We start from the raw sequence: 243793 nt of genomic DNA on the forward strand, positions 1-243793 counted from the left end.
ATTAGGAGCCATTTGAAAAATGACACCTCACAGTAAAATGGAGCTTTGTGGCCGCTTCTTCAATCCCAGCTTCTGATCCTTTAACACCTCCTTTAGAAACATTTTTTCCCTTTTCTTTTGCATGTTTATAAAAAGGCACGAATAAGAACTGTCATCTGAAACTACCTTTACCTGCCGAATTATCCAGTATTTATTTAGGCAATATTCAAGTCTCTGTATTTAAAATAAACCTAAAATCTTTCTATATAGAACCAGCCAATGAATTCTATGCTAGATTATGTAGTCAGCCATTATTCTTTCTTTGCCAAATACGTATAAACAGAAAATTAGGTCATGAGTTTTGTCCTCATTTTTGGCCTTGCCCCTATCTTGCTGAGCCTTTACAGAAAGCATTTGTTTCAGTGTTTTCACAGTGCCATTACTGGCTAAGAGAATCTCAGGTTTGGGCAGGAACCTGATGTTGGATCCTTTCTATATAGTTCTCTGCCAAATGGGTATGGAATTTCTGTATGAAAACACGCTTGACAGAGAACTAACTAACTAGCTAACTCACACACTGACCCACTCACTCCTGGGAGCAGAGCTCACCCATCTTTGAACCACACTGGCTATATCACCCTGTGAAATCATTTTGTCTTGATGTTCTATACCATTAGTCTTAATTTGTCCCTTAGGGCTACAGAGCACAAATATCATCTGTCCTCCACACCAGCTCTTCAGATATGTGAAGATGATAAAGATAATTCCACTGAGTCTTCTGCAAGTGACTTCCTCACCAAAGGTGGTGTGAGTCATGCTTCTCTGAGGATTCCTCTGATTGTCAATGTCAGTCAAAAGTCTGGTCCCTAGATCTAAGAGCTGCCATCCACATCTTTTCTGACAAAACAAAAGAGCAGGACCATTTTCTACTTCCCTCATCGATTAACATGAGCCCCACATCTCTTTCCTTGATCTTGTATTTCCCATTCTGCCTTCAATTTGACCTTCCAGTTCATTCTTCAAGGTCATACACTCATCCTATTGCCTTTTCTTCACCCGTGCTATAAAATGTGTGGCACATAAAATATTTCCAATACAGAAAATTGCAATGCATTCATACATAATCTTCACTAAAGCTCCTGTTTTGCCTGGTGGCAAAAAACAACTTGATATTTGGCATTCTGGGTAATATTAGTCACTTTAAATTCTAACTCTATCCATTCATGATTTGCCTTCTATCTTCTTTCCCTGAGTGTGTTGAAGCTCTGAGAAGATTTACATTCATCATGCAGAAAAACTCGGGGCCTATGCTGTATCAGTGCGAGCTGGTACTAGCCAAGACATTTCCATTTCTCTCTACCAACATCAATGCCCTTGGCCTCCGCTGCCTTTCCTCCTTACCAACCCCTCCACCTGTACACAGGATCTCACCTCCTCCTGAAAGTAGAGTCCAACCACTGATATTGGTCTATACTGAAGCACCCTGATCCAAGCCACCATCCTGTCTCTCACCCTCTTCAGGTCATTGCCTAATGGCACATTCCCTGATTAGCATATTTAAAATGAACTACCTTGCTTCAGGACCCTTCATCAGACTTTATTTTTTTTTTCCATTGCACTTTTCGATTTCTTAAGTATTCCTTTATTGTGTAGACTTTCTCTTCTTCTCCCTCTGGTCCCATCACCAAAATGCTCAATGAAGACAGGGATTTTAATCTATTTTCTTTTCTTTTCTTTTTCTTTCTTTCTTTCTTTCTTTCTTTCTTTCTTTCTTTCTTTCTTTCTTTCTCTTTCTTTCTTTCTTTCTTTCTTTCTTTCTTTCTTTCTCTTTCTTTCTTTCTTTCTTTCTTTCTTTCTTTCTTTCTTTCTTTTCTTCCTTTCTTGTTGTTTTTTTTTAATTACTGTAAGTGGCTCGAACAGTACCTGACATTTGGTCCACACTCAATAAATATTCACTAACTGAAATCCCACAGGTCTCTTAACCTGGTTTCACATCACATACTGCTTTGACATCATCTTTTACTGACCAGGAAACTTCCTTCCAAAAGTATGCATCAATGATTTCTTGATACTTTCCATGCCACTCCAGAGTTGCAGACATTTTTCTGAGGCACATCTTCAGTCTTCTTTGTCCAGACATGAAGCAGCCCCTTCCTTATCAGTTCTGTTCCCCTGTGCTGGACTCTGAAACCTGCCAGAATCCTCTCAGAAGTTAGGCTCCTCGTCACCTGCCTCTGAGATCTGTATCACGTCATCTGAGGGAAGTGTAATATTTACCTACTCACCTCTCAACTTTTTCAAGTTAACCGCTGAGTAGGGAAGTCATTTCCTCAGAAACCTTCCTGAGCTTCTCACTAGTCTGGCCACCTCTCTTCCTCATGCCCAGATTTTTACCTCCTCATGGTCAATATGGAGACACTTCTATGCCAAAACTAATCCATGCCAGGCCCTTCATTATTAATTTCTAAAAGACCCAGGCTCATACACATCTCACAGGATTTTTCTCTGACTTTTTTTTTAAATCTCTATCATAGGCTTCAGAAAGCCTGCTTTAAAACTAAAAAGATGAGGCTTTTCTCCTCTCTTGTGTCTGAGCTTCTTCAGCAACCATTCATCCTGAGGTCACAAGACTCAAGAGAATAGCCCCAGGATCCAAGTATTGGAAAGAGATGAATTCATCAGTTAATATTTAAAATCTTATTCAGGGGGAACTTGGGTGGCTCAGTCAGTTAAGCGTCCAACTTTGGCTCACGTCATGATCTCATGTTCATGTGTTCGAGCCCCGCATCAGGCTCTGTGCTGACAGCACAGAGCCTGGAGCCTGCTTTGGATTCTGGGTCTCCCTCTCTCTGCCCCTCCCCTTCTCATGCTCTGTCTTTCTCTGTTTCTCAAAAAATAAAATACAAATGTTAAAAAAATTAACAAAAATAAATAAAATCTTATTCAGCTTTCCAGAAAACAGGAAGGTTGAATTCCTTGCCAGAAAGGAGGGGCTAGCAAGCATTTATAATCTAGAATTCTCATATCCCCCAACCTTTAAATCATCCAGGTGCTCTTGCTACAGAATTACAAAAGACATTCTCAGAAGACCCTACATGATACCTATTCCTGTATTATTAATCTCCCATCCAGGTGAAATCACAGGACTCATTACTCCTGTCTGACTTACCTCCTATCCGGGTGAGTTGAGATACTCATGTGTAATTTATAAGAACTCCTCTTGGCCCCTAAGATCTCAGATAGTAATTACTGGCCCTGCACAGAACTGGATCACCATATGGATGGGATCTTCTAGGGATGCACACTCAGTGGGTATCCTGGCAGGCCCATGATGGTGAGGAAAAGGGAGTCTAGGTCACTGCAAAATGCACTCACATGTTGTAGCAGTCTAACTTGAATGTGTGGACATTCTCCTGGATAAAAAATGAGGATGCTCTGAAAAAATGCATGCCAGAGTAGAAGGCTATTCCACCTCTACTTGTGTATAAGCCAAAGCAGATTTCCACTACAAATGAATCTTAAAAATATGAAAGTACTGAAATGAAACATCAGTGTTAGTAATATCCTTATTGATTGATATTGAAATGATGTAGTAGTGTTTTCTAGGTCCTGGCCTCAAAATCAGGTGAGTGAGAGGGTGTGTAGCCACTGGGGAAACATCAGGAAAGTCCCAGGACTGGGGACAAGCCAAGGTGCATAGTCAGAACAGGAAAGACCATTACTATGACTCCAATGAGAGGGTACAATGAAACAGCCGGTGGGGGGGGTGGGGGGGAACTCTCAGCAACTAGGAGAGACAAAAGACAGCAAGGAGGAAGACTTATCCAGCGGTGTTGCTTTTACTGCATTTCTAGCCCATCTCTCCTCTGCACCCCAGTTCTCCATATCCCACTATGAGCTCAAGTAATGCAAACTCATTTTCACATCAGCAAAAGGGATTAGGAAAGTAAATCTTCAGAGGAAAAAAATATCCATGATGTCTTTTAGAGTTGCAAGCAATATAAATGATTTTTTTTTGTCTACTCTCCTGTATTATTCATGCCTCAGCTCCCTGCCATGGCCATGAATAAATGAAACTTAACCAATGTTGTTTGGTCCACAGTGGCCCAGAATCACTCTAGAAACTGAAGATCAGCTGCAACCCATTCCAAGGGCTCACAGAGTGTGAATGTGAAGGCCTTGAAGATAATCAGAATCAAAATCAAAAGACTTCCACAGCCTTTACAAACTCCCATTGATAAACAAAAATTCCTACACCCATACTTAATTGCATTTGAAATTCAAAGTAAATTAAATATTGTGACAAAAAGGCAATTCAGATCAACGGAACAAAGTGTTATCCTGTGTATATATACCACACATTTCCCTCGAACTTTTATAGACCCTCCTTTAAGAACTAAGGTATAGATCAGGAATTGGCAAACTATGGCCTGCCACCTGCTTTTAAATGGCCCATGGGCTGAGAATAGTTTTTAAATGTCTAAATGGTTGGAAAAAATACAAAGAAGAATAATACTTCATGGTGTGTAAAACTTATATGAAATTCAAGTTTGTGTCCATAAGCGAAGTTTCATTTGGAGCCCAGCCATGCTCTCCTGAACCTTCTGTGGCTTGCTACCTCACATGGCAATGGTATAGAATATGTATAGCACAGATCACCTGGCCTGCAAGGCCTGAGGTATGCACCAGTGAGCCTTTATGGAAAAAACTTTCTGTCACCGAATCTCATCATGTAGGGTCTTTTCTCACTGTATTCCTTGGCCCAGAGTCCCAGGGATAATAGGGTGCAAGCCAGCAACTGAGCAGGCCATGGTACCAAGAGCCCCTGTTGCAGGGTTTCAGGAGCATAAATGAATGTTTCCTAAGGAGAAGAAAGGAAAAAAAAAAAAAACAAACAAAAGACAAAAAACTAGACAAAACAAAAATACTGCAACTAATTATGAAGGTGCTCTAGCAAATTCATTTCGCCCTTGCACATGCCCTGTTGTTTGACATGGCCATGCATGTAATCCTCTGGTGTGAATTGATGCTTCACACCCTTTGGTGGGAGTACCCTTCTGCCCTCTGTACCCATCCCACCTTGCTGCAATCTAAGAGCCACCAAGTGGGGAGGTGGAACACTTCACGTGAAGAAGGGCGCTAGGAAAACACAAAAGAGGGACTCTGGGAGCTGGGGGGAGTCGAACTTGGTTTTCTGCTGGAGGCTACATTTTTATTTTTACTATTTTTTTTCTGACTGGCACGCGTCTTCTTTGTTTTCAATAATGGAGATAATTATACACTCAAGGGATCACACTCTAAACCCCTTGAACGATTAAGAAATCTTATTGCGGGCAATCATGAGAAAATGCAAGGGAGGATTACCTGGAGAGACAATGGAAATCATACTTCTTCAAGTCGCTTGCTTAGCAGAGAGACCTAATCACTATTCTCCCCTCTTTCCCATGGCCTTATTGTTGATATTCCAGATCTCTCTCAGGGCAAGGCAATGCTGTCTCCTAAACCCTGTTCATGTGAAGTCAGAGATTTGGATGGCCCCTCTTGGGAAAGTGCTACCTCAGTGACTTTGATCCTGACCTATGTAAGTTCCCACTTACCAGCAACTGGGAGTAGAAGGAAACCTTTCATTATGTTCAGGCTGCAAGATTCTTTGTGTAGGGAAAGGGATTCTGTGGCTCATTTGCTCAATTTAACAAATATGTATTGAGCAGCTTCCCCATGGCAGACATTCTTCTAGAAGCTGGGGGATAAAACTGGAAAAAGTATAGTCCCTGACCTTAAGGGCCTATGTCTAGTCAAGCCAGATAGACAAAGAAGTAGAAAATTCAAACATGTCATGAAGTATACAAGAAAAGTAAGTACAGATTATTCAGGGGCTGCCTTGGTGGAGTTAAGCAATTTGAAGAGTCCGCTGAATTAACTAGGAGAAGAAATTAGAGAAGGCATATGTCAGTCCCATGTGAAGGCATGCAGAGGAGGGAGAGCATGGGTTGTTCAGAAAACTAGGGTGAGGATGATCAAACCTTGGGAAGGGGAAGAAGAGGCAGGTAAATTAGGAGGGAGAAGGATGGGGCTAGGAACATCAGCCAATGTGAATCAGGAGGATAAGGAATGCATCTTTCAAATCTGAGGGCAGTGCAGAGAGCCTCAAGAGTTTCTTAATGACAGCAGGTGATCAGATGACATTTGCCTCTTTTTGTTACCGTCAAACACCTCTCCCTAGTTAAGGGCTACATATTTTGACCCGTTATGCCCTCAGTTGCATGGTGTAAACATAGTAATGATAGCCAGTACATATTGTGTTAACATGTTCCTTGCACTGTGTTAAGCACTTAACTTGAATTTAAATCATTTAATCCTTAAAGTAATCCTATGAAATAAAGAGTATTATCATCTCTGACAGATGAGGAAACTGAGGCACGGGGGTTAAACAGCATGCCTCAAAATGTACAATTCTTTCTTTTTATTTTTTTTTAATGTTTATTTTTGAGAGAGACAGAATGTGAGCAGAAGAAGGGCAGAGAAAGAGGGAGACACAGAACTTGAAGTAGGCTCCAGGCTCTGAGCTGTCAACACAGAGCCTGACGCAGAGTTCTAACCCGTGAACAGTGAGATCATGACCTGAGCTGAAGTCGGATGCTCAACTGACTAAGCTACCCAGGTGCCCCAAAATGCACAATTCTTAAGATAAGGAGATGTAATTTAAATCAATGCAGTCTGCCTCCAGAGCTCAAGCTGAGCATGGGCCTGGAAAGTAAAAAAAAAAAAAAAAAAAAAATCAAAAGTAACTTCCAACTTTGATTCTCAGCAACTGTAATCATGGGCAAAATTTTGCTGGCTAGAGCTTTCCTTACATTTAAATGAGAAGGATCAGTTAATAACCCTCTTCCTTAAGTCTAATATCAAGATATTTTATTTCTCATAAATGTCTGCAGAAAAACAGGAGTTCAGCATAGTAATTGGACTCTTGCTGTCCCTAAGGCAAGAAACAGAGTTACAAGAAATCAACCTTATAGAAGACATGCAATCTCTCTCAGGGATAATTCCAAATCTCTCTCCTCCTCTCCCTCACCATCTAAGCCTTCTTTCCAAGGATTGGGTTGGAAATCCAGTGACAGAGTGATTTCCATAAACACATGTTGACTGTAAGTGGATCAGAAAATACAATACCTCTGTGACTTCTCCCCCCATGTCACTGTCATCAGGTTTTGGCTTCTTTATGGTCCATAAGCAGTGACAATAATCCAGGCTATGTTTTCTCTCTGTCAATTACACTTTAAGTTGATCAGGGTGAGACTTTTCATTAAAGAAAAATCAACAGCTCTGAAAAGGCAGGTGTTAAAGCTAACAAAAGGATTCAATGTTAAAAATGGCTAATATGTTTGCTAAATTTGGAGGGGCCAATAGGTGCCCTTTCCTGAGTTTATACCATTATAAATCCATAGTATAGAACTGAAGTCATGGTTGAAAGAAGGAAGGAAGGAAGGAAGGAAGGAAGGAAGGAAGGAAGGAAGGAAGGAAGAAAGAAAGAAAGAAAGAAAGAAAGAAAGAAAGAAAGAAAGGAGGGAGGGAGGGAGGGAGGGAGGGAGGGAGGGAGGGAAGAAAGAAAGAAAGAAAAAAAGAAAGAAAGAAAGAAAGAAAGAAAGAAAGAAAGAAAGAAAGAAGAAAGAGAGAGGGGAAGGAAGGAAGGAAGGAAGGAAGGAAGGGAGGGAGGAAGGAAGGGAGGGCAGGGAGAGAGGGAGGGAGGAAGGAAGGAAGGGAAGAAGGAAGATCTAGAGAGGGGTAGAGAACCATCCCATTTTAGTGTACTAAGGTTACTGGGGCACCATCCCTGTTTGGTTGGCTTTTGATACTGGAAACATAACTCAGTGGTCTCAGCTTCAAAATTCTTAGACTTCCTGGAACCACAGGTTTAAAGTCTTGGCAAGCTTGAGTCATGGCTTCAGTCTCTGTTTCCTTAGAAAAAAATCTGAAGAGCAAGTGATTTATGGTATGTTCTTCTTCTAGAAGAGCTCTCCAACCCCTGGCCATTGAATGGACTTTGAAATATGCCCACAGGGAGCCTTTATCCAAGGACAATCTCTGAGTGCTTATTATTCACTTTACTAGTGTAGAAGCTCTTTAATCATTGTCTCTGCATTTGCTTTAATCTAGAAACTGTCAATTTATTAGCTCGTAATGTGCCTGAAGCTTCTCACCATCCTACTGGAGAAAGACTAGTATAAATTCAAAAGATGATTCTAAAAAAGTCAGATTGATGTGAAAGTAAGATTTAAAAAAGACAAAATAATATAACAATTATGGTAGAAAACTAAATTTTATTTTGGGGAAGAAGCATTCTATATTTTAAATGGAGGTAGACCTTTATTTTCTTTTTAACTCCAGCCACTACCTAAAAGATTTTCAGCACCATACATATATGTATGTATACAAATAATCAGAGCATCAAGAAAAATAATATTTATGATATAGGAGCCAACATAGTATAAGACCAAAAGAATCAGTCATGGGGAAATGCTAAAAAGAAGGTGACATAAAGGAGTCTGGAGACAAAGGACTGAAAGAATGGCAGTGTCCTTGGCTTCCAGATGGGACCTAAAGATTGGTCTCAGCTGGCCTAATCATGAGACTCACTGTACTCTACCTACCGGATTCCTGATCTGTTAGTTGCTATTTGTCTCGTATCTCTTCCCAGAGTTGTTTTATTCTCAAGTACAATGTTTACTTTTTTTCCCCTTACAGAAGAGACCTTAAAGATTACCTGGTTCAAGTAATTCACTTTACAGATGAGGAAACCAGGGCCCCAAGAGGTTAAAGTGAATTGTTCAAAGTCGCCCAAGTAGAGAGTACCACAAACAAGACCAAAACCCTGGATCTTCTAACGCCCAAACCACACTTCCTTCCAAGAGTCCATTTCTCCTCTCAAATAATCACCCCTTTCCTCTTCATCAAAGTGGTGATTTCTGCAAAGGCAGAGAAATACTGCAGGTAATTGCCAAATGTTACATGCTAAAATTAGCAATGGGGAACTATGTATCTATATAGAATTACTGGAAAGTGGGAGGATGACAAAATCATCATGTTTCTTTCCAAGAGGCTCTCAATACAGTCATCCAGCACACTGGCTAAAAATAATAGGTTCTGCCTGCCCTGTCAATTGGCCATCCTGTTATTATTTCTTACCAGAAGTAGAATTTAGGGATTCAGGGATTCAAAGGATCTTAGAGATAGTCTGGACCTACTTTCTTATATGGTGAATCAGAGTTGAGGTTCAAGGAGAGAGTCTTACAAATCAGAAAAATATTAGAATTTGAAGGGATAACATTTAGTCAACTTTATGTTTAATTTGGAAAAAGAGATGTACAAAAAGTATTTAACTATTGTCACACCTATGCTTCCTACTAGCCATCTTTGACAACTGTTCATATTTTGTCATATTTATTTCAAACATTTTTATTTTAAGAGATAAAACTATGCAGATATAATTGAAATACTTTCCCCCCAACCCCAATTCTCACTGCCTTCCTTGTCAACCCAGGGATAGCCAGTATTAGAAAAAATTTTGTAAATCCCTGTAATCTACTGTGTATAAAATTACATATGCACATAGAGATACAAATGGATAATACACATTCTCCACTAGTTCCGGGAGTTTAAAGATCCTTCAGTCAAAACTATTCTGATTTTGTCCACTTGTACATTATTTTTCCTAGAAATATTCAGTAGAAAACTACCATAACATAACAAAATTGTAGACTATTTCAATCTAACACATCCATTTAACAGACAAGGTCAGATATAGTAAGTGACTTTCCCCAAGTGTCACCATTTGGTCAGAACCCAGATGTCCTCTCCCTATGCCCATCTCTACATTACCTTTTCCCTAGGAAACCCCACCTGGTTGTCTTCCCCCCCACCCCCCCATTTCAAGTGCTGTGGATGTTTTGCTTCATCATTTCTGGAAAGCCACATTTCTCTCTCACACCTCCATTCAAAAAAGAAACAATTCTGGGGTTGAGAAATCTCATACCAGAAACAATATACTCTTTAACTTCACACTTTGTTCTCAACAGCAAGGCAGCCAGGCAGACACCAGGCTCAGAAACCATTATGAATCTGTCAGCAATTAGAATTCTAAACCCTATTCGGTTTTTACTTGCTTCAATCAACTTGTCACTGCAGTGAGGATTATCTACTTTCTCAACATAAACATCAACAGAAGTGAGTGCAATGGCTTGCGTCCTTGGCTAAGGCACTGCCAGGGAGAATGTTAAATAGCACATTCTGCAGACAGGAGGGATCTAGGGCCTTAATGGGCCATAATTAGAGGGGGCAGAGACTGCTAGCCTTTGTGTAAGGCTTCAGCATTCTGTTCTTGAGGATTGGGAGACATTTTGGGAAATGCAAGGAGACTATTGTCTGCTTCTCCCTTCTCCATTTCCTGAACTACAGAAAGGAACAGAAAAGAATGCATCCATGCAGTGTTTGCACTCAAATTCAAAGGACCCTGGGGATCATGCCGCCCAACCCCCTCATTTAAAGAGTTAGGAAACTGAGATCCTGACAGGGCAAGACCAGGCCAAGGTTGAACATGTGACAGAACATAGTGTCCTGACTCCCAGCCCTGTGCTCTTTCCACCTCACCACACTCCTCTGCAGGGTGGGGTGAGGGGCAGAAGGAACCTGGGAAATGAGATGCATTCTCCTCCCACGCCAAATATTCTTACGGATTTCCATTTGCACCTAATGGTGCAAAAGACCAAGCAACAAGTATAATAAGTGTGAAGACAGGGCAAGCCCTGGATGCCAGGGACACCTAGAGGAGAGCCTCAGTGCACCTCAAATCTCTTGGAAAGACAGTATATAGGGACACAGGTAGAAATTAATTTAATTCCTTTCAACAAACTATTTTGTAAGTTTAAGGAAGTTAGACTTGGGTGTGTAGAGACAGAGAGTTTGGCATCTTGTACTACAAATAATAGCTAACATTATGTATATTAACTTCATCTTCTTAACAACTTTATGAGGTCAGCATTATTATTTTAGTCTTTATTTTACACATAAAGAAACTGAGGCACAGAGTGTTGGCTAACTTGCTCAAGGTTATACATACGGCAATAGCAGAACTAAAGCTTCTAGATGGTCTGGTAGATGGTCTGGCCCTGGAACCTCCACACTTAACTACAGGAGTGGGGTGACCAACCATCCTGATTTGCTTGGGACTATCCCCGGAAACCCCTTGGCCCTTGAGAAACCAGGACAGTTGATCATGTTACACATAACTACACTAACTCTTTTGTGTGTCAAAAACTAAACCCAAGCCTTAAGAAATGACCCAATTAGTCAGGTTGCCATACCTGTCTTCATTCCCTTTGGTAGGCTGTGGTCAGAGAGAAGAACTTAAATATTAATATGTGCCAAGTACTATATTGAAAAATTTTCATGATTTATGTCACCTGAAATCTCACATGCACCTTGGATAAGGATTCCCTCCAGCTCTACATGCCTATAATCCATTAATTCTAATAATTGGAGCAATTCTTCCCTCCATAGGGACTTTCTATTCCCTACTAATAGATTTAAAAAAAAAAAAAGAAGAAAATCAGAGAGGATTGGGTCAGTTGCATAAAGTGTCAGAGTTAGCAAGTGGGAGTTCCAGGATTTGAACCCAGGCAAGCCCGACAAATATGAAAATCGTACCTTTTTAGGTTTTTTCCCAGATATGAACATTTACACCTGGAAATTCCTCTTTCTGAGTAGAGATTTGTGCTCCCTCCTCCTTTCCACTTAGCCAAGAGATAAAGAATCAACTGGCCACAAACTGAGCCTACACCCCACCTCCGTGCTCTGTCCACACTATTTCCCCATCTTAGATTTTTGCGCCTCTACTGTTGTGCACGTATAAAATTCTTACCCATCCTTTAAGAACAGTTCGAATACTACCTTCCATAAAAACCTTCTGTGAATATCCTGGCTTAAGTATTCTATCTTCTTTCCCTAAAAACCCTTTACCTTTTTAAGATAGGTATCCTGACTCACCTTATTCTAGAGTCCCAGAGAGCAGAAACAGGAGGAAGTCGCGCTTGGCTCTCTTTCTGTGTTGGAAGCCCCACCAAGGTCTTACCACATTCTGTTTCCCACTACCCTCCAGTACAAAAAATAGCACCTTCACACAGTCAGTAGTCAGTAGTTCAGTCAGATGGCTTATTGAATGACTATGTGAATGTATCAGTGTGTTTAGTTATGAACTATGGTGGATGTACATGGAAATTTGGATAATGAAAACAAATGTCCAGGATTTTTGTATACATTGGGGGGGAATTTATTTGGCACTTCTAGACCAGGCTCTACTCTAAAACTAAAGCAAAAGATTAATTAAGGCTAGTTGATTGCATTAGGTACCTACTTCTATACAAGTTTTCTTAAATATTTCACAAAATTACTCGGTGTTAAGAATAATGGTTTTGAAATGGTTTAATAGAATAAATACAGGGCAAGGAATCGGTTTCGACTTTCTTGGTAATAACCCAAACTCACTGTGTGACCTTTGGTTCTCCTTTTGCCCAAACAGTAGGACGGTGGTAGAATTACATTATTTGTAGGATCCCCTCCAGCTCTACATGCCTATAATTCATTAATTCTAATAATTAGGGCAATCCTTCCCTCCATAGAGACATTCTGTTCCCTACTGCTACAGCCTTGACATTCATCAAATTCAGGATTAATAGTAATATCAATAACAAATTGGGAAAGGACTGGTTGAAGCTACCTGATGAAAAAAGGGTGTCCTGTTTAAAGGAACGAAGCCAGAGATTCTGAAGGGACGTGATGTGTGAAAATGCAGGATGGGGGCTTAATGAGTTTGAGGCGTGAAAAACCCAAGCTTCAGGACCACATTCTCTGGCAGTGTTGAGCACGGCATGTTTCCATGCCCTCTGTGGCCGAGTTCTATTTTAGAATGTACTCACGCCTGAATCGTCTAGCACAGCTGTGACCGTCTGTTAACTTTTCAGCACGATTCTCCATTCAAGCAGATGGCTCTTGGGTTTATTTTGACAGACCTGGGGAAAAGGCAGCTAGAGGGGTTCAAACCCAAAAACGATCAGAGAGTCAACTGATGGCAAAGACGTGGAATTAACTGAGATCGAGATGCAGCAAATTTAGCCCAATGAACCATGAAAGATAGAAGACTCCTCTATGAAGGTCAGAAGAAAATGGTATAGGGAGCCTCGCTGGATAGCCCCTCCTACCAAGAAATGTTTCATTCAGCAATCGAGAGGCTCTCGAGACTTCTCTGCCATTAACGTTCCTTTCTAGCTAGGACATAACCCTTAAGACCTTAACCCATGGAAAAAATGAAAGCACAGATGAGTGGTTTCACCATACTCCCACCCTTCTCCCTTCTGGAATCCCTTCCAAGGCCCAAAGTGCAGGGCTGTCAAGTCCTGCCCTGAATGCTTTGGTTAAGTGGATGCCCAGCCCAACTGAGGAAGCTGTGTCAGGGTTGGGTTAAGCTCTCCAGCTGCTGGGAAGGGCTGAAGCGGTCACCATGGAAACAAGACCCTCATCAATCATTTAGTGACTCACAAGGGGACCACTGAGATGCAAAGGGGACTAGAGTCCCTGAAAGACAACACCTTTTTCCTTAAAAAGAGCTATCACGCTGCATTCTTGAAAAACCAAGCAGCCATTTCCAGAACAAAGTGGAAATGGCTAGGGTTGCTTCTGTCTCCTGAATTTAGGCCTAGATGCTATGTTCCCTGAGTCTGTGAAGGCAGGAAAGCCCCCATCTGTGTGGATGTTGCTGTTGCATCTAGTTCTATTTGACGCAACTCAATGGCAGAGGGAGAAGAAAACTTTGGGTATTATCTAATCAAAATTCTCATTTCTTAACGAAATAACTGAGGGATCAGGGGGTGAATAACTTGTCCAAGGACCACACAGTCAATCAGTAGGAGACCCAGGACTACAGTCAAGGCCTTGCACTGCAAATCTGTTACTCCTTCCACCATCCTGGGATCAGAATGGATTTTACTGTGAAGCTAATAAAGATTATATTCAAAATACTTCCTTCCTTTAATGGGTCCCTTTCAAGGTTGTGAGAGGGATCTTAGCAATGAATTCCATGGACTTTTTCTTTTCTTTTCTTCTTTTCCTTTCTCCCCTTTCTTTCTTTTCAATTTTCAGAAGTAAAATATTTTAACTGAAATTGGTTAAAAACACTTCTCCTTTCTAGGGGTGGCTGGGTGGCTCAATTGTTTAAGTGACTGACTCTTGATTTTGGCTCAGGCCATGATCTCACAGTTTGTGGGTTCGAGCCCCGTATCGGGCTCCATGTTAACAATACAGAGCCTGCTTGGGGTTCTCTCTCCCTTTCTCTCTGTCACTCATCTGCTCTATATCTGTCTCTCTCAAAATAAATGAACATTAAAAAAAAAACAAAAACAAAAAAAACAAATGCAGAATTCTGTCTCTCCATTGTCACCTTCCCCTCCAGTTGGGAGCTAGAATGGCCATGGGCATGTGGCTAAAGATAAGATGAAGTAGGTTAACATTTATTTGGGGGGTTAGTAAGATATAATTATGTGGTTCCCAGTCACTTTCATGAAGAGTGAAGTTATTGTTTACCTTGATAAGGACTGGTCTCAAAGAACATTTCTACAACTAATTAGCACCAAGATTCAAAAGAAGGGCATGGCCAAAGTTCAGTTTCCTGGTGACACAAATGGGTCCTAAGGCATCTAGCACAAGAAACATGAGGATAATACAGAGCAAGGTTTAAAACTGATAGATTCAGGAGGCAGTCTGTGAAAATTCTTCCAAATCTCATGTCTTACACATGGAAGAAACTTGATAGATATTTTTCAATATCGATAATAAACCGTGAAGCTATATGAAACTTTTCTAAACTAGAAATAATTTTATACAAAACATTTCAATCAAGTGAAGAAAAATAGAATTATCTGTTCTCTTTACAAAAAATAATTTTAAAACATATTGTCATAGGAAGAAGTAATCAACCAATATATAGTCAACAACGGGTTTGAAGAAAGTGTTAAAGGTGTGTTTTTAAATTGAAGTATAATTGACATAAAATGTTATATTAGTTTCAAGTGTACAATATATGGATAGATGTGTTAATTAATAAAAGTATTATGTTATTTTCTGAATTTTTTATTTTGTAGTATTTGTCAGATTTGTAATCGCTACATTTTTTTGTAATTGACTGAGATGTATTTTGTCAGGCAAAAATATTCATTTTTGTGCCCAATTTTGTATTATAATATGATATTATTTTTTCTCAAAGAGAGTCCATATGTCATATAAACTGAATGAAATCTGGATCTGTCCCCTGTCTGCAATGCCTCTTTAATAAGGTTGCATTAACCATAGGATTACTCCAAATGACAGGACCTGTCCTTGGTGGGGTTTGTGGGTCAGAAACCCATATTTACTGTACAATCACTCTAGCACTACTCTCACGGGAATTAAGCAGTTTAGAAGAGTGTTCAGAGCATTTTACTCTATGCATAGGAACAGTCTCCCAATGCCAATCTATTGTCAATTCCATTGCTGGTAACAGTGCCTTTTAACACTTCACTATTACTCATCAGTGTTATGTTTGTATATTGCTGATCTCCCAAGCAACCAAACCACTTAATCTCACTTGATTTTACCAAATTCAATTCATCTTCCAAATGGGCACATTTGTGAAATATCTCTGGGAGATAAGTTATTCTAGCCCTTTTTACAGAAAGAGAAGACTCAATCACAGTAATGAATTATTCAAATTTCAACTACTCAATTCTATCTCTGAAATATTCTCTACTAAGAGACTTGCTGTGAAGGTTAAACAAGATAACATATATGAAATATCCAAGTCCTGACACTAGAGCATGAGTGCTTGGTAAATGTTAGTTTAATGTTAGATGATTCTTTACCCATTCTTTGCCAGCTTGAGTTCATGAAGCACCCAGATGCCTGGAGGCATTTCTACAGTTCCTTGAAAGAAAATGTGGTCACCGTATGCAAGCTTTAAATTTCTCTGCTCCAACATGAACCATGGATTGTAAACCTGAAGCAAGAAACCCAACCCATAAACTTTTTGAAAACTTGAATGGTTAGAAAACCTTAAAGAGAACAGATTTGTGAGGTGATATCTTGTCAGACAACCTAATTGATTCTCAACGTACCTACTTCCCAGTTACACAGTATTCATCAAGTCATTCTATTTATTACCACTTTGATTTCTTTCTCTGCAAAACAAGGATATTAATAATTTATGGGCCTGTGAGAGAATCACAAAAATAAAATATATGATACATTTGAAGATGTATAGATAATGAGTTGTTATTTTTGTACAGCAAAGATGGAGAACTAATGTTGAGAAGCAGGTAATTTGTCTCACCTCCCTCCTTCCACTTTCCTCAGAATTACTAAGTATACTGATGAGAGTGACACACTTAATATGATTCCAGAACAGAATGTTAATGGATAACGTAAAAGCAAACATGTACTTGACAAAAGGCAAAAAATAAGAGTTGTCCAAGAAAATTTCACCAACATCTTTGTTGTCACAGAGCGCAGATGAGATAGAAACTAAAGTTGATAGATCAAAGTGAACACATATCATTTACGTAAGAAATGTAATCAAAGGAAAGGTGAAAATAATACACATTTAAGGAGGAAAGGGAACTGTGAGTAGTGTATGTGATTTAAGTCATGTTCTTCCATAGAGGAAGTCAATAGATAATACCTGATGTTGATATATCAATACATAGAAATATAAGCATATTGTCAGAGTTTTCAGGGTAACTACCAGCAGAACCAGAAAAGCTCTAAAAATAAGTTGCCATTAAACTGGAAGTTGGAGATGAGTTGTGAAGCTGCTGGTTTCCAACAGAAGCTCTTCTGTATCATTTTATTTTCTTTAACATTGGATGAAATATGGAAGAAAAACATAAACAATTCAAAAAGGCATGCGTTCTGGTTTGTCTTTGGTGACATCAAGATAACCTCAGATATTCAACATTTATGTTATTAAGGATTTAATTTTCAGCCATTTTTGTTCATCATTCTATATGTGTTATTCAAAAGAATAGCCATTGGGCACAGGTGGCTAAATGGAATTTAATTAATGAAAATAAAGTAAAAATTTCGACTTCTAAGTCTCATCTGCCACATTATATGGCTCGTGGCTACTGTGTTAGCACAGAATTGTGGAAGTTCCATTATTACAGAAAACTCTACATCCCCACTCTAAGCAACCTCATCCACATGTAGTTTTAATGACCACTCATTCTTGGATGACTCCTTGATCTTTATTGCTAGCCAAAGATCCTCTCTCTTGAGCAACATGCCTTCAACATGTACCTGATGGGTAGACAGGAGTATTTTCATTTGATGTCCCATAGCCCTTCATGCTCAACTTACCCAAATCTGGACACGTTGTATTTTTATGAAAGTCACTTTTACTTTCTACATTCATTACCTGTAGCATTGGAACCATCACCTAATGAGAAGTCATTAGAATCAGATGTCTGATATTCACTGCTTGCAGGTCATTTTCCCTGAAACCAATGGCAGTCTGGGAGAGCCTCTGTTCATCACTTCTTCTGGATACCCCTCTTGTGGCTATAGTATCTACCAGGTCATCATGTCCTGCTTATTCTAGGTGTGGCCTATACTTCTACAAATTGAGCTGTGTTCTAAAACCATCAAGCTCCTGACGGGCCCTCCACTCAGCTGGTCTTAGGGTTTTGTTTTTTTTTTTTTTTTAACCCCAGCAAAATGCCATTTCTCACTTTCCATACTTACGATACATTCGGAGTATTGCTATGTTTTCTTGATGTAACCACAACAAAATCTGGAGCATTAACAGGGTTTTGCTAAAATCAAAACATCATTTCTTTCTAAAGTCAGGGAGAAAGCCTAAGTTGAGCAACTGCTCTGTAAAACCAGATCACAAAAAGGCAGTGGTTTCACAGAAGCTTAAACACATGCTACTGAGATGGGTTGAACCCAAGATGCCTATGGCATCAGTATCATAAAAACATATCTACTGATTACATGATATTTAAAGGTCTATGTTAAAGGAGAAATCAGGGTGCTTCAAGGACTTCACAATCAGGCAAGAAAGCAGTCTAGTGGTTATGTTTAATATAAGCGAGGATCCAGTAGGATGGTCAATTCAACAACTAACTTTGTTCTAGTGGGCCTTTTGTACTGCAGAAGTTAGAAAGCTATATATTACAGTCTCAAGTTCCTTCAAAGCTAGATTTCTAATTTAATCCAGGCCTTCTATCTACAAATACACAATCCTGGATACGTTTCTTTGCCTCTTCATGCTTTGCTTTCTTCATTTCAAGATGGAGGTTGTAAATTAATATATTCTTGACATATTCATTGATACAGTGTATGAAAAGGCCTTAGCACACTGCCTGGTACTCATAAACACTCAGTAAATTATTGCAATTATTAATAAGCAGAAGAAATGGAACATCCTTCCCGTGTCCTGCTTCAGGACAAATTAGGAAGAAGGGGGCAGAAAGTGTCACATTTACTTTTCTCGTGCAGACCTAGCAGATGCAATGTAGCTCTGGAGCCAGCAGGTCTAATGGAAGCTCCTGATCATTAGATTGTAGTTAAGGGGTGTGATTCTGGTGCCTCTTGTTGGGATAGCAACTTTCTAGTTGCTTAGCTTCCTACATATGGCAGAGATAACTAATCCTTTGGTGGACAAATTTTGCAGTGTTGTTCTGAAAATCACTTCTAGAGTTCCAATCTATAGCTTGTGCCTCCAGGCTTTCTAACAATGCTGTAAGTACTTAATTCCCTTTATTAAAACCCTTTTGTTTAAAATATGAAGTGGTTTATATCATGTAAAATGAATCCAACCTGAGATGGGCAGAATGGAAGTAGTGTCATCATGTCTCTGCCATTAACAAGCTGTGGTGGCTGTGTGAGGTCTGTGTGGCAGTAACCGGATCATATCATTATTCCAGGTCTCCGTTTCCTTATTTATAAAATGGAAAGCAGTACTGAAGTAGGACATGAAAATGGCATTTGATTTATTCTGCTCACTATGAGGAATTTTCAAAGACCATAGTCTTTCAAGATCCCCAATGAAGTAGATGCTACAACTGTACCTTTTCAGCATTATCAGCGTATCATATGTGCAGCTATCATACAAAATCATTTATAAATCCAGTTCAAAAAATTTCCCTGACCCATTGGTTATAGGGAAATCTCCATGAAGCCAGGTGTGGGGTGAGAAAGAGAAGAAAATGTAGTAGGATTAGGTATCATGGTTTTCTGGGATGCTTATTCATGCAACTTACACATGACTTCAGAACCTGCTTGAGACTTACCATGTATATGACACCTCCAATTAATACAGAGTGCTGCTGCACATGTTCACATTTTTGACTTGGGTCAGACAAAATCAAGTTCATTATGGGCAGCTAAATCTGTGCTGCAACTTGGTAGCTTATGGTCAAGTGTTCAAGTCTCTACTAGGACCCAGTAGCAATTCAAAAGGAAAATTGCTATCTAAGAGAATGGAATATCTTTGCTCAAAATCCTAAGGTCTCCTCAGTGATTCATCTACAGGGGCTGGCCAAAGGTTCCATGCAGTATCTCAATCTGACACAGATACTTCAAGCAACACTGGATCAGCTGAGTGTATAAGCCAAATGATAAAACAGCTTGCACTCACCCTAGGCCTGTTCCAGGTCCTTCTCCTATTCTGTGCCCCATTCAAAACTAGCAACCTTTTGCACTCAATGTACAATGGGTTCAAGTAGCAGACGCAAATGAGATATATGTTGCCTCCAAAATCTAAAGAACCCCTTTAGGCACTGTAGCTCTTCCTTTGTACAAGGAGGGCAAAATTTTGCAATGTTCCTTTGGACGTGTATCTTAACATGTCCCAGACCATTGATCCTCTAGAAAAGTCACCAGTGTGACTTTTGGTGACAAAATATGGGGGGGGGTTATATTTCCACACATGTGGTACACAATTGTTAGAACAGTTTCTATTCCCTGTTCACCTGGTTAAATCAATATGGTATCATCAGTGAAATAGACCATTGTGATGTCTTACAGAACTGAGACGTGATCAGTTTCCCTTTGACTAAAATACGACATAGGTTTGGAAGGGTGATATAATCCTGAGAGTACTGGTAGTCTCAACAGCTGAAAGCAAACTGACTCTGATGATCTTTAATAATAGGTGAAAAGAAAAAAAAAAAAAAACGAAAACAGTATGCCAGGTGTCAGGGAATGTATTGTTCTGCTCAAGCACTATATATATATATATATATATATATATATATATATATATATACACACACACACACACACACATACGAAGGAGGAGGAGGAGAAGAAGAAACCTCCACACATCTGGATTCAAATTGTAGCTGGAGTCAGCACTTGATTAAAGTGTACAATAATCCATTCTCACTGTTTGAAGACTTATAACCACATTCAGTTTCTAACAAGTAAAAAATGTGTGATTCATGCGTAGGTAAAATATGCCCTCAAATAATTATAGGTTTTTCTAATTTATACCAACAAAAAAACTGGAGAACATGAATGGAAACCAATGCTAAGGATATCAGAGCAGAGTAGAAGAAATATAATACTGGAGCAAAGTTTATTGATTACAGTGCACCAAGGCCACAATTCTAGATTCAAGGTATAAGAGCCACTAAAAATGGTTCAATTTGTTTGCGTGGTGAATTGTATTAAACATGGGCCAAAGGAGGTATATACTGAATGAAGCTGAAATTCTCAAGGAAAGCATGTAAAGGCTAAAATGGATAATTATATAGGATCCCACCTCCCCTCTATGTTCCCTCTGAATATCCCTAGACACTTTCTTCACCAAAGCCATGAGAAATACATTTGTGAGGGGAATCTCAACATGCTGAGGACATGGCTCCATTGTGACCATGCTTTCTAGGCCAGAAATGACCATGGGAATTGTTGCCATTGAACTGGGCAATTTGAATTCAGTGAGGATAATGGTATCCTGGGGTAACACGTGCTGATTCCAGTCATGCTTCCATTCACTCCTGTGTATACAGAGCAAATAAGACTTGAGTGAGCTGCTCATCTATTTTTGCTCTAGGAACAAAACAATCAACTAACCAATGCCAAAGACATCTGTGGATCAAGCCATTCTGACTATTGCTTTGGCTTAGCTGCCCAGCACGGTAGCCATGCTCACCATGTCCTCTAGATTGAAGACATAAAAAAAAAAAAAAAAAAGACAATCCCACTTAAAAATAATGTTGGTTGCCAGGAAATTTGTCACTGACTGAGGATAAAACACATAGTGTAGCGACAGAAATTAACAAATAAATTTAAAAGCCAAAAAGGAAAAGCAGTGATTCCTAGGAAGTAGCATAGGTTTACTATGAGTAATCCATACTAAAGTGGTCTCATTTGTTTCTTAAATAAGATTACTAAATCAAAAAAAGTATGTTATATACAGTATGAAATTGACAGGTTTCATGTAAACACAGTATGATAGAGAAAATGTAAATTTCATTAACAGTAGTGTGATGGCAAATGAAGAAAAACCACACTCTAATCTGCACTGGTCAGGCTATATTTGAATTGCTGGGCCAGTGTTGAATACAATATTTTCAAAGAGTTGTTAACCAAACAGAATACCACAAATGAGACAAGGGCAATAAGGGCTCTATATAACTCATCCTATAAAGAACGGTTATAGGAACTGGGGGTTTTGCATCAAAACACACACACACACACACACACACACACACACACACACACAAGCATTTCTTTGGGGAGAGTACCAATTAGCTGCCTTTATTTGAAGTGTGACCACATGGAATACAAAATTGGTTTATTTTGAGTAACTTAAGAGGAAGATCTAGGATTAAATACATAAATTTCTAGAGAGCAAGATTTGGGTGCAATATTCAGAAAAACTTTCTACTTGCTGCAGCTGCTTTGCAGAATTAGCTGCCATAGAAAGTCAGAGATTCTCTGCCCTGGAAATATTTTTGCAGAAGCTCAGCCTGCAGCTGCTATGCATGTTTGGGTTGAGGGCATTCTTGACATGATCTTGACATATTCTCTATCTATAATGTAGCATCCTGACCCTTCCTACCTAAAACTACAAGAGTTCATTACATTGGGACCTATTGTTTTGTGACTTCAATTTAAGCACCCCCCCCCAACTATGATACACTGATTTAGAAGTCATCCTTTCCCTGGGAATGGAGGTACCTGGGGAAAAAAAACAAAACAAAACAAAACAAAACAGCGGACCAGGAATAAGAAATTGGAAACTCTAGGATCTAATCCCAGTATTGCCAAAAATTCACCATCTGCTTTTTGAGCAATTCTTTGCGAATTCCATTTGGTTTCACCAAGGAGGAGACTTGTAAGATGTTTGCTAAGAACTTTTTTTTTTAAATTTTTTTAACGTTTATTTATTTTTGAGACAGAGAGAGACAGAGCATGAATGGGGGAGGGTCAGAGAGAGAGGGAGACACAGAATCCGAAACAGGCTCCAGGCTCTGAGTAGTCAGCACAGAGCCCGACATGGGGCTCGAACTCACAGACAGTGAGATCGTGACCTGAGCCGAAGTCGGACGCTCAACCGACTGAGCCACCCAGGCGCCCCTGCTAAGAACTTTTTAAGACTGAGTGCAAAATACCCCATCAGATACAAGATCTAGTCTCAGGAGCAACCTTACGACTTTGCCTCTCATATTTCCCATTGGTTGCAGCCCTGAAATGAAATCTAGGTCATGCGTTTTTTTGTCTTGGGATTTGAAGCTAAAGTGAGAGTTTAGCAGAAGATATCATAAATTCTTCCCTGTGGCCACAGTATTATTCTAAGGGGTTGCTACGATTCTAAGGGGTTGCTGGAATAAGCTATGTATTGATCAGGTCTCAGTCACTTCCAAGGCCTCAAAAGGAGTTCTTCCCTAGCCTCTGGGAAGCAGGTATCTGCAAGGAAATCTGTAGGCCTAGCCCCCTAACTGCCTTAGGAGCACGTTGTGGGAGGCGCAGACCAAAGGTGAGTTTACACATCAGTGACTAAAGTTTCCTGCCACTAAGCATAAGAAGTCACCCATGAGCAGCGTCCCTAAACCACAGCTACAGGATGTGGGCACAAGCCCTTGTATAATTGTTGGCCAAGAGCCAATGAGCATTCATCCCTGTGCAAATACTTGGGCTTTTTTTTTTTGTTGTTAACCTTTGAAAACCACAGGCATTAGTCTCTCTTTCTTCCCCTTGGCATGAGTCATCTTCTTTTCTCCAACTTGGTCTCTTGTGTGTAAAGAATTTTTGAGGAGCTTTTAAGCCTAAATTTAATACTTTTGCCCTCCCCTGTCCTGCCCTACAAAATGCCAGGCAGAGGTAAAGCTGCCTTACAAAATATCTGCTGGCTCTGCCTGCTTCCGCAGCTTTGTTTGGGCTTTTTGATCAGATAGGAAATCAGAGAGTTCTATGAGTGACCTTAGCCTTTAAGACAGGTAATTTCTGGAAATTCCCCCCTAAACAACGGTGACCTATTGTTTTCTCACCTCAGCATTAACCCAGCAACTATGATGCCCTGATTTAGATAATATGCCTTTCCCTGGGAATAGAGATATATGCAAAGAACAGTGGGCCAGAAATAGGAAATTATAAGCTTTAGAATTTAATCCCAGTACCAAAAATCCACCATCTGCTTTTTAAACAATTTCTTTCCAGTTTCCAGACCTTTGCTTCATATTCTGTGAAATGAAAGCATTGGATTGGATGGTTTCTATGCTTCCTTAGCCCCCAGGCTCTGTAAATCGGCTTTCTTAGTAATGTTTCAGCACGGGGACTGGGAGAACAGGTCTCAATGCAAAAAAATCCAAATCATGCAAACTGGCTTCTCTTTTCTGCCTTAGAGAATGGCCAAAGGTCAGGCTTCCAAAGAGGCCCAGTTGCCCACTTGAAGGTCAGGCTTAGCAGTTAGTTACAGCTCCCCTTCTTGGAAACATTAGAGATTTCATTAACCTTGCCTCTGTACCCAAATGTCCAACATCCTGGTGTGAAAATTCAGACTAAACCCACTCCAGCATTTTTTTTCTTTTACTGAGAGGAGGTTACAGAGTCTAAATCAACATAAAGAGAATGTTCTAACCATCAGAACTGCCCAAGACGTATCAGGAGACCTTGAGCAATCTGTCAATAAAGATGCTCATGCAGTTTTTGTAAGGTGACATATTGGGTATTTTCTAGTGGGATTTCCTGAATGAGATAAAGATCAGATAAACAGGATGACCAACCATAAAATTTTTATGATGATATGCCTGGTACTTCATGCTTCTTGTAAATTATCTTATTCCCAACCAAATGTATGATGTCCCTTTTGGAAACTTTATTGGTGTAGCTCAGATGCCAGTCTGAATGAAAAGCCCAAGCATATATTAGGTCCCCTTGTTTGCAGTTTGTATGTCCTGTTGAGCTTAAAACCCAAGTGAGAACACCAAGCGTCAAATGCAAGAATGGTGGGCAGTAGGTCCATAGTGACCAAAAAAATTCCAGGAGATAACTAAATATAGTTGCCTTAAGATGTCCTACGTTCTGCTTCCAAGTCATATCACTCTACAGGCATGTGCTCAATGCTTTTTATTTAATACAATAACTTAACCTTATTTCATTGAGTTCTTCTCACAAGATCTTTATGAAGTGGGGAGAAAAGGTATCATTGTCTCCATTCTACAGAGGAGCAAATTAAATCCTGGGAAAGTTGAGGTAATTATCTAAGGTCTCATATGGCTGATTCAGTTATTTCCAAAGGAAAAAAAAATCAAATTGATTTAATTGTCTAACTATTAGCAACAGTTATTTGGAAAATCATAAGGTCTCTAGCCTTAAAGTATTATATCAATCACCCATCTATCAATCCCATACACAATTCTATCTACTTTATCTAGTCCTGACTTGAACACATCAAAGGATGGAGGACTCACTATTCCAAGGAGCAACCCATTCCATTTTTTACATTCCTACCTATAAGAAGTTCTCTCTTATCTTGAACTGCCTTCCAAATTCCTAAATCTTCTCACCCTCTGGTCATAACCTGCTATCGAGGCCCTATGTATCAGTTTATGGGCTATCCACTAGACAGTCTTTGTGAAATGTTAAAAGCATTCCCTTGTTATCTCTGAGCTCGTTCTTCTCCATATTAAACAGCTTTGGTATTATTAAATGCTTATCCTATTATTAGAGGCTGGACCTCAGGGCTGAGAGATACCTCCTTCCTCTCATCTTCTGCACTGGTGAGGCTTCACTGTGTCCTTTAGAGAGTCACTTGGAAACACAGTCTGTCCTCAGTTACAAGGGGGGCAAATGTGCAGAAAGAAGTCTATTGTCAGGTTGATCCTTAAATGGTAATGGAAAAGAATGTGCTGGACATTTCAGATGCTTCTGCCAACAAATGCCACTATCTTGAGGCAAATAGAGATTTTTGGGCAGCAGTGTTATAGTAATTTGCCAATTATGCCTGCTTTAGAACCATTGCCAAAACAATCCAACGACTTTTCATTCCACTACTGTTGACAGGACAGCTAAGAATTTCAACATTTCCTTTTACAGTCTGAATAGAAGTTCCCTGCCTTGGGGACTGTAACAATATTTGCCATCAATGGGGAGGGGGGAATGGGTGCTGGGAAGGGGAAAGAGGGAAAGGGAGAGAAACACTAATGGAAGTAAACAAAGACAAAGACGAAATAAAATGATGGTTATTCAAGGCGTGGGTTTTGAATGCCTGCATCAAATTGATATTTGTGAATGAAACAGAGGACAAATCTTTGAAATTGAGGAAGTTTTTAGAAGAGAAGACTTTAAAAACACTCTGCACAACCCCTCCCTCCACCAAAAAAAAAAAAAAAAAGGTACAATTTTTAACATGAATACCAACCAAGGTATCTCAACTTTGGGTCCTGGGACATGCTTAAAAAGCTGATTATCATAATATTTATGGTGTTGATCATTCAAAGCTTCTTTTCAAAATAAATAGAAAATAAAACTGAAAAATTAAAAAAGAAAAGAAACTTGAAGAGATGAAAACAGTTAATATCTCCTGAGTTGTGTTCAAAATGAGACATGTCGGGGAGAAAAAAAAAGAGAAAATATGAGATAAAAGAGCAAAGGAAAGAGAATAAGGTAGGACAGTTTTTTTGAAAATGTGCTCCTCTATACCTTCTGGGACCCAGAGACATTCCACAGAAGGTACCTCTGAGACCCAAAAAAGAAGAAGCCAGGAGCATTCCAATATCCCCCTCAATCTCGGTGGCCTCACTTCTATCTGTTTCACATACTGGGCATCCAAAACAGATTTCAATAGAAGGAAAGGGTCTGCTATTGGAAAAGAAAATGAAATAAATGTTTGAACAAAAAAAATGCAAAACAAAATGAGCCATTAAAAGTTCTTGAGCCGGGACTGATAGGGCCAAACTGTGCTTTAGAAATCTGGCAACCAAATGCAGGATGGATTAGAACAGTGTCAGCCTCGGATCAAAGATTCCAAGTAAAAGGCGATGACAATCATCCAGGTGAACAGAATTAAAGACTTGATCGAATAATATATACCTGCGGATATGGAATGGAAAAGGAGTTCATGAAAAACTTTCAAAGAAGAATGAACTTTAAGGTTGACATCTGGGCATTGGGGTACAATGCTAAGCCACACATACATTTGGTCCTCCCATGGTCTAACAGTTTGTGTGCTCCAACATTCATGTGCTGAAATCTTGAGGCCAAATATGATGGTATTAAGAGGTAGGGCCTCTGGGAGGTGATTAGGTCATGAAAGCAGGGCCTTCATGAATAAGACTAATGCCCTTATAAAAGAAGATCAAGAGAACCCTCTTGCCCCTTTACTGTCTGAGGATATAACGAGAAGTCTGCACCTGGGAACAGGGCCCTCACCTGACCAGGCCAGCACCCTGAACTCTGCATTCAAGCCTCCAGAACTGTGGGATATGAATTTCTCTTGTTGATAAGCCACCCAGTCTGTGGTATTTTGTAATAGCAGCCCAAACAGACTAAGAAAGATACTAGATGAAATTATCTGGCAAGGAATTTAGATAAATCAAAACTGATGGATTTCACGAATGATGACTGGGACCCTAAAAATGCCACAGAGAAACCCAGGATTTGGAAGATGCTGAATATGAGTGGCCATTGAATCATATAGATGATCAGCAGACAGAAATACAAAACTAAATCTTGAAGAAGTATCAGGGATGGAAATGGGGATTTGGAAGGCATTCTCATAAAAGAGTAGCTAAAATAGTATAGTCAGACCCCAGTGAAAGACATCAGAATCAAACGGCTCAAGCTCAAGATCCAAAAAATGCCTACATTTGGAGGACAGAGGAGCAAGAAGCCAGAGACTCTGCCCTCAGTTTATGATCAGATATTCAATGATAATATTATTTGATAAGCTTAAGAGCATTTATTTTCTGGTTAGGAAATTTGATTGTTCTTATATGAGGTCTGAAGTGTGCATCTATCAGTCTAATCAAGATTATAGATTTCCTAAGATACTAAGTGTTCAATACCATGTAATAGTATTTAAAAGGAACTAAGTCAGTCCAAATATATGGTGGTCTGAAACAATCTTCAATGAAGGTAGATCAGTGGATGGCATACTTATAATGCCAGAAGGAGTCTCAAAAACCAATACTCCCACGGGCAAGGGAATAGCCGAGTTTGTTGCGGTTTCCAATGAATGACATCAGCCCCATGTAGGTTTCAATCAAAATGGGTTCAGTTAACACCATCAGTCCCTTTCTTCTTCCAGATCCAGTGGAATTCTTGTGGGCATTCTGGATAGCTGCAACAAGTTTAGACGTGAACCCAGACAACTGAAGAGGAAAAGAAGGCACAGAGTTAGTAAATGCAGAGTCGGTCCAGACACACTTCCTCCCTAGCCAGTCCTCACAAAAGTTGACCACTGTCCTGGGGCTGTAGCTATCCTTACTTCCTTACATAGATGTCATTTCTCAGAATTGTCAACATTGCTTCTGTTAGTCTTTTAATAAATCAGTCAATAAATTATGTACATAATGAAATTATCTGCCTCATCTTGTTTGTTTTTCATCCTTCGTAATTTGTACAGCATTTAGTAGTCAGCTTAATAAATATTTGCTGATAGTCTATTATGAATCAGATGTCTTCTGGCTGCTGAAGATTTAAATACAAGTAAGATATAGTCTCTGTGTCCAAAGGAGTAACACTCTAATAATCTAAGAAATGAACTTGGTAAATCATTATACAAAGTTCATGAAAATGAACAGCAGGCATAATAAGATGGTAAAGGAATGCAAAAGAGGGAGAAATCATACATAGGAAGAGGATCAGAAATGACTTCAAAAGAAAACTCTTGAGACAATCATCAAAGGGTTCCTAGAGTTTCAATAGGTGAAATGGAATTAGGGAGGGCTTGGTTGGCAGCTGTTTTTTCTATTCAAACCAGCATCCTTTCAATCATTTCAGATTCTTCTTCCAATACGAGTACCTCTTTATTTCTTTGGAGGACCACCCTCTCCCAGTTTAGCTCAAATAGTATAAGAGGAGTCTACTTTAGCATATGGCTCAGGTCTAAGCAATCAGAGGAGTCCATTTCTCTGGTCACAGAGATTGGTGCAGGTAAGGGCACATGACCAATGTTGTTGCAAAACTGATAGAAATCCTGGAGGTTTTCGAGGTCATTTTACCACACATAGTGAGAACCTGAGAATGAAGCCAACGAAGGTGGAAGAAGTAAGGTACAGAAAGAGATGAATTATTGACAAAATCATTCAAATTATTAGGTCAGCCTATCCTGAACTTTTAAGTTAAATGAGGGAAAAAAAAAATCCTTATTTTGGTCAAGCCAAGTTGAATTGGGTTAAGGGGAGGGTAATTCAGGGAGCATTCTGAACAGAGATATAGGGGCGCCTGGGTGGCTCAGTCGGTTAAGCATCCGACTTCGGCTCAGGTCATGAATTCACAGTTCATGGGTTCGAGCCCCGCATCAGGTTCTGTGCTGACAGCTCAGAGCCTGGAGCCTGCTTCTGATTCTGTGTCTCCCTCTCTCTCTGCCCCTCCCCTGCTCACACTGTCTTTCTCTGTCTCTCAAAAATAAATAAATGTAAAGAAATTTTAATTAAAAAAAAATAAACATATATAAGCAAGGAAATGAAACAAAAGTTCATATGTTTCTATTTCCAGCAAGCTCTTTTATATCCATGATCTCTTTCTAACATAAATGTATTAGGTATGTCAAAGAAGGTATCACCATTTCCATATTAGAAAACCAAGGCTCATAGAAGGTAAATGACTTACCCACAGTCACTCCACTTTGTGCAGTATGGTAAAAAAGAACATTAGGAATAAAATCTTATTCACAGTGAGATCCAAATCTGTTTCCTAGGCAACTGGCTCACTAATCTAAATTAAGACTCCTATTAGAGTATATTCCAATATCAATTCAAATTATTAAGCATCCTCTATAAAATGTCCATTATTCTTCCCATGATTCCAAGAAGAGACCAATCTTTGCTTTAAGGGACTAACATAAGAGTGATCTTTCAGTGAAGAAAGAGAAGCCTGTAGTCTTTCCCCATAACAATTTTCCAGAGATTTTATCCTGGATACTTAATTTTATACCAAATTGCCCCTGGGCAAACTACTTTTTCATTCCAGTTTCAGTTTCCTTATTAGTAAGGAAAAAACATTTAAAAATTAGAATGTATCGACTATTGGCAGTTGGCAACCTTACGAAAAAAGAAAGAAAGAAAGAAAGAAAGAAAGAAAGAAAGAAAGAAAGAAAGAAAGAAAGAAAGAAAGAAGAAAAAGAAAAAAAGCCATGCAAATAAAACTTCTATAATTTTATACCTGTGTGGCATTGTAAATTCATTTCCCCTTTTTGAGTCTTAGTTTCTTCTTTTGAAAAGCATTGAAATCTATGAGTTTTTTTTTAGATAATGTCATAAGTAACAAAAATTAGTGGCTATGATGAGAAAACAATATAGTTTGCTGGAGTACCTCAATATCTCTAGGTTTTCAAAATAAACAGATGTATTTCTCTACTTTTCTTTAAAGTAATATTTACCTAATTGAATATTATCAAAACATCAAATAAATAAATAAATAAATAAATAAACTCAGAGGGCACCTGGATGGCTCAGTCAGTTAAGCATCTGACTCTTGATTTCAGGTCAGGTCATGATCTCGCAGTTTAAGAGATAAACGCCCACAACAGGTTCCACAATGATAACATAGAGCCTGCTTGGGATTCTCTCTCTCTCCCTCTCTCTCTGCCCCTCCCCCGTCCCCCCCCACACAGTCTCTCTCTCTCTCTCTCTCTCTCTCTCTCTCTCTCTCTCTCTCAAAAAAAAAAAAAAACCTTAAAAAATAAATAAACTCACTTCACTGAGGCTAAATAATGTAAACTAACACAGAAGTAGGGTTTTGCTTGAGCTTCAGTCTGTAGAAGCGAAGACAGACAGAAGACACTTCTTATAACTCGTTTGCAGTCCCAGCATCCTCTTGGAGATCTAAACATTGCTGTCACTGAGTGACACAAACTATAGTCATAACAGCTTGGGGATTCTGGAAGGAAGGACATCTTTCCTTTCAGCTAATTCCACCAGTGCTTTAGCTGATTGAATAAGAAAAGCAGAAAGAAGTGGTTTTTCTTAAACTTCCAAAAGAGAAAATCAAAAAGGACAGAATAAGTTAATAACATAGGCATTGAATCATTACGGTTGAAAATCATGGAATCTCAAGGTTAGAAGTGACCTTAAGCTTATCAATTCTAGCCATTCATCTGTTGTTTTTGCCTTGACACATCCTCACCAAAAAACTACATCCCTGGACATGGACATATCCAATGATGGGGAACTCACTGCTATCTAACCACATATATTCCATCACTGTGTATAGTGGGAAAATGCTTGGCATAGATGCATAGGGCCAAGTATGCTTCCTTGCCCTATCAGTTACTAACGGTTAGAGTTTGGAAAAACCATACAATCTCACTGAGCCTTAGTTTCTAGATCTGAAAAGGGAAACTAATAATGGTGATGATAGGGACAGTAAAAGCCAACCTCATGAGATTTGTACAATTTTTATCATTTGTATCATTTATATAATTTTTTAACTCTGAGCTTTTTAAAAGTAACAGAGTTCCCTGAATGTCAGCCTCAGGAGATTGTTGCATGAATTTAAGTGAATTATTCAAAAGCATTTTATAAAGCATATTATTTATAGGTACAAATATTTTCATTATTTACAGGCAAAAACACTTTAACTTTTTTCTTTCAAGTTTATTTTTATTTATTCTGAGACAGAGCAAGTGGGGGAGGAGCAGAGAGAGAGGGAGACAGAATCCCAAGCAGGCTCTGTGGTGACAGCCCAATGGGGGGCATGAACTCATGAACCACAAGATCATGATGTGAGCCAAAATCAGGAGTCAAACACTTAACCTACTGAGCCACCCACGTGCCCCAAGACTTTAACTTTCTTAGTTCTATTCCCTTCAATTCCATATTTGGAATGCCAATTTCCTTAATACGAATCACAGACTCCAGAAAACATTTTTTTGACTCTGATATGAGCTTTTTAAAAGTAACAGAGTTCCCTGGATGCCAACAGATACATTAAGTTCCCCTCAGACACTATAATTTCAAAAAACATGGGTTGAGTATCAAAGTATCTCCCCCAAGATATTTATCAATTATAAAGGGAAAAATACTAACTTTGCAGAGGGGAAATCCAGCATACAACTTAAATCTATCTTAAACAAGTGATCAATGTTACTACTGCTAGTAATAAGACACACAGGCATCATAAGCCTACAATATGATGCAGTGAAGACATAAATCATTTCTGTAGTATCTGCTCAAAAAAAAAAAAAAAAACACCTCAATTTAATCATGAGAAAACATCAGGCAAACCCAAATTGAGAGGCATTCTACAAAAAAACCGACCAGTATTCGTGAGAAGTGCCACAATCATGAACACAGAAGAAAGACTGAGAAACTGTCATAGTTTGGAGGAGAATAAAGAGACAGAACAACTCAATGTAATACATAATCCTGAACTGGATCCTGGGACAGACAGAGGCATTAGGAAAAACAAAACAAAACAAAAAAACAGTGAAACTTGAATAAGGCCTATTGTTTACTTAATATTATTGTACTGATGTTTAATTTTCAGGTTTTGATAACTCTACTATAGTTATGTAAGTTGTTAGAATAATTTGAATGCCAGGTATACGGAAACTTTACTATCTTTGCAATTTTCCTGTAAGCCTAAAATTATTTCAAAATAAAAAGCCTTTAAACTCTAGATTGAAAGAAAATCCTAAATATTAGTTCCCCAAGATTCTTGAAGTTTTCAATTGATCAAGGAGACAAATGCAAAAGAAAAACAGGTACAAGATGACACCTTTACTTTGTTTCTCTTATCTCTATATTTTTAATACGAACCTATATCAAAGTTATACAAGTATTACTGTCTATTTTTTTTCTGAAAAAATTGTCATTGAATGAATTCTCATCCATATAATTAAATTAAATCAAAAAGTTGATTTTTGGGGGCACCCGGGTGGCTTAGTCAGTTAAGCATCAGACTTCGGCTCAGGTCATGATCTCACATTTCATAAGTTTGAGCCCCATGTTGGGCTCTGTGCTGACAGCGCAGAGCCTAGAGCCTGCCTCAGAGTCTGTGTCTCCCTCTCTCTCTACCCCTTTCCCGCTCATGCTCTGTCTCTCAAAAATAAATAAAGATTAAAAAAAAAATCTGTAAAAAGTTGATTTTTGTCCATTGCAAATTTAGCCATTGTTCAGTTTTCTTCTGAGGAAAACAGAGGAAGAGCCTGTGTAGTTAGAATAGAGTGATCAAAAGAAAGAGATCGAAATGAAATCTTAGGCCCAAAGCATCCTGTCGGCCATATTAAGGACTTTGGATTGAAGTGATTTTAAAAATAAGTTCAATGATGTATGTTTTATTGTTGTTGTTGTTGTTGTTGTTTTTAATAATCCTGACAGTTGTATGGAAAATTTACTGTTAGGGTCAAGATTAGAAGCCAGAAGATAAGAGGAGTTTGAAGATCACTTCAGTAGTCTAGGCAAGAGATGATGGTGGCTTGGACCAGGAGAGAAGTGGAGAACATGATAACTGGTTAAATTAGGGATATTATTTGGAGGTAGAGCCATACAACTTGCTGGAATGAGTAAATATAAGGGATGAAAAGAACAGAGGACTCAAAGATGACACCTAGATTTTTGGTCTGAGCAACTGGATAGAAAGTGATATCATTACTGGGTTGGGAAAGCCTGGGGCAGAAGGACTTGGAAGTGGTGAGGTGCAGGGGGCAAGGATTCTGTTCCGGACATGTGGTTGATGTGCCTAGCCAGTAAGCCTCTTAGTAATTTCTAATGGCCAATTGGATACATGAGCATGGACATGAGGAAATAAACAGATGATAAGACCATATGTATAGTTAACAATTCCAAAATAATAATTATAGATCCTATAGTCAAGAACAATATTCATAAAGTATAAACAAGATAGATTATGGGACAGGGGTTAGAAATCCACAAATTCAGAAAGCTTTGTTGGACAAGATGCTAGGCATCGGGGGCAATGCATAGGGGATCTAATAGGTAAACTGAGGGTTCAAGTGTTTCAGAGATTTGTCCAATGGCTAATCACTAATAAGCAACTGAGCAAAGTCTTGGAATCCCAGTCTCCTGACTTAAGTGTGTTAAAGTCCTCTTTCTATAATATACTGCTATTATGAGCAGTAAAATTATACTATTTAGAAAAGGATTTGTGTTCCTTATTTTTAAGAAGGGATAGGAAAAAATTATACTCAGTAATTTTCAAAACATGTTCCTTTGAACACCAGATTTCTTCATAGGTTGGATGACCATATAATTTATCATCCAGACAAAGATTCTTTTCAAAAGAAAGGAAGTGCCGTTATTAACAATGTTGGGATTACAGATATTCCTGAGGGTTTGGGGAGAAGATATGGAAGCCAAGCAGGTAACATCCTCCAGTCCCTGCAATCATACCAATTAGATCTGCTCTATTTTTAACCATTTTACATATTTCAATTTCAAGATTTTATTTTTAAAAGTCTTATGCTTCTAAAAAATTTTTTGAAAAACACTGTACTAAGCTTGCCTAGCAACCTCTAGCTCTGACTTGGCGTAAGATGCATAGGGCCTACTCAATCCGCAAAGATCTATATTGTCTATACTCCTATTCATCCTTCCAAACCAACCTCAAATACCCTCTCTCTCACAATGCCTTCCTGTATACTCAAGGCAAAAATTAATATTTTATTCTATTGCATTTCACTTTTATCTCCATTTAAATATTTCATCCAGTTTTCTAAGAATTAGAGTCACAAGTGTGGCTGTTTGTCTATGTAAGTGAACCAAAGTTTCCTTACCTTAGGACTATTGTTATCTTGTGCCATATAATTCTTTGCGACAGGGGACGATGTCCTCTGTGTTTTAGGATGTTAAGCAGCCTCACTAGCCTCTACCCACCATATACCAATAGTATCCTCACCCTAAGTGTGAGAATCAAAAATGTCTTGAGACACTGCCAAATGCCACCCCGGCAGGGGGATGGAAGGGTGGTAAAATCATCCCCTGTTGAAAAGCACTGAACTAAAGGAAGTATGTATGATATAACATACATTGAGATCAAACAGATCTGGTCTTAAGTTGCAGATATGGCACTCATTAGCTGTGTGACTCTGGGCAAGTTATCCAACCTCTCTAAATTTTATAGTTCCTTTTCCACACAAAAAAGAATATTAACAGCATCAAGTACAGAGAGTGGCTGTAAAGATTAAACCAACTTTAATAAATGGAGAGTTTGTCCATAAGCTCACATGTGCAGGTACACATATTCATGTATTTTAGGAAGAGTTGGGGAAGTGGAATGAAATGAGGCTGGAATTTGGAGTAAGACTGCAAAGGCCATTAAGGAAGCCTATTACCAATAATCAAAAATACTATCAACAAATCTTCGACAATATCGCCATCAAACTAGGACTTCTTAAAGACCAGGTTGTAATTCACCACAGCATTCCCATTGCCAACACCCTCTGGACTGCCGGGATACCTTTTCATAGATAAATAAATGCTTTTAGATTAGATTACTGACTGCTTCTCCAGTCCTCATCATAAGCTTCATTTCATGAGAATCCTCCGTGGCCTCAGAATCTGAGTGCTGGAAAGAAAAAGTCAATGCTATTTCATACCCAATGAACTTGGCATCTCATTAGAGTCAGATGCCACTTTATTTCTAGTCATTTCAGTGCTCCCTCTAAAAGGAGGAGGGACCATGAAGACAAAGTGACAAGCAGTGCATTGAAGGAAAGGCAGACAAAAGGCCAAGTCCCCAAACTGGCTCTTGAGCATTTCAAGCACCTGAACTCAGTCTGTGTGACAGGAACGCGGTGTCATCTGATATGAACGCCACCAGCCACATACTTTTCTCTAAAAGCTTTTATACACCCACCCCTGGCACCTTCTTTTATTCCAGTCTCAAAAACAGAGGGTCAAGTTTTAACAACTCTGATTACATAGGAGCTGTGTGCTGGTTAGGGTAAAGTAAAGCGGTGTGTGTGGGTGGGTGGGTGGGTTCGTTGGAGGTAGGGGGGAGTGCTGAACGTTCTTCTGGACTTTACAGCAAGTATTTACCACCTGAGTGACTGCACTCCTGGTTTACTTCAGGTGCTGTCTGCCAGCAGTTCACTGCCCAGAGTCTCAGTTTTCCTTATTACAACCATAACTTGCTTCCTGTTTACACTGGGTAAAGAGACCAGGTTTCATGCCTGCAGGCGTGCATTCCTCAGCTGAGCAGGTTTTCCAAACCTTCAGGCTATAGGTTTCAGTGTTCCTCTATAGGAAATGAAGCATGCGGAGATAAAGAATAAATCCATCCAATACCCAGTACTGGAAACCACTTGAAAAGTCACACAGCTGGATAGAATGTTTATATCATCCTGACATATTTTACCTGGAATTATCTTTATGGAGACACCTTGATTGTGGTATGTTCAGGTATGTAGAGAGAAAAAGGAGGATGAGGCAGAAACTTCTTTCCTCCCAGAGAGGTTCCTATATATCCTAATCCGCACCCTCTTCCTATTCCATTCCCCAACTCTCCCCTGCCAACACATATGCGTACATACACATGCTTTGAATTCTAGCTAAAATGAATTATTCTTTATTCAAGAACATTTCATGCACTTTTGTAATTTTCAGATTCCAACCATCTTTCTTTTATTTAAGATGTATTTCCCCCACCTCCTTTGATGCTTAAATCACTCATACTTTGAGTTTCACTTCAGATATCATTATACCTGTTAGCTTTTGGACTTTCTTGTTCCCTCTTCTGGGCTCCCATAGAACCTTGTGAATCCCACTCTATTAACAGTCTTAGCATATTAAATTATAATTTGTTAATTACTTTTTTTTTTTACCTTCTCCCTGTACTCTGTAAGTGTCTGGAGGGCAAAATCTGTTTTATTCTTCTCAGTATCCCAGTTTACTAGCACGTTGCTCAGCATGTAGCTAGGTGGGTATTCAATGAGTATTTGTCAAAATGATGTGAAGGGAAACGAAAGTTACATTTAATTGCTAACACATTGGTTCACTTTCATAATTCCCTTGAAAATAAGGGTAAATACGCCAGAAAAGAGTAAAAAGGATTGGTCTGTAGATCCTTTTGATTTGGTTATAAAGCATTCATGACCATTCACTGTTATTTACCAGCTCTGGGCTCAGTCATTAGTCCCTTCCAACAAGATTCTCCACACATCCTAAGAACCCAGCAAGAAAATGGTTAAAACAGGGGAGATGAGACTACAAATTATAAATAAAAAGTGTGTGAAACAATTGAGGATAATCAAGTTTTGTCAGAAATATATCACATTACATATCACATCAATGAATACACACACACACACACACACACACACACAGAATTTCTTCAAGCTCATGTCCATTTTCCTGCTTATTTACAAATTATTTGGGTGTGGAAAGGGAGCTACTTTATTTTAATACCTTAGTCAATTCACTTAATCACTCTAAGTACCCTCATTTTAAAAACAGAGATAGCTATCTTGACCTCACAGGGTTTTTGTTAGTTGAATTACATGAAAACATGTAAACTGTAATCAATAAATATAGTCTGATTACATAATATTACATGAGATTATTTTTATGTCTTGTAACAAGAAAGTCAATGCCAAAAAATGATTATTTCCTATTCTCACAACTGTTTTATATGAGTAATGCAAAGTATATGCATACACAGATTGGAATAGGTTGGTGAGGCTGAGAGATAAGCAAGAATGTCTGGAAAGAGGCCATTTGACCATCATATTTGCCAGACGTGAAGTGCTATAGAGTTAGTGAGAAGAATAAAAGGAAAAAATAATGTATTTTGACACTGTATTGCATAAATTTGATAGTAATTTTTAGATTAGGAGACTTGAAGATAATACGAATTTGAATTTGAATGCAATTAATGTGTTTATTAATACTTTTTCCTATGGTACGTGCCTGACCAACCAATCCCATGACTCAGCTTTGATCCAAAGGTGTATGGTCTGAAACCTCTATCAGCAGCTCAGCTTTCTCTCCTGAGCTTCAGACCTAAATTTCTAACTGCCTGACAACTAACCCAATCTCACGTTCCATGGACATGTCAAACCAACATGTCCAAACCTATTCTTCTTTCAGTTTTCCCCATTCAAATTAATGGAGTCACCATCTTCCCAAGCCAGAAACCACCATCTTCAACATCTTTTTCTCCTCCACCTACTATATCCTGTAAATTACCTGCTCCCATTAATCCTGTATCTTGAGTATCTCAACATATCTTTATCTTCTCTCCATTCCTACTGCCCTTAAGCCCTTATACCTATTATTTGAGTCATTATGATCATGAAGGGGAATATGTAAGATTAAACTCCAGCTACAATAAATTACTCTGTGTCTAAGAACACTCCTTGTACCTTCATGTGCCTCCACATCTCTTCATTGGATTTAACTTCTGATTTAGTCAATTTAGTGCTCATTTTAAAATCTTTGCATTTTTATCTATTCCTCTATTCAACAGTGCCTTCCACAAAGACATAAATTTTATCTCATTTATGTTTGTATCCTGAACAATAAACCTCTACTTTGTAGGTGTCAGAAGATATTTGTTGAATAAAGAGATTCCAGGTGCTTTATAAGAAAAGACTCTGAGTAAGAATAAATTTGGATTTTTAAGTGTATTTTTTAAAATAAGTTATGGCATCAGATTGTAAATAATTTGGAAATTTTGACTATGTATAACACAGCTCTACAGGATTTATTTTTCTATACCATAATAGATTTGTTAAATTGAATTAAATTGCTTCAGGTATTTGATTTAGTTATGCATTTTCCCCATATTTTCTACTTTTTTCCCGTTTCATTTATAAGGGAAATGGAAAAACTAGTTTTATATCATCCTTTTAAAATCTTATGTTATGCCAAAATACCCATATAAAAGGAATTCTATATCCACAGAATTGTCTTTCTTCTTATTTATTCTTTTACATTAATATAACTGAGTATTAATCAAAGCCAATTTTGGAAAATAACATAAAGACAAATAATATTGTGACATAAAACCGAACAACAAAAGAGAAATTAAGACTCAAAGAACTGGATCAGAGTACTCATCATCTCACATCACAGATGGAGATCACTTGTTTTCAGAAAGAGTTGGGATTTGGGGTGGCCTTTAATAAGAAATAGTTTGGCAAACTATTTGGCCAGACTGTTGCGGGCAGTGGGGGGGGGGGGGGGGGGCGGGGGGGAAGCTTTGGAAAAATAGTTTAAGGAGAAAAGCCATGAAGGAAATATACTTAACAGAGCCACAAAAACAGTTTTATTGACTTAAAATCACTAACCAACTGAACAAGCATTCATTATGCTCACATCCACGCTTGTTGTGACACACACACACACACACACGCACGATATTCTTACTCCCATCCAACAAGAGCAGTATAAACACTGAGTTTTCCTTTTACCTTTCTACATTAATTAATTCTATGTTCTATTAACCACAGTCATGGTTTTGGGGGAATAATGATTCTATCCTCCTTTCAACATTTTATTTCTTATCTTCCTTTTAAAATTATTTGATTGTATTGGGGCACCTGGGTAGCTCAGTCGGTTAAGCATCCAATTTCTGCCCAGGTCATGATCTCACAGTTTGTGGTTTCGAGCCCCGTGCTGGGCTCTGTGCTGACAGCTCAGAGCCTGGACCCTGCTTCGGATTCTGTGTCTCCTTTTCTCTCTACCCCTCCCCTGCTCACACTGTCTCTCTCTGTCTCTCAAAAATAAATAAATGTAAAAAGAATAATAATAATAAAAATAAATAAATAAATAAATAAATAAATAAATGAATAAATGAATTTGGTTGTATTTATATGTATCAGAATAAAACAAAGTACCATCAAGAATTAAGAGTAATGCAGTGCCATTTCTCTGTAGCTAATAGAATTTGTTCTTTAATCCCTTACCCTGAATATCTTCTAGCCAAGGACACTCAGGGAATAAGTACTTAATGCATCAAGTATAAGGAAGAGGGGACTTGGCTCAGGAAGTGATGGGTGTAATAACCAAGTCACTTGGTATTTATTTTACCTTACAATATGATACAATTACTATTAATGCAAAAATATATGTTATTTTAATGGCAAAAACAAGACTTCCTTTAGAGGAGGGAAATGGCTTTAGAAAAAATACATTGTCAAGCATTTTGAGTTCTATTACCAGGTGTCTGAAAGAAAAAAAAAAAAAACACAAACAGATAAAATACTCTGAACTGTGAAGAAGGAGGAGGAGGGAGAAGAGGAGGAGGAGGAGGAGGGGAGGGAGACAAAATATTTGGGGAGGAGCACGACAGGATCCAGAGGAGCAGAGAGAGGATTATAAAGCAATGCATTAATAATGCATTATTATTAATAAGGTCTTTTACACACAGAGAGAGCTGATATTCCATGTGAAATTTGGGCCCATTATCATGATTTAAAAAATTCTCATTCCATCTCCCCAAAGGCCTCATGGAGTCTACTCTCACATCAATGCCTTTGTGTAAGTGTTGTATTATTGTCAGTGATTTTCATTTTGTTCTCTTTTGTTGCTTTTGGGTGGTAGAGTCAGGCTAGGGGCTGAAGTTGGACCCTGGGCTGCAGCATTATAAAATTGGGCTATCACAAGATGGATCCATACAATGAACTAATTTAGTGCCTACAATAGCCTGGAGCCAGAGGTAAGTAAACCTTGAGACCATAAGCCCCTGAGGATGTTTACATAAATCTTGAGAAGACCACTGTCCTATCTGATAGCAGAAGGGATTTAAGCCAACTTCAAGTATACATTAGGTGAAATTAAGACTCCATTTATCTTCTATCTAATCACATTTTGCCTCAAATCATTTTTAAAATAGGAGACTTACCAATTAAAAATATTTTTATACATATACATATTTGCATGAATAGTGTGTTTAAAATCATGCAGCCACTGCAATGCACGCCATCCAACCACAGAAAGATTTTAGGTATAAATTGTTATCTTTTGAATTTATAAGAAACAGAGAATTATGATATTTGGAAGTAAATGACAGCATATAAAGGTAAACATAGCAAGGACAGAGAAGGCAAGGATTTCTAGGCCTATACACACACTCCTGTGTGTATATGTGTTGAAAATATAAAGTTTAATCTTTCTCTGCATTTACAGCTCCAACCATTTTACTTCCTGCCTACCTAGTATCCTAGCACTGCCTGCCTACCTAGTATCCTAGCACTGCCTATGTTTCCCTAGGGGAGATGAAAAAAAAAAAAATAGTAGAAGGACTTTCCCTGCCACTGATAAAATCTATTTGGGGAGATGAGATTGAAAGACATAAAAATACTCTTAATTGCTGTACTGTTTATGGACCATTTACATTCACAATATTTGATTTAACCTTACAAGGTCCAATGAATTTAGGAGGAAGGGCAGTGTTCATTATGTCCATTTTAGAGATAAGACTACCAAGGCCCCAGAAAGAAAAGTAATAAACATAACCAAGAGCCATATCTGACTTCATATTTCACGCTATCCCACCCACACTCCTTCTTTTGAATGAAATAATTAGAATTTAATTACATACAGAAAATTATAAGTACCCATACAGAAATTTATACGTATGGCAAAAAACAGACACAAGTATTGCCATTTTTAAATAATATTACACTATAATTTTTTATAAATTAGCAAGGTGGAAACATCACAATATGATTAACATAAATATTATATGTATTTTTATATATAAAACAGCTCCACTGTTTATTTAAAAATTCCTATAAACCTTTTAAAATTTGTATCTGTATAAACCCAGGCTGTATCTTAACTTTTTTTTTGAGTAGTACATATTTTAGAAGCAGATAGCTTCACCATCAAAGCTAGTCTAATGAGGCTCAAACTGCCTACCTTACAAATTTCGAGGAACTTCTCACTGGTGTACTTCATAGGGTGCTCAGTGAAGGTTGCATAAGGCACCTCAGTGGACCATGGGTTCCAGCGAGATAAGAGGGACTGCTGTTCCAGACTCCCCCAGTAGATCCTAAGGCCTTCTCCTTGTCTCCTACAAGAAACAAGTTTCCTTAGATTAGCCATGTGCACTAGATTAAAACAAAAAGAAAAGGATGGGAAAGTCACGTGATGTCTCAGTCAGCTTTATAATGATGCTGAGTGACTTGCCTACTAACTGATTATTCCAGAAACTCAGGAGGTAAGAATAAAAGGATACATTTGGTTTCAAACATGATGAGTTCAAGGTGTCATTGAGAATCCTATGTGGAAATGTCTACTTGGAAATGTGACTCTGGTGCTGAGGACTGGGGCCAGGGATGGAAACATGGATATTGCTCTCATGCCAATATTCTGATGGTAAGGGTTGGAAGAAAAAGGGAAAGGGAAGAGTCAAGGTGGTGGGTCAGGAAGTGGATGTGTCAAGGTGGCAGGCAGTTTCAAGGAGAAGAGAAATGACAGCACCTTCATTTTCCACAAAGCAGTTAACACAAGAAAAGATCTGGGACTTCAAGAATAGTAGTGTATAGATGATCCTTAAGAGCGATAATGACCAATTCAGAAAAATGCCTGTGACCACAGCTTTCATATCTCATGGTTCTCTATTATCTGTACACATTCTATCCAGCTAAATTGCAGCAACATGCATACCACAGCTCGTAAATAAATTGTGTCTGCCTTTCCCACACTATCGGGTATAGCCCAGGCCTGGATATCTGGTAAATCCAAGTGCAAAGCAAGAGGAAGCTTGGGAATGATGGGAGGGAAGTCGTGGCAGTAGAGTGTGGCCACATTGAATAACAAATTGTAATTCCTGTGGTCTCTTCTTTTACATGTGCCCATCAGAATTTATGGTTTGTGGTTTTAGACATCTCTGAATGCAAAGAGATCCCTGGAGGTTAAGCCAAGCTCAGGTGCTTTGCATTCAATGAGCTTTAAAACTAAGTTGCCTGTAATTCTAAACAGCCCCATGGAACATCACAGAGCTCTCATTTCTTCTAGAAATTAAATCCTGGGATCTAGAATGAAAACCCAGAGCTTAATTGTGGTGCCTGCATAAAGCTGTTACTTCCTGTATTAAGGAATTCCTTTGGGAATGCTATTGTGGCTTCTGTGTGTTTATCCAAGTAGAGATGTGTATAAACACAATCTCACACATATGCATATGCCACCCCTCTTCCCGGTTGGCTGATCTCTGAGATTCTTCTTCTAAAATGAAAGTACGAAAAGAACCTGGCACATTCTACTGCTCTGTTCTCAGATTTTTTATCATTATGTTTGAAAGCTGACACCCAACCTTTTTTGTACTTAATCCTTTACCCACAAAGAAAAAGTGGAAAAGAAACATATTGTATATACCTCTAAAGTTCTCTTTCTAACCTCTCACCTTCCCAGCTGTTATTCTGACATTTATCATCCCCCCAGTATGTTCCTTCTGTTTCATTTCTTCTTTCTTTCTTTTTCTTTCTTTCTTTTCTTTCTTTTTTCTTTCTTTCTTCCTTTTTTCTTTCTTTCTTTCCTTTCTTTCTTCTCTTTCTCTCTCCCTCCCTTTCTCTTTCATTTTCTTTCTTCCTTCCTTCCTTTCTTTTTCTTTCTCTTTCCTTCTTTCTTTCTCTCTCTCTCTCTCTCTCTCTTTCTCTCTGTCTCTCTCTTTCTTTCTTTCTTTCTCTCTCTCTTTTCCTGGCCTGGTAATAAACTCTAAGCTCAATTACTATTCTATGCATGCTGGTTAATGGAGCATTCTGGCTTTAGTCCATTAAGACAACTTGCACAATGGAATCATTTACTGCTTCATATGTCAATTTATGTGCTGGGTGCAATTTTGCTTTTATCCAAAGGCGATGAAAATCTGCCAAGATAGCTTCTCTAAGAAGTACACTTTATATTATTTTACCTTAGGGAAGCCTCAAATGAAGTTTAACCATGAAATTCAAGAGGGACCCTATTTCTAAATAACCAGTCAATTTGAGCATGGCAATGACATTTCTCAGAGATGTAGCATACTTCTGAATATACAAGTTCAGCCAACTTTCTCTCCTGAGCTCCAATGGTAATACCTAAGAAGATAAATCTACAACTAAAAAGTCTCTCCAAAGGTAAAAAGGTATTCTCGGCAAAGACCTTAGTACCATAGGTTTATGAAAACCTACCATCTCCTCTTCCATCCAGTGTCATTAGGACAATTATGGGGAACACAGGTGCCTTTATGACCAGGACTGCTTCATTAGTTACTTATGCTCACCATGCAAGATGTTGTGGGAGGTAACAGTGAAGTGAAAAATGCAAAAAAAATAGGATGTCAGATAGTCTTGCATTAGAGTCTTGCTTCTGACACTTAATGCTGTGGCACTATGGACAAGCTCATTTCATTTTCTGAATCCATTTCACCACATGTTCTTTAACATGTCTCCATGTGACATCTCAGGACCTCAGTAACTGTGTAAATGACATAGATGGCTGTGGTCATGACACTACTAACATGCATTCAGTCAAGGACATACAGTATATAAAAGAAGCCTCTGGTTATGGCTTTTGTAGTTTAGAGGCATCAAATTAGCCCCCTGACCACACCTTCTGCTGCAAAGACTATACCAAGCATTGTCCCATCACTCCTAGGGAACTTTAGCACCTATTGTGATCCTTTGCAAACATGTAAAAGCACAAATCAGCCACCATATGATGGAATAACATTTTAATGTTTATAAACTATAGAACGTGAGAGCTAGAAGGGCTCCTGGAACCTAAAGCCCAGTGCTGTCTTTCTGGAGATGAGAAAACTGGCACACAGAAGGAATAGGGTTTTCCCAAAGCCTCACTACACACAGAGGTGAGCTGGTGAGAGCCTTGGTCTCCCAAGACTTCATTTAGGGGTCTTTTCACCATTCTGGACTCTCACTACAAAGTACATTCCAAGTTATGGTCCTGCTATTTCACAACACAGCCTTACTTCCAATCGACACAGAGTTGAAAGAGTTGCCCTAAGAAGACCATCATCATCTGTGGGCAAAAAGCCCATCTAGAGATCTTAGCTAAAGGTCAGAAATGAAATCTCAGTCTCAAAAGGAACTGTAGATTTTTATATAAGCTTGATATTATCAATTATGAGATTGTAGGAAAATAAGGTAGCCCTGGAAGTGAAGAGGGAATTTACAAAAAAGTTAGGTCATCAGGGTAAGAAGACTGATCTTTCTCACTAAGCACTATGGTCAAGTTAATCAAAGTGGGGGTACAGTCCTAGGTAAATAATGCCAACACCAAATTATTAAGCAAAGGACAATTTGGTAGCTTTATTCTCCAAATCATACTGAGTGGAAACCTTGGCTTTGGGCATTTCACAGCACCTTTCTGATCTTTGGGTAATACCCATTTCACGAGGAAAAAGAGGATAATGGATGAGCAAGTGTTTTGTATGCTGTAAGGCAGAGTAGCAACTATCAAATGTTGAGTTCCTAGTGTGCATTATAATGCTTACTTGTCCTGATAGAAACTTTATATTTTTAATTTTTTTTAACTATGACAACAGTTTTTTCGACTTCTTTGGTAGAAATAAATGAAGCTAACAGGAAATAAGATAAAGAATATGACCAGGCTTAATCAGATCAACAAGTCAACAAACCACTGGAAGAACAGAATTACAAAGGGGAGGAAAAATACCATAAGTCCTGCATAGACAAAACAAGAAAAGCAAATACCTAGCACAGAGAAGGTGTTGGAATCTTCTACAGTTTTCTTCACCTATTGATCCCTCCTCCCCCGCCTGATTCTGAGTCTCAGAAAACTTTTGTGTTTGGCTTCCGCTTTATCATGTTTCGGTGTATATAATTTCCTATTTAAATCCATCAGAGAGACTTTCATTTAGCTTAAAACACCCCTACAGCTCTTTTTTCTTCAGACTGAATCAGCATAGCTCTGTAAAAGTTTTCTAATAGGTTAAGAACAATCTTTTAAATCACCTCACAGGTGATTCCCTGAAACAGTCCTAAGATGTTTATCTTCAATTCCAGTATTTAATCAACATATTCTCTGTGCAGTGTGTTGTCACAGGTAGAGAAATGAATAAGACTCAGTCTCTGAATTCTGGAAGCCCATGGGCTGATCATCTCTGGGCCTATTTTACTATCATCTCTTTCGCACACCTCAAACAGGTACAAATAGAAAACCGCAAGCCTCATTATAGAATTAGAAGTTTACCTATTACAATTTATTTTGTTCACATTTTTCTCCCCTCAAGGAAACCAGTTTGTTCTGACCTCCATTCCCACAGTAATAGAAGCAAGAAGATCAATGTACCCTTCACTTCTGCTAAATCAAAAAACCTCCTAGAAAGTTCTAGAAGTAAAGGAGATTCTCCATAAGGACTCCTAAGAACTTGGTGGAAGAAGAGGGTTTATAACAGCTGGAGATTTTTAGGATCCTAGACTGTCTTGAGTTGGAAGGCCCTTTAAGAGATGTGGTTCCAATTCCTTCATTTTATAGATATATAAACCAAAGACCAGAATTTTCAAAGATCAGAGTTCTTCCCTTAGTCTTGTTAATTATGGGTTCTACTCAGTGACTCAGACTCAGAATTTGAGTCAAATATGGTTGTTGCCAGGGTGGAAACTTAAGCAATTACTACTTTAAACCATCATAGCAGCCAAACAGATTTGCCTTCTACGCCACAAAAAGCAAAGGCATCTTGAAGAAATGAGGTTTATACAGAAGAAACTATCATCCAAGACCAAAGGATCAATCATGAAAAATAAATGTTTGAGCAACACCAAAAAGAGGAGCTCCAAACTGAATGGAGGAAAAACTTTCTTCAATAACAAGTTAAGGAAGACAATACATTATTTTTGACAGGAAATACACCTCTTCTTGAAGTCATTTTCAGCTGAACCAGATAATTATGCCAACCGGTCACCAGTTTTGGTTAATTTGCTCATTCCACACATTCTACTTCCTTCAGAGAGAAGCCGTGCAACCTTCTGCATAGCACAACACAGCCATAGCACAACATAGGTATTCTTTCTCATGACTTCCCACTTGTCTCCCATCCTGGCCCTCAAAGATACTGAGCTAAGGCTTTAAACCACCTGATAGGAGACATGAATGAGGATGCAAGTCTCCAGAAGGAGAAATGGCAGCTTCCATTATTACCTCCACCAGCTGCCCCTCCTTTCTACTCATCTCAAATCTCAAAGTTCCACCACAGAATTAAAAACATAGCTCGAGGCATCAAACCGAGATTTATGAGGAAGCACAGACATTAACTCTTGCTCTAAACTCAGGGCGTGTGCTTGTAAGTATGGGTGAGCAAACAGAGGGAGGCCGCGCGGGGGAGGAGGGCAGGCCGCCAGGGGGAGAGAGCTGTTCAGAACAACACAATATATTTTCTTAATGTCTCCTTTCTCTCTACCTTACAGCCTGTATTGTTGAAAGGCGGGCCTTCTAGAACCATGAAATGTTAGTCCCTTGCTTATTTAATCTGGACAAAGGGGGGGGGGGGAATGAGTTGGCACCCTGGAGGGTATTCAATGCTCCTTTCTGCTTATTGAATGACCTCAGACGAAATATTTTCCATGACAAGAACCCAAAAGACGCTGGCACAGTGTCAGACAATAAGATTTGCAGAATGTGTTTACATTCTCTCTGTGTCCCCAGGCTGTTCTAACCCATAGGCAGGTGGTGCCTTTATCTGCTCTCTTTGCTCACCTGGCTCCCTCCCAGAAGTTTCCAGGGCCTTGGGCTCAGTGAGATTAACCATTTACTGGCATAAGTAACCAAGAAATTCTGTGGGTTTCATTACTTGAGGAAGAAGTAAGTGATAAAATAAAACAGAGCAGCATTGTCCCTAAAGAGAAAATTCTGGGGCAATGTGGTACAGTAGTAAAAACCTTGGATGACAGGTAGGAGGCCTGGGTCCAAAGGCTAAATCTACCACTAACTTGCTGGATAATTTGAACCATTTCTTCGCTCTGGGATCCAGAGGACCATATACAAAACCAGGTAGTTGAATTAGGTCATCTTTAATCTCCTTTTCTTCCCCCAATAAATTAATATCTATGCTGAAAAAAAAGAACCAAAATAATTTGTATTATACCAGTTGGACAAAAAGCCAAAGGATAAATGAGTGATGGAGAAATTCTCAAATGGCTGCTGAGACCCCATCTTTCTTCTCCTAGAAGAAGAAAGGATTTTAAATTACAGTATAAAAGACCTAGAATTAAACCAAAAGCAGAACCCAGAGAAAGTAGGATGAATACTTATAAAAAGGACTACAGAAAAAGGCTATGGAATCTCCCAGGATGAAAGTCCTTAAAAGAAATGTTTATTTGGTTGGAAAACTTTTTTTTTTTTACTGTTTATTTATTTTTGAGATAGACAGAGCGTGAGCAGGGAAGGGGCAGAGAGAGAAGGAGACACAGAATCTGAAGAAGCCTGCAGGTTCTGAGCTGTCAGCACAAAGCCCAATGCAGGGCTCGAACTCACAAAGTGTGAGATCATGACCTGAGCCGAAGACAGATGCTTAACCAACTGAGCCACCCAGGAACCCCAATTTGCTTGGGAACATAAATGTGTTTGTCCGAGAGGTGGGCCATGTTCAGGGCTGAGGTGAAGAAGACTAAGGTCCAAACCAAAGGTACAACCTAAGATTCTGGGACTCACAGTGTGTGTGTGTGTGTGTGTGTGTGTGTGTGTGTGTGTTTAAAATAACATACAAAGATATTTTATTTTCTAGAACTGGTATGAATGGATTATTTGGATAGAAATCATTCTATTTTTTAACATTTATTTATTTTTGAGAGACAGTGCAAGCAGGGAAGGGGCAGAGAGAGAAGGGGACAGAGGATCTCAAGCAGGCTCTCTGCTACTCCATGATGACAGCAGAGAGCTGGATGCGGGTCTCGAACTTGTGAACTGCAAAACCATGACCCGAGCTGAAGCTGGACACACAGCCAACTGAGCCACCCAGGCACCTCTGGATAGAAATCATTCTAAAACTTACATACTTAATTTTTCAAACAAATTATATTAAAAATAATGAATTCCTTTATAGCTTAATAAAAGTCATCCCAGGGGTGCCTGGGTGGCTCACTCTGTTAAGCATCCAACTTCAGCTCAGGTCATGATCTCACAGTTCATCAGATCGAGCCCCATGTCCAGCTCTGTGCAGATAGCTCAGAGCCTGGAGCCTTCTTCAGATTCTGTGTCTCCCTCTCTCTCTCTGCCCCCTCCCCTGCTTATGCGTGTGCGCTCACTCTCTCACTCTCTCAAAAATAAACATTAAAAAAATAAAAGTCATCACAAACCAAATTTTAAGACCTAAAAGGGATATATTACTAATAATTTATATTTTATGTCCTTGATGCCCTAATTTTACTAAAATTAACAATGAAGTCTAAAAAGTTACCTAGATTAACACTCAATCCTAATATTTTCCTATCCTATATGAAAGCCAACTGTTGTACATGAAGAGTAAGGCTATTTACCCAAGCTCTAAAAGACCCTTAACTGCCAAGTTTTTTAGTTCATATACTGGCTGTCTCTTCCCTCATTGTCAGGCTGTCATTTTTTCTGCTATCAACATTCCTGACTCTAGCAGCTCGTCTTCTAATTTGCTGTTTCTAAACTTCTATTGACAGGGAACCCAGGATGCCTTACTTTGGGAGTCATGGACAAATAATTAAACAAAACAATGCTCTTTCCCCTGCCCTTTCCTGTAAGGGAAATTTATAGCAAAAGCTCTGGTGTCACAGATGGCATTTAAGTGGACAGTTAATCCAATAAGGTTGATGGTGAATAACTTTTAGATGGGCATCTAAATGGCTCATGTTTGAGAAAGTCCATTTGGAGTTCTATTATCTGTTAGAATGAAATAAATCAGATCCCAGAATCAATAATGACCATCACCTATCCACCAATGGAGAGGACATAAAATTTTGCCATCCTTAAGTTCATACTCTGCAAGGCTAGCACTGTCATATTCTGTACATGGAGTCTTAAATTCTGATTTCTCCTTCAAACTGTTTAGAATGTAACTCTCACAATACATAACAATCACTCTGAGTAGCAACATCATCAGCAAATCCCTGCTAGTATTTCTCAATAGAGTCTGGAGAAAATGCTCTAGATAAAATTGTAATGAGGACTCAGAGGCAGGAACAACCCCTTAGAGCTGAAGGTTGAACCAAAGAAGGCTTCATTCATTCAGAACACGTTTAGGAGGTCAGAGCGTGGACTGACATAGAGGACATTCAGTGACATAGCTGGTAGGGTCTGCCTATTCCTAGAAGTACCCAGAGTAAAGGTGTGAAGTAGGACTGTGTGTATAGTGATAGAAGAGAAAGGCAGTGAGGACCTCTCTGGTCTAGCTTGTGTTCTTCCTCTTGTAAACAGTGAAGCAAATCAGGAGCGGTCTCAAGAAGGACAACAGTAAGCCTGTTCCTTTCCAGAAAACGGATGGAAAGAAACACACTAGAATATTAACATTGTTGCCACCACAGGATTATTTTCCTTCTTTTAAGCTTCTTACTTTCTGGAATGAGCATGTATTATTTTTACATGGAAATGAAGAACTACATATTTAAGATGTTGCCATCCATCACAACCAGAGCCCAGAATAATTAGTAGCAGCAGTAGGCTGAGACCTCTACATTTCAGTCCTTACACTGACTCACAAGTTTGGCTTATTATCTCTGTTTCACAGAGAGGTCTAAAACCATCAAGTAGTAAGTGGTAGAACTAGGGTTCACATTCAGATCTCTGGTTCCACAGCCCCCCATAATTCCATGGAACCCTGTGGATGTACAGGGCAGAGACAAAAACAAACATTTACACCGACCAGCTGTGTGTTCCCCTTGTGAGCCTGAGTAAAGACAATCATTATAGAGCTTACATTTTTATTTGTAGTTTCTCCTCACCTGAAATAATCTACCTTCTACCTTTCACCACCATGCTGATTCAAAGAGTTCAGAAAACTAAAAGGGCTTCCTGTTACTTTTAAAATCCAGAAACACTTGCCCAGCCTGTCATTCAAGGCTTTTGCACTACAGCTCCAGCACTCATTTCCAAAACTCAAAGCCACAAGTCCTCAATGAGCCATCCAAACAATTCAACTAGCTGAGCTCACAGCATTTGTGATCATTTTCCCAAAATGAAATTATCCTGTATATTTGTTTCATATCATCAAATGAACTGTGAGCTGTCCAAGAATGGGGTCCATGCCTACATCATATATGTTCCTCCCATGAGATCTTACAGTAATGTTCATTTTTTTAAATAAGTAAACCCACGGTCTATACTGTAAAAAGTATACATCAAACAGAAAATATTCCCTCCGACCAGATTGATCAGGCTGCTGATTTTGTCTTTCATTAACCTACATTTCTGAATTGTACCACTTAAAACTGAGCCCTTAAATTGTTTTCTGTTTGTTTAAGGGAGGTGTATGTAAAATGGCATATTTCAGAGAAATGCCCAGGACAGAAGAGGCTGTACCTTTGGTGGCAGGGTGTCTACAATTGTGCCCTGAAAGCACCGTGTCGCAGAGGCTGGCAGGCCAGGTCCATACCGAGGCCCTTCCATGCCAAGAGGCTTCCATGTATAGAGAAGGGAGGGCAACTCTTGCAAAGCTACCAAGGAAAACGCCACATTATAAAGGAAGCAATTCTGAGGAAACTCCCTCTATTATAAATTGGGATATTTGGCAAATCGCCTTAGCCTCAGGTTTGTGTAAGTTTTGGTCTTCTCTCTTAAAAGGAAGTTACTTTTGAGCACCCCAAAAAACCAAGTTTCAACAGGCACAGAGTAGCTAAGTTAAAAAAAAAAAAGGCTTCTAAGAAAAACATTTTTCTCTCAAGGGAGATTGAGAGTAGATTGTCTATAATAAATACACAGACAACTAGAGAGACCAGTTTCCACAGACTTGTGGCCCAGCTCTCAGGGGCCTTTGGGAAATAGCCGGGGCTGGCTTCCCAGAAAGGCAACAGGCACAGAGAGCTCTGACTGACAAAAGAAACTCGAATCTTCTCCCTAACACTTCCCCTTGATCCTGCTCCTCGAGGCGGCAAACATTTTGCTTTCTCCACTTTGGAAGAATTTGAAATGGAACAAATTTCAAGAGATTATGTGTGATATACTTATTTATTTTCCCCTTTATGCTTAAGGAAACATTTCATGGGGAAATTTATTTGTGGTATTCCATATAGTAGGTTATGTAGGCAATAAACGAAAAATGTCCAGGGGCACCTGAGTGGCTCAGTCGGTTAAGCATATGACTTCAGGTCAGGTCATGTTCTCGCGGTTCATGAGTTCGAGCCCCACATCGGGCTTTGTGCTGACAGCTCAGAGCCTGGAGCCTCCTTTGGATTCTGTGTCTCCCTCTCTCTCTCTCTGCCCCTCCCCCATTCATGCCATCTCTCTCTCTCTCTCTCTCTCAAAAATAAACATTAAAAAAAATTTAAATATATCAATCTCTAACTTCCATACACAGACATAGTCCACAATCAGCATCACTTTCTCTCTTGGTTACGGTCAACATGAGCCATTCAAACAGTTCAGCAAGAACTGTGTGTTCAGTGGTGCCCCCCTCCATCCCTGCCCAAAGTGATTATGCTCCATAACAGGTCACATTCAGACAACAGAAATGCCCATATGATTTATGAGGTACTTTGATAAAATAAACAAGTCATGGACTTTAGAGGATGCACCTAGGTTTGAATGTAGGGCCTTCATTTACTAGGTGCCTCAGGGAAAGCACATCGCCCCTCATAGTCTGTTTTCTCTTTTGCAATGAAGATACAGATACCTACTCAGCAGAACTATCATAGGGCTGGATGCAGTGTGCATGGCACCTCTCATCAGAGGCTTCGAGCACGCTTTTTGCAGAGCTCTGAAAAGTAAATCAGAAGACAAAAAAATTCTGAATTCTCTTCCACTCTTGCTAGTTCCTTTTGCATCCACCAAAAACTGCCAAATCATACACTTGGGGGTGGGGTGAGAAAGAGGGACAAAGAAGGAACATGGGATAACATAATAAGCTATGTACAAAGTTAATAATTCCAGACATTTCATGAAATAGAACTGATTTACCTACATTCCACCACGTATACTTGCTTTGGGATACAGGAGCTAGGGGTGTGTGTGTGTGTGTGTGTGTGTGTGTGTGTGTGTGTGTGTGCTTAATCTTCATGTTGCAGTTGTATTACTTTGCATACATATGAGCTTCGTGTTTTATGACTTTGTTTTCACTTAAGATTTACTTCTACCACAGAGCTTTACTTTTCCACCCAGACCCAGAGCAACAATACAGATAGAGATCTGGGATCCCTGCTCTTATTTTTCAATCCTGGCATCTAGTCCCTCAATGTGGCAGCTTTGCATACATGAGTGAGAACAACCAGCCCATATCTCTAAGTTCCACCCCAGACCGACTTCCTAAATGGTCACTCTCGGTCACCCTTCAGGCTTAAGTATATGTCCACTGGCAGCAGGGCATGCCCTGGGAAGGACAGGCCCTGGAAGCAAAGGCAGGGCCATTTAGGCCAGGAATTCTAGGGTCTCAGGTACCCAGAGCATGTCCTCGAACAATGCTTGGCAAACTTCAATGTGTGGTTGAATCACTTGGGGACTCTGTTAAAACACAGATTCTGATTCAGTTGGTGGGGTAGTTTCTAAGGTTCTGGATTCTGTACTTGTAACAAGCTCCCAGGTGATCTTGATGTCACTGGTCCCAGTAACAAGTAGCTCAGTGGCGAGGGGCACATGCTGTGGGTAGGCATATCCCCATGTTCCTGGGGGCTCCTTAGCCTGTGGGAATGGTCAGAGCTAGATAAGGATCAAAAGAGGGCTGTCTATGGTGTTGGACTAAGGCAGGAGTCATGATTCACTAGGGGAAGGCCTAGTGGTTTTTATTTGATTGCAAGGCAAGAATCTAAGAGAAGAGGGTTCTGTCAATGATCTATGGTTAAAGGCAAAATCCAAAGCCTGCAATTAAGATAGTTTTCCTATCATATAATGGAATTACAACATAAAAGTTCTCAAAAAATTATTTTTCATTAAGAAACAGACTAATGGGGTACCTGGGGAGGGTGGGGGGAGTGATCAGTTGGTTGAGTGTCAGACCCTTGATTTCAGCTCAGACCATAGGGTCATGGAATCCCAGGGTCATGGGATCAAGCCCTGAGTCCGGCTCCACACTGAGTATGAAGTCTGCTTAAGATTCTCTCTCTGTTTGCTCTCTCTCCTGCTCACGAGAGAGAGACAGAGACAGAGACAGAGAGAAACAACAACAACAGACACCTAGTTGCTTCAGCCATTCCTCATTTGACCATCTGACAAAGTAAAAATTCCCTGACCAGCCAGGTCACCCTCTCCTGAATATGTTCCAGTTTTTCAATGTCGTAATTAAAGTATGTAGCCAAGAAAGGAAGACAATACACCAACAGTGACCCAGTCACTGTGGAATATACCATGACAACCCCTTCCTTCCTTCCAGAAGCTGTACATCAGTGAATTTAGCCAACAACAACATTAGCTGTGCGGGTAACTTACCACACTGCTGACTCACCTGGAGTTCACCATCAAATACAGTTTCTAATTTCTAAGTCTTTTTCACACCTGCTGCTGCTAAAATACATTGTGAAGAGTTGATTTTTTAAACTGACTTTGGAGAAAGTAGACATGGAAAATACAGCTCATAGTTAATTTCCACCTTTGGCACCTGATCTTTCATAAGGAAGCTTTTGATCAGAAACTAAAAGGCAGAACAAACAAATCCTCCCGATGACTTATTTAGGCTAAATGCTCAAGGCAAAAGCAAAAGGAATTTAATGTGTTATATCCTGGTAGGACAGGCATTAAATCACCAGCTCATCATAAAATGTATTTCCATTTTAGAATTAGAATTCCTATTTTAGAATTGAGGGAGGTAGAGCCCAAATAGATAATAAAGAAATTGATGGACAGATGGATGGAGAGAGAGAGAGAGAAAGAGAGAGAGAGAGATAGCCTACCTTGGCCAAAGCTTAAGAAATGGCTTAAGTGTTTAAAAAATGAAGAAAAAAATGTTTAAAAATGAAACCGAATAAATCATCTTTCTACAACATAATTAGGAAGTGATAGGACATTTCAATATCTGGCAAAGTTAATTCTTTTTGCATTATAAGCATTATCCAAATGGCTGTAAGAGCCACAAAGACAAAATCTGAGCATGGTCTTTAATTAATCTTGCATCATGCATCATACTACAGCAGCATGCACCCTTGGGAAATTCTGATCTTTGAAATTAAAATTTGAATGCACAAACAATTCCCCAAAGATGCTTTTGAGTATGATAGCCTTCTTCTACCATATCCCCACATATTTCTTCAGAGAGCTGAGAAGAAACGAGTCTCAGAATACCAAAGCAGCTTCTTCATAATAATTTAAAGGTCAAAGAGAGCAGATTTTTTTTTTTTGCAATTTGAGTGATGCCCCATAGAGTTTATTACCCTTATTGAATATAAACAAAAAGGAATTCTGGTTTAAAGCCACAAAGACAATATCATTCTAAAGATGTAAAGTATTGAAATTTACCTTAGCGCAATGTTATTCATTCAATAAATGTGTACTCAGTGAAACTATGCTCAAAACACTGCCCCAGACAGCATTCATCGACGATAAACAAGGAGATTCCTTTGCATGCATGTTGCTCAAAGTCTACTAGAAAGGACATAATTGTCCTAAGAAAGGAGAAAACCATGAAAAGAGAAGCTATCATTACAGACAGGAAGTTTTCACAACTGACTTGAGGATCAGTGAATCCTGAAAGAGGTGGCAATAAGAACATGCAAAGATAATAAGAAGTGAATATTCAAAGACCCGGAGAATGGGGCACCTGGGTGGCTCAGCTGGTTGAGCATCTGACTTTGGCTCAGGTCATGATCTCACAGTTCATGAGTTGCAGCCCCACATCAAGCTCTGTGCTGACAGCTCGTCAGTTCTAGCCCCAAGGATGCAGAGGAAGGATGTTCCAAATAGAAGGACATAATGCAAAGGCATGAAATGTGGGGAAGTATTGGAGTTTTTCTACTTCTTATCCTAGGCCAGGTAACTACTGAGTGTTGTCTGTGAGCTTAAAGTCTTTAACCAGTTCCTTCCTGCTCTAGAATGAGAGAGAAATTTTCTCACCACCACCTGTGTATGTGTTGAGCAATTAGGGATATAGTAGAGAAGCACATAATTTGCACACAGTAGGCTCTCTCTGGTTAAGTCTTGGTATGGTACAATAAGAAACCTAGCTGCTATTTATCAATCAGACCCTTTATACTCCTCATCTGCACATCTTATGGCCATCTTACAGAACAGATATTATTGTCTGTATTTCTGAAAAAATTGCAACTCAGACTATTCAAAAAGCCTACCTAAAAGTAGTGAGATATTCTCTTTGGCTTGTTTGACCTCAAGCCCTATGTACTCCCTCCTACGGTACACAGGCCACTCTCCGTCTCTCCGAAGAGGAAGGAAGTGGCTGGTAGTATGTTTTTTCCAGCCAGACTCTTCACAAGAATCTTGCAGGATACAGAGCATCTCAGCAATGTTAGTTTATCATTCCACTCTGCCTTTGCTCATTCTCCTACACCTAAGAAGCCAAGTGGGCCCAAACACAAATTTTACAATATTATATCGTGACATTATGCTTTCAATCCGGCTGTTACATAATTTAGAATCGGTTCCAAGAAATAGCTTTTTTTTTTTTCCTTTACTTTTTCTCTTTCTTCCCACCTATAGGATCTTACATATCACTGGAGAGGTAACACAGTGTCTGAACACTGGATCCCAAATCTTCACTTTTATCATTCTCCGTAAACTTAAACTCCAGTCTTCAAAAATCACTAATCAGTCCCCCATGGACAGAACCATCTGGTGGGAAAGGTAAACTTATAAGGAGACATTCACATTGTTTTATGCACCCAGTTATCTCTTATTCTGAGAACTTTATATAGTATTCCGAGAAACTGTAAAAGCATGTACAGAGACTGTTGAATGTTCCAAGGTAATTTAAACCTACTGTACTCGAGAAGTTAACCAAGGGGTTGGACAGATGGATTGGAGTTAATAGAAGACAGTGAAAACTCAGCAGAGGAGTTCATCTTTATCCTGTAAGACATTATCCTGTAAGCAACTGCAGGCTGAGGAAAGCTTTAAAAAATATATTTATTTATTTTGAGAGAGAGAGAGGACACAAGCGGGGGAGGGCCAGATGGGGAGAGAGAGAAAATCCCAAGCAGGCTCTGTGCTATCAGTGCAGAACTTGACGTGGGGCTCAAACTCATGAACCATGAGATCATGACCTGAGCCAAAATCAAGACTCAAATGTTCAACTGATTGAGCCACCCGGGTGCCCCAAGAAAGCTTCTAATAGGGGGAGAGATAGGAACTTGACCATGACTTTGATTTATAAAGATTAAATGGTCAGAACTTGAGGGGTAGAATGACTTTGGAGGGTATAATGTAAAGGAGACCAGTTAGGAGCCTCAATGTGGAGACATCATGAGACCTGGAGCAGGGCAGTGCCAAGGAGAATACAGAGGAGAATGAGGTAGAATTCAAGGTTAAAGATAACAGAATCTGGAGGTCCAGTTGAAAATATCCTTGAAGAACTGTTCAGTGTACCCTTTTCACAACCATTCTATGACCCTGAGGTTTGCATCCCGAGTAAGTGAGCAGACAGCGATGCCCTTGCCCAGAGCAGTCACTACAGGTATGAAAGGGAGAGAGGTTCACTCCTGGGCCAGCTGAATTTGAAGAGTCTGTGGTGTAGCAATGCCATTCTTGACGTTTCTTTGCTCCCTTTCCTGCCACATCTTTCCCCACTTTCCAGAAACTCTGCCAAACCCTCTCCAGGGGTGAAAGAGCTCTTTACTTATCCACACCCCTGATCAGGAAGCCCGCGGTGTTAAGTGCGGTAGGAAAGAAGAGAGTGGCTGCCCCCCCTCCCCCGCAGGCATGTTGCCACCACAGCCCTTCCCAGTTTGGGAAGGTGGAGGTGCAAGGTGAGGTCCTCCCGTCCAAACAGACCAGGCCTCCAACTCTTTGGAAATCGGGAGCTAAGTTAAGGTCACTGTCAGAGAAACCCCCACATCACCTCATTTATAACCCGGGGAATAACAAAACAGATACGGGTGGCATGGAATCTCTCCTCACAATCTGGCTTCAAGTCGCCAACTTTAAAGAAAAGAAATTCCTAATGAATGAAATAAACCAATTAGAGAGCTGCCTAAACCAAGCCAAAGCTCTGAAATGGAGGCTGCAGGTTCTTATTAGGCACAGTGATCTGAACAAGGGCCAATACAAGTGAGACACGGGGCCCGAGATCCCTGAATTCTGGCCCGTCTGGAAGGCAGCCGAATACTCCACACAGTACAGGTTGCTCTCATCTGTTTCCTCACAGTTAAGGATGTCTTTACAAACGATGCTCCCTGATTTCCCTTCCATGATAATCTGGCCAGGTTTCTTTGCTCATTGCCATGTGGCATTTAACTGCCATGTCTGGCAAGAGCCCATTACCAAAGGACGTGTGGGAAAGAATGAAGACTTAGGATAATCCACCACCCTAAAGCTGTCGCTTGGCTGTTTTTGCAAAAGAGTATGTTTAATTCCATATAGAATTTAGGGTTACCACTTAAATTCTTTTCCTAGCCTGTAACTATTATAAGTTTGAAGAGGAGGGAAGGAGAGATACAGGTGGTGGTAGATATACATTAACTGATCACCAATCACATGCCAAGATCCTTACATTATGTTATTTTTAATCCCTCCACGACCCTGTGAGTCGTGTATTGTTATGATTGTCATTATTCTTATCTCATAGAAACTGAGAAACAGGGAGGTGAATCTTCCTTCATAGAAGGGAAATTGAGAAACAAGGAGGTGAAGTAGGTTTTCCAAGATTACCCAGGTAGCAAGTCAAGGAAACCTACTAGTTCCAAAGTGTGGCACTGTTGCCAACCTAATTTAATTGCTATTTTTACATAAAATTTAATGGGGAGAAAAAAACAGGTAGCAAGTATGGATAAGCAAAAAAAAAAAAAAGAAAAAAATTAGGAAAATTACATTTAATCTCACCACCCAGAGATAATCACTCTTAATATTCTGTTGTAAATCCTGCAACTGCGAACGTTTTAACTCCCTTTCTGGAGCTCCTACACCAATGCTGCAAAAGCTTTCAAACAAATTACAACTTCTTGTCATCTTCAGGATCATCAAGAAAAAACAGGAAAAATATTTTCAAGTTTTTAAAAAGTTGAGTGGGAGAAGTAGTCATCAAATCCTACTCCATGCTTGAATGCCGCTGGTGTCCGGAGAATTAGAAGGCATCTGTATTGTTAGTACCTGTCCCCTAGAAGCTCACCTAAAATGGCAGCCATGGATAAGCACAGGTCTGGCCAGAGCTCTGGGAGATCGCTGAAACAGCAGCCAGAGGGGTTCACTGTATTTCCCATAAGCTTGTTATGTGACCATGGACAAAAAACAATGCCCCCAGCTTCAGTCTGTCCATTTCCCAAGGGTGTTTATCACTCTTACTCTCCTTAATTATCAGGATTGTTGTCAGGAGTTAATGACATAAATATTTATGAAAGCACTTTGAAATAAACAAAGCACTATGCAAATGAAAGTTAATTGCCAAAATGTCTAATAATTAAGGACCCAACTTCTGAAATAAAGATTTCGCCAAGGGGTAAAGGAAATCATGATACTATCCCTTTATAACCCTAAACCGTAAATTAGTGGCAAAACCATAATCAAAATGCTACCATAAGAAAAATCATACATTTTCAAAGGCGTAGAATACAAACAGTAATAATGATGACGATGATGATAATGATGGCTAATAATTATTCCCTTTGACATTCTATTTTCAACATTTTGTAAGTGATTTGCATGGCTTTCTCATTTAATGCTCAGAATAACCCAACATGGAGACATATTATCTCTGTTTCACAGATAAGGTAGCTCCATTAAAATTTACAAAGTGTTTTTACATATAAACCGATAACCTCATTTGATTCATATATCCTTATTAGTTTCTATTTTGTTAGATGATGAAATTATGACCCAGAAAGTCAATTTGCTAAGTTCACAAAACTTGCAGAGGTCAGATTTGGTCTAGAACTTGGTCTGCCTAGGTTTTTTTTTTTGTTTTTGTTTTTGTTTTTAACTAAACTGCCACTGTCTCTGTATTCAGGCACGTAGTCACAGAAAGCTTCCCCATTCAGTTAGCTCTTAAATAACCCAAAGTCAGTACCTATGATCCCTATTTTGAGAGGGAATTTACTTTAATTTGGGCCTATGTAACTTAAAAGATATCTGCAGAGGTTCTCCAGAATGGCCTCATCCCAAGCCTCTTCTTCATGTACGACAGTTTACCATCAAACAGAGCCAAGCCTCTCTGCCCTGGAACCATTCAGAGATTTCTCCTTAACAAAATCTTGTTCCTTCCAAAGAGATCCAATGGCTCTCTGATAAATGCTCCCCCTGAATTTCTGATTTTGTTGATGACAAACAATATCCATTTTACTGATCCCTAACAGGGCTGAAGACAGCTTTCTGTGTTAGGGTACACCATGGAAGAAACTTTCATCTTGAACACTTCTCTTTACTTCATCAGCTCTATTAATTCATCATCACGAAGACTTGCACTTCAAATATGGATGAATTTAGAGCAAAGGAAAGTACACACAGTATGCACGAGAGGGGCAGTGGTTGGATGTTTTAAAGCAATTCAAGAGAAAGAAACCATGTGAATTCATTCACTGGCAGTAGAATGAAGGGACACATATGGCAAACACTGATATGTCTGATTTGATGAGGTTCTGAATTATATAAAGCAAATCTAGAAATGGACAGGCTAGAAAAGTAGGTTGGGACCTTATTGCAAAAGTCTTATAAGCCAAGATATGAAGCTGTTTGTTACTTCTCATACTCTGCCAGTGGAATATTCCTACTACCACTGTAGGGCCAAGGCCACTTGCTTTAAAGACCAAATTCATTTGCAAATTCTTGCTTTATCCTTACCATGATATAACTATGTTTCCTACTGTATTTCATTTATATGGATTGACTTTAATAAAAAATATTTTAAAATCCCAGCCACTTAACACTGGACACAGTTTGGACTTTAGGTAGATAAGGCTGTGGCCTCTCAAAGGTCCTAGCACAACTCCATTACTTGAGATTTTCTGGATACCAGTTTGTGAAGCATAAGGAGATAAGGGGGCATCACTAGTGGAATTTTGAGCACAGAGATGAATTGATCAAAGTGATACTTTAAGAAGATAATCCCATAGTGTTAAATTGGATGAATGTGAGGACTGGTGGACACTGGAGGCAGGAAGATCTAATAACCTCATAGTACTCAATATTTATTTAGTGCTGTATCAGACACTTAAGATATATAGTCTCAACTAATCTTCATAATCCTATGAAGTGCAAACTATCATCCTCTCCATTTTACAGATAAAGAAACCAAAGGAAAGAGAATGTAAGAGACATTCTGAAGAGAATATAGTCAGCAAGTGCCTGAACCTCAACTAAACCAGCACAAGTCTGGGGAGTCCAGGCTCTTAACCACCCCATTAAAGTGCACTCGAAACCACCCTAATCATCGAAATGAGAGGTAATAAAGACCCAAAGTAACATCATGACAGTAGAAATGGAAGGGGTTAGGTTTGAGAACTGTGGCAAAGATAGACTTGACAGAATTTGACAACCTGGTTAGATTTGGAGGAAAATAAGAAAGAGTCAGAGATGACTGATTTGTGAAACCTGGATAATTGGGACAATAATGAGGCCATCTTCATAAATAAAGGCCTACAGAAGAGAAGTGGGTTTGTTGGGGAAGCATGAGATAGGGGGAAGATGATGTGTTGAGTTTGAGATGCCTGTGGGGCATACAGGTGGAGACAGCCAAGGGGAAGAAATGCAGGTGTGGAGTGCTTCCCACCACTGGGCCCCCAGACTTGCTAAAGTTTCAATCAGCTATTTTCAGCCTATTTTCAGTCTTAAACTCCCCCTGAACATTAGTGAGTGACACAGGAGAGACTTTTCCATAAATGCTTGGAATTGGAAAAGAAAAAAAAAACCTACTCACACACAGATACAAGCACCCATAAACTCAGCCACCTCATAATAAGCTGGACGTTTTTGCAAGACCATCTGAAGCTGGTCATTTTCCAAATTCAAAATATTAGGTGCCCAATCAGTGGCTTGAGGATACATGTAGCAACAGCTGAGTAATTCCTTTCTTCCCTGCGGCAAGCTGCCCTTGCAGAAGGTGAATTGCCTCCTATATGAACATGAAGCCTCTTTAAGAGTTTTCAAAGTGCAATTTGGCTCCAAATGATTTCCTCTGCCTAGGGTTAGACCTAAGAGGGCCCCCAACCAGGCTGAGGTGGGAAGAGAAAAACAATGAAGGGGACATTGGAGAAGTCCAAGGTTGGCACAGGAAACAAGAGATGGAATACAGAAGCCACAGGGTCCGTTAAAAAGCTGACTCTGTGGGTACCTGGCTGGCTCAGTCAGAAGAGCACAGGACTCTTGGTCTTGGGGTTAGGAGTTCAAGCCCCACATGAGGTGTAGAGATTACTAAAACTAAATAAACTTAAAAAAAAGTTGATTCTGTGTTTCAGTTACTAGGGACTTAGGAGCATGGGATTGATTGGGCTTGCCCTTTATAAAAATAAGTGCATCACCCCAAAAGTAAACAGTGAGTAGTAGAAAACTTTTTATACTGGTGCTATATGCTATATGAGCCATTCCTTTCCTCCTGCAATATATATTGACCTCTGGAGCTTGCTCTTACTTTGCACTGCAATCTCACTGTAGATTCCAGAAAGAACTAAACAGAATATATAAACTTTGCTGTATCAGTTTTTCACAAATAGCAGCATCTGCTGGTTACAGACAATATATTATTCATTAACAAAAAAAAAAGTGAAGCAGCTACCTTATTGGTCTAAATTCAAAAAATTTTGAGAATTTTATTTTTTTGGCTAAACTTTGAATGTGTACACACACATATACATTCTCTCTTCTCTTGCTGTTTTTGATATAAGCTTTCTGTTAAAAATCAAAATGCTCATTTCCATGATTATAGCACTGGGTGATAAAGTCCTACCATTGTGGACTTAGTCCTCTAAATCTTTTCCCACACTGTCACCTAAGAGATTTTTTCCTTTAAAAATTTATCTTACCAGGGCACCTGGGTGGCTCAGTCAGTTAAGCATCGGACTTCAGCTCAGGTCACGATCTGGAGGTTTGTGAGTTGGAGCCCGGCTTCAGGCTCTCTGCTATTAGTATAGAGCCTGCTTCAAATCCTCTGTCTCCCTCTCTCTCTCTCTGCCTCTTGTCCATGTGTGTGCTTTCTCTTTATCTCAAAAATAAATAAACATTTAAGAAGGAAGGAAGGAAGGAAGGAAGGAAGGAAGGAAGGAAGGAAGGAAGGAAGGAGATAAAGTTATCATACCTTAAATTGGGGGGAAAACATACAAAGATGAATGCATTTGAGTTATGCTTCAAGAGCTGTCTTTTTATTCAAAATTGTAAATAGTCATTAAATATTTGAATACACAATAGCTATTAAGTATTTAAATAGTCATTACAAAAGCCCAGTGAGTTTTCTGGGCAACATTAACTTAGCATCCTCAACCATACTAACATCTGTACCAACAGATATTGTGATGCCCATAGCATTTAGAACAGTAAAGCAACACCAGGACTTCTGAATACTTCTTCTCTGGAATATCAGTGCCCAGAGCAAATTGCTCAGATATTACAGGCACTTTCCTGAAAAAAAAAAATCACAATGCCCTTTGAACTGCTTGGGGCTGTCGCGTATTTCTTGTGTCTTTTCTCCTCTAATCCATTGGCTTCTACTTCCCCTCTCATTTGTGCTCATATCCAACGTCTACCATCACCACATTTTCAGATTACAACCTAAAACAAGCTTTTTAATAGCTCTCAGTGATGTTTATAATCTTGCTCCTTCTAGAGAATCATAAGTGTACAGTAGTATTTACAGGGGAATTATACAAATTGCTTCCATTTGAATTCTAGAAAATATGCAGACATATTAAATATTACCAATAAACAGTAAACAACTGACCCTCTGACAGAGTTCTGAGCTACAGCATTCAATGACATGTGGATTCCTTTATCAGGGATCCAATAAGCCCTGACTATGAAGACAGTCTGTGGTAGCAGCTCATCAGGAAAGTTAAGGCCCAGGGTAACCAGCACATGTTTACAATGGAATTGTGGAACTGTTAGGACATGCAGTTGTACAAATAATGCTATTGGAGTCAGAAAAGATGGCAGTTAATAGGAGTTGGAGCTGAGCCTTGTTTTGTGGAAACGAAGATTCTCAGACCAAATTAAAGTCCATAGTCACATCTGCACACAGATAGAGACTATATGTGCAGCATGTTTTGAAGGCCACAGAAAAAGCATGAGACACAGTCCCTCTCTCAAATGCACTACGTTCAAACTGGAAAGAGAAAACAGTTGAGAGTAAGTAGAGCTAAACCCTGGGCTATGTAGCAGGTACTTTTGCCTGCTCTTTGCATCAAATTCTGTTGAAGTAGCTAACCATCTACAATCTTCTTTTCCTTTGCCGTTCTCATACAGAAATGGAAAAAGCTAAAATACTTGATTTCTCTACTTAGGGTAGGGACACCGTTCCAGACAGTGAGATATAGGAAGATTCTCTCTCTGAAATGAAAAGGCAATGCCTCACCAGAAAAAAAAACCAAAAAAACAAAAAGCTCCTTGCCTTGTCCTTCTTCCCTTTCTCTCCCTTTCCACCTGTTTGATGTGTAGAACTGAGGTCAAAAGATACAGCACTGTCTTGTAACCATGAGGTGACAGCACGAATACTGCGGTCTCCAAGGGAAGGACAGCAGAATGGGAGGCTGAATTCCTGATGGCCTTGGTGAGCCATCACTGGATGCCAGCTCTGAACTTTTTCATAAGCAAGTATTTAAAGCACTGTTAGTCTTAACAGCTGCATACAATCCTTATAACAAAACCACTTAAGCTCACCCAAGTGAAAAAGGCGAGTTCCTTATAAGGATACACAGATCTCTCCCAAAACTTAATAGAGAATTACAGTCTAACTTCCCAACAGAAAACAGAAAGTGTAAAGCTGCCCAGGAACCCAGACAGCTATTCCTTCTTTCTATCCCAGGCCACATGATCTCTTATGACTGAACTTCTCTGTGCAGCTATATCATTATTCTCTCTTTGGAAAGAGAACCAGATCTTTTTCTCTGTCCCCATAGGTTCATGGCTAGCCTACAAACCTGGAGTTGCACATCTCCGCCCATCCTACCTCAACTCCAATTCCCAATTCCCAACTAGTATCTCTGAATCTCAATTCTACATCCCCAGGCAAGAGAATATGACTGATTCTTTGAGGGAGAACAATCTGCTTCCATGGTCTGGCTGTGTATGACGGGGCAGGGAGCGGGGTAACACAGAATAAACATTTATTCACTTACTAGTAACCAATAACTATGTGTTGAGCTCCTGGTCTGGACTGGTACTGTCCTAGAAACTGGGGACACAGCAGTGAACCAAAACGAGTCCCAGCTCTTTTGGACTTCAGCTTCTGGTTCATGGACTCAGGCAAGAAACAAGCAAACATATAATAGGTGGTGGAAATATGTGATATAGAGAAAAAGAAGTAGGATAAATCAAAAGACTGATATGACATGGAAAATTACTGTTTTCTATGAGGTGGTCAGGGTTCTGGGAAGGTGACATTTAAACAGAGATCTGAAGAAAATGAGGGAGTATTCCATGTGATAGATATCTGGGGAATAACATTCTAGGCAGAGAGAAGAGCAAACGCAAGGACCCTAAAGCTAGAACATTTGCTTGGCAATTTTTCAAGAAACACCACGGGAGACAACATATCTTTAGCAGCAAGAGCTAGTGGGCAAGTTACAGCAGATAAGTCAAGCGAAGGGTCAGACCATGTCTTCTGGGTCTCCACTTTTGAGAGCAGTACCTCTACTCATGCAAAACCAAGATAAGCTGGAACATATTTCTTGAAAATGCCTACTACCAACTGATATAAGTGGCCTAGAATATGTACTTGGAAAAGAGAAATCATTGTGTGTGGAATGTCAGAGAAGTTTCTATGGAGAAAGCACAAGGCAGGATTGCATAAGAGAAGACCATGGGTTTTGGAGTCAGAAAGTCCTGAGTTCAAATCCTACCAGGACCATTAGAATTGCAGGTTCTTCGACAAGAGATTAGCCCCTTTAATTCCCAGGTCAAAGAGAGTTAATGCATACCTTCAAAGATTGTTGTGAGAAAGAGCTATGTTAAATTAGGCACAGTGTCTGGGTTATTTATACACAGAAAGGCACTGTGGAAAAAAAAAAGAACTTTGGTGAAACCCCTCTTTCAGACATCCACAATGCACATTAGTCTGTTAGTACTCTGGAACGGCATTCATCGGAGACCTATTTGACCTCAAACAGTCTGATACTTCTTCACTTACTTGGGGCATTAAACACCCTTTTGATGTGTGTGATTCCGTGGAGCACTTTGGGCCTGCTGTTCTCATGGGACAGAGAAGCTGCAGTTATGTCTCTCAGTGAACCCTGCAGCACCAAGGGCCCACTTTCCAGAGGCCTGGCAGGAGCTGGCAAGAAAGACTCACAAGTCCAGTCCCCCGACACTTGCCAAACTGCTGGGAGCACCTTTCTTCTCCCAACAATGGGGCTTCCAGAAAATAACAAAGTGAATTCTTAAGAAAAAGTGAGAAATTTGAAAGCTAAAGGAAAAATGGGGGAGGGGACTGGCAGGAAGTTTTCTCCTGGAGAAACATTGTAAAGAGTCAGGAAACACGAACAGGACTACATTGGATGCCCATGTCTATCACATCTGTGTACCTATTTTTTTTTATCAAATGTCCTTGATCTGCTCCCACTTTTAATACACTTTTAATACAATTCTGATCATAGGAGAAGAGAAGGAGTCTCCAGTGATATTGCCTGCTGCCAAACACGAAAAGAGCAAAGTAAATTTGAAGTATTCGCTCTTCTATCCAGATCTTTGGTTTCTTTAACTGACAATCAGGTTTGGGTCCTGGCCCTGCTAGTTACTAACTCTGGGATCTAGACAAGTAATTTAATCTCCCCATGCCTTACGTTTTCTGTTTTTAAAAAGAAGAAACCAAGTCTTACCTCTCAAGGTTATCACAAGTATTAAATGAAAGCAGGGTGACCATCTCTCGCCATGCTCAGTTTTACCGAAAGTTTGTGGAATGACTAACTGGTAGGGCTGACCCTGCCGCATCATAAAAGTACCCTTTCTTGGCTTCCATGATTCCATCCAATGTTATTTTTAATAACAGTGCTAAAAATACCAATTTCATAGTAAGTAAATCTAACTGCATTCAGTTACTCTCTATTAAGACGTATTCATACAAAACACAGCACTGAGGATTTCCAATAAATCATATTACAAGAAAATCTTATTTTGTTTGTTAATTTATATTACTGATCTAAAAGAAATGATTATTTGGCTTGTTGAGAGAAGACTCAGAATAGAGCCTGGCAGTCACAAAGGAGGCATTCCAGCCCTGAACTCTGAAAGAAGCTAAATGCCAATTTAATGAATCTGAAAATTATTACTAGTCCATCAGATCTATTGACCCATTACTGTAAAACACTAGGCACAAGCGTGGTGCACAAAAAACTGAAGTTTGATATAAAAATTAAAATGAATGATCGAGGAACTCCAAAGCCTTTAATAATTAATACATAAACCTCCTGGTAATTTAAATTATGGGTGAGGTACCTCAGATCCAATGCATTAATTCACCTTGAGAGAAGTTGACTTAAAGTTTCCTTTTTAGATATGCATGGTTTACTCAGTAATCATAATAAAAGAGAACCACAAAATTCCACATCTACAGCATCACTCACTCTCGACCAGCCCTGGCATGCCAGGAGGCAGAGCACTTAAACCCACACACCAAGAGTTTAACTTGAGCTTGGCTGGGGGGCTTGGACGAGACTTTCACTATTCAGACACAGAAAATATTAATTATCATCAAATCTGTCATTATCTTCCCATCCCCCTCGACATCCTCGTCTTGCCTATCTGATCCTTTCTCCCTCCAGCCAGCAAAATGAAAAGCAGTGATTTGCCGAGTGGATTGTGGTTTTACTCGAAAAGAAAAGGGGCCAGCTGTGTATGCCTACTAGAAATAATCAAAACAAGGAGTTGGGAAAGGTATTCCTTGAAGCGCCCCTAGGCGTTTGTATAGAAAAACCCAGAAAATATTACTCCATTAAAATAGCTACAAAAGAAAGGCAGAGAGAAAGAGGGGAAAGGGAGAGAAGACAGGGACCAGGGACTGGCGGAAGCTAACAGAACTGCAGTGAGAAAACAAGAGAGAGGAGGGATATGGAAGGAGAAATGAGACCAAAACATAATGAGACACAAAACCACGTGTTTAATGCCCTCTCCCCAACTCCCTCTGCCTTTCGAACTGCATGTCTGGGCAGATAAAGGTGTTAGAAGAGTGTGTGGAAGCAGTCACCAGAGTTGGCCTGGCATGCTGAAAAGAACAAACGCCTACCAGCTATGACTTCAGGTGCACCTAGATGACCCACTGCCCAAAATAACACCACTTCATGCATTGGCTGATGCCTAAGATTCCACGCTTCCTGCTTCATTTATTTTGGAAAGGGCTGTGATGCCCACTGACATTGCCCTGGGTTAGGAAACTTTCAGTCTTTTGCAGCCATTTATATTCTCCTTGTGGATGCCTTTCAAGGTCTTTCCTGGGTGCTAGTTTGGACCCAGGGGTAAGAGGAGAAAATGTGAAACTCACAGGTACTTAAGCTGGAAAGAGTCAAATCAGAAAGCTAAAGTCATCGAGGACAACTAGAATTCAATCCTTGTGAACCCCAAGATGACAATGATTGTTTAGTTTGTATTTAAAAATTAAGGACACTGGAAAAATACCAATTATATTTGACTTTTATATTTATAAGATTGTATGTGCTGCATAATTAAGATAACATAGAAAGAGTACCAATATCACACACAAACACGCATGCATACAATGCTACATGAATACAGCTCCGGCATTGTTTGGCTCAGGAGCTAAGTGTCATTTTTAAAAACCAGGTTCTTAAAATCCTTTTTCTTTACTGTCCTGTACATTTCGTGTCCATTCCTTCATGGTAGTAAGATAGCTAAAGCTATACCTGGTCTCACATGCAGACCCAACAATGTAGAGGTATTTCTTCCCATTTTTTTTTTCTAAACCAATGAAGAACATTTTTCCTTGAAGTCTTTAGCAGACTTTTACTTTTGTGAGTAGTGGTATTGCTTAATGGCTAGGAGCACAGACTTTGGGGCCAAACTCCTGGGTTTAAACACAGTTCTACCACTTATTAGCTGTGTTTCCTTGGACCAGGTACTTAACCTCTCTGATCTTCTGTTTCCTCATTTGTAAATGAAGTTCATAACATTTACCTCATAGGACATTAACTGAATTGGTTTATATAAAGACCTTATGACAGCACCCGGTTCATAGTAAATCTTATTACATGTTAGCTAATGAGCTTGAACTAGGTTACACTCATGCCTAAAGCATTGACTGACAAGGGAGGGAGCTTAACCAATCACTCATCTCCTGGAGCTGGAGATCCACCTTCCATGAATCACATGACTTCTCAGAGGACAGGAGGGTTGATACATAAATGAAACTGGATCTGGTTAGAATGGAGGAAGGGGGTAAGTGGTTGTTGGGTAGGCAATCAACATTGGCTCCTACATGTATTAGAGTCATGAATCCTTATTATAGCCCTGAGACACAGATAGCATCATCCTCATATTACAGAGAAAATCTAAGACTCAGAGAGGTTAACTTGCCTAAGGTAATGGAAATAGCAATGGTAGGGTTGGTACTTGAAACCAGAAACCAGAATGTTTGCTAGTCCTATGTTCTCTCCATAATGGCAATCAGCCTCACTTTAATGGAAGATGTAAGGCTTCTCCAAGTCTCCATTAACATAGCTTCCCTTTAGCCCTATAGAGAGGCACATGCAGAAAGGGTTTATGGTTATCTCTATTCAACAGCTTAGAGGAGGGAGATGAAAGAGGAAGTAGTTAAGAGGATCTACAGGTTCTTTAGTTCTCATTATTGATACATGTATTTAAATGAACTGTGTTTGCACCTCTTCTCACTCACTAAAAATGTATCTTCTCCTATGTTCTGCTAGACTGGAGAGATAAAGCTAAAAGTAAGACCCGGCTCATCATCTGAAATACCTTCTAGTCCAGCACGGTAATAGATAGTCCTGTGAATGGCTGATGCTGATATGGGGTTTTGTTAACAGCAAAATCTCTGAGTAGCAAAAGAGAACGTATAATAGTATCACTACCCCTTCTGTCCTCGGTAACCCGAGAGATAACAGAAAGTGGCTACAGAGCCAGCTCAGAGATCTTCCAGATAAAGAACCATGGCCTACCAGAATATTCTAACTCCTTGTTTAGAGAACTATTCCTCTAATTTCTCTGCCTTTCTGAAGGAATGGATCCTGCTTACCTTTCATTCATATATCCCCCTCTGTGACTTTGCTTAGACACCTTGCTAGAGAGAATCACCTCTCTGTACTATTCCATCCAAAGTCACAATCTACAAGTTGGTAATGAGTCTCTAGATGCAACATGGAGCAGTTATCAGGGGATTCTGCCTCTGTGTGATGAATCAGCTCATGTCAGCTTTCCTCCAAATCAGATGACTTTCTTTAGTTTGGTTTAGTTTTTTATACTACCTTTCACTGAGGGCTTACTATGTGTCAGACTTTGTATAATATGCCATACATACATATATGTCATCTAGTTTAATCTTTACAATAGCCTCTGAGACAAGTAAAATTATGTCCATTTTACAGGTAAGGAAAATAAAACTCAGAAAGGCTGAATACAACTTACACAAGTTACTAAGAATTGCTCCAAACAGAAAATGGCAGAGCTACAATTTGAATGTAGATGTATTTAACTCTAAAGGCAATGCTTTTAGTCACTAGGCTATATCTGCCTCATTCTGCGTCCTAATCATGTTGCAAAATATATTAGACAATATTCTAGATTTTGTGAAATCTGCAGATTTACCAGGTGTGCCTTCTGCCTTCAACTGAATCATGCACAGGAATGTTGGACAGGACAGAACAGGGCCCTTGCTATAAGCCGCCAAGCTCTGTCCTCCAGTATGCTAACTGTCCACTTCTGAAGCAGGGGTTGGCAAACAAGGGTGTGTGGCCAAATCTGGCCCACTTCCTAGTAAAAAAAAAAAAAAAATTGGAACAGAGCCCAGAGCCACATCCATTCATTTATATTGTCTATGATTGCTTTCACTCTGTATAACCAGAATTGAGTAGTTGTGATAGATACTGCATGGTTCATAAAGTCTAATACTTTTTCTATCTTTTACAGAAAAAGTTTTGCTGACCTTTAGTCTTGAATATACCTGACTTCAAATACAGTCTAAAAAGTCTTGACTTGTGGCATTTTATTATTTTATACTCTGTACAGATCTCCTAAGGACACTAGGCATAAGTGCTAGGCACTTTTCTCCTTTCGTATCCATATCTAAACTATTTAATGAGCACATGGACTTCAGTGTGATGGAGAGAAACAGGATTGTTCATAACATCATTTACCACATTACTGAGACGAAACATTTTGGATCTGGATGAGCAATCCGCTCTGTCTGCAAACTAGTCTGCTTCCCAGCCCCAGCTTCCAGCAACCCACACTGATCTATGGGACCAAGAACTATGATAGCCCTTCTGACCTCTGGCCCCCTACTGCTCTCCCCCCAACTTGGGCAGTAGTCACTATCCAAATGCTCACTTTGGGAACACCTGAAGGGATAATCCAGGCTATAGGTTACCCATGTCCTTCACTGCTCCTGAGCCTTGGGGCCACAGCACCATTTTAACTCCATTAAGACAGAATGCCATGGAAAGAAAAGTCACCAAGGCTAATTCAAGCAACCAAGGATATGTGCAAGCATATAGTGATAAAGGTCTTTGGTGTTAATGGATGTACCCTGTGAAAAGGGTCAATTAGCCAGGAGACACACAGCCTGAGAAAGCACATGTTCACAGATCTAAAGCAGGTGGATAGATATGAAGAATTCAGCTTTTCTGTGGCCAACGATGAAAAGAAAAGAAAAGAAAAGAAAAGAAAAGAGAAGAGAAGAGAAGAGAAGAGAAGAGAAGAGAAGAGAAGAGAAGAGAAGAAAAGAAAAGAAAAGAAAAGAAAAGAAAAGAAAAGAAAAGAAAAGAAAAAAGAAAAGAAAAGAAAAGAAAAGAAAAGAAAAGAAAAGAAAAGAAAAGAGAAAAAAGCACTGATATGGCAGATTTGGCAAAATGCAAGAGGCTTCTAAGAGTTATAGCTCAATAAAAAGTGGAACAGGCTGCCAGAGGAGGTAGTGAGTTCCCCGTTTCTGAGCATGTCAGAGCAGACATTACTTTCCCCTTTACCAGAGAATAGTGATTCCAACACAGAGCATTCAGTTGGACTAGCAGAGCTGAAAAACACATTCTGGTTCATGGATTGATGCTACTGATGCCGCTCATATAGCTATTTTGAAGTTGCCCATAACGTACATAATTTTCCAACTTGACCTTGCTACTCGATTAATTGGCATTCAGTACTTCAAGGCCATAAACTTTCATCTAGTCTTTTCTGTTCTGTACACCAGTCAAATATGGGCTGACTGCAAAGTCCTACTGAATGGCACATTTTGATTTGGGGAGGTTGGAGTCACAAATGAAAAAAAAAAGCACATTAAAAAAACTGCTTCAAATAGAATAGAGCTGTGTTACATTTCCCTTCTTCACTTTATCCTACCATCTGCATTCTTTTCTCCACTGAACTGTCAGATTGCTCAATCAATTATTCTCCTTACTGTGAATGTACTATTTTCTGATACATGTATGTGGTCTTGAAATTCCCCTGGGATCTCAGGGTATGAGGTGCATATGTGTGTGCTAACGGTGACCTCGGAGAGCTGGAGAATTTTATCTGGGGCAAATGCAGCCTAGGGACTTACCCTCATCTCATACTCCATTCCTTAAAAATCCCTAGGAGGGCTAGAGATTATAGAGGAAGCTGCCTTGGTTGGGCAGAACGCCACAAGGCTACATGTTTCACACAGACCTCCTGTTCTGTGTTATTTCCTCTCTACCCTTCTGTTGCCAAACCACCATAGTTCAGCTAATTCTTCCCCAAGCAGCATCTCACCCAGTGCTGCAATTACAGTGGAGACAGAAATTTACTTGTAAGTTAAGTAATAAGGAGACCACTGTGATTCATCCTGATAGTGTATTGGGTCATTAAATAGATGATACATAGATAGAGATTTAGGTTTATAGATATATATAGATACATAGATATATTTATTATATACATATATGTGTATATATGTGTATACACACAAATATATATATATACACACACACACACAGTCCAGTAATCACCAGTTATTATCCACTAACTAAAAAAAAAAGGAAGAAGAAATAAAAATTAGGTGTTTTGACAAAACCATGCCTCTGTTGCATGAAGAGATCTCTGTTGGTCTCTTCCTCAGGAAGCACCTTGCTCAAGGGGGCATGTGTATGTTCCAACAGGAGTACTAAAGCAGTCATCACAAGTAATCCCAAGGCATTATTTAGAATTTCCATAAGCCAAGCCAAGGAAGAATCTAGGAATTCTTAACAATGTCTGGTTTCATACTTTATAGTCCATACACATGATCTTGTTGCCTTAAACACCAGTATTTCAAAGTGTGCTTCAGGCAGTATTTGGGCACTAGTCCTGTGGTCTTGATGTTCTCAGGAGAGAACAGAGAGAAATTATGGCATCGCAGCCTAAGAGATTTTGCTCATCGCCCAGTTTTATGGAGATTTGCTTATTTGACTTTCTAGCAGTAACCCAACACTGAATTCCACTCATTTCCTTGAAACCAGATTCTCCTGACTCCTGCATCCCTATCAATGGTAGCATCCTTTTCCTTGCCTCCCAGACTTCCAACCGTAGCCATTTGCCACTGCTATTCTCCTGTTCTTCCACTTGTGCACTTCCCAGCCCCATCTTCCCTCTCCAGCGTGGAGTCAAGATCCTCAGATGCTGCCTCTCATCTTCATGGGCATTTCACTCACTCACGCTCTCTTCCTCTTTCCTATTCTGATTCTGCTGTGGCAGCCACCTAACCTAACCAATCTCCCCCCTTCCCCAATTTCCCATGCAAATCTCCCCGCCCCCCTCCTCGTGCTCCTTGTGTTAGCAATCATGCAAACTGTGGCTGGGGTCTTACTGGAGCAGCACTTCACATTTTCTGCACCTCAACAGCCCTTATCCAATGCTTAAGGTCCACTTCCTGTAACCAACTTTACATGATCTCCGACTTACCTGAGCAAAGACACCCCCTCACTACTCATAACTATATGAAAATAGTTGTATTTGCCTCTCCTATTAGCCCAAAATGAAGACTCTGAAGTATGAGATTGTCTATTTTTTTCTTTGAATACTCAACAGTTTACATGCCCAACCTGGAGAGGGCATGTCAAAAAAAGAAAAAAAAATTTGTTAACGGATGCATTCCCTCATTTAATACTTAGCAATAGCTTCATTGCCATGGAGAAAGTACATGCATTTTATAATGACATGCAAAGCCTCCCTTCTTCATCTGGAACCATTTGAGCCTTATCATCCACTGTACATTCATTATGCTCAAGCAAAAGTGTACCTACTCATTAGTCTCTGTAGCTTTATTTTTGCTATCCCTTCAATCTGGACCACCATTTACCTCTAACTCTCTCTTTACATCCTATTTCTACAAATAACCTGGTTCCATCCTTCAAAGATGTTATATACAACTTTTTTGTTATGTTCCTCAGATGGAGCCATGCTACATGAATCTTCTTTCCAGTGTCAACCCTCTTCAATGGCATAACCTTACTGTGCCTTAAAGCCAAGCTGTCCATATACTTGACTTAACTTATCTCTGCTATTAGAATATGCACTATTTTGGGGCACCTGGGTGCTCAGTTGGTAAAGCGTTCGACTTTGTCTCAGGTCATGATCTCACGGTTCGCGAGTTCAAGCCCCACATCGGGCCCTGTGCTGACAGCTCAGAGCCTCAAGCCTACTTCGTATTCTGTGTCTCCCTTTCTCTCTGTTCCTTCCCAACTCGCTGTCTCTCTCTCTTAAAAAAAAATAAATATTTTTTATAAAAGAATATGCATTATTTATAGCAGGGACTGTATTACTTAGCTCTATATCACCACAACAGCTAACACAGTGATGTGCGCATATTCTCACCCGATGCATTCGCATTGCATTTGAGCAGACTGTTTGAACCTGGCTTGAAATATTGCCTTTATGTATGCTGCTTGGTGTCTGAGCCAAGCTGTCAAGTAGAAGCTTGATTTGGAGAAGCTCAGTCAAGGAGGAAAAGGCCTCAGACCTCCCTACAGGCAATGCATTTTCCATCCTCTTCTTCCTAGAGCAATCAAAAAGCACAAATATGTGTAGTGCCTTAACATTAATAAATATTTCATAAATGAGTAGTTTTGTGGATTATAATTATTACAGTAAATTATGACTTCGCTTTTACACATACATCAAAATTCACTAAATTCCTAAGATATGCTCTTAGAGAAACGCAGTAGCTATTATTTGTTTTACAAAAGCACTGATCAAGATTAAATTTAAAGTAGGAACTGAGAACTGTTCACATGCTTTCAAAAATGATCAAAACCATCAACTCTCCAAATTTCTTAAACTGCTGAGGTATTTCTTTTTTCTTTAAGTGAGTTCAAAGCCCACTTTCTTTTTTTTTTTTTATGTTTATTTATTTATTTTGAGAGAGAGAGAGGGAGAGAGCAAGAACACACAAGCCGGGAGGGGCAGAGAGAGAGAGAGAGAGAGAGAGAGAGAGAGAATCCAGCAGGCTCCATGCTGTCAGTGCAGAGCTCCACACCAGACTCGATCTCATGAGATCATGACCTGAGTCGAAATCAAGAATCAGATGCTTAACCAACAGAGCCACCTAGGAGGAATTTTATTGCCAGGTTGAGGGACAAGCCTCATTTCCTTTAGTCTAGGAAAAAGATAGGAGATGGCAAGTCCTGGGGATTCTTTTGCAAAAAATTTGAATCAGTGATGAAAGCTTACTGAAATTAACTTACAAAATCTTTACTCTGACATCATGGTCTTAGAGAATTCTCAGTGGGCCCCATGCCTCAATTAGTACTCTTTCTACCACACACATGAGAGGCATTCAAAGTCCAAAAATCAGTGAATTTATTGTCCTGTGAGTCCATGTACTGACTTAAGTTCTGTATAATATAAAAAAAAACTCCAAAGAAAGATTGGCATGGACCTTGATATTTATCCAGACTGGCTGAGCAAATGGCAATTACATTTTTTCCTATTCCAAAGAAAATAATATTTTGTGTAACAGCACTTAGAGACTGTATTCTATATCCCATCATTAAGGGATCTCCCTCCAGTGATCATGAGATGCCCCATTCACCTAATATTTTCATTTCATTTGAGCTCCAAGAAAATTATCAGAGCTTGGCTGAAGCAGGTGAGAGTAATGCAGGTGAGAGTTCTACCAGACTCCCCAGACCCTGAGCCATTCGTTCTTTCCCTAAAGATCTTTCCAGGGATCAATGAAAAAAAAAAAATTGAAGTACACAAATTTTAAAAATAAAGGATTTAAGGTATCAAGGCATTTGGGGTACAAAATAATCTGTCATCAAGCCATTTTCAACATACATTTTTTCACTGGCTTCCAGACAAACACAACATTATTTCCACATAGGAGTGGGCAGACACTGCCTTAGTCACCTTTTTTTGTGCTGGTCAATGGCAAGATCCCAGGGGCAACTTCCAATTTGCCTGGGCACGTCCAAAATTTCTGTGGGTTTTAATTTAATGATTGCTAAAAACATCTTAAGCACAAGCTAAGGGTCACCCTAATACAGTCATAATGTGGAAGAGAGAGCTCACAGGGATTTGATAAGACCCAGATGCAGGGAGAATTAAGTACTGATTATCTACTCTAGGCTGACCACTGATGAACAGAAATAGAGGAAGAAAATAACCTGTCATCTGAAGGGTAGACCAGACTCATCAGGTAAGTGCATCAGCTGTTTGTTTTAAAATGTCAAGGACAAATAACACAAAAAGATGCCATTTACATCATCTACTATGGGAAATGAATTGACTCGTTCAGTGTCTCATAGGGACAATGGCAACAAAACTGGGACTAGAACCCAAGTCTCTTGAATCTTTCTATGACTTCCAAAATTACACTGCCTGTCACGTCCTAGAGGTAGTTAGCTTAGGGAGGGTAGAAATGGAGGAAGACATGAAGACTTGATTTTCAAACCCTTTGGGGTATCCTTCATGCCCCCTTATGTGAGTAAGAAGAACTCCTCTGTGCCCTTCAGTACTCCATGTTTACACATAGCAGCACTTTTCACATCATACTGCAACTGACATTTTACTTGTCTGCCTCTCCAACCGCTCTGTAAGCCCTTGAAAAGAAAGATGTCTTATTTGACCTCTCCAGAGCTTAGCACAGTGTGTGGCATAAGGAACTAAATAGTTGTTGAATTAACAAAATGACTCTTGATTCTGTGCAGCTACAGTGAAAAATAATAGGACCAATAGATGACAGCTTCAAATAAGAAGATCTTCACTTCAACTCAATACAGGAAAGATCATTCTTACCAGAGCCTCCCAAGAGTGCGAGAGGCAAGGCAGGAAGTAGTAAATTCTCTTTTACCAGAACTCTTCAAACGGGGAGGCTGGATAACCAACCACCTGTCACGGTTATTGGAGACAAGAAACCTGCTTTGGGTGGTCTCCAATTTAGTGATTTTATGACTATTCCATTCCAGCCCCTAGGTCTCAAGACTTATCTCAGAGAAGTCTCTAGCGCCACCTTCCTGTAACCTGGGGTACTTTATAAAGGTCTGTCCTTGCTAGAGCTGACTAGTGGCCTTGCTGATCTTATTTAGTATTGAGGCTTTGCAGTTAAAAAACAAAAAACAAAAAACAAAAAAAAAAAAAACAAACAAAACACTGAATTTAGTAGGTGAGGTCTATGATTGGGAAGTCAGGTTAATCTTCCACTACTGAGCAAGAATGACCTTGCTCCTATCCCACGAGAAGCATTATGTAGACGTAATAAACAAGGTCTCAATATACGCTAGTAGAGGAAAACATAGACAAATCAAATCTGAAAAACGGTCAGAACCTTATAGCTCACCTGAACTAAAATGCTCATATTTAGGCCTCAGAGGGAGACATCTATAACCACATTGCTAGTGCCTGGTAGAGTTGGCACAAAATTCCGCTGATTACAAGGCCAGAATTCTTTTCATTACCCAATGTTGTGAAGCCCACTATAATATAACACTTAATTATACAGGTTCAGGAATACAAGTCAAAGCAGATCCCAAATGTAATAATAGATGCTAAAACTACATATGGGAAAAGCATGCTATAACATGGTTAACCTATGACGTAAATAAATTATAAAGGGATTGATTGTACTGTATTTTTCCCATCAAAGACTGAGCTGTACTCCTCTATCATGTGGGTCATCTGTGCTGTAAACGCTAAGACACATGATTTCATTAGAATCCAAACCAAATGAGGATCACTGGGGCATCAGGGTGTATAGCAAAGGCAAAATACACAAGCAGTACATGAGGCTTTTGAATTTACTACCTCATTTAGACTGGCCAACTAACCTGCAAAGTCGTTATAATTATCTCTATTTTTAAAGATGAGACTGGGGCTCAGAGACATCAAGTGTTTAACCTGTGGTTATATTGCCAGTAAATGACAGAGTCTGGATCCAAATCCACATTTGTTCGGTTCCCAAGCCGGAGCTCCTCCCCAAGGGATCAGGACACCTGAGCCATCCATTCCCCTGTAAATGAATGGGACTTTACATAAGCAACTTTCTCTTAGGGTCTTAGGTAATCTCGAAGGTCCATTCTAGTTATAGAAGTTCTCTGGTGCAATCTCAAATATCCAAGCTTTGAAATGGAAATATATACATATATTCTATCAAAAAAATAATGTGAAACATAAGCCTGCATGATATTCATAACATCTGGATTGCTTTCTTTTCTACTTTCTGCTACGGCATATTTAGCTAGAGTTCTCTGAACGTCGGCACCAAATGAAGACCCTCAGTATTGATGCAACATATTCACAGTTTCTTTATATGCATGGTGTGTGGGCTTAAGTGAGACATCTACTGCGTGCAGAGATCTGTAAACAGCTGCAGCTTAAACAGCATCATTGTAAATGTAGGCAGGAATTAGCTAGTGCTGAAAGACAAGGGTCATCAAGTTGGTGGGGACAGTCAACACTGTGCACGAAGGCCTAAGACTGCCCCTCTGCCTGTAAGCCTAAAGATCTTAGAGGACTAACTAACTAACTAATTTAGAGAAAAGAGCCCATCTCTTCAAGGCACTGTGCTGTTGTGAAAACGTCCTAGCCTAGGGATCAGGAGACCTACCTCCATACTGAGGACTTTGGGAAGGTGACTTTACCTTCAAGTGAGCCTTAGTTTCTTCATTTACAGAATTTAAAAGTAACCTCCCTCCTGCATTTATTATAGGATTGGGGGTGTGTGTGTGTGTGTGTGTGTGTGTGTGTGTGTGTCTGTATCCAAATAATGAGTGCAGTGTCTTGAAGATTCTGGGACACTAAAGTACTGAGAGCTGACATTATCCTTCTCTATCCAGCCAAAATTTTGCCTGATACTTTCACCTCCATTGATTCACTCCCCTCAAAAAGAGAGATGAGATTTTTGTTGTAGACTTTTGTTTAGATTCTGGGGTTTTTTGTTTTGTTTTTTGTTTTGTTTTGTTTCCGCAGTCCCATGGTAGGAAAAGTATGGGTTTTGTCTTCAGTTTCATGCCAGGTAAACCACTGGCTGGCTTTTTGTTGCTTTGGGTATTTTTGTTAATCTTTCTCTTCTTGAGTTTCCTGATCTGTAAGATAGGGATACTAATACCTTGCCAGTGGTGATATTTGAATTCACAAGGAAATACTGAAAGAGCCTAACACAGTGTCTGGTCTACAGTGGCTGTTCAATAAATTGTAGTGGTTACTATAATTATTTTCCACCCTTTTCAAATGGCCAGTGACAAACACCAGGAAAGATCACCACACCCCCCATCCCCACCCTCACCTGCCAATCCCAACCCTAACACCCATTCTGGCTGTGTCACTCCCCTGCTGTGGGGACCAGGGCACACACTGAGTGCTGAATGCATATAGGAATACTCACGCCTTGTCATTCTCCTTGTTCCATGGGCCACCACATAAGCACTTCTACTGCCACCCAGCAACTGCCCAGGGGAACTGCATGAATTTCATATGAGTAGAACTGAAAGGGATAGTTATTTGAGAAGGCTAAGAAGCAATGAGGGGAATCCTGTTTAGAAAGCCCCTTCCCCAACCATGACAACGTAAAAAGGCATGAGAAATTAAATGTTAGTATTGGGTCACATTTAAAACTCCTGACAGGTATGGTTTCTCTAAAACAACTTGGAGTTTTTATCTCCTCAGCTTATTATTATTATTATCATTATTATTTAAGAGTGCCAAAATTTCAAATTATAAAATTTTAGTTCTGAAGGGCACCTGGAAGATCACATTCTATGCTTCTATTACTCTATAGATGTTAAAAAAAAAAAAAGTCCAGAGAAGAGAGCAGATAGCCAATAATAGCCAATGTCAGGGAGCTCATTTATAGAAGGTCAAAACGCTAATTCCACATCAACTGTCTACCTGGCTGATGCTCCACTCCCTAGATGCTTCTAGAGAGCAGATTCTCTGTTCCTGATGACGTAAAGAGAAGAACACCTAAAAATGTGGGGACTTATAGATTTACTCAATGAACAACCTCCTTAGTCAATTACCCATCTTTAACTTCTCTCAGCCTTGCATTGGGGGTCCACAGTTTGTATTTATAAAACAAGGGAGACTGAACCAGACACTCTAAAATTCCTTCAAGCTCCAAAAGCCTGTGTTTCTTATCACTCATTCTCATTTAATGAATTATCATAATAGCACCTTGGAATAATTTAAACACATCAAAATTAACAGTTTCTTTCTGCAATAAATTAAAACCAAAAACCAAACCCTGAACTCTGACTCTCTGCCAAGCGTCCCCAGGTTTCCCTATCATTCTTCCAGATGGGGTCTCACTGAGACATACCCTACGTAGCCCTGGGGCTCAGCCCAATCTGCTGAACATGACTCTTCTCATTTGTATGTAAGCTGGTATGCATGGGTAGGGTCTCTCCTTCCTGAGGCGATTAGTCAGGGAACATCAGTGCCACCCCTGATGAAAAGGGATCCAAAGGCTTAAAAAGAAAAACAAAGTAATACATGGCTGGTGATTAAGACAGGATTCAGAAAATCATGGGGGGTGTCATAGCATGTGACCTTGATGCCACACATTCTTATGGAAAATGTATGTTTAGGATGGATCTTGATAGAAAGATAAAAAACACTGAACTCGGACACAGAAGGCTAAATTAATTGGCTTTTACCTGTGTTTTTGCCTTCTGTCTTGCTTTCTGCTATGTGTTTTTATTTGTGTTTTGTTCTGTGTTCTTTTCTTCAGAAAACAAAATGAGGATGTTAACTGGGGTATTTCTGAAGATAGACGATCCAAAAACCAGTTATAAGATTTAATTGCTGATTCTCCATAGTCTCATTTGGTGAAAATGGAAGAAAAATACATAAAATAAGAGAATTTTCCCCACCAAAAGAATAGAAAATCTAAATTGATGGGGCTTGAAAAGCCTACATTTAAGTATTGATTACAACTAATAAGAACAAAGTCAAAAGTGTCCTATGTTTGAAAGATCCAAATTCTCTAGCTTCCCAAACTCTGTGCTTTGGATTCTAGCAAGGATCAGGCTCTTTTTCAGGGAACTCATTTCTCTCTTTAAAGCCAAATCCCTGACTTGGATTCCATTTGTGCTTCAGAATTCTGCCATTACGCCACTAAAGACCGCAAGCACTTCCCTAAAGAAATACAGTGCCTCTAACACTGACGGGTTTTCTTGCTATTCAGAGCAACAGACTTTTGTAGAACCTCAATCTGGATGCCCTCACACTAAGTACATAATGAGTAAGTATATGAGAGTAAGTTTTGGGGTGGTTTGCAAGCATTTCCCAGCAGGGATGGGATCCTGCCCTCTGCAGGAACCCCTAGGCAACTACTTCCCGAGGAGGTATTTCTCATTTAAATATAACCTCCTGGCAACCAAATATTTATCTAGAAAAAATTAGGAGTGGCTCTGTCCAATCAGGCACCTGGGTTCAGCCAATTACTCAAAAATAACAGGATCGTGGCATTTGAGGAACGCCTCCTCCCAGGGCTTCGCCAAGAAATAGCTCAGCCACCCCCCGCCCCCCACCATCCACCCATCCTTGTCAACACGCCTCCCCTGACATTATGAGTGAGTGGACAGCACCGCACCCAAGATCAAATCCAGGGCATTCTTGGCACAGACCCTTAAAGGCAAAGTTGCGAGCATGCGTGACAAAATCCTTGCCTCCTGCCCGGTTCATCATAGTATGCCATGTAACGTGATCCTTGCTGAGGATGGTAGCTCCATAAAGCCCCAAGGCAATGTATTCAGACTTATCTCCATCCAAGCAAATATCAAGCGACTTGGCTCCATTGGAAGCCGGGGAGATTCATCAATGTTGCCCACAATGGGGTGATACTCAGAATCTCACATATAACCTCTTGTTTCCACACCTAGGTTAAGCATCCAACACCTCTCATCAAGACTGATTCAAAGATCTGATCAAACTTTGCTCAGGGCTCTAATCCATGCCACATACCACCACGTGAATCATTTGTGCACCACCCATTGAGTACATAGCTCTGTGCCTGCCACATACAAATGTGTTACCAGCTGTGGAGACACCAAGAGGCATCAAGCCTCTCTGCTCTACAGCTTTTATGACTCTTTCTGGCCAATCAAAATACCTAAAACTTGCCTATCCAGCCATTAACACTGTCCATGAACAGGTTTTCCTTCCTCCCATTTCTCTCTCCCTCCACTCTCCTTGTCCTCCAGTTGCCTAGGAAACTAGTCATGGTTTCTGAAACAACTTTCCACACTTTGTATCATCATGTCTTTTGATAATACTCTTCCCCCAGCCCATGAAGCACTTACTCTTCTCTATCAAAATTCATTAGTCCATTGTATCTTTAGCAATAATTTCAACCTTAGAAAACATTGCCTGATCTGTGCTCCCATAATGCATTGCTTCTATCATTCATTTAGAGTTTGTCATTTATGTGTGTTATATGAGGGTTATATGCATATGTGAGTATGCATGTACTCTCCCAGTCCCAAATTAGATCTCAAGCTATTTGAAGGCAAGGCCAATATATAATTTATCTCCTTTCCTTACAGAGACTACTACACCACTGTTCTCCATTTGTTGAATCACCACATTAGAACTGTTGCAACTAAACCTTTTCTCCAGGATCTGGGCGCAGCAATATCCAATTTACCATGAGGGAAAGAACACACATACAAGGAAAACACACGATGATGGTAACTATACAAAATAACTGAAACAATTTTGTAACTAGAAAAAAAAATCAAGGAATATTAATGACCTATCATTCCTTCTTAATTACAAGTTGGGTCTGGACCAAAACCAGCTTCCTCTGCCTGCTGCCCCATCATCAAATGGTACAAAATATAATTCTAGATGTTTTAGGTGGGCATACATTGGATTGCAGGTCAGTTCTCTGGTCACACCTGTAGAGTTGACCCTTCTTATACACACTTCCTGCTAAGTCTGAATTGGGGGCCACCATGTTATTCTTAGGAGTATTTTAACGTTTGCTTTCCCTCCTCATAGAAACAGATGCCTGACTTCCCATTAATATGGCTTACACGCTCCCAAACCAAGTCATCAAGTTTCTATTCCCACCAGAAAACTGGCACCAGCCTCCATTAGTTTGCCACTGAGTAACGGGCCTAGAGCTGAGTGAGTAACTAACACTCCTTTCCTGAACTTTCAACCCAGACCCATAGTCCTAACTGCCCCACTCAGTGGCTCAGTATCTTCTCAGGGAGTAGTTGTCCATTAGCATTTTGCAATACCTGGAAGGATACATGTAGAGTGCCATCTTCCTAATAAAAGCAGAACAAACTAGAAAGTGAGAGGGAGCTAATATGTTTGGAGCACCTACAGCAGTCACCACCCTGGCACTTCTCGGGTGTTCTCACTTCATCTTCACAACTCCTTGGGATGGATATTATCAACCCTGTTTTCGAGAGAAAACACTGAGAAAAGTTAGGTATCCAAGCCAATAAGTGCCAGATCTCGGATTGGAACCACAGTCTGTGGCATCCTGAACCATATGAACATTCTACCACGTGAAACTGCCAACCCCATCATTGCCAACCTTCAGGACTTGGCAGAATCCCTTCTCCTGTCCTATGACTCTATTAGGATGAGGTCTGGCTGTATATAACATAAAAAATCCCAACTAATGATAAAACATTCTCTCTTGGTAGAAGAAGATCAGAGATGGGCAATGTAGAGTGGAAGGGCAGTTCCACAGAGTCATTCAGAAGCCAGGCTCCTTCCAGCATCCCTTTCTGCCACCCTTAGGTTGGATCCTCGGATCCATGGTCCAGGATGGGGGCTGGAGCATTACACCCATGTTACAGGTAGAAAGAAGGGGAAATGGAAAAGTACAGAGAAGAGTGTTGCCTCGCCTTTTCAGGAGTCTTCCCAGAAGGCCTTCCCATTTCTTCTGCTTACATTTCATTAGCCAGAACTTGGCCAAATGGACATACTAAGCTTTAAGACAGTCTGAAAAAATGTCATGCTTCTGTTAGATATATGGCTGTTCCCAATAACTTAGTGATCCTTTCAGGGGGAGAAATAGAATGTTATTGAGAACCAACACCATGACATTTGTATTGCACAGATATTTCTCCTATTCTGAAGGTTAATTTACGGTTTTAAAGACAGAACATTCAGGATTCTAATGTAGATGGGAAAAAGTAGAAAAAGAAAACTGGGTCATTTTTATCCATCTTTAGACATACTCTACAAAAAAGGTACAAATTGTTGCTTTTTGCCTTACTGGAAGGATCAGATGAGCCAACCATGTCAGGCCTCTTAGTGTGACGCCACTTTTCGGAAGAGAGGACTCATGTGGCTTCCAGTGCCATTACTCACACTGCCAACCACACTAAAGATTTTGTGGCCTGAAGCCCTGTAAAGATTATGGTCTCCTCTACCCATGTGTAAGTCATACTAAAAGCAATATGGAATCAAAGAGCAGAGTATGTTCACAAACGCTGAAATTAAAATAGTTTCTTTCAAGATTTGCAGATTTAAAATTTTGAGTAAGTACATCAGGATTAAACTTCTGTCACTGGTGGCTGTACTTTGTTGCTGCCCTATGCCTGTGCTGGTCTTCCTGTTGGGTCATCTGGTGCTATTTATAATTTTTCTTGGATTTCAGTTGCTCCCAGGCTTTCTTATCCTGAGTCCTATGGAGTGTAGAACGATTTCTGAAAATAATGATTAATTTGGGGAGAAAAGTCCTGTTCTACTTTATCTTACTCACGGAGAGTATTTGGAGAAGGAGAGGATAAGAATCCAGGTAGTTACTTCTCAGGAAAAGACAACAGACTAGACCCTGGTTCAATTGCCTCTCACTTCACTTGCACCTAGTGGAAAGACTATGCTTTCTGGGGTTTTTTAATACCTTCTTAGGTGAGGTAAACACTCTGTTGGATGGATAATCTAGTATTCACACATGTTTAAATGAAGAATAACTGTTTTATACTCGACTGGGTCTTTTTTAATAAAGAGATAAATTAGGAATAATGAAATAAAAATATGAACCATAGGGGTGGGTTGAGGGACTCTGGACTAAGAAGAGTAGGGGTGAGAGAGAGGAGAGAGGAATACATCTACTGAAGCTGAAGAAAAGTGGATCAAACACCAACTCTGGCCCATATTCTCTTCTCCTGTTCCATCCTTCCAATAGGTCAGCCAAATTAATGCACAGATGTTCCAGCTGCGCCACCAATGTTAAACTTTCCCAAAGCAAACAACCGTCATTGGACAGAGCTTTTTTTGATTGCTGAGAATAAAGTTCTTATTTTATCATGTCATGGAAGGAAAACTAGAACGAATATCACAAAATAGCGGTTAATCACTGGCCCAAGAGACAGCAGAGACCCTGAAGATCATCTAATATAACTAACCCCTTTCGTGTGACACATTTGTAAATTAATGCTCTGAGAAGGGAAACAAGCATCTTTCAAGGACACACAGCAAACCGAAGATTGAATAGGGATGGAGAATTCAGGCAGATTTGTCTTTGTCCCAGAAGCAGACTTCAGATTGCATATCTAAGTAGTCACATTCCTTTAACTAAGAATAACAAGGGCAATCCTCTGCCTTATGAGGGTGAATGAGCTAAAAAGAGCAAACCCCCAACTCCCACCTGCCTCTCCATGTTACACACATTGCAATCACCTCCCAGTACCCTGCTGCCTCCATTTCTGAAGCCAAAACATTTCCTAAGAACTCAGGTGAACCTCACAGATCTCTTGGTTTGAACCAAAATGCCATAGCATCAAGATGCACATCTGATTTTAATCTCCCAAATCTGTTTCCATCATCACTGATAAAGCCTTGTGTTTATATAATACCTTCCCCCAAGAAGCCCAGGGTGATTTATGAACATTATCTCATTACATAATAAGTAATTATCCTAAGAGATAAGTGGGCAATTTTATTCATTTTGCACACTGAATCAGACCCATTTCCCAGCAATCCAGAAACAGCCCCACAGTTCAGAGCGAGGGCTTTCAAACTAGCTTTAACTGAACCCCTTCACTCTCTACTGAATGCCAGCGCAAATGACAGATAAAAGTAGAATTGCGCTAGCTCCTCCAAAATAACATAGCTCATCAACATCTAAATACAAAACTCATCTCCATGTTGGTGTCCCTCAGGCCCCTCATAGCTAGCAGGCCATGGTGGCCTGTTGACAGTTTCTCAGAAGCACCAGTTTCTCTCCTCCTTTGCATATATTCATCTCACTGCCTGCAACGCTCTCTCCATAACCCCCTTCAGTTTGTCAACTCCTTTTCATCCTTGCGATCCCAGCTCCAGAATCCCTTCCTCAGAGCATCCTTCCCTGATCTTCACCCTCCAATGTTAAGTCCAAATCCCGTAATAAATGCTCTGGTAGCCTTCATATGGTCAGCTACCTCTCAGATGGCCTCCAAAAATGCCTACTTCCTGATATGCATGTCCTTCTGTGACAGCCTCCTTTGGATTGTAACTGGATTTACTGACTTGCTTCCAATGAGTAGAAGGTGGCAGAGATAATCTGGTAATAGATATCCCATCCGAGATTAGGTTATTTAAAGACAGTGCCTTCCATCTTGCTCAACCTCTCCTGCTCTCTCTCTCTCTCACTCTCTTCCCTTACTGCCTCTGAGGGAAGCCAGCAGCCACAATGTCAGTGGCCTTAGGGCAGGAACTGATATCTTTGATCAACTGCCAGCTAGGACCTGAGCCTGCTGACAACCACATGAGTAAGCTCGAGAGTCATTCTCCCCCATTGAGCCTTGAGATGCTGTGGCCCAAGTGATCTTGACTGAAGCTTTGGAGACATCCTGAATCAGAGGACCCAGCTAAGCCACACCCATATCCCTGAACCAGGAAAAATAAATGTTTGTTATTTTACACTACTAAGTTTTAAAGGTAAATCATTACATGGCAATAGATAATTCACACACCCTGCAAAGCTCTCCTTCAAAGAAGATCACTGTTGTAATTTTAAGCTTCTTGCTAGGATTGATTGCTGTCTGATAGAGCAGAAACTCTGTTTATCACAATGGTATCACAGTACCCAGCACAGCAATTGGCGATGGCGAGTTCTCAATAAATACCAGTCACATGACTAGTTTACCCATCATCCCACAGCCGGCCCCTTTCTCCAGTTTCTGTTTCTTCCAAAGCATCTCTTATATTGTTGCCACCTTTATCTTCCTGAGTAGAATGTCAGTGTCAAGCTCCTCCCCCCAAACCTTCGTCACCTTACATCCTAATATGACTAAAACCCAAACCCCGCATGTTATTACCCAAAACCATTCAGAAGCTTCCATGATAATTTCCCAACAGCCACGACCTAGCCCTATGGGAATGCTTGTCATGATCTCACCATTTGGGCATTCATCTACTCATGCCTGGACTGTAGTGCTCCCTTCTCTCTCTCCCATCCTACAAAGACCCGCTCAGATTATATCCCCTCCATTAGACCTCCCCATAATTTTCAGTAGAAATTCTTTCTCCCTCTCCTATGTCGGTGACCCTGTTGCCTCTCCACTGGAACACTAAACAAAGCCTGCTTAAAGCATGAGCACATAATGTGTCTATCTGCCTTCTTGTGAGCCTGTGAACATCTTGGGGACAAAGTCCAGCTCTCGTCACTTTGTCATGCTCAGTGCCTGCCACCTGGCCAGGGCTCAGGAAAGACTCACTGAATGTAACTGAATTACTACTTGGAAAGAATATACCTCTAGGGGGCCGCTTTCTATTTGCAAAATGCTGCTAGGAGGGCAGATTATTAAATCAGTACATTTTTTTTTTAAAGCAAAGACCACAAACCACCTCTGAAGCCAAGAAAAAGATGCAATTGGAGGGAAATAAATCGGTACCTTTAATCCTCCACTGAGTTTGGAAAAACAACAAAATGCCAGCTTCCAGCAGATCATTTCTTTTTAATTAAAAGTTAGCAGGATTCTTCAGGAGCACTCAATTTTCTGGTCAGGTCAACAAAACGTAACCAATACCTTTCACACCACGCCCCCCCCCATCCTCCGCCCCCACTCCTAGAATTAGGCAACCCTTGGGGGCGGAATAGACTTCAGCTGTTTGCTCTGTGCTCATAATTAGATTGTCTAGACAGGAGATGTTGCTGGAGCAATAGGAAAATATTTTACAAGGTGTTCCGCAGAACCACACTTATAACAGTGATTAGAACACACTGACAGACGCAGAGACAGCAGAATTGGCCTGGGCCACGAGCTGGTTTCACCTAGAGCAGAGCAGAGGCATTTTGAAGCCCTTGTCTGGAAAAAAAGATGCCCAATTAGAACTCTGGGGGCACAGAGCAGTTCACTGGCCTTTGGTTCCCAGGGAGCACCGGTGAGCTGATGGAGTCATGTCCGGGATGCCTTCTTCCCACCCTGCACATGCTGATACTAAGTCAACAGGGGCGGCTTCCAAGCCCTGTTTCCACCAGCATCTCTACAGACAGGATGAGTGGTGGTGACCTCTGCAAAGAGTTTCCTAAGCCTTGCTTCTGCTGCACCGCCTGTCCCTTATATTATGCCGAATGCAGATTTTAAACAGCATGGAGAGAGAAATGTGTGATGCCTACTCTTGCAGGAAGACATTTCTTGGCATGACCTTCCTGCTCAGCTTTTGTTGGCATATCAATGTGACAGCAACAATATTTTCCAGCAGAAAACCTCTTTGGAGACATTTTTCACAGGAGTAATTGATTAGGTAAAGTCATCTGGCCCTGTGAGACGAATGACTTTTGGAAAACCGCTACACAAATAGAGGACCACAAAAAGCACAGAATTTCAAGATCAAACAAACAGTAAAACAAAACAAAAAACGCAAGCAAAAAAACAAAACGCCCTATAGACTTTATCAATGAGGAAAGTGAGACTTAGCAAAAGGAGGAGACATATCATGAAAGTGGATCAAGACCCAGGTCCCTGAATCCTAAACTACTATCTTTCCACCAAATCTATTAGAGAAGCAATAGCTTTGCCTCTTCATACCATGTACCAGAGTGTCCACTCCTATCAAATATTTTTCTGAGCATTTTAAATGTATGATCTCATTTAGTTCTCAACACACACCAGTGAGATAGATACTATTTCCCTCTCCAGTTTACAAATGAGGAGACTGAGGCACAGACTGTTGTGGGACTTGCCCTCAGTCACTCATAAGCAGATCTAGGATGGGTTCCCAGGCAGCCTGACTTCAGAACCTGCCCTCTAAGCTCTCGACTGTCTGTACTCAACCTGCCCATTACAAAGTTCAGATAAGAATAGAGACAATGAAACGGAGTCCATTTATCTTCAAAAATGACAATACACTTGAGGTCTAGTAGGAATTAGGTGCTTGAGTATTTGAAATCAGAGGATCTCATGTTTCCAACCCCACCACCATCTATTTACATGATTACATACAAGTCACTTGACCATTCAAAGTCGCCGTTTCCTCATCATTAGCTCCTGTGGGCATATTAAAAAAAAATGGGAGAGTTAACAAGTAAGTATGGATTTCTAAAATTCTTAAAGTTACACCTTACTTTATTTTAGCACCTTTTAATTTACCAAACACTTTCACATTCATCATTTAAATTGACCATGACCTATGAGTTAGGCCTGGAAAGGATTTTTATTACTGACATTTTATAGAATGGAAATTGAAAGCCCAGGAATTAAAGTGCATTGTCCAAATTTGAACAGCAAAAAAATTGGCATGGTTAAGGTGAGTCAAAGCTTTAACCTATGGTTACGCTCATAGAAGTCTAGTCTTCTCCTCTCTCCCCCACTTCTCTGAAAGGTTACAGACAAAATGGGATTGTGCAGGTTGATTTTTAATTAAATCTGAAAATAAACCCAATCATGATAGAATAATGTTTAGGGTCCCTGTCTCAGGTAAGAAAGAATAACAAAAGCTGTGTAGTAGCAGCAACTAGCTACCCTAGAGGACAAACCAGGCCTTTTACCCTGTCCTGGTTTGTCTCTGGTTAATGTTCTGATCCAAAGAGAACAGGCCTTCGTCTCACAAATAACTGATCCTTAACCTTTAGTCATTTATTGCCATTGCTCTCTCCTTCTTCACATGAAGCCAAAAGGCAAACAGTGTACAAAACAAAACAACTTTGTTTTGTAAGCACCAGTATGTGGGATTCGCTGGCACATGTTTTAAGTTCCAATAGTCCTCTTTGTGGCTTCTTAAGAGAAGGAGAGCTTCATTAGCAGCTGGTGATTGTCTTCCCCCAGAGGGACAGAGAAGAGGAAAGGTGAGGAGAGAGGATGAAAAACACAGAGGTGAGATCACAGGGAGAGAAACAAGAGAAGAAAGGAAGAGAAGGGAAGGGGGAGAGAAGGGAGAGAAGGAGAAAAAAAAAAGCAAATAAAATATTATTTAACCAAAGAAAAGAATACTGGACAGGGAATTGGAAGAACTTATTTCAAAACCCAGCTCTAATACTAAATAGCTGAGGGTGCCTGAATCCCTGAACCCCTTTTGTCTTGTTGTATCTCTAAAATGTATTCACTCAGCCCTATTTATTCTTGGGGGTTGAACATCAAATGGCACAGGGGAGGTAAAGGCTCTAGGGAAACAAGGTCAGCATTACTACCTACAGGCAGAGGATGTTAATGTTAAATCACTGCATTTTTCCTATGACAAGGGAATTTGCTCTCTGTCCAAGGTTTCCTCTGGAATCAGTTTATAATTATTCAGCAGCTGATTTCCCCTTGCCTCTTCCCCTTTCTCTGCCTGTTGCTGCCTGAACTCTGACCTTATAAGGGTGACTCAGTGCCCAACCAAGGAGGGCCAACTGACTTGGAAACAAAGATAACAATCAAATCAACCTATTGAGTTCCATGTTAACAAAAGCTTTTATCTGGGAGAAAAATCAGAACTTGTTAACAGCTGATATCTATGAGGCATATTACAAAATGCTTTTAAGCTATCTCATTAGAACCTTACAATAGACTATTAATGAAGCAGAATGATAATTAATGTCACCTTTTGAGAGATGAGGAAACAAAGTTAACAGCTATAAAATTGGGGCTAAAATCTAGGACTCCACTCCTAGTCCAGGAATCTACAATGGAGGTTGCTAGAAAACTGAGCAGAACTGTAAACACGGCCCCTTCATCACACTATGTTCCTACTTCCCGGGGCCTTTACATTTACCAGCATGCCAGCTGCTGGCACAGGCTTTCTCTCCTCAACCCCAGAATGCAAATCTGGAAAAAGCCACACAAGTTAATTAGGAGGGCTGGAATTACATCAACTCCCTGTGTTAATAATTGAGTGCCTCATGGGAAATAAAATATAATATGCCATAAAAAATGAAATTTGTCTGGTAAAACTAATGAAAGAAGGGAAATGAAAGATGAGAGAATGTGGGAATAGTATGAAAATACAGATTTCTTATCTTTCAAAATGGAGGTTCAATATATGCTATTGAAGATGACACATCAAGTGGAAACATTAGTCACTGAAGTAACTGAAAATTATCAGTATATTTTCATTTTATTTTTACTTTTTTATTTTTTAGAGATACAGAGAGAGTGCTCAAGTGGGAAAGAGAGGCAGAGAGAGAGAGAGAGAGAGAGAGAGAGAGAGAGAGAGGAGAATCTTAAGCAGGCTCCACACTCAGCACAGAGCCCAATGCACGGCTCGATCCCAGACCCTGGGATCATGACTTGAGCCAAAATCAAGAGTTAGTCACTCAACTGACTGAGCCACCCAGGTGCCCCTCCCTACCCCCCATAAGCATCTTTTTAAAAAAATTGAATGACAGCAGGGGAGGAGCACCTGGGTGGCTCAGTCAGTTGAGCTTCTGACTCTTGATTTCCACTCAGGTCATGACTTCACTGTTCATGAGTTCATGCCCTCCATCAGGCTCCCTGCTAATAATGTGGAGCCTACTTGGGATTCATATTCATTCTCTCTCTCTCTCTCTCTCTCTCCCCTGCTTGCACTTTCTCTCTCAAAATAAATAAATAAAATTGTTAAAAATGAATGACAGAGAAGTACAAAAGACGATGAAAGAAACAGGTTCTTATTTGTTAAAATACATGGGCTTATATTAGCAAGTGAATAGATAACAGTCAAAAAGGCTAGGATAGGGGCATTTGGGTGACTCAGCCTGATTAAGCATCAGGCTTCGGCTCAGGCCATGATCTCTCAACTCACAAGTTCCAGCCCCACGTTGAGCTCTGTGCCAATAGTTCAGAGCCTGGAGCCGGATTCAGATTCTGTGCCTCCCTCTCTCTCTGCCCCTTCCCCGTCCTAAAAATACTCTTCTAAATTACATTTACAGTCATTAGTAGAAAAAGACTATAAACTTTCTTGTTAAAAGGGAACTATACTCAATAGAAAGCAAAGGAAATCTAGAAAATATGGTAATATATTTAGAATAACATAATAATACAAAAATCAAGAGGGAAGGATGAAAATCAAAACTGTCATATCAATATATGTAAACAGGTTAATCTTAACAATTTGAAGAAAAGATTTCCAGGTTGGATCACAAAACAAAATTCAATTATATGCTGTATATAACAACACATGAAAAACAAAGAGATTCAGGTTTAAAGTAAGAACTAGGCAAATATATATGAAGAAAATTTAAAAAAAAACAATATAAGGTTTATAATATTCACCCCAAACAAGACCAAAAACAGACAAGGCACTAAAGAAGGTTAAGTTTATAACGAAAAACATTATAATCTAAAATAAATATTCAAATTCTGTGTTTCTACATCAAACAAGGTAATATCAATATTCACAATGTAAAGTCACAAAAGTAAAAAAACTAATTAAGGAAAATTTAATTCTCCTCTCAGTCTATGACAGATCAAGTAGCCAAAAAAAATAATTAATTAATAGACAAAGACAGAGAAGACATATGAAACATAATGATAATGTATCTAAACACTAGTTACCAAATTCTACACACAGAAGTAGAAACAGCATATTCAAATATTTGTGAAATGTTGATTAAAAAATAAGTATAAACCTATTCAGTAAATCCAAAAACACAGAAATATTAGAGCAGACATTCTCTAAACACAATGTATAAAATTAGAAATTAATAATATATGTCAAAGGAGTAAAAATCCTTCCAACTTAAAAAGTTACCTCAATCATATTCTTGAATCAAAGATAAAAAAAGAAATAACAGGGCATGGGAAATATAATAAAATGGTACGACAGATCTGGAAAAGCATCTGGAAAAGATCTGGAAAACCGCCTTGGCGGTTCAATCATTTGAGCATCCAACTCGTGATTTTGGCTCAGGTCATGATCCCAGTGTTGTAGAATTGAGCGCTGTAATGTTACAGAACTGATCATGGAGCCTGCTTAAGATTCTCTCTCACTCAGGGCTCCTGAGGGGTGCAGGTGGTTGAACCTCCAACTTTGGCTCGGGTCATAATCTCATGATTTATGAGTTCGAGCCTTACATCAGGCTCACTGCTGTCAGGACAGAGCTTTCTTTGGAGCCTCTGTCCCCCTCCCTCTCTCTGCCCCTGCCAGCTTGCACTCTCTCTTTCAAAAATAAGTAAAACATTAAAAAAAAAATTCTCTCCCTCTGCCCCTCTCCTTTGCTCACACACTGTCTCTCTAAAATTAATTCATTCATTAATTAAACTTTAAAGAAGTTACAAAATGCAAGAAAGAATATACACAAATAGCACAATAGGAGATACAGAAAAATGTAAAAGATAATAAATGGGAAAATTAATTCTTCTATAATGAACAAATAAACTCAACAGGTGGTACTTTGAAATCAATCAGTCAACTATTAGTTACGTAAATCCTGACACAAGGAAAAAAGTATTATATATAAAATAAACTTTTATTATTCTTTTAATCATCTGTTTTCTTACTTTTCTCAGTCCAATGAAAATTTAGAAATCTGAAAAAAACGGAGTGATTTTTCTAGTAAACTATAAACTACAGAAACTAACTATAAAGAGAGAGAAAGTCTAAACATGCCAATACCATGGAAAAAATTAAGAAAGTTGTAGTGCTACTCCTCCTTTCAAAGCATCAGGTCCAGGCATGTTGATAGGTAAAATACACTAATCATCTACGTAAAAGATAAAGCCATTTCTATATCTGTAAAGTCAAGAGAGGGGGGAAAAAACAAAACAAAACAAAACAAAAACACTTTTTTTTAAGTTTATTTATTTTGAGAGAGACAGAGACAGTGCAAGTGGGGGGAGGGGCAGAGAGCCAGAGCAAGAGCGAGGGAGAGAGAGAGAGAGAGAGAATCTGGCTTCACACTGCGAACACAGAACTCAATATAGGGCTCAAACTCACAAAACTGAGATCATGACCTGAGCTGAAACCAAGAGTCAGATGCTTAATCAATTGAGCCACCCAGGTGATCCAAAAACCAGTCTTTTAAAAGTTAGCTAATATTAATACCAAAATCTGCAAAGACAGCCCAATAGAAGAAAACTAAACATCAATCAAATTTATGAATATTGATAAAAGAAACACTTTCAAAAATTATAAAGAATATTCAATGGAATATTATATTAAATATAATTATACCATGTGGCTTTGTACCTTGAATGTGCAAAAATGTCTCAGTTTTAAGAAATGTGTGACAGAACCCATTATATTAATTAGATTTACAGAGAAAAATACACAATTATCTCCAAAGAGGACATAAAATTATTTGCAAAAATTCAATATCTAGGCATAAAAAAAATTCAATATCTAGCCTAGCAGACTGCCTATTCTGAAAATAACTAGAAATTCTACACAAAACAGACACACACACACAAAACAAAAACAAAAACAAAAAACAAAACAAAACAGAAAAAAACAAAGAGCCATCTTCTTACCCATAAAACTTCTACCTATGGATTTAAAGAATAAAGGAAGTCTACACAAAGTCCAGGAGGAATAAATTTGAAAGTAACCAATATACCAAGAGCCAACAAAATATGACCTATTCTTAAGAAAAAAAGACAGTCAATGCAGGAAATCTTGAGATGATCCATAATTTGAAATTATCAGGAAGAACCTTAAAGTAATTATTATAATTATGCTAAGTAAGGTAAATACTAAGTAAGTGAATTATGCTAAGTAAGGACAATACACTCATTCAGAAAATATGTGACATATTTTAAGAGAAATAGAAAATAGAAAAGAGTACTAAATGGATGTTTTAAAACAAAAAGAACAATAATTGAAATAAAAGAAATTCTTGATAGACTTAACAGCAGAATGAAATGACAAAAGAAAATGTCAATAAGGTGTGAAGTTGGATCAATAGAAACTGCCAATCTGAAGATGAGATACAGACTGGAAAAAAATAGAGACTGAGATACCGGTAGAATAATAGCAAAATTTCTCTTATACATGTAATTGAAACATCAGGGGAAAAAAAGAGAATGGAACAACAACAAAAAAAAAGTTTCAAAAAGCAATAAGCTCAGATTTCCTGAATTTCTTGAAACATAAAAACTTACAAATGCAAGAAGCACAGGGAATCCCAAGGAAGATTAAACATACACACATACATATACCCCTATGCACATCACAGTCAAACTTCTGAAAACTAAAGATAATGTTAACATGTGAAAGCAGCTAGAGAATACACAGAATAGCAGTTCAAATAACTGTGAATTTCTCTTCAGAAATTATGGAGGCCAAAGACAGTGGAACAACATTTTGTGAGTACTGAAAAAAAAAATGTCAAGACAGAATTCTCTAACTAGAGAAAACTCTTCAGAAATGAAGGGGCACCTGGGTGGCTCAGTAGATTGAGTGTCCGACTCTTGATTTGGGTTCAGGTCATAATCCCGGGTTGGGCTCGACACTGAACATGAAGTCTGCTTAAGATTCTCTCTCTCTCTCTCTCTCTCTCTCTCTCTCTCTCTCTCTCTCTCTCTCTCTCTCTCTCTCTCCCTCCCTCCCTCCCTCCCTCCCTCCCTCGTTTTATATGCATATTTCTGCCCCTCTCCCTGACTCGTACTCTCTCAAAATAATAAAAATTAATAAAAAGGAATGAAGGCTAAATAAAGATGTTTTTAAAAATACATCACCAATATACTACAGTACAAGAAATACTAAAAAGGAATTTTTCATGTAAAATGGCATCAAAGGGAAATCTGAATCTCCTGGAACAAAGATTATCAGAAGTGTATCAGAAATGAAAACATGGGATCACCTGGATGGTTCAGTTGGTTGAGCATCTGACTTTGCCTCAGGACATGATCTCACAGTTCATGTGTTCAAGCCCTGCATTGGGCTCTGCGCTGACAGCTCAGAGCTTGGAGCCTGCTTCAGATTCTGTGTCTCCTTTTCTCTCTGCCCCTCCCCCAAGTGCTAGCTCTCTCTCTCTCCCTCAAATATAAACAAACATTAAAAAAATAAAAGTAAATAAAACCATGTATTTAAATAGAAAATACAATTATATATCCTAATTTTTTTGGAATATGTACAATTTCTTAAAACAAAATTTATAACATTATCCTGTTTAGATTAAAATGCATATAGAAGTAATATGCATGACAACTGCAACTTATAAAAGGTCAGTAAGGAGGTGTTGTAAATAGTACATGTATGGTATGTATGTGCATGTAAATATGTATTTACTAATTTAATGTATCTTATGACGTTTTAACATACTAAGGAAGCTTTCTGTCTGGGGAGAGACTGCCCCTCTTGGGGCTAGCCAATTTTTAGAGATAGCAAAGGACTCAGCCTAAAGTACACCTTTGATATTCATATAAAACAATCCTGAACCATACATCTTCTATTTGGCCCATACACCCCATGAGGCAATATTCTTCTGCCTTGATCAATCCAGGTTCAGGTACTAAGCAACAGTGGATCTCCCCTACAGCTTAAAGTCTACCAAAATTAAACTACCCAGTCCCAAATTGAGTACCCTGTCATGCCCTGCCTTTCCTGTAGAAACTCTAGTAACAGCCATGGTCTAAGTTCTCGTATAGCTCCTGTCCTTTCAGCCTCCTGACCAACACTGGTGACTTCCTCTGAGGCCCTCTATGGTATATGGGGACTCCCTTTCTTAGACCTGTGAGTACAATAAACTGTCTTCCAAGCCTCCTTCTCATATCCTCCTATGGCTACACTGACTTTATCATACTATATCAAACATTTACAGTTCTAGAATAATAAGTCTACAAGGTTTCTATGTTAAAAGTGTAGTATTACAATATTAAATTTAAGTAGACTGTGAAACGTTAAGTACCTATATTATAATTCCTTCAGCAGTGGTTCTCAATATGGAGTGATTTTGCCCTTAGGGTACATTTGGTGATATCTGGGGACATATTTTGATTGTCTTAACAGAAGCAGGGTGTTACTGGCACCTACTGGGTATAAGCCAAAGTTGCTGCTAAACATCCTACAATGCACAGACCAGCTTCCCATACCAAAGAATTGTCCTACCCAAAATGTAAACAGTCTTCATGTTGAGAAACTCTGCTCTAAAGCAACCACAAAATTATATAAAATGTTATAGCTAAAAAGCCAACAGAAATATTAAAATTAAATTATGAAAAGTATTTAAATAATTAAAAATAAGGTTGAAAAAGAGGACTAAGAAATAAATCTAAAAAGGGAAAATGGAAAACAAATAATAGGTAGACTCAGGGCGCCTGGGTGGCTCAGTCAGTTAAAGCATCCAACTTCGGCTCAGGTCATGATCTCACGGTTCGTGGGTTCGAGCCCTGCATCAGGCTCTGTGCTGACAGCTCAGAGCCTGGAGCCTGCTTCTAATTCTGTGTCTCCCTCTGTCTCTGCTCCTCCCCTGCTTACTCTGTCTCTCAAAAATAAATAAATGTAAAAAAAAAAAAAAATTAAATAATACGTAGACTCAACTTCAATCAAATCAAAATTATATAAAATGTAAAGGGACTAAACACTCCAATTAAAAGGCAGAGATTATCAGAATGGATTAAAACTATAACTCAATTATGTGATCTCGATAAATATACTTTGAATACAAAGACATGGACAGTAAATGTATTATAAAAAGATTTGCTATGTAAAAAAATAAGTATAAAAATGATAACCAATCCATAATGAAAAAAAGGCTCAATTTTTCAGGAAGGCATATTAATCATAAATATAATGTACACAATAGATCCTCAAAATACATTAAGCAAAGAATAAAGAGAGAAGAAAACTCCACAATGATAGATTTTAACATTCCTTTCTCAATAACTAATACAAAAATGGACAAAAATCAGTAAAAATATAGATAACCTAAACAATACTGTCAAACACAATAAACCAATTGATATTTACAATCACAAAATTTTGTTCCAATGAATATGATACATTCACAAAAATATACTATAGTTCAGTCAATAAAACAAGTCTCGATTTATTTACAAGGATTAAAATCAAGGCCATATGTTCTCTAAATTAAAATGAAAGAATATTAAAATCTCAAGAAAAATATTTGGAAATTAGCCAGTACAACTTCTAAAGTATCCATGGCTCAAAGAAGTAATCACAAGAAAAATTAGAGAATACTTCAAGCTAAATGAGAGTAGAAACACAACATATCAAGCTTTATGAGATGCAGTAAAGGCAGTGCTTAGAAGGAAATTTATAGATTTAAATAGTCATATCAGAAAAGAAGAAAAGGCCTAAAATCAATGCCCTTGGGTTTCAAATTAAAAAGTTTAAAAAAAGGAAAGAAAAGTAAACCAAAAGTAAGTAGAAGAATGGAAAAAATAAATAAATAAAAAAGCAGAAATCAACTAAATAAAAATCAGACAAAAGTGAAAATTAGCATTTAAAAGTATATTCTTGTAAAAACCAACAAAATCAATAGGTCTACTGACAGAAAAAGAGAGAAAACACAGGTCATCAAAATCAGGAAAGAAAGGGGATATCACTAAATGTCTTATAGACATTAATGGTATAATAATGGAATATTATTAAAAACTTTATGCTTTTAAACACAGCACTGTAAATAAATGTAACAAATTCTTTGAAAAATACAATTTACCAAAATTGACACAAAATCAAAGAATTGTGAGTAACTCAATATTTATAAAACAAATTAACAAAAATGAGTTGTTTTTCTTTATCTCACTGGCAAAGCAAAAAAGATTCATAATGTGAGATATTGGTGAAGATGTGTAGAAAAGGACACTCTTACACTTTGTGGGAGTGTAAGCTGGTGTCACCTGTTCAGAAGGCAATTTAGCAATATCTATCAGTTAAAATGCACATGACTTTTGACCTAATAATTCCACTTACAGAAATTTACACATTATAGATACATTTAGACATCTATCCCAAGTCCTATACACAAGAATATTTATAGCAGAATTGCTTATAGTAGCAAAGGTAAAAATAAATAGCCATTAATGAGGGGCTGGATAAATAGATTACTTTTTAAAATAAATATTCTGCACTATTTAAAAAACTGAGGTTGATCTATAAATAATTATGTAATAAAATCTCCAATTATATAATAAAATCTCATTGGGTCAAATAACTCGAGGCAGAATAGTTTACAACATGTGCTCCCATTGAGTAAAACAGTTTATGATAAATGTGCCTGTGCAGATGTACTTACAAATGTGTATAAACCCATTACATACAAAGACATACAAAGACATCTATACTCCTGTGCATTTGCTATTTCTATTTCTTTAAAAAAAGAAAAAAATAATAACACGTAACTATTGACTATCACCTAGGGTAATAAATCTTGAGAACTTAGAGTATGGGGTGGGAGAGATATTTCCTGAAAATAAATATTCTGTGATATTATAAAAATATTTATGATTGCTTATATTATTGAAAACCCACCAGTTCAAAAAGTTAGTGAGCTAAATCAATTTGTCACATCATGCATCCATGAAAAGAATAAATTAAAGCATAGATCTTTGATATGGTATGCTTTTTGTAAGGAAACCAATCACTTGATCAAACTGTGCTTTTTTTCAACATTTTAGAAAAGTTTTTCTGCTCTCACTGTGTGCCAGGCCCAATGCCAGATGCCAAACAAACAAACAAACAAACAAAAAGGTATTTTCCCTCAAGTTGCTCACCAGGAGATGGGAAAAGCTCACAGTCAAAGGCTCAGAGGGAGATTGCTGTCCTGGCTTAGATCTAAAATGTTTAGGAAAGGGGGCACCTGGGTGGCTCAGTCAGTTAAGCATCCGACTCGGCTTCAGCTCAGGTTCTGATTTCACGGTTCCATAGGATTGAGCCCACTGTCAGCACAGAACCTGCTTGGGATTCTCTCTCTAGCTTTCTCTCCACCCCTCTCTCGCTAGGGCACACACACATGCACGCTCTCCCTCTCTCTCTCAAATAAATAAATAAACTTTAAAATGTTTAAGAAAGACAATTCCTTCCAAGACCATAACAAGAACTTAGTTCAGCAACCCTGCTCTGTAGACCTCACCAGGTATCTTGGTAAATGTCAACATCTCTGAGATAGTTGAGGTCCTTTCTACCAAGCGTCCAGGGAAGATCTCAAAGAGACCTCTTTCAAGAAGAGCTATTGACCATCATAAATCCTGTCCACTCAGCTTTACAAAATAATTTCAATTTCCAAAGGCATTATACTGTTTCCCACCTCCACTCCTTTGGCTGTGCTGTTCCTTCAGCTTGGAATGTTAAATTTCTGTTCTCCATCTTTGCCTAATTCTTACCCAACGTCAAATACAGGCTCAATTCCTTCTCCAGTAGAGCTTCTCTGGTTCCCTGCCACACAAATTGTATTGAGAATCTTTCTTCCATGATCCCACAGCTCTTTCCCCCTTATAGTCAACCATTTATTTCTCATGTGCCCTTGGTAAAGTCCCAGTTTACTTAAAGTTGCATCCCTGGTGTCTGACATAGAATAGGAATGCAAAGATTATTTGATGAACTCAACTATACAGCTTCACTTTTCTCCCCTGGGTGTACTTGGATTACTATACTAAACTGAACTTTGTGACTGATTTCCCTGCATGGCATGCCCTCCACTGCACCATTTTCCAAGTCTAAGACACCACACTCACTTGTCCAGTGACATCCCAGGGAAGACAAACTTGCCCAGGCAGATGCGATAGACAGCGCTCAGGGGAATCCGCTGCAACTGCACACAGCTGAGCATGATGAAGTCATATTTGCAGATCAAGAGAGTCTTGTCTGTGACCAGCAAAATCCTCTCCTTCTCATTGTTCCAATGATCTATCCTGTGGGAATCATCACAGAGAATAAAAGTTAATGGCACGGTCTTTTCAAGTTAAAGATAACAGTACTCATTGAAACATCTCTACTAACACAGAAGACAGGGAGGTTTGATCACCTCAGAAGAGGTGCTGAGGAATAACTATCCTTCCTCTCTCCTTCTTTCTCTCTCTCTCTTTCAGTCCAGCCCCATGACCAAGGGAGAGGGGAAGATGGAAGATTGCTAACAAACAAACAAACAAATGTTCCACAGCCACAGAGTTCAGAGATGATTACGCATGAAGGGATCCATGGGGGGAATGACAAGATGGTATCATGTTGGCAGTCACCTGATTCATGTTCCTTCACATCTTCCCTGTTCATCAGAAAACCTTTATCTTCCTCCAAGGACACCAAAACATCAATTTTTCTAACTCAATTCTTACCACAAACTTTACTCACTACACACTAGGTTATGCTAATCTCCAAAAGTTGCATTGCTGAGTGGAGAAAAAAAATGGAGACTTACACAAAGGTGCACTGACCTCCAAGCCAACACAACACCTACTCATCCTATCATATCCTTGTGGTAGAAATACAGCCAAACAAGTGAAGTGGGCCAATGACAAAGTAGACACTAGATAAGTTTTCACCAAATTGATTTGCTTTGGACTTGAGAGCCTTTTAGGGCATGCATAGAAAATTCTAACTCTAACAGAATCTCCAACAAGAAGAAGATCTCAAAACAAGAGAGATCTGAACAGTGGTGTCTGGCTAGAAGAAAGTGAGCATGGTCTATAAATGCCCTCACCCACAGCACTTTTGCTGTCTATCTACTATAGCACTCATGACTTGTATTAGAATTATTTCAGTACACGTTTTGTTTTCCCCAAGAGACTGAAAAGGATGATCTGTGATTGGTTCATACCTGAATTCTCACTACACAGAATCAATCTAATGTAAAGACAGACTAGGTAGTCCACTCCCATCCATTCTCACACAGCAAACACAGTGCTATTTTTTTTTTAATACAAACAGAATGACATCATTCCCCTGTTTGTTAAATAGCATCTTTTTGATCCTAGGAGCAAACCCAACTCACGTAAATGGAACTACAAGTCCTTGTATGGTCAGGCCATTGCCCAACATTATCTCATAGCAGGCTAAGAACCCTCACTGTCCAAATCATGGTTCAAATGCCTCATTCAAGGAGGATTTCTTAAGGTCCTATATCAACTTGGCCCTTTATCATGCTCTCTCAAAGCATCCTGGTCCTTCTTCTTTTGTGGACCTATTGCTTTTTGTAAGAAGGAATGAGATAAAAATGTTTAGAAGTAAGTACCATGTGGACATTGACGATCAGAATAGACATGAAAATACAGAGGGTTGGACAATGTCAGTCAAGGGAGCTCAGTATCATGTATGTGTGTATGTTCCACAAAGGCAGAGACCATGGCCATTGGGCTACTCACTCTATCCAGCTCCTGTCAAATAGCCCACACTAAATAAATATCTTTCTGGTGAATAAATGAGTGCCAATCAAAACTTTTGGAGGTTGCTGGGCTGGATGAGGGCCAGTATGAAAGTTGCCAGCTCTATCACTTACTTACTCTGTAAGATAGGACACTTCACATGCTTTTGACTCACGTTCCTTATCTGTGAAATGGAGACAATACTAGCACTCTCCTGAGTTTGTGGAGAGGATTAAGGGAAACGACTCTCAATCAGTGCTCTATAAATCAGCGGTTATTATCACTGGCAGGGGCCTTAAGTGTCTAGGGAATTTTGGGCAGCCCAAATATATTCCATTCCTCAGTATAGCATAATCTAAACACAGACAGGCAAGACGAGTCAGGAGTTAAGTCACTGCAAGGAAAAGGTGGATGTGTGAAAGACAGGAAAAAAAAGTTTGAAAGAGAAGAAAAGACAGAAAAGATGATGAAGGAAAAACAAGAGGGGTAAGAGCATTGATCATGGCGGCCATTATGTGGTATAAATATTAGCTTTACATCCCCCACAACCCTTTGAAGAAAGTCACATCTGAAGTCAGTCAACTAGAATATGATACTAGAGTCAGTGGTGTAGAGTCTGAGAGATGTGGTTTAAATCGTGGTTCTACTGGGGCACCTGGTGGTTCAGTCAGTTAAGCTTCCAACTTCAGCTCAGGTCATGATCTCACAGTTTGTGAGTTCAAGCCCTGCATTGGGCTTTCTGCTGTCAGCACAGAGTGCTTTTTGTAGCCTCTGTTCCCCTCTCTCCGCCCCTCCCCAACTCGTATTCATACTCTCTCTCTCTCTCTCTCTCTCTCTCAAATAAATAAACCCTGGTTCTATGGTTTCCATCCACCCCAACAACACTGCCATACTCAACCCCTGTTCCACTGAGAGAAGGAAAGAATTCTAGATCATCTGTTTTATACTCTCAATCTTAGTCAGAAAGAGACCGGGGGACTCTGAAATGTCTTATCAGATATCTACATAAATTTCTCTAAATAGCTTGCATCTACTTAGCAGTAAGTTAAAAGCTGCTGCCTAATAAACCAGACTTGGTTTTAGTCTAAAAAAACTACAGCTTTTGGTTGAATGGTTTTGCTGAAAATGTCAGCACTCCATAATGAGATTTATTTTAAAAGGTAAAGGATTTGGGAAAAAAGAGAATTCTTTTTAGGAACACAGAGTGCTCTGCTGTGACACAGATTCTGCATAATTTACATGTCGGGAAAGTCTGAATTCAAGTAAACACATGGGGTTATAAATAGTTTGGGGCCACATCTCTAGCTCCTGGGTGGTATATGTATTTATTTAGACTTCAATCACACCTTTTTTTCCCAAATAACTCATGGAAAAAACATTGAATTTCATATTCCCGACATTAACATAATTGAACTTGGGTTGGCAACAATATCCACAACAAATATAGGGGTAGAAGTAGCAATAGCATATTGTGGAGACTTACAAAGTCCTTGGATACTGACGGTCCTATGAACCTCAGAGCAACCCTTTGGACCAGAAGTTATTACCCTTATCTTAAAGACAAGGTAGAGACATGAAACCCAGCCATGGTATTGGCTTTCTCCCCAGTACCATCCACCTCCAAATAGAGGACCCTTCAGTGTGGTATGAGAATACAGTAAAACCAACTTCTGGAAGGAGCTGATGTGATGATATATACCACCCTGGGGCTGCTGTCTCTGGGAAACCTTTCCCCTGAGAAAACACGCATCGCCATGCCTTTCAAACCTCATCCTCTTGCAGTGTTCCTTATCTGGGAGAAGAACCCTGCTTCCACCCGTTTATGCAAGCTGGAGACTTCGGAGGGAGTCATTCTGGACTCCACCTTTTCCTCAGCTCACATGCCAGGTCCTAAACATTTGACTCCCCAAAAAATCTCCGAAAACCACCTACTTACCTCCATCTGAACTTTCACCAACCTGATGCGGTCCCCCCTCATCTCCTGCTTAGACTACTGCGATCACCCTCTCACTAGGTTTAGGCTACTAGTCACCTAGACCGTTTACCTACTGGAGGGAACTGCTCCAGTTCCCTCCTAACCTCTCCACCATACTGTAGTGAGGCAGATCTTTTGGGGAAAAAAAAACAGATTGGCCTTCACGTCTTCACTTTGGCTGCAAACATTTCAACAGTCCCCCAGAGCTCTCACAAGAAATGATAGAAGTTCTTCATCTGATCTAAGAGGCTGTCCACAGTCAGGCCCTATCTACCTATTCAACCCCATCACAGGCCAAGTCTCTCCACTCACTCTTCTTGATCTTTCAGTTTCTTGTATTCACCATGTCCACTGCTACTAAGGGGACCTTCGCATATGTTGCTCCCACCTGATGTTATTTCCCTAACTGCTCTAGGGCTGAGTTCAATTAGCCCTTACTGAGGCAAACTTACCCAGACCTCTGTAACTACTTCTGTTCTTTCTAATGTACACTTTCATAATACTATGTATTTCTCCTTCATAGTACTTATCCCAGATGCACTTTTACAGTTATTTCTATGATAACCTAATTAATGTCTGTCTCCTCTCCTATACTATAAATTCCACAAAGACAGAATCAGTTCTTTGCATTTTGTCTCCAAAGGTTGTATGTATCCAAAATATATTTCTGACATCAATTAGTAAAGAATGAACAATCCTTGCGCTGTGCAAGCCATATGCCTTGGCTCACGCTGTTTGGGAATCCTATCCTCACGTTTACACACTGCAATACTCCCCCATAAAGTAGCACAGTTTTAAAAACTAATCAGTAACAGTGGGAAAATGTTTGTGCCATAAAAGTCAGAAAGAGCTGGATACAAAACGTCACCTTCAGTGTACTTCCAACTTTGCAACAACAACAAATACATAGATCAAAATGGTAACACTGATTATTTCTGAGTGCTGGGATTTCAGATGACTTTCATTTCTTTCCATGCTTTTATTAGTCAGAGCTTAATTTCTTTTTATGATGAACATATTCTACTTTCATGATAAAGAGAGATTTTTAAAAATAATAAATCTCACCCATCCTTCAAACTCCCAGTTTAAACGCTATTTCATGGAGACTAACCCTTACCAATCTCCACCCCACACCCTGCCAAGTAGATGTCCTCTTTCTTTTCATTAAATACATATAAGCTTTCTATCATCAGTACCTCCGCTGTGGTTCAAGTCACAATCTTCTCCATATTACAATGATTTCTATCCCCAGAATGTCCTCATCATGCCCCACATTTAATGAGAGACCCTCCAATGTAGAGAGTTGTTTCAGTCCTGTCTGTGTCCCTTCACTATGCCCAACACAGAGCTGAGAGAGAACCTGGCAAGTGAGCAGAGCTTGAAAAACTAAAACCATACAATTTATCATCTTAGTTGTGTGAGCCAGACTCTCCTGGCAGAGGATTTTCCACATCTCCTTTGCCACTGCTGTTCCTCAGCACTGTGTCATGTCCCTGCTTGATGAAGAAGGGCCTGGACACCCCAATGTAAAAGGGAATTTCAAAACTCCATGAGATTTGTGGTTTCCCGGGATGACATCAGTTTTGCCAGCAGAGGGCAACAGCGAACTAACAATGACAGGCGACCCATCAAACCAAGTTTCCAGGGCCCCCACCTAGTTATTCAAACCATTCCAGATGCCTTCCCAGCGGCCCCTGCCCTACACCTAACAACACTTTCGGCTGCTCTCTCAAAGCTGTGTCAAATCAATTTGTGAATTAGAAAGAATTTTCCTCCAAAAAGATTTTTTTGAACATTCTTCCACTACACTGACACACACACACACACACACACACACACACACACACCACACACACACACATATACACACTCCATTCAGTAGAAACATTTTCTCTAATACTGAATAGAGTGACTATACCTGGTTTACAAATCAACCTTCCTTCATGTGTCCCTCAAGCCGCTTAGCAAAGCCCAGCCCTTGAAAGAAGAAGGCAGTTTCTTGGCCGGCCAGAAATCGGCAACCAGGAGGGAAACACTGAATCATTCATTCCAGACATATTCCCTGAGCACCCACTGGGTTCCAGGCCCTGAAGAGAATCCAGTTTGGGTTTGCTCTTCAAACACAAACAGATGAAAAATGCATGGCATTGAAGCAAAGCAATTTCCCTCCCCCTGAGTTAAGTGAAGTCTTAAAAAACCTTTAGCTAAATAATCCACATTAAATTCTTTCAATAATTTGGTTATTCTTTCCTGGGGCTTCTCCAATTTGTTTAAAATAGGGGACCCTCCAAGTAAACACAGTATTCTAATAAAAACCCAATGTCCACAAATCTTCTCTGTTCTCAGATCCCCTGACTTGACTTCCTGTGGTTCAGTTTTTCTCCCCCTACCCCCATAGGGCCTGGTATGTACCAAGGTCTGTGCTAGCTACTGGGAATACTGAGAAGAATATTCTGCTCTTAAGGAATACACAATTCTTTAAGACGTAAGGTGAACCATGTAGAGAAGAGCTAATATGGCACTCAAAGTTGTGATGAGATTTTACCATTTTAACACAAGTTCACAGACTCAGGTCTCCAGATTCCCAGCCCACTGCCCACAGGGTTGAGGAAAAGGAACCCCTGACATCTATCTATTTGATGCTCTTGAAGAATGTTCTTCCATGAACACTTCATTTCCTGCTATTTGGTGTAAACTCTCAGTGTTGAAAATCACAAGTTGCAAAGAATGAATGATTTTTTGGAACAAACACACAAAAAGTGTTTTCAGGAGTATTACTTTTTTCAATACTTTTTAATGTATGCCAGTGTAGGACAGACCAAGTGCCCCATAAAACATAGACAGGATGGATCTGGAAACATCCATTCATGTACCTACAAAGACTAATTTTTCCTGAAGTAAGACAAATCCACTCTTGGGGCTTCATATGGTTCTACTTCATCAAAGGAAAAACAATGGTCTTTCCCCCTGCCCCAGGAAACAAAGGAGTCTTTGAGTTCTAAAAAAATATAATAAAACAATAAACAAGAAGTTTTAGTTAGGAAATTATACACATGTGTGTATGTGTATATGGACATGTATATATATATATATATATATACATATATATATATACATATATATACACACACACACATATATGTATGTATACGTGTATACACATATATGTATATGTATATATGCATATATATACATACATGTGTGTGTATGTATATGTATACATATGCCAATTCTGAAGCTTCTTAGATCTATATGCACATAAGAATAATTCTGCCACATATTTTTGTTAGGTTAAAATAAAAAGCACTCATCTATTGTGGTCTTCTCTGAATCAGGTACTGGGCTAAATATTACACACCCCTTTTAATCTTCATCAAACAATCCTGATAAATACAGGTGAGGAAACTGAGGCTTGGGGAAGGATAAATGACTTTGTTTGCCCTCAAAATGCATATGTGGAAGCCCCAACACCCAAAATGAAGGTACTAAGAGGTGGGGCCATTGGGAGGGGATTAGGGTTTGATAAGGTCATAGGGATGGAGAGCCCATGATGAGATTAGTTCCCTTATAAGAAGAGGAAGTGACAGGAGAACGTCTCTCCAGGATGTGAGGGTGCAATGAGAAGGCAAGCCAGGAAGAGAGCCCTCGCTGAGAACCAAACCTGTAGGTAGGCATTTTGATCTTAGACTTCCCAGCCTCCAGAACTGTGACAGAAGTGTTGTTTAAGCCACCCAGTCTATGGGTATTTTGCTATAACATCCCAAGCTGACTAATACAGGAAGTTAACTTGTTCCAAAAAAACACAGTCAGGATTCATCCAAGGTATGCTTCACCTTAAACCCTTGAGCTCTCTTCTTTACCAAACCACCATTCATTAGCAAGGCAATGAAATCTCTTCATTTAATCAATTAACATTGCTGAGTGTCTATAAAATTGACCCTTGAACAACGTAGGTTTGAACTGTGTAGGTCCACATATATGCAGATTTTTTTTTGTAAACATAATACAGTACTGTAAATGTGTTTTGATTTTCTTATAACATTTTCTTTTCTCTAGCTTATTTTATTGTAAGAATAAAGTACTTAATATATATACAAAATAGGTGTTAATTGACTGTGTTACTGGTAGGGTTTCTAGTCAACAGTAGGCTCTTAGTAAAAGTTTGGGGAGTTGAGAGCTACACAAGGAATTTGACTACAATTCAAAATTGAATTGAATTTGACTACAATTAAAAATAGTGGGGGCTCTGTAACCCTTTAACCCCTTTGTTGTTCAAGGGCCAATTCTACTATATTAAAGACATTATGTAGGTTCTCAGACTATAAAGCCCTCTATAATTATCCCTATCCTTAAGAGATTATAATTTAATGTAGGAGAATATAAATAAATCAAGTATTATGGTATAGAGTGATAAACAATAACATGGAAATTTGTATACAGTGCCATGGAAATCCCAGCTAATGTCGAACATGGATTTAATGCTTACTTTGTATGAGTTTTTGGTATATGTATCTCATCTAAGTTACTTTTTTTATGCTCACAGTAATCCTGTGAAGAAGGTAGTATCATTATCCCCATTTTACAGATGAGGAACGAAAACATAAAAAAGGTTACATAACTTTCCTAGTTCTGGAATTGAAATTCAAACTGAGGTGCCTGTCTCTAGAGCCAATGTTTTTGATTAACCACTCTGCTCTAGTGAAAGGCATTTAAAGCCACCTAGGAAGTGAGGCAAGGCTCTGGATAAAGTGTGTTTCTCGAAGCTTTTAAAGGATGATCAGGAGACGGCTTGATGCAGAAGGCAGATTAATTAATTTTAGACAGAGGGAACAGCATGTGCAAACACGCACAGAGACATGTACAGAATGACTTGTTGGAAGACATGTGTTTGCACAGTATGTAAATGGAAATCATGAAAACAGAATTACCATAAAAAGGGAGGATAGCACCCACGAAGATTCTGACTCAGGATTGTGGAGATGAATTCCAGGCATCTCTCCTTTTAAAAGCTGTCCAGATGCAGAACCAAGGTTTTGAAAGACCAAGACATTTTCAGGAGCTGATCTAGGAATTTGAATCAGACCTACGAATTCCCAGGCACTGAGGTGGAACCGTTTTGAGCCTATACTCGAAGAATTTGTAGGCAGTGCTGGAAGATTTGCAGATTTACCCAACATTTCAGACTGGAATGCCTCAAAGTATTTCTAAGGCATGCTTGTCCAGTCCAAATAATTAATCACACCCTCCCTCAGTTTATCAAAATTCTTTAACCTCCAGAGATGAACTTCTGCTTCTTGGTCTCTCAACCACGATAACTTAGATAAGAGAGCATCACTGTATTATGTCACAGTCCCAACCAGGTCCTCGTACAGAGAAATTGCTTTGTGAATGTTAATTCTGGTTTTTATACCCCTTTCCTGAAGGCAAACTGCGCTTGACCAGGAGTTCTGTCAATACTCCTGTGAGCTTAAGACTCATTTTAACCACAACTGGGTCTTAATTTCCTCTTAAATTTTAAGTGCTAGATTCCTGAGCAGCACTGGGCTTCCTATCACACAGGCTAGGAGTTAGAGATGTCATTCTGCCCCTTACTAGCTGTGCAATCTTACAAAAGTTACTTATCTTTTCTAAGACTCATTTTCCACATCTCTAAAATGAAAATAATAATAATGCTTTCTGCCCCTTACTAGCTGTGCAATCTTACAAAAGTTACTTATCTTTTCTAAGACTCATTTTCCACATCTCTAAAATGAAAATAATAATAATACATCTATACCTCATAGTATTGTTGTGAATTTTAAAAATAGTACTATAGGGGTGCCTGGGTGACTCAGTCGGTTAAGCGGCCAACTTCAGCTCAGGCCATGATCTCACAGTCTGTGGGTTCAAGCCCTGCATCCCGGTCTGTGCTGATAGCTCAGAGCCTGGAGCCTGCTGCAAATTCTGTGTCTCCCTCTCTCTCTGCCGCTCCCCCGCTTGCACTCTGCTCTGTCTCTCAAAAATGAATAAATGTTTTTTTTTTTTTAAATAGTACTATAGAGCACTTAGTAAAATACAAAGCACACGTAAAATACTAAGTTGTGCCTTGGTGGCTCAGTCAGTTAAGCACCCGACCCTTGATTTCAGCTCAGGTCATGATTTCACAGTTCGTGGAATCAAGCCCTGTGTTAGGCACTGCTCTGATGATGCAAAGCCTGCTTGGGATTCTCTCTCTCTCCCTCTCTCTGCCCCTCTCCCACTTGTACACTGTCTCAAAATAAATAAAAATAAAAATAAACAAAATAAAGTACTCAATTGTTATTAGCTATTAATACAAAGGTGATGACGGTGGTGGTGATGATGAAAAAGAAGGAGGAAGAGAAGGGGGAGGAGGATAAAACAACAGTGAAGAAGAATTCTTTTAAATTCCCTTTAAACATTTTTGCAACATTGATTGAATTAACAAATAAATTCATGAAAGGTGGTTAGAAGTAAATCCACTCAAAGACAGCTCCTCAAAACTATTATACTTTTCAAATATACAAAATCTTTCCATTTCAATTTCCTAAAACTTAATAAAGTAGTCATTAATTCCATATATATAACACAAGTTTTTGTCTATTTGCCCGTTTGCTTGTCTGACACAGCTGGGTATACTTCATTATATTGGAAATTATAGTTAAGTTACCCTGACTTACTTAAAATACAGACTAAGCATTTTATATGAAGTTCCCTTTGTAGAAAGCTGCCATGGGAGACCTTAGAAGATAAGGACCAGGAATAGTAGAATCAAAGACCCAACAGGAAACCTATGAGTGTGTCAACTGCAGGAGTCATGTTACACTCATTTAGGATTCCTGGACACAGTAACCAATAGCAAATTCAGATATGAACCCAAGTAAGGAGTCACAAGGGCAGGCACTAAGGATTGTGCTCAAAGTCATTGATTTCGAATCAATTTTCTTCTGTGTGGCATAAGGAAGGTGTTTCTTTACAGAAACAATACCAGGTATCCAGTCCAGAAATAATCCCCCCTAATGACCTGACAAATATTTATTGAGCCATTATTATGCTCCAGGCTCTAAGGGTATAGTGGTGAGCTAAGTTCCTGTTCCTCCCATTCTTGCATTCTATAGAGGAAGGCACACCAACAAAGGATATGGGCACATAAATATAGAGATCTAGATAAAAGGGAGATGGGAATATCTGTGGGAATAGTATCTAGATAAAGTGAACAGCTAGTACAAAGGCCTTGAGGTGGGATCCATCATGTTTCATAAAACAGCAAGGAAGCAGGCATGACCAAGCAAAGGGAACAAGGAGGCTAGTGGAGGGAGATATAAGCAGAAGCCATATCACATGCTAGAACCACCACAATTTCTTTGCGATTCACGGATGTTTTTCATATTAAGTGGTTGTTATTCTCCACTTCACAGATGGAGAAATCAAGCCCCAGTAAAGTGACATGCATCTAGTACTAAGTGACAGAGGCAAGACCAGAATCCAGCTCTTTGGACCCCCAGCCCAGGCCATAACTTCCCATCTAGCTGCTTCTCACACTTATTTTTCCTACACAGCCAGGCAACTTTGTTCTCCGTGTCACAGTACTACCAGTAAGAGGATATTTGAAAAGCTACACAAAAGACAAGACTCTGGGCACACCCCATCCTTCTCTCTTTTCCACAAAAGAACTGAATTGCTATTGAATAGCTCAAGTCCCCCACAGCACACCAGGGGCTAACAGGAGGCCCACCCCCTGAGGAGCTCTCTCCTCCCCTGAATTGACTTTGGGGTATTCACTTGATCAGAAGCCAAAGAAGCTGGCAGGAGAACAAGGCCTAATTTTGAGAAGGCAGCAGAGAGGAAAAAACAGTGGGACAAGATACAACAAATGCTCACTTCTTGCCACCTCCACTGTTTTTTTGTTTTCATTTTTGTTATTTTGTTTTTTGTTTTGTTGTTGTTGTTCTTGTTGTTGTTGTCATATTTTAATGGAAGAGCTGTCTGTTTACTGAACTATGTTAGTTCAGCTCCTTGGGTACAGGAGACACAGCCCAGATCATTCAAACCCAAAAAGAAGAGATAAATACTCTGAGGAATCCCACAGAAATCCAAGAGCAGGAACTATTGCACAGTTGGGCTTTATGAAAGCTGGAAAACCACAAGGAATGAAAACTACTCCCTCAGAGGCTATCTCTATCACGATTTCTATGTGTCTCCACACATGGCATCTTCTTCCTCTTGACCGTCAGGCTCCCTCTGCTTCCTACCAGTGTTTGCTCCTCTTTAATTCCACCTTGCCCATGAACTTTGTTTCCTTCATCCTGACTGTACATGAACTTCCAGATCTACTTTCACAGCCAACTAGCCTCTATAGCTGTTTCTCCCACTTTAAATCCTCAAGATCAGGAATTCTTTTAGTCCAAATCATACCTTTGAGCTGTCTTTTTGGGTCACAGGCCAGTTAATGGATTAGCTCCTTTTTTTTTTTTTTTAATGTTTATTTTTGAGAGAGAGAGACAGAGCACAAGCAGAGGGAGGGGCAGAGCGTGGGGGGGGGGGGGCAGAGAGAGAGAGAGAGAGAGAGAGAGAGAGAATGAGAATGAATGGATCCAAAGCAGGTTCCAGGTTCTGAGCTGTCAGCACAGAGCCCAATGCGGGGCTCGAACCCATGAACTTCGAGATCATGAACTGAGTGGAAGTCAGACACTTAACCAACTGAGCCACCCAGGCACTCTGATTAACTCCTCTTTATCCTATCAGCTATGGCCAGGGGCTAAAGTCACGCAATAGAAAATAGGAACTGCCAGTGAGCGGCATTTTATTCTTCTTTTTCAGAACTGTTTAAGCTATTCTAATTCCTTTGTGTTCCCATACAAATTTTAAAATAATATTGTCTATGCTTGCAAAAAATCTTGCTGAGATTTTGAAAGGAATTATGTTAAATCTATACGTCAAATATTGGAGAATTGATATCTTTACTATATTGTCTTCCAATCTATGAATATAGTATGTCTCCATTTATTTATATCCTCTTTGATTTCTTTCATCAGTATTTGGTAGCTTTCAGCATGCAAGTCCCATATATATTGTATTAGATTGACATTTATGGATTTTTTCTTGATCATAAATGTTTTATTTTTAATTTGTTTTCAATTCTTTAATGCTAGATTCTAGAAATATAACTGATTTTCATACGTTGATCCTGTATCCTGAAACTTTCTTAAAGTAATTTATTAATTCTGGGAAATTTTTTGTAGATTTCTTAGAGTTTTCTACAAAAATTGTCATGCTATCTACAATTAGGGACAGTTTTTCTTTCTTCCTTTCTGATCTGTGTGTCTTTTATTTCCTTTCCTTGCCTTATTGTATAGGCTAGATCTCCCAGTACTATGTTGAATACTTGTAGTGAGAGTGTACTCTTTTGCCTTCTTCACAATCTCAAGAAGAAAGCACTGGTCTTTTTCCACTAGCGTGTTAATTACAGGTTTTATGTAGATATTCTTTATCAAATTGAAAAAGTTCCCCTCTATTATTTTTCTAAGAGCTTTTATCATAAATGGGTGTGTTAAATTTCATCAAATGCTCTAGCAGCATTAATTGACCTGATCATGTAATTTTTCTTCTTTAGCCAGTTAATAAGGCATATTACACTGATTAATTTTCTAACATTGAACCAGTCTTCCATCTCTAGACTAAACCCTCTTGGTTATGGTAAATAATTGTTTGTATGTATTGCTGAATTCTATTTGCTAACATTTTCATAAGAATTTTTGCATTTATATTCATGAGAGATATTGGTTTGTAGTTTTATTTTTGAATGTCTTTGTCTGGATTTAGTATCAGATTAATACTGGCTTCATAGAATGCACTGGGAATTGCTATTTCCTCTTCTATTTTCTGAAGAAGATTATGTAAATTGGTGTTCATTCATCTCTAAGCATTTCATAGAATTCTCCAGTGAAACCATCTGGGCCTAGAGATTTCTTTTTTCGGAGGCTTTAATTACAAATTCAGTTTCCTAATTGTTATAGGGCTATTCAAATTATCTATTTCATGTTGAGTGAGTTGTGGTCATTTGAGTGTTTTGAGGAATTGGGCCATTTCATCTCAGTTGGCAAATGTATATGTGTAGAATTTTTAGCTGTAATCACTTATTATTTTTGTGTACTTATTATTTTGTCGTTTGCAGGGTCTGTAGGGATATCCCATTTCATTTCTGATATTGGTAATCTGTATCTTCTTTTTTTTTGTCAGCCTTGCTAAAAGTTTCTCAATTTTATTGAACTTTTTAAAAACATGTTAACGTTTATTTATTTTGAGAAAGGGAGAGAGACAGCAAGCATGCATGTGAGCAGAGGAGGTACAGAGAGAGAGGGAGGAGAGAATCCCGAGCAGGCTCCATGCTGTCAGCACAGAGCCCAATGTGGGGCTTGATCCCACAAACCATGAGATCATGACCTGAGCCAAAATCAAGAGTTGGACGCTCAACCAACTGAACCACCCAGACACCCTAAAATTTTATTGAACTTTTCAGAGAACTCTGCTTCATTAATTTTCTCTAATTTTTATTTTTATTGGCTTTTACTCTTATCCTTATTATTTCCTTCCTTCTGTTCCCATTAAACTTGCTTTCTTATTGTTCTTGAAACAGGATTTTGGGTCATTGGTTTGAGACTTTTCCTCATATGATGTTAGCATTCTTCCTTTGGTGCTGTAAATTTCTCTCTCAGGACTGCTTTAGCTGAATCTCACACATTTTGATATGTTGTATTTTTATTTGGATTCGGCTCAATGTAGTTTTGATTTCCATTGAAAGTTCCTCTTTGACTACTGGATTATTTAGAAACATGTTGTGTTGTTTCTAAGTGTTCAGAGATTTCCCTTTTATCTTCCAGTTAGTTATTAATTTCTTGTGTGATCCCACTGCAGTGAGAGAACATACTCTGAATTATTTCAGTTCTTTTAAATTTGGTGAAATTTGTTTTGTGGCTCAGGATATGTTGGATCTTGGTAGATGTTCTGTGGGTGCTTAAAAAGAACATGTATTCTGCTTTTCCTGGGTGGAGTGTTCTATAAATGCTGATTGGGTTCTGTCGGTATGTTGAGTTCTAAATCCTTGCTGACTTCCTGCCTATTTATGATATAAATTATTAAGACAACGGTGTTGAAGACTATCATCATGGATTTGTCTATTTCTCCTTCCCATTCTATCAGTTTTCATTTCACATATTTTGCAGCTCTCTTGTTTAGTGCATACAGATTTAGGATTGTTCTGTCTTCTTGGTGGATTGACCATTTTATCATTACACAATTCTCTTTCTGTCCCTTGTAATTTTCCTTGCTCGGACATCTACATTTTTTTATTAATTCACAGAGCACAGCATTTTAATTCTTAAACTTTATAGTTCTTTCTACTAAAAGACAAGTGGAAGCAGAGACTCCTTCTTCTTCACACGGTTTACTCTTCTTAGACCTACCCTATCTTACCTAAAACAGGGCATCTGGGGACAACCTGGATACCTCAGAGAGTAAACACAATTTCCTGTTTGTTAATCAGACCGCATGTTTATTCATAAGAGTCTATAATAGTTGTTTGTATAACAGCTGTAGTGACCCAAATGCGTTGATAGCCTCAATATTAAGATCGAGGTCTTATTTATTTATTTTTTTTACTAAAACACACATTGGCACGCCCCTAAATAATCAAGATGAAGTTTAAATTATTGGTAAATTATCTCCAGAACCTATTACCTTTCTAAAAATTATTTTTCTAAAACTCCTTATTTCATATCTTTCAGTAACTCAAACAAGAAATGCCTACCATGGTCACGAAGGAAACAGAACGGCAGTAGGATGCTGTAAATAGTAAACACTTTCAAAAATAATGATAACGATAATGCCTTCATTTCATTTCCTTGGTATAAATTATCCTACCACAGGGGCACCTGGGTGGCTCAGTCCGTTAAGCGACCAACTCTTGATTGTAGCTCAGGCCATGATCTCATGGTTCATGGGTTTAAGTCCCATGCTTGGGATTCTCTCTCCCTTTCTCTCTGCCCCTCCCATGCTTGCTCTCTCTCTCTCTCTCTCTCTCTCTCTCTCTCTCTCTCTCAAAACAAATAAATAAAAAGAATTATCCTATCACAAATGATTTCAAGAAACCAAGGTAAGGTCACTGAACATGTAGTTGGAAGAGATGCACACAGTGTCTGTCATGACGGGGAGAACCTACCAGACATCACTGTAAAGGGAACAAAGAGAGGTCAGTGCAAGGTAATGCGGAATGACAAGATGTTGGCAAACTGGAAATATATACCCTATTTAAAAGCATTTGAGGGGCCTCTGAGTGGCTCAGTCCATTAAGTGTCTGACTCTTGATTTCAACTCAGTCATGATCTCACAGTTTGTGGGATCAATCCCCATGTCACACTCTACTTGGGATCCTCTCTCCCTTTTTCTCTGCCCCTCTCTTGCACTCACTCACTCTCTCTCTCTCTCTCAAAATAAATAAACATACATTTAAAGTAAATAAAAATAATAAAAGCATTTGAATGACCTATGGATCTCCAGCTTGTCACTGCAGGAAAAAATAAGATGAAAACTCCTTACCCTGGTATTCAAAATTCCGGATTTTCTGGTTCCTTTCTACTTTTCTAGCTTATTTATAGCTCTCTTACTCTTGATCACTATAATCAAGACACCCTGACAGTTTGTGGATCCCTGAGCCTCTGTCTGTTATTCTACAAATATTCTTCCCTCCTTCTGGGATTTAATTCCCCATCATATATTTTTGGAAATTTCTCTTCCTTCTTTAATCCTGGATATTGCCTTCACCAGAGTCTACAGTACAAATACAACAAGTTCTATCCTCCCAAAAGATCACTTGCAGGACTGTATATCAGCATACATCATACTGTGTTTTGACTTCATTTACATATCCTCCTTCCCTCAAGACTCAGAACTCCCTGAACATGAAAATCTTGTCTTGTTGCTTCTGTATTTTCATCACTCAGGGTGGAGTCTGATTTATGGGAGGAGTTTGGTGAACACACAAATGAACGTATGAATGAGTGAATATAAATAAATAGCAACAATGATGACAATAACAATAAGAGTCAACTCTCCTGTGGCACAGACCATGTGGCAAAAATTGTGAGCATTTTACATATTTTAGGTAATTTAACTCTTCAATTGATATCCCGTTTTACACCCCCATTTTATCAACGATAAAACTGAGGTCCGGAGGATACAAGAGATTTGTATACCAAGGTCACATGGCTAGTAAGTGATGGAATTGGGCATTTCGCTGCATCAGACTTTTTTCACCTCTTGGCTCTTTTTGACTCCTCCCTAATTAGTAGCAGTCTTGGGAAAACAAACATTTCGAGGTACATTTCTGACTGCAGTAACTAAATGCCCTCACTGTCCTATAATTCAGGTCACTCAGGGACCATTAGCTATCTGGATACATCTGCTGCCATGGGGAATTTATAGAGAAAAGCAATGTGTTTAATTAAGTGGTTGTCGAAAACACCCACCCAGTATAAATGGTTTCTGGCAACAGAGGTGAATTTGTTGCTGCCAGAGTCCTGCCACAGGTCATTAACATCTTAATGGATTTGAGGCACTTTCCAGCTTGAGTGCACAAAGGATGCAAGAAGTCTCCTTGGGCTGTGGGCTGCTTGGAGGCCCAGGGAAATGGAGGCAGGACTCAATGGGTGGACCCTGCTAGTGTCAGTGAAGGGCTTCAAACAGTAGACAACTCAATCAGAATTAAATTCAAGTCAAGTCCATGATGGGTTCTGAGCCCCTCCCACATGTCAGACACCACTGGGAGGTGGGCAGAGATGGGCTTGGACAAAACATGAATCAGAGTCAGGCCCTGTCTCGAGGAATGCTTTCCTCACAATGTGCACAGTGAACTATGCCATGTAGTATAACATGACCAGAAAAAAGAGAGAAGATTCTTCTGGTTGAATTAAGATGGAAAGGCTTTATAGACATAACACCTCTGAAGGACAGGAAAGGTCTGAACAAACAGAAAGGAAGAAAGACATACCAAATAAGCAGAGTGAGTGAGTGAGTGAGTACAATCATGATGTCAAAGCACTGTGTCAGGAACATTTGGAGACCGGTGGACAGTCCAATTTGATAATTTGTAAAGGGGTATAATGGTAAATAAGGCTAGAGAGGAAAATTCATTCCATGGCGTGCAGGGTTTGAAAGATGCAGCAGAAGAGTATTTAGGCAGTGAGGAGCCACTGAAGTCCTCAGTCCATAAGCATGAAAGTGATCTGGACCAGTACTTCCCAAATTTTAATGAACATCAGAATTAACTGGGGATTCAGGCTCAGCATGTCTGGGGTGGCCCCTGAGGATTAGCCCTGCTAACAAATCCCTAGGAATGCTGATACTGCTCATTCCAAGACCACCCTTTGAGTAGCAAGGGTCTAGAATAGACGAATGTACACAAAAATGGGTGGGGCTGGGGGGAGATACATTTCAGAATGTTATTTTGCATAGTACATTTATTATTCACGACTAAGACGGTTAGAAATCCCTGATTTCCAGGTTTTGGGGGGTCTTTCTACTTATTTTTAAATTATAAGTAGCAGTATTTTTCATTACAATGGTAGTTCAGCACTCCTTAGAATCAGACAGTGACAAGATAAAGTGTGATTGGCCTTAGTCCATCAGTGGCACTCACCAGCCCCTATAAGTATTTGACTTTTTAGCTGATTCTGGGAAAAGACTAAATAATGTCAGATGCACAGCACAGGCAGAGTAAGATCTGGAGAGGAAAAGAGGAAAAGGTCTCTGAACCTACTCGATGAATGTCTGCCCTCCTCCCTGCAAACAACAGACAATCAACAAAGAAACCAGACACAGGCACAAAGATCATTTACGCAATTGAAACTGCGGCCATCTCTGTATCAGGAGATGAAAATTCACAAAAGCAGCACGAGCCATGTGATGAGAAGACAACAAGGCTGGGAGAGGGGTCCTGTGAAGTCAAGCCCTCCTGTGACCCTTAATAAGTGGTTGCCCTTAGGGAGGTCATTTAATCTCTGGGTTTCTTCATCCATAAAATAAAGCCAATAGTTCCTCCTGGCCTCCTCCCATGGGTCTGTCTGAGGATCACATGTGAGGGCAGGTGTGAAAGTGATCACCCACAGTGCTGCTTTGGGGATCAGTGTGCTCCAGGGGCACTCTGTGCCTGAGAGATACTGCCCAGTTGTCTGTTCCTCAACATCCCTTTCTGTCTCAGGATGCCTTTCTTTTCATTTAAACTTCTAGGATAGCTCTTTCTTCCGTGAAATCTTTTAAAATTAAGCAGAGATGCCTGCATACTTCCATGTACCCCACCAAGCCCAAGAAACAGAATTCTGAGTGTATCCAACATGTTTCTGCCAGAGGAATAACAGACTAGAATCCAATAAGGGGTACACATGGAATCTGGCCACAAGAGCAAAAAGACCATTTTCGCAAAACTGGGGGAAGCATAATGCATCGGGGCCCTACCTCTGCTACTTTGCGGCCCTGGGACACTTTCAAGCCTTGATTTCTTCACCTGCAAACTGGAGGTAATGTTTCCTACCTCAGATAAGTGCTCTGAAGATTGGATTAACTGAAGAAGAACATTTTTAACTACAAAGTGCTGTACAATATTACTTATTTTCTTTATCAAAAAAATAAATGGAGAATGCCTTAATGTATTTTCATTTCTCTTTCCAACTGTGTAGTCTTACTCTGCAACTACTGGTATATATCCCTTACTGAGGGCTTCAGTTTTTAAAGAATAATATAAATCCTTAGGGGCAGCTGGGTGGCTGAGTCAGTTGAGCATCTGACTTCAGCTCAAGTCATGATCCCGTGGTTCATGGGCTTGAGCCCCACATTAGGCTTTGCACTGACAGTGTGGAGCCTGCTTTGGATCCTCTCTCTCCTTCTCTCTCTGCTCCTTCCCCACTTGTATTCTCTCTCTCAAAAATAAATAAACATTATGGGGTGCCTGGGTGGCTCAGTCAGTTAAGCATCTGACTTCGGCTCAGGTCATGATCTCATGGTTTGTGAGTTCAAGCCCCACATTGGGCTCTGTGCTGACAGCTCAGAACCTGGAACCTGCTTTGGATTCTATCTCCCTCTCTCTCTATCCCTCCCCAACCAGTGCTCTGTCTCTAAAAAATATAAATAAATGTAAATAAATAAACAAACAAACATTAAACAATTTTTTAAATATATAAATCCTTACATTTACATAACCACTGACAGTTTGGAAAGTAATCATCTAACAATAGGTGAATGATCAAGTAACTTCACAAAACCTACATGATAACAAGAAAAAACCTAAGGGAAGTGCCATTTAGAAATCATCAAAACCATATGTATTATACCAATCTAATGGCAAATGGAGGGAAATCACTTAGCAGAACACTTGGTACAATTTAAATGTTATTTATTAATATTACAACAATCTTTGGCAAAGATGCATGAAGAAAAGCTGGAATGAAAAAATACTACAAAAATTAACAATGGCTGTGCTTCTTTCAAGAAAAGTGAATTTCTAATGGACTAAAGACTACATTAAAACAAATGCCCTAATTTAAAAAAAAATGGCAAAACCTACTTAAGTTTACTGAGGTACACTGATCGTGAGTAGTAGAACCAGGATTCAGACCCAAGGCTTCTGACTCCAAATTCAAGACTCTTTCTAGGATGCCAGGCTGCCTCCTCGACTTTACTTCTGTTCTATTGTCTATATGTTCAACGTAGCCAGTTAATCGGATTTCACATATTTTTTATACCAAAGTGCAAGGATAGAAACCTGGGTGGGTTTAGGGGAAGGTAGGCAATGAGAAACACTGTAAGTATTTTCCACAAGATAAAGACTGAGAGTTACTTGACTCCCTCACCCCCCCACCCCAGCCACCAGAGGCAAGTCTTCCCATTTAGCAACAAGAGGAATGAGAACATCCCCCCCAACCATTTCAGACTAATGTGCTTAAAGGAAGATCCCATCTCCTCCTGCCTCTTTAAGCACCATACACAAAGACATCTTGAGTACATTCTACTGAAGAGCCACTTTAGTGCCATTATAACACAATTTTTGAGACTTTGGGAAGTGTCAAGATGTTCTCCTTGGTGCTGGCTTAATGGATCACTTCTGAAAGTGTACACACAATTTCTTCAAAAAGTACTTTCCCAGAAGGACCAAGAAGGGCAATAAAAGGAGGAGATAAAGTTAAGATAGACACCGTGTTGTCTTTAGAGCTGTGGAGGCATATAAAGCTCCAGGATGGACTGGACTAGAGGTCTGGGTCCTAAGTGGTATCTTCTTAGGGCACTATTCTTAATGGTTTCAGCTAACTGGGATCTAACTGGAGTCGATGGTTGCATCTCTCTAGTTCTCCTGTCGGCCTCTCTCTCCATCTCCTCACAGCCTATACCCAAGTGCCTTCAAACTAATCTTTCTAATTTAACTGAATAATATACCAGTATAAATTTAGAACATCGCAAAACAGCTCACCCGAGTTTGGGTGACATCCCTTGAAAAATGCTTTTACCGATTTAATGTTACTTTACACCCTTAGATTCTATAGAAGGCTATAAGAAACAAATATGTCAAGATTACTGTCCCTTTTGAACACACTACTTAAGACAGTATCTGGATGCATATGTAAATCCACCCATTCAACATCTCCATGTGGATGTCCTATGGACATCTCAGACACATTTTTTTCCCCAAAACTGTACTCAGCAAGTTCTATAAGAAGGGAATGACAAGATTGTTGGGATAATTAAATAACACTGCAGGCACAAAGTTTCTTCTGCATTGTTTGGCATATGGCGGTTTCTCAATAAAGTAGAGTTATCGTTTTCTTCTAAGCCTGGAATGGCAACACAGGGAACCCATCAGTTTCCCAGGCCAAAGCCCAAGAATTGGCCTGAACTCCTGCCTCACAGACAATTAAACAGAGAGATCCACAAAGCCTTGCTCTGTCAATTATTAGTTTGCCTCTCAGTCCCATATGCACCCTTCAGTATATGCTCTATGATTAACAACAGAATTCTGTCATGCATTTTTCTTTCAAGTGTGCACCATGTTATGTTTTTGCAGAAAAGAGCACAAGAGGGTTGTAACAGAAAGAAGGGGCTTTTTATAATTTCCAGCTTGGGCTGGGGGTCAGCAGTGTAGGTGTGAGAACCCCAATGTCTTCTGCCTAGCCAGAATACAGAATACAGACCCTCAGCAGCCTCTGCTTGGCATGACGCTTCCCTCAGCTGCCTGTCCAGAGTTAAACCTATTCTTCAATAAAGAAGGTGACTTTTGTGGAACTGGACAATAGTTTTTAAATGCTGGAACTATATTTCCTCAAGTTTTTTTCTATGTATTTACAATATCACAGCCACAGACATGGCATACCTGGAAGTTTATTCTGCATTGTTAACATATTCCCTGTTGCTTTCTGAAGTTTAGACAATCAATAAAGCAATAAATTGAACTCTGATATCTAGTGTTTGCTGACTTCCATGATGGAATCACTGCCCCCAGGGTCAATTCCAAGCCATGTACATGACACCACTGAATGTGTAGCGGAGAAAAGAGGTACAGTAGCAAGTTATCATGTAGTATTTCCACTATGCAAGCATAATAGGCATAAATCACCCCAACAGCAAATCAACAGCAAAACAAAGTAAAAAAAAAAAAATCAGAAAGTAAGGAGTTTTGACTACATCACCTTTAAGTTTAATTCACTTGGTGTGACATTTTATGTTTTAATAATTAACAACCAACTCTCAAAATTCCTGAAATTGTAATGCTGACCTCTCATAAGCCAGCGTGAACCAGCTCCAGCACGCCACTGGATCAGACCCTCGCTGATATTGCACTAGTATCTGGTGTGGCAGCCAGCCTTCCAGCCATCCATTGATCCTTCACATTTCAAACATGTACAGGCCATACACCCTCATCCATAATTCCAAATTCAATAAAGCCCTGAAAATGGCGCAGCTGTGGCTCAGACGCACTTTATGGTAAAACCAGATCTGAACCAACATGAGGTCATCTATTCTATGTTGAATATGACAGGTTTTCCTGCAAAAATTTTAGTGTGTTTGATTATGGGGGGCTGTCACAGGCCTCCACTTGGAGCATAAAATAAAATGCATATGTATTGTTTTACCTTTCTAAAATCTGAAAAATTCTCAATCTGATTCATATCGGATTCCAGGGGTTTTAGATAAGGGATTGTGAGCCTTCAGTGATCTTTTTAAATTGAAATATAGTCACACTTTCTCACCAATCAGTGCCTCCCCATCGCCTACAGGGTAGAATCTAAGTTCTTAAATAAGATACACAAGGCCCTTAAGCTCACGATACTCCCCACATCACACTCCTATATCAAACCATTTCTGGGGCTCTGACCAACCATGACTAAAAGTTGAGCTGTGATGAGTGACCCCACACCTATACCTTACACCCTTTGGGAAAGAATTAGAACCGAGCTAGTATAGGAGAGCAGTCTGCCTTCCTTGCTTTACCCCTTATGTGATCTCAGCTGTCCACTTCCTCGTCCCACATCTCTATTTCTCATCTGTCACATGACAATCACAAAACCAGCAAGGTTGTAGTGAACATAAAGCAAGTTCATGGTCATAAAGTTATTTTTTAATGTGCTATATATATATCATTGGAAGGGTTTTTCACTCTTATCATTCTGAAACTGGAATACTTGTTTGAAAGCAAACATTCTTTCAACTGTTGGATGAGTAACTAGGGGTTTCTCATCTCCATAAAAGGAGCTAACCATTGATGTGCATAAAGCCCAGTCATTGCTGTCACACACACAAAAAAGTGTTACACTTGGAAAGAGTTATGTGTGGTTGGCACAGTTGGGGAAGCTGGTCTATAGTACAGCCTCTGTAACTCATAAGAACTGAATGGATGGATGGGTCTTATCCCATTAGAAAAAAAGAGAAAGGGAAAAGCATAGCCCCAGGCTCGTACTTCTCTGGGCCTATATGTTTATTGGTTTATTTAGTTCTTTCTTTTGTTCTGTTTTGCTGTTGTTATTTTGGGGATTTCGTGCTGATATTGATTGCTTTGATCCTTGCTTTTGCCTTTCCTACATTGGTGCACTACAAACAAAGACTTAAGTGTGAAAGGTCATTCAAAACCTCCATGCATGCCCTTCCTTTGACAAATGCCTCCAATCTTCTTCTTGAACAGTCACAGTGACTGGGAGCCTATTTATTTAGCCCAGATGCCTGGACCACCTTCTTTGCAACTGGCAGCTTTTTCCACTACAAGAAGACAGTCTGAACCAGCTTTAAGGTTTAACAGGAAAAGAAAAGCAACTGGCAAATTCTTACTATGGTAGAAATGACTGGATTCAAATCTTTCTTAAAAGTAGCTTTAGATGGAGAGTAGGAAGAGGTATAAAAGGATTTTGGCAGAGAGGAAGACCAAAAAGAACACAAAAGAACTACCGTTGAAAGAGAAGAAATGGTTCCAAAGTGCAAAGGAAGAAAAGTCTGACAGCAAATGAAAATTATTGCTTAAAATTCCACACGCACATGATACATCCCTCATTACTGTCTGTAATATAAATGTATATAGCACAAAGCAAAAGAGACATAGAAAACTAGATGCCAGATAGTCTTCACCAACCCTTTGAGCTTCCTATTAGGTTCAGAGCTAGATGCAAAACTTGGGTCCTGGGGCACACCTTTTCAGATTTATCTGAAAACTGCTGGTTTTATCAATCATCCCAGTTGACGATAAATCAAACTGACAGAATTATGGTGCTAAGTCTTAATACAGATCACACAGTCTGATTTATCTTGGGACAAACTGATATCTAAAGGCCTTTATAATCATGAAACAAAAACATTCCAAACAAAAATAAGACACATTTCTATACAAAAAAGACCAAGCAATTAAAGCATGTACTATTAAAAAAAAAAAAAAACCTGCTGATTCTATTATTTGAGAATTCAAAAAGCTACTACTGGATTTTGAAAGACCATATTTGGGCATTCTTTCTTATAAATGAAATGTACTGTAGGAACAAAACAGGTTAAGTATCTACTTCTGATTAGACCTTCAGAATTCAAGGAGACATCTGTCCTAATCAAGGCAGACTTTTTTATTTGCACAAGTCAAATTTTACTTTGCAGATGGCAGGTGGCGTTGGAAAAGGGTTGGTAAAAGTGAATAAGCAAAAAGCCTCAATTATACACTTTTTTTTTTCATAGAGATAACCCAGAGATGAAAGATACAGAGATGGATAGGACAAAAATAAAGGCATAGGCTACCAAACAAACACAAACAAAAGGCCTTTACCAATAGACATAACTTGTGAACAGAGGAGGGACACTGATGTCTGATAAAAATCCACCATGTGCTGAGGACTTTGCTAAGAGTTTTACCATGCTGTCTCATTTAGCCCTCGTAACAACTCCTCAGGTACTTATCACTATCTCCAGTTTATACATGAAGAAACAAATGCTTAGACATGGTCAGGTTGTCTTTCTAATTTCATTTTCACTCAATTCTTAGAACCCATTTGAAATAAGAATGTAACATGGCCATCAGGCAAATGGATCCACAGGTGACCTGGTTCTACACTCCACTGACGGAGAGATTTTGTTCTGCTGGCCTAGAAGACTGGACATTCAAGTGTTGCCTGTACCAACCCCACCCTCCCAAAACTTAGTCAAAGAAAATGTCCGGCCCAGGAGTGAAAGATTAAATGCTTCTTTACTCAAGGTATAGGAATTATTGAGCTTTTCTCCTAGAGCCTTTGGAGACAGAAAACTTAGTGAGTATCCAAAATGGAGTTCTCACTATATTCTCCATTTAGTGTTATGTATTCTGTAGCAGAAAAGAGGCGCCTCTTTCTCTTATTATGTGAATATATTACTTATTATTGTAAAGACCATGGCATTCCTGATATTCTACTGGTGGGTGGAGAAAAAGTCATAGACACTAGAATTTCGGGGCAAGACACAAGGTAACTATCTTTATGGTGTCATTTTCAATGAAAGCCCTTAGAGCTAAGATAAGCCTCAGGGATGAATGGAGAACTTCTGGAAGGAATAAAGTCTCAAGTGTTACACTCGGTTTTTAACCTAACTCTGGACTGGTGGCTTGTCTTTTCTATCCCGCATGATTTTGTAGGGATGTTATGTACAGCTCATGTTACTGTACATAAAATAAAATTCAAACTGTATATACTGACCTCATTTGTCTTTTCTAACCTTCCTTTCCACTGTACCCAGAGTGGGATGGTTAGTAGCCTCATGTAGCTAGAATGAGAGTAGTTGTAAGAGACTCGAACCAAAGAGATCAGAGAGAAGAGTCCAGTGCAACAGTCCTTGAGAGCTATGAAGACCTAAGGAGTCATAGTGATAGCTGACTATACCCAGAAAATTGTTGTAGGAGTCAACCCTAGTCATATGTCAGCCATAGGGCACCACAAAACTTGACTCGCTAACTGGGGGTAATGCCAACCAATTATTTTGCATGGCATCCAGAAGAAATTCTGCCATAGATCTATCTCCCATTCTGTGACAGTGGTGTCAAGGAAAATGCTAGATTCCCATGGCCCCTCACTTAGCCATAACTACTCACTCTGTCAAGAGCCAGAAGCCTTGAATTGTCTCTCCAGGAGTCTTCGCCATGTGGCCTTTCAAGTCTTCCATGGCAGTCTCAATGGCCCCTGGCTGAGTGGGAAAAAGAAAATATCTAGTTTAGAGAAAACTGAGCCCTCTTTGTGCTTATGATTAATGAGTATAACCCATAGCCTTCTCCAAAAAGCTGATGGGAAAGATAGTTCTCGCATTTGTCTGTTTCCTCTAGGCATAGCATGCCGGAGAGCTTAGTCTTGAACTCTGGTATTTGCTAAGCTGTTCTCCTTAGGTGGGACCAAAGTAATCCAAGTCCTGTCTTCCATGATCTTACTCATACCTTCTCACAGAAAGGAAGACACCCATTTTCAGAAGGCCAGTTTTCCCAAACAAACATGTTTATCAGAAAGTTCAAAGGATTTAGAAATATGTACATTTTTAAAATCAAATCTTTCTCTCTTCAAAGAGCACCTGGCAATAAAATACCTAAGAGAAATCTTTTTCTAATATTATGACCATAATTTTAGATGATTCTGGGAAATTAACTTTTTTTGTCTCCTTACCTTGCTTTCTTCACCCTTCTCCAAACAGGTGCTTCTACTTATGGGCCTACCTCTAGCTTAAAATTTGATTAACCCTTTTCATGATAAGATATTCATAGACCTCTATCTCAGTGATTCCTAAACTTCAGTACACATCAGAATCAAAAACACAGATTTATGGGCTCTGTTCCCAGAGTTTATGATTTAGGAGGTCTGAAGTGGGCCTGAGAACTTGCATTTCCAACAGGTTCCCAGGTGATGCTGTTTATGCAGTACTGCACTGAGAACTACTGTTCTCTAGACAGTTATTCTCAACCTTGGCTACATATCAAATTATGAGGAGAGCCTTTAAAACTCCTAGTGCCCAGGCTGCATACCAGGGCCATTATAGAAGATACTCAGTGGCTATCTGCCATGTGGGACCCACATATCAGTACCTCAGGAGTTTTGCAGGCATCCCAGGTGACTCCAATGTGTAGCAAACGTTGAGAACCACTGCAGCCCAGGAATTATCGCGGCTTTTTTATAGGTGTGGAAATGGGCTAGTGTGGGGAAGCAACCTGTCAAGTTCACTCAGCTAAGAAGGGGTGGAGACAAGACGAGAAAACAAACATTCCATTGCTCCACCTACAAATGTAGTTCTGGCCTCATCCCAGCCCTGAGCTACTGACAAGTAGGTTCTCAGTTCTTGAATATTCTCTATATAATAGGGCTTTAATACTAACCACCTAATCTTCTCTAAATATTAACAGTCCTAATCCTCCCAGCCTGAGACTGTTCTCTCACAAAAGGAAACAGGGACACTAGCCTGGCCTAGGATCTGTTCAAATGTCTTTTCCTCTCAGAGCTAGGGTGGTGGTAGGATTTGGGTTTGCTTGCTTTCTCAGTGTATGATAAAACACTGTGAAACATTTTGGCTACAAAGTCCATTGGTCAAAAAAAGCAAACAAAAAAAACCTTATGAGAATCCATATAGGAAAAACAGGAAAAGAATGACGCTGCTTCAGATAAAGTGGTAGAAAATGATGCAGAGCTCTACCCCTCCCCCATGATTCACTCAGCACAGCCCAAGTCATCCAGGAAATGTCCACTGAACAGAGTCGAGTGACCGCGGATCCTATTCCATATCTGTCATAAATGAGTTCTGTAACCTCTAGCCAATTATTTGAGTTTTCTTGGCCTCCATTTCCTTATCTATAAAGACAACTGAGGCGACAGAACCAAAGCTTTCTGAGCCAAGCTGATGATGAAAGCCTCCTGGAAGTCTAAGAAAATAAGATCACAGCCCTTACACCGAGACATTCTGATTTTCTCATTTTAACACATTTCCTGTTGAATTGAACAGTCAGCCAGTGGACTGAATGATTTCTGACTCCTCTGCTGCTGGTTCACCATTGTCAGAAAGCAAACAAGGCAGACCGTGCCTGCTGGAAGCTGTGAGTCACAAAATCAGTGAATTCTGGAGCATTAATCAAGCATGCCTTGAACACCCACTGACAAAGAAGACTGCACCAGCATCACTGGTCCCAGTGACCCTACTGGCAGGACCAAATAATGCTGGAGGGAAATTCCCTATGATCCCATGACAGTGCTCCCATCCCCCATGCCGTTCTTCCCACAATGCAGCCTGACTGCCCCAGGCCCAGTGCTCAAAGTCATACTTTCTTTGACGACTCATCAGGTGATTTTTCCTGTCTCTCTTACACTTACATGACTTCCTCCTCAGCTAATATTAACTCAGTAGTGAAACTAAGACTTTTCAGAAGAAGAAAAAAAGACTGTAAGGGAAATTGGAGAATAATAAAATAGTCCTAAAATAAGCATGTTGTTGAATGCTTTTACACCAGGCACTTTGCCAAAACATGTGAAGATGAATATAAAACTGTAGACTTTTTCAAAACCTTACTTGTCTTCCCTATGGAAAGCAATTGGAAAAAATATATCGAAATGATCTATTCTTTGATCGACACATTCCACTTCTGTGAAGTTATACTATGGATGTTCTTGCATTTGTGCAAAATAACAGCTGTATATCCAGTGTTCTTTGCAGCCTTGTTTGTGGACAGCAAAATTTTGGAAACAATGCAAATATCTGTCAATAGGGGACTTGTTAGATACATTATAGGACAGAGCCATTCAATGGAATATGATGCATATGCAAAAAAAAAAAGAGGCATTCTGGGATCATACAGAAAATTTTCAAAACGTATTAAGTGAAAGAAAAAAAGCATTCAGAAGGGTAAATAGGCCACATTTTTGTATAAAAAAGTGGAGAAGGGATAAGAATAAAAATTTTCATGTGCTTGAATATACTAAAGCAACTCTAGAAGGATACCTAAAATGTGTTAATGGTGGTCCCCTGCAGTCAGGAAGGAACTTGATGGGGCAGTGAATGGTGGTATTTCACTGTATACCTTTTCAAAAGTTAAACATTAAACAAAAGTGTGTGTGTGTGTGTGTGTGTGTGTTTTAAGTTTATTTCTTTTGAGGAAGAGTAGAGAAGGAGAGAGAGCGTGAGCAGGGGAGGGGCAGAGAGAGAGGGACACAGAGGATCCTAAGCAGGCTCCCTACTGTCAGTGCAGAGCCCGATGTGGGGCTTGCTCTCATGAACCGTGAGATCTTGACCTGAGCTGAAATCAAGAGTCAGATGCTTAACCAATGAGCCACCCATGTGCCCCAGAAGTATGTTTTTTTTTATAGAACATTTGGGAAGTCTCCAGAGTTCTGTCAATGTCCTCACTGAGCATGGTGTTCCTATCTTCAGCAGTAACAGTGGTCATGCCTTTACAGAACAGTTAATCATTGTATCCTGTTAGAGTATTTTATTTATACCCTTCTATTTGTCATCATTGGCTACTGAACTAAATTAACTTCAGCCATTTAGTGTAGAAAATTAAATAATGTGTGAACACTCGGACTTGCATCTGGGGCAATGTTTAGATCTCAGCCTTTCTGCCCACTGTGTGACCCATACTATGTCCTCATCATTCCAGATATCAGTTTATTCATTTTCTAGGTGGAAGGTGGATAAGACAATATTAACTATAACAGAGCTGTTAGGAAATGCCAAAAATATTTGGGAACACTGAATTTTCATTCTTATTATTAATATTAAATGGAAGGAAAATAGCCATACCATGATTTACAGGTCAAATGGTTACTGCAATGGAACTGTTGGGAAAATAAGTAAAGTTATGCACCATAAGATGGCTGACAGGACTAACAGAAGCTCCAGTTCCTAGCTTAGAGACTCCTCTTCCAGGCTCTTCTTTCCTGTCCTGTTTGCCCTGCACGCCTAATTGCTACTAATGCAGACTGCAGAAGTAACAGATGATAAAATGTCCCCCATGCTTGTGCTCGGGACTCAGATCTGTGGAGAAGGAGAGCCTGCTAGTGTAAAACAAAACTCCGATCCACCAAGATCTCCAAGTACCGCCTGGTTTTTCCGCCAGCGATCCAGCCTGGTTCTGTAACAGAATAATTAGCTCAAAGACTCCTAAGACTAATAGGAAAGTATGATGGAATAATAAGCACTCATCATCCAATATACATATATTTCTAATGCTAAATTTTAAGAAAAATCATTAGGGAGAATCCTTATTTACAAGTCACTATACAGCAGAGCCGGCAGCATCTTTTCTAATAGCTCAGCACCAAACATCTTCAGTCAAAACAAAGACATGCGTTTCCTTACATTTCCTTAAGCTAGACTAGCCAGGAGCCAGTTGTCACACAAACAATACTCACATCTGCTGGTAATAGTTTCCCATGCACTGGACTCTGTAACTAGACAGTAAGAGGTGGGGGCAGTATAGAAAGGAATGCTCCCAGGGACTCAGACACAGTAAGATCGTTCTTGTGAGTGTCATCATGCCCAGATAGAAATCACTTTGTGGTAAACACATAACGGAAGAAAAACTGCTCTAAATTGGATGTGATTTGTAAAGTTCAGGGCAAATCTGTCTCTCCTTGAAAATAAAGGAAACGCCTCTTATTTTATTATTGTTAAGTGTCTGTCCTCAGAAGAAATACCAACTTTATTACACTATTCAAGGGATTTCAGTGTAAGGAGGGGAGTTGAGAAATCTTTTGCCCAGTGAGATATGTAATTTCTAGACCAGAAAGCAGCTCATAAAATAACAATACAACTAATATATTTATTTAGTTGTTCCCAATGCAAGAGCAAGACATAGGGAACCCTATAGTAAGAGAAGAGGGGAAAGGAGAGAGTATGAAAGCCAAATTAGTGTCATGAAAGCAATGACATCTTGCTACACAATGGGAAGTCCCAAACCTGCTTATTAAAGTCTCGTTCCTCACAATAGAACACAGGCTATAAAAAGGCCATGGGGAACCATTAATTAAATATTAAAAGATCAAATAGTTTTAGTCCCATTAGTTTGTATGTAATTTACATTCTCAAGTATAAATTTAGAGATAATTCCCCATCCCTAATCGCTTTCAACTTTCTGATAAGGTATCTGCAAATACAGAGTCCTACAGGGAGTTTAAAAATATCTTTCCCCATGCGTATCAAGTATTGTTCCTTTCATAAGAAGTTGCTTTTGAATATCAGTCTCCACAACTAAAGGGATTATCATAATATACCTCGAGTTATTAGCCTTGAGTGGTACTTTTGTTCAGAAAAGGCACTAGGCCTTTTTTAGACATGTCTGAGCAATAATAGCAAATGAACAAAAACAGGAGGAAAAAATTGTCCAAGCAGACTGATAGCAAGTGCTTCAGACATTCATTACTGTGACCTCTCATTCATTGTCCAAGGTCAAAGGCACTGGAGGGGTAGTAAAAAGTGTCAGGAGCCCTAGCTCTTTGTCCTGGTACGGCCCCTAAATTGCTGGTTGACTTTGGAGAAGTCACATCTCCTTTGTGTGTTTTAGGGGTTGGATTAGATATTCTCTCAGGCCCCTTCTGGCTCTGAGCAAGAATGTTGCTTTGTTGGAAGGGCTTGGTTTAGTAAATCAATAATAGTCTGGAAGCCTGTGGATAAGAAGCAACATCCCAGATGCCCCATGAAAAAACAGAAGAGGTTTAAGGAAGCAGATTGACTTCTTTTATGATCTGGTACTCAGAGGTCTGGCCTAATGCATAAGGTTATGGTGCTAAAAAAAAGTGCCTCTTGTTTGTCCTGAATTAATTTAAACTTCCAGAGCAGTCACATCTTTGCATATCCACTTTGAAACTCATATAACTGATCCTCCTTCCTATTATATAGCATTGGGTATCTACTCCTGGCACCTAAGAAACTGAGTGTCATTCTGCCACAGCAAGCCAAAGAGTAATTTTCCTTTCTGGCTTATAAGGTATAAATAGGAAAGAACTTAAATATCCAGAAAAAGTTATATAAATTGTTGTATATCTCCACAGTAGGATATTCTAGAACTGTTAAAAATGATGCTATGGATGTAGAGTTACTGCCATAGGAAACATTTTTATGCAACAAATTGCACATGTAAGGAAAAAAGAAAGACAGGATATGCACCAAAATGTATAAGCACGCATTCAAACTTCTTTGGTTAACATTGAGTAGTGAATTATGGTGACTTTTATTTTGCTTATCGACATTTTTTTCCAATAAACTACCTCTTGCAAAATGATTTGAAAACATTTAATAAAATAACATGCTTGATCAAGGATTTCCTCAACTCATTTACTTACAGTTCTTCTGAATTTACAACATGTATGCTTTAAATTCTTACACCGTAATATGTTTATTTCTTTTTAATTGCTGGGCATGGGATCATAGAACTATGAATCAGGAAGTTGAAACTTTGGTTCTAAGCCTCGCTTTACCACTTACTACTAGCCTCCTGGGCAAGTCAGTACTCATGACATTGGACAATAGCTATGACAATGGACAAGGAACAGCCTCCTCTGGGCCTTAGTTACTTCTGAGAATGAGAGTGTTGACCAGCTCCTTGGTGTTCAAGAGGTGTCTGTGGACAGAGAGCATCACTTTTGCCATAGAATCTATATAAATGCAGAATCTAAGGTCTCATTCCAGGCCTCCTGAATCAGACCAGCACTTTTACAAGATCTCAAGGTCGTTTGTTTGTACAGTAAAGATGGAGAATCAGTGGACCAGATCATCTATAGATCTCATTTCAGCGCTACGGAAGTGATCTTTTATGATAAATCTTTCATAGATCTGAATCATTCAAACCCAGAGCCTGGGTCTTATTGAATTATTCCCCGAGAAAATGAATTATTTTCCTTTGGTCAAACCTCTTTGCTGCTATAGACACTATACATTGACATTTATATCTCACTCTGGAGGTCATGGGGAGGTCATGGGCATCTTAATGTCATTCTCTGTGACCAATTACAGAAGTGAGAATGTCAAATCAACAAGAAAGGGAGAAAGCATTTATAAGAGTAATGAGATGCTGCTTATGGAATGTTAATAGATGTGTCATGCACTGTGCTAAGAATATTTACAAAATCAGCCTATTTAAACCTCTGTGTAAAACTGATATTTTATCCACACTTTGCAAATGAGGAAATACATACATACACACACACACACACACACACACACAGCACATTCATCATACTCACGTGCTAAAAAAAAATCTATATTCTGTCTCTTGATCTGAAGGAGAGCTGAGTGCTTTGGGAATGTAGCCCTCACAGCCTTAAAGAATCCTCAAGTCTACTTTAAATTAATTAACAAGATTAGAAGTTTTCCCTCCCAAGTTCTTGAGAATGTAGGGTTTGTTTCTACATATCCGAAGGAGATCTTTTTCACACAGACTGCAGTCATTGACTGACTTACTTCTAAAAGGGCCATGAATGCCACTGTACATTACAGTAGGAACAGCACTAGACTTACAGACAGAAGATACAGATTCGAGCTAGAGCTATTCTAATTAATATTACGTGGCTCAGTCAGGTCACTTTGACAAAGGAAGCAAAGGCAGAAGGAAATGGCAGATAAAATTAAACTTCCACCCTCAGCCCATTGACAAATATTGAGGCAGTCAGAACCTCTGCCTTGAGGCAGAACATTTCTCTAGGAACTCCCCACTGTCTTAATGCTAATGCTTTGCTAGAGGGAGAAACCACCTTAGCTGGACAATAACTAGGCCTCCAAGATCCAGTAAGTCTTCTTTAGCATAGGACAATCCTTTTGGAAACTTCCTCTTGACTTTACTTCCCCCAACTCCCAAGGATAGAATCAGTCTCTGCTCCACAATCCTGGGGCAGCTCTTCCGGCCCATGGGTTCTGTCCGCATACTTTAATAAAACCACCTTTGTGCGCCTAAGGCATCTCAAGAATTCTTTCTTGGCTATCGGCCCATCATTCTAAAACAGCATCAACTTCACTCCCCTGAAACTTCAATATGTTTACAATAAACCAATAGTGATGAGTCCTCCCCTGCCTACCTTACAGTGTCACTTCAGGGGACTTCACTTGATAAATTACATAGAGACACACAAATAAAAGTATCAGTCAATCAAACAAATAAGTAAAACCTCCATGGTGGCTTTAAACTGTGCTGATTTAGCTAAGCTAGAGCTACATTTTCTAGAATTTCCTCTCATGTCTGTTTCCAAATTAGAGTTGGCCACAAGAGATGTTAGTATAAGATTTGTAAGGCAGAAGGGAGTTTTTCGCTGTGGAAGATCACTTCAGACCACCTGCACTCACATTCACAGCTGCTGACCTCCAGGTTCATCTGATGCCAGGGGGCAGCACTTACAGCTATAGCTTCTTTTGCTGACAGTCAGACTTCATCCCTCACCTCCTTCCCCTGGGCTGGTAAGTGTGCAGCTCAGTGTAGAAAGGCACCAAGTCCTCTCCTAAAAGTGACTCATACCTCCAAGTTTAGACACGGCTGGAGACAGATACAGATTCCATTTTTTCCTCGTGGGTTTTGCTTGCGCATCAGGAATTCTGAGTTGTCCATCCAGGTTCCAGTTTTCCCGTACTCCCTATTCCCAGTTCATGACTACGAATCGGTTAGACTATAGCAACTTCAGGCCCATCACTAGATTGCAAAGACAACAGGTTTGCAGAGACTTCCCAAACAGCTCTCATAACTGCATCACCTTCTGATCATGAATCTCTTACTCCATACCACTCACAGTTCTCTCACCAAACTGTGACTGATCCATCATCATTACCAAAGATAAGACAACTTTAGGGGATGCTTTGATTTCCTTCACAGACTACCTTACAACTTAATTCTGCTTATTCAATTAAGTTCACATACTTTGGAAAACAAACCATATGCTTTACATATGCAAATCACACAAACACATAGTATAGCACCTACCATAGCACCTTAACACGTAAGAGTCGCAGAATACAGATGATATGGGTATATCGTACCTTCAAACATGTGCACGCGCGCACACACGTGCACACACGTGCGCACACACACACACACACACACACTGAGTCACTTTAAAATTTTATCTTAACCAAAGATGTTTTAAAAGCTACCAAATAAGGATTCATTAGTTAAAGCTTTATAAATAGTCACATCTTAGCCACCATTTACTTGTAAGACTGAGCTGAATTTTTTTTTCAAGATTTGTCCCAGGTACACTTGAAAAATGAGACGGTCTGTTGCCACAGTGTATAATCTCCAATTTTGTTGCCAATTGGCTTTAGCCTGTGAGCTAATACCTACTGTGTTAACAAGAATATTGAAGGACTGGGAAGGAACATTGATAAGTAGGAAGGAGAGTTCAAGAGAGAGAACTACTCAAACCCAGGAAGCACTATGTCCTTGATCCAAATGCTACAAGTTCAAAATATCATTTTTTAGGAGTGCCTGGGTGGCTCAGTTGGTTAAGCGTCCAACAGGCTCAGGTCATGATCTCGTAGTCTGTGGGTTTGAGACCTGCGTCAGGCCCTGTGCTGACAGCTCAGAGCCTGGAGCCTGCTTGGAATTTATCTCTTTCTCTCTCTCTCTCTCTCTCTCTCTCTCTGCCCCTTCCCTGCTCACGCTCAGAGCTCAGTAAAGGAGCTCAGCTCCAGAATGCAGCCAAAGGTTTGGGATTTAAAAATGCCTGCTCCCACACAGTAATATCATCATCCCCCTGTAGACCCTGAGGTTCAACTCGTTCTCAGCAAGCCTTTCCACTCCATCACCCACATCTTTTTCAAACACAGAACAAATACCCACTCTGGGCACACAGCTTTATATTTTAGCTGCTTGGGTTTTCTCTCTATAGATCATTAATCTGTGGAGGTCAGATTTAACCTGAACACAGGACTGAGGAACCAAAGATCCATCCAAAGAGACTGGATGACCCACTTTTCTCCCATACTACCTGGTTATCAAAACTAGACCCCCTAACTTCTCTGAAATTCAGAACCTTCACCTGTAAAATGGGGATACGGATACCTACTTCATGGTTTCTATGACTATCAGATGAAATAAAAAATGTGAAAATATCTGGTAAAACTTGTGATATAGACAGATAGATAGATACATAGATATTAGAATACTGTAAGAGAAGTCTTATGTAATACTTCAGAGCACCAAAAAATTTACCCGTGTAACGAAGTACTTCCGTGAGACATAAGGTTGGTGATAAGGATTGGGGTACAGTGTTGATTCAGTCACACTTGGCTGCCTTGAAATACGGCTTGGCTCTGGGTCCTTGCCTGGGTCCCCCTCCTCCGTGGACAGTTGGTCAGTCTCAGAGGGTTGGTCATCTCCTTCTTGCTTCAGAGACACAGGCTGGAATCCTTCAAAACTCCCAATCTTTGACATTTTTTCTGCCTAAAACAAAAGAAGAAACAATCTTCTCATTAGAAAAGAAAGGGGGAGAGGTGGCAGTGAGGGGAGGAGTCACCTATGTCATGGCTAAGGCAAAAAGTCTATTGTGTGCAAATGATGTTCCTGAAACCGACCAAGGCACTAATGAATGTAATTCAATGACACAGATTCTATTTACCAGGGCAGAGAAGCAAGGCCCTCCAGATAGAGAAAAGGAGGCTGCAAGTAGGTCCATTTTCCCACCTTTTGCCCCAGGACAGGAAGCTGAGTATGTAGAAAGTAGTATGAAATAATTACCAAACAATTTATCTTCAAGATTTCATAGTATTTTTGCTTCAAAACCTACCAAGCCTGTACTTATTTAGCAGTTAAAAGCAATGATAACACACCTTCTTGTGTGCTGCTTGGGTAGTAATAGGGCACAAAAGCACTTAGAATTGAGCATATTTTTTAACTGAAAAAAATGCAATTATAAAATTTTATATAAGGAAATAATTTAGCCAAATGCCCAAAGACATCAGTATGGAAGGTAGTTCATCACAACATGTGTCCAATAGCAGAAAAAGATGCCACTTTATGTCTAATAGCAAAATGTGTGTAATAGCAACATTAGACACCCATACAACATTGTATCTGATACCAAGAGAATAGAGTAAAACTAAGGATCCGTCAGTAGGGAATTGGCTAAATAGGTTATACCATAAAGCGAAATATAATGTAGTCATTAAAAATGTAAGTGCATATTTTTATCATGGTAAGATGTCCAAAATATATTCTTAATGGAAAGCAGTAAGCTATAAAACATTATCAATAATTTTAGTCAGATTGGTTAAAATAATTCAAAAAATATATAAAAAGAAAGAAGGAAGGACACTTGGAGTTGAATATATGTGAAACGGCGGACCTACCCCGGCGGACTCCATCTTGTTCTGTGTGCTCCACCTTGACCACACCTCCTCCCCTTGAGTAACTTCCCAATCAAAACATGCCCCGCGACCTGGGTAACAGGACTCCGACCCTTCCCCAGCCAATCAGGAAGGGTCACCAGTGAGGGGTTACCTCACCAACTGCCCCTAGACCCCAATAAAACCTTTGTGCTTTTGAAACTCGCTCTCTCTCCCCGGCATCTCACCGCTGAGTCCGTTGGTGCAGGTAGGGGATTAAGCTCGAGCTAGCTCAAATAAAGGCTCTTTGCTTTTGCATCAGACTCGGCTCCCTGGTGGTCTTTGGTGATCACGAATTCTGGGCATAACAATATGTACACATGCATTGTGTGACAGGTTAGAATAAGTCTAAAAAGAAGTAAAATGGGGGCACCTGGGTGGCTCAGTCAGTTAAGCATCCAACTTTAGCTCAAGTAATGATCTCACAGTTCATGAGTTCAAGCCCCACGTGAGGCTCTATGCTGACAGCTCACAGCCTGAGTCTGCTTTGGATTCTGTTTCCCTCTCTCTCTGCCCCTCCCTTGCTTGTGCTCTGTCTCCCTCTCTCTCAAAAATAAGTAAACTTTTAAAAAGTAAAATAGAATATTTGTAATGGTTATCTCCGGATGATAGGCGGTTTCAATTTTCTTTCTTTAGAAACTTCTAGATGCTTACAATGCTTATATATGACTTAATAAAAACACATTTATTTCTATTTTGTAAATATAAAGCAAAATTAAAATAAATAGAAAGCACACGCTAGCCTAGTAAAAAGTATCCCTACACCAGGTCACCACTTCCAAGCTGAAGCCAGATAGTCACCCCCTACTATGAGCACACGGTCCATGCTACATGAAAGGGGGGTTTTGTGCCCAGCCTCACCGTGACTGGGAATGCTATCTTACTTTCAGAGCTGCCTCAGTGTTCCGAATCAGACAAATTCGGTTTCCTCTGTGCTTATGAAACACCAGAAAGTGAGAAACAGCCCCTATCACCAGCATGTTTACATTCATAAAATTGGAATTACAGTATTCAAGGGAGGTAAAAATAGTATGAGTGCATAATTTGTTGCCTAAAGCTGGACACTTCTGAGCATGAAAAGGGTGTTATTAACAATTATGTCAGAAGGATAGGAGTAAACCAGGATTGTCCCTGGCAAATGTGGACAAAGACAGTCATCCTCAGGGGTCTGGATGCAGGAGAAAATGCAGCTGGTTAGGGGGCTCACCAGAGAAAAGCCCTCCCCAGGCCACATTCCAGGTCCCCCCCGCTCTGAGCCTCTCAGTAACCCTAGAAAGATGATTTTACCTGCCTCTCTCTGGGGATCACAGCATTTAGTGGAACCACCAAAGGCACACTCGGATAGCAGCACCTGGATGCCCACCCAGGGCTCCCAATCCTGCTTCCAGTCCATTCCAGCAGGCCCACTGTGAGGCAAGCTGGGTTACAGCAGGAAGGCTTCACGGAGTCTTCAGTAATGTTTTTAAATTAGAAAGGTAAAAGGCAGAGACCGGGCGCTAAGAAGTACAAGGCACACCTGAAGAAGCAGGAGGAATTGTGCGCATGCACGTGCCCGCGCGCATGCACGTGCGAGCGAGCGAGTGCAGCGAAGGATCAGTGAGGCACTTCGGCCTCCCCTGAAGGTCTGCCATCTCTATCACAGGGGCTGTTGGAAGAGTGTGTTTCTAGAGTTGCCTGTGACCTGTGAAGAAGGTTTGTGCCTTTGGGGAAGGCAAGCCTGCTTCTGTATTTGCCACACTCTTGCAAACACTGCCTAACAACAGACATCTGCAGAAGGCTCCTGTGCCTGGAAAACAGGGGGAGGACTTAATTAGCACCACTTCCTCTCCCTCGGGCTGTCTTCTCTGGAAACACTGGGCGAAGAGAATCCGAGCAGTTTTGAGAGGGAGCTGTTTGAGATCCAGGAAAGAAGGAAACTCAGCTCCAGTTCAGTGCTTACGGCATGAGTAGTGGAAAATGGAGCCAAGCCGCCTCTATCCAGAACGCTTCTGGCTCTGCTCCAGTCATGGGGACATCTTTGCAAGGACAATGAATGTACCTCCCTCAACAAGCGCCCCAGTATGAGAGCCCCACACATATAAGCAACCCACTCATCTCCTTACCACCCGCTGCCCTGAAATGTTTATCCCCAGTTCAATAGATATGCTCTTTGAACCTTGCACAAATAGACTGTATATATTGAAATACCAAAAACATATTAAAACAAAACAAATCCAGACAAATTCAAAGGTTTCCACTTGTAACAGACCTATCCAAAGACATTTATAACTGAAAAAGATCATTTTTCCCTCACGCTCCATTGAAACTTAAGTGCTAATACACAAGAGAGGCAAACTAGCACAATTTCTAAAGAAAGCAAAGAGTCAAGGCTTAGAAAAAAACTATGTCCATATTTTTTACCTAATCTCATTCCTGGGAATTCATCTAAGGAAAATTATTCTAAAGAAGAGACTGCAATATTAATTGCTTATTCTGGGTGGTAACGTAAAACCAAAAATCAACAGGACACCTAACAGCCAAGGAATTACAAAGTCTAGCAAAGTGTTATTGTGCAGACATTTAAAATAACATGCATAAGCACTGTGGCAGCGTGGAAGGAAAGGATGGACCTTCCCAGGTGAAAAAATAATAAGCAAAAGCAAAAAACAAAGATTTTCTCTAGATACGATGATATGAATATTTTTACATCGGTAAGGACCAGAAGGAAAATATTTACATTTATTGAAGTAGTTGGATTGAAAGCAAATTTCTGCATTAATTTTTTTTAATTGTGTTAGTGCTTCTTTTGCAATAAAAAATAAAATGTTTAATAAAGGTGTTGATTCGCACACTGTGGAGCTTTCTCCAGTGTAATCTGTGCTGTTCCCCCCTCCCGCAAGAACAAAGAGGGCGAGGAGAGACAGAGAGACCACACAAAGAGCAGACCAATCCAAATGGGTATGTGGCAGGTTAAACAAGCAAGGGAACTTACATGCCAGGTTGGTCTGGGGCACCTCAAGATGAGTATATCTCTGCATATGCCCGCCAGAATCTTAAAAGTTTACATATAGGCCATACCTGGATTCTTTCACATACAAAGTCAAAATGGACTCAGCAACACTTTACTCTCTCCAGGTTATGTCCTTCAAGTGGCTCCCGCTGTGGGAATGGTGGGTGGAATGTATATTTCAAGGGCAAGCGGTGATGAGGAACTTTGGGTTGCCCTGAGGCCAGCTTGTGGGTCATCCAGAGGTCATGTCTTCTCGATGACCTCTTCCAACATGATGCCAAATAAATACCTAAAGAAATGCTATTCTTCTTTCAGATAGTAAGAATTCTGTATTTTTCAGCTGCCTGCAAATTCAGAGCTGCAATTTAATATAGTATTGAAGTAAATAACTTACTTCTGGGTCCCAGTCTATCTGCCTCACTTTATACATGCTTTAATCTAGGGACTCCTGGGTGGCTCGGTTAAGTGTCCAACTTCAGCTCAGGTCATGATCTCACGGCCTGTGGGTTCGAACTCTGCGTCAGGCTCTGCGCTGACAGATCAGAGCCTGGAGCCTGCTTCCGATTCTGTGTCTCTCTCTCTCTCTCTGCCCCTCTGCCACTCACACTCTGTGTCTCTTTCTCTCAAAAGTAAACATAAAAAAAATTAAAATTAAAAAAAATTATACATGCTTTACTCTATCTCTCTGCGATGTTTTCTGATAATAGTTCAGAAGCATATAGGGCATAAATTGTAGCTAGAGAATTAATGTCTAGTCCAACTTCATTTTGCAGATTTTGGAACACTGAGTGGAGGGACTTACCCAAGGACACATGGCTACATAGAATCAAAACATGACTCCTGGACTCTCCTTCTCTGCTTCAAGTTGTAGCACTTAGAAGAAAGCAGAGAAGTAGTGATCACACTTAGGCGTTGGTAAACTGGAAACACTTTTGCCAAATGTCTAGGTCAGTCAGCCCTGCTTTCTTCTGGGATGGGAGAAACAGCTTCTATGAAGCAGGGCTCACCGTGTGCTTCTCTGGCATCAGCTGGTACCCAGCCCCCAGCCCTGTAGGCTAAAGCTCTCTCCTCCACTTGGTGTCAGGCTGACTTATCCATTAGGATCTGTGAGGTGTGTGCCTGGGGTCCACAAACCTTTTAGGGGTTCAGGAAATGCTTTAATTTTAAAATCAAAAGAGGAAAAATTAAATTTATGGTCAAAAGAAATGTTTTAATTTTTTTCTCATGTCAGAAAAGAAGTGAAATTTGTAAGAAACCCAAAAATTTGGTTTTGCCTAAAACCAAAAAAAAAAAAATGGGGGGGGGGCGTTAGGGGGACTATTTAAAGTCATCGAGATGTAGGTTTTAATATTGATAATATTATGGTAGAGAGGTTCATAAACACAAGAGTTTTAGGCCCATGGAAATATTAACATGGCCCTGAATCAAATCTATATCCTACTACTGACATTCCCTGCTTAATATTCTATTCCGGGGCTCCATCCTAAACCATCAGAACTAGAAACATGCCCCACCCCTTCCAGTGCTTTCCAAACTCTTTATTCTGGAAGATTCTGCTTCACAGTATATTGAAAGATTTCTGTCTTGTGGACAAACTGTGCAATCTTCAGATAATTATTTTTGCTTTATTAAAATCAAAGAGAGATCCAGAATAGTAGACCCCAATAAATATTTTTTAGAAAAGTAGATAAATAACTATAAGGAGAACTTTTGATCAGCTTAAAAGAAGTATCTGGCCACCACTCAACCAGAGGCAAAGGCGTTAACAAAGAACAGGTTGAACATAACAAAGAGTATCACAGACATGCCAGTAAAATGAATAGAGATACCAGTAAAACTCAGGGCTGTTTCATGGGGAACCTCTTTTCAGGGGCCATGCCTACCACTCTCCAGCACTGCCTTCCCCTTTTTCCATCAGCTTGTAAGAAGTCCTTCTTGGCTCCTGGCCCTGTCTGCCTCCCTGACAAGGCTGAACAGCTGTTTCTCCTTTACTTTCTCTACTTTCCCTGTCTTCTGTCTCTGTCTCTCTGTCTCTGTCTCTCTCTCCCATATATATATATATATATATATATATATATATATGAGACATGTATATATACATATATATACACATATATATGAGATATGTATATATACATGTATACACACATGTGCATATGTATATACACATATATGTATATATGTGTATATATGTATATATATGTATATGTATATATATACAGACTTATCTGTATATATATACAGACTTATCTCCATAAGTCTCATGGGATTTTTTATTTAACCCCAGGCAATGCTGTCGCAGGTGCCTTTGATTTCCACAAAGCTTTTGAAATATTAATAGCTACTTGAGTGTCTGTGTTACTACCTCTCTGGATCTTCAAGAAGACAGAATGCTTAGTTAGGAAACACTCATATCTATTAACTCCCACATCCTGTAAACGAGGAATCAGAGACCTAGATGGGTTCTGGGTCCCCCTGACCCCCACTCACATTCTGTCTCTGTCTCTCCATCTCTCTCAACATAAATAAACATTAAAAAAAAAAATGCATGGTTTGCTACCAAGAACTGCTACCTCTTGCAGGTGACGTAGTCCTGAGCTGGGGAGGGAGTGTGGGAGTAAGTGCCTGTGGCTTATGTTGCTTTCAAAGAAGTCAACTTTTTTTTTTCTAATGGTGACATGTCTACCCACCAGAAGGGGTTAACATTCTCAAGGCACATCCCCAAAATAACAATCCACTTTTAAGTCTGACATTTTGTAAAGGTAATTTATGTGAATTTATATGTGCAGCTTTCCTGAGTCTCTGCGAGAACAGCCAAGGGATGCGCGGTGGATAAACAGTACTCTAACACCTCAAAACTCCAACGAGGCCTCCTCTGTGCCAGCTGAGATAAGAGAATTGGCAAACACGTCTTCACAATTTCACATTTTGTACGTTAGTGATAACATGCCAGCAAGGCTGTTCTGTGTCCTGGGGAAAAGTTGAACTGATGCAGGGTCTCTTCCCTCCAGGCTGCCCCCCCTGCCCTGTGCCCTGCTGCCAGTACTTTCATTCAGCAAGGGGGTGGGGGAAGAATGCATCCCCCCCCCCACTCATTCCCTGGGTAACCCTGAGGAAGTCACTCCTCTTTCTGCACTGCAGATTCCTCATCTACAAAATGAGAGGCCAGATTTATGATTTGCATAAATGACTAGCCCATTTCAATCAAAGCAGATCTACTCCTCTGGTTTTGGACCCTTCTGAAGCTTTCCTCTGGGGAGAACAACATATTAAAGTCTGAAAGCTGCAGGAGGAATTATTTCCAAGTTTCCTTCCAACTCAATCACCCTGCAAGTTGTGATGGGCTTTTCTCCAGTACCCAGATTCTGTCTCTCTCTGTCTCTCTTTCTCTCTCTGTCTGAGACAGAGAGACTTAGATTCTAGATCTGAGTCTAGAGAGGTTGCTCATATATGGTTTCCCCCATCTCTTCTCGATTATATGACTCCCATGAACATGGTAGTTCCCTTGTGATTCACAGGTTGTGGTGTCAGAAGAAGAGAATTGTGACATCATGAATTTGGGTGTTCATTGTGGAAACTCTGGGGTGTTTGTCCTCCAACTTCCTTCTAGTGCAAATGGCTATCTACCTTGACCAGAGCTCCTAGGGACACCCACTGGGCACCTCAACCAGGTCAGGACTGGAGACATGCTTGAGCCCCAATAAGTCTTCTCACATTTCAGAAGGAAAACATGCAGAGGTTCACTGAGCCCTTCCCACAAGATATTAATTTTTCGACGGGGTTCTTCAAAAATGTATATGGAAAAGAATCGATAATGACAAAGATATTGAATAGAGAACTTTGTGAGATTACAGATCCCTTGTGACTCCCTGAGATTAGCTTCCTTGCACACTTCCACAAACATTTCCACCACACTTCCAGCTGGCGTTATGGTAGGGCTTGAGTTTCTGACTCCTAGCATTTATCTCACTGTTGTGTACCCACCATTACATCTCTGCCTTCACTCCTGGGCTGGAAGCGACTCTGAGCACTCATCTTTATAGCCGGCACTTGGCATGCTCATGGTACAGAACAGGCACCGATTACAAGTTCTCAGATGGATGTCCTGCTTGTTCCTCTGTCAGGTCTGAGATTGAAAGGCAAGACTTACTTACATCAGATCCATTGCTCCTGGCACATTCCTCATACCTCATATATGAATGTACAGTAAATGTAGGCTCAGTAATGAAGCTCTGTGTACGGCATGAATGGTAATATCTTCTGGACACACACATACAAAGACACACACGGAAATGCACGCCACAGAGGTGCCTGGGCGGCTCAGTCCATTGAGCATCCAACTTTGGCTCAGGTCATGAATCATCTTATGGTTCATGAGTTTGAGCTCCATATCAGGCTCAGTGCTATTGTCTGCACAGAACCCACTTCAGATGATCTGTGACCCTCTCTCTGCCCTTTTCCCGCTTGTGTTCTCTCAAAAATAAACATGAAAGGGAAGGAAGGAAGGAAGGAAGGAAGGAAGGAAGGAAGGAAGGAAGGAAGGAAGGAAGGAAAGGAAGGAAGGAAGGAAGGAAGGAAGGAAGGAAGGAAGGAAGGAAGGAAGGAAGAAAGAAAGGGAAATGCCACAGTCTTTTCTCAGAGAAGCTCATAGTCTAGTGGAACATTGCAGACTTTGGTGATAGAACCATACTAGGAGAATGTGCACAAATACTGTGGAAACAGAAGGGGGATTAGCAGGGGTGAGTGGAGAGAGGGTTGAGAGTGTGAAAAGTTAGAGGTGTAGAGAAAGGCGCCTCAGGGCTGACTGCATATTTGAGACAGGCAAGGACATTCCTCTCAGACCTGTGAGGTGTGAAGAGGGGTGTGTTCAAAAGATGGCAGGTAATATGGTGTATTGTAACTGAGATGCCAAATACTCGCCTCCAGCCCACACCCCTTGAGGAGCCAGTAACACTCGGTTAAAACCTTCGGTCTCTGACAGGATGAAACTCTTAAGTCTTCCTCACACCTCCTCTCTGCTGTCACCACACCTCCATCCCTGTTGGGACAACTCCCTCACAGCCAACCCAAATGCAGAATCAGGGCTGGCCCGGGAAGTGTTCCATTGCCCCAGACACTTTGTGAGATTAACAACATCACTACAGACTGAGAGAAGTAATGGAGAGGTGAGTCACATTGCATACAGTCCAACTTTGTACCATTCATCTGTGTCTTCTTTCTTTCCAGGGTAACAACTTCTTCCTTGTGTGTGCTTATTATTTGAAGGATATATATGTTTCATCCCAGGTTCTCCCCTTCAACACCCCAAATAAATGGAGTTCTCCCACAAACATAAACTCTGGAGCTAGTTATTAATATAAACCTGTACGTGGATTTGTGAATCATGGAGGCACTGGCTGGGGATGTACTTGAAAAAGCAGAAGGAAGTCAACCTAGAAGCCAGGAAGGAGTCGCTTGTCGTGACTTATCTCAGGAAGTAGCAGAAGTGTCCTACTTTGCAAATATCCTGACCATGAAGAAGGTAGGGAGGGGACAGAAAAGTGGTAGAATTCTCCTCTTGGGAAGGAGAATAATTAAGGCTAAAATAACCAGCTTTCCAACCCCCTCCAAAAGAAAGAAAAATATCAGCCTTCAAGGAATTGAGCAGAAAAAAGCTGTTGGGTCATGACAATGTACTTTAAAGGGGCCCATAAGCTCACAGATATTTTTTTCCCACGTGCAAGTGAAAATGAAAGGAGCAGAGAAATTAAAACAATCAACGAACAGCAACAATTCGGCTTACAGCAGCCTCTTTTCTTCCCTCTGCAAAGTAAATAGGTTCCCTGATTTTGAAGCCGCTGATTCAGAAACTAGATGGTGACAGTGCTTAGCAATTAGAACAGGTCTCTTTCCCATTGATTGGGACATCCCAAAGGAGTGTGTGGATTATGTCACCAGGATTACTACCTACCCACTGCTGGTTTCAGTGCCAAAGAACCTATGACCAGATGTTCCTGGCTGGGAGCTTTGTTTAAGGAAGTCGCTCCAAAACCTGGGTTTCCTGCTAGGCCAACTGTGACTTCTCCTGTAAGAGTTTGTGAAATTCAGGGAGAGCCATTCATCCAAATGCTGACAACGGTATTTTTACCCCCCCCCCAATAAAAACTACATCATTTATTATTTTAATGACATTTTTAACATAATCATTTTTATTGAAGTATGACATGCATTCAAAAAATCATAAATGTGCAGATCAGTGAAGGATCATTAAATAAACACACTCATGTAACATTCATGTAGGTCAAGATATACCATATTATTGGCACATTGACAGGATTATTTTTCTCAAAGTAAATATTCGGTTGGTTTCATATGATGGAATCCATGACCACTGCCAGACATTTTAGATATCTAACAACACCCTCATTTTGCAAATAAGAAACCAGACGTTCAGAGAAGTGACTTACACCTCAGGTCACAAAGCAAGTTAGAGGAAGAGGCGGGGTTTCAGGCTCCTCTTTCGTGGTCTTATTGTCTCCAATTCCTAGGAAGCCTTAGCTGACCTATGAGGAAGAGAAACCTGTTCTTCATGATGACTCCTTTTTCCAAGAGTCTGAGGTTAGCTCTCTCTTGGCTCCATAAAGCCTGTCTCCGTAAAGCCCAAGGAGCTGTCTCAGAGACACTGTTCTAAAGCCCACACAAACCATTATTTCCTCTGCCAGGGGCTCCTGGTATATATCTGACACATGGTAACATATTTGTTAAGTGAATTAACAAAGAGATTTCACACTACCAACAGATGCTTCTCAAATTCTCCTCTTCTATATCCATGATCAGACTGGTCATTTTGACCCATGAGACCTCATTTTGCCTGTGAGATGACCTTCCCCTTTATTCTAAAGTAGTCACTGGTGAGGACCACTAACTGTGTCACATGAGGAACAGTAGAAGGAACTGGAGAAATTTAGTTGAAAAGAAAGAAAATATGGAAGACATCGACCACTCTCCAGATATCTAAAGGATTATCAGAAGGAAAAGAACACATTTCTTCCTTTCGAACCTATAAGCATAAGAAAGATGAAAAATCTCTTGTTTTACATGATCAAGCTTCTCAAAAAAATGGTCCACCATTAAGTGTCTCTACTTAATTTTATCTCATTCATACCTGAATCCCGAGAGATCTGCTTTTCAGTCTCAGCATATCTTTGAAGTACTCTCAACAAAGCTCCTCTGACAGAATCCAATAGATAGATACTTTCCATTCTTTATCTTCCTTGATCTTCTTTTTCACTGTTGGTTGTTGATACCATCTTTCTTAAAATTCTTATTGCCTTCTGTCCCTTGGAACTACAGATTCCCAGTGTTCTTTCTACTTGTTTGTTCACTGTGTTTAGTTTCTTTCATGGATACCCCACCACAGACACAAAACACATACTCATATCTCACAAGCTCCTGTTTGTCAGAGCATACTCTGGATATTCTAAGCAAGCTCCTTCGTCCTCACTGTTTAACCATAATCGATAGATCTGACTGCCAAATCTGTATCTCTAGTTAGAGCTCTCTCCAAAGATCAAATCCATCTAAATAACTACCTACTAGACATGTCACCTTTGTTGACTCACAGGTACTTCAAACTCACTTTATCCAAAGATGAACTCATCGTCTTCTTACATGCCCCATAAACTTGTTCCTGTTTTTTATTCAAATCTCAGTGAATGAGATCACAGATATAGAGTTGCTCAGGCCAGAAAATTGCCTGACTTTCTCTTCTTGCCCAATACTATAGCTCTTGATTCTTCAGTATCTACTGAATTCTTTAGTTTGTTCTACTCCTATTGCCATGGCCTTAGTTTACCTCTTACAGATCATTATAAATGTCCTCTAACAGGTCTATCTCCAATATTTCTCTCAAATTTATGCAGCATACAGCAGGAAGACTAATCTTTCTGAAATACAAATCAGATTGTGTCACTGGCCACTTACCCTTCAATGCATCTCCACTGTACTCCAAATAAAATATGAATTCCTGAGCATGGTAGTCATGATCTGAACTCCTACTAACCTATGGAGGCTCATGTCTCACCAAGTCTCTTCCCTCCTTTTTCTTTCTCCACCTTCTTCTCCCATCTTCCTTGCCATACCACAGCACTCATAAACTATGCTTCAGCCATAGTACTCTATCTTTAGACTCATAAACCCATTAAGCTCCTTCTCATTTCCTTTATCTGATAACTCCCATTGCCCTTCTTGTCTCAACTTAAAAGCAGCTAGAGGCTTCCCTGACCAATCTTGTCTCATGAGTTGTGTGCCTCTTCACTGTTTCCCCATGTAGACCACGTTTATCATTATGACAGTACTTATCACACCATATTACAGCTACCTGTTAATGTGCATGAACTTTCACATCCTTCTCACTAGTACATAAGATCCTTGACAATAGGGACAGGGTTTTCTTACTGCGATATGCTTAGCACCAAGCAGAGCACAGAAAAAGCATTCAAGATGTATTAACAAAACAAATGGATCAGTAATAAGTATCTGTATTCCAAGGAGCACCCATGATAGAAAATGCAAAGGAAGTTCAGCTTAGAAAGTCTCTTTTCTCAGATATGATGGAATCAGACCTGAAAAGGGAAGATTTGAAAGCCTTTATTCTAAATCAGGCTCAGATTTCCTGGTTCCCATAAGCTTAACAGGAATGGCAACTTAGAAATGCAGTTTTCCCTATGCTCTTTAGCCACCATGATCTTTTATCAACCAGTTCTCTAGTGATTTCCTGTAATTGGTCTCCATGAGTAGACTGTGAGCTCTGTGAGGGAATGAACCATGCCCTCATTTGTCCTCTTGGATGCCCACAGGACACTTAGCCCTCTGTGCAGGACAGTGAGCTCAGTCACAGCAGATGACACATAAGACATCTGTGTGACCAGAGACAGAGCAAGGAGAAAGTCACTTCCACCTCAAACTACCCTGACAGTTAGGTAACAAACATGAGAACCTTTCCTGAGGGCACTTCTAGGGATGGAAGGAGTAGAGGAGAGCTTATCCTGAAACCCAAGGGCAGTATGTGAGAACAAACACTTGGAAGGGATGAGACAAGACCAGATAAAGGAGACTGCCATCTTAAAAATGAATATTGCTAACTTCTCATCTTGTTGGTCACCATAATTGAGGGACAGTCCATGTTTTAATAATGAAACGTGCATTGAGGTCCAATGCTGAATGCGAAACAAGACATCAAATGGGACAAAATAATTTAGCTACAAGAAATTGTTAGAGTAATATCATTCCAAGGCAACTCTGACCCAATTCCACTCCTCCTAGGTAAGAAAGTTAACACCTGGTACTCAGCTTGTTCTATGAGATGTCAAGAGGATCCAAGAAGTTCCAGAGAGCACCACCCAGAAAGAGAAAAGGCAAAAGAGCTAACGTAGAGCATTATTCTCCCATGTAAATAATGAAGGCCAGCATACAGGTATGGAGAAATGAGAGCAGTTCTGTTTCGAGAGGGACAGCCAGGACTCATTAGAAGATGATTTAAGAAAAGTGGATGATTCAGAATACTAATGAATAAAAAGTTTAAAAACAGTTTGTATTAGCTTGCTATGACTAGATAAGAGACACATGTGAGGAACAATAACATCTATCATAAAAGACCTTTTCTCTTTCTGTATTTTAGTAAGAAAATTAAAAAAATATATTAAGTATCTAAGAAAATATATATCTATATATGCACATGAGTAAATTCTATGTCCAAATATTAGAAAGTAAAGATAAATGTATATTTATGTGTGGTCTGCTACATCCACTGTTGAAGCAATAAGGAGCATGACACAGAATAAGTAGGAAATGCACTGAGAAAATGAAAATGCTACAGGTGATATTCACATTTTCTTGGTTCTATCAAGGTGTATCTCAAGGCTGACTTGCTGTGGAGGGATGCTCTTTGGTTTTGCTCAGCCTTTTGCAAATGTATGACTTCACTCACCAAGTGATGAAGTGGGGAGTAGGGACACAGACGAGGGAAAGACCAATCACAACAGTCATTAGTAGGTGTGGTCAACAATGCCATCTTCACATGTCAAGTGCACACATATATGTTGTAATAATACCTCTCAAGTTCTTTATCTGTTGAAAGCTGCATGCTGATGCCTGTTCTGCTTACTCTATGAGATTGTTTGTGAAGATCAAATAAAAACACTGTGAAAGTGTGGAGCATATAATGGTGTGCCTTGATCTTGCATCTTTTGAAGAGCCATTATTATATTATCATAGAAGGAGGAGGGAGCAGTGAAATGATATCTGAGCAGGGTTTTTGGCAGCCCCCGAAAGATGACAAAGGAACGTGACACTGGCCAAAGCTTTTGGGGAAAGCTGATCCCTATCTAGACAAAGGCAAAGCTACTGACAAAATGTGGGAGTGATAGTGAGGAGAGGCAGTGCGTGTAGACCAGGGATGTGCCAGATCTTCCCAGGAGGTGATTGTTCCAACTAGGCCAGGGGACTAGATAGAAAATGAAGCCCACAGGGCCAGATTTTGATGTTGATTCTGCCAGAGTCACCCATACACACGCTTTCTGTGTCAATTCCTGACTCTAGAGTATCCTTTAAGAATATCAAAACAGTGAAAGAACCTCTGTGGCTTATGTAACATGTCCTACCGTGAATGGAGAAATTCAAGTGAATGGATAAGTCTGACCACTCTTTAGAGCATCTCTTTTGAGATAAATGTCACCAAAAGTGGGTTGGTGCACAATGTTACTGTTTTGCAGTATCTCTGCATCTAAGAACTTCAACTGTGACCCTTCATGGTGTTTGAAGAGTTTCCTGAAATGTCTGACATTCTCCAAAATATATTTCCTGTTAACCATGAGGGAAGTTCTATTTTCCTTTCTTAATGAACTGGGGACAATCTCTAGTACCCAGTACTATCCCTGTTAATATTATTTATCACTTCTTCTCTTGCATCCCACCAAAAATAGGCAACGTCAGGCTCCAATTGCCATTAGTGTGTGATGTTGAAATTCTGTACAGAAATAACAATTTTCCCACCAAAACCTAGCCAATGGATAAAATTATTAGAAAATGCTAGAGAGTAGCTGAAATCAACTCCCCCACTGGGAATACCTGAATAGAATCTTCATTGTAGGAGGAAGCTTACATATGCTAGTTCAACATAACACAGGCCAGTATAGTCATCACTAAGACTCTTACTTTGTTTCACTAATAATGTTATGTATCTATAGATTTAGGTCACATGATATACAAAGTGAGATTAACCTGTACATCATTAGAAGCTGGGCTGGTATATCTGAACAAGGAAATAAAGAGAGATATTATTTAAAATAACTGATATTTCTAGCTATATTTTAAACTCATCACCTTCCAGTGGCAATGCCAACCCCCTTTAAAAAATAACAATACTGTTTTATTCATAATTTATTTATGACAGCTAGTGTAGTTTAGATAGAATATTAGGTAGCTGATATAATATGTATTATATGTATTAATATGTACTATATGTAACATATAGTACATATTATATCAGCTACCTAATATTCTATCTAAACTCTCTAAACTATCTAAAATACAATAGAAAGATATCCAGGTATATTTTTTAAGACTATAAATAGGACAGAGCATGATCTTAGTTGTTATAAATATAAAATATAGATGTGCATAAAAGAAAGTTTATAAGGATATTTAACAAAATGCTAATATTGGTTTTCTCTAAATAATGAGATTATAGATTTTTTCCCTTAATTAAATTTTCTAATTTTCTACAACAAGAATTTTTTAAGTGTATTTATTTATTTATTTTGAGAAGTGGGAAGAGGGGCAGAAAGGGAGAGAGAGAATCCCAAGCGGGCTCTGCACTGTCAGCACAGAGCCCAATGGGGGGCTTAATCTCACAAAGCATGAGATCATGACCTGAGCCAAAATCAAGTCAGACACTGAACCGACTGAGCCACCCAAACACCCCTACAACAAAAATATTTTTAAGAGGATAAAATGGGAAAAAAGGTATTAGTTCTAGCCAAAACATTTGAAAACTCAAAGGTTTTTTAAGCACACACATTTTCATCACAACCCTCTCATTCTCCAGCACCCACCATCAAAGATAAATTGTTTCATACAAAAAATGCATTATAACTTGGCTCTCAGAAATTCTCTAAAAATTAAAGTCAGAAGAAGAATAAAATTCATACACAGATAGAGACTATTTTCTGTACACAGAGAGTTGGACTATTGGACAATGGCTTTTATCTGCCCAGTGATATGCAAAAGCTATATTCAGGAAGTAATATAATCAAAAGAATTGAGAGATGGAGAAAGATAGTATACCTCTTGGGCGAGTTTTATCACAAGAAGTTATGAAATCACTATGTAGGCCACAAGTTACAAACTTGTTACATAAATTCTATAAGGGAAAATGGTAGGGGAAACATTTGTCTTAGAGAGCTAGGTCCCGTGCACTGAAAATGAATAGCTCCTCTGAGAACAAAGCCCTTAGTTACAAATGTACAGGACAGAGTAATTTGGCAGAAGTTACAGGTTTCCAACAAAAGGTCACAGCATGGGATGTGGAGCCGGAGAAAAGGTATCGGTCCCCTTGTGAGGAGTGGCCTTGGGGAGGAGCACGGAGAGGAGGCTGTTGAGGGGAGCCATTCCATACCAAACTGATCTTGACATTAGATCACATTCAAAAACATTGGTCTGAAACAAACCAGCGTAAAATACTTTCCTTTTTATCCCTCCATTATACCAACAGATTTGGAGGTCATAATATAACTCATCTTTCGTTGAGAAGAGGTCAAGAGAAAATGCCTGGCCAAGGGGAATCCACATCCCAAAACACAGCCCTAAATTTCCTTCACACCTGCTAGTTTTTCAATGACTCTTCATGCTTCTCCCTGAAATGCATCCTCTCTCTTAGCAGAGATGACATCACTTATATGGTATCAAACAGGTTCTTCTTTTCTTTTCCTTTCATGCTTTTTATTCCCCTCAACTTTGGCAAAACTTTAGTTCTTGTTTGTTTTCAGTTGTTCAGCTTCAATCCTGTTTGGGAACTTGGCCAATCAGTAGGAGTGGCTAAGCTACACAACTTAGCTTCCTCCACCAGAGCCTGAAAGATGTCTTTGCTTTTGATTTAAGCACAACTTTTGTGGGGGATGTGTCGAAATCACTGACCCACAACTCAGAGGCACAAATGTTTGAAGAATTAATTAAGTCAATCCTTCCACGAGACAATAGACAAGGAACCATAAAGACATAAATTGATTCATTTCATGTAATCAATTCCTGTATCAGGAAATAGACCGGCACAGTAGAGAAAACTTTGGAGTCAGACAACCCTGGGCTTCCATCCAGACTCCATAGCTTGCCAGCTGCCTGAAGGTGGGTAGCAATTTAAGAATCCTTAGCCTCTATTTTCTCAAATGTGAAGTGGGTCCAACAGTTACCTTGCAGGACAGTATCTGAATTAGAAAAAACTAATGGCTCTAAAGGCCTAGCAAGGTATCTCAACTATAGTAGAGTCTTAAAACATAGTTTAAAGGTTTGAGGAAAAGGAATCTAGAAGTCTAATGATCAATGGAATCTATGGTGGAGACATTTGAACAGTTGGGAACAGAGCATGAAGTAACTAATGATGGTGGGGAAAGCCTTATATGCTTTCATATAAGACTCAGACTGTAACTCTGAGTCCATTGTCTCAGGTGGGAGTCATCTCTTCTCTCCGGGCATTGTTTTTTTCACATGTATAGGAGGGGACTGAACTACTTGGCCCCCCATGTTCCCGACAGCTCTGTTAGTCTAAGACTACACACAGGCCTGATTTGGAGCCCCCATTCTAAATCCAAGTGGAGAGCTAAGAGGCCATTTTCTTTTTTTTTTTTTTTATTTTTTTTTAATGTTTATTTATTTTTGAGAGAGACAGAGACAGAATGCAAGTGGGTTAGGGGCAGAGAGAGAGGGAGACACAGAATCCGAAGCAGGCTCCAGGCTCCGAGCTGCCAGCACAGAGCCCAATGCGGGGCTTGAACTCATGAGCTGTGAGATCATGACCTGAGCCGAAGTAAGACGCTCAACCGACTGAGCCACCCAGGTGCCCCTAAGAGGCCATTTTCAAAGCAGGTCAAATAGCAAAAATAACAAGGTTGGAATATATCTATTTTGATCACCTTTATCCCAGCACAAATCACAACTTTATAGTCCTTTACAGTCCTATTTATAGAGAATCACATCTTTAAGAGCACCAGGGATAAGAAATCAATAAGAAGAACAAGTTACTAGCTTGTGTTGGTTTTGTTTTTTAATTCAACAAGCAAGAAACACTGAATGGTGGGAACTTTAGAACTTCTTGCCCGGTTTCAGTAGTTGTTCCCTTCAACCAGTGAGCGTGTCACGTCAGAGAAGATGCCCTTGCTAGGCTGGGGCTTCCTCCTGCCCACCTGGCCCATTCAAGTTCAATTTCTCCTCCCACACCAGCCAACCATTATGTTGTCATGGTCTTTTCTCCACTCTCTGTGATGACCTAGCTATAACTTCCTGGATCCCTTCACATTGTGAAATCTTCCATTTAGAGCTTATCTCACTTAGAACAAAGGATTTCATCTTTGTCAGTTGACACACGATGACAATTCAAAGATGAATCAAAACTAGATCTTCTTGTGAAGTTTAGAGCCTCATAGAGAGGGTAATGATTTAAGCATTGATTCTAAGTTAGATAGGATTAAAATTAAAAGCATTTATGGTATCAAATATGTGTACACACCCATCATGGAATATAATGCAATCGTTAGAAGTCATATGTTTAAAACAGTGAAATGACATGTAAAAATTCACGGAATAGGGACACTTGCATGATTCATTCGGTCAAGCGGCTGACACTTGATTCCAGCTCAGGTTGTGATCTCATGGTCATGAGATCAAGCCCCACATCAGGTACTGTGCTGAGCATGGAGCCTGTTTTGGATTCTCTCTCTCCCTCTCTCTCTGCCCCCTCCCCTTTATTCCCTCAAAATAAATAAATAAACTTTAACTCACAGAATAATGTTAAGTTAAAAAGCAGAGTCCAAAGCTATATATAACCTATGTTTTTAAAAAAATTTTTTAAATGTTATATTATTATTATTATTATTATTATTATTATTGTTATTATTATTTTGAGAGAGAGAGACAGAGACAGAGAGTGAATGGGAGAGGGGCAGAGAGAAAAAAACAGAATCTGAAGCAGGCTCCAGGCTCTGAACTGTCAGCACAGAACCTGACGTGGGGCTGTAACTCAAGAGCCATGAGTTCATGACCTGAGTCAAAGTCGGACGCTCAACTGACTGAGCCACCCAGGCGCCCCACTACAGTTCTATTTTTAAAACCTGAAATATATATAAATAAGCAAAGAAAAATACTAGAAATTAACATTGAACTGTTAAAATGAGCTTCTCTAGGAGGAGGAGGTTGTAAAAGATGTCACAGCATAAGCCTGTAGTCAAATATTAAATTGACATGAAAACATATATTATTATGAAACAGAAGTTCAGATTATAAAATATTATATTAAAAAATCACCCACACATGTATTAGAAACACATGCACCAAAATGTTATGAATGATTATCTCTGTATGACTGGCTTATGGATGATTTTTACTTTCTTTTTACATTTTTTCTAAATTTTCTAACTTTTTTTTGCATTGAACATATATTATACTTAGGATTGAGGGAATAAAAATGTGAAAAATAATGTTTCAAGATGTATATCAAGTAAATAAAAGTCAGAGTTATAGGGTTACGGGTCAAAAGGACTTTACTGAAATATAAGAGTAAACATCTAGGACCTCAGAAAACGGTGGGGAAAGAAAAGAGGTAATCGTACAAGAAATCTCATCAAAGGTAATGGTGACATAGGGAGCTTGGAAGGGCTCCATCCTAGTCAGAGATCATTATACCTGTGGGCTATGGAAATAGACTTGCTTCTAAAGTCCTTCTAATGGTTCCGCCCTACCTCCTTAAGGAAGCTTCGCTGGCTATCCAAACTCACTTGAGATATGGGTCTCGTCAACAAAATGAAGCATTACCAGCACCATAAGCTAAGTACTCCTTTCCCTCAGAGGCACTATAGGCTCCTCTAGGTTAGAAACCATTCTTTGTGCTGCTTTGTATTCTACCCCAGTATCAACACCCTATGCTCTCAAGAGAAGTATGCTTAATGAATGTTTATGGTATATACCACATGGGATATGGCAGTAGGACAAGGGCAGAGGAGCAAGGGGAAACTGAAGGTAATAAGACTAGCACTACCCAACACCCACATATGGCCTTGATGACAATGGTTCAAAGAGATTTTGATGACTTGACAATGTTCAAGTCACTGTATTGATAGAAGTTCATCTACAGGGACTGATGCTTATGATCATTTGGAACCATTGAACTCTTCTTATTATATTGCAGGTCATACACAAAAGCAAAGGAAGGAGAAGAAATCTTCCCCTAAGTCTACCATGCAGAGAAAATGAAAGTAGACAATTTGGATGCGTATCCTTTAAGACTTCTACTTTTATCTGTAGATAGTATCTTTTCTTTTACTTCAAAAATGAAGACATGTTGTAAATATTGTTTCAAAAGCTGCCTTTTACACTTAAGATATGGAGTAATACATTGTACATACACTTAATATATTGAGTATACTGTGTGCCAAACACTTGTCTTTAACTGCATTGGCTCATTTCAAGCTCACCACAGCCCTGTGGTCCAGGTATTAGAATTATCCTTTTTATAGGCTAGGACATTGAAACTCAGAAAGACTGAGGAATTTGCTCAGGGTCACACAGTTAGTAAGTGATAAGAGTTCTAAGTTGATCAAAGTTCTCTCAAACCTCAGGCCCTGTTTTATACCACTATGCTAAACTACTCAGTTAATAAATAATTTCCTACAACAGGATATTACTGGCTGTGTAGGTTCTGTTATGCAATCATCTATATTTTTTTGAGTCATGCCCTATTGTTTTTTATTCATGTTGCTGCTTTTTTACTTTGTTTTTTTTTAATGACTATGATCCTCATAGGTAAAACTTTTCAAAACCCTTCCTTTTTTCAGAGTCTAAGAGTTTTGCACTCTAAGTGTTCTGTATACGTGGCCAAATTACCCCTCTCAGAAATGTTGTATAATTTGTCTCTGTAGAATATGAAGCTCACTTGTATGGGAAATCTAAAACAACAACAACAACAACAACAACAACAACAACACCACCCTAAAAGAAAAACAAAAAATCATGTTCACAGATGGAGATTGGTAGCTACCAGAGGTAGAGGTTGAAGGGTGGGTAAATCAGTGAAAAGGATCAAAGGTACAGATTTCTAGTTATAAAGTAAACAAACCATGGGGATGTAATGTGCAGCATGGTGACTACAGTTAATAATACTTTATCGCATATCTGAAAGTTACTAAAAGATCTTAAAAGTTCTCATCACAAGAAAAAAATCTTGTAATTACGTATGCTGAAAGTCATTAACTACACTCATCCCAGTGATCATTTCACAACATATACAAGTATTGAATCACTACATTGTGTACCAAAAACTAATATGTCAATTATATTTCAATAAAAATAGCAAAAAAAAAACCCCATATATCCAATTTTCCTGCATGTCAGGAGAGAATTTTGTAATTTAAAAAAATATATGTTTTGCAATTAATGGTTTCAATGAGTCCAATATTTGCTTTAACTTGCAATGCTTTAAGGGTGAGATTGAAAGGTTGAGTGTGTCTGTGTATGTTTGGACAGTTTTATTAGCTTCACAGTTTTTGTCTTAACACAAAATTCTTCATTTTATTAAATACATTAATAATTAAACAAATGTTTATAATGTCAACAGATCTTAATTATTACACCAGCTCTACTGAAAGTTATAGGTGTATGTAATGATGGTGTAAAATTTTCAAAATAGACATATCAGTTAATAAAGGTTTGCGTATCCCTGACTACAGAACGAAATGAACCACACCAGCTGGCTTCAAACATTGCAGGTATGATTGCCTAACTCGGTAATTCTACATATAAGAATATCTTGAACTTGGTACTCTATTTTTTTCCTGTGTGACATAGATTAATCTCCATAGTGGAACTGTACATAGTGCAAAATGTTTCACTTAATTAATTTGAATGCATTTGGGGGAAACTTCTCTATGCCAAGCACTGTGCTGGGGGAAACAGAGAAATGGAGACCAGAAGAAAACCTGCAAATTCGATTTCTATTCTTAAGGAGTAAATTGTCTATAAAAGAATCAGATCTGTCAATAGGTAATTACAAGATGGCTGGATAATGACCTAGAGAGTAATCTGTATAAAGTGCAAAGGAACATTCTAGGGGTGGTGCAGAGTCATGCTGAGCCATAGCCACCAAGCACCCAGTATGACCCACCACTAAAAGGCAAGGGTTACATTTTACTCTAGGAGTTGCCTTTTGGTTCTATGAATGATGGGAAAGAACAGCTGCCACTGGGGAAGACAAATGCTATGCAAAGCTTTTTCTTCTAAACATGCATTTGCCAGGGCTGCATCAAATAATATGTGTTTCAATGGGTCCCTGCTTAGGGTACTAATGTCCCAGTTGGGACCCAGGTAGTGTTGAAGACCCAGATATATATGGTTGGAGCTCCGTGTAAAGAGGAATAACTTTGACAGTGTATGACCTTCAAGTGGAAAGAAAGCAGCAGACAATATTAAGGATGTATGGTGTCAGTAAAGAGATATAAATTCACTATTAGAGGAAGAGATTGATATGAGAATCCATCCAAGATTGCAGGCATATGAAATTGCATTCTTATCCTCCAGCATGGTTCAACACATGAAGTCCTGTGTTGACCACACCTGGAAGACTCTTCCCAAACGTTACAAGTATTCACTGATACAGATGCTGAGCTCTTGTTTCCTCCCATGCCCCCAGACATCCTACATCTGGTATGACAGCACCTGCAGTTCAGGAGGCATTGCTGTGAAGTGTGAATTTCTTGGACCGTATGAAAGGTGTTTAAACAACTACAAAGTGAAAGTTTTGTAGAGCTTTCTAGAGAGTTCTAAGGCTATACATGATCTTTGAAATTGTGTTTAGTATGAAGCAGTGGCAGAGAAGAGAACAATGAATTTGACTCGCAGAACTCAAATTTGAGTCCCATCTCTCAGCAGTGTGCTGTATGATTTTGGGCAGATGACTTCAACCCCTGAGCCTTATTTTCTTTCCCTGAAAAAATTGAAGATGATTACCCCTACTAAGACTACTTCACAGAGGTAGAATAAAGAAAATACTGTATGTGTATCAGTAAGTTACAAGCTCTATAAAAGTACATTTCTATAATTCCCTCCCATCTTAAGGGGGAAAAAAAGCCTCCCTCTTTCCCCTCCATGTTGTTCCCATTCTCTCTGGATCCCTCTACCTATAAGCTCTTCGAAAAGAACGTCCTATATTCACCAGCTCCAATTTCTCTTATTCCAGTCTCTCCTGATCCTACCCAGCCACACTGCTTGTTACGTGTTCAGATAACTAACATCATCTCTCTCCACCTGTCAGTAGCATCTGTGCCGTCTGACCACCCTCTTCTCCTCGGAAAGCTTCTGCACTTGGACCCCAGAGCACACGGTGCTCACCTAGTGTCGGCCCTCCACTCTGGCTGCTCCTTCTCCATTTTTTTCTTGGTTCCTGTGGAACCAGAGGAAAAAATAGAGGGTAGTGGGAATAGAAGGTGTGGTCTGCTCCAGGGTGCAGATGGTATAGGGGTGCACTATCCATGGAAAATATAAATGAAAAATGCTTTTCATTATTACCGTGTGCTAGGGGTTCTAAATAATTTCAGTGATAGAAACCTCTTCTCTGCTGACATAGAGCTGCTCCCGCCATGCCTTTTCCCTTTTGGTACACTGTTGACTGGACTCTCCTCACCTCCCTAACCCAAAACCTTGCAGCATCCAAATCAGCCACTCAATCAATTTCTCTCATTCTCTCTCTCTCTCTCTCTCTCTTTCATCTATACTAACTCCTTTGATGATCTCATTTAAAAAAATTTTTAATGTTTTTATTTATTTTTGAGACAGAGAGAGACCAAGCATGAGTAGGGGAGGGGCAGAGAGAGAGGGAGACACAGAAGCCAAAGCAGGCTCCAGGTTCTGAGCTGTCAGCACAGAGCCTGACGCGGGGCTGTAACTCGCGAACTGTGAGATCATGACCTGAGGTGAAGTCAGACGCTTAACCGACGAAGCCACTCAGGCGGCCCTGATGATCTCATTTAATTTCATTGTTGTAAATATCATGTATATATTGATTACTTTCATTTTTTATCTTCAGCTCAGATATAATCACTGAGCCCCAGATTTGTATATTAACTCACTACTCGACATCTCTAACTTAACCTGTCCAAAAGTAATCCAGCATTCCTTCAAAACTCAGTGCTCTCATGGTCTTCTCTGTCTCAGATATAAGGCCAGTGCTTTCTACGAGTTGCTCAGCAAAAGTCTTAGAGTCATCCTTAGTTTCTTCCTGTCTCATTATTCCCCATTCAGTCAATCTCAACCACACAATTAAAACACATGTCATCTCCACCACTAGCAACTTGTCCAAGCTTCCACATCACTCATCTGGATTATAACAGTTCCTCCTTAATGAATCTCCCTGCTTCTGCCCGCCTTCTTATCACGCCACCCTCATCTATTCTCAACACCCAGACCAAGGGATCCCTTTGAAATGTAAGCCAAACCATGTCATTCCTCTGTCCAAATTCTGCAAATGGCTCCCATCATACTCAGAGTGAAAGTCAAAATCCTTATTGTGTCCTACTGGGCCTGCATTATTGTCGTCTCCATCCCCACTCCCACCATCATCTTTCTTACTCCATTTCCAAAGGTTTTTCCACTGAGTTCACTGTATGCATTTTTCTTTTAAGGGGCCAAGCAGACTGGCTCCAGTTTCAGGACCTTTGCACTTGCTCTTCCAGACGTCTGGAATGCTGTTTCCTCAGTTATTTACATGGCTCATTCCCTTGTATCATTAGGATCTTCACTCAAGTAACAACTTATTTCTTCCTAAGCACCCTTTCCAAAATCTCAACTCTCCAAGACCTCCTATCCTTTTCCCTATTTTTCCTCTATATCTCATATATTGTCTATTTTACTGATTAATGTGTTTGTTTTCCATCTGTCTCATTAGAAACGTAAGCTACTTGATGGCAGAGATTATTTCTCTCTCTTCATTGGTGAGTTTTTCCCAAATCCTAGAACATATATTCAATAAATAGTTTCAAATGAATGAAACTTGAAGAGATGTTTGTTTTGAACAGATATTCAATAAATAGCTTTAAAGGAATGAAGTTTTTTCAGATACATCATTTTACTCTGTGTCATATCACCTACCTACTTCCCTTGAAGCCCGGGTCTTTGAGATAATTCTGAAACAATCTCACACACAACCATGCACGTAAAATGAGAAAAGTTTGGTTAATTACACAAATACCTGTGGTATGTGCAGAAACATTGTTCTGGTGACGAGTGGAGTCCTTTACAAAACTAAAACCTTCCCTTCAACCCATCAGGAATGCTGTAAGCCAGAGTAAAACATTCATATATTTGTGGAATTCTCCAGCAGTGTTTTAATGGAAGAGTGTAGGGCTAGGACATCCAAGAATTTTCTATAACTATTCCTTAGGATGTGACTGCTTCCCAGACCAAAGGAAAAAGTCTATCAACTAAAAATAATGCTCCACATCCCACAAGTTAAGAACTTACGCAACATCACTTTCCTAACTTTCAGATAACCCAGAGGAATAAACTTGCTTTACAAAAAGAAAAGAGAGAAAAATCTTAACCATGTTTTTTTGGTCCAAATATTCCTTACAAGTTTCTCAACGAGGCTTTTTTAAAATTTCGTCCATTTTTATAATCATTCTGTATATTACTACTTTGCCTCCCTCCCTAAGCATCTGATACTGTCCATTGTGTTTAGAAGCACTCAATTCTGTTTTTACCCCTTAATTCTTTTGAAAAACTTAAAACTAAGGTTAGTGATACCTACACAAATGTTCTGTCCTGCCAAATTATAGATTTTGATAGCCATGAACTGGGATTAAATGTCTGGTCAATAGTTGCTATGTTCCTCAAATCCATAGTGTTGTGTCTGACCTTAAGCCCGTAGCCTGTCACTTGGCACCCAAGATCTGGTGTAGACCCACATTTCTAGTCTCAATTCCCCCAGGCCCACTGGGGCTATATATAGCTACAACAAATGTGCGTGCACTCTCTTTCTCTAGCTCTCTCTCTCTCTTGTACAGATAGCATCTTCTCAGAGAGCACTGACTTATGAGTTTGCTTTAATTTTTCTTTTACTAGAAACTCTTCCCACCTCTATCTGTCCAAAGCCCACAGCAAATGCCATTTCCTCCTTCTAACCATCCTGATGGCAGCCTACAGTTTCCATGAATATCTCTTTACTCAGTGAAACCAACAACATTGGCTTTCTTCTTCTTGCAGCATTTATGATATCTTGCGTTATGGTTATTTATGTGAACACTTCCATTATTAGTAAGCCCCTTTGGGGAAGTTTCATTGCTCTTCACCCCTAAATCCCCCAGCCTAGGGCGATATACACCATAAGTGATCAAGAAGTGATTATTTTATTAGTTAATGGATTATAGAAAACATACTATTGGGCTAGTTTCCAGAATTTCAGCAATTTGCTCTGTATTCTTTGTGAATGCAGGGCATTGTGGTGCATTCTATGTGTTATCATACATCATAATTTCTTTTCTTATGTTTATGACATTGATCTATTGAGCAAAGAGTATTATCCTGCACTTGTCAAATTTTTCTCTTATAGGCACCTGGAGGTTATGCTGGAACTGTGTCAGGTAGTTGAATACTTAAGCTCTTAAGTCACTGAGCTTCGACATCTGGCTTAATATCCTGGGTAGGTATGAGGGCCAATGGCATGATCTGCTGAAGTCATCATTTCTCTTCCTACCTCTCAAATAACAAGAGGCTAGGGCCAAAGAATTAATTTCACCTCTTCCCTGGTGACATTGATCTGTGGTCTGGCCTATCATTATACGGAACTAGGTTTCCCTTGAAACAGAATGATTTGAGCACATGACAGACTGGAAGAGACCAGCATTGACAAATGCAAATCCTGATAGCTGAAATCAGGTCCCACAGGGACATGGAGAATTGGAGAATACATGCTTCATCTACAAGAAACACATGTTGCCCAGACCCTGCCGATGTGTTTTCCACGTGAGTATGTGGACCCCTATAACCAGACTTTCTGATCTTTCTGGAAAAAAAAAAAAAAAAAGAAATTTCAGATATATCAACCTGAATTTTTACAAGAATTTCCTGGATGTTAAATATTTACAACTGGTTCGATTTTGTTTACCACCGTACCACAAACAAAACACAGCCGAATGCTGGGCCCACCTGTAGATTAGATTCTAATCTAATTGTAGATTAGATTCTACAATTCTGATTTAAAGATCAACCGGCATTACAACCATCTGAACGGAGTGACGCCTTTTTAGAAGGATCAACGATCTTTAGAAGATACAAAGACCTAGACTGGCTGAAGAGAAAGAAGACGCCACCCGTACTTGCAAATCTCCTAACCTTACACCTGAGAAGAAGTTCCAGAATTTGGCTGAAAGAAAGATTCCACAAGAACCAAGTTAATAAGGAGAGAGGCTTCTCTGGACAAGTCCCCTACTTTACAGGGCATTATATTTCCCCTGAATGCTAAAGGACAAAGCACTCTAAAACTTTTAACCGAAAGACATCGTAAAGGACATCTGGATACAATCCCCAAAATGATACAGCTCCTGCTTCTGCTGTGGGATGCCCTGCACCATTCCCTATGCATCATGGGCAGTGAGAAGGTAGGAACGTGTGTTTGACTGACAGCTTTAATGATCACTGGCTGTGTGGCCTTGGGCACATCGTGTCATCTTCCTGGGCCTTCAGTTTCTCTATTTTGAATAAGGTAATTGATTAAATGATTTCTTCAAGACACTTACAGCCAGACAAACATTAAGAATATATAGAAATCTGCCAGAGATGGAGCTACGCAACCCACTGCATTGTGGTGGGCTCATGGGGGTGAATATTAGCACTGTCATAACAAACTCAAACAGACACACACGTGCGCGCACGCGCGCGCACACACACACACACACACACACACACACACACACACGAAACATTTCCTTCCACAACTAAGAATGATACAACCTTTTGAGCATGAAGGGAAAATTATAGCTAAAATTAGCAGCTTAAAAAATAAACTACATAATCACTGAAGATGAGATTTTCTTAAAACTATAGAACAATGAGATATAATGATAGCTGTCATAAGGGAGGAAATTGCAGGAGTCAATTTGAAAGGATTTGGGGGTGTTTCTCCCCCGTCGAGATCTGTTTTTCCACATACCACAGGAAGACTGAAAAGCTAAATATTTCCCTAGGGCTTTTGTGAGCTGCGTCTCATAATGCTCCTGCTGACATTAGGAGAGTGTCATCCAGCCCCAGATGCAAGCCTTCTTTCTCGTACAGAGAGCTAGGGCAAGTTTCAGGCTGTATGGAACCATTTTCCACATCTGCATGTCACTTGCAAGTTTGCGAGGCCTCTTTACATACATATTCTTATTTGTTCTCTAGAAATAGTCCCTATTTGGTGAAGCCTATGTTTCATTATAAAATCTGTCTCCGATGAGTCCAAAAATATCCCTCCCAACCCGCCTGCAAGGAAATAACACCTTTTGTTTGTCGTTTGACAGTTCAGGAAGCCCTTTCACTTGTCTTGGCTTTTTGAGATAAGGTATGACCTGCTGGGTGGTACAGAAGAGGGAGAGAGAAGGAGGAATCAAATCTAATCTTGGCCTTAGCCTGCTGATCATACTTGAACAAATCACTTCAATTCACTAAGCCTCAGTTCACTAAGCCACTGAATAGAGAAAATTATACCTATCCTACTGCTCTTATAAGGCAGTTGAGGTCAAAATCAATATATAGATAAGTATGTCAAGTGATTTTATAGGCTGAAAAACGTTGGTCTACAAACCTCATCAACCCTGGGCAGTAAGGACAAATGGAGGACTTTCCAATGGTCGTGGAAAACTACCAGTCTAGAAGGAACTGCAAGTCAGTGGTAGAGGTGACCAGAAACCCAAGCCAGGGGGCAGGAGAAATAGATTCATAGAGAGAAACCCCATTTCTTTGCACCAGGGACAAGCCACCTGGCCTTACCTGTCTAGGCTGTGGTTGGTTCTCGGCACTTTTCTTTCTTTTCTTGGATGAAGAGGGTCAGACCATAGATAGCGGCCAGTGAAAGTGTAGTTGGTTCAGATGAAGCCTAACATGAGGGTGCCCTTGTGTTGCCACCCCCCAGTCTGAGCCCTGCCTCACCAAGTGGGTTGAGAGTTACGTGCTCAGCCTCAAACAAAGGGGCAAATGAAAGGATTGAGGATGTTTACAGGGTGGAACTCAACCTGTCAGAGACAGGTTTGTGGGTGGGGCCTTTCTTGTTCTACGGTGACACACCTCTCTCTCTCTCTCTGTCATCCCATTCTTTAAGAAGTCCTGGGTTGTGCTGCCAACTTCCTCTTTGACTGAAATCTTCTGATGGGGTAAGCAGGAACAGCCTCCTGTCCATTCCCCCATGACATCTGTATGCTCCCATTTAGCTGTAAGGAAGCATAAGCCTGAAGCCTTTGCTCCTATTATTAGTATTTTATGATGGACTTGATTTGTTGGCTATTTGTGATTTTGAGCATTGTTACTACTTTTGCCTCGGACATGTAGAGGACATATAGAGCACTGTATCCCCATGAGAGCAAACACAAACACGTGTGCATGCAGAGTCTCTGGTCAGTGTTTCTTTTAGGGTATTTGCCCCATGACATTGTTTTCCATTTAAGTGTATGTCCCTCTCATTAGATTGTGGGCCCCTTGAGGGTAATGACCACATCTTATCTTCCCCTCTATTCCCCATACTGTTCAGTGTGTAGCAAGTACTAAATACATGTTGAATGAATGATGATCAAAGAATATTTATTTAATGAATCCTATCTGCCATTTAATGGCTTTGCAACCTATGGCAAGTCATATGTTTACCATTCTGACCTGATCTCTTTGGTCATCTGTAAATTGAGAATATCATTCCTCCTTCAGAGATGCTGCATTTGAACGGAAGCATTTGAGAATGAACTTAGGATAGGAATTGACATAGTAACAACTATAAGAAAATGTCATTGAATCATAATGAATTGATCTCAAAACCCAGATAAGACTTTTCTACATAGAGAGTCAATATAAAGTTTGAGCAGTGAAAAGACATCATGTGTCCACCTGTCTTTTTACAGGCCTTCACCATGTCGAGGACATAACTTAGGTCTTCATCCAACAAGTAGTTAAATGAGCAACCATCTTGGCCATTGTCAGTTCTCCGTGTAGATAAGCATAGACAAATGAACTAGACCCAGTCTCTGGCATAAAAAGCTCATTAAAATAAAATGGGTAGAAAATGATGGGCACCCCAGCACCACGAATAGGATCTGAACAAGTGCTGAGGGAATCCAGAGGAGGGAGCAATCCAGGAAGGCTTCACAGAGGAGGAGGCAGCCTTAGATCTGGGCTGTTAGGAGAGCTGGCATTGGACAAATGCAGATGGTAGAGCTGGATATAGATGTTAACTGTGAGATGGAATGAGCCATCCCTGATCTAACTGATTTATGCCCTCCTTACTACAGACCCCATGATGAAGAGAGAGTTTCACATAAGTAGTATCTAGGTCACTCCACGTATACACCACAAAACTGCAGGGCAATTAGAAGTAATTGCAAGACTAATATTGTTACCATCTAGCATCAGATGGGGGCAAAGGAGAAGGAGTCTGAGAGATGTGATCCCAGCCCGGGACCAACCCACGCATTGCTGTTTGAAGCATGTTGTTTTAAAGGGCAAGAGACTCTGAAAAGACATCTATGTCCATGTGGCAACTGTCTAATCATCACCAGGCTTCCAGCGGCCATGGGATGCTTCTCTCAACTTGTGCTACGCTCCTGTGACTCTCTACCCAGCCATAACTGGGGCCGCAACAGTACAGCCAGGAGGGTCACAGCAGTTGGAAGAATGTCACACAGAAAACCTGGGCTCTGGGCCCTTGTCACCACTCCCTGGAATCAATTGGCAAGTAGCTCAGACTTTCTCGGTCCTCCGTTGCCTCTTCTGTGCAATGGGAATTATAACACAGACCTCCACCTGCCTGCCCAGGCTGTCAAGGAAGAAAATGAGATTCTGGAGGTGAGATGAGCTTTGTCAATGTTAAGTCCTGGCATGAATGTGCAGCACTGTTATGACAGGACATATGACATCATGTGAGATTCACTTCACAGCTACCATCTTCAGTTATAGCAAAGGCTGCGTATGGGTCTCCTGATGGATGACGTGGTCCACAGCCAAGGATCAGAGAATCACAGAACCATTTTGCAGGATACACACTTAGAGATCATTTCTCTTGGTGTCTTGTCCCTCTTCTCTCTTCTGTGACAGCCCTTACAATTTATTCTATTTCCCTTTCCTTCAGTCCTGCTGTCACTGCCAGAGGATGTAAGCTGTTGCTAATTTGGGTTAGGAAACGCTGGTTTATTAGGTCTCCCCTCCTGCCATTTTTCAGATGGGACAGGGTGATACTGATGACCACCCAGCTGCCCTCTCCCTGACCTCAGCAGGGCCACTCTCTTACATCCACGTCTGTGGTGGCAGATGGGTAGGAGAAAGCACAGGTAAGCACGGATCATCCTCAGGCCCTAACCAGGACCACCACGCGCCCCCTCACGCAGAGAAGGATTGGTATGTAGACATGCACCCTGGACGCTTCATAAATTCTGTCTGTAAGAATCCCACATCCCTGCTCCCCATCTCTGTTCCCTCCCCAGGAGTCTTCTGGGAAAGAGGAGCAAAGGGATAAAGAACAGGCACTAGCAGGCACTGTTGAAGCAAACAGGAACCGGCAGGCAGGTTATCCGCCGAGAAATGAGGCAGTACGAGTTTCTTCTTCTCTTGAGTCCCACAGTACATCATAAGCATTACACATCACTGTGGCTAGTCTTCTCCCCTGATCCATACCTGTCTGCTGTCTCTAAAGGTAGGCGCCATGTCTTAAACATTCTTTTTAGGATCTGGCACAAGACAGTGGCAATAGAGGTGCTCAAGAGATGTCAGATGGATAGACGGATGGATGGATGGATGGATGGATGGATGGATGGATGGATGGACGGACGGATGGACGGACGGACAGACAGGCAAATGCATGAGTGTATGCACCGCTCTGCTCCCCTGTGTGGCCCTACAAGGCCTGGCCACCACAGAGACGATAAAGTAGGAGGAGAATCACTATACTCCCCTGTGATTTTGACAGGGGACTAAATTCAGCCCAAAGCATCTTTCTTCCTCTCTATTTACTCTGGACAATCTGTCCCTTATCAGATGAGCTCAAGGCTGGTTGGAAATATGTGTATTTTATTTGACAATATCTTCTTCCAGTTTTGTTTTGCCGCGCAGACATTTGTCTGTTTTGCTGTATGTTGTGCATCAGATAGGATTCAGACAAATTGCTTTGGCTTTCTAAACTGTTTTGTTTTCTCCATTCAGTTATCATTGATCTCATTTCCCTTCCTGCATCTCACTCTTCTTCCCCAATTCCAACTTAACTCACAGTGAGAGAGAACAATTCCACTTTTACTCAGCTCCATCGAGGGCTAGATAGGCCACAGAAGTTACAAGGCCCAAGATTTAGTACCCAGTCATAACCAACACGCATGACATTCTGTGGGTCACCTTTCCAATTTGGCCCACTTCTCCTTCACAAAATAAAGCCTGCTCTTGATTGCCACAGAATCAAAGTGGAATAGCTTCAAACCCTCTGGGCACCAAGTGGCACTCACATGTTCCATGTTTTCACATTTGGCGCCGCTGGGGAAGATGTCTCATCATTTTTAGCTTTGGCTCAAGGCAATGGGCTGGTGTCTGTTGGCCTAGTGAAGGCCCACTTCACTCTCCATCCCGATCCCCATCCCACTCCTGATCCATCTCTCACCCGAGGTGGCTTGTGGGCAAACAACCCACGCAGTGTCCCAGAGCCCTGTAGATAAAAGGGCCCCTGCTTGCCTGTGTTCTGCTGTCACCACGTTGAAATTAACTCTTAAACAAGGGTCCTGCATTTTCATTTTGCACTGAGGCTTGCAAGCCGTGTGGCCAGTCTTACAAACCCAATCCCCCAAAGCAATATAGAAGGAAGAGCATCACGAAGAGGAGGATAACAGAGCAGCTTGGCCAGCCGCTGGTGGTGGAGCAAAGGGCTGTCCACATGGCAGAGACCAGCCATGGGATGCCCTGCATTATAAACATTTAACAAGAGAAGGGGCAGTGTGTGTGTGTGGGGGGGGGGGAGACATGAAACTGCCACAGGCCCCACCCCGATCAACCTTCCCCATCTTGCATGGATTGGGGCCCTGACTCACGCCCAAGGTGTGGCTCACCATTCCTGCTAAGCACACGGGGCTCCTCCCTACTCATGGAGTCCAGGAGTAAGCGTGGGTTGCCCTGGAGTCAATGTGGAAACCATCCAGTCACCACTTGATATCACAGAGCTACATGAAGTTTCAGAGCAGACGTCAGGCAGCCAGCACAGGCCACCCTTTATCAGTGAAATAATCCCCTCCAGGTTCAAGAACAGACCAACCCATGTTCACACTGGGAGTCTGTTTCCCATTCTGGTCTCAGCATTAATTCTGTTTTGAATTACTTCCCTTTTCTAGACCATTGGAATCCACAGAGGCAGAACCTACTCCTTTGTCACACAGGTGACACAATCCCACACCCGGGGCAGCAACCAGCAGATTCTGATGCTCAACATATATTGGTCAAATTAAATTGAGGATGGCCCTGATATCTTGAAACTGCAGTACAAGGAAGCTCCTACCACTGGCTCTTCTCTCCCATCCAAAATTCTTCTAATAGCCTGAGTCAGGTCATATGTCTCAGTAGAGAAGAAATCAAAGGAAGGAGGCAAAACTTACACGTGTAAATAAAGAGCCTATCGTAAACTACATGCAAGTAAGACCAGCTTTTGGAACACTGAGACTCCAAGGGAAGCATGAAGGTCACTAGTTAGGAGGAAAAGAATTACGCGCCTGTGTTGGTTTGGAGAGTCATTTCCGAGTGCTAGTTCACCAACTGTCTAGGTGGACTTGGGAGAGTTTCCTTCCTTGCTGGTCAACAACGTGAAGAGGACTGGATGTGCTCAGAGTGAGGTCCCTTCCAGGGCTGGCATTCTGTGCTTCTAAGAACCAAACTGTTAGCAACTCCATTTCAGTGTCATGACTTAAGAACTGGTTTTTAGGGTAGGATTGTATTCTAGAACCCAAGTTGGCCTGACAAAATAACAAAAGTGACAAAAAATGCAGTTCAAGAAGTTGAGTTCTGACCACAAGAGGTGACCGAGAGAGGAAGCCGCTAGAGAATTCTCCTGATGCCAGATAGAGGGGGTTACAACCCAGGTGACAGAGACACATTGGGATGGGGGGGCTAGGCATCCAAGGAGGGGCCCTGGAGCAGTAGGGCCCCTGCTCCCAAGTGATGTGATTTAGACTGAGTCCTGCCACCAAGCACAGCCACTTGAATAGTTGTGCTGCTCTGATGGGATATGTGATGAATGGGGGTGGTAGGCTGCAGACCAAGGCCATCTTACTGAGGATCCTGAATACTAGGCCAGGAAGTTCATACTTTATTTTCATCATTATTACATGTTGGGGACCCTGTTGAGTCTTGACATTTGAGGAATTCCTGTGAGCTGTGACCAGAATGCAAGCAGACAGACTGAGATGTTGCCCAAATCACACGGGAAAGGGGATGGAGTGTTCCTTTGGCCTGTCAACCCCTGCCCCAGTCACATTCCTGAAACATCATAATTTTGCACACAGGTAACACTCTGTGACCATCTGAACCAAAGCCGGCCCCGCAGTTTGGGCTTCATAACTCCAGGCTCAGCCTGGCCCCTTATACCAAGGAATCATTTGGTGCAAGGCCCAGGAAACACAGCCCGAAGGCAACATTTGGTGTGCAGACAGTTCCTGGTCCACCTGCCTGAGAACCTGTGGTAAAAAGTGCATATTCCCTAGCCTCATTCTCAATTTACTAGATTCAAACCCCTAAAGAAGGGTCCAGGAATCCTCATGTTAAGAAGTCCTGTTGTGAGGCAGGGGCAGGGGGTATGCTGGGGTGGCTCAGTCGGTTGAGCATCCTACTGTTGATTTCAGCTCAGGTCATGAACTCATGGTTCGTGGGTTTGAGTCCAGTGTTGGACTCTACTGACAGTGTGATAGATAGATAGATAGATAGATAGATAGATAGATAGATAGATAAACCCTGCTGGGTGACTGGTATCCACATAAAAGGTTGAGAACTAGAGTGTTTCACTTTGTCAAACTACTGACAGAGAACTCCAATGTGAAACAGGTACACAAAAACCCAGGGGCAGGAGCTTGTGGGATGAATCAGTTTCCAATACACAGAAGTCATGGTGAAACTGTGAGACTGGAACATCGGGTGGTAGGGCAAGTGGAGCATGTGATAAAGTCAGAGGACGGACAGTTGTATGTAACTGACTCACAAGCCCTTTATTTCTGCCTTGCTTCTGATGATAGGACGTGAGAGTTCTTAGGTGGAGTTTCATGAAGGGCATCCACACTTCCAGGGAGGCTCTCTGCCATGTGAAGGGTGTGGGGCCGGTGAGGACAAGCCCCTGCTCCCTAGAGTTTTCTTACAGCACGTTTGGGACCCCAGGTGACGTGGGAACTGCACAGGGAACAACATGCCATATCCGTTTTCAGAGGGCGTCAACACCCTCCTTCCCACACCTGCTGTTCCCAAATATCACAACCTGATTTTTTTTCTCCAACCTCCTGTCTTGATAATGATTAAATATTCATGGATTGCGGTGATGCCAGCATACTTTGGGAAATTTCAGATACCTTTTTTTAAACAGAAGCTTCTTTTTTCTTTCAGATGATCCCACTTTTGAAGAGAGGGAAAAAGAATGACAAATTGCAAGTGACTCAAAAAGTAGAAACTGACAAAAAAGCTAGTAATGTCCTAAGTTTTTCGATAGTGTTTCCAGCCCAAAGTATCCCACTTTAGGAGAAATGAAGCACAGAATTTAGAAAACAGAGATGCCAAAGAGCAATTGTTCATATTGCAAAAGAATCTTTCATTTTAGCACAGGGTCCATTTACATAGCAGAGTCCCTAGTTCTGTGTAAAATACAAGCAAATTTGCATATGTCTGTATTATTTATTTATTATGCAAAAAGATGGTCACCAGCAAGTTGCCCCTTGAGCTACCAGGAAGGACAGGCTGATCCCCAGGTAGAGCCAGTGGACATGCATGCCAATTCAACCAGAGAAATTCCACTGCTACCTGGGTATCCATTAGAGTTTCCCAGAACTTTTAATTTTTACAAAGTTGTGGGGAGGGGCCAGTAATACACACAGAGACCTCATTCCTTAAGTTGGCATTTCCGAAAACTAAGACACATCGAGGGACGACTGCCCTGAAGTCATATACTAAATTTTAGTTTCAGAGTAGTTATTTCCCTTTTCACTATACTTTGTTACTGCACAGAAATCTTCCACATTTATTAGAGTAGCCTGTTTATCTCCTAGAAATATTATGGCTTAAACCTAAAACCAATAATTTGTTAAAATAGCCAGAACAACTGGTGATGAAGTTATTTCCCTTTCCACTGTACTTTGTTACCCCATAGAAATCTTCTACATTTATTAGAGTAGCTTGTTTATCTCCTAGAAATATTATGGCTTAAACCTAAAACCAGTAATTCGTTAAAATAACCAGAACAACGGGTGACGAACTCATACACTGAAGGTAAGATGTGAACTCTTGGCTTCCTAAGCAAGTCTGACATTCTTAAAGGTCTCCAGATCAGCTGAATAATGTCAGTGTTGATCACAGTTCTGTCTTGAACTCACAACACAGATAACTTGGGCCAGCACATTCCAAAATTTTACTTAAAATACCAACTAAAGCAAGGCGTTATCAAGTTGAATCAATGCCTCAGTGAGTATTAGTCATTCAGAGGAAAAAAACCTAAGAACCTGATGTTGGATCAGTTTGTGTCCTATATTTATTTATTTCTAATTAGTTAACAGATACCTATGTAGTGCTTAACTATGTGCCAGAAACTGCAATTAGAGCCTCACAAATATTAATCATATAACCCCCACAACAACCATGTGGGGGTGGGTACTATACATCATTGCTATTTCACAGGTGGGGAAATTGGGTACCAAAGGCTAACTGGACCACCATCACACCACTGTTCAGTGTGACAGTTATAAAAGATGCTCTCCTGGGTCACATTTGACATAAAGGGGTACTGTATCACCATCAGGATCATCTCCCCAAACTCCCCTGGAGTTACTCCAAGACCTCCGAAAAGCAGAACCACTTAAAAGCTGTACCACTAATTTCATTATTAACAGTCAGCTGATGATACTATCGAATATCAGTGCCTTGTGCTCCACCAACACCGTGTTAATGCTTTATATACATGCTAATTCGATCGGGGAGACATTGCCATTGGACCCATTTTGCAGATGAGGGAAGAGACTCGGAGAAGTTAAGGGATATGCTGAAAATCATGAGACCCTTAAAGGACAGAGCTAGAGTTCAGCACCAGATTCATCCACCTACATTACATATGTTGTAGCTGAGGTATTTAATAGGTTCCTGCAGGTGTGTTTGTGTTATCCACAGTGCTTTAATAATTTTTGGAGAGAAATGCTAAAATCGAATCCCTGAGAGATTTCCATGAAAAATCTATAGCCTGGTCCTGTCATGAGCCCCTGAAACACATCAGAGACTGCTGAGCATTTGCAGAGCCCTATGAAGAATCACTAAGTTAAGACACAATTGCTGTGACCTACTGAAAGTATCTTCTACTGCAAATTATCCCTGCATGGCAAAGATGCTGGGATTACGACTAGTAATGTTCTGTTAACATTGAAATAAAAACAAAACGCAAATTTACACAGCGTGAGGGCTCTCAGGGTTCATCCGTGTTGTAGCTCGTGTCAGCACTTCACTTCTTTTTATGGCTAAATAATATTCCATTGTAGGGCGACACCCCATTCTGTTGATCCATTCAGGCATTTGTGTTTGCCAGGAGGTGCAGGGAGTGGAGAGTGATAGCTTAGTAGTTAGGGTTTTCCTTTGGGGTGATGAAAAGATCTGGAACTATGTAGGGGTGATGATTGCACAACATGGGGATGTACTCAATAGTTAGAATGGTAATTTTATGTTACGGGTATGTTACCACAATAAAACAAAACAAAACAAAACAAAACACCCTAGTAGTTCATAGATCTTCCAAGAAACCTTACTTTAAAGAAACAGTAAACTCATTTGGAGTCTTTGTTTGATAGCCTATGTGTACTCTGATCTCCTCTAAAACAGAAACCAGCATCACTGATATGAACCTTCAAGATCCCATCATGGTATTTAAAGTCACCTCCCCAAATTTCCCTACTTGTCTGTTATGTTCTCAGCAGCCTGGAATAATCTGTTTTCAAATGATTTCTGAGGTTTTCCCACCTCCGTGTCCTTACTTTCCTCTTGACTTAGAACTTGGAACACTGCCACTATTCCTCTCCCTTATCAGCCATCAAAGATCAAGATAAATGGTATTATCAGGCTGTTGCTAGAGACAGATGCAAACCCCACTTCTGATACAACTTATTGTATCTTCCTTGTCATATTACCTACCCTCTTGCTCCAGAAAGCTCTCAGTGTTTCCTCATTGCAAATCAAACTGAGTACAAAATTATTGTCCTGTCATGAAAGACTCTTAACAATAATGCCTCACCCTCATCCCTCATTATTTTCCTTCACATATCATATACTCCAGCCAAACTAAACTGTCACCATTCCCCAAATACGTCTCACACACTTGTACACCCATGCCTTTTCTCGGGATGTTCCCTCTGCCCCAGAGGCCCTTCCCACCCCTCCGCCTACAGAAACCCTTCACAGCTCCCAAGGCGATTCCAAATTTACCTCTTCTGTGGAACCTTCCACCAGAGCTTGCCATCCTTCCACCTTTCAGAGGCTACCTGCCTTGACTCAGACCCTCTGTCACAGTACGGACCCTATCTGTCTCAGAACACAATGATTTCTAGTCTATGCCATTCCCACCTGGTCTGTGAGCTTTTTAAGAGCAAGAACCATTGTCACAATCACTGTAAGTCCATCATCCCTGCCGTATAACAGAAGCTCAATTAAAATGTATCTCATGGAATGGAATGGTATAAAATATAATGAATAAAGGCAAAAAAATTAATAAAGCCCCTGCATTTAGACCGACTTCCAGGCTTTTGAGCCTACACAATGGAATATTGTGCATAGTCTTGGCACCTGACAAAAAGTAGTTGGTGAGGGGAGGCAGGTAGATGTGCATAAGAACAAAAAGAAAGATTTGCTATTTTTAAGCTACGAGGGAGGGGAGGAGCAAGCACTCTGTCAGGCCCCTAATATATTTGTATCATTGGATGCTCACGATATCCCTTCTTTGATGGCTGAAGAAACTGAGGAAGAAGAAGAGTGAATACACTGCCCATGTTTCGACAGGTCGTCTGACTCTACAGCCCATGCTGTTTTCCCAGAGCACACTGCTTCTTAGAGAGAGAGAGAGAGAGAGAGAGAGAGAGAGAGAGAGAGAGAGAGAGAGAAGCTATGACTATCTTCTCTAACTCTAGCCCCCAGGATGATCTTACACCAGATTACTTCAGTTTACATGTAATAAAATGCAATAACAACGAAAGCCAATACCTCCTAAATGTCTATCATGTATCAATTAATAGGTTCTTTCAACACATTGTCTCAAACTCTACAGGCATCCCAAGAAGTGGATATTATAAATCTCATTACAAGGAAGGAAATGAAGTTCATCAATATGTCCAAAGTCAAGCCACATCACAAAGCCAAAATCCAACCAAGATCTTTATAAAGCACCCTTTCAATTTCATCTTGGCCTCTTTTCTCCATAGATTCTAGCCATAAGTAGTATATTAAGAGGAGTCTTAAAAAAAAAACAGGAAACAAACAAACAAAAACAAAAAATACCACCATGGAAAAAATTGCTATCTTGAATATGAAGAGCATAATAAGAATTTTCCCTTGGTGATTGAGATCTTTATCCCTCAGAGAGAAACATACATAGAAACAGGTCTAGCAGGTGAAGAGGGTGGGGCAACACCTGCCTCTCCTCACTTCCTCTGAGCTTTTATCTTTCCCTAGAGTTCTTTTATTTTGATTCCTGTTGCCACCACCAAGCTAGGTCCCCATCTCTCAGGGCTGGGGAGGGGGAGAAGATAACAGAGGTACTTTCCTTTTTTTTTTCTTCTCACCTTAAGGTAAAAATAATCTTCATTCTTGTATTCCTTAGCACAACAGAGACAGGCTGACATATTCAATGTGAAATTTACCAAACACTAAGAAAAGCCCAAATGGAAACAAAGAAAATAACAACAGCACAAAATAGATGACTGATTCCAAGACCTGTAATTAGAGAAGGGGGTTACTGAGCACCACATTCTATCACATTCCCCTAGCCAAAGATTATCTTACACAATTTACCAGAACCTTGTATGGGGTCTTTCCCTCTTGACTCCATGTGGGATTGTTCTCCTGCCACGAAGAAGAAATCACCCAATCAAATCCCCAGAGTCAACTCTCAGACTACTTTGAGTTCTTCCACTCAATTCTGCTTTCCTTTCATAGAATTCAGCTCATAGATCATCTGCCAAAAGGTACTAACTGACATCCATGAGTCTTAATGAGCACTTCAGCACATCCCAGCTCAGGCTAACAATTTTGACCACTTCCTCATCAGCATTCAGTTGACCCCTGCACCCGCCCACCCACCCACCCATCCATCCACCATAGAGGCATTCCTTTGGAATTTGAATTTTAGAATTTATTATGACATTAAACACAGGCAGTCTCTGAGAGAGCCACCCCCATACTCCTTTACAATGCTTGCCAAGACTGATGACAGGACCTCTTTGCAGCTCGTGAACCTCACAGAGAAACACTCCATCAAAGCATCACCTACCACAACAGAGTTTACCTCAGGGCTGTGACTTTGCATCTGCAGCACCTGAGAAAAACAGACGTCCTATTTCTCCTTTCACATCCTGCATTGTACCCCTAAGACCAAGAACAACATTAGAAGATCGTTAAGTCATACCAGCCACTGAATTACATCATTCTTGCTGGAGGCCCATGGCTGACTTCAGGTTGTCGGTAATCACACCAAGAATATATAAATAACAACAACGACATGAACAAACAGTGCTCGCCTTAGAGTCCTGAAAGTGCTCTCTACTTTATGAGAGTTTCCCATCTCTCATCTCTGTTGGGCCTCCCAGCAGTTCTAAGAAATCACCAGGATAGGGGGTATAGCTCCACCTTTCCCTCTTCCCAACCTACTTACTCCCCCAGGATCATCTTTCACTTTCTCCTCTGTGTTACCTTGACACACTATGCTTCTTGTTTATGCTTCTCTACATTTGTCTGCCATATTCCCTCCACCTGAAACACCACCTCCACCTCTTCCTGGACCTGATGGGATACACCATCCTCCTGAGACTCACTCCCTGGGAATCCTTTGGTAATTCTCGGAGTTGGGTCTGTCCCCTTATCTCTTCATTTAAAAGGCTGGAAAGAAATTTTATTACCTTTTTTTTTTTTAAAGTACATTGCTCAGATTAACTACCATTTTGAATTTTTTAAAAGAGTATACTATGAGTTAGCATCAAAATGAAAAGCTGTGAGCACAGAATGGCACAGACCCAGGGCGGTAGGGTGTGAATGTGGTATGAGAGGAGCACATTTTTATCATTATAGGAATAACTGCCAGCTCCTCAGAAGAAACTCCTGGAGACAATAAACTTTATTATCTTAACAGTTTTTACAATCATTCTTTTTCAGAAGAAAATTGCCTTTGTCTAGGGCAAAAAAAAAAAAAAAAAAGAGAGAGAGAGAGAGAGAGAGAGAAGGAAAAAAAAATACCTTGATGAATTCTTGGGTAGAAAATGTGCTTTTGAAGACAGCTACAGCTACAGAGAAGAGGGCAAATATCTACGGGGAAAATGAGAGTAATTTGGTTTTATTCCTCAGAAGAGGGAGTGTAAAAGGAAGACACCAGAGCTGTGAAGTGGAGGAAAAAGACAGAACCACTGTGATGGAAACCAAGTGAACAAAACAGAATGAGTCCCGTGAAACCCCGTGTCATGGGAACGCTGACAGGGCTCTTCCCATCTGAAGGTAGTAAAAAGCCCTGGATCCACACAACCTCTCAGAGCCTCAGTTCCTCCAGCGGAACAAAGAGAATAATAATGAAACCTAGTTCACGGGGCTGTTTTGGAAAGTGAGTAATAAGAGATGGGTGTGAGAACATTTTGAAAACCATAACGATGGTGACTATTTCCTCTACAAGATGGTTTGAGGGACACTCCAGTGTCGACAGTGAATGACTACAATGTTGATATTCAGTATCTTTTTGATTATAAATGGTTGGGCCTGCGTTTTTGTTTTGTAAATGTGGCCCCAGGAACCAAAAGCGTGATGTAACATTCACAAAGTCTCACAGTAAAAAGGTGATGTCCCTTTAATCCATTTGCTTATTTATTCAAGATTTATTAGTCTCTACAACATGTATTGCACAATACAGGGCAACCATAATTCAGTCTTTATTGCTATTAGATAGGTCGGGTTTCCTCCAGCCAGAAAGGAAAGAGGATGACAGATCTTATGAGAACTCCTGTCGCAGACCCCGCATGTTCCAACCCAGCGACCTTACCCAAGGAGGACACTGGGGAATGCGTTCACAAAGCAAATCTGCCCATCCTCCTGGGATGCAGCAGCATGCCCGATGTTTTGTTGTGTGTTGTATTTTCATGGAAACTTCCTCCCAAAGGGTGAAGGATGCCTGCCACACTCCCTTAACAGACTACTCACTTCCTTCTTTGCTTTTTCTGTTCTTCCTTGTCTTTTGCCAAAAGCATCATCAGACAAACCAGAACAGAAGGTGGCCGGAACCTGGCCTGTGTGGCCACCTCGCAAAGCTCCAAGCCAGAAGGAGAGTGCCCCTCACTGAGTTCCTGGCATTTGATGTTCAGTCTGGAAAGGAAGCATGGCCATCTGCCTTGGACTCTATCAAATGGAGGCTGTGCTCACTGCTAAGTCCCATGGCCATGTGGATCGTGGACCAGTTGGAATAGAAACAAGCTCTCCAATGCAGCATGAGTAATGACAGCTCTAGGGTCAGAACAAAACCCAATAGGAAGGCAGGAAAGAGAAGACGAGAGAAGTAGGTCAGTGCCTGCTCTTCAGGACCCCAAACAGAATGGCGGGTGCTGAGACCCTGGCTGGGCAACCACTCATTCAAGCTTCTCTCCAAGGCACGCAACTGAGACAAAGGAGAAGCAGAGAACCAGGGTCAAGGAGGTTCGTGGAAAACAATGGCTCCCACACCTGTTGTTGACAGATGAGGAAACTGAGGCTCAGAAAGAGGGAGTGACAGCAGCTGAGTAGCAGAAGCCAGAGTCAGTATTGGGCATCCCATCTCCCTGGCCGATAGCTCCTCTCCTACACTGACATGACTCGCATCACTGGCTGAGGAGAGCCAAGTGGGGTGAGGGCAGAAATGCGGTGGTTGTTAAGTGACTGTCTCCATGATGCTCAGTGTAAGGAATCTGTCCCACAGCCCGAGAACCCCATCAGCAGGCCATCAACAGGCCTCCAGATAATACAGTTTACGTCAAAACAACTTTTACTTCCTGACTGCTTTCTCAGCTGTGCCTTAAAATAAAATGTATGTGTCTAATCTCATCCAGCTCTGTGCTGCCTCTGCCATCAGAGAAGCGGGCGGGAGTGCTACCGGAGAAGCTGCAGAGAGTGGGGGACTCTGTGGGGTACACCAGAAGAAGAGCGGTGGCGGTGCAGACACCCCCTGCCCCCACCAGCTGAGCTGGGTGTGCATCCTGTGTGCATCTTCCTGGCTCGGCCTCTTGGCACCACAAGAGCAGAAAGGGCCCAGCCACGTGGACCTTCAGTGCCACCCAAGGCAGGTCTTCCCCATCACCCTAAGGGACACCTCATCCTTCCAGTTGTTCCACCATAAACTCTGAGAGTTATCCCCGTTCTCTTTCCTGTAGACTTGGCGTCCAGTCTATGGGTAAACATCATTGGCTCTAACCCCCATAATATAGCCTGTGTTTGCTTCCTATTGCTGCTGTTAATGATCGGCCACAAATGGAGTGGATTATGTGCCACAATTGTTTGTTTTTTGTCTTATGTTTCTGAAGGTCAGAAGTCTGCTAGGCTGCATTCCTTCTGGAAGCTCCAGGAGAAAACCTTTTCCTTCACTTTTCCAGCTTCCAGAAGCCAGCTACAATCCTTGGTTCCTGGCCCCTTACCCCATCTGACGTCAAGGCCAGCAGCATCTTCTCTGTTTCTTCCATCACTACATTATCTTCTTTCTAACACTACTGTGTCCCTCATAAGGACCCCTGTGGTCATGCTGGGCTCGTGTGAATAACCCAAAATAATCTCCCCATCTCAAGATCTTTAATTTAACCACATCTGCAGGGCACCTGGGTGGCTCAGTCAGTTAAGTGTCCAACTTCAGCTCAGGTCATGATCTCACAGTTCGTGGGTTCGAACCCCATGTCAGGCTCTGTGCTCATAGCTCAGAGACTGGAGCCTGCTTCAGATTCTGAGTCTCCCTCTCTCTCTGTTCCTCCTCCACCTATGCTCTGCCTCTCAAAAATAAACAAATATTAAAAAATAAAAAAAAAAGAATTATTAACCACATCTGCAAAGTCCCAGTTGCTCGAAGGTTCCAGGTATCAGGACTGAACATGTTTGGGGACATTTTTTCGTCCTACCACATAGCTAAATTGTGATTATTTTCCCAGGACCTCCATAGCTACTCCCCTAATCCCAGCCTCCATCATCACTCACTTGGGTTGCTGAACAACCTCCTGACCAGTGTCCCTGCTTCTGCCATCCCTCTACTGGCACCACCCACCCCCACCCCTGGTCTTTCAGACACAGCAGTCAGAGTGGTTTATTAGGAATGTAAGTCAGATCATGTCCGTCCTCTGCTCAAGATGTCTTATGGCCTCCAAGACCCCCATGATCCAGCCCCAGCACCTGCAGCCCTTACCTCCTCCAGTTCCCTTTCTCTCACTCTGTCCCTACCAAACTGGGCTCTAGATGGGTCCTCAGACATGCCAGGTGCACTTACGCCTGAGAGCATTTGGCACATGCTGTTCCCCCTTCTTGAGACACCCTTCTCCAGAGGCTCACATGGCTCATTCCCTCATCTCCTTTAGGTCCTTGATTAAATATCACTGTCTTAGCAAGACCCATCTTGTCTGCCCACTTTAAAATGACAACATATCTTGGGGTGCCTGGGTGGCTCAGTCCGTTAAGCAAGTGACTTCGGCTCAGGTCATGATCTCATGGTTTTGTGGGTTCAAGCCCCGCGTCGGGCTCTGTGCTGACAGCCTAGAGCCTGGAGCCTGCTTCGGATGCTGTGTCTCCCTTTCTCTCTGCCCCTCCCCTGCTCATTCTCGTTGTCTCTCAAAAATAAATTTTAAAAAAGTTAAAAAAATTTTGAAATGACAACATCACCATAATACAGCCACCTTCCCTGATTTATTTTTCTTTCTAGTATTTACCTCCATCTGACGTACTACTACACGTGGGTTTTTTTTTTTAATTTTTTAATATTTTTCTTTATTTTTGAGAGAAAGACACAGAGTGAGTGGTGGAGGGGCAGAGAGAAAGAGGGAAACACAGAATCTGAAGTAGGCTCCAGGCCCTGAGCTGTCAGCACAGAGCCCGACACGGGGCTCGAACTCATGAACTGTGACATCATGACCTAAGCCGAAGTCAGACGCTGAACTGACTAAGCCACCCAGGCGCCCCTATACTACTTATTTAATACTACGTGTTTATACAAATGTTTAACTGGTTATTTTTCTGCCTCGCCTCTCTCCCCACCACAGAAATGTATACTGTGTGAAGGCAGGTAGTTTTACTTTTTCTGCTCACAGCCTCAGCATTTGTCACATGGCACATAGTAGGTGCTCAACAACTATTTGATGAATCAATGAAGCAATGAATCAGTGAGTGAAGTTATTTCTCTGAGACTGCTTCTATAACCATAAAATGAGAGTAACAATGTCTACTTTTCATGCTTTTCTGGACATCCCTCAAGTCTTCCTGTGCAAAATCCAAAATTTTTCCTATTTTTGAAGAATGATCCAAGATGTGAGCTATTGATAAGCTCGCTTTCCTCTTATCCAAGAAAACATTTTCCTCACCTTCCCTGCTCTTACAGGCAGAAAGATAATGGGCATGTGGTCTAGATTTAGCCAACAGTTTTCTCTGTTTTATTTCTCTTCTGTAGGGTAACCTAAGATATGCCTATTACCACTTTCATAAGACAGCTGTGCAAATACTATTGGCCCTTTGATAACACAGGTTTAAACTACACAGGTCCACGTATAAGTGGATTTTTTTCAATAAATGCAGTACAATACTGTAAATACCGTAAATGTATTTTCTCTTCCTTATCATTTTCTTCTATGTAGTTTCCTTTATTGTAAGAATATAGTATGTTCTACATATATAAAATATATGTTAATCAACTGCTTCTGTTTTCGGTAAGACTTCTGGTCAACAGTAGGCTATTAGAAGTTCAGTATTTGGGGAGTCAAAAGTTATACGTGGATTTTCAACTGTATAGGAGTCAGCATCCTTAACCCTCACGTTGATCAAGGGTTAACTATAATAGAGACTAGCAATCCTACTCCTTCTTAGATTTTTCCTTCACCAAAAAAAAAAAAAAAAACATTTCCAGTGGAACAGACATGATCATTTTACTACCACACATCACTTTTGTAAAGGAACCTGCCCATGTACAGTCTTCACTGGATGATGGGCTTTCTTCCAGCTTAGGAGTAGTCACATTCATGAGCTAGAACCTGCTTCTTGCTGAAGCTGATTGGACCAGGAAGTGACCATGGCCCAAGGGTTGTCAAAATATAGGCTAATCAGCAACTACAGCATAACTTAAAGGAAAACTGTACCCAACTAGGGGCTATGGTAATTAACCACAGCAATCGGAATATGCTTCTTCAGATTTTACAATATGGAGTAAATGGTACAGCCTGGTAGAAGGAAGAAAAAAGATTCTAAGGGAAGCAGAAACTGACAGAGTAGCTGAGATGCACTGAAGTTGAAGTACAGAATAAAGCTCATGGTCTTTGGCTTCCACAGTCCCTAGAGCAGATCCAGGTAGATATGTTGGATCCAGACCACCTTCCCATTCTAGGTGCTGTGAGGCCTGATGGTTAAGTCAGAGGCCTGTTTGCATAGGAGTATGTCCTTAAAATAAACCCTCTATTGCCTGATATAACTTGAGTTTCCCTTTCTCGCACCTAAGTTTGCTTAACACCCTCCATAACAAGGTACCAAGTAATATCCCATTCCAAAGCCCTCTGCAATGCCATGGTTTTAGCTTTATTTAGGATCAGATTTGTCTCTGCAGGATACACCTCCAAAGTGCTTAGATTTGTAGTGGAAGACATCAGCTCTTTTCCCAACTCAGATCCACTCTTTCTGTATTAGTGAGTTCCTAATAATAGTGTGCTTTAAAATTGCAAAGCCCGTTTGCTTTTCTGAATGCCTGTGCTTATTCAACCCCAAGGACAAGTAGTACTAAGGGACTCACTTTGGAGATATATTTGCCATTTTAATTGTTTGTGCAGATCTTTCCACAGATATCTTTAGAAGAGAATGGGAGCCAACACTGGACTTATATTAATTGAAAATTACTTGGCAATTTCAATCAAAAGATTAGGGCTTTTTTGGCACCAGAGACAAAACCAAAGAAATCCCAGGCAGTGTCAGAGACGAGAGGTCTTGGGGAGTCAATTCCCTTATCTCACAGATGGGAAAACCGAGGCCCTGAGATGAGTGGCTTGCTCAGGGTCACATACACAGGAACTGGGAATGTCAGGGCTACAGAACAGATATCATAACATCCAGCCTGGACCCTCTCCAGTAATATCCTTTCATCCATGCCCTCAGGGAGATAAGGAGCTGACTGAACAACCCAGGCACTAACTACATGGGTAGCAATGCATTCTGTTTACCATTTTGTTGATTTTTTATTAAAAATGACTCCAAGAAAAAATGTGACCACCTCACTGAGGCCCCAAATATCTTCAGATCCAGATGGGTCCTGATAAATATATTGAAAATCCATTGAAAAATAGTTACTGACTATGTGCTATAAGCCAGGTCCCAAGCCAAGCACAGAAGGTTTCCTCTTTTAAGGAGTTCAAGCTTTAATGAAGGAAGACAAGTGTAGAAACCAACAGTTACGACTGAAAGAGGTAAGTGAACAGAAGGTAGCCATACAAAGTCTACAAAGTACAAAGACACTCCTGCCTTTCTGCTCTTTATTAAAAGTCAGTAGGCTAAGCTACATTTCCATTTTCTCTAATAAAACATAGAATAGCCCCAACCCATTCATTGTAAAGTGTGATATTCATTCAGCTAATGGTTATTGAACTTGGCACTGGGACCATAAAAGGACACTGGTCAGTGTGCCCTCAGGAAAATAACAATTAACCTAAGTAATGCAGGCAAGAATCAATGCTAAAGTAGTTGTTCAACCGTGTGGAAATGCTGTGTACATAATCAAGTACTGGGAAAGTCTCTGAGTGAAAGTTAACATCTTTTTTGTGAAGGCCTCTAAGAAAAGGTGGGGGCTTGAGTTGGAAAGATGTGGCGGATGTCAGCTGCCAGATGGCAAGAAGGAGGCAGTTCCGGACTCAGGACTGAAACAGAGAAGTTAGTGTGGGAAAGTGAGAGCAAATTGACCCCGTCACACAGAGAGAGTAGGCAAGGCGTGAGGGAAGACAGGGGGCATGAGAAGGAGTTAGAGGAAATTCTGTTGGGGGGTGGGGGGTGGAATTTGCATTTTATATCAGAAAGCGTGGATCTGAAAGGGCAGGCAGATAACCACATTGACGGAACAAAGCACACTTGGCCATCCAGCCACTCCTGACCGGGTCTTGGATGAAAATCTCTCTCCCTGTGGCAGATTCCATCTAGAGGCTGCACATCTTCACAGAATAGGAAGACTGCAGATCTTGATCATTCAGACACTCCTGAGAAGGCTATTTAATGCTTTCCCAGAGTGCCCTTCTTGGAATGAAAGCAGCAAATTGCATGCTGTTGTGTTACTTAGCGTTAAAGGATTCCTTCTCAACACTCCATCACAGGTGATCTGTGGGTTGAAGATGGCAGGTATGCCGTAGACACTGAATGTGAATTAATACTGTAAGCAGCAGACAAGTGATGCTTACTAGGCAATGCAGAGATGGCTGGTCTCTATCCACCCTCCCTATATTTGACCTCCAGCAATATAAAGTTGGGGGCCAGGGACCGGGTGACCTGGGGATACACACTGTGTGTTCAGGAAAGTTAATTTAGCCATAAGATGGGGTTACCATAAAATGGGGTCTCCAGAACTGGAAGCAGTTCTACCAAAAGGGGTTAAAAAGATGTTAATTGAAAAAGATTACATCCTATATGATTCCAACATATGACATTTGGGAAAAGGCAAAACTATGGAGACCGTAAAAAAGTCAGTTGTTGCTAGGGAGTGGAGGGAAGGGATGACGAGATGGAACTCAGAGGAGTTTTAGGGCAGTGAATATATTCCGTATGATACTTTACCGATGGATACCTGCCGTTATACACTTGCCCAAACCCACAGAATACACAACATGGAGAGTCAACCCTAATGTAAACTATGGAGGGTGGGTGATAATGATGTGCCAATGTAATTTCATCAAGTGTCACAAATGCATTCCTGTGGTAGGGGACGTGGATAATGGGAGAGGCTGTGCATGGGTGGGATCATGAGATGCATGCAATCCCTCTGTACCTTCCTCTCAATTTTGCTGTGAACAGAACTGCTCTAAAAAATAAAGCCTTGTCAAAAATAGAAAAATAACATGAGTTTTAATCAATTAATTAATCAAAAGGAAATGAGAAGAACACCCATGTACATAGGAGGGACAGGATGTGGTTACCCCTAAAACCAGAGCAGGGATGGTCAGGTGAGGAAGGAATCCTGCACAGTGGTAGGTGTCAAAGCAGGTTCTGTCTAAAAGCACCCACATGCGCATGGGGAGGGAGAATGGAAGGGAGACAATTCCTTGGGCACTGGAGGCTCACTTCTGCTTCCATCAGACTAGTTATGGCTTCACCTATTTCCCATAATGAGTTTCCACAGAAGAAGATTTTGAATAAGGAGAAGGTTAAGAATGAATGAAAGCATGTGTACAGACACTTTACCATCAAAATCTGATCCCATCATTTCTCTGCGAACTAATCTTGAGTGAACTTGTTGCACTGGCCAGGCAGCCAATGCCCTTCAGGGGCTGGCTTCAACCTTCTTCCGGTTTTTGTCTACAGCTTCCTTCCCACGTTCCTTACTTACTGGCCAGACTAACTAACAATTTACACCTCGTACTTGCCTGTGCCATTCCTGTGTTCCTGTTTCTGCTGGTAATGTTAACTATAAGGCATGCTTCAAGACTCAGCCCAAAGGAGTCTTCGAAACCCCCAGAGAGGGATCTTCTGTTTTGGTAACGCTTGGTAACTTTGCCCTAAAATAGTGCTTGTTAAGTTATAATGACGTGGTGACATGTTAATTTCTGCCATTAGACTGGGAGCCCTTCAAGGGCAGCAACCATGTTTTGTTCATTGCTGCTTTGTTAACCAACTAGGGGAGTGCCTGGCCCTTTCAATGATTTGTGGACTGAACTTTCTCACTCAAGCTGCAGTGACCAGTAGTGCCCACCAGATGGCAGTGTGTGGACATTTTTCCCTTACCAATCAGAAGGGAGTGGAAGGGTTTATAGCAAGTTGACTTTCATTTCCGTCCTTGCAGACAGACAAATCTCTGCAGACATCGGGACTTTTGACTGGGCAGTAGAATTCACACTGCTGAATTGGACCCTCGGGCAACCATTGGATTCCCTAGATCTCGCTGCTTTCTGAAAACTTTCCTCCTCCCTTAGGCTGAGAAAAGCTCATACTATTTTGTATTCTAGGACAGAGAAACTTGGATTTGAGTTTAATCGTGAAAGGCGCAAAGTGACCATCTTTTCAGCGCTTAGAGAAAATGGCTACCACCACCCACTGATTGCTGCCATCCGTTGAGGTTCCTCAACCTGCTGCCCACACCCATCTGCCAGAACCAGACAGCAAGCCAAAGTCAGAACACGTTGGTTTATTTTGAAGGTTGGGTCTTCCTGGGTTCCTGCCCCCTTCTCACTTAAGAGCAGGCCAGTCAGGCCAGGAGACTACAGGTGCCCTAAGCATAGAGCCCTGGCCTCCTTACCTGTGAACCGTGTATTCAACTGTGGAGCTCCTCATAAATAAAGGGTTCCCAAGTGGAAGATACCTCCAGTCCAAATGAAAAATGGACAAAAATCTCAAAGCACTTCCCAGACTAGAAAAGCCCAAAGACGAGAGGGCCTTACCTTTCTACTTCTTTCTCTGTCTCTCTGTTCACTTCAGTCAGGCAGCGCAGGTGCTCTCCCCTCTTGGTACTTTGTAATCTGCATCGTCTCCACCACTGTCCACGAGGCTCTAATTTCTCCAACCTTGTCCTATTCCCATGGACTTCTTTCTCCACTGCTAGAGAAGTGGAAGAACCAGCAAGAAGATCCTAAAGACCTCTACTTCTTTTAACCAAACAAGGCAGTCTTAGTTCTGAGGGCATCTAACTCTGTTCCCCCCTCCCCACAAGGCAAAATGCTTTGTTCGATAAATAGGAGATTGGTTAAGCCACAGGCTCTGGAGTCAGCAGCAGACGTGGGTCAAATTCTGGTTCTGTCACATCCTAAATGGGGAAAGTGTTTACATACCTCAGAGGGATGTTGTGCCAATGAAATCATAAGGCATGTAAAGTGTTTAGCACAGCACTGGTGCATGGGGTACGAAATACATGTTAGCAATTACTATTAGCATTAGCAGAAATTCCCTGCAGAAGGCACGGCTTCCCAGAAGTAATTCTCGGTATTATACTCAATGCAGCTTCAGAAACTTCTAAGAACCCAAACCTCTTCGTAAATCATGTCATGAGATCTGTGTTGCTTTCATTTACTTTATTCCCATTCAGTAGGGCTTACTGGGTATATAAGCTGTGGCAAGCTCAGAGGAGGTTGATACAAGGATGCTTAGACACGGTCTGTCTTCTCAAGGAGCTCACAATGCCCTCAGTAGACCCACTCACCAGCAACTACCGTGCAGTGGGATTGGTGCTCTCACATGGGATGTATAAGATACAACAGGGAGAGGGAGCCTGAGCCCCAATACTCCTTATAAGGCATTGTAGACCTTTTGTGATCGAACACTTGCCTTCCTGGCAATGCCTATTCCCAAAATATTCGCCTTTCAAGAATGCGTTATGATGTCCCACCTCTAACCTTGGCACTGACAATTCTCTCTAAATGGAATACCTTCCTGCCTGGTAAAACTCCTACCAATCCTCCAAGTCTCTGCCTAAAGGTTGTTTCCTGTGAGGAGTCTTCTTGTCTCTGTGAAGGAGACATAGGGACTTCTCCCATTGGCTGTGATCTCACTGAAGGTGCAAGCCACATACTTGTACTTTGTCCCTTAACACTTGACTCAGTGCCCAACTCAAAAGGGATATTTAGTAAAGCTGACGCACTAATGAAAGATGCCCCGACACTCACCCCATGGGAACAGTGTTGCCTGTGGCTGAGTCACTAACAAGGAAAGCCAGCTGATCTGATAGGTTACCTGTCCCCACGTCACACAGACCCATATAGGAAAGCTCCACTGCCACAGAAAGTATCCTAATGTCATCCAATGTGTCTTTCCTTTTAACTCACACCACTTTCTTCCTAGTTTTTCTCTTTAGAACAATGCCAAATAATTGCGTCCACATTCTCTTCAACGCGGCAGCCCTTCACGTATATGAAGACATCAGACAGATAGAATATCCAGAGAAGATCCTCCTTAGTGTTTATTCCCCTCGAACACATACGGTTAATCAAACCATCATTAACATACATTTTTAAAGCCCCTAACACATGCCGAGTACTTCTTAGAAGCTTCGTGTGTCATAAATTTAATCCTGCTACCTCGACCATTACCCACACACACATACCTTAAGTTTTGACTTGCTTCATCATGTTGGTTTCAGCCCTGTGTTCTAGAAGCTCTAGATCATTTTAGAGTTCAGTCCTGTATTACTATTATTAATAGTGCATTAATCGAAACATGTGCCAAGCATAATACTGGGCCTCTTTTTAAATTCTCATATTGAACTGAAAAGGAAAACAACCATATTGCTTCTTTAACAGGTTTGAGGCTGAACAGTCAGAGAGATCAAGCCCTGTTCCTTATCACCTTCCTAATAGGTGTCAGAGGCAAGAGCCCAGGTCAGCTCAGCCTCCCTGCAAGGCCAGCTTCCTTTCCTCTATCCCATGCCCTCTCTTTGTGTCAGGCCACAGTGTTTGCTTTTCATCTGAGTCTGGCGTCTTCTGCAGATTTGGACATTCCTCCTTCTAGTTAACGTTTCAGGTCATTAATAAAAAGTATTGAGCAGGAAAAAGGCTTTGGTCCTCGCCAGAGACCTCTTTCTAGCTTACACAGAGGTGTTTAGGAATCCCTAAGAGCCACTTGTGTTAACCAACTGTGCAACCGGTGACTATGACACGATCCTGCTCATATTTGACCACCTTATGTATAATCACATCACGGGAGGTCAGGTTAAGTCCATTGCTGAAATGGACCAATTTACCAATTTAGTGGCACAATAAGAAAAGGAAATGTGGTGTGTCTAGCGTGACCTGTTTGTGGTAAACGTGCATTACCTTCTAGTGATGGGTTCATTTTCTTTAAAGTGCCCACAAGTCAGCTGTGTAATGATCGGTTCCAAAATTTCAGCAGGCACCTAGATAAAACTCATACAATTTCCTGTCTTTGATGCTTATTCCTATGATAAAATACAAAGTAAACCCCTTAATTAAGAGGGGAGAACTTTACGAACTTGCCCATATTATCTGTTCTATTGAAAAGCAACCCCACTCACACCCCCAGTTGCATTCCAGTGCTCAGCTTGGCAGCAAAACCTTCCATTTCTTTGTTTTGGAGTGTGACCTCACCTCTGTATTCCACATATCTTTTCTTCTTCATTGCCTATATAGGCAGGAAGGCACCAATCCCACTGAGCCAACCTGGCAGAGTGGTTGGCTAAATATTCTTAACCCCAAAATTAAAGATTAAAACCTCTTCAAAATTGTGAGAACAAATGGTTGCCTATGAGGCAGATGGATCTGAAGTCAGCTTACAGGAAACTGCTTTCTTCCATGACTGTGTTAAATCCAGAGAACATAGATGGTGTCTGCTTATTATCATTGTATTCGCAGAGCCAGGAACATGGTAAGTGCTCAGAAGTATCTGTTATAGAAAACGGGGAGAAGATGGGAATGAAGACATGTATACCTTCAGGAGAGGAAACTTGAAGATTTTTTCTTAATGTTTGTTTGTTTGCTTGTTTATTTTTTTTGAGAGAGAGAGAGAAAGAGAGCACAAGCCATGGAGGGGCAGAGAGAGAAGAGACAGAGAACCCAAAGCACGTTCCAGGCTCTGAGCCGTCAGCATGTAGCCTGATGCGGGGCTCGAACTCATGAGCTGTGAGATCATGACCTTAGCCAAAGTTGGACACTTAACTCACTGAGCCACCCAGGTGCCCCTCAAAGTTTTAAATTCATATTAAAACATGTATGATTGACATGAGAACCTTTATAGAAAACAGATCTGGTCAGAAGACTATGGGAAGAATTCCTGAAGATTCCTACAGGAGACTGGGAAAGCCACAGAGAGGTGTAAGACAAGAGAAAAGCAGAAGGGATATGGGGCTGCCTGGAAGCAATGGAATAAGCCATGATGTTGGACACAGAGGTCTAAGGTTAAGTCTCTGATGTCCCCCTATTAGATGTTTGCCATTGAATAAATGTCACACCTTCACAGAACCCCATTTCCTAACTGACGTAACAAACACAAGAAGCCGCATCTCACAGGAAAGCTGTGAGCATCAACTATGGTAAAGAATATAAAAGCACATTATCAACTCAACGTCACCTACACCTAAATCTGCATTGGAGTCACCTTGAATAGAAGACCCGAACAGAAGAGCACTGGATTACCAGAACACATTTAGGATGGCTAAAAGTCTGCTTCCTAAATGTGGACTCGGGCAAACTTGAAATGTTTCTGACTTCAGAAAAACACTGACCTCCACCAGGTAGGTAGAGAAGACAGCGCTGATGCAGTTTCAGAGCAGCTGAGAGATGAAGCCATACAGATATTCATCCAGCACCGGGTTCTCTCTCATCAGCTAAACCTCAGCACATCCCAAATGGAATGTATGATCTTCTGCAGAGAACCAATCATCCCCATTTCTGGTACTGACAGAACAGTATCTCCAGCCAGTTGGGCGTGAAATCTGGGTCTTTATGCCAACTCCCCCACCACTCTAAGGGGAGGCAAGGGAAGGACAGCCCAGAGCTATCATTCCTGAGAAATCCTTGAACTGCTCCGAGTCCCAGTATTTTCATCTGTCAAATGGAGATGGTACCACATGCCCCACTTCATTTCGTCATTTTATGAGAATCAACAGATTGATGTAAAAGCTTTTGAAAACTGTAGGATGCTGTTAAAAAAATAGATGGCCTTAATAATTGCAGTGTTATAGGACTAAAGCTGGACAACTGCCCTTGTCTATCCTGTACATAGAAGATGAAGTCTAAATATCTCATATTAAATGTCACCAAGAGGTATTGGTTCAAAGAAGTGTGGCTACCACTTGTATAATTGTTCTACTTGTTCTCTAGCTAAATAGCTTAAATCTACAGAGTTCTGATGCTAAAGAAATTAAGAAAATCATCACCACATTAAAGGTGCAAAAAAAATTTTTTTTAAATACATTAATGAGATGGTGGGAAGTAGACTGACATTAAAGTAGGTTTGCAAGTGTTTGGTTTCTCTAATTAAATGGAGCTAATGAGTTTCTCCACTGAGCCCGAGCGCTGGGCTAAACAGTCTAACAAGCCTCGGATTCTGTGATCTCAATAAGGGACGGTCGACTGGCAGCTGAAAATACCTGTGTCATGGTGTGATTCATCTCTCACATCTTTGAATGAAACCTTCCCATCAGAATGCAGGAGCAGGCCGTAAACACTGCAAGGGGTTGAAGTTAGATCGTCTAGGGTTTTCAGAAGCCATTCGAGGGACCTTAGCACCATGTCACTATGAGGTACAGAGAATCTCAAAGTGGAAGCCACCATAGATCACAAATCAGAGCTGGGAACAAATTGGCAAAAAGAAGACGGAATTTAATTTAACCAACAATAATTGAGCATGGAGGTAGGGGGTGGGGTACAGAGGTACAAAAGGCAAGCCACCACCATCCTTATAAAGCTTACAAACAATTTAGGGAGATAGATATACCAAATAAAAAGACAATTTAGAACATTCTCAGTGTTTCCCTGGTATCTCCAGATGGCATCAATCCTTGACATAGTTGATGAAGCCATTTATGACACATCCCAACTTCCCTCTCCGTTTCTGGCCATGTCCTAAACTTCTCATCCACACACAAGGAGCATGGATGGAGATTCTCTAAGCCTAGTATGTCTTCTTGGGTACCCATCCCTTTGTGTGGGCAGTCCCTTCTGCCTGGGAGGCTTCGTCTTTCCCTCTGGACACGGCCAACTGTCCTTTGTAGGGCCATGTGGGCGGTGAAGCCCTTCTTATGGCTCCATTTCTCCCAATTTTCAGACTCTAAACTCATTCCCTCTTACGGATCTTGGCAATACTGTCTCTCTCGCTCGTATCCCGAGTCATTTCTCAGGTCTCCAACACAACTTAGAGAAGCATTCCTTGATACCTCACCCACATCTAAATCAGGGCATCATCTAATTTTCTACTAGAATCCTCTTCTCTTCCTTCATAACACTTATCTCAGCTTTTAAGTAGGAAACAAATGATATTTATTTGTATGTACTCATCTAAAGTACACACACACACAAATGCTCAAGACTATAACTGATAAATTTCAAGGGCTGTTTTGTTCTTCATTGAAGATTCCAGCACATACTGGTACTCAATCAGTATTTGTTGAACAAATTCTTCCCTCAAAATTCTTAGAGCACGTTGTAAAATCTTTAAATGTAACACTTATTCCATAGTAACACAATTACTTATTGGCACCTCTGTATTTTTGAGCTAATCAAATCTGAGTGAGGCAGCCCCCAGAACATCCTGTATTTGGCAGTATGATAGATCTTATCACCCTGTATTTTAATTCATGTCCATCTGTCTGCCAGCCTTTTATGGCAGGAAAGGATTGTTTCCCATTATATCCCAGGTGCCTAACACTGTGTCTAGCACACAAATGGTTTTTAAGAGAATGAATGAATAAAATCTCTTTTCCTATTTTCTCCTGACCATCCAAAGTACTCTTCAAATGTTGGAAGAATATTATGTCCCAGCACTCTGGTATTTCATACACCTTCTGTGCATGTGTTTCCTACTTGGAGCACATCCAATAAAACCTATAAAACTTGAGATATACAGAATAGATGCATAACAAGGGCATTAACTTCCTTGAAATAAATTTTTTTTTCCTCCACAAAATGAGGCAGAGCACTGTAGGCATGAAGTTCCTCCCCCTGTTGAATTTAAAGTATTGTATGATTTATCAAAAAGTGTCACTGGTGAATTTTCCAAGGAGAGGCCTATTCTGCAAATCTTGATGTAATCTGGCAAACTGTCACTCATTTCCAGGTAGGAACGGGCTGGTACCATGCCCTCTGCAAACACTGTGCTTGGGTATGTCCATACCACACCAAGCCCAAGAACAGGGCCAAGCTATTAAGGGGGCTCCATGCCACATTGGACAAGGAAGCGGTCAGAACGAGGAGTTGAATGAGAATATAAAGTGCTTGTAGGGTACAGGATAACCTCTCCAATGACCTGAGGGCAACCACCCAGTTAGACTTGTTGTGTATGTCGTAGAAGAAAGTCTCAAGGTGGGGGGTTGGTTTATTTTTAGGATAAGGAAAAACTGTGTAACAGAGCTGTTCAAAGACAATGGGCTGCCACAGCAGGGACTGACATCTCAGACCTTGGACGTGTACAAGACCAGAATAAGAGACCAATGAGGGCTGCGCGGTGGGGGATATTTAAGCATCTGATTTGGGAATGGAGAGAGGTGAAAAGAAGTAATGAATGGTAACGGCCAACATTGATTGAGTCAGGTACTGTGCCGAGGCATTTAATTCCCCCACGACCTCATAAATTGTGAGGGTACTCTTATTACCTTCCATTTCACCGATGCACAGACTGAGGCACACAAAGCTGAAGAGTGTGTGCCAGGTCACCAAGCTAAGGGTGACATCAGGACTCAAGCCATGGTCTATCCAACCCCAGAGCCTGTGTTTTTAACTGCAAAGACTACTAAAGTCCCATGCAAATCTGATATTCTGGGACTCTATGAACATTGAGATATCAAGAAAACAATCAACAAGCCATCTCAAATGGAACTAATGGAGCTGAGTCCTTCACCTTCTCCTTTCCCTTTGTCCTCCAATGTAATTCCTATGCTTGCGGCCACGGAGCATCTAACTGGGTTTCAAGTTTACTGTGTGTTTCTGTGTATATGTGTGCATAGATCTGACAGGGCTAGCTCATTTCAAGTAACCAAGTGTGTCTTTGGACAGCTCTTGTCAAGATCCAATAGAAGAGCCAATTCCAAAAATATGTTCCTTTAGTGGTTTTTTAGGGTTCTCTGCTCTGCACGGATTGACAATGTGGTAACAAGAGACATTCTGGAGACTGGATTTAATGCAACCATATGCTAGACAGAATGAGAACCCATATTGCAGCAGACCAGCCGGTACATTTCCATGTTAACAGAAGCTTGATTGCAAATTACATTTAGTCTCAACAGCTCAGTTCACTGCACACAGATGCCACGGGGGACTGTAAAGTTAGCGAGATGTGGGGGAGTACAACTAACATTTTTTTTTTGAAAAAAAAAATCCTTCAGCTGATAGAATGCCAAGGAGCATCAGCGCTGATGCTGAAAAGAAAATGCTGCTATATTTGTTTTGCCAGGAAAGGAAAAATAATCATTGTCGCGAGTTGTTAGTCAAATTATGAATACGAGCTCGGCTGGTAATTGTCTGATAATACAAACAGTGATATTAGGGTTGTCAGAGACTGCATGCGCTGTTTGACAGCTAACATGTACGTGCTCTCCGAACGAAGAGTTGGTTCACGGATTCCAAAAGTCAGGCAGACAGAAGGGCGGCTGAGAGGAGAATGTCCCCAGGATCCTGGCCCCATGTCGAGGACTCGATCTGGGTCAGCTTCCCAAAGTGTGGTCAGCATCTGCCCCATGCAGAGGAAGATCTGTGCGGCTGTGGAAAGAACCCGATAGGGGCTGAGTTGCAGGTCTGTCTCCCCCTTACTGTGCAACCCCAGGTAAGTCATTTAACTTCTCTGGGCATCGGCTTCTCCACTTCTCAAATGGGAATGATAATTCTCGACGAGGTCCTTCACCCCAGATTAGTGTGATCAGCTCGAGTGCAGTGAGCACATAGTTCTCTATAAATGTTGGGGCTGTAAGTTATCTTCTTGGCTGGGTTTCTTTTTGTTCTCATTTTAAGGGCTGAGCTGAAATGATTTCTTGTCCATTTTCTCAGGGCTGGAGCAGAATTATTTCATCCAGATATAAGCACCTTTGAGTTAGAATCATATCCATCTCCTTTCTTCTGAAGGGTCTGGCCACAGGGCACCTCTCGCCCACAGCCCACCCTGGCTCCTTTATCACATGCTTTCCCCCTGGGGAAGCTGGAGGCTTTCAGCAAGTCAAGTCAGGTAGGCACTGTGCCCTTCTTCTTTCCATCCCCCAGTTCTTCACACAACTGTGGTAGAGACTGTTCTCCTTGACAATATCTGCTCTCCCCTTAGCTTCTAATTCCCAGAACCCTTTGTGGTTAAGTGTGGCCATCTAGCCCGGTTCTGGCCAAAGAAACACGAGTGGGAGTGCGGTCCGCAACTTCCCAGCCTTACTTGTCAACTACCTGCGCATCCGTGACCCACACTCAGTCTCTGTCTTCATTCACCAGTTGAGTGGCAAAGACAGGGCCTGAGAGAGGACAGAGCCATGCATGGAAGGCATGTGGGCCCCTGAAGTAGAACTCCCTCCAACCTGCACTGGACTACGAAGTGAATAAGGAATGAAGCCTACCATCTGAAACCCCCGTGGTTCATTGGCTGGTTGTTAAAGTAGCCAGCCTACCTTAAAATCCAAACAATCATCTATTTTGACTCACTAGGTAAAGTATGTTGTTACCAGAAACACAGCATCTCCTCAGACATTCCCTGAACACTTTCATACCTCCAAGCCATTGCATACGTGGCGATTTTTGCCCCTGCCCCTCAGCTACAACTGCACTTGTCTCCCAAGCAGACTCCTACTTCAGGGTCCAGCTCTGAAGCACCATCCAGGTGCAAGTAACTACTCTCTCCTTTGAGCCTTCACAAACTTATACATGCTTCTTATTCAATTATAGTGGAATTATGGCCTATATACATCTCCCTCCTCTTGAGGCAGGAACCCTGTCCTCTTCAAACCCATACTAATCAATAAACAAGTCTGAGAAAGTGCCCTCTTGTCTTTTGCCTCTATTTTCATCGAGTATCCTTGGGATTAGGTGCCCTGAGGCTGTATCTCCCAGTTTAAAGATGGAGGGACACAGGGGCAAACACAAGTGCCTGCTTAACCTTAGAAGATCGCTTATTATACCTCAGGGGGAAAAAAAAAAAAAGGTCACATTCTCCTTCTTAGGCATCTACCAACCAAAGCATGCACCTGATACTTACAAACTTGTGAAGGTAGGGGTGCTGGCCTGATAAAACCAGGTGTAACATGTTGTGAGCATAGAAGAGCACCCATTAATACAGGCCTCCTCCTTCTCCCTGCTCACCCCATCCCCCCTTGCCATCTCACTAGGACTCCTAGTGATCATCCTTCAAAAGGCAAGAAGCAAAGCCGTGGCCTGTCTCCTTCTCTGTCCAGCTCAGCCAACCAATCAGGGCTGCGTCTACAAACGTGGACTTCTGTTCACACTGGGACCTGGAAGCTCACAGCAAACACTTGTTGTGTAACTTAAGGACACCGTTCAGGGTTTTGTCTTTGAGGCAACAAACCATTTCAATGTTTGTTTTCCAGTGGCGACTACTGTCATTCTTTTTATGGTTTTCGTTTGGTATCTGTTCCCTCCCCCCTACTTTGAGATTTTCAGAATGAGATTTTCCTATTTTTTTTAATTTGATACTTTGGGCTTCTCTATTGGCCACTCCGACATTCTCATTGGCATTAGCTATTTCTCAGTTAACTCCTAGAGAGTGCTCAGGGATATTCAGCGAGGCGGAATGGTGGCCAGATTAGAGGCTTGGATTGGGAATGGAAATTCCTGGTAGGTCCTCGCTTTACTACATTTCTGGGATAAATCATTTCACCCTAGTCTCTTTGTCTCTAAAATAGGGAAAAATATATGAACTCTGTCCCTCTAGACCATCAGCAGGGATCATGTCCCTTTTGTTCAACTGTATCCCTACCCCTATCCCAGCACATGGTATATTGTTGACCTTCGATAAAGATTGTTGAGTGAGTGACTGACTGTTGTGAAGACCAAATAAGGTATGCATGGACTGTCCCCAAACTGAAGAATTACTTACTATTTTGAGATACTGGAGATTGCATGGCAAATACATTTCACATATACATAATACTATTTGTGTGGCCCAGGGTTGCAATTCAAATGGGAGGCAGGGCAGAGAGGCAACTGCTGTCTTAACAGAGAGGAAGAAAGGAGAAGGCAGTGTAGGTTAGAGGCCATCAGAATGTTTCTAGGTAGAAAAGAGTTACCAGTAAGATAGGAACCTTATGCTCACTTGTTATAGCACAACAAGTTTTATTGGCTGGCCAAGAACACTGGCATCTAGAGTTGGATAAGAATTTTCCCAAAGAGTCACTATTTTCTAATATTTTTTGTATTTATTTACAATCAGGCTAAATCTGAAAAATGACTTAAGGCAGAATTTGTCAAAACAGACCATCATGGCTGACATTTAAGCCAAATTTAAGTCAAATCTCCCATCTCATAGATAAGAGACTTGGGGAAATTATGTGTCCAAGGTAACTCAGCTAATGTGATATTCAGGGCTAGTCACATCCTTAACACAGCTTTCTGAACCATATGTTGCTAGAGACACTAAGAACACTGGCCTATGTCAAGAAAGAAGAGTAATACAGACCCCCCCACCCACACACACAAAACAAAAACAAAAAACAAAACAACAAGAGCAAAAGTAGAAATACTTCCTGAATTCTCTGTGGCTCTTCATCCCCTGGTTCCAGCTCCATTCCAGACCTATTTCTTTGCCCTTTGATTCTGATATGCCTACATCTTTAAAATAAGTATCTCTTTGTAGTGCAGCTAGCAGAGTTGGTTTTGTTCAGGGGACCCAGGAGTCTTTAGCAATCCAGCTACTAGTAGTTCCTGGAGGGAATCAGGTGTCCCCCAGCTCCTACCACAATGCCTTGCACAGAGTAGGTGCTCAGTAAATGTAGGATATTGATACGGAAGCTTTAGGAATCATCCCTAATATCTGTTCTCCAGCAGTGGCTCTCCTTCCTCAGATATCCTCCCCCATACGGATCTTGTACTGTAATTGCCAACATACTTGCCCTATCTTGCTTTCTAAACCCAGCATAATCCCCACTGGTTCCCATTTAGAATCAGGTAGTAATAGGGGAGGCAAAGAGGTTAGAGACCACTATACTAGACTTGTAAGCTTGTTTATTGCATCAAGTTCATGAAGCATCAACCTTAAGTTGCTCAACCATTGGTGAAGGAAGTAAAAGAGAACAAAATCATCATTCTAGTCTTGTGACAGAAAGATGAATAAAATATAGTTCCCAGCCTTTAAGGAGTTTATAATGTATTGGGAGATAGACACAAACACACACAACCAGAATACAATTTAAATATTATAATAGATTCAAGTACAGAATCCTCAGAGAGCTCAGGGGTTATCCTGGGACATCAGATCAAAGGCAGCTTCAGAGAATAGGAGACATTTGAATTGGACCATGAGACATGCGTAGGATTTCCCCAGATGGCAAGAGTCAGGAAAAAGGGCATTCTAAGAAATGGAAATAACAAGTGCAGAGACAAATAGGGGTGGACAGATGTGACAATGGTAAGGCACTATAATTCATCTGGAATGACTAGACTAGCATTGCCCAGAATGTACGTACCCTGGAAACAAAAGTCCATGGTTAATAAGTTTGGGAAATGCATCCTTTATTCACACTTACAAATGTAAAATGCATATTTACCTATCAAATCGTCTGAGAAATCAGTGAGGAGGCTACGTGGATAGTCCTGGGAAATATGGCAGAGGTCCTGAAAAGGGAGAGTGGAAGGGAGTTCAAAGGGGAATACGTGAAACAGAGATTGCAGAGGGAACATTATCAGGACTTTATTAAATGCAGAAGAGGAATGGACTTGAAAGGACCAGTTTTAACTTGTTGGACCGAATGGAAGGCAATGGGCTTTGGGAAGAAAAGAGAAGTATTTCGGGGAAGATAACATAGGTTTGGCTTCAGTCATGTTGAATGTGAGCTGACCATAAACAATCACATGGAGATGTTCCCAGATGGATGACAATACAGGTCTAGGTTACAGAAGTGATGTAGTCATTTAAGAAGTTGCCGAACAACCATTAGAACCATTTTACAAAATATCTACCCCTGGACAGGGCATTGGATTGAATGAACTCCAAAGTCCTTTTGGCCCAGAGCTAGTATGATTTTACGGCTTACAGGGACCCACGCTGCATCTTGCAGATGGTCCAGCCTCTGCCTGCAGACCACATCCAAGTGTGTAACCTCTTACAGTGGGTCACAGAAGTAATGACTGCGAAAAGAAGCTTGACGCGTGCACAAATCCCAGTGAAAGGAAGTGTTTTGTTCTGTTTTGTTTGTTAATGCTTTTATTTTTTAATTAATTTATTATTTTTTTAATTTAACATTTATTCATTTTTTGAGAGGCAGGTGAGGGAAGGACAGAGAGAGGTGGGGACACAGAGTCTGAAGCAGGCTCCAGTTTCTGAGCTGTCAGCGCAGAGCTCTATGCAGGGCTCAAACTCACAAACTATGAGATCATGACCTGAGCCCATGTCAGATGCTTAATTGACTTAGCCACCCAGGCACCCCTATTTGTTTTACTTTAAATTTTTTCTTAATGTTTATTTTTGTGAGAGAGTCTGAGCGCTAGCAGGGGAAGGGCAGAGAGAGATAGGGAGACACAGAATTCGAAGCAGGCTCCAGGCTCCGAGCTGTCAGCACAGAGCCCCACACAGGGCTCAAACTCACAGATCGTGAGATCGTGACCTGAGGTCAGACACTTAACTGACCGAGCCACCCAGACACCTCAAAGATTTTATTTTTAACTAACCTCTACACCCAAGATGGGGCTCAAACTCATAACCCTAAGAACAAGGGTCACATGCTAGAAGTGGTTTTTCTGTTTGTGTGTGTGGTTTTTTTTTGCACGTATTTATTTTGAGAGAGAGCACAAGCAGGTGGGGGGCACAGAAAAGGAGAGAAAGAATCCCAAGCAGGATCCATGCTGTCAGCACAGAGCCTGATGCGGGGCTTGAACTCATGAACTGTGAGATCATGACCTGAGCTGATATCAAGAGTTGGACGCTTAACACACTGAGCCACCCAAGTACCCAGGAAGTGGTTTTTAAAGAAAGGTCTTTCACAAGTAAAACTTTGCAGTGACTCTAGTAAAATGGTCCCCTTTCTTTTGGCCTGGTTATCACCGAGGAGAAACACTAGAAATACAGGATATTTCAAGAACAATCATGGAAGCTGAGCATGTTCCTTGCAATGTACTTCACTGACCCTTTCTAGGAATCAGCACAGCCTGGGAGAACAAAGAGAGCACTGGGCTGGGAGTCAGGTAGCCAGGGTTCTAGTTTTGACCACATCATTAAGTCACAGCATGTCCTTGTGAAACTAACCTACCTTCCATGTGTCTCTATGCCTTTATCTACATATTGATAAAATACATTTAAATAATGATACCTGTACAGCTTATCCCAAGTTATCAGGAAGCTTCAATGATATGAGTTTGTTTTGTGAGAGATAACATTAGTAATGCAGACTACTTATCTAGATATACATTCTAAACTATTGGAGCTACAAGGGGCCCTGGGCACTGAATAACACAACATGCCTATTTTGCAGATGGGAAACCAAGGCCAAGAGAGATCAGATGATTTACCCAAGGTCAGAAAGACAGCAAGGCCAAACCAGCGGTTAGGTGGGTTCTCTTTCATCCAAGCACCACTGCCTTCTAGAGACTGAGAGCTGATACCATGGCACGAATGAAATCATAGGCTGGAAAGAAAATATGGTTGAATATGTAGTATTCAGAACTCCAACCAGCAAATAAAGCCTACAGTGTCAGTAGGCCGGGTAAAACTATCTGCCCCATATTCCTATCATGGGCAATCTTCCTTTGTTTGTGTCAAACTGAGTTGGCCACAGCTGAGTCTTCCTGACCCCTTAGTTCAATGATGTAACACACACTATGATGGTGAACATTTTTATATCGATATCCTCACTGACTGAATTAGAAGTTCGGACATATTCATTCCACTGTTTCCTATAGAGCTCCTTTCTACCCCAGAGGGAATGACCTAGGTGGGGAGCAATGAGCTGGTTTTACTCACAACACTTCTGACACCAAATGTGTGTAGGAGGGTTCCCACACCAACTGATTCTCCAGCTGTCTGGCACTAATGACCCAGAGTTAGGGCAGGTCCCACAGGTTAAGAACTCATTTCCACAAGACTGTCCCCACTTCAGATGCCAATCTTAATGCCTGTACTTCTGAATAACTAGTTATAAATTCAGGGGTTCCCACAGCCCTCTCCTTGATATAATAATTTGCTAGAATATCTCAAAGAACCCAGGAGACCATTTCAGTATTACAGACTTATTATAAAGGATATAAATCAGGAACAACCAAGTGGAAGAGATGTATAGGGGAAGAAGCATGGAACTTCCATGCCGTCTGGATATACATGTTACCTCCCCAGACCTCTAAGTGTTCATCAACCCAGAAGCTCACTGAACCCCATGTTTAGGGGCTCGTGGAGGTTTTACTACATTGCCATGGTTGATTAACACATTGGCCATTGGTGGTCAGCTCAAGCTCCAGCTACCCCTACCTGCCCCTCTTCAGAAGTTGGGAGATGGGACTGAAAGTTTCAGCCCTCTAATCACATCTCGGTCTTTCCAGGGGCAAGTCCCCACACCGAAGCTATCAAGGGACCCCTGGCCACCAGTCATCTCATTAGAAAAAAAAAAAAGATAACCTATCACTCAGGAAATTATAAGGGATTTATAGGAGCTCTGTGTCAGAAGAGCAAAACATGCTCTTATCACCCCTATCACTCAAGAAATTACAAGGGTTTTAAGAGCTCCATGCCAAGAACCAGAGACCAAGACAAATATATATTTCTTATTATGCCAACAGGGCTCATGATTCTTTTCCTTCTGAACTGTGGCAAGAGTCCCTAACTGATCTTCCTGGATCTCGCTTCTCCATCTTTTCTTCCCTACAGTTGGCAGTGTTATCTTCCTACAGCGTCCCCGCTTCTTCCCCTCCCCATCCCCACGGCATACAGCACAAGGCCCCAAATTTCATCTTGGAATTCAAACCCCTTCCAGCTCTGGTCCCAGTCTGTCTTTCAAGCTTGAGGTCTTCTATTCCCTTACTATACACTACGCACGAAGCTCAACCTGCACTCGCTGCTAAATCCTGAATACACACATACGTCTTCTTCACACCAGTGTTTCAATCTAGCAGACCATTCACGAAGGTCCACTGCCAGTGCCTTCACACTCCCGTGGTCTTATATTTTTCCTTTTTTCAGCACATTATCTCCTTTCACAATATGGTGATGAGTGTACTTGTCCACTTCTTCATTAGATGGTCCTCATGTCAATTCATCTCCCCATCCCCCACAGCGCTCAGCTCGGTACCCAGAACCTAAGTCTCAGAAAGATAACTTCTATTATTTGAAGAAAAATAAATATGTACAATATGCCAGAAGTGAAGGCCACCGTACTGAAAGACAAAACAAAAACCAGTGCTGACCGAAAATGGCAGAATTTCTGTGCATCTTCAAATCAGAGTTGGTAGCTAGTTCTCTGAAGAAGCACTTGGAAAAATTGTTTTACCTGTTCCCCTTCTTGTATGTTCAGTTGCCTAAGTTGCTTTGAAGTCTGTAAGATGGCCAACATCTCCAATCAGAGCAGTGTTTCCTTTCCAGACAGGAAGACTGCCGCTAAGTAGAGAAGCCACGCTTGTTTTTGCGGTCTGGGCTGCGACAATGACTCATCAGTAAAGCCAGAGGCTGTCTATTTTGATCTCTCTATGTTCAGAGTCTATTTATGGTTGTAATTTTCTTTCTCTTTCTCCCTTTCCACCCCTGGTGACTTATCGGAATGGTCACACGCATTTGACAAACGGAACCTGTATAAGGAGGGAGAGGAGCATGATTGAACATGCTTTCAGTTAAAGCCCACGAATGAATGCTTGTGTTTACAGCTCTGATGATAGGGTTCCGGTAATGACTTGGCCTTTTTCTCCTTGATTGAATATTCCCCTGGGCCTGCCAGTCTGGGTTCCTGTTATTTAATGAGGACATTGGAGCACAACCTCAAGATGTCTGCAGAAATGACCTTTTCTTTGGGCTCATTCCAAATGCAAAGAAAAGTAGAGCCCAAGTTAGACAGGGTGCTTCTGGAATACAGCTTTGGAATTCACTTTTTCCCTCTGAAGCTCAGAAGCCTGGAATCACACACTATCAGAGCCAGAGCGAACCATAGAGGTGATCTGGTTACAAGTTTTCATTCTGCAGATGGAGAAATCCAGGACCAGTTGGGAAAAAGTAAGTCACCATAAATCATACGGCAGACACAGTCACAACAAATTCAGGCTTGGAACCTGCGGCTCAGAGTTATAGTCAGTATTCTTTTGAGTGGCTGGAGATTAAAATGAATGGCTGGCTCACTCTCAAAAATAGCTAAATTATGGAAAGAGCCTAAATGTCCATCAACTGACGAATGGATAAAGAAATTGTGGTTTATATACACAATGGAATACTACGTGGCAATGAGAAAGAATCAAATATGGCCTTTCGGAGCAATGTGGATAGAACTGGAGAGTGTTATGCTAAGTGAAATAAATCATACAGAGAAGGACAGATTCCATATGTTTTCACTCCTATGTGGATCCTGAGAAACTTAACAGAAGACCATGGGGGAGGGGAAGGAAAAAAAATGGTTAGAGAGGGAGGGAGCCAAAACATAAGAGAGTCCTAAAAACTGAGAACAAACTGAGGGTTGATGGGGGGTGGGAGGGAGGGGAAAATGGGTGATGGGCATTGAGGAGGGCACCTGTTGGGATGAGCACTGGGTGTTGTATGGAAACCAATCTGACAATAAATTTCATATTAAAAAAAAAAAAGGAAATGCAGTTGAATGTTATATCTAAATGTGCTATGGGTATGGTAGAAATTATAATCCTTCTGGGGATGAAGACTGTTATCTTGTATCATGACAGTTACAAATATAGTAAACAATAAATTCATTATTATTAAAAAAATGAAAAATAAAATAAAATGAATGGCTGGCTAGATGGCTGCCTAAGTAAAGGAAACGCTTCTCTTCCTTTTCTGTGTTACACTGTGGCAGCGTTATGATCTGTTCTCCCTACGCTCAACACCTGCAACACTGGCAGCACAAGCAAAGGAATCAGGCTCTGTTAGCTCAATGTCTCACTGATTGCTTTAAAAGACAATATAGGATCAGTATAAAAGTCAGTGGTGGAGGGTCTTTACTGAGGCAATCTCGATGATCCCACATTTGCCTCATTCAGTGTATTCTCCACATTTTTGCTTCACCTGCAAAAATGGGGAATTAGCTTACTGACTGTGAGCGTTCTTATAAAGTTTAAGTGAGAAAATATGATCAGAAAGTTCTTGGTAATATAAAGCTCTGTTTTACTTCTGAGAAGAATTATTACTATGTGATTAGCCTCCTACCTATGGGGTCTTACTTTCTCCAAGGTGACAATTTTATATTCTCCTCTCAAAAGCAATCCCTTCATTCTAAATGAGAGATTGTTCAAGATAATTTTTGGCTGTAAATTTTTCAGATTTTCAATGTAGACTATTTGGAAATCCAGAAACTTTTTTTAAAGAAAATCATTTATAACCTCATTACCTAGATATAACAACAATTAGAATCAGGTTATTATAATTTTGCCTTTTTTGAGCTTTCTTCCAGATCATTAAATATTATGTCTGTGTATGTGTGTGTGTATGTGTGTGTGTGTGTGTGTGTGTGTGTGTGTGTGTGTGGTGTGTTATATGTGCATACTATTCCAAAATCAAAATGTATCATAGTATATTTAAATGGCATAATCACTTTTTAAAATTTTATTTAAGTAATCTCTACACCCAACCTGGGGCTCAAACTCAGGACCCTGAGATCAAGAGTTGCATACTCTTCTGACAGAGCCATCTAGGTGCCCCTGGCATAATTAGTTTTTAACACTTAGGGAGTTAATTAGTGATTTCCTTAACATAACTTTAAGGATTGAATGAATCCCCAGCTAGAATTTCTCTGAGCCTTACTATGGATAGGGTGACCATATGTTCTCTTGTCCAAAACAGGACATTTTCTTTTTTAGAGTAGAAAGTCATACTATTGATAATTATGCTGTGACAAAAAGTATAAATCTAAACCATTCTGAGCAAAGTGGGTCATATGACCACTCTACTTACAGTCATAAGGAATTTTAATAATATCACTGACCAGAGGCAACATGGCATAAGGCTAAAAATACACTTTCGAGAATCAGAGCATTTGGGTCCAAGATCTGGTATCCACCATTATTAGCAAAAAGTGGCATAATGGCACTAAACCTGTTTCCTCATCTCTAAAACTCAGGCTGTTTACCTGAATCTCAGGCTTGTCTGCATTTGAAGAGGAATGCAAACAAAAAGCCTGCTGTATTTGAAATAAGTTCTACTGTTGGACAAATTTTTTAATGACATTAGTGTAATGGCACTGGGCCCCCCTCGCATCAGCTTTCTTCACAAGGGTGTCCTCAACAATTCACATTCTGCCTGAATATGCAAATGGTAACTCCGATAGGAGATAAGAGAATAAACCACTGACCCACACAAGGAGAATCTATATTTGCTCCTTGTTGGATCTCATTACACTCCACACAAAAGGATAATTAGTGTTCTCTGTAAAGCTGTCCTTCAGCTTTATTGACTACTAGTTAAAATAATATGCTACAGTTTGGAAAACTTTGACCATGCTAGTCCTTTATCCTCTGATGATATTTGGGTGCTGGGATTATGTCTGTATGGTCTGTTCTGGTCACCAAAAATAGAAGTTTAAATCTTCCAGATACTATATATAAGTTAATTTCCAATTTCCTAATGAGAAGCGTGCTTGAATCTCTGAAGCCTCGTAATCCTTCCAGGCAAGAAAGAAATCATGGGCTCCAAAGGCAGTCAAATAGTTATCTTCTAGCTGGGTTCTCTCTGAATCAGGAGAAAGAGGCTATAATGCTTATAGCCCTACAAACGAAGGCAATGGGTCTTCACATATATCATGATCATCTTGTTGGAATGTTCTACACTACATAGAGCTGACCTTGCAGTGAGGACTTCATAACTGCATTATGATACACTTGTTCTTGTCATAATCATCGATGTAACCATTTTTCAGTTCGATATTCAGTTGAGAGGTTTCATTATCCCTTTTATAAAAAGTGCCTTAGGTATTAATCTTTGATTTATCAGCCTCCTTTGGATTTTTTGTACATTTCTCTTTCCTTAACCGTACCTCATACAATTCCTTATATAGAAGTAAGTGATCAATACTTGTGAAACGAACAAAATTACTCCTACCTCCTTTCTACTGCACATCTGAAAGATCATACCTTTATAGCACCCCAAATTCGTTCCCTTTCTCCTTCACCTGTGTTTTAGTGAAAAGAACAATATACTTGGAATTATAAAAACTGAGCTTTAATGATATTATGGGGTGAAGCTACAACTCTTTCCTACAGAAGAATTCTAATTAATTCATGTAGAAGAGATGAGGAAACTAGAAAATGACCTCTGTAATACACTAGTCATGGTAGCAAACAAGATCTACCAATAGATGCTAAAAATTGATGGGTGAAAGCTTAAGTAGTAACAGGATATGTATATGGTCTCAAAGCATCTTCTCTATAAATATTTAGTAATCACAAAAGGAACAATAGTAAATTTACAGAAGAGAAACCCAGCAGATGCCATCTTTGCCAAGTGATCAAGGTTAATATCACTAATAGAACATGTCAGTATAATAATACACGTGGTATGCCCCAAGAAGGACCTATCACCTCTGTAGTTTCCTTCCCAAAGCCTTTGGTATAATCATGGGAAAACATCAGACAAACCAAAACTGAAGGACATTCTACAAGATAACTCATCAGTACTCTTCAAAAGCACTAAGATCATGAAAGACAAGGACATACTGGAACGATTCCAGATGGTAGGAGACTAAAGAAACATGACAGCTGCCAGTAATGTGGGGATCAGAACTGGATCCTGGGAAAGAAAAAGGACACTAGTGGGAAAAGTGGTGACATATGAATAAAGTCCTACTTTAGTGAATAGCACTGTACCAAGGTTACTTCCTTAGTTTTGATTATTGTTCTATGGCTATTTAAGGTATTAGTGTGAAGAGGAGTTGTGTGAAGGGTATACAGGGGCACTCTACTATTTTTGCAGCTTTTTTGTAAGTATAGAATTATTGCAAAATAAGAAGTTTATAAAGTAACTGAGGTTGAGGGGCCCCTGGGTGGCTCAGTCCGTTAAGCATCCGTCTTTGGCTCCGGTAACGATCTGAGTGTTTGTGAGTTCGAGCTCTGCATTGGGCTCCACGCTGATGGCATAGATCTGCTTAGGATTCTCTCTCCCTCTCTCGTTGCCCCTTCCCTGCTCATACACTCTCTCTCTAAGTAAACAAACAAACTTAAAAGAAAAAAGTAACTGAGGTTGAATGCTAATGCTGCCACCATCTGTGGCATGTCCTTAGGTAAGTCACCTAACCTCTCTGAACGTCACTTTTCATCATGTCTGTTAAAGGAACAGCACCTACCTTTTGCTACTGTGAGGTCAAGATAAAAAAAAAAAAAAAAGAAAAAGAAAACTGGAGGCACTTTTAAAACCATAAAGTATTTAAAAATACATTATTTTTAAAATTAAAAAAAAAAGGAGGGCACCTGGGTGGCTCAGTCAGTTGAGCATCTGACTTCCACTCAGGTCATGACCTCATGGTCTATGAGATTGAGCCCCACATCAGATTCTGTACTGACAGCTCAGACCTGTAGCCTCCTGCAGATTCTGTTGTCTCCCTCTCTCTCTCTGCCCCTCTCCTGCTCTGCTCTCTCTAAAAAATAAACATTAAAAAATAAAAAATATGTATTATTTTTATTACTATTTAGCCACCTTGGCCTTTCCTGCCCCATTTATTTAGGGTTGCCAGATAAAATACAGGGTGCCCTATTAAATCTGAATCTCAGATAAGTAATAATTCTACTATAAATATGTCCCATGTAATAATCGAGACACATTAAAAATGATATTTTTGACTATCTAATATTCAAATCAACTGGGTAGCGTATATTTTTATTTACTAAATCTGGCAATCCTACTTCTACCCAATTTCCAATTTTCTGTCCCTTTCTTTAAGACATCCCTTCCTTCCTTCCTTGAACCTCTCTTTATATGATGCTGACTTTCTTAGCTCTGAGGACCTCCTGGCATAGCAAGTTCACCTAAGCACTACAGCAGCCCATGCTCCAGGAAAGAAACATGAAGGTTAGTCAATGACAGGAGTTTGATTCTGGCAAAGTGAGTTCACGGGGAATGCATGACTCAGAGGAATTTTCTCTCTTTCTGACTTGCAATTGTGCAAAATTTATTTTTAAATTTTTAGCGTATTTTTACTACCCATCCCTTGCAGCAGCCCAGTGATATAAGTGTTATGCAGATTTTTAAGCCACGAGGAAGAAATCAGAACTACCAACAGCACAGAAGACAGATCACCTCTTAGAAGGGAGGAAATGAAAGAGAAAAAGAGGGAGAATTTGAGTACAATGCTTTCATGTATGTTAGGGGAGCACATAGGAGAAGTATGTCTTTTCCTATTTCCTGATGAGAAACTGAGGCTGAGGGAAGAATTTAGACTCTCTTTATCTCATAAGGAAGTGATCATCCTTCTGCTTTAAGGGCATTCTTTAGATCAACTTCATTCTTTTCCATACCATCTGGTCATCAAGGTTCTGCTTGAAGGTCACCTCTTTGGGGATGTTAGCACGCCTGATTCTCCAAACCATGTATGGTTTGTTTTTCTCTGACTCTCCACATCACTTTGAAAAGACCTAAGACTGTTACCTGGGGTTACAGCCACATGTGTCTGCATTTTATCTCCTTTTTGGCTTTGAGGGTAAGGATTGTGTCATGTTCATGTCAAGATTTCCTACAGTGCCTCCAAAGCAAAGGTGACACTTTCTAAATTGGGAGTTAAGGGGCCCAAGTCCTGAATCAGATTAACCACTGACTTGGCATATTGGTAACAGCACAAACTGGTGCAGCTACAATTTTCCCATTGGTAAATAGCTTCTGCTTATTCCCATATATAATCACCCAGATGGTTGCTGAGACCCTTCTGTTTCCAGCATCCTGCCCTCTGGGACTCTGGTTTTTGATAGAGTGGACATCTGAGTCATGGTCCCATGCTGCCAGTGCCTTTCCAGCTGCTGAGAACAACTTCTTGTGGGCATCCTAATTTTCCCTTTTGGTTGAGACTCCCACATTCCCTCTTCCCCACCTTGGAGGTGTATCAGAAATATTAAAAGCAAAGATCTTTTGTAGGACATGTCCCAGGCTCTAGGGATGCCTTAATAAGAGTAGTAGCCTTTCCACGAATCAACAACATGAAATCGGAGGGCACCTCATCCCTTTCTTTCAGGAAGGATATTTGCTGCTTTGAAGGGAAGATCCAGTTTTACTCTAACCAACAGTAGTCACAATCTCTAAGTTGCATGCACTGTTTTACAAGATATTCCTTCTGTATTTCAGTAGAGTAACACACTTCATCTTTCTGGGCCACCAGATACCAACCATTTCACAATGGAAACCACACGCATAAGAGCTGTTCTCTCCTTCCAGCGTTCGATAGAAATCAAATAAGATATAACTAGCAACCACTTAACAGAGTGCATACCACATGCCAGGTGCTCCGCCAAGCACTTCACACGTATCATTTAATCCTTCTGATGTCCCCGCAACTTTGGCATTGTAATTCCCATTTGAAAGATGAGGAAACCTATGCTCAGCAAGTATATGCAAATTGTCCAAGGTCACAGAACTAGCAAGTCATCAGAATGGGATTCAGACAAATCGCAGCCCCCGAGATGTATGTTCTTAACTACATACTGCCCACTTCTCATGTGAAAACACTTTAAAGCCAGAAAGCATTATGCACGTGCATTGTCACTTAATCCTCAAAACATGCCAGGAAGTGATAAGGCAGGTATTTTTATCCCCACTTTGTAAATAGACAGAGATCGGCTTCGTTATCATACAGTTAGTAAGTGGCGAAACTAAAAGTCAAGCCCATCATCTGGTTCCGTGACCAGCTTCCCTCACCTACAGATAGAAGCATAACCTTCAAGTTCTGTCAGAAAGCAGAACAGTATATATATTTTCAATACTAGAAGGAGGTCATGCCATCTTACAAGAGGATAGCTCTACCCTCTCTGCGTCTTCTGAGTCAAATTGACTTATTTTATCTGGAACAATGATGTTTCCTGGTGTCAGCACCTCATAGCCCAAAATGGACTTTTCTCTGTCTCATGCATCATCCCCAAACCAAAATTGCTAGCAGAGTCCTGCTTCCAGAATTTTTATTACCTATAATGATGCTGTGAACTAGGCAAAGGAGCCGAGCTCTGTTCCAGGCATCAGCAGTGCCTATAAGTGCTGGCAGAGAGAAGGCTACCTTGCACTTGGTCAGGAAAGTTCATCCGATAGGAGACGAGAAGGATGGACCGCCATCAGTGTGATGTTCGTGCAGAAGCACTTTGCTGATCATTAAAGACAGTTGTTTTGTTTTTTTTTTTTAATCAAACAAAATATAACAAAACTACACTAAAAAGCCAGTAGCTCCATTTCCTAAGCAGGCAATGAAATCTCTAACTGGGGGCGGCGGGGGGAGGTCTGATGTGAAGAATTCAGCAAAGGAGGGACGGTCTTCCCTGAAATGTGTGGCCTGCAAACTTCTGGAATCCTAAAGTAGGACTGGAAGGAAGGCACTGCTTCCTGCGAGCCCTGTGATTAAGAAGACATATTCGTAGGGAGTCCAAAGAAGGCTCAAGTGGGAGAGGAACTGTTGACATGAAACCTGTAGCTTTTTATTTCTTCACCGATCCCCCCTCTGCAGACCTCAAAAAGCAGGCCGGTTGCAGGGGGGGGGGGGGTGTTAATCACCTGTAAACAAACAATCCTGGAAAAAGATCCTATGGTCTGATGGGCCCAGGGCTCAACGAATATTAAGCACCTTCATTTACATAGCACTTTATAGTTCACAGTACACGTTCAATTAGGTCATTTTTTTGATCCTCCACAATGACGGGGGTCAGCTGGGATTAGTACCCCATTTCACACCTGAGAAAACTGAAACCAGGAGAGGAAAGAAATGTGCCCATGGTACAGTCTATAGCATATCTGTCACTGACTCCGGAGGTTTTCTATTATGCCACATTATCCTAAAGCAAATGTTGAAAACAGTAACACCTATTTATTGGTTGAGTATAAGCAAACTTCCTCATGTAGTTGCATCAAAACTATTTAAATGAGGGGCGCCTGGGTGGCGCAGCCGGTTAAGCGTCCGACTTCAGCCAGGTCACGATCTCGCGGTCCGTGAGTTCGAGCCCCGCGTCAGGCTCTGGGCTGATGGCTCAGAGCCTGGAGCCTGTTTCCGATTCTGTGTCTCCCTCTCTCTCTGCCCCTCCCCCGTTCATGCTCGGTCTCTCTCTGTCCCAAAAATAAATAAACGTTGAAAAAAAAATTAAAAAAAAAACTAATTAAATGAATAAAACCTACCTTACCATCCAAGATCGGAAAGTAAAACATATAAACAAAATTCAGTATGGGCAGCTATCTGAAGATCACCAGCCACTAAACTGAACTAAGGTGAATCACTTAGGATCTCATTCCAAGGTCTATTGTCACTTTGGTAGAGAGTGCGTTTCTCTTTCAGGATAACAAACTAAATGTTGGGATTTCTTTAAAATGAGTATGCTCTACAAAGATAGGTCTAGTCTCTGCCATCATTCCACAAACCTTTGTCTTGCTTCATGCCAGTTACTGACCTTCCCAAACTGAATGTGAAAATGCTTCGGTGGGTTTGGTTTCATGGGGAAGAAATAATGATCAGCATTTTTAGCACTGACCATGAAATAACAAAGGTTTACCAAAGTAAATATTGTCCTCATCTGTAAAATGGGAGGACGTTGCCTCCTGCTACCAGGATTATTTATTGGAGCATTAAATGAGTTAATAGAGACCATTTGCATGGTTCATCTGTATTTTTTAAATAAAATTCTTTGCTCTAAAAAAAAAAAAAGAAATATGTACCTAGGAAACAAGTAAAAAAGGAAATGTCCACTTGAGGGGGGTGAATATCAGGGCTGCACAAGAGGAACCTAAGCCCTCCTGGTCATGGACCTCTCCAGCCCCGCAGAGTCCAGTTACAGAGGTCACTTCTGTCTTCACTGTGCAGAGAGAGCTCCCACCACCCTTCACAGTCCCAGTGCACTTTGCACCTCCTTCTCCACTAAACCAGCACCTTTTGTTATCATAAGGAACCTCTCCCTGCCTTCCACCCTGGACTGAGCGCTCCTTGAGGACGGATGCCATGTCTTACCCTGTGTCCCCACTCCAGAACATTCCCCATACTGTCTCCATCACACTGGACCTCACTAATTAATGTGTTCTAAATAAGTGTATGAGCTAGTGAGTGAGCAAATTAACAGTAAGTATCTTTAGGAAGGTAATGTTCTTGAAAAAGCTGAACCACCAGAGCAGATACAATTTAGATAATACTGTTTCATTACTCTAATGCCTTTCAAAACCTAACAATCATAAGGTAACATCTCTAGTTTGTAAAATGAAAGGGTGCCAGCCTTGATGAACCTGCCAAAGCCAGGAAGTCAGGGTGTGAGAAAGAGGGATCTAGGAGTATAGCTCCCAGACGCATTCCTGGTCCGTAAGAGAATCACTGCTGTCAAGTTCATCAGCCAAATCCTCCCGATTACCAGAGGTCAAGAGCACAAGCAGCAAACCCTTTCTCTACTGACTTAGGGCAAGGAAAGGCTGACAGAGTGCCAGGAAGTACAATGAATGTTTTACCTTACAAATGCTGAGGAGACAACATGTTCCTTTTAGCATTAATTGCTTCATTCAAAAGAAGCTATTTAGAATCAGTCTGGTCTTTTTCCTTGATGAGCAATTTCAGGCTGCCTACCAAAGCTTTTGTTTGTTGGGAGGAGAGAAGAAGAGAAAGCATTTTGTTAAGGCATTTTAATTTTCATATTTAATGAAACAGATTGGGTAGCAGGTTCCTTTGATTTTAGTTTTCTGTTCCCTGAATACCTTCTTGTGTGTTACATATTCTGCGGGAGCTTCCTGCAAGAACTGTTCTACATCTCACAAGTTAAGGCTGTCAAATGTTACCCACTGAATCAAATGTATTTCTCGTGCCAATATTCAGTTGTTATTATTATTGTAGCAGACCAATCATAAATCTCAAAGCTGGAGAGAAAGGGAACATGTACTGATGTTTCCCCATATTCTCTTGAGCACATAAAATTATATAACTCTCTGAAGTCCTCTTTTTATTGCTGGGCCTAAAATGCTTTGCATTCTTCACAGGATAAATTCTTTAAAGGGGTCATTTTCCTTAGTAAGAGAGAATTAGTCAATCAATCAGAAATTTCATTGGTTTTAATGAATTAACCAAGATGTAGAGAAAAACACCACTGGATCGGAGTCAGGAGGCAAGCTCCCTCATTTCAGCTATTATTTATTATAGCGTTTTCTCCTTTTTCTTCCTGATAAAAGGAGGGCAGATACTTGGCCTGTTTTTTTTTTTTCTTCTTTTTCTTATTTAGAACAAAACAGGAACAGAACCTGGCCCATAATAGGAGCTCGATCAAAATCTGTGGAATGAATAATCCAACTGTTTGACTTGATTATCTTGGGCCTTAATCTCCTTGTTTGTTAAAAAACCAAAAGTGTTGATTATGTCTGTGTTTTCTACCTCACAGATAAATGATGGCTTTGTGAAACTGTTGAGTTATGCACATAATTAAAGGAGTAGCATCATTAGTAATAGCAGCAGGTTTGCACCTGATCAACTGTGTGACCTTGGCCAAAACATTTCAGTTCTCTAGAATTCTCAAATTCTCATCTATCTTGGACTAGACAATCCCCTGATTTCCTTCCAGCTCAAACCAATATCTGTAAACCAGTCAACAAATGCTTATTTAGTACCCATGCTATGTAAAATACTCTTCTAGAAGACACACACACACACACACACACACACACACACAAAACACCAAGGTATAATCTAAGAGATTTCAAAGAAACATAAGAGCAGTAACTTTTCTAAAATAATCTGCCTGGTTATTTTTCTAATATAAAAGCAGGCCATTAGGGGAAAGCATGGGAAGATGTGAAAACCAGATTTCACAAGAAAAGTCATTTGGGGAAATCAAAAATTGAGTTAGCTGCTGGTATGCATCTTGTGGAGATCATTCTGACCTTCCAAATTGTGCAACAAACTTGGATTTGACATTTGGTGTTGGCTTTTACAGTCTACCTAATGAGAAATATCTTTACAAAGAGCAACAGCATGCTGCTTAAAACTGTTCAAGAAACTGTAGATTTGGGGGAGGGGACACCAAGAAGTGAACCAGCAACGTACATATGTTATTGTGATTTGAAACACACTACTTCCTTGGGGCGCCTGGGGGGCTCAGTCGGTTGAATGTCTGACTTCGGCCCAGGTCATGATCTCATGGTCTGTGGGTTCCAGCCCCGTGTCAGGCTCTGTGCTGACAGCTCAGAGCCTGGAGCTGCTTTGGATTCTGTCTCTGTCTCTGTCTCTCTCTCTCTGCCCCTCTCCCACTCATGTTTTCTCTCTCTCTCAAAAATAAACATTAAAAAAATTTCAAAGAAACACACTACTTCTGTTAAGTATGTGGACTGCTCAAGGCAATTCCAGTCACAGAAAGAATAAGCCTATTAACAGCTCTCAGAGGAATTCATTGATTCAAGGAGTAAGAGAATTTCCTCCCAAATTCAGCAGATCCAGTGAAGGTATCAATCCATCGACAAATATAAATGGTATATAGATGCTACCTACCACAGGGAATTAAACATGTAAGACCACAATACTTGCCCTCAAGCATGTTTGTATGATCATCCATAATATAAAGCTAAAAAGGCTTGTAACATAACATGTCCAAAATTAATTTCGTACTTGTAATCTTCAAACCTACTCTTCCTCATTCGGCCTATCTTGAAAGATTACATGTCAATTCAGGACTTAATCTACACAAACCCAAAACCAAAAGCCTTTCTTGACTCCTGCTCCCTCCTTTCCTATGCCAAATGAGTTACCAAGCCTTATTGTCATAAATGATGCCCATGAAAGCCAAAGGAAGGCATGGGAAGAGCCCTAGGCAGAGGAGTGCATTCATCAGAATAGATAAGGCTCTGCTTCAATAGCAACTATCCCCTGACATATCAATGGCTTAACACAACAGATATTTACTTCTTGCTCATGTTACAGTCTGATGTAAGTTGGCTGTCCTTGGTGGTTTTTCTAAGCCATCACTCAATGATTCAAGTTGATTCTAGTTTTTAGCTACAATAATAAGTATAATCTTCCAGATTTGTCATTAGAAGACAAAGAGAAATAAAATATAAGAGCTATTTTTAACAGTCAAGCTTAGAAGAGGTTTACATCTCTTCTGCTCACATCCCATTGGCCAAAACTCAGTCCAATAAAACTCAGTCCTAATCTAACCTCAAAGACGCTGAGTAATGTAGTTTCTTAGTGAATCCAGGAAAAGAAAAGTATTTGGTAAACTCAGAGCATTATCTTTGCCACCAAGACTGATATCTAAATTAGATTATCTCTCCTATTTAAAGAGATTTTTCAGGCACTAAGAACCACAGATTCTCAGGGTTCTCTACCTAACTGACAGAATCTACTCATAGTTGAAGTTCCATGGTTTCATTTTCTAGGAAAATAAAAATTTATAGAGCTGTGTCTTTTCTCTCACCTACCTCACTCTGGGATAAAATACTTTTGCTCATACAGTACTGTAAAGTCTAATAATTTACTTTTAGCATTTCTACAAGTATTATCTTTTTTGATTACAGAATAAAATGCTTCACTACTCATGTGTTTTCCCACTCTGCCCACAATCATTTGAAACTATAAACATCCCAACCAGACCTGGGCTCTGATGGGGGTATCTGATCATGGAGAAAAATTCAGAAGATTTTTCAAAACCCTGAAATCATTCAACCCACACCAAGAAGGTTGACCAGGTTTGCCTTTTCTGCTCCAATGTACACAAAATTTCTTGAGCTCTCTTAGCCCTCTTGCTTCTCTAGGCCAAGTTAGCCAACTAACCCTCATTTATCTCTCATGTGTAAACCTAGATATGATTTTCCTTTGGAATACTTTCCTGGCCTCCCAAGTCTGGTTGGGTGTCCATATTATGTGAATGCAAAGTGCACTGTTCTTCCCTTTCTCACAGCTCTTCTTATATTCTGTGTTGAATAAGCATCAACTATTATTATTATTTTGGAGGGAAGAATGTTCAGAATTTCTCAATGAACTATAAGCTCTTTGACATAACAAATGGAGTTGTCGTGGTCATAGTAGTACTGTCTGTGTCTCCATCATCTAAAGCCATCTAGATCTTCAAAATCATGTTTGTTGACTGAATGAATGGACATATGCAAGAATCAGGAAAGAAGCAGCTAAATAAATTTTGGAGTAATTATAAGGGAGACCAAACAATGCTGGCAGTTGGTGACCATAGTTGAAGCTCATGTAGATGGGAATACAAAATTTCAGAGGAGCGGTGCCTGAGTGGCTCAGTCAGTTAGGCATCTGATTTGCCTCAGGTCATGATCTCATGGTTCATGAGTTCAAGCCCTGCCTTTGGCTCTCCGCTGTCAGCACAGAGCCTGCTTCAGATCCTCTGTTCCCTCTTTCTCTGCCCCTCCCCTATTGGTCCTCTCTCTCTCAAAACTAAATAAATATTTTTTTAAAAATGTCTTTTTAAATAAAACCCTTTCTTCTGGGGCACCTGGGTGGCTCAGTCGGTTAAGCATCCAACTTCGGCTCAGGTCATGATCTCACAGTTCATGAGGTAGGGCTCCGCGCTAACAGCTTTGCTTGGGATTCTCTCTTCCCTTCCTCCATCTGTGCTTTTTCTCTCTTTCTCTCTCAAAATAAATAAATAAACTTAAAAAAAAAAACACAAAGTTTCAGAAGGATTAACTTTTAATAAAACTTGCTCTGGTCACCTCAACTTAGAAGCATTCATACTTCATAATCATAATAGTTATAATTCTTTAGGCCTTTCTTAAAGCACTGCACATATGTGACTTTTTATCATAACATCTTTGTCTTATGTCTTTAACTAGACGGTGAACTCTAGAAGATAAGGACTGGTCTCTGTCTCAGTATATTTCTCAATACTTAGTTCAATGTCCTATGTGTAGTAGAACTCCTGTATATGTATTCTAAATACTGTATTCTATAAATGCATGTTAAGTTAAAAGTAGACACAACATACAGAATTTTATATCTGAGTATCTGCCCAGTGTGTTCATGTCAATTCCAATCCTATCTTAAAGTCTCAGTTCCCAGTCTATCTTCCATTTGATATTTTTGTTTAGGAATGTCAATGACAAATAGTTTACAGAGCATTAAAAGTAGATACAGGACTTCTGGAAAATCCTTACTCCCTAGATCTTATTTTTCTTTTTTTGGAAGAATTGCTACCATTATCCTGGCTAAATCACAAATACGCTAGGTAACTCAATTTGGGTATTGCTTACTTTCATATTTGTAATGTGGGCAAGATTTTTAATCATTTTATAATCTTTATTACATGCCACCTGAGGGCAGATTGGCTGTTCTCCTTGAGGGAAGAGACCGACAGATTCTTGGGTTAATTCCAACTTTCATGAGATGGTTTCCCCCAGTCAACTATCCCGTTTCTTTCTTTGCGTATCCCCCTGGGACCAAGCAATTTAGCTTTTGTTTATAAAATACTCAAATAGGTAAGAAGAGTAATTCATACTATACTCTAGATCAAATATCCTCTTGTTATTCTAAATTATTCCCGTTCACATCATCCAATATAGAAAGAGACAATGAGATCAATTGTCAGAGTAAAAATTACTAAAAACAAACAAACAAACAAACAGAAAACCAACAACAAAACTCAAAAATATTAAAAGGTCCCAGATTTGATCAATAAGAACTTCATCACATTATCAAATTCTCAGGGAGAAACTGAGGCCCCCAAATTAACATCCTTTCCTATTGTAAATTTTGTGCCAAGAAACAAAATCTTTCCTATTTCCTTTTCATTTCAGCCAGAGAATCAGCTGATTCAGAACCCTGAGCAGAGCATGACTTCCTATATCACCTCCAGCCTGAGCTCTTTACTAATAGAACAGGGATAGGTCCTCAAAGGGCCTTCCAAAATCAATTAATCCAACTAAGCCTTTCTTATAACTAGTCCCACTAGTTATAAACACCAGAGAGTTAACATTTATAAATGTTAGCACAATGCCTATTGCACCCACTCGAAATGTACAAAAACAGGAGCAAATCCCCAACTCCTAGAACCAAGACCCCAGTCAAAATGGCACACCTAGATCTCTCCCAAGGTCTGCAACATTAAGACACACATAGCTGTTGCCAAGATCCAAGCAGATAGCCAGGGTATCTGAGTAAAAGGGAATAGAGAGAAAAAATAATATCTACACCTTTTAGCCTTACCAATCTTTGCCCAGTGTCTACATCTTGAAACGTAAAAATAGTGAAAATAAGATATCTTATCATTAAGAATAAGGATATTTATCCTAATTGCAGGTGAGGAGAATTCACTTATACATATTCTCACCTTTTTTTTTTCTTCAGAGAGTGAATTCCTTGCTTTTTTCCCCCACCCCCAAAGTTTAGAAATATTCAATGGCAGGCGCCCCAGTCATCAGGTCATTGTTGAGTTTGTTTGTTTTCTTTCTTCTCTCCAGCCTCTGAAACTTAACAATATCCAGCTTTATTTTGAACCCATGTTCCTAGTACTTCAGTGCTGGATAAGAGCAACATAGCCTCCACACCCTGCTCTAAGCAGGCATTCTTAGGGCAGTGGCTATTGCCACTGCCTCTGGCAAATACTGATACGTGTGGGTTTGTAACGGCAGCTAGTGTTACGCACCATTATTAATATAGGGACTCTTTCATCACGAGAGTCATCAAGTCATGAGTTCTGAGTTTTCCAGTTGCATTTATTTTCAACCAGATCTGGTCTGTCCATATCTCCCAGCATTGGATAGTCACATTTTCAACATGCTGTTCTACCGAATCTATATTTAGAAGGCTGGACACCATCTCTTACGGACTTACTATATTTTCTTTTAGTAGGTCTACTGTGTTAGCCACCCTTCATATGCCCTCTTAGGTCTAGTAGGTTCTCAACCGTGTCCCACACAGCAACTTGGCCATTTGCTCATGGGGCTCTGATACTGATGCCATCCCCAGCGCCTCCTCATCTGCTAGCATGGCCTCCATTGTGCTAGCTGTGGCCAGAACCAGAGTATCTCCAGCAGCCGGGCCACGGAACTGGGACCCCACCTGACCCACAAAGGCGCTGGTTCCTTCTACCACTTCTGAACTTGGATACAGTTCTAACCCACAGGGCATGGAGCTTGGCTTCCCCAGGTACTAGCCCTTTAAAGGTGCCAGGTTGTATAACCTAAAAGCACAAGGGTGTCACTCTATAAGAAGGAACTTGACTACTGAGTGACAGATGGTGGTAAGGACCTGGCAAATAAATTCTTCTTCTGACCTCCTTCCAGAGATGACCCACATGAATGAACCACCACTGGTGATTTTTATGAAGAAGGGGCCAGCTCAGTAACTACCTCCTTGTATTTGTTTACTCTTTTTCCTCCTTGCTGTCTTTTCCCTCACCTTTCCTGACGGAGATTGGACCTTCCAATGAAGTATTTGTATTCAACTTTGCCTCAGGTAAAGGAATCAAGACAGTTCAAACTTGAGAGAGAGAGTTTTCCTTAAGGGGAAGTTTGATATCTCAGAGGACAAGCAAACGGATATGACAGGCAAAGGGGATACAGCCAAGTCTGACTTGTCTTTGAGAAGAATATTTTTAGTGTTTTTTATTATTTTTATTTTAAGTTGTGTTAAAATATGTATGACATAAAATTTACCATCCTAACTAATTTTAAGTGTACAGTTCAGTAGTGTTAAGTACGTTCACACTGTGGTACATCTAATTTCCAAAGCTCTTTTCACCTTGCAAAACTGAAATGCTATACTCATTAAACAACAACTCCCCCTTCCGCCTCCCCCCCCGCCAGCCCCTGGCAACCACCATTCTACCTACTGTCTCTATGAATTTGACTCCTCTAGATAGCTCATATAAATGGATTCATACATTATTTGTCTTTTCAGGACTGGCTTATTTCACTTAGCATAGTGTCCTCAAGGTTCATGCACATTGCAGCATGTATCAGAATTTCCTTATTTTTAAAGGTTGAATAATATTCCATTGTATGTATATTGCTTATTCATTCACCTGCCAGTGGACACTTGGGTTGCTTGTGCCCTTTGGCTATTGTGAATAATGCTGCTATAAACATGTGTGTACTCATATCTATTTGAGACCCTTCAGTATCTATGAGACCCTCTTTCACTTCTTTGGGGTATATACCCAGAAGTAGAACTGCTAGATCATATATTAATTCTATTTTTTTAATTTTTTGAGGAGCTGTCATACCATTTCTCATACAGCTGCCCCATTGTCCACTCCTACCACAGTGCACAAACTTTCTACATTCTTGCCTAATCTTATTATTTTGTATTTCTTTGTGTATACATATTTTATAAGAGCTGCTCTAGTGAGTGTGAGAGGGAAATGAAAGTCAAAACCACATTGATATTGCACAAGACTTATAAAGAATTGTTTTCATTTTTAGTAGATTAAAATAGGTAATGAGCCTGAGGAACGCTCTCAGATGAAGAGAAAGATGGTAAGAGTTAAAACTGTATTTTTATCCATTCATCAGTTGAAGGACATTATATATATACACAATGGAATACTACTTGGCAATGAGAAAGAATGAAATCTGGCCATTTGCAGCAATGTGGATGGAACCGGAAGGTATTATGCTAACTGAAATAAGTCAGTCATAGAAAGATACCATATGTTTCCACTCATACGTGGATCTTGAGAAACTTAATAGAGGACCATGGGGAAAGGGAAGAGGGGAAAAAGTTACAGGCAGGGAGGGAGGGAGGGAGGGAGGCAAACCATAAGAGACTCTCAAATACAGAGAGCAAACTGAGGGTTGATGGGGGATGGGGGAGAGGGGAAAGTAGGTGATGGGGATTGAGGAGGGCACCTGTTGGGATGAGCACTGGGTGTTGTATGTAAGCCAATTTAACAATAAATTTATATTAAAAAATAACTCTATTGTTCCCTCCTTGACCCTACAATTGAATGCATTTCCAAACAAAATCAAGAGTAATAGCATTTAGGCAGGTTTATCTAATGCTAACTGCTAAAACCTAATATAATTTAGAGACCGTGCCTCACCTGCTGTAACTTTGTGGCACTTAGCTTTTATAGTTTTAAAGCCCAGGCTTCCAATCCTGGTGGAGTAGTAAGTACATAGTGCAGGGAACCAATGGTCAACCATTAATATTTTAAAGCTTGTGTAATGAAGCACAGTTGCATTGGGGAAATATAGGCCAAGGTGAGCTGTAGAGATCCATATCAGTGGAAATCCAGCTCTCTGATTAAAACATGCCAATCACTGAAGTCCAAGAAACGAGAGAATTTGGCTTACCAAAGTATAAAAGCCTACATCTATTGCCCTAGCTACTGTGTAAGGCTCAATTTCTCCTGGGGCTCAGCCTCCAAATATTAACCCTTGGGACTATTTCGCAAGAGTCCCAACCCATGTGTCAATATGTTGGAGTTTGCAGTGGAAGGCAATATATAACACTTCTCTTTCCTCTCAAGATCCAATCTATTTGAGAAATGATTCAAGAATTATCAATGATCAAAATAGCAGTTTTACTACATAGAAATGGCTTTTATTCCCCCTCAGTTTCACGCTCAACTCCTAAACTAAATATAGGCATCCTGCCTCAAGCAGACCTAGACAAGACAACCACAAGCTCCCACCCAGCAGACACCTATGTGTGCCCTGAAATCAAGTCTAAGAGTGGCTTATATGAAGCAAACATGAGTGGTCTCTTCTCTTTACTTCTGCAAAAACAGAAATTCCTACTTTATGTACAAACAGAACTTAGGTAGGAATAGATTCCTCCTTACATCTCCCCCTAGCCACAGCTGTGGTTTAGCTCAACAATTCTATTGTAGTTGAGAATTTTCTATGAGTCTTGTACCCTCTCAAGGTTATAACTGAGGAATTCAGTCAAAAATTTATCGGACTCTCACGTACCCTTGTCTAGCTAGAGTTTCTATCACCCAAGTACCAGATGGACCAAATACCAGCAATTAAGCCTTCTACAAAGTGAAAAGTAGGATGCTGGGCTCCCTCCCCATGACAGAAGCCAAGCCTGAATCTCCCATTGGCACCACTAGTCCTCTTCTTCCTCATCAAACTCTTATTTGGAGGAAGCTGGGTGGTGTGGGAGAGCTCTTATTCTGTGTGTCATTCATGGAATAAATTCAGTGGTCTAAATCCTCCAGACTTTAGTTCCAGCTATTTAAAGAAGAGATTTGGAATTAAAACACATACACTTAACTTTTCTTGAAAGAAAAAGACAATACTTTGAGAAAGTTATCTTTATTGCCTGGATGGTTGGGAAAGGGCTCTTAAAAACATAGGGATATAAAAACATTTCTCATTTAATCTCCAAATACTATTTTGCTGCATATAGAAATAAGACTGGAAAGCTCTATGAAAAATAAAAAGAATCCATACATTTTATTTAAGTTTTCTATAACAACCATGAATTATTTTTAAAATCAGAAAAGAACACTAGAAGCTTTTTTAAAAACAGAGTGTAATGCTATCATTTGGACGCATTCACATAAGAAGAAAATTACCAGATTTCATATGGTACTATTTTCTCATCTAAGAAGTTGGAGAAATGTGGTGCGCCTGAGTGGCTCAGTCGGTTGAGTGTCTGACTTCGGTTCAGGTCATGATCTCACAGTTTGTGGGTTCAAGCCCCATGTCGGTCTCTGTGCTGACAGCTCAGGGTCTGGAGCTTGCTTTGGATTCTGTTGCTCCCTCTCTCTCTCTCTCCCTCTCTCTGCTCCTCCCCTGCTCACACTCTGTCTGTCCCTCACAAAGAAAGGTTAAAAAATTTTTTTAGAAATGAAAAATACGGAAGTTGGAGAAATGCAAGTATTTACCGCTTAATTCTGAGAAACATAATAATCTGAACACACAGCACATAGATGTCTGGTACAAAGTCTGTGCATGACAAGCTGATTTCCTGCTCTCAGAAATCAACAAAACTTGCCCTAGAGTTGGTGCCAGTGGAGGTGTATTCACTAGTTAGCTCGCAAAATAGGTCACAGTAAAATTATTGTGATAGATAGTTTTCCTCATGTAATAAAGGGTTTTTGGTATTTTAGCTGCTGTCAGGTGGGGAAAAAATTAACAAATCGAGATATCTGGATATTTTTCATCATGAAAAATATTTGTTAAGAAAGAAATAATACCGATTACACACAAATTCTTCCAGAGTATATAGGAGGGAGAATCGTGTAATTTTATGAGATCAACAGTACTCTGATGCTGACACCAGAGAGAAAAGAAAAAAAAAAAATGAAGGACTAAAATTATATACTAATATCTCTCATGAACATAGATGTAAAAATTTCTATAAAGTACTTTCAAATAGAATCTAAGAGCATATGAAAAGGGTGTTATATCATGGTAGAGTTAAGCACAAAAATTCAAGGCTGGTTGAATATTCAAATATCAGTCAATGTAATTCGTCATATCAACAGAATAAAACAAAAAACAATACAGTCTCTCAATAGCTACAGAGAAATTTTTTGACAAAATTTGACATTCATTCCTGATTAAACAAGCAAACAAACTTATCAGTAAAGTAGGAATAAAATAGAATTTCCACAACATGATAAAGGGCACTCACAAAGAATTAAAATGCTAACATCATGGGACACCTGGGTGGCTCAGTTGGTTAAGTGACTGACTTCAGCTCAGGTCATGATCTCATGGTTCATGAGTTCAAGCCCCACATCAGGCTCTCTGCTGTCAGTGCAGAGCCTGCTTCGAAATCTCTGTCTGTCTGTCTCTCTCTCTCTCTCTCTCTCTCTGCTCCTCCTTGTACTCTCTCTCTAAAAAAATAAATAGCACCCCCCCAAAAAAGCTTAAAATGTTAACATTACACTTAATGGTAAGAGACTAAATGCTTTCCCCCCAAGACCAGAATCAAGACAGGAATGTCTGTTCTGCCCACTTCTACTCAATTTTGTACCAAAAGTACAATCCAATGCAACAAGTCAAGGGGGAAAAAGAGGCATACAGAATGGAAAGGAAGAAATGAATCTCTATTTATAGGTAACATGATTGCCTAAAGAAAGAATCTCAAAAAGGTACTCAAACAAGTTATTAGAACTCATATGTGAGTTTAGCAAGAGCACAGGAAATATAAGGTCAGTAATATTTCTCTATAGCAACAATGAATAATTAGAAATTAAAATTCAGGGATGCCTAGGTGGCTCAATCAATTAAGCATCGGACTTTTGATTTGGACTCAGGTCATGATCTAGTGGTTTGTGAGATTGAGCCCCAATCAGTATCTGGGCTGACAGAGCAGAGCTTGCTTGGGATTCTCCCTCTCCCTCTCTCTCTGCCCCTCCCCCTCCCCACTCATACTCTTATCTCTCTATCTCTTTCAAAATAAACATTTTAAAAAAGAAAAGAAATTGAGGGACAGCTGGGTGGCTTAGTCGGTTAAGCGTTTGAAATTGGCTCAGGTCATGATCTCATGGTTCCTGGGTTCAAGCCCCACCTCAGGCTGTTTGCTGTCAGTGCACAGAGCACACTTCTGTTCCTCTGTCTTCCTCTCTCTCTGCCCCTCCCCTGCTCGCGTATGTGCACTCTGTCTCTCAAGAACAAACATTAAAGAAAATTATTTTAAAAAAAGAAATTGAAATTCAAAGAAGTAGTATTTACGGTAGCAGCAAATAACATTAAATACTTATGTATAAAATTTTCAAGTTATCTGAAAGTTAAAATGTTATTTTTTTCTCTAAACTGATCTATAGAGTCAATGCAATTTGAGTTGAAATCCCAGTATTTTTTTTTAAGCAACTGACAAGCTGATTCTCAAATTTACAAAGAAAGGTGATATGGGATGCCTGGGTGACTCAGTTGGTTAAGCTTCTGACTCTTGATTTTAGGTCAGGTCATGATCTCCTGGTTTGTGGGATTGAGCCCTGCATCTGGCTCTGTGCTGACAGCATGGAGCCTGCTTGTGATTTCTCTCTCTCTCTCTCTCTCTCCTCTCTGTTCCTCCACCACTCACTTGCACATGCTCTCTCTCTCAAAAAAATAAATATAAAAAAAAGAAAGGTAATGAAACTAGAAAAGCTGAAAACAATTTTGAAAGGAAAAGTCAAGTTGGAGGGGTTATGCTACCTAAGTTCCAGATTTACTATAAACCTGTAATACTCAAAACAGTTTGGTGTGTTAGAAAAAGGTTGTTAGAGGTATAGATCAGTGCAACAAACTAGAAGCCAAGATCAGACTCACATGTAGTCAATGGAGTTCAATGAAGGTGCAAAGGCAATTCAACAAAGGGAAATCTTTTCAATAAATAGTGGGAACGACTATAGGTCCATTTGCAAACAACAACAACAACAACAAAGAAACACAAATCAAAAAAAGAACCTAGACCCACACCTTGTACCTTATGTCAAGTATAACTCAAAAATGAATCATAGACCTAAATGTAAAAACAATTAAACTTCTAGAAGAAAAAGGGGGTGGGGTAGATAACCTTTGTAACTTTAAAACACGTGAGGAGTTCTTAGATAAAGCATAAGCCATATAAGAAAAGTTGATACATCGGAGTTTATCAAGTGTAAGAACTTTTGCTCTTTGAAACACCTGATAAAAGCATAGAAGTCACAGACTAGGTGAAATCATATCACAAATGATTTGATTATGGACTGGTAGCCAGAATATATAAAGAACTCTCAACATTCAACAATTAAATACAAATTTTAAACTGGCCAAAACATTTGAATGGATAAATTACCAAAAATAAAAAATGGCAAATAGGCCATGCAAATTAAAACCACAATGTAATACCATTACATGATTAGAATAAATTTTTTTAAAAAAGAATCTGACAATACAAAGTAGAGCAAGTAAAACTTCTATATTGCTTATGAGAATGCAAATTGTTAGAGCCACTTGGGAAATCAATTTGGAGATATCCTATAAAGTTAAACATAAACCATGCAACTCAGCAAACGTACTCCTAGGTATTTACCCAACTAAAACGAAAATCTATGTTCACACAGAAACATGTAAATGCTTCTAGCAGCTTTATTTGCAATCACCCCAAACTGGAAACTAGGGTACTTACATACATCAAAATACTACTCAATAATAAAAAGGGCCAACTACTGATATATGCAACAGCATGGATGAATCTCAAATGCATTGTTCAAAGTGAAAGAGGGCCTCCATAGTGGATGATTTCACTTGTAGGACAATCCTGCAAAGCCAGAACTAGAGGGAGAACAGATCCCTGGTTTCCAGGAGAGAGGAACTGACAACAGAGGAGCCCTAGCAAGTCTGGGGCAGTGAGAGAACCATTCTCTGTTGTTACAAGACGGCATGTTTGCCACAGCTCACAGAACCGTGTACTAAAGGGATGAATTTTACTGTATGCTAATGTTACCTTCATTTTTTAAGGTGAGAAAAATAAACATTTAAAAAAATTTTTTAAAAAGAATTTTGTATTTATTTTTGACACAGAGAGACAGAGCATGAGCGGGGGAGGGGCAGAGAGAAAGGGAGACACAGAATCAGAGCAAGGCTCCAGGCTCTGAGCTGTTAGCACAGAGCCCAACGTGGTGCTTGAACTCACAGACCTCGAGATCATGACCTGAGCTGAAGCCGGACGCTCAACCAACTGAGTGACCCACGCGCCCCGAGAAAAATAATTCTTGATTTTATAGCAACTGTTCCTCTCACTCCACACACTAAGGTGTACTATAAACCTATAACTCAATGTAATATTTCTATCCTGAGTTTCTACTCTGCTGTATTGACAAACTTATCATCAGTTCTTCCTGAGACTTAACCCCCTTCCCCGTTTCTCCCAAACTCACACCATTGTTAGCATGCTCTCTGCAGCAGCAAGGTGGGAGTGCCAGGGCAATGGATTCATAGTCACAGGGCCACACATGGCTGCATCCATGGTCTCACGCTGCATGGCCCATTATGCCTGGTAACTCCCCATTGTTTTCCTGTCCCTCTTGGGGAAAGGGAACTTTTCTTACAAGGCTGCTGTGTATTAATTTCCACATTCTGTTCCACGCATGAGGCAGCCATTTCCTGTTTAGGATCTATCTAGTTACTGTTCCATCAGGGCTGTTGGGAAGTAGGGGGCAAGATCTTTTTTTAATATGAAATTTATTGCCAAATTGGTTTCCATACAACACCCTGTGCTCATCCCAACAGGTGCCCTCCTCAATGCCCATCACCTGCTTTCCCCTCCCTCCCACCCCCCATCAACCCTCAGTTTATTCTCAGTTTTTAACAGTCTCTTATGGTTTGCCTCCCTCCCTCTCTAACTTTTTTTCTCTCTGGACCACAGAGCCCTCTGAGTCATGAGGTCTGTCTCATCTCTGTCTGCCCCCCTCCCTCTTCTCCCTCATTGTGTACACAGTACCCAGATGAATACTCCGCTCTCTCCCTCTGCTTGCTCCTGGCCAAAATACTTTGTCTATACCCTTAAATACCAACCTTTCACCTTCTCCACAAAACTCTCAAAGTTCCCCCGAGGGCTTAGGCTTTTCCGTGACAAATGTCAGAAAGACAAGCAGGCTATTTCTGAGTTCAGCCCTTTCACTGCCTCCCCTGAGGCAATCAAGTTCAGAGTTAAGTACAGGGGTGCAGGGAGAGGGAGGGGAGATGGAAACACTAGTTGAAAAAAAAAAAGATTGATATCTTAAAATATTATTCCACCTCACTTGGATATGAAATTTTAAAGGTGCCACCTTTATTGCAGTTTCCTTTACAGGAAGATGGAAAGACCTGATTTGACATTATTAAAATTATGTTATTATGTTATGAAATTATGTTGTTCTACAGAACGTGGGAACAAAGATTTTTTGAATGCAAGGAATAATGTGTGAGCCAACGAGTGTAAAAGAATGTGCATAAAATCATACTAAGAAAAGTTGTCGGTCTATCAGCCTTCTGGACAGCTGTTCTGAGGCAAAAAAAGAAAAACAGATTCTAAAAAATAAAATTTTTGAAAAGTGTGCTGCCAAACGTTAAGAAAAAAAAATCAGTGAAAAGAGTAATTAATGCACATATTCCGTATTCTCCTCTTTTCATCTTCCCAGTGGCAATCAGGTACTTTTGAAGGAGACATTTAGAAACCTAAGCTCCCTTAAAACATTCTCTTTCTAGAAAGCAGCTAGTCAGAGACCTACCTTTTCTGAGAACTGCTGTCAACATGAACCTGTCTCCAGCCCCAAAAGAAGTCAGCCTGCCTTGCTACCAGAGTGTCTAAACAATCACATGTTGGATTCAACTGTAGAGCACACTTTCCAGAGGTTCCAAATTCGGGGAAGCTACTGTTCTGACATAAAGGAAGCCCTGTATTTCACAAGCCAGCAACCTGCTGGGAGTTAGAAGGACCACCTTTAGTTGGGTAGTCAACCAACTTCGTTTACCCCTCGGTGCACATAGAAGTGAGGTGCTAACTTTCCCATCACACAAAATTTGCAGGCAGAATATAAATGGTTCGGGAGGGCATATCCCAGAGATAATTCGAAGGAAGTGGGGTCTAAAAGTCCTATAAAATCTCCTGCCACCAATAAGACCTTAGGATTCTATAAAATGCTTTTGCCAAAGAAGTGAGAAAAGAGTACTATGTTCTAAGAAACGTCACTTCCCTGATGAATCAAAGCCTGGCTGATTCCATAGAGAAATGAAAAGAAATGATGCCACATGCAGGAATTGCATAACCTGAGGGAGAAGTCAGAGATAGTCTATATAATTAGAGAATGTTTTAAGTGTATTTATTTATTTTGAGAGAGTGGGATAGCACACACGCAAGCGGGAGAGAGGCAGAGAGAGGAGGAGAGAGAATCCCAAGATGGCTCCCCACTGTCAGTGCAGATTCAGAGGCAGGACTCCATCCCAAGAACTGTGAGATCACAACCTAAGCCGAAATCAAGACTCGGATGCCCAACCAACTGAGCCACGCAGGTGCCCCAAATTAAGAGATATTTTAAAAATTATGTGTTCATTCAGTAAAATATTGGTAGTGCTATATGTAATATTTCACTCACAGCAAGTTTGTGATGTAGGACTGCACTGGGATTGTAGGATTTTCTGAGTGCAGAACAGACCTTCCTAATTTTTGAAACCAGGAAAGAAGAACAGCATGAATCAGTGGGGGGAAACAGGCTAATGTATGGAACTTCTAAAAAGCAATGATGTTGCAATGTTTTCAAGTCTACATGTTATTGCAAAGGTAATGACTAATAAAGTAAATCAACAGAAAAACAGGGTAATTTAGGATAGACAAACTATGAAGCAAAAGGTATGTTTGAGAGAATGTTCAATTATATAAGCCACTGGTTTTACAAAAAAAAAATTTTCACTTTGATCAATTCCACTCATAACAAATTGTGTTCAGGTGGAGAAATTGTTTCCCCACTTTTAATCAGTATATATTACACACAGTAGGTCTGAAGTTCTGTGAACCCCAAAGAAGTGGGATGAAGTCAGTGAGAACTTTCCTTCACATTCTTTTCCACAGGTCACATGAGGAAATCAAGCCATAAAAGTCATGTGATTGCAGGGGGCATAGGGAAAATTTCTGTACCTGTTGCTCAGTTTTGCCATAAACCTAAAACTGTTCTAAAAAATTAAGTCTACAGAAAAAAAAAAAAAAAAACGTCAGAGGATTTCATTTTACCTAGATGTTTCCAAGAAGAAGATAGTATTTTTCCCCAAGATTAAAAAAAAAATCATATTATGTGCATTTAAATTTTCTACATTTTAATATTTACTTCTGAGCAAGACACAGAGGGACAGAGTGTGAGCTGGGGACGGGCAGAGAGAGGGAGACACAGAATCTGAAGCAGGCTTCAGGCTCTGAGCCGTCAGTGCAGAGCCCGATGGTGGGCTCACACCCATAAACTGCGAGATCACGACCTGAGCTGACGTCAGACGCGTAACCAACAGAGCCACCCAGGCACCCTTTAAACTACTTCTAAAAGAAACACTTCATTTTATTCCTAAAAATTGCTACTGTGAAGAGTACTGGACTACGAGTCAACATGTAGTCCCAGCTCTGATCACAGGTCCACAGGCCACCAGCTAAGTGAGTTTGTGTTCGTTCCTTTTTCTGGCCCTCCGTGTCATCAGATGGAAATTGGGACAGTATCACCCTTCCTTACCTAAAATGACAGGAATATGAAAAACCATTAAAAGAACAAGGTTATATACAAATGTAAGGAAGGAAGAAAACAGTAAGAATCTTTCATCCATTCAATAAATACCATGTGAATTCCCAACATAAACCAGGCTCTTGGCCAGGCACAGAGAATTTTACAGTTAAAAAAAAAAGGGGGAGACAGGATTGCAATCTTTCTGGAGTTTACAGTCTAATGGAGAAGACAGGTGCTAAATAATACAAATAAACATATTTAAAATTGTGATGTTTGCCATAAGAAAAAGTTAAAGGCAGGTTGGAAACTAATGATGGGTGACCTGAATTAGATGGGGACTAGGGTAGTGGGTAAAGGAGTCAAAGAAGAGTTTCTCAGAGACATGAAACATGAGGAGCTGGTGAGTAAAAATAGGAGGAAAAGGAATTGCAGGAAGTATTCCAGGCAAAGGGAAAAACACTTGCAAAGGTTTTGAGGGGGAAATAAACTTGACATATCCAAAGCACAAGCATAAGGCCAGGCTAACCATTGGTTTTCATTCATGGTACCATGATGGTAATCTCACACTGCTTTCGAGACAAGACTATAACAGTTGTGAAAATTGGCATCCTGATTTTTCCTCAGGCTAAACTTTGTACCCTCAACAAATGTTTCCAACTTAGAAGGTCTCTATATCCAAAGAAAATTCCCAGTCACTGTATGTTTACTATTTATTATACCTAAAGGATATTTTAGACATCCTCTTTTCTATAGGCTTCCAAGAGAGTCAGCTGGTTAAAATTAAGTGTTTTAAAAAGAAAATTGATAGATCAGAATCTATCCTGAGAAAAGCTAAGTGGACTCAAAATCTTAACATGTAAGCAACAGTTAAATGTTTTAAGGCTGATGGTGCTGAAAAAGAGAAAACAAAGGTGACACAAACCAGATCCCACATACTGACACAAGCTATCTTATGGAGGAGAGGATACAGCATAGTCTCTAATGGATACCAGAGGATTTCATGGTTTAAGTTCCAAGAAGGGCAAAATGTTCCTTCAGTAGGTAAAAAAGAACAACTAAGAGTAGGAGATGTCTAATTTGGCAGATGGAAAAAATAGGTATTCTTCTAGAAGTCACAAAGAAATCATAAATGTAGGTATAGATTAGATCACCCCTTGGGGACACTTAGAGAAAATTCAGAGAGAAAATCTTAAGAACTATTGTAATGGACAACCTCTAAAGTGTCTTCTGGCACTAAGAGATGCCATTGAAAAAGGCCTCCTTAACAGAAAGATTTAAGAAACTATTCTCAGTAAAAGAGAAGTTTCATCTCCCAAAACTTTAATCATCTAGGACATAGGAAGTATAATAAAGAGTGGGATGGTTTTCATAACACCACCACGGGAGAGTTTTTGAGAACTTTCAGCTATCAATGGTTTCTATACAGCATTTTATGAGTGGAGAGAAATTTTCATTCATTCAAAATCTTTGTTCTCATTGCCTAACGTGGGTTTAGAATTTTGGTACAGTTTGGTAAGGGAAATTGAGGTACAAGGTGAGAGCCCCAGGATACCTGGCTTGAGCATAAATGTTATGTACCAGAACTCAGAAAAGCTGTTTAAGGACTTCTGGGGGTGGATGGGCATGGGTCAGGAAAGTTATAGAGCCAGAGCAGACACTGAAGGATAAAGAGCTATAAGGTAACAAGACAGAGAAAAGCACATTTTTAATGTTTATATTTAGAGAGAGGGGAGAAGAGAGAGAATCCCAAGCAGTTTCTGTGCTGTCAGCACAGAGCCACCCAGGCCCTGGTTCAATCCCATGAACTTTAAAAAATCATAACCTGAGCCAAAATCAGGAGTTGGATGCTTAATCAACTGAGCCACCCAGGTGCCCAGAAAGAAAGTATTTTAATATAAAGAGCAAATGTGACCCAAGAGAGACAGCACATCCAAGAAAGCACAAGGATCGACAGTTTGGGTGTAAGTTGTGTGAGCGAGTTTTGGGAACATATGCAAAAGCTTTGCTCGTGAAAGAATAAACCTTGATCCAGTAGCTCAAGGGTCCTTAATCTGGAGTTTCTGTTAGTCTTCTGAACATATGAATATAGTCTCTTATAGGTGCAAATAAGAGCTTGTTCTATGATGCCCTAGAGCTCCCTTAGGGAACGTGGCAACTGAGCCTCAGCCAAGGGAGAGCCCTGGGCTTTATTTATGTTGACTTAAGTAGGATTTTGAGACAAGATGGGACATAGATTCTGATAGAGATTTTATCAGACCATCATGCCGATGAAATCTTAAAAGGTGACTATGTTACCTTCTTCCTATATTCCCCTCCCAATCCCAACCCAATGACAGATTGGAAATCTAGATAGCACTTACTGAGTGTCTATTATCTGCCAAGCAGTGCATAAGTACTTTATTCTCAACACAGGCCTGTAAAATAAGTGTTATCCTCATCTTACATCTTACAGAAGAAAAAAAGAGACTCAACGAGGTGAAATCCTGTATTCACTTCATTCATTTATTGAGCTGAGATATATTGGTTAAGGGCCTCTTACTTGCTGCTATGGGGGAACATCTACCAAGTGCTACTAAAGGGGAAACTACCAGGTGCTAATATAGGAGGCACCTATTGCTTTATGTGTCCAACACCCCTTCTTTTTAGAACATTACAACTTTTCTTTTTGGATCTTCCCCTTTCTCCAGTCTACCAATATGGGTCACAAAAACTTCCATTTTTTTTGTCACCTAATCCCTACTTCCGGACCACAAGTGATGGTCATTGGACTTAATATTTTAGGATTTGGGGCTAAGAGAAAATTGGGATGAAGTCTGGTCAATGGTTGAAAACTAAGATGAAGTCTTCGGGAGCTGTGAAGGACCATGATTCTTGTCAGCTGGAGGAAGTCCATAGTAAAAGGGAAAATGAAGCTGGCACAGTGAAAAACAGCAGAGACAGGAGACAGACTGGATGCAGTCCTATATCTGCTCCATTGCTTTGCCTTCCTAAGACTGGGTGTTTGCCTCTCCCTTGGATTCCATGAGTATATCCCAGTGTCCTTCAAAAATTCTTTCTTTTTACTATTCCCAAAAAGCAATCTCTTCTACCTAGCTCTTACTTTGGGCCACTTGATGGCTCCCAATTTCAAATAAAGTGCTGATTTCTTGGGAAAAAAAAAATCTTTCTGCTTAAGCTTGCCCTTTAAAAAAGAAAGAAAGAAAAGAAAAAACTAATAGCTTGTTACCATACTAAGCATGGAAGACACAGATGAAAAACATACAGTCCCTGACTTACAACACGCTTACGAGGTGTTTCATAAGGACATGTGTATGGGCATAGATCATTACAACGTACTCATTGAGGCTGGGTAGGGACATGACCCCTTATGATGTGTACCTGACTCATCCAAGTACCCTTTCCTTTGCCATGCATTCATTCTCTGCAAGATCTTGATCTCCTTCCTCCCTCCAGGCATTGGCATCTCTAAGAATCTGGCTGTAGTGATGCACACTAATTGATGTAAGATCAGAGGTCTGCAAACATTTTTTGCAAGAGGTCAGAAAATAAATATTTTGGCCTTGTAGGTCACATAGACTCTGTCACAACTGTTCAGTTCTCTTATAGTACAATAGCAGCCACAGAGAATGCTTACATGAATGATCATGCCTGTGTTCCAAGAGAAATTTTTTTTTTTTAATTTTATAAAATCAGGTAAGAGGCCGAATTTCATCCACAGGCCATAGGTGGCCAACCCTAGCTGCAGGGTATCTGGGAACAAAGTGAAGTTTAAGAAAACATGATGTATGGGGCGCCTGGGTGGCTCAGTTGATTGGGCATCCCACTTCGGCTCAGGTCATGATCTCTCAGTTCATGAGTTCGAGCCCCATATCGGGCTCTGGGCTGACAGCTAAGAGCATGGAGTCTGCTTCGGATTCTGTGTCTCCCTCTCTCTCCACCCCTTGCCCACTCACACTCTGTCTCTCTTTCTCAAAAATAAAACATTAAAAAAAATTAAATTAAAAAAAACATGATGTAGTATATTAGCCAACTTAATAAGGTAGTTATTTAAAAATATAAAAATTAAAAATTAAAAAAAAACATGATGTGGAATGTTAATTGACTGACAAAAGTATGCACCAAGTACAGCAGAAACTCTGAGAAAGCACACAATGTACTCCAGGAGCATTAGGATAAAACACTTCTGTAAGAGAAGACACTGGAACTGAGTCTTTAAACACAAAGTGATGTTAAAGCAAGAGGAGATGGGTAGGAAAAGCAGCATTTATAAATACAATGAGCTTAAGAGACCCCGCAATTTGAATGATTGCCAATAGTTCCCTGTTACTGGGGCAAGAAGTAAAAAGTTAGAGTGTCAAAAATAAGACAAAGCAGGAAAGCAAGGAGAGTATTAAACACACAAAAACAATGCATTAGGAAGCCATCAAAGAATTTTAGGCAAAGCAGAGTAGACATTATCTGATTTTTTTTTCTCTTTAATACTATTTCAGGGCCATAAAAAGTATGGTCAAGGATCTCAGGTAGGAAAACACTGCAATGTTTGGAATCAGAGTGGCTTAAGGGCCTGGATTTGGGCAAAGAAGTCAATTTAAGCATTAGAATCAATAGAATCCAACTTGGAGATAGGTTATATGCACGGCGAAAAGAAGGAAAAGATTACCCTTAGGACAGTTGGGCAGATAAAAGGAGGCAGTCACAAACATTGCAATATTTGGGTCAGGGTTGAGTTCAGTGTCAGATACCTGTGGGACATTCAAGTGGAGATGCAGGAGACTGATCAGATGGCCATGAAGGTAGATCAGCTTTTTACATACATCTGTGAGGCAGGTGCTATTATTATTCTCATTTCACAGATAAACAGATAAAGTTCAGAGGAAATGTTTTTTAACAACAATTCCAGCTGGATTTCTTATTTCTTGACTTGAATTACAGAATTAGGAGTTAACTGAACGTAGAAGCAGGTAACGATCTCATTCACACAGAGTCTGTAGGATGAGAAAGGAGAGAGATTGAAGCTGACACCCCAGACACAAACTCTATAGGAATCACAGACAGCAGTGTCCATGGTGGTTATGTCCCTGCCCTGGAGCCAGAATGCCTGGTTCAAATCCCAACTCAGTTGCTCACTAGCTGTAGCAGGATTCAAATAAGTCAGTTAGACACCTCTATTCATGACCCCTCCTCTGCAAAGTGTGAATTATAACAGCACTGACCTTCTAGGCTGGTATCAATCCAGTGAAAGGATAGATGTAAACATCTGGCCATGCAGCATGGCAAACAGTGAATACTCAAAATATTTGCTATTTGTATTAGCATTCCCTTGAAAAGGAAACAGAAAATAAATAGTAAAATCGGAAAAGTGGGAGAAAGTGCTGTCCGAGAGGCCAGCGAAAGAGAAACTTCAAGAGACAGGAAACACACAAAGCACCAAATATTGTAGAGCGGTCAAGAAAAATGGGCCTCAAATAGATCTGTCGGTTTACCCACTTTAAGGTCATATGCAGAGTAGTGGAGGCAGCAGCCAGGCTGTGGCTGGTTGAGGAAAGAGTGGGTGATGGAGAAGCAGAGTCAGTAATAGCTAAGTATACACTAAATGATTTGTAGGTGTAGGAAGCAGAGAATGCTGGCTAACGGAGATGTCAGTAGAATGTAGTTTCTAATAAGTGTGGGTTGTTTAGGTAGGAAAAAATGGGTAATTTTCTATGCTGAAGGGGAAAAGCAAGTAATGAAGAGAAGTTAAAGATACAAGGAACAGGACAGAACTGCTAGATCAAAGATCTGGAGGAGGAAGGGGTAGGTGATGAGCTCCAAAACTCATGGGGAAATTGACCAGAAAGGGGAAGCAGCACCTATTCCACAGAGGCAGGTTAGCCAAGATAAGGAAAGGTCCCAGCTGTGATTCTCATCTGATGACCTCAACAACATTTTAATGTAGCAAATATGGCCTTGCTGAAAGTGCTGGAGAAACAGGGTAGAGCAAAGGAGTCTCTAGAAAAGTCTGAAATGTCTGTTGTAAAAAATAGGAAAAGGACCAAACTCTGGATACAGAAAAGACTATGCGGGTGTCACTGAGGGCCAGATAGAGGTTGGAACCATGAATCTATAGTGGTAATCAATTCATGCAGTGGCATGATTTCCCCCAGCTGGCTCACTGGTCTAAGTGCACGAGCAAAGGAAACAGAGAGAGGAGCTGATTCAGGATGTGCAGTATCCAAAGAGAGGGACTTAAGATACCAAGAATAGAATGGCCATCTAGGCTGGACAGGATGAGGAGATGAACAGGAAAACAGAGAAGGACTGTTAGTGGGGGGAAGCAGGCATGGACAGCACAAGGAAGCCCAAAGACAACAGAGAAGAGATGAAGGGGTTAAGAGATGGCACCACTAGAGGTCTGTGGTCAGAGGGATGAAATTTTGAAGTTTCTGAAAGTAAAGGAATCTCTGACAGCCTTCTGGATATTGATCACTCAGAACGACAGAACAATGGCCAGACTTAGGAAAGGAAAGAGAACAACAAGTTGTGTGCCTCAGTCTTCAATGAATGTGGAGAGAGATTAAGAGATCCATGGTTGACCATGGGGGCTGGTCGTGGAGCATGAAGGATTTGAATGGTATAGCCAAATGCCATGTTTTTTTTGTTTTGTTCTTTTTGGAGTTTTTTTGTTTGTTTGTTTCATTTTTGTTTTGTTTTTTTTTTTTTTTTTTTTTTTTAAAGAGAAATAGGGAATTGGAGGAAAAAGGATGAAGGAAGGATTTGGAAGCAGCAACGCGGGTATAGGAAAAGGTCACATTTCTCTACTTCAGGATAAGATTTAAGAAAAATGTCTTGGCAGTCCAGATAAGAGAATTTCCAGGTAAATTTTACTCACTGGGGAGACCAGATTCCATTTCCGGCAGAGGGTAGGGAAAAACCCTATAAAAAGACTAATAACATGAGAGAGTTTGCTGGCGTGGACAGGCAAGCTTCAAAGAGGCAATGCAAAGGGCTGGAAGGGATAGTGTGCAGAAGGGAAAGGAATCAAAGCAGCTCAGGGGTGCAGGGATGTGCCTAGAGGAGCAGTAATGACCCAAGGGCACAGTCGCCAAGGAAAGCTATGATGTGAACCCTGGCAGAGTTCACTGCTTTCAAATTTCCAAAAGAAACTTTGGAATAAACTTGTTTTGATGCTAGAAAACCATGGCATTTGCTCAGGGTTCCAAACAGTATGTTGGTAAAAATACGATGCCTCCAAAATAATCTTTTTTTTTTTTTTTTTTTTTTTTTTTTTTTTTTTTTGCATGTGCCAGGGCAGGATTTTCTTTTACCAAAAATGTAGCCCTTGGTGGAAACACCAGTGACTCCAGTAACAAGGGAGGGGGGTCCAGATCTCTCCTGGTAGCACCAACCGCTGCCTAAGCTGGTCAAGCAAGCTGTCCTAGCTCATGCAGTCAGCCCAAGATAAAGCTTATATTGAACCCCTTACCTGGTGGACTCAACCTGTACCAGTTTGTCCCTACATAAAGCAGTCCATCAGTAACTATTCAGCTATTTCTCAAGGTCATTATAGAGCACAAATGAATTAAGATTTGCAAAAGCAATGAACTCTGCAAGCGGAGATCCACGGTACAAAGATCAGGCACTACCGTTACCAAGTAATTTATTACGTGACAATTTGAGACACATACCAGAAACGAAATATGAAGTGCAATAGAGTGGGGGAGAGAGGTAGAGCCAAGACCCATGGGGAGTGACTTGGCAGGGGTTCTTGGAGGAGGTGAGATAGGAGCTGGAGATTGGATGTGCTACATTTTCCCCAAAGATTCCTCGCCTCTAGCTGCTCACACGTACCCTTCCTCTCCCCGTTTCAATGAAACCTAGAAATTTGGTGGTCAGCAGAGAATGAGGGAAGGCGACAAGGCCTCACTGAAGCCAAAGCCGAACGTGGGGGGCGGGGGGGGGGGGGGCTGGGAAATGGAGCACAGCTCACCTACCTCACAGGCCATCTCCTTCCTCTGGCAGACACACTCCTTACTGCTCCAGCTCAGCTCCTGGGGCCTGACCTCTTTTTCAAGCCTGTGGTCAGCCTGCTTATCAGGCCTGAACTCCTTCAGCTGGATCTTGTTTTTGATTTGGCTCCTTTCTTCTCAGCTGTTTCCATTTTAGGCCTCTGTTCCTGACTTTTTTTTTTTATTTTTTTCAACTTTTATTTATTTTTGAGAGACAGAGAGAGACAGAGCGTGAGTGGAGGAAGGGCAGAGAGAGAGGGAGACACAGAATCTGAAGCAGGCTCCAGGCTCTGAGCTGTCAGCACAGATCCCCATGCGGGGCTCAAACTCATGAACTGTGAGATCATGACCTGAGTCGCAGTCGGATGCTTAAACGACTGAGCCACCCAGATACCCCGGTTCCTGACTTTTGAAAGCAAAAGTAGCCAAGCCCTTTCCCTCTGGCCAGGCCAAGGCAAAAGGACGGTACTTGGGCACCACAAACCTAACGAGACCAAAGATTGGTGTCCATCTTTGGCCTTCTGGTAGAGGCCTTATTTGGAACAGCTGAGCCTCTTCTAGGAGTGTGGGGCTCTGGAGAACAGGGCTTGATAATTCAGCATGTGAGCATACGGTGAAGAGAGATTTTAGCAGTAAGGAAAAGGCAGAAGCCTTATTTTCCCAAACAGTGGCTAAAAGCCCACTTCCTTTCCATTTTGAGCCGTTGAGCTACTGAGGAACATTAAGTCAAACCCCGTTTACTATCTCGCTTTATCGGGCTGTGAGGCCCAGAGTGTGGAGAGCTAGAAAACTCACCCATCCTGCCGAATAAACAACAAAAACGCGCAGAAACCTTTCCCTCCATTTCTGCGCCACAGATTTGGGGGTGTGCCTCCACCTCCAGGAGCAAGTGGCTTCCTGGAAGGCTACAGGGGTGAAAAAAGCAAGACTGAGTCTCCCTATTGCCCACTCTCACGCCACTGCCTTGCCTGCCCCCCCTCTTCCCACCCACAACCCCTCCTACTCCCCAAGGGGTGCCATTTTGGAGCCAAAATCCACTTTGTCAGCACAAGAGCAGCCCTGCCTTCGCTTGCTCCACACACCATGTGACCCTGGAGAACCTCCAGGGCATATTTCATCTGGCATCAGCAACTAGAGGTCACCGTGACCCAAAGCTTCCTGCGTTCCCAGGCCTGGCAGCCTTGCCAAAGCCAGCCATGGCGGGGGAAGGAGAGCGCCGCTTGGGGGGAGCTGACCAAGTGTGGTGTCGGCCGCCCTGCCTGCCAGCAGACAGCAGCGCCGGTTTTCCACTGCCGGCCATTCATTGGACTTGGCCAGCTTTGTTCCTTCCCTGGGACCTAGTCAACAAGCTGAGACCAGAGGAGCTCTGGCTCTGGCCTGCAGAGCGAAGCCATTTCTGTGTGCATGCACGCCACGGGCAGCGACTCTGCTCACGGCCCCCAGGACGCCGAGTTCCCACCTGTCCTACCTGCTGGGCACTGCAGGGTGACAGGGTCCAGGACGCCCAGGGATTGCTGCTCCTTCCCCGCCCCCCCGCCCCCCCACATAAAAGAGAACAAATCATTGTAGGGGTCAGAGACTTCATGCTGAATTTTGCTCAGAGTTAAAAGACAATGAAGGGGAAACTTTAAGGCCAGGAAACAATTTTAGTATCAGTTTACAGGGTCCCCTTCCATGCAAGAATCGTAAAGTTTTAGGGGTTAGAAAGTTTTAGGGTTAGAAAAGATCATAAAGCGGCCGAGTCAGTGGTTCTTCATCCAGCTTGGTAAAGAGACCCTGGAGTAACTGATGAAAAGAAGCCACTCCCTGCCCTGGGGGAAAAGCCGCAGACACTTGAGATTTTGCTCACAATTTGAGGCCTGCAGGGACTCCTGGTGCATGTGCCTCTGCCATCTGTACACCTCCCTTCCTTCCCAGCCCTCTCATTTTGCAGAAGGGGAAATGTGAGACCCACAGAGGACAGTGACTCTTGCAAAGTCAAGGCTACATGTGGTCCTGTTGAACCCAGATCTTCTGATTCAGAGGTTTTCTAACAAATCACATCAGGGCCCTCACCTCCGGCCCCCCTTCCCTGTCTTATTTTCTTTGCTCTTAATGTCTCTCTTTCTCTTTGTTTCTTCCCTTCCTGCTCTCTCTCCTCAGGTCTTCTCTCTTTCTTTCTCCTATTCTCTTTCTTCAAATTCT

General features: G+C 40.5%; 1 protein-coding gene across 5 annotated transcripts; it reads right to left on the minus strand.

The window, feature by feature from the left end:
• Positions 1-27443: 27443 nt before the first annotated feature.
• TPRG1 (tumor protein p63 regulated 1) lies at positions 27444-242531 on the minus strand. Of its 5 annotated transcripts, XM_027061201.2 has the most exons (7): positions 241595-242475; positions 192657-192765; positions 137929-138159; positions 127864-127955; positions 101648-101824; positions 41556-41709; positions 27444-27878 (listed from the first exon to the last, which is right to left on the minus strand). In XM_027061201.2, exons 3-7 carry the CDS (start codon positions 138148-138150, stop codon positions 27684-27686), a joined length of 840 nt encoding a protein of 279 aa, XP_026917002.1. In that variant the 5' UTR covers positions 138151-138159; positions 192657-192765; positions 241595-242475; the 3' UTR covers positions 27444-27683. The 5 variants fall into 5 exon arrangements, with proteins under 5 accessions (XP_026917002.1, XP_053077042.1, XP_014919877.1 ...); XM_053221067.1 differs by lacking the exon at positions 192657-192765 and having other exon boundaries at positions 242405-242531; XM_015064391.3 differs by lacking the exon at positions 192657-192765.
• Between the last annotated feature and the right edge of the window lie 1262 nt (positions 242532-243793).

This window comes from Acinonyx jubatus, chromosome C2, assembly GCF_027475565.1.
Source record: "Acinonyx jubatus isolate Ajub_Pintada_27869175 chromosome C2, VMU_Ajub_asm_v1.0, whole genome shotgun sequence".
Taxonomy (NCBI): domain Eukaryota; kingdom Metazoa; phylum Chordata; class Mammalia; order Carnivora; family Felidae; genus Acinonyx; species Acinonyx jubatus.

Coding starts and splice junctions, on each gene's coding strand:
- TPRG1 (XM_015064391.3), bottom strand. Junction 127,956..137,928: donor GGAAGTACTTCGTTACACGG/GTAAATTTTTTG, acceptor TTTCCCACTCAG/CCAGGGGCCATTGAGACTGC. Junction 41,710..101,647: donor CCTGGGATGTCACTGGACAA/GTGAGTGTGGTG, acceptor TGTTTCTTGTAG/GAGACAAGGAGAAGGCCTTA.